This window comes from Anabrus simplex, chromosome 4 (genome assembly GCF_040414725.1).
Source record: "Anabrus simplex isolate iqAnaSimp1 chromosome 4, ASM4041472v1, whole genome shotgun sequence".
Taxonomy (NCBI): domain Eukaryota; kingdom Metazoa; phylum Arthropoda; class Insecta; order Orthoptera; family Tettigoniidae; genus Anabrus; species Anabrus simplex.
In genome coordinates, this window is record NC_090268.1 from 285,847,173 (window position 1) to 286,135,530 (window position 288,358).

The 288,358-nt window shown below is 40.8% G+C and overlaps 3 protein-coding genes across 4 annotated transcripts; 2 read left to right on the top strand and 1 right to left on the bottom strand.

Annotated features, from left to right (window-relative positions):
* Nucleotides 1-4,270: 4,270 nt before the first annotated feature.
* On the top strand, nt 4,271-169,929 carry LOC137500415 (uncharacterized). The gene is made up of 8 exons (XM_068227239.1): nt 4,271-4,286; nt 9,941-9,992; nt 157,294-157,354; nt 163,921-163,970; nt 164,121-164,156; nt 166,338-166,455; nt 169,579-169,646; nt 169,872-169,929. The coding sequence occupies exons 2-8, from the start codon at nt 9,972-9,974 to the stop codon at nt 169,872-169,874; spliced, it is 357 nt and encodes a 118-aa protein (XP_068083340.1). The 5' UTR covers nt 4,271-4,286; nt 9,941-9,971; the 3' UTR covers nt 169,875-169,929.
* A 31,100-nt stretch (nt 169,930-201,029) lies between these two features.
* Nucleotides 201,030-233,677, top strand: LOC136872658 (keratin-associated protein 5-11). 2 transcript variants are annotated; one of them, XR_010859972.2, is made up of 4 exons: nt 201,030-201,147; nt 212,238-212,775; nt 227,010-227,101; nt 233,429-233,677. XR_010859972.2 is itself a non-coding variant. In XM_067146469.2 (3 exons), exons 1-3 carry the CDS (start codon nt 201,068-201,070, stop codon nt 233,447-233,449), a joined length of 639 nt encoding a protein of 212 aa, XP_067002570.1. In that variant the 5' UTR covers nt 201,030-201,067; the 3' UTR covers nt 233,450-233,677. The 2 variants fall into 2 exon arrangements, 1 of the variants encoding a protein (XP_067002570.1); XM_067146469.2 differs by lacking the exon at nt 227,010-227,101.
* A 40,008-nt stretch (nt 233,678-273,685) lies between these two features.
* On the bottom strand, nt 273,686-276,638 carry LOC137500492 (piggyBac transposable element-derived protein 3-like). The gene is made up of 2 exons (XM_068227395.1): nt 275,439-276,638; nt 273,686-274,111 (listed from the first exon to the last, which is right to left on the bottom strand). Exons 1-2 carry the CDS (start codon nt 276,636-276,638, stop codon nt 273,686-273,688), a joined length of 1,626 nt encoding a protein of 541 aa, XP_068083496.1.
* Between the last annotated feature and the right edge of the window lie 11,720 nt (nt 276,639-288,358).

Below are 288,358 nucleotides of genomic sequence, written 5' to 3' on the forward strand. Positions count from 1 at the left end.
TTATTCCAGTCCCTAACTCCCCTTCCTATAAACTAATATTTGACCCAATTTCCTCTTGATTTCCAAATTTATCTTCATACTTCTTTCCTACTTTTAAAAACACCACTCAAGCTTATTCGTCTACTTAATGTCATTCCACGCGAACTCTCCATTGACAGCTCGAAACATACCACACAGTCGAGCATCTCGTCCCCTTACTTCCAAGTCTTCCCAGCCCAAAGTTTGTGATATTTTCGTAATACTACTCCTCTGTCGGAAAACACCCAGAACAAATCGTGCTGCTTTCCTTTGAATCATTTCCAGTTCTCGTATCAAGTAGTCCTGGTGAGGATCCCATACACTGGGTTCTTGCCAGAGACTTACACGCCCTCTCCTTACGTCCTTACTACACCCCCTAAATACTCTCATAACCACGTGGAGAGATCTGTAACCTTTCTTGTCAACCTCCTTAATATGATTTCCGCAATATACCTTGCCCTGTACTATTCCTTAGTTTCTAGTCAAACAACCAGTAGTAACAACGTTAATATTACGGGGAATTACCTCCAGAAGACCAGAGATGAATGTTAGTCGAGATGTGATGCTCGCCATGCCAGTTATTTCTCTTCTACGAGACGTAAAGTTTGTGGGGAGAGCTTTAATATACTTCAACGTGCCTTGTGGGTGGGGGCAGTAGAATAACACCCACGATATCTCCTGCCTGTCGTAAGAGAAAACTAGAAGGGGCTCCAGGAACTCGTAACTTGGGAGCGTGGGTTGGCGACCACGGGGTCTTTAGCTTCATCTGTCCTACCCGACCTCAGTTGATCAACTCTTGTTCAATTCAGACCCCGACGGTATTAGGTCACGAGGCCTAGGGAGTCTCATTTTCATGCCCGTAGTGGACTTCGTCTTTCTTTGGCTGATACCTTCATTTTTCTAATTACCGGATCCCCTCTACTCCTCCCTCCCCTCTGATTAGTGTTATCGGCGAATGATTGCCCAGTTGTACGTGCACTTAAAACAATATTCACCTCCAGCGCAGTGACAATAGTGGTGCGGCACCACGTTCTCTATGCGGTCCGTCCTTAATGTTGTAAGTGATGTCTGCTATAATGTCCTAGTTTGAAGGGGGTATGCGAAGTAGCTCCTTTGGGAAGAGCTTTCGCATTACTGGCCATCCGCATGGTCGTTTGCAAGACTACTTTTTATTTATTTATTCTTTCTCGACCGCGCGTCAAAATTTCTTTTTTTATTTTATTATCTTCTCCATTTTCTACCTTGAAAGCCTTGCAGGCGGCCATGGACCGGGGGTGACAGTGGCTCTTGAGCGGCAGTGGTCTAGTGCCGGAGATGTCTTGGTATGACCGCGACAGGGTAACCAGTGCCGAAAGGAGATATGGGATTGCCTGGTGGGTTTAGGGAGGTTTCTCATAACTTCTCCTTTGCGGAGGGGTGGAAGTAGCTGGCAGAAGACTAGCCTTTGCACCTCAAGCTATTCTGTACTCTTGTACTAGGCTATGTTCCTGCGTTAGTACTCGCTTGTCGGTCATTTGTCCAAACAGGTAGGTCACCACGGGCTGTGAGGCGGGGCGGAGCCTCACGGCACCCCCCCCCCCCCAAAGACACGTACTATACCCGTCACCTAGAAAAAGGCAAACTTTGTCAAGGTGGGCTGAGCGATGACCGTCCGACCAGGCCTCCAGTGATTCCCATGTCTTCGGATCGTTGACGAAACACGAGGATGAACGTCATGACGTGGCTTCAGAAACTGGAAGTAGATATCTGTCTTGCCAACATCTATGTCTTGATGTAGAGGAACAAGAGCTTGGATAAGAATAGTGAGTATGTTGAATAGCAATGTGTACTACTATGTAATCTTTTATGTGTGTGCAAAATAAAGTTTCTCCGTACAAGATCTTGTTCCCTTATTTTTTTGAAAGGTACATTGCACTTATAACACATGGTGCCCGTCATCCTTGAAGGGTCTGCCTTACAAAGGCTGCACCACTCTTAGTAATAAGCCGTACAAAATACACCCTGGGGTGTACAAAATTCCCTGTACTTGCGGCAAGGTATACATTGGCCAAACATTCCGGTTCCATAGGTACTCGTATCAAGGAACACCAACGTAATATGCGTTTCAACCAGCCAGACAGATCAGCAGTAGCTGAGCACGCCCTATCTATGTCGCGTTCCAAGATGTTCGACTACTACTAACATCTTTCCGTTCCTTCCTTGAAGAAGGAGGTGAGCCTCTTAGACGGTTACGCCGTCTCTCAGACCAGAAGATACTTGGAGAAAGTGAGGGGGTAGGAGTTCGTTGCCTATACTACGAACTGTCTCGGCATTCACCTTAGTGCAGGAGATGGAAATGGAAAACCACGGAAAACAATTTTCAAGACAGCCCAAGGTGGGGACCAGTCCCTCTCCGTCTCCCGAATACAGGGGCGTAGAGCCACGGTAGAGCCGTGGCCATCCCTCCTCTGCTCGGTTGACCGGTCAGAGTACAGAGCTGTCGGACCACGGACCAGCGGTGACCACGTGTGGGCCCAGACTCACCCTGCATCCGCCGACCCGCTGTTCGAGCTCTTACCCTCACTAAACACTACAGGTCTGGGATTATACGGGAAGCTGTGGAAATACGTATAAACAGGGACACTCTCTGCCACTTACGTAATACGTGGTTGCCACCCATTAAGGATTGATATAGGTGTCCTTTCACTAATATTATTTGTTTCCGATTTTTTCCAAATTCGTATTCTCCTCATCACGAGATGGTTCACACTGAGCACATGGAGCCATCTAGTGGCGAACGAGAGTATCGCTTGCTATAGTAAAGCATTCTTAAGTTCAAGTGATTCAAACCTTGATTCATTTTTAGAGAAGTCTTGCTCGTGAACAGACGAGATTATCTTTTCAAGACGCAGAGCAAAGTTCTCTGTAAAAAAAAAAAAAAAAAAAAAAAAAAAAAAAAAAAAAAAAAGGAGACCAAAAGCTTATTATCGTATCTACACACAAACTATTATTATCTATGTAATGTCATATATCATTGTGCAAAATTTGAAGCACCAGTATTCTGTATTTTAAGGAAAGTGTGTGTTTGGTGGTTACTTACATTAATGCGTGTATTTCATGTACATCACCTTTTAATTGGTCAGTTTCATTTGTAAATGGTCTGAATGAATGCAGTTTATTAAGTTTCTATTGACTCAAAGAAAAGTATAACTAGGCAACCATCATACGCAAAATATGAAAAGTTCTTACAATGGTTAGAATGAATGTATTGACCAAACAAATACAAGCACTATAAAGGGCTTGAAAATGAAAGACTCCTCAGGCCTCGAAAACCTATTACCGTCGGGAGAGAGAAACAACAATTGACAAAGGGAGGTCGGATAAGAAATATGAAAGCGAGTAGCCTGACACAAATAACTGGAAGCAATGTCGGCTCAAAAGTACTACAAAAATGAAAACCTCCGGGACCCGTTTTAGTCGCCTTTTACGGCAGGCTATAGATACCGTGAGTGTATCCTACCGGTCCCAAAGGCCAAAGTAACATTATTATTCCTGTTCTATTACTAAATTCATTAGTCAGCCCGTACCGTAGTGAGGTCTGGTTTTACGGCTGAATATTCTTCCTGACGCCAACGCTGTGGGGTGGGACGTCATCAGTATTACGTGTTTCTCTGGTGGATGGTAGTGTGATGTGTTTTGTATATATGAAGTGTATGAAAATAATAATAATAATAATAATAATAATAATAATAATAATAATAATAATAATAATAATAATAATACCAGGGGTTCCCGGCTACTTAAACTGCGCGCCTTCCCTACGGCCATCTATGCCAACGGACTTGAACTTGTAAACTCCCAAATAATTTCGTTTTCTTCAGTTAGATGGCTCTAACATAAATTTGCTAGCTCACTCTCACGCACTAAAAATGAACCTAGAACCTAGGAAATTTAATTTTTTTAAATTAGTAAACCTTTTTCTGAAGACTGTTTTTTTTTAATGCACCGAAGTTGTCAACACTTCAGCTGGTTCCTCCTCTACTGTAATCTAACTATCAGATGCTTGTAAACATGTTCTCTAGCCAATCAAAACCGGGGTTGTGTACAGGAATCCAGCCAATCAGCAAAGTGTGGTTCAATTTAATCGGGAAGCTTCCCCTTACGGGACTACATAAGCAGGGTACTTTAGGGCCGTCTTGTCTGAATTGCTTCAGTGCCTGGGAGTGTGACTTGACGAAGGCCTAGGAGGCGAGGGCGTGGCCTGCTTGAAGAATATCCAGCGATACAAGGTAATGGCAGAATTTTCCTAAACATGTGATAGCGCCTGCGGGTAGTTTGCGGGGAAGGTTTCAGCCGTTTTTTAAAGTGTAATTTTGTAAACTGGTGGTTTAAATGTAGGATTTTCGGCGAAGTTTGAGGACTCTGTTTCTATTCCCTACCGGGAAATATGTAATGTAAGGGAAAGAAGAGTGGTGACCCTCTGCCGTCTCCCATTCAACCATGCGATTGGGTGACTAAAGTTTTCAAACTCTAAATTTTAAAATCTCGTCTTGGCTTTAAAGGTTCCTCCTTTAGTCACCCTCTTGTAGTATGCGATTAACCTCTGTATCTTTGGACCGTAATTCCACACTTAGGTTTTTAGTAATTTCTATAAGGAGCGTTGGAGTTTCGCCTCCTTGCCTTTTGTTAATGTCCGGTTATGTGCAACATTTTCTCTTTTACTCTTAAGGCCATGTAGTATGGGTAAATATGCCCCTGTTTATCCTGTATTATCCATAAGGCAACTGTTCTACGTTGCAGCTCAAAACGCTTAAAAGGCTTGTCATTCACTAAACCAACCATCGCAAAGCGGTAACCTAAGTCTAGTGGTAGCCCACGTCTTGGACTCAGCATACGCTACTGATGGTTCTAATGTATGGAACTCTCACCAGGATTGGAGAAGGTTCGAAGGAAAGCAGAGCGATTTGTTCTTGGTGATTTCCGACAAAAGAGTAGTGTTACGAAAATGTTGCAAACTTTGGGCTGGGAACAGTTGGAAGAAAGGAGACGAGCTGCTCAACTAAGCTGAATGTTTCGAGCTATCTGTGGAGAGATGGCTTGAAATGACGTTAGCGGACGAATAAGCTTTAGTGGAGTTTTTAAATGTACGAAGGATCATAAAATTAAAAGTTGGCATTCAAGAGGACAAATTAGGACATATATTCCTTTGTAGGAAGAGGCATTAGGGATCGGAATATTTTATTAAGGAAGATGTTTGGTAAATTTCCAACTTCTTTGAAATCATTTAAGAACAGACTAGGTATAGAACTGACAGGGAGTCTGCCACCTGGGCGACAGCACTAAATGTAGATCCATGGTGACTGACTGACTGACTGACTGACTGACTGACTGAAGCATATCTAAATAACCATTCTCTCAATGACATATCTAATAAACAGAAGGGAAAAAAGTAATAATTCAAAGAACGAATTTTTCGGCAAAAGAACTGGAAAAACCACGAATGGCGTGAAAATGAAATATTCGTTCTTATAGTTGGGCCCACGAGAGTTGAAGTCTGACCTTTAGCGCCACTGGCGAGAAAAAGTTGACTAACGCTGCTTGAAAACAGTCTGTTGCTATGGCAATGATGACAGAGATGCCACATTTAAAGAAGCTATCGCCTCGTGGGTTGGCTTGATTTCAGTCACTTTTGTGGTATTATTCGGAGTAGAACTGTGTTAGCTATGTTAGTTGTTGCTGGTTTATGTAATATTTTAAGTGTTCGTTTCCTGAATATTATTTTTTTTTGTAAGTAAATCAGTGGCTAGTTTTACAGTTCTATTCTCTACTTAACATGTGCATTTTTTGAGGTTATTGTCAGTTTAGTGAATATGAAATCTCATATTTATAGGCAATGACGTGTTCTTTCTGCCAGGGTTATTAGCACGAACTTAGGAGCGGGTCAAAGTTTATTGAATTGCATTAGGCCCATATAGTTGATTAAATATTCAGCCTGTATGAAAGGGTGATATGCCACAGAGAACGCAGCGTATTCCGTAGTTACTGCTTTCGCCGCTCAAATGACAGACTTCAACTCTCGTGGGCCCAACTATAGATCGTTGAGATTAGAGAATGAAAATTGACGAAGGGAAGTCGGGTAGGAATAATAATCATGAGGAGCCTGCGGAAACTCAGCGAAGGTTCCATGGTTACCACCTTACACAATCCTGGGGTAGCCCCCCCCACCACCAAAACACACACACACACACACACACACACACACGCGCGCGCGCGCGCGCTCTTAGGTAGCCTCCTAAGCTTGGCACAGACTTGTGATTTCCGGTCGCTGCCACAGAAAAATCGTTGTGCTCCTTAGATTTCATACAAAGAATATAAATGCCTCTGTCAGAGACGGTTGATGTTAGACCGTAAGATGATGATGAAGAAGATATAATAATACTTGTTACCGAGTTTTTGTGGTAGTTATGCGTGAAAGAAGGTGCGGGGTGGTGAACAGGTCTCAAGCTACTAAAGTAAAATTAATTTAAAATTTAACAAGGTTATATTTTCTTTTCAAAAAACAAAGAAATAACAAGCATGGCAGGTACAAAGTAGCAAGTCCAAAAGGGTAGTTACAATATTTACAGGATTTGGGCTTCGCGCCCTGATTTCACAATGCTAGGGCAATCAGCTCAATTTTACCCCGAACACAAGCTTCAACAGAGGGGCAGAAAACCCCATTCATGCCTAGGAGCCCTTGCTCCAATTTACACAGAAAAGCCTCCACGAGGCATACAACACTCAATTTTCAAAAGAGCCACTCGCTCTCAAATTTAAGCCTCTCCCAGGCCACACCAAACTCCACCTTCAAGTTGTCCTCAACGGACGTAAACACAGGGGTAAAATACCCAATCTACTGAGGTCTATTAAATGAAAAGAAGGTTAATTAAATGACCTCTAAAATAACAATTTGAGAGGAGGCAAACTTGCACTCCTAATACACTTTGATTAAGACCTACCTGGCACTAGGCCGTTAATACAAGGGCTAATCCCATACTAAAGAGGTGACTTAAGAAGAGAACAATTTGTTTTACGTTAACGAAGAATAGGTTGAGAAAACTAAGTTCACCTCACAACAATATGAGTGGGAGCTCGAGAGGGTTAGCACTCTCTATCCCAGAATGAAGCTTTAAAAGAGAATAGATGAAAAGAGTAGTTACATTTTAGGAAAAGGTTACATGGTGGAACGCTTCGAACCCGCCCCGAGAGTTAAACTACTGAGCTAGCAAAGAAAGAAGTTATTAATCGTCCATTACCTTGTTGTTGACCGCTGCCGAGGAAAGAGGCGCTACCCGCCTCCTGCCATGTACTTTACACACTGACAGATGGAACAGAAGTGGCGCAGAGACCCAAAAATCAGCAGTTTATATACTCTCGCGGAAGGTTCCAGGCGTTAGGGGAATGAAAACACCCGCCCACAATTACTTTATTGGCTAGGGTACAGAAACATATCCAAGTTGGGGGAAGATACATCGGATTGGTCGGAAATTACTAAAAGAAATTCGGGATTGGATAAATCTAAAACAAGGGGAAAAAGAGGGGTATACAGCCAACTTAAACAATAACAGAAAGAAATTTAACAAGAAAGAAACTTTTGAAATAAAAATTACTCCAACAAAATAGTTCCTTGACTCCGCACTAGGGTGCACTATTGTTGATCTTCAGTAGTGTCCTCTAGAAGAGAAAGTTCACACTTCTTACTTCAAGCGAAACAAAAACACATCAAAAATGACACAGTTCAAAAACTCAAAATTTTCCACGTGGTGACATCTTCTGAGAAGGTAAAGAATTAATAGCGTAGATAAAGTTCAGACTTCCTCCAGCAGAGGAGTTTCAACAGGCGCACATTTTAAATTAGCGGAGTGGAGATGTACCGCCCGGTACAATAATAATAATAATAATAATAATAATAATAATAATAATAATAATAATATGGCATCAGCTGCCGAGATGCAACGGAAGCGGAATTCTACACGACGGATACATTTTTTTTATTTTTTTTATTTTTTGCTATTTGCTTTACGTCGCACCGAGACAGGTAGGTCTTATGAAGACGATGGGGTAGGAAAGGCCTAGGAATGGGAAGGAAGCGGCCTTGACCTTAAGATACAGCCCCACCATTTGCCTGGTGTAAAAATGGGAAACCACGGAAAACATCTTCAGGGCTGCTGACAGTGGGGTTCGAACCCACTATTTCCCGGATGCAAGCACACAGCTGCGCGCCCCTAACCGCTCGGCCAACTCGCCCGGTACGATGAATACTATGGAAGAGTTACTGTAATTTTAATTTGAGGGGTGTCACCGAGTATGCCAACAACAACGACATAAAATGCCATGATTTTTTATCATTCTTCAAAAATCGACTACATTCTCAATCGAACCCGTGAACTAGGGATCAGGGGTTGGATACTTATTTTCCTAAGCAGGTGCATTAGGATAAGAACTGTATGTAAAGCAGAATAACTCACGTGTTGAAGTCGAACTATCCTGTGCTCGTTCTGGTCCAGTGCTTTTCCCGCTGTCCAAAGCTGGTGAATAGCGATGATGATTGCTCCTTTGATAAGATAAGTTGGGTTGCACTATCATATTACTTCACGCGTTGCTCAATATTTACTTATCCCACGCCCCCATTCTCGCATTAGTCCTTGGGTTTGCTACGCAGAGCCCTCGACTGTGTCATGTAAAGGCGAACTGCAGATAAAAGACCAGGACAAAGATGAAGAAAATCAACGAGGTCAAATCACGGATTTATACTTTTGCTTAAAATAGATCGCTATTGTTCACTAGTGTATGATTGGTAATATTTGCATTATATAAGTGGCTGCGCGGTTTGGGTGACATAACTATCAGCTTGAATTCGGAAGGTAGTGAGTTCGAACCCCATTGTCGGCGGCCTTGAAGGTCGTTTTCCGTGGTTTTCCACTTTCAATGGGGTATACATTAATTAAGGTCATGGTTGCTTTCTTCACACTCCTAGCCATTTTCTATCCCATCGTCGCCGTAGGACGTAAAGCAAATTGTATTCTTTTCCCCCCCTCAAGTTCGTATCACAGTTCTATATCAAGGTGTTGAAGCCAATGAAGAGCTGTCACACTAGACAAGTCTTCTACCTTGCCCTTGTACGTATGGGGAGGGCATTCAACGATAATATGTTGCACCGTTTGTTTTTCTTCTCCGCAATAGTGTTGAGTCTTGCCATGAGCAGTCCTCACTCGGTTTGATGTCTTCCACTGTCATCTGGGTAGATAGATTTTATTTTTTCTTTATGTCGCACCGACACATAGGTCTTATGGCGACGATGGGATAGGAAAGGCCTAGGAATGGGAAGGAAGCGTTCGTGGCCTTAATTAACGTGCAGCCCCAGCATTTGCCTGGTGTGAAAATGGGAAACCACGAAAAGCCATCTTCAGGGCTGCCGACAGTGGAATTCGAACCCACTGTCTCCCGGATGCAAACTCACAGTTGCGCGCTCCTAATCACACGGCCAACTCGCCCGGTGGGTAGATAGAATCCAGCCGGCCGCTTACATAGGTTTTCTATGATGTGATGGTGGGAACTACTGTGGCCAGTACCGGGCGAGTTGGCCGTGCGCGTAGAGGCGCGCGGCTGTGAGCTTGCATCCGGGAGATAGTGGGTTCGAATCCCACTCTCGGCAGCCCTGAAAATGGTCTTCCGTGGTTCCCATTTTCACACCAGGCAAATGCTGGGGCTGTACCTTAATTAAGGCTACAGCCGCTTCCTTCCAACTCCTAGACCTTTCCTATCCAATCGTCGCTATAAGACCTATCTGTGTCTGTGTGACGTAAAGCCCCTAGCAAAAAAAAAAACTTGCCAGTGATTTTTCCAGGTCACTACCATGTCTGTATGAATGAAGAATTGAGAATTGTTTGCTCTTTTTTTCCAGACGTTCAACAGCGATTGGTGTTTCCTCAAGGATGGTGGAGGTATATTGGCAGGTATGCTTATAGGGCGAATGCATCCTTCAATGATGCGCATTGCCTGGTTCAGCCGACTTTCTTAATTATTCATCATCATCATCATCATCATCATCACCACTGCGAATGAGAAGTATGCCCTACTTGCTAACAGCTGACAGCAGATGGACGTAAACATAATACAACTTACTTCCTTCTTATTAAGTACATTTGGTCGAAGCTGGGAACCGACTGCAATAGTTGTGTAACACATTGGTAGGAATTTCCCGTCACCGTGTTACCCGGCTCCTTAGCTGAATGATCATTTTAGTAGCCTTCGGTTCGATTCCAGACTGGAGCGATGATTTTAACCTCACCTGGTTAATTCCTCTAATGCCGGGCTGAGTAACTCAGACGGTAAGGCGCTGGCCTTCTGACTCCAACTTGGCGGGTTCAATCCTGAGTAAGCCCAGCGGTATTTGAAGGTGCTCAACTAGATTTATCGGCACGTAGAAGAATTCCTACGGGACAACATTCCGGCACCTCGGCGTCTCCGCAAACGCTAAAGTAGTTAGTAGGACGATAAAAACCAATAATATTAAAATTATTAATTCCTCTAGCTCGAGGGCTGGGTATTTGTGTTCATCTTAATACATATCTTAATTCATATGCAACACACGCTACAATTCACCATAGAGACACGCAATAGAAAATGGATTCTTCGTCATAGTGCTAGCATCAGGACAGTCATCCGGCCTTAACACTGGGCTAATTCCATACAAAGTAGTGACCCCAGGTAACTGGAAGAATAAGAATAATAAGTTTATTTAGAGGCTCAGAAGCCCTGAGAAATGTTTGTAACCTGTCCATTTATAGCGACTATAATGGACGTTAATTGAGGTTATAATTTTAAGTTACCTGTAAGATTGGTACCATACTGGTATTTGGCTGTAGTGGAAGAGGGAAACCATACAAAGTCAATTGTAACGAGTTTCCTTTCTCACTTTTACGAGGCCACAACGTTCTTTCCTTTTTTTAAATCCTAAAGTACACACACATGGAGTTCTGAGAAGGGAGGCGGCCATACGGAAAGTATTCGCAATAGGACACGAGAAAAGAACGAAATCTGGATAGTAAATAAGTAATGACTTCATCCGTCCGGACTCACCTCTGACATAATAAAATATTATAGTGTTTGTTTCTTAATGTGGTGAGGTTTATAACTGTGATTGAGAAAGCGGATGCGTTATAATGGGACTGTCCATCTCCTTCAGCCGGTCATCAAGCTACGGATGTTATTAAATATGAACGCACCCAGGCAAGCATGAGAGGCTGACCTCAAACTGACTCTACATGTCACAGCGTACGTAGTTGACATGTCACCTATCACCAGGGTGTTTTACTAACCTAATTGGGATATATGGAGAAATAATAATAATAATAATAATAATAATAATAATAATAATCGCTTAAGTGCGGCCAGTATCCAGTATTCGGGAGATAGTAAGTTCGAACCCCACTGTCGGCAGCCCTGAAGATGTTTTCCGTGGTTTCCCATTTTTACACCAGGCAAATGGTGGGGCTGTATCTTAAGGTCAAGGCCGCTTCCTTCCCATTCCTAGGCCTTTCCTGTCCCATCGTCGCCATAAGACATATCTGTGTCGGAGCGACGTAAAGCCAATAGCAAAAAAAAAAGTAATAATAATAATAATAATAATAATAATAATACATAATTTTGAGACAGTTGAGGCGCTGGCCTTCTGACTTCAACTTGGCAGATTCGATTCTGGCTCAGTCAGGTGGCATTTGAAGGTGCACAATACGTCAAATTCGTGTTAATAGATTTACTGGCACGTAAAAACTCCTCCGGGACAAAATTCTGGCACCTAGGCGTCTCTGTAAACCGAAAATGTAGTTAGTGGGACGTAAAGCAATTATTATTATTATTATTATTATTATTATTATTATTATTATTATTATTATTATTATTATTATTATTATTATTGACGAGTTGACTGAAAGGTAAAACATGGCAGAGAGGAGTACAGCTGGGTGGAAATGTAAGCAGCTTGTCCTTTGCCGACGACTTTATCTTAATGGCAGACTGCGCTAGCATTTCCAAGACTTAAATGGTGTGAATTGGGAAGAAACCGAAGATTTAATCTCAGTCAGGAATATGAAGCTGGAAGAGGTGGATCAATTTTTTACAATTTGCTTTACGTCGCACTGAGAGGTGGATCGTTTCAAGCATTTAGAATGGGCGTTCTGCAAGGATGGCAGTATAAGTGAAATCGAAGGATGGTGCAGCTCGCAGTTGCGATTAGTGGTTTTCTATAAGAAAGAAGAGAGTTCTCGGACGATACTACTATCACATTGATCTGTTTTCAGACTGACTTTGCTGTACGGAAGTGAAAACTGGGTGGACTCAGGATATCTCATTCATAAGTTTGAAGTAACAGACATGAATGCAACGAGAATGATTGCTTACAAACAGGTGGGAATAATGGCAAATTGGTACGGTACTCGGAATGAGGAGATAAAGACTACGTTAGAATCGATGGTTGAAGCTGTACGTGTAAGCTGGCTTAGGTGGTAGAGACATGTGAGGCAAATGGAGAATAATGGATTCAGCCTTGGAGGGTAAGAGAAGCGGGAGGGCCAGACGCGCATGGTTAATTCTCTGACGCTTGCCGATTGAACTCGAAGAGGTAACAGTCTATGATAAGATGAAAAGTGTGTATTATCATTATATTATCTTATATTACATAATAAGAGTCCGACTCGTTGGCTGAATGGTCAGCGTACTGGCCTTCGGTTCAGAGGGTCCTGGGTTCGATTCCCGGCCGGGTCGGGGATTTTAACCTTAATTGGTTAATTCCAATGGCTCGGGGGCTGGGTGTTCGTGCTGTCTCCAACATCCCTGCAACTCACACACCACACATATCACTATCCTCCACCACAATAACACGCAGTTACCTACAAATGGCAGATGCCGCCCACCCTCATCGGAGGGTCTGGCCTTACAAGGGCTCTCGGCTAGAAATAGCCACACGAAATTATTATTAAATGAATAAGAAATGCATTGCAGTTTAGATACATTTTTGCTTGCAACGAAATTTAAAACATATATATTACATAACAAAAAACAACAACAACAAATATAACAAAATAGTTATTTTGAAATTTATTATAAAATATATATCAAAATAATATATATTTATTATAAAATATATATCAAAATAATAAGTTACTTCATAACGTAAAAAAAGGCGAAATAAGAAACAAAAACCTGGAAACAAACAAATAATACATGAAAACTAAATCTTACTCACAATGAATCTCATTGAAATTCACCCAAATTTTTTAAAATATTCTAATTAAATATTATTCCATTGGAAAAAAATGAAATGGCGTATGGCTTTTAGTGCCGGGAGTGTCCGAGCAGAAGTTGGGCTCGCCAGATGCAGGTCTTTTGATTTGACACCCGTAGGCGTTCTGCGCGTCGTGATGGGGATGAAATGATTATGAAGACGACACACACACCCCCAGCCCCCGTGCGAGCCAAATTAACCAATGATGGTTAAACTTTCCGACCCTGCCGGGAATCGAACCTGGGACCCCTGTGACCAAAGGCCAGCACGCTAACCATTTAGCCATGGAGCCGGACATTATTCAATTACGAGTAGCAGAACATAATTATACAGCGATTACATAGGAGTTCACACAATATTTACAGAATATCTCGTAATTTAAAATATTCATTTTCTAGTATTATGGCATGATAATATCAACGCAATAGCACAGAAATTCACACATAACTTAAATCATTCCATTGCGATTTATAGTGGATTGAGTGGTCCAATGGCATACTCCTACACCGAGCTCGATAGCTGCAATCGCTTCAGTGCGGCCAGTATCCAGTATTCGGGAGATAGTGGGTTCGAACCTCACTGTCGGCAGCCGTGAATATGGTTTTCCGTGGTTTCCCATTTTCACACCAGGCAAATGAAATGAAATGGCGTATGGCTTTTAGTGCCGGGAGTGTCCGAAGACAGTTCGGCTCGTCAGGTGCAGGTCTTTCGAGTTGACTCCCGTAGGCGACCTGCGCGTCGTGATGAGGATGAAATGATGATGAAGACAACACATACACCCAGCCCCCGTGCCATAGGAATTAACCAATTAAGGTTAAAATCCCCGACCCGACCGGGAATCGAACCCGGAACCCTCTGAACCGAAGGCCAGTACGCTGACCGTTCAGCCAACGAGTCGGACACCAGGCAAATGCTGGGGCTGTACCTTAATTAAGCCCCCGGCCGCTTCCTACCTACTCCTAGCTCGTTCCTGTCCCGTCGTCGCCATAAGACCTATCTGTGTCGGTGCGACGTAAAATAACTTGTAAAAAAAAAGACAAACTCCTAGTTTAACTTTGTATTTCCAACACCATCACATAGAAACTGACAAAATTACCAGATTACCTGTATGACTCCCCTCTGTTTGTCAAGAAATTAAATTAAATATTTTTTAAATAATTTGTTTTATGTCGCACGACAGAAATACTTGTTACGGCGACGATGGAATAGCAAAGGTCAAGGAGCGGGAAGAAAGCAGCCGTGCCTTAATTAAGGTACAGTCCCAGAATTTGTCTGGTGTTAGAATGAGAAACCACGGAAAACCATCTTCAGGGCTACCGACAGTGGGAATCGAACCCATTATCTCCCGAATGGAAGCTGACAGCGATGTGCCCCAAACAACGTGACAACTCGCTCTGCAAATTATAATTTATTTAGTCAATGAATATTGGTGAAATAGTGACAGCAAGTAACTCAGAATGCAGCAGAAAACAATTCAAGAATTTCGTACCTACGATCCAAATCTGTTTTCACGCTGGCATTGTTGTATGAGACTGAAACTGGGGAGACTGGATATCTCACGCAGAAGTTAGAAGCAATATACTTGGAAGTAACGAGCACGATAGTTGTTCTAACAACGGCAAAATAGTATTCGTAACAATGAAATACATACTAGTTAGGAATAAAATATTGGAAAAAGCTATGCATAGGCTTATACGAGGTCAATAGAGGAGAATGTGTTACCAAGGAGAATGCATGTCCAGCCCTTGTCCCATTTCTCTACGAGGTCGGGAATTAAGTGACATGAATCTTCGTAGCGAGTTTTTACGACCAGATGCCCTTCCTTACGTAACCTCATCAGAGGAGTTAATGAGATGAAATGAATGACCTGGCATATGATAGTAGGAAGGTAGAGGGTGCAACTCGGCGCCGGCACAAAGCCTACTCCCTGTCGATTAACACCAAGGAGTCTGCTGTAGGCTTAACGTCTCCATCAGACTGACGAATCACCATCAACAACGTCATGTGCTCTCACTCCATATAAACACTGCTGAGAGGTCTGGAATTGAATCCAGGCTTTGGCACACAATCTAGCGATTGAAAATTGTATACTACCACTTCTTCTACTCTGCTGGCTAACATTCTGATGGAAAATTTTCCCGACCAACGGGGCTCGAACCGGCAAACCACGGTATCGGGGCACGATCATGGCTAGCAGGTGGGCTTAACTAACTAACTAACTAACTAACTAACTAACTAACTAACTAACTAAATAAATCAATCAATTGTAGCTATTACAACCGTATGTAGCCCTTGAAAGGCAGTCCCTGAGCTATCATGATGATTATTAATATTATTATTATTATTATTATTAGTAGTAGTAGTAGTAGTAGTAGTAGTAGTTGTTGTTGTTGTTGTAGTAAAATATTGCCCGACTCGTTGGCTGAATGGTCAGTGTACTGGCCTTCGGTTCAGAGAGTCCCGGGTTCGATTCCAGGTCGGGTCGGGGGTGTTTGTGCTGTCCCGAACATCCCTGCAACTCACACACCGCACATAACACTATCCTCTACTAAAATAACACGCAGTTACCTACACATGGCAGATGCCGCCCACCCTCATCGGAGGGTCTGCATTACAAGGGCTGGACTCTGCTAAAATAGCCACACGAAATTAAATTAAAAATTATAATATTAAAGAGATCAGGCGCACTTCATGAGGATTAAAAGGAACGAGGAAAATAATGAATCTTTTTCGGCCTGCAATGTCCTGATACCTCCGTGACTATATACCAAGAATAATTTATTAACGAAGATCAGACGAGAAATGTGACAGAAGGAGTATGGTTCAAGTAAATGGAAGATAAACTAGTTTCAACGGAGTGCCATATGCATCCCACAAACTGCAATCTTAGACTATTCTAAAAGTAAAAGAAAATAAATAAATATCTAAAGCACTGTGTCCTTTTTCCTGAAAATTTAAGTTATTAATTTTTTGAATTTACAAGCAAGATTTCCAATTTACTTATGCATACGACATTTATAACACTGTTACGGCAGAATGACACACTTTAGAGAACCACAGTCTCACTCGGAAAGCAAGGAGGCCAGCATTTTTATTAGACGCTACCTTTAATGATGTGTCTACCATTTAATAGAAACAGCGGACAGGTTGCACGCAAATTGCGCGCCTAATGCATGAAATAACATTTAATACCTAGAATGTAGTATAAACACTGAACGGTTAATTATGAAGTAAATACTCCGATAAAGAAACAGCATATTTTTTTCGCAAAGAACTCAAAGATCGCGCCTGTGTACGAAACAAATGGATGTAGCTTGGGGAGTTCACAAATCGCCGAGCGAGCCCATGCAAAGGTGCTACTTAACTCGATTAATTTGCCAGCGCGCTGTTGGAGGGCAATAGATATGCCAATTTCTTCTTTAAATAATTAAAAAAATATATAGCCATACACAGGTCTTCTTTAAAGGCACTCTGTAAACTTTCAGATAAAAGAGTTTTAATATGAGACAATTCCGTGTGTGGTTGGTTTAGCAGTTCCTTCAGACGAACTGTTATGAAAATACTGTAGTTGCTCTGTATAATGTATAGCTGTATTCCAATAGAGTTCAAACGGAATAATTTATTGGTAGCCAATTGACTGGCATTAGGAAAGGCATCCAGTCGTAAAACTGAGCCTAATGCACATCAGTGCTGAGCCCATATAGCAGGGGAATACCAAGAAGGAGAAGAAGAACTGATCATATCTAATGGCCTGGAACATACTTTCTTTGCTCGATGCTTTTAGAAGCTTCATTTATGGTGCCCGTCGCATTCCTCTGAACTGAAATAGGTCTAGTCAATTTGTGACTGGGGCATCTACATTGTGTAATTTGTAGTTAGCTGGAGCTTAGCACGTAAAAGAAGTGACAGTGCGCTGGTACACCTGAAGTCTGAAACCACGGAAGAAGTAGGCCCACAGTGAGATTTTTAGCCTCAGTCCTGTTTCTAAATTTCAGCGCCTCCCATTTCAGACGCTCAATCCAACCTGGAATTCGTGCCAGAAGCGGGAACTGAATCCGAAACATTCGAGGATAAAGCGTTCGTACTATAGGTATTAGGTAACATTTAACACTATATTTATATAAGGATACTTCGAAAGCAAATTAAAATTATGTAAACAGTACATTATTTTACGTAAGCGATGGCCTTCATTATATTTGCTCGGTTTGTTAATGTTTGGAAAACGGCGTTTGAATAAACAGGCAGTTTAGTGTCTTGTCTTCAATGCATTTTATATTTGTCTCAAAAGTTTATTATACTAGGAAGTACCCTGAGTATCACATCCTGTATCCAATGATTTAAATAAATAAATAAATAAATAAATAAATAAATAAATAAATAAATAAATAAATAAATAAATAAATAAATAAATAACGTTGTAGAAATACCAGTAAAACACGAATAAATCAGATAGTTGTGATATTGAAACTCCCCCTTCCTCTTCATCATTATAGATCTCCTCCTCCTCCTCCTCCTCCTCCTCTAGATTTTTATCTTTTCTTGCTATTTGCTTTACGTCGCACCAACACAGATAGGTCTTATGGCGACGATGGGACAGGAAAGGCTTAGGAATGGGAAGGAAGCGCCCGTGGCCTTAATTAAGGTACAGCCCCAGCATTTGCTGTTCGTATATTAATGTTATTTTAATCAACATATTTACTTTTATTGGATTATGTTATTTCAGCCATACTATCATTTAGGTATCGTTACTTCAGTGTGGTATTTTTATGTTTGATACATTTATATTAATATCACTAGGTTAAATTGTATTCCATTATTATTATTATTATTATTATTATTATTATTATTTTATTTAAGTGCAGATCTAGTTGTTACTAGTATTGGTGTATTAGATTAGGACAAATCCAGTGTACGAAAGGGAATGTATCCCTGGTTTTGCGAGGGTAAATAAATCAACTTATACTGCGCTTGGCATTTTTCCTTGCAGTTTAACGCTACACTTACACATGCAGGTTTTCGATGACGCTGGGATGGTAAAATGTTGAGATTCGAAAGTTGCCTTAATTCAAGTCAGACACGGCATTTACTAGTATTAGTTTCCCTTAATGGAGAGAATGACTCAAGCTTTTGTTTCAAGGAAGTTGAACGGGATTGGGATAGAAAATCATCTTATTCCTGTTTCACAATTTTGGGGCTGCAGGTGCCATCAGCATCGTGCATGAGGAGCAATTTTACGGCGGATGCCCTTGCTGGCACCAACCCTATGTGGAGGGATATATTAATTATTATTTGTTTCCGTGGTGAGCAATAGAGAATGAAGATATTTATAATAACATTATTCTTTTTACGTCCCACTAACTTCTTTTGAAGGCTTTTTCGGAGACGCCAAGGTGCCGGAATTTTGTCCCACAGGAGTTCTTTTACGTGCCAGTAAATGTACCGACAGGAGGCTGACGTATTTCAGCATCCACCGGATTGAGCAAGGATCGAACCTGCCAAGTTGGGGTAAGAAGACCAGCGCCTCAACCGTCTGAACCACTCAGCCCGACAATGAAGCTATTGTAATGAGACATAGAAAACCATACATTCATTGAGGAATGAACCAGACGCGGTTAAAATCCTAGATCCGGCCGGGAATTGAAATACGGCCCCACTGAACCAATGGCAGCAGTGCTGACTATTGAGCCAAGGAGCCATACATGAAACACACTTCTTACGAGCTCCAAGCATCTCACGTCATCAGAAGTATCAAGCGAAATATCAGCTTAAGAATTGTGGGACCCAGTGGAAAAGAAGCACGCCACAAAACCGTTTATAGAGGAGTATATATTTGAAACTTGTTCTTAAAAGGAACAACAGTGCACATTATTTATTAAATATTGGCTTAGATACAATCACATACTACGCATTTATCCATTTTTGTGAAAAGAAAAGCAATGAATCTGTGGCAGTTGCCCATGATACTTCGTTTGTGAAAGGAGAGATTTCTGGAGTATACTAGCATTTTAAAATAAAATGGTGAGTAGTGCAGTAGGAATTAGTTCTTTATTGACGAATTAGGGGTTATATCATGACAAGAACCAGAGCAGAATGAATGGTCTGATAAGCACGAATATCCTGTTCTTCATCTGTTTTCCATTGCAAGTCTGCCTTACAGTTATCACATCTCAGTGAGTGACAAAAGGAGGCATGGAAATGCTGTAGACTTCGCAAATCCCTAAATGTTACAGTCTTTATTTCAATCATATTGGCCAATGAGAAATGCTGAAGCATATGACATGGCCTCTTTTCCACTACAGATGTCTGAAGATCGTTAACAACACACTTCGTTCTGCTTACTTACAGGGAATAAGTACGAGCTACGGGGTTGTAGTCCGTAACCATACTATCTACAAAAAGGTTAGGCACCCATGATTGTTGTTAACTTAGTAAATCGGTTGATTTGTGTAGCCGACATATGCCCAGGACGTACGAGGACCAGTTGACAAGGAAATGGCACGAGATACAGAATTATCGGACTTCGATAAGGGCAAGATTGTGGGTTGTCTAACAGGCGATTGCAGTGAAGTTAAACAGACCTCGATCAACAGCATCATTCGTCCTGCGTACAATAAGTGGATGGGCATTGTGCCAATGGTGCACGTTTGGGCGACCTAAAAATTTTACAGACAGAAGTTTAAGAACCTTGAAACGTTAAATTGTCAAAAATAGGGCAGAACCGATAGTCACTATCCGACACGAGTTTCATGCAGCAACAAGCCTATTTGTTCCATTAGAACATTGCGTACAGAGCCCCACAAACTCGGATATTTCCAAAAAGCAGCGGCACATAAGGCCCATATCACGAAGGACAAATTTCGGCGACACAAGTGGTCGCAACTAGACACTGGAGCATTTTAAATAGGTTCTGCGGAGTGATCAGTTGAGATTCACATTATTTCAGTCCGAAGAACGTGTATGAGTGTGGCGTCTAGCCGAAGAACGCCTTTATGCGGAGTGTATGGTGCCAACCAGGAAATTTGGTGGTGGTGGAGTGATTGGATCTGTTTCTTCGGCGTGGGATCGCTGGTGATTATCCATGGCAGCATGAACACAGAGAAAAATTGTAATATTCTGGATAATGAAATGCTCCCACCATCGCGGCGTTTTTACGGAATGGGCCTTTGTTACTTCCAGGATGACAATGCTAGATGCCATATTTCGGGGACTACTATGCAGTGGTGCACCGACAATTTTCGCCGATTGGACTGGCCTGCCCAGAATCCCGACCTCAGTCCAAAAGAACATCTTTGGGACGAATTGGAGCGCCGGGTGAAGTGTCGGGAGGAGCGGCCCAAGTCCATTGTCCAACTCTCGGAATGGTTGCAAGAGAAATGGCGACGGATCCTAATATGTGTCCTGCAGACACTCGTTGAAAGCATGCCGGACAGGGTAGCTGCTATTATAGCCGCAAGACGTGGCACCACGAGATTCTAACAACCACCAAACAAACATTTTGGATAGGCGCCCAATTAATTTTTAGTAGATAGTGTAAAACAGACAATCATACCAGCTACGTGATGATGCAAATACACATATCAAAACACAGTTTTACATCACCTCCGTTTGCCCTGTAACTGTATTGCTATCTTGGCCTGAACGCAGACCGGAAAGACGATTCTTAGGATGTTTTGAAACGTACTCAGAACTGCACGTATACCAACCCACAGAGATAACTCTGCGCTCAAATGGGAGTCGTATTTCACTCGAAGTTTTCACATTAGTGTGGAAGTATTAAAGGTGTATTCCAAGCAGTGTAGTGTACTTCTAGGATTGCACGACGCACACTGTAGACATGTGAACGTATATGCATAATCGCATTATGTCAAGAAGGATGGTCAGCAAGGACAGTTTGCTCGACGTGAGGGTTGTAATCAGAGTGATGTGGTTCAAACATCGAACCGGTGCAGAGGGGACAGGAACTGTTGACAAATTGCCTCGCACAGGTCGTCCAAGGGATGCGACTGAAGTCTGCGACTGTTACCTTCGAATTTCAGTTTGGAGGAACCATGGGCGCATTGCCACTATGGTGAATCATGATCTTCGGGCAGAACCGATCGCCGAGTTTCAACTCAGATTCTGAGGAACAGGCTGCAGCAGGTACAACTACACTCTCGATGCCCATCTCTTGAACTTAGACATCAGAGGGGAAGGGGGGTACAGATGGGCCCAACATAATGCTGAATGGTCTCTTCACATTTGGCATTAAGTCCTTTTCAACAATGAGTGTCGCATAAGCCTTGTTCCTGACGATCACCGGCAACCTGTTTGCATGCAATATGGTCAGGTTTCACGTCTCAGGCATAATGTCTAACACGTGCAGCAAAGTGGTGGTTCGCTGATGTTTTGGGGTAGCTTTGTGTGAGGACATCGTATGCCAGTCCTAGTCATGCAGACCAATAACACGGCTGTAAGATACATGGACGACATCCTCCGACCCACAGTGACACCGTTTCGCTAGCATCTTGGAGAAGAATTTGTCTTAATGGATGATAATGGGCGCATCCATCGTGAGGATCTCGTTAATGACTTCCTTCGTGATCACGATAGCACTCGACTAGAGTGGCCACCGTATCGTTCGGACGTGAACCCTATCGAATATGCCTAGGATAAGTTAAAGACGTTTATTTATGGACGTCACGAACCACCACTCACCTTTCAAGGTCTTCGCCAAATCACCATTGAGGACTGGAACAATTTGGACGAGCATTACCTCCGTGAACTAGTGGACAGTATTCCGAAATGAATTCAGGCATGCATCAATGAAAAGGGGCGTGCTATCCGGTATTAAAGGCTATGCTGTGCGCTGTGTTCAGTAACTCAATATGAGAAAGCAAAGCTGTATTGTTGTAGAGGCTCTCATTTGACGTTTTGTTGGGCAATAAATAACGCTGACATGGTACCTCTATGTCTCATTTTTCTTTCCTTTTTTGTTTGTTTGTAAAGAGTCACGAACTCTTTGGTCCGAGGTGTATCTTCATATTAACAAGCATGCCTCTCAATTGTGTCTCAGACAGGATAAAAGAATACCGTACGTGATTATAGAGTTGGGGATACAACGTATTTTTAACTTAATGCTCCAATCTTATCAAGACCACTTGATAAGTCTTATTCCCTATTCGGAATTCGAACACTGGAAGCGGTCCAAGACACCAGTAAATACGGCAGGGAGTTCCTACTCGAAAGCGGCAGTTGGAATGTTGCCTGATTATAACGTGCTCCTTCCGTCATTCATCAAACGAGAGGTTTAATATCTTAGAAGGTATTCATCTTCTCTGAAAGCTGTTAAGTGTCCTCTAGAAACATTCCAGTAGCTTTCTCCACCTAAAAGGAATTGTTATTGTTAACCTCAAACAGTAATAATAAATAATTACAGCACTGACATTATAATGATCATAAGTTTGATAGCAGCGACTGAAGAGAGAGAGAGAGAGAGAGAGAGAGAGAGAGAGAGAGAGAGAGAGAGAATTACGTCGACAAAAGCACATTTCAGAACTAGTATATGAATCTCCCAATGAACAATTTCTTGAGTCTTATTAAGTGCCAAGTATACCGATAAAATGCCATCCCATTCCCACCACAATGAAGGGGAACCGAGGAATAGGCTCAATTGACTTTAAAAAAAAAAGCACGTTCTTGTGTATGATATTATTATTACAGAGCGAGTTGGCCGTGAGCTTAGGGGCGCGCAGCTGTGAGCTTGTACCCGGGAGACAGTTGGTTCAAAACCCACTGTCGGCAGCTCAAAGATGGTTTTCCGTGGTTTCTCGTTTTCACACCAGGCAAATTCTGGGGTTGTACCATAAGGCCACGACCGCTTTCTCTCCACTCTTAGGCCTTTCCTATCCCATCGTCGCCATAAAGGCTACCTGAGTCGGTGCTACGTAAAGCAAAATTGAAAAATATATATCCTTTTTCTTCGCCGTATTCTCAAATTATTAGTGTTGGCACTTGATGTCTATTTGGCACGGTTTAACGGCCGGATGCTCTCCCCAACGCCAATCTAATGCAGAGGTATGTACTGACTGTTACGTGTGTCTCTGATGCTTGGTAGTGTGGTGTGTCGTACGTAAATAAAGATATGTGTTTTAAGATGAACACAAATACCCAGTCTACGAGCCAAAGGAATAAGCAATACGCAGCTAAAATCCTCGGGCCCGGCCGTAAATCGAACCCGGGGTCTGAACCGAAGACCAGTACGCTGACAATTCAGCCAAGGAGTCAGACTGTATATTATGATATTATTACAAACACATTATAACGTTTACTGTTCTGAGTTCATTCCGACTCTTCGGCTGGATGATCGGGGAAGACCCTGGGTTTGGATTCTCGGCCGGATCGGAGATTTCAATCACATCTGGTTAATTCCTGGCTCGGGGACTGTGTATTTGTTTTTCTCAACATACTCCTCTTCATATTCACATACCGCACTACCAGCTACCACAGAAATACGCTTTACTGAATACATCCCTCCACACGCGGTTGGCGTCGGGAAGGGCATTCCGTCATAACATAGGGCCATATCAACATATGGGACGCAGCTCACATCCACGACCCCATCAGGACGAATAATAAGAAGAAAAATACTTTCGAATACAATAAACTTGCCGATATGAACGTTATTTGCTTGGGAAAGTAACCCTCAACCAGCTTAGACTGAACAACTACTGGCAATGACTAATTCTATATTTAATTTACTTCCTGGAGAGAGTACAAGTAAAATTTATGAAGTGGGTGAGTTACAGGGGTATGGTCAACAATTGGAAATTGAGAATTTACTGCTGCGTCGCAAATGTGTTAACGCAGTGTTCATAATAAAACGCATAACAAATAGAATAGAGTGCCTGGAGCTCCTGCAGCTAATACACCTTCATGTTTCGGCACGAAACACAAGACACAGAATCATCTTTCGTGAGATCAACACAGGAGTTCGTTGTTAATTCAGTCACTGCGGACACTGAACAGTATTGGGAATCTGCGGATTGCTTCTGTTCTGTTATAAAGACAATTAGGAAGGCAGTAGGCCTATTACATAATATTACATATGGAAAAATAATAGATCTCTGTAGTATTGCTAGATGTTAATTTTTGAACATTATAGTTTGCTATTATATGTTATAAGTTACTTGTAGGAAATAGATTGTAGGTGTAGTACACCATCTGTAATTGGGAATAGCCTGTTGGTGGTTAATAAATCTATTTATCATCTATCTATCTACTGTATCCATCTCAGAAACACGCAAAGTACGAATGAATTTGGATGTTCATTCGTGCGTATATAATTAATTATTCATTCGACTCCAGTATATGATGAAGTAGAGATGTACCAGACAATAAGAAACGAACGTTGATAGTTTCTTGGGTATCAGGGAATAAGAAGCCTAAGCCTACAGAAAAAATAACGAATTATTGTTTTCTTAAGAATGAGTATCAGAAGGCTTAATCACCTATTATGAAAATCCGAAATGAAATAATTGACCGAAAGCTCTGACAATATTAAATATGAGAGAACTAAGGGAATGTAGTGGCATATTGGTTTAAGAAACTCTTCGTGATTTTGCAATAAGTAAATAAAACCAACTATAGAATTATAATTTCGTATGAGTACGGCCAGCATGGCGCAGCCCTTGTAAATCGTCAGGATTTTCCCTCTGCTAATTTATGTCATTCAGAAATGATCCGTCCCCTTTGTCGCTCAGACGGTTAGCACTGGAAAAGTAATAGATGAAGTAGTTCTTTATTACTACTATTATTATTCGTGATAATGTTAATTGTCGTTTTAAGAGGGAACGAAATCTGGACGAGATCAACCGCTCATTATTTTTCGCGGCGCTACAGCCCTGACAAGCTACCGCTGCTTAGACAGAGGCCTGCAGATGACGAGGTGACACGTAGTCACTGCGACGAATCCTTTCGGCCGTTAGTCCTTGCTTTCTAGACCTGGGCCGCAACTTCATCGCCAGATAGCTCCTCAATTGTCCCCACGTAAGCTGAGTGGACTTCGAACCATCCCGTATTTTCAGCTTAAAGTATATGATCTGGCCGGGAATTGAACCTGAAATCACCGAATAATAAAGTGCAGACTCGATTCCCCTAGACCAAGGGGTCGGCATAATAATAATAATAATAATAATAATAATAATAATAATAATAATAATAATAATAATAATAATTTCCTTCAGCTTATCCCAGTTATTTCTGGGGTCGCTAGAGCCACCCGGGCACATTTTAGTTTTTTGCTAGTGGATTTACGTCGCTCCGACACAGATAGGTCTTATGGCGTCGATGGAATAGGAAAGGCCTAGGAGTTGGTAGGAAGCGGCCGTGGCCTTAATTAAGGTACAGTCCCAGCATTTGCCTGGTGTGAAAATGGGAAACCACGGAAAACCATCTTCAGGGATGCCGACAGTGGGATTAGAATTCGCTTTCTCCCGGATGCAAGCTCACAGCTGCGCGCCCCTAACCGCACGGCCAACTCGCCCGGTCATTTTAGTTTTGACCGCGTGTTTACTTGCTAGTTGCTTTACGTCGCACCGACACAGAAAGGTCTTATGGCGACGATGGGACGGCAAAGGGCTAGGAGTGGGAAGGAAGCGGCCGTGGCCTTAATTAAGGTACAGCCCCAGCATTTGCTTGGTGTGAAAATGGGAAACCACGGAAAACCATTTTCAGGGCTGCCGACAGTGGGGTTCGAACCTACTATCTCCCGAATACTGGATACTGGCCGCACTTAAGCGACTGCAGCTATCGAGCTCGGTGACCGCGTGTTTAAAGCCGGATGCCCTTCCTTCGGGATCGACCAGGATTCGAATCCTTGTCTCCTGGGTTGCGAAGCCAATAGCTAAACCACTAAAGTAACGACGCCCCTCGTTATTATTATTATTATTATTATTATTATTATTATTATTATTATTGTATGGCCTCAGCTACCATGTGCGGACATTTTGATTTGAAGCCAATCTGGCTGGCTGCGGTGTCAATTTCGATGTTCTGTTTTACTCTGCCAAATGACAGAGAAACAGGTCTCTGTTGGTCGATCTACAGCTGATTTTTAATTGAATCTGTGGAAAAAAAAAAACTAATGTGTCAGAGATGTTTTACATGGAATGCTTAATGGACTTTTCTTCGCCCTTCAATATTCCTACTACCTCGGCTGGGTTTGAATTCGTCATGTTGCGATCTGGAGGCCTGCACTCAATCACTGATCCACAGAGGGATTATTATTATTATTATTATTATTATTATTATTATTATTAATCATACTGTACTAATTATAATATGACGATGATGAAAACTGTACCGTTAGCTCTCTAATGACACTGATGATGGAGGTGCAGTGACCTCCTCCGTCTCCCGAACTACCTGGACCGATATTAACGACAAAAGAATCTGTCACGATGATCACGCTCCCAGCAGAAATCCTCTCTCTTCCCTCGCATGTTAACACCCTTCCTGCAAGTTTGCTATTGTTAGAGCCTTCACTTCGTCAAAAACTGTTTGATCACATGTCCCATTGTAAACTTCGTGTTTCTCTTTCTCACGTAATCTTTAACCTGGACCCAAGTACATTCTATAGGGTTGTATTTACAATGATAAGGTAAACGAATAACTGTAAGTCCATTTTATTCGGTAACAGTGCAATGTCATACGTTTTAAACGGAAGTGTATACTGTATTTCGTGCAATGTTGGTTTTACCATGCATTCATCAAACTACTCACTATTTTCTCGCAACCACGCTTGCATTTTTAAAATTTATTATTCAAATAGTTATTTCATTCTCCCCATTAGGGGAGCGGGCCATCAGTCCAACAAAGGGACTCTTTGGCCGATTGCAGTTATAAATATTTTTTTGAAATGTTTTTGATATGATTGTGGGCTAACAGCACACGTTTTATGAAAGTTAAAAAAAACTTATTTTGTAGAACTCATCAGAAAAAAAAAAAGTATTTTTCTTGAAATACTGAACACTAGAAACTTAACAAAAGAACAGTAACCACTGTTTTTCTTGAAGTGAAAGAATATGGAATAAGATGATAAACAATTTCTAAATTTAAATATACAATCAATGACGTAATATTATTACCCATTTCTTATCTGAGTGAATAATGCTTGCATTTCTGACTTACAACTACTAGTCACTGGCGCTTCACGCAGTTCATGGGAGTGGTTATCCACACAAATAACGGAATTTCTAGGGATATTAGACAACAATTGTTCCTTAAACTACATAGTGAACCTATGTGTCCACTACACGCCCTGTCTTCGTGTCTAAACGTATTGCTTTACCTGTTTCTCCAAGCAAATACACAAGTTAGGAAATAATCTTTAAACTGGGCTCAAATAAGTTCTAGACCGAGCTTGGTAGCTGCATTCGCTTAATTGCGGCCAATATTCAGTATTCGGGAGATAGTGAGTTCGAACCCCACTGTCGGCAGCCCTGAAGATGGTTTCCTGTCGTTTCCCTTTTTCAAACCAGGCAAATGCTGGGGCTGAACCTTAATTAAGGCCACGGTCGCTTCCTTCCCACTCCCAGCCCTTTCCTGTCCCGTACTCGCCATCTATCTGTGTCGGTGCGACGTAAAGTAACTTGTTAAAAGAAAAAAGTTCTCTAGGGTGATGGAGCATGTACGCCCCCTAGTCGTACTTCCGCGCTAACAAATATCATTAAACACAAATGGGAAATTTGTCGGCCTATGACGATACTGCGTGGCATCCTTCGTTGTACTGTCGCTATTCGTTCATGCTGGGCATTTTTTCTTGTTTACAAATGAGTGTATTTTTCCTTAAGTGTTGAAAATAAATATGATTGTACCGCACATTTGTATTTGTTGTATTTCATAAATTAAGTAGACCTAAATAGCATAACTCTTACTATCACAAGTAATGAAAATCATTGCAAATCCGTATTGAACGTATCTTATAATAAATTTCTTACATTTATTATATAACTCTTACTGTAAATGTATAAACATTCAGGTAACGATTAAACCAATCTTGGCAATTAATAGAGGCTCGGTTAAGGGAGGTTTCACTTTTTTATAACAGACACTATCATTCAAAATTTTAAAAAATTGTATTTACGGCATAGAGAAAATCTTATTAAAGATCATAAGAGATACAGTGCGTTTATCCTTTAAATCGTAATCTCCTTACGATGAATTTTCCAGAAAAGATATTATTTCATTATTATAATTACATACTGTAAGTTATGTATTCCGGACCTTAATGGTCACTCTCACTGGAGGACGGATGATTTATTTCTTAATAAATCTTACTACTAAAGGTATTATTCCGAGGGCCGATATTGGCTATTAAAGAAGTAAGATTATTTGATGTGTTTTTCCTGGTAAACCTACGACATAATAACTTGCTGTCGTAGCCAGACTTTAGCATTCGTTGACTGTGATACTAGGAACCTTAGGCTGTATCTAACTTAAAAGAGTTTCAGATGAATGTAGCGCTGTAAGTAGCAGACTGTCAAGTTTCACGAAGTGCCGAGTGACACAAATAACCGTGAAGTACATCGAATTTAAATTGGTCTTACGAAACACAATAACGCGACAGAGAATCCATAACTTCAATTTATAAGAATCACTAGCTTCTACGCAATCATATTTTCCAACATAAAAACAAAATGTATAATATTGTAACTGTTCGACCCCTCATCAAAACACTTTGGGAGAGGAAAGTTATTATCTTGGGACACATGAATATCAAATAAACTATTTGTGGCTTGCCCGCAAATTGTCACGCAATTAGAAACAATTAACATTCCATGGTTTCCCATTTCTCTATGTAATGTTTGGGCGCCAGGGTTACAGTTTTAAACAAAACTGTAAACCAAAATTTATATTTACTAGCATAGAGACTTATAATTAAATCACAGGGGTAGGATTTTAAATAATTAACCATTAAGTATCGCTTAAGAAATAAAATTAACGCAATATATAATACAAATGAATTTATTATACAAAAAATGAGATGAATCGGATAAGTTCCTTAAAGCGTGGAGGAATTTATAATTTAATTTACTGAATTTACTATTGCTTGCTTTATCTAATTGAAGCTCACCAATTGCAGCTTCCGTTGAAGTCATCTGGTTTCCGTGGTTACTCGTTCTCTTCTTCTCGATGTAGAATTTGCTGCATGGGCATCCTTCCTTCCTTCTCTGATGTAGTATGGGCTATCTGGACTAACACTCCCTAATTGCCTAGTCTTTAAATTAGACATTGGCCCTATACTTGTAAAAACTGATCAGCGTTGATCGTTTGAGGAGAAAATTCAGAGATATGAATTTTTCCATATTAGTAGAAATATCAATCCAACTGAGCTATACTATTTATACGGTACAGACTTGTACCAAATTCCGTAGACTTAAACTAAACATAGTTCTACGTCCAGAATATTTACTGAAAATAACACAAGCCGTAAGCTTGTTTCGTCTCACGCAGATCTGACAACATTACCGCACCTAAGTACTGTATCGAAGCAACAACACATTGTACAAAAATAACTACAGTATGTCGCGGAGCGACCACACACTGTTTCAAAAATCAAATAACGTCGTTCAAAGTAGATGTTCACAGTAAAAGTAGTAGTAATGGAGTATCCGTAAGTATCTCGCTCTGCACTTGATAATATCACCGGGCTCTCCCACTCTAGGTAACAGCTCAATCTCAGACCTCTATATAACGAAACATCTGATTCGTAGATCGCATTATCATCTCCCCTTCTCTTCTTTCTTGTCGAGTCCAGTAGGCGTGGCGATGATGTATTCTGCTGGTATGCAAGCCTCGCGCGCGGGTCGCTGTTTACTGCCTTCGCCAAACTCATGAGTCACGCAAAATCCCAGCTTTAAGATTAACTTTCCGTATACACAAACATGAGATGAAATGAAAACAACTATGTCTCAACATATTGACCGTATTTACAACATAATGAATTCCTATCCTACATAATATAATAATTTAAATAATAAAACGATGTTGTCATATATACAATATGATTCCAAAAGGCCTTGATAATCAATGATTGACGTTGAATAAATATGTTATTACGAATAATTGCCGATGGCGGATAAACTTGATATCAAATGATATTGCGTAAAATGATATATTAAATTAGTAGGGCTGGAGAAGCCTGGACGGTTACAATATGCCAGGTCTGTGTCGAAGCCATAGCCGCAGATCCTTTGGGTATAGAATACGACATGAGCAGAGTTAAAGTTTGGAGAGATGTTTCTTAATGAGGAAAATATTTAGCAGGCAAAGTAGGGCTCCCCTTTCTACGAAACATGTAAAATTGAGCAATGTCCTCAATTGTGACGAAAGTTGAAGGACTAAAAGGCCAGGAAAGGTTTCAAATTGTGAGTCTTGGATAGCTGTATCAAACTATAAATCAAATTTCGCAAATCACTTCCGGCCTAAATGCAATTCCGAAAAAACAGCCTATAATCGCTTGTTTCTTTACTCGTTTTCTTTTTGATTCAACTCTTAAGGCTGGTACACACCAAGCGACAAAGTTGCGGGACACGTGTATCGCGACAAGTCCCAGGGATGTCCTGCGACATTTTTTCCGTGTTTGGGACTGTCGCGATACAAACTTTGCATGTCGCAGGTCTCCCATTCGAAATGGAATACATGATACAAATGTTGCGCAACATGATGTAGTCTGGACGTGCCGCAAGACAAAGTCCCGGGACACGCAGATGCCAGTATGCAGGTAGCCGCCACGTGTTGGTGTTGTGTTTCGTGTTCCGTTGTTCTGCGATGGAAACTACTCTAAAAATCATTGAGGATTTACACACCTTGTCTTTGGGATGTTATGTCTACCGAGTATGAAAACAGAGACGAAAGGAGGGAAGCAATGGAGTCTCTGGCTAATAAGTTCACTATGCCCATTCACGAGATGGAGAAAAAGATTCACAACATTAAAAACACATAAAGCAATCTCTTGCACCATTTCGCGCCGTTTCCTGTGGTGCAACTTGCTCTATAGATGTGGACGCGGGACATTGTATCGCAACAGTCTAGGGACAGTGACTCGCAACTGTCCCCATACAATGTCCCGCAACTTTGTCGCTAGGTGTGTACTAGCCTTTAGCCAAATAAACTTATTGACATAATTATTTTTGTAATGTGTTCCTTGATTCAATACCCTCCGGTTTTTTGAAAAGTGTGCATACCGAATGTAGTTATAAGGACTTCAGCTTCGACATACAAATAGATAGAGAAGGCGCTGCCAGTAGAACACGGCGCCAAGATCAAATCAGCTGATGTTGGGCACCAGCATCCTCGGGCTGTCGGCATAAGCGGCTTTCTATATATAACTGTAATATATTGCAAATATGCAAAAACACGTATTTTCGTAAATGAGATAAGTGGAGTACGCCAATTTGAAGGATTATAGCAAAATGTTCATATCTTGCGTTGCTTACATTTGCAGTCAGAGATTTGAAAAGGGAAGTGAGGTATATTTTCACAGGTAAGAATTAAAATCTGTAACTTACAAGACACTGGCATAATTACACTGCCAGGGAAAGCTAGTATAAGTCACAAAATGACTTGTGCTCTTATCCCCTACATGGATATTAGCATGTTTACGTGTACCATTAGGGCCAAATGAAATATTGTACATAATAGCTTAGTTCTGACTTATACTACTTAGACCAAAGACCGAAATCCTTTCCAGGACTCACATCGTGGACTTGTCTTACTTTGAACATTTTATATTTCTGGACCTCACAGCATAGACGTAAGTAGCGCACCATGACTGTGCGGCTGAGCCGGATGTCCAGAGATAGAAGGTTCGAATCCCGGTCCTGAAAGTTTGTGTCTTGATTGCGAACAGTCCAGATTGCGGACAAGGCAAAAACCGTCCAGATTCCGAACAACTAAATATACCCTGTCCAGATTGCGGACAAGAGATTAGTGTTGACCTGGGATACATAAAACAGATACCATTTTCAAAAAGTCATATTTAATTTTTGTTCAGTAATATTAAAATTAACTGGTACATTGGGAAGTTTTCGATAACCTAACCATATTTTTAATAATATTTTTCTTATTTGAAAATGTTTAATAATTGAGTTTGAGGTAATCTTACCATTTAGAATATTATCTTTTTTTATTGTATAACATAACTAGATGGGTAGTTATTTATGGCGGATTAGAGTGAGTTGTAGTATTATTAGATGATTATTATTATTATTCAAAATAATACACAAGAAGTGAGTCAGTTTATTTGGAAGAAAGTGTTTTTTTTTTCTTACAAGATTTTAACTTTTATTGTTTTACCCAGAATGCCAATTGTGTGTACCAGAACTTGGTGTACCAACTGAGGGTTAATTTTTCTGCAGCCCGTCAAATTAGAATTTTGTTCATATCCAAGTCAATATTTCTAGTCAAGCGGGTTGGGCAACTTGGTATTTACTGTGGGGAGGGGTCGATGACTCTAGCCACACGTACAAAGGGTTGATCTGAAACAACATTCCAGACAACCCCTACCCCCAAAATAGTTTACTTGTTTACCGCAAAATTTGTCGTTACATATCTAGTTGCCGCTAGGAGCAGTCACAGTTTCCTTGGTGTAGTGTCCTAGTATTCCTAGTATTTTTCTGTTGTGCTGTACTTGTAATGGAGTTAATCGAGACAGAGAAAGGGAAACCTTGCGCGCTTTATAATGGATACTCGTATCGCAAATTACGGGAAAATAAACAAGGTGTAGTGACGTGGCTTTGTCTCAAGGAGAAAACCTTCAAGTGCAAAGGGAAGCTTATGAGTCAGGATGGCGAAGTCATCAGGGTCATCGACCTCCAGTGTGTTCTGGACGAAGCCAGCATAGATGTGAAGAAAGCAATTTACAATGTAAAGAAGCGGGCCCGCGAGGACAGCGATACATCAGATTAACAATCAAGAGTTTCATTCATTACAGAACAGGGGCTATGAATTTGTCACTTGCTTGCCTCAGTATTCTAATGTACGAAGCTCGTTGTATTCCATTAGAAACCGGGCACAGAGAGTACAAAAAGGACCAAAGCAGCCAGGGGAAGTTGTTTTTGAAGAAGAGACACTTAAAATGAGCGGCGGGAGCAGTTTTCTTTTGGCTGACGTTGGTATGCAGGATAGGATATTCATTTTTTCTGGGGTAAAAGGAAAATAAGTTCTGAGAGATAAAACCAACTTTTTCATGGATGGAACTTTTAAAACTTGTAGCACTCATTTTACTAAGATATGTGCAATCCACGTAGATTTGGGAAGTACGCTAGTAGAAACTAATGTGGTACCCATAATTAGTGTTCTCCTACCCAACAAGAAGAAACTTATGTTCGTATGTTTCGGATGATTTTAGAGGAACTGCCGAACTGGGCTCCTGATACGGTCAACACTGAATTTGAAGCAAGTGCTATTTCAGCCCTAAAAGAGATGTTTCCTACAGTGAACATAAATGGGTGATATTTTGCATTTTACCAAATGCTTGTGGCGACAAGTTCAAGACGTTGGTTTGACAAGTTTATGTAAGGAAGATAGTGAAGTTAAGTCTCACATTCGTTTGTGCGCTGCACTGGCATTTCTGAAGCCAGAAGACATAGACAAAGGAGGATTTTTATCCAAGAGATAGCTCCATCAAACGAGAAGCTGACGGAATTCTTCAACTACTTCGTGGAACAGTGGCTAGATAATACAACTGTGCCAAAAGAGGTGAGTTTTTATACCAATTTAAGCATTTTTTTATAAATATTGACTGGATTAACTTGCTGCTACTTACAACAACCATATAAAGATCAATAGTATTTTTGCAAATACCTACACCGGGCGAGTTGACCATGCGGTTAAGGGCGCGCAACTGTGAGCTTGCATCCGGGAGATAGTGGGTTCGAACCCCACTGTTGGCAGCCCTGAAGACGGTTTTCCGTGGTTTCCTATTTTCACACCTTAATTATGGCCACGGCCGCTTCCTTACTAGTCCTAGCCCTTTCCTATCCCACGTCGCCATAAGACCTATCTGTGACAGTGCGACGTAGAGCAAAATATCAAATAATTACGTGTTAAAAATTTTACCCAGGTATGGAGCTGCAATCAAGAATTTAAAGTCTGAAGCGGAGCACTCCAACCTAAAAATAATGAGAATGGAACTCGACATGGAAGGGGTTAAAAACGAAGTAGAAGTACGCGGCGCTAGATAAAGGAATCGCGAAAATCACAAAACGCTACGAGGAAAACGGCGAAATAAAACAGTTTTTGAAAACAACGCAATATGTAGTATGGAGTAGTGCTGAAGCTGTTGAGGAAAGTTGTAAATGTAGATTTGTAAATATTGACTGTAAATACAGTATAAAATTTATTTTAGGTGATGGGATTGTTATATGTTCAAAATGACAAGGCCTGACAGCCGCTTTCTTTATTTCCAGAGTTGGTTTGTGAATAAATTCTAATCTCCCTGGTAATAATTAAAGCGGCTTTCTAAAGAACGTGAGAAGACTGTAGGTGCCTCTAGTGATGCATACTGCTGCCACAATCCACTTAGGTAAGTAGCGTGACATATATAAAATGATATATTCTTTCTCATTATATTCTCGCTTTAGCGCCTCTACTTTACGCCTGTCCACAATCTGGACTCATTAATGTGTTTCAAACTCAAATCATCCCCTTTAGGTACCCACTTGTGCGCAATCTGGACTGTGCGCAATCGGGACGACACCCCTGACAGTAGCCATCATGAGTGGGTTTTCCCGGGTTTTTCCCACACTATTTCCAGGAAATTGCTGAGATGGTACCTTGTTTAATTCCTGGGGCACCTATCCTATTCCTAGACCCTAAACGCTAGTTACACACACTAGATTATCAGAAAAGTTCAACGAGCACGTAAGTATACGGGGATGATGGCCAATATGTCCCAAGTGCATCAAATGAATTAACATCATCATTTATTTTATGTAAGAGGGCCGAGATGAGAACAGTAGAGCGCTGGCCTTCCGCGCCCAACTTGGCAGCTTCGATCCTGATTCAGGTCGGCGGTATTTGAAGATGCTCGAATACATCAGCCTCGTGTCGGTAGATTTATTGGCACGGTTAAGAACTCCTGTGGGACAGTATTGTCATAACACGCAGTTCTCAGGTTTTTCGCAACATTTCTGGAGAAGAATGGTGTGTGTGACTTACATGTAAATATTTGTTTCCTGCATTGTATCACACATTTACGACTGGCTGCAGCTGTTTTGGTGAGTTGTAGTCTACATGGCTTCCTGTCTTTCATCACATTGTAAATTATGTTACATTTTTAAGGATAGGCTTCATTAACTCAGTTATAGTTTGATATAGCCTGAGCATTTAGAAGTGTTGTGGTGTGTGCTTTTCTTATTTATACAGACATGGACAAAAGTATTCATACCCCTACCCATCCAATACAAAATGCTTTATTGCTGGACCAATACGGAGTACAGGTCAAAATTGCAAACCCATACGTATACCTTGTACAACAGTGGTCATTACAAAGCACAAAATAAACTGGAAATAAACAACAGTACATGACAAAGTAACAAATACGTACTCGATGGCACTACTTGCCTGGACATAAGTATTCATACGTTAGTGTGAAAGTGGGGTTTGAACGAGTAAACAGAAACTTGTGTTGTTCCGTGGCATTAGTTGTGTAGTAGATGCAGACAGAGACGGACTGATTGGCTAGTCAGAGACGGTACTAGTCCAATGGCGAGGAAAACTAGGAAAAAGTCTGTTGAAGAGAGACGACTTATTCTACGCCTTCACCACCAAAGAAAATCGTATTCTGAGATCGGAAACATCATAGGAAAAAGTAAACCAACTGTGCAAAGCATCATACAAAGGTTAAAAGAAGAGTATGTTCTTATAAGCAAGGAAAGGAATAGACGTCCGTAGAAACTGACCGCACGATAAGAAAGGTTCATAGTAACCACAATTAAAAAACAACCACACACTACATCTTCGGCAATAGTATCGCAGCTGGCAGAATATTTCCATCATTCAGTGTCACACAAAACAGTAAGGAGGGTCCTTCACTCCCTGGGTATCGACATAGGGTCCCAAGAAAGAAACCGCACATATCGAAAGTGAATCGGCGGAAGAGACTACAATTTTCAAAGGAACATGTGGCGAAAGATAATGCGTTTTGGTCGACAGCGATGTTTACAGATGAGAAAAAATTTAATAATCCCCGAAGTGATGGACGCATTTTAGTGTGTAGACGCCCCAAAACAGAGCTAAATGAGCAGAACATAGTTACCACTGTGAAGCACGGCGGGGGTGGGGTTATGGTATGGGGCTCAATGGTCGCTTCAGGTGTTGGGGAGTTGGTATTTTTCGAGGAGACGATGGACAGATTTAAATATCTGAATATCCTGGAAGAAAACTTTCGTAAAAGCGCCGAAAAGCTTGGTATTTGCAATGAGTTTTACTTCCAACACGACAATGACCCCAAACATACGATGGAAATTGTTCGTTTGTGGATACTCTACAACACGCCGCACACACTAAAAACACCTCCCCAATCGCCGGATTCCAACCCCATCGAACATCTACGGAGAGAATTGGAGTCCAGACTAAGAAAATACCGCATAACAAGTAGAGCACACTTGAAACAGTTTACGACAAGAATGGGGGAACATTTCATCTGAACTAACACGGAAACTGGTGTTCTCAATGCCCAGCAAGTTAAAAGAAATAATATACAGGAAAGACAAACAAACGCGCTACTGATCGAGTTGGTAATATCTGTATCTTCATTGAGTTGTGAACTCTTCTGGGATACGGTACGAATACTTATGTCCAGACAAGTAGTGTCATGGAGTACGAATTTGTTGCTTCGTTATGTACCGTTATTTACTTCCAGTTTATTTTGTGCTTTTTAATGTACACTACGATACAAGGGATACGTTTGGGTTTGTAATTTTGACCTGTACTCCGTATTGGTCCAGCAATAGAGCATTTTGTATTGTATGGGATCTGACGAACCGTATTGCAAATCTATTCCTGAGCCTTTTGGGGAATCTTCTACCTGGCACACTAGCAAAGTCAACAGTAACTTAGAAGACAAAATACTGTGTAGTCGACATACTTTGTCCTTGTGGCAGCCTCCGCATGGGGGAAGTTGTAATAATAATAATAGGGGTATGAATACTTTTGTCCATGTCTGTATATGATAATGGCTTATAACCTAGATGTTAGGTAGTTGTGTCCGCGTTCATGCATGATAGTGGCTGATAACCTAGATGTTAGGCCCTGTAAAACAATAATCATCATGCAAAATTGTATGGCACATCTTTAAACTAACTGTGAAGGTCTGCGAATAAGTGGGATAGTGGCGGTGATAGTTGTTCGCAGGGGCAGAACCTTGAGGTTATCAGATGCAATATTAATACTTTCAAATTTTCTTTCACGATAATTGCTCTAGGTCTAATGGGACCGACTGCGTAATTATCCGCCACGTTTCTCGATTTATAACCAACAAAATATCGACATTATTAGAAATGCAGGTTATTGGTATGTTTTGTCGAGTTTATTATTTCCAGAACTGTAAACATATTTTAAAAATAACAATTTTATACAAATTTTGCAGAGAAAAATCAACTTATGAAATGAAAAGTCATGTAACTAAAATAGTTTAACCGTGTTAAGACCTATTCATGCCACCATATCGCGTAACTGTCCGGCTCCATGGCTAAATGGTTAGCGTGCTGGCCTTTGGTCACAGGGGTCCCGGGTTCGATTCCCGGCAGGGCCGGGAATTTTAACCATCAGTGGTTAATTTCGCTGGCACGAGGGCTGGGTGTATGTGTTGTCTCCATCATAATTGCATCCTCACCACGACGCGCAGGTTACCTACGGGAGTCAAATCAAAAGACCTGCTCCTGACGAGCCGAGCATGTCCTCGGATACTCCCGGCGCTAAAAGCCATACGCCATTTCATTTTTTCATGGTGTAACTGATATGTAAACACATCGAAATACCACTCATATATAAAGATACTTGACACTTTGCATACAAAAAGGAAAGACAGTATTTTTAGAAAATTGTATTTATCACCATCTTCAATAGTGTAAATCACATAATCATAGGGAGCACACTTAAATCGGGATTTAAAAACACTCCGCAGTGCTCTTTTTATGGAAGACCACCTTGTTTTGCCATATATCAGCTGATCGCTCAGCGCTTCATGTTGATGCCACGCTTGGCCGGTAGAAACATAGGGAGCGCCCTCTATCTGTTTGCATGCTCGAAGGGCTTAAGTGAAACTCTGCCACCGCCGCCTCGATCCTCCTATACTGCCTGCTCTATGCGAGACTTTTAGCGAATAGGCTGCGACAAAAATTCTCCGCTCGATAGCAGGCATAGACAAACAAATTTATTTCGCTTTATTATGACGACGGCCTACAAAACACTATGCAGTATAGTCATACGTTCACAGAAGCTCGTAAATTACATCAGTAATATTAAATATCGGTAATATTGCCTGTATGAAGTCGTACTTGGCCTCTTCATGTCACAATTTAAAGATTTTTCTGGGCGAAGACTTGGAGAGATACACCGGGCGGCTAACCTTTTGTGTCCTTGCCAACGCAATACCAGTTAATAGAGGTTTTACGAAATAGGTTAGGATAAATCGCTAATAGTTTGCTGATATTCCTTGACCTCACGCTGTAACAGAACTCATTTTGAACGGGAAGAAGTAGCAAGTCCTCGTATTACGCTCGTAAGTTTGAAGGACTTCCGACAGCACGACACAACCGCTTCAACAAACTCCTGCAGATGCTTTATAAGGTGAAAAGGCTACAGATGTGAGAGTAATTCAAAGATATCAAACTACTTCCTTTATTAGGACGGAGCTCGATAGCTGCAGTCACTTAAGTGCGGCCAGTATCCAGTATTCGGGAGATAGTAGGTTCGAACCCCACTGTCGGCAGCCCTGATAATGGTTTTCCGTGGTTTCCCATTTTCATACCAGGCAAATGTTGGGGCTGTACCTTAATTAAGGCCACGGCCGCTTCCTTCCCACTCCTAGCCCTTCCCTGTCCCATCATCGCCTTAAGACGTATCTGTGTCGGTGCGACGTAAAGCAACTAGCAACCTTTATTAGGTCCTTGCCTAGATATAGTAGACAGTCACTCTAGAAATAAATTAAGAGAAAAGTGACTTTTTAGGAATAAATTAAGATTATATTCTCATACATGCTGTTGCCATGTATTTTTGTATCCGTCTCTTGGCACATGCCAGAGTAAAGTGTAGCTTCCACTGAAGTCCCAGCCTCATCCATGGCTGTGACAATATGGAAGCTGCTGATGCTGAGTAATGACATTCAGAGCACAACTAGTGTCTGAGTGTTATGAAAGGTGTTACTGATAGGATCAGTCGTGCTGAAGTAGCACTTTCTGGCACAGTGAGGAAAGCAATGGCAAACTACCTCACTCCTCATCTTGCCTAGTACGCCTCATTTGGGCTCTGCCATTGGTTTTTACGGTCTTCCTGTAACTGCATAGCCTTTGGTGGTGCTATTTGAGGATCCAACCAGCCTCTGGGCTGTTGAAGTAACAGACAGACTTTATTATATTTTATTTACCTAAAATTCGTAGCTCATATTCCTAGGACGTTTTCAACATTGACTTGCTTGCAATATTAACATGGACATGTTTTGGGCGGGGGGTCTATCTGAAATTAGCGTGAACAGCTGTTTTGCGTAGACGAAAACCGATATCGTAACAAGGCAACCCGTGTACGTCATATGGATGGAAGAAAGATGCCATTTTGTTGGACGAAAATACATGTTTTTGGAAGATGTTGATGTTGGGCGTATTAGACCTATAAAGAGAGAGGAACACTATTAAAAAAAATACAAACCTCCCGCAACAGACGCAGGTTGTCCAGGGATAAAGAATACCTGAATGGAAAATCGAGAGGACCGACTCGAAAGATGATGCAGATGGATTTGAGTAGCACATCTGTAGGGCAGAATTAATAACCTACCCCCTATCAGGCGGATCATTTATATTCCAGTTAATAATATTAGCTGCGGTTTTTACGTACCTCAATGAAGTATATCTAGCCTACACTAAAGGTACTTGTCCACGATGCAACAAAACTAGCGTGCCCCTTCTGTGTTGCGCAAGAAGTATGGAACGCATTGTTTACACACTGCATGTAAGTGTGCCTTTTTTCTTGTTACGCAACTCGAAAATGTGCACACCCAAAGAAATGTTGCACCGAGTGTTTACACCACGCTACTTAAGTGGCGCAGGTTTTCGTGCATTCAACTTTCCTAGTCAGCTGTTTTGATGGCTGTGAATGTTGATGGTAGCAAGCATATCTCCTGACGAGGTGTTATCGGCGGCTTGTTTATCGCTGATTTTAGTATTTCGACGAAGAAAAAGGCGAGAAAGAGCGAAACGGAATTCTTTGGCTAAGGAATAGATTTTAGGTCATGAATATTTTGGAGTTGTGAATAACTTGCTACAGGAACTGTGCATAGGAGACCAAGTCTTCTAAAAAATTTTCTACGAATGTCACCAACTGATTTTGAATGCCTGCTGAGAAGATTAGCGTCGTTAATACGAAAGGAAGACATGTTAATAAGAAAATAAATATCACCAACGGAACGCATTGAGATATTCAGCAACAGGTAAGCAGATTTTAAAAATAGGAACTTTTATACAGTACATACAAGGAGTCATCTCCTTTAGCTTATTGTAATTTCCTATATTTTGTTTTGTGACAGACGATAGCTATCGATCACTGATGTATCTATTCCGGATAACGACAATACACTACTTCACGCGTAATACCTGTTATATCTCATGTACAATAAATAACATGCAGCGAAGTACTTGCCTCAATTTATCAATGTATAATGTATCTCTCAAACGCCAATATAATGCCACAACAGACAACCACGTGAATAAGTTGCGCCACAAAAATGATCTAAACTTTCTACGCAACTTTCAGGTGGCGCAATTTCCTATCTTCCGCCGTGTACAAGATGAAACTTTTGACATTCCGCGCAACTTAGAAGTGGCACGTGAAACTTTTCGAATCCCATGACTGTCTAAACGAATCCACTCAACTTCACTTGCGTAAATCGAAGGTGCATGCTATTTTAGTTGCATCGTGGACGAGTATCTTTACACTCAAGTCCGTACGGTTGAGGCATTAGAATATGTATGAGTCACACGGAGCGATCACGCAAGGGACTTCACTCCATGAAGGTATTAGAAAGAAATTTGCCAGAAGTACGAGGGAAAGTCGGTAAGTAACTGCAATTTATTACAAAAAGAGTACTCAATTTTTATTGATATCATTTTTCAACAGTCACCGTGCTTTTCAGTGTAAATGGTCCACCGTTTCACAAACTTTCTGATACCCTCTGCAAAAAACGGTTTTTGGTTGCGCAGCAAGCCACGTATGCACCGCTTGCTTCACCATGGGTGATATGCGTATGGTTTGTCACGTCATCAATAGTCACTCGTCTGTTGTTCAAGATTATGCCTCGTATCACGCACTTGTTCAATATTGGCATCAGTTACGACTGCGGATGGACGCCCGGATCTTTCTATTGTGCTGAAAATCTTCTATGAATTTCCGCTCCTGGTACACCCCAGACCACAAAAACCGGATTAGGGAACGCTATTCTTCCTTGGTGCAAACAGAGTGTGGCGTGGCCATCTTTACGTCGCAACAGCGCAAGCTGTACACTGATCTGATAACGCTGAAACCATGGATCGCTGATGGCAGCTCTCCGCTGCAGGAGAAAGTACGCCAAGTTGAGCGCGCGGTCCGCCATGTTGGTGTACCCATCCTAAAACTCTCCTTATGAGGAAGCAATGATAATATAATCAATTTTAAATCGCAATTAATGGCGCATTGGAATAATTAAAAATATAGGGACATGTTCACTCAAAGCATAAGGACATTGGAAACACCGACACGTCATTCTGAGGTCAGTAAATCTCCGGGATAGCAATAAAAATGAGTGTATAATAACGGCCGACACATATTAACTTAGTTGATGAATACATGCAATTAGCGATCGGTAATACAATACGAGTGAAAGAAAGTTTCTCGAAACATTGCTGTAAATTTTATACACGTATGTCGCGAAATTATGCATTCTTAAGGGGAGGTATGACTGAATTTTTCGTATTTTGAGCCAAAAACTCTGTTTTTCTTTTTATTCATACAAAAATAGCCCTATTCTTCCCCTTTCAGAAATTGTTTTTATTTTATTAATTCCAGCTTGTTTAAAGCTTGTAGAACCCATTTAATATGAGGCCGCAGGACATTTAAAAGCCCAGAACCACCTCCACTTCTCCTGTAACGGCATAATTATAGTTTACTGTGTGTTTTTCGCTGGATATTCAAGTATTTCGAAGCGTATTTGCCGTAGTACACTTCGGCATGCTGGCAGTCACTTGTTTACTGCGTAATCAATACAATTACGTTATGGGTTTTTTTTTTTTGCCAGTTGCTTTACGTCGCACCGACACAGATAGGTCTTTTGGCGACGATGGGACAGGAAAGGACTAGGAGTGGGAAGGAAGCGGCCGTGGCCTTAATTAAGGTACAGCCCCAGCATTTGCCTGGTGTGAAAATGGGAAACCACGGAAAACCATCTTCAGGGCTGCCGATAGTGGGGTTCGAACCTACTATCTCCCGAATACTGTACACTGGCCGCACTTAAGCGACTGCAGCTATCGAGTTCGGTTACGTTATGTTACGAAATATTGTAATTTGAACTGACGGAGAGAATGTTGTACCGGGCGAGTTGGCCGTGCGGTTAGGAGCACGCAGCTGTGAGCTCGTATCCAGAAGATAGTAGGTTCGAATCCCACTGTCGGCAGACCTGAAAATGGTTTTCCGTGGTTTCCCCATTTTCATACCAGGCAAATGCTGGGGCTGTACCTTAATTAAGGCCACGGCCGCTTCCTTCTCATTCCTAGGCCTTTCCTGTCCCATCGTCGCCATAAGACCTATCTGTGTCGGTGCGACGTAATGCAAAATAGCAAAAAAAGAAGAAGAATGCTGTACCTCTTCCAAATAGTACTCAATTTATATCTGCCACACATGTATACTTTGATAGTTTAAATATGTTATGGGTTTGTATTATTTACATTTAGGAATTCGTATTTGTGTTAATCGTAGTAGTGCAAGCATGGTCCCCCTTGTTTGTTTATATTTTACTGACATGCAGATGTAACATGTGGTTTCAATTCAGCGAGTGAAATATCTAAACTAGTGATTTTTCGTTGATGTACTTCATCTTAATTCCTTTGTAAATGTGTGGGGTATTGCAATAAAACAGCACAGAACACTCGTGGAACTACAATCAGGAGACCTTGCGTCACTGAACTAAGTATAAACAAAGCAAGCGCCCTCCACGTGGTCTACTGCACCGTGCGCTCGCTGCCAACTTACTACGCCAGTCATCTTCTATTCGGCTTACTGCTACCCAAGCTACCAGCCATCCATGTATAGAATCAGTGGCTGAAACCTACCACAGACGCAGAAAACGATGCCATCTAGCGGCTGCTGAGCACACAACGCCATAGAGACAACCTGAAGACAATTAGAGCAAAATTGCAGATATTATCCGCACACTTTATCTCGGTGCATTTACACCCTAGTGCTGAATCGGGCGACCTCGGCGATCTTCGAGATTCGTACTGGCAACCTCTGAAACACAAACTATGAATCGCTTAAGCATCGTTGTGCGACATCTGGCGTACACTTTACGCACTAGTACTGTTGTTGTTTACACAACAAAGCCAAAGTATAAAATTCATGCTAGGAACAAGATTCGCATCGAGAAATGTTTTATAATGTTATATAATGTGTATGTGACATAGTTGTTGGCTTAAGATGATAACGGTTTAGAAATTTCATATCGATCGATCATATTCTCGATTCAATTCACATTTCATTTTCATTCAGTTGGCAGCACCAGGCAGCACTATCGATACCCGGACAGCTCCCTCCTTACTCCTCACCCCCGTACACAAATGCACCAAGATAAAGTGTGCGGATAATACTTATTGACTTGCCTACGTAGCAGCACAGCCACGAACCAAACAGTAAACCGTAAGAAACCGAAAATATCAGAGGAGATGTACAAAGAAATGACAATTAGACCCTCAGCTAAGGACTCAGACAAATGAAGCACCAAAAAGCGCAGTAAAACACGGACTACAATCATTACTAAGGACTCCAGATCGAAAAACAAAAATACTGTATGTAACTCGTGATCAGATCTAACTGGAGGATACCAATGCTGAAGAAGTACTGATCTCTGTCACGTGAATACAGCGCCCAGCCCGATTTTCTCGGTTCTGAGAGAGTGTCATCGAACGGAGCTGCACGAGTTTTTCTGAATGTCCTTTAGTATCATGCGATCCGAATATAAAATACATTCATCAGAATTATTTAAAATATTCGGAACACAGTTAATGTGTGTGTCGAACCCTTGTCCCGTTTCGGTATGGGGTCGGGTATGAAGTGAGATGAATTTTCGTCGCGATATTTTACGACCAGCTGCCCTTTCCTATGCCAACCTAGTCAAAGGCGTTAATGAGATGAAATGAAGTTACATATGACATTAGGAAGGGAGAGGGTAGAACCCGGTGCCGTTACATAGCACTCTCCTGTCTAATACAAATAAATGGTCACCTAACCCAACCTGGACAAACAAAAAGTCCATACGGCAAGGATGCACGCAGCCAACTATTTTATTTGCCCTCAGCATCGAATCATTTACAAGTCACCTTGTGACTGAACTTCAGGAACACTACTAGGGCAGTCAAAGATTAGTGCACAAACGTCTGCAGACGACATCGCCGTTATATCTAGTCAAATATCTCCGATCGTCACAATGAAACACGTCTTGTGAGCTACATTCTCGTGCTCAATTAAGTGTACAAAAATAGACTTTTCTGCCATTTGCCACTTGTAGCACCGTGGCTACCCACAGCCGACAAGATCAAAATCCGGGGCAATGCCTTCTGTAACAAATGTCAAACCATGGTCACGAAGAATTGGAATAGATGGCTGCAAATACGGCGAACAGCAATTCATGCATTATCAACTCCAAAATTTAATATAAAACACAAGTAAAGACATCTCCATTCAGCCATGAAGTCCCTGGAAGGGATGTAAGGTAAAGGCTTCCAATATCTGTAACCTCAGCACTTATTGGAGTAGACTGGTTAGCTCTACGCCCGGCCGCCTTTGCCCCCTGTAATTAACCTGGTACTCATATTTTGTAAAGGCTGAGTGAACCTCAGGGTCATGTGCACCTCCGGAAGAGGAAATCTCGTTTCTGAAATTTTCGACTTCCGAGCACACCTTTACTGCCTCGGCCAGGCAGCCCCTATAACACGAATGCATGGGTTAATAACACTTTTATACTTACAAGCGGAGGTCGCCATGTGGTTTTCTAGAAACGTTCAAATTTTGAGGATTTGTCAATCATTAAAAAATATTTGAGGCCTATACGAGGATTATTGCCTTCATTTTTCTTTTAATTTTGTGTTTTGGTTCAATATTTCATTTTATAGATTACATCAAATACTTTATTATTTGTTGTTCTTTTTCTGTTTACAATATTAATACATATTTTGTTTACATTATTTATAATATTCGTCACATTTTCACTATTCGTCTGACAATGAATCATTTGAACTTGGCTCATTATTACACTTATCTAGGTGTTTTTTAATTATTCGAACGAATAAAACTTACGACACGTTCACACGAAAAGGATGAATAATGATTTAAAATATTGCAAATAGCTCTAAAAAAGAAACCACATTGAAAAAATAAAATAAAATTCACAATGTATCAGTAAAAGAAAAAGTGTGCTGACCAATGTCGGACTCGAACTAGAAACCTTCACTTCCCAACGTCGATATGCTACCGACTACGCCACGGAGACAAAGCGGAATTATCACCGGGAATAAGACTACAAAAGTCTACAAAAGACTACAACCTAAGACCCGTTGGCAAAAACGCTCAAAAACGCTCCTCAACATTTGAACACTTTGCTAGAAAACCACATGGCGACCTCCCCTTGTTAGAAAAGTTAGTCTTTGCTGGCGAGACCTAGTGTTTACAGTGCACTATGTCTCATGGAATGGGCTAGAACCATTTTGTTACTTTCATTGATCTGTCTCAGTCTTATCCTTGGCTTTGACACTATGAAAGTGAATGAAGTATGAGCGATGCTGGTGATACCATTCCTTATGCAGCCAGTTGCGTAAAAATGGTGCTCATAGGGTCGGTCGTTGCACGCAGTTCAGTGTGCTTGGCTGAGTGATGTGTAAGAGCACCTTCTGGCTCAATGAAGAAAGCAACGGAAAACTACCCCACTCCTCATTTCCCTAGTATGCCTCTTCAGTGATGCCTGGGCCATCTATGACAGCTAATGGTGGAGCTGTTGAGAATCCAAAAACTGGGGAGGAGGACCAGTACCTCGCCCAGGCGGCCTCAACTGCTATGCTGAACAGAGGCCTTGTGGGGGAGGGGGAGGGAGATGGGAGGATTGGAAGGGATAGACAGGGAATAGGGAAGGAAGCGGCCGTGGCTTTAAGTTATGTACCATTCCGGCATTTGACTGGAGGATAAGTGGTAAAATCACGCAGGACTGATTGTAGATATTTAGTAAAGGGTGGAACCTCGGTCAAATTATTTCAGCATCTATAGTTATTTTCGGGAAAATGATATTGGCCATTGGGTACTATTTGTGGAAAGGACTATCCTACTGAATAGCTAGAAGCAACTATGTCGGAAACCCCAATAAGGTGGACGAGGCCTTGTCTGCATCGAATCGAAATGCATCGCGTTATTAGCTGTATTTATTTTTTTCTTAATCCATTTACCTTCCAGGGTTGGTTTTCCCTCGGACTCGGCGAGGGATCCCACTTCTACCACCTCAAGCGCAGTGTCCTGGAGCGTAAGACTTTGGATCGGGGATAAAACTGGGGAGGAGGACCAGTACCTCACCCAGGCGGCCTGCTATGCTGAACAGGGGCCTTGTGGGGGGGGGAGGAGATGGGAAGATTGGAAGGTATAGACAAGGAATAGGGAAGGAAGCGGCCGTGGCTTTAAGTTATGTACCATCCCGGCATTTGACTGGAGGAGAAGTGGTAAAACCATGGAAAACCACTTCGAGGGTGGCTGACGTGCCCTCGTACCATTTTTCAAATTTCGTGGCAGAGCCGGAAATCGAACCCGGGCCTCCGTGGGTGGCAGCTAATCACACTAACCACTACACCATAGAGGTGGACTTCGCTTTATTAGCAAGTAACATAATAGTTCATAGAGTACGCAAAATCAGCATTGAATTTGACTCGAAGGGTTTATTGCACCTTTCCCCAAGGAAGACTCACAATGGATCCTCTAAGCTGTATCATTGCCTTCATAGACGGACTTCCGCTATACATTTACTATGATCGCAGAACAGAAATAACGAGAGAACGATACATGTACAGTACATTTTGACGCAGCAGATACAGTCATTTGCTATACAGGTTAAATACCTCCGACGGCAATGGAATTAAAAAAGGAAGGGATTCGACACATCGGAAAATGAAGGTATTGGTCAAGGAAAGTCAAGAACCACGAAGGGCATGAACATGAAGATCTCCCTAGACCTGGAGTGCTCTAATAACGTCGTTATCTGAAAAGAACAAGAGTTGACCAAGGTCGGACACGATAGATGAAAGTGAAGATCCTGGCACAAGTAAGTGGAAGCAATGCCAGGACTCGGCTAAGGGCCTCTTGGTCGCGAACCCGTGGGTGTTATTCTACCGCACCCCACCCACAGGAGGAGCTCGACTAAGTGGTATGTTCCGAACTGTGAGTGGAGAGTTGGCGTGGAATGACATTACTAGACGAATAAGTTTGAGTGCTGTTTTTAAAAGTAGGAAAGACACAATATGAAGATTAAGTTGGTATTCAAAAGGACAAATTGGGACAAATATTGATAGGAAGAGGAGTTAGGGATTGGAATAACTTACCAAGGGAGATGTTCAATAAACAACAAATAGGGATTCTGCCACCAGGGCGACTGGACTGCCCTAAATGCAGATCACTGGTGGCTGATTGAGTGATTGAATAATAATAATAATAATAATAATAATAATAATAATAATAATAATAATAATAATAATAATAATGTACTCCCGATAAGTCATTTAACGCTCAGTATTGGCGACGTTCAACTTTTTTTGAAATTCTGACAAACAGCTCTTATGCTCTGGAGTGCGTTTTGATAATTCTGAAACCATTTATTGTCCTTATGCCACGAGTATATGGATACTTGTTTAGCGTAAAGACTGCTGTCTGAACAGTGGAGTTGATTATCTGTAGACTCTCTTAAACTATCATCAGTATACTGTCACACACTGATACAGTGTATGTTGTCCAATACATATACGTAATGTCAGTTTGACATCAGTCTATGTTTCAATTGAACAATCCTTATAAAATGCTCATCCTTTACCTACCCGGTAAGTTTACCGAATATCTGAGCCATAACACCCTAACCTCAAACCTACATCTCATACTAGTTTTATTACACTCACTCATCTAGGATTCATATAGTTCTGAATTACTTTCCTGATCGTACAGAACTGCACAGTATCACAAGGATAAACAGTGAAATATTTAACTTGACTATGACGCAGCTTGAAGTAGTATACGGGTATCTTTCTAAAGTAGGCACATCTCCCAGTAATTCAGTAAAAATTCCATCATGTACATAAGCATATGTATCAACCATAAATTCACCTTTGCAATTTTTCCCGTATGTAGAAGTCATTAAACCTGCGATCGAGTCGCTGCAGAACAGAACAGAACCATCAATCATTTTGCAGTGTCTGTCTAATTCCCTTCCCAAACACAATTCTCTACTATTGTCAATGACTATATTAAGCCATCGACATTCCAGGTCTGACATCATCAATACAATAATTTCCATTAAGACGTACTTATTATGTTCATCTGAAGCATAACCCACAAGTTTACAAATTGCTCCTCGAACAGGAAGGTAAGATAAATTAAGTATATTTTGTAGTTGTACCCAATTGGATTTGTTAAAGGGTATAGTCACACGGTACAGAGTGAATGCCTCTACGCTTCGGATGCGTTCAATTCTCCGTCGCTGTGTTTCGTTCCTTATTACTGGTTCAGTTGAATTTTCCGTGAAACTTTCTATATTTGCATAAACTAGTGTTCCAGTCTCGTATGGAGGGCATTTGCTATATGCCATCACATGATACCAGGTAACAAGTACTCCATGGCAATGTTTGTTTGGAGGTGCCCAGATCAAAACTGAGGACTTTAATAAATCATTATTTGGAGCTGGACTTTCTAGTATTAGTTCGTCTTCCGCATATATAAGGCATATATAGCAAGTAGTAAAAAATAATACTTTAAAAGAACAACTTATCATCTTTTTAAAGGCTATACATGAGCAGTCTTCTTCATCTTCGCCACATTTTTCCAATTCCTTCGGGTCTGCATTTACTATAAACACACGGGTCGCCTAAGGAAGTAAATAAGAGTACTATCATGCATTTGCCAACTAAATGCTCAGAGCACCAATAACATCATTATCAATGATTTTGTATGTAAATATCTATGTTCTGATGCATCCATTTGTTTTTATGCTCTATAATCTCAATGTACACAAAACGGGCGTAATAATGTTACAGAAGACACGATGGCTGTAGTAGACGGCGACCATGTTACTGGACGTATCTGTACATAAGCAGCATACAACATTGTGCAGTGGTTTAATGGTTCCATTGAAACTAGGAAAAAGCTGGAATTACCCTATTTCAATGGAGTTTGGTGTGCGCTTAGGCAAATTTTAAACTTGAATAGTGGGCTGTGTATTACAAAAGTAACATACAAGGCGCATGCTGTAAATACAAATATAGAGCAAGTTAACAAAAAAACGCCTGACCTTGACCGTTAGAAGTTCTAACTTTCCCAAACAACTGGAGATGAAGCAAAACGGAACATTTCTTATAAAAAAGCAACGAATACAAGGACTCCATTACGCGTTCTCTATATATATCAGGTCCTGGCGCTTTTCTGTTCTTTGCTTTTAATATTGTGTTAAATATTTCCTCGCTTGTTATGGTTGGAGCATGCTCTGAAAATGTTGAAGTAATTCGTAATTCCTCTCATTATGGTTCTTGTTGAGGATATCTTGGAAGTGGTTTTCCCATATTTACATGGAGATTTCCTTTCTTGTCATCAGTACTGACTTTCTTAGAGGTGCTTCTTCGGAGTGATTTGATATTTGATGAAGTTGTTTATAAGATTTTTTGTCTTTCGCATATTGTGACAGGTGGATCTCCCAGTTTGTGGTTCGAGCTCGATGTAAAGAAGCGAGAGTTTCATTTCGTCTATTGTAGAATTCTCTGTCAAAGCAGGTTTGTGCATTTATTTTCTTGATTATCGTACTGCACAACTGTAGAATTTCTGAACAGAATTCAACTGTTTTCCCTAGTATATTCTGCCGGTGAAGTAGATGCATCCTTCACCTCTTTAGTCGTACAATAACCTTTTAGATAACATTTATACGGTAATTGTGAAGTTATGAACTTACTATACATTCCGTGATGTAATAAAAAAAAACATAAACAAAACCTCAGCCAGACAGTCAAAAATTGAACTAATCCAGTTTTCAATTCTTGTATATGTAACCCGACAGAAAAACTTTCAACATGATCTCTGTCCTTAAATACTATTTTGTTTGTGTGTAACCGCTTACAAGTCCTTTTTCAGTGGGATCGTAGGATTGAAATTAGGCCGTGTAATAATCCCAGTACATGCCTACATAAACAGCATTATAATTCTCTCTGTACACTTCCAACTTTGCCTCATACTTCGTTTTTCTTTCTTTCTTTCTTTCTTTCTTTCTTTCTTAGATTAGGTACAAAGCAATCGAAAGTAGGATTCATTCAATTCATTTGTGCGCATTAGTTTTCTAATTTGTTACGATATCATGTAAAAAAAAGACTTAGGTCCTAACATAATTTCTAGTACTTCGATGTTTAAGTCCGGGGCTAGCCGGAGTATTCACCAGGCACAGTAGCGTAGCAATATTAATGGGACCAAACCATGAAATGTTAAAAGTATTCCATTAATATTAGTAGTATAGAAAAACTGTACATAATAATCGTTATGTAATCTATTATAATTCCAGATCTTTAATGTTCCACGTGTTTTTACCGTTCGAGGTATTATAAGCGAGATATTCGAGATCATTACACTTTTCACAAATTTTGAAATATCTACGGAAATATTTGTTCTGTCTAAACAGCGTATTCTAGACCAGGGCCTCTCAGAGTGCATCATGCATGCATCGGTGCATTGCGCAGCGCAAAGTGCAAAAGACGACTTCACTAGGTTGACCAGAGTGTAGACCCCTACTCCTCGATTTTAAGGAAGAGCGCTGTCTCTCTCTTTCCCTACGCCTGTCTCGCTCGCTCTACCTCTCTCCCCCTGCCTGCCTATCGTAAGAGGCGACTAAAAGGGGCCCCAGGGGCTCTGAACTTTGGAGCGAGGGTTGGAGACCACGGGGCCCTTAGCTGAGTACTGGCATTGCTTCCACTTACTTGTGGCAGGCTCCTCACTTTCATCTATCCCATCCGACCTCCCTTGGTCAACTCTTGTTCTTTTCCGACCCCGACGCTATTAGGTTTGCGAGGGCTAGGGAGTCTTTCATTTTCACGCCCTTTGTGGCCCTTGTCTTTCTTTGACCGATATCTTCATTTTTCGAAGTATCGGATCCCTTCTATTTTTCCCTCTGATTAGTGTTATATAGAGGATGGTTGCCTAGTTGTACTTCCTCTTAAAACAATAATCACCACCACCACCACCACCTCTCCCCCTGCCTCACTTGCTCTGCAGCGCTCCGCATCCGAGCCGAATTGAGCCGAGCTAAGCCCTGAAAATGGTTTTCCGTGGTTTCCCATTTTCACACCAGGCAAATACTGGGGCTGTACCGTAATTAAGGCCCCGACCGCTTCCTTCCCACTCCTAGCCCTTTCCTGTCCCATCGTCGCCGTAAGACCTATCTGTGTCGGTGCGACGTAAAACAACTAGCAAAAAACAACAAGCATCATCATCATCATCATCATCATCATCATCATCATCATCAGTTCTAGCATTGCTTCCACATACTTGTGCCAGGCTCCCTACTTTCAGCTATGCTATCCGACCTCCCTTGGTCAATTCTTATTCTTTTCCGCCCCCTTCGGTATTAGGTATCGAGGCCTAGAGAGTCTTTCATTTCCACGTCCTTCGTGGACCTTGTCTTTCTTTGACCGATATCTTCATTTTTCGAAGCGTTGGACCTCTCCCACTTTTTTCCTCTGATTAGTGTTAATATAGGATGGTTGCCCTGGTGTACTTCTTAAAACAATAACCACCACCACGTTTATAACCTTCATCCATTGAAGATAAATTGCCGTTTTTTCACAAAAATAATATTACTTATAATGAAATTATTGTTATTTTATTTATTTATTCTGTTACTCAAGTTCCATATTTTATTTATTTATTTATTTATTTATTTATTTATTTATTTATTTATTTATTTATTTATTTATTTATTTATTTATTTATTTATTTATTTATTTATACTTTACTCATTTTTTAACATATTTCTTTTTCAAATATGCCTATTACAGATTTTGTAAATGTTACATCTTCAAAGAAATGTAATTTCGGTACGGACAGGATTATCTTTTCTATGCTATTTACATTTTACTTGTTATCGATTGTCATTCAAATGTTAGAAATACCTAGAAAGTGATACAAACTAGTTTCACAGAGTATTCTGGGCAAATACGTTACTGTATGTTTTAATTTATCTCTGGAGATGATTTAGAGTCTGCAATGTGTTCGAAATTCCTGTTGCACTTTCTCAACTCGTGTAACGGAACTAAACAAAAACAACAATAGAAAACATGCCGCTTATCACAAAACACTTAGATAATGCCCACACACTTCGTTGACTCGGGGAGCAACAAACTTCCATCTTTTTCTCTTTAGGTATGCACCATAAAGCTCCTTATCCAGCTGTCCACCAGAAGACATTATAAAATGGACAGTGTGTCCAATTATCCACAGTGTAGAATTGTTTTTTGTCCTTGGGGTGAGGCGGTAATCTGGTCTTATGAATTAGTCCTCTCTATTGATTGTGAAGTTCATTTGTTGAAGAAATGCTTTTGCTTGCATATACACCGGTCTGAGCCTCAGACAAGTGGTCAGTCTGTGAAGTACTGAGTCACTTTGAGCATAGTATGAGCAGTATTCGATATAGCCGATTGATTATCTGAATAATTACAGGGGTGGGGTCAAGCAATATACAAGAAACACTAGTTGGGAAAGGGGTGTTTATGCGTGCTAACCGTTTGATGACTCCCGCCTAACGTTGTAAGCATTACAATTGCATTTGTATCCTTGTAAGCTAATTGTTCCTGCTTCCACTTGTATTTTGTATATATGCATGCATCTCTTGGATGGGATAACGTTATCTGATTCAGTGATGTGGATATGTTACTGCCTCCGAAAAGTCTGTGAGTGAATATCGATACTTCAATGTTTTTAGAACAAGTGGACTGTGTTTTAATGTGTCTATTGTTTAAAAATTGTGAGTTTGTGACTGGGCGACACGACAAGAGTCCATAAATTTCCAGAAGAAGAAGAAGAAGAAGTATTCCATATAGCCGTTCTTTGTCGGTACAATGTCATGGACTACCATATATCATGCAGATTGCACTTTAGCAGGGAGGCGACGAGCACTAACGTTTTTTTTTTTTTTTTTTTTTTTTGCTAGTTGCTTTACGTCGCACCGACACAGATAGGTCTTATGGCGACGATGGGACAGGGAAGGGCTAGGAGTGGGCAGGAAGCGGCCGTGGCCTTAATTAAGGTACAGCCCCAGCATTTGCCTGGTGTGAAAATGGGAAACCACGGAAAACCATTTTCAGGGCTGCCGACAGTGGGGTTCGAACCTACTATCTCCCGAATACTGGATACTGGCCGCACTTAAGCGACTGCAGCTATCGAGCTCGGTCACTAATGTTTTCTCCAATGTTGTTGAAAGTCGGTGTTTGAAGGGACTTGACGAAAAAAAAAAAAAAAAAAAAAAACCCGCATGAGTGATGTAGACGTTAGACGAAATAAATCAGCATAAACCCGTCGTGTTAATTGTACTTCTGGTATAAACTTGCTTCCATCAAATAGCACCATTCTTGCAAATAAATGCGGAGATACTTCAGGGCAGGCGGGACAATCCGAAAAGATCAGGTGGATTGCGCAAGTCCGTTACATTTCTGGCAGTACCGGGAATCGAACCCGGGCCCCCAAGGACGCCTCATTTGAGGTATGTCGTAGAAAAAAGTATAGACTATTATATAAACAATAATCTAATTTTAAAATTAATAACATTCGTAATATGAAACATAATTATTAAAGGCTGTAAAGATGGTTCCTCAATAAAAATAGACCGTCTTGAGGAAGTGAGAGCAATTGAAGTGAGCAGTTTCCTGTCTAAACCTTGACTCATCTAAAACCGTTGTAACCATTTCGGCACCGATCCCCGCGCTCCAATCATAAGTCCTATAATAGGTATATCTTGAAGATTATAATTATTTATCCTTATAATATTTGATAGTTGTTCGTAAATGCAGCAGCATTCAGCATTATGAATGATTCAGAGTTTCCGTTGAAACTAGGAAGCAGTTAGATTTAGCCTATTTCAATGAAATTTTCTGTGCGTTTAGTTAGATTTTAAACTAATACTAGGTTGGATATTACTAAAACAACAAACGAGGCTCACACAGTAAATACAAATTTAGAGCAAGTCAACAAAAAAAAAAAAAAGAAAGAAACCGCTTGATCTTGACCCTTAGAAGTTCGTGACTTTCCTAAACGATTGGAGATAGAACAAAAAAGGCAAGGAAAATTTCCTGGTACATTATGCTCTTGTATGTTTCCCATGATTAAAGCAGTATGTAGAATAGTGGAAAATGTGTTCTAACATGGACACAAAGCGTTTCTGGACTCATGTCCCCATGTTCCAGGAGTGAGGAATGTGCCCTGAAAGTTTGGCCATACTTTACATAGTTACATTTCGTATAACTTGGTCAGCAATAGATGACTGGCGGTGATAAATGGTGTCGAATTTCTCACGTTCTTATGGAACAGTTTTGAGTTATTTGCACGTAAGAAGTTGAACTCACTGTTTGTTTACGCCCCTTCAGCACGTACCAAGTCTGAGTTTACTGTTTCTTCATTTGCCTACGCCTTCCCATTACGTAATTCCTACCCCCCTGTGGGAGAGGCGACTAAAAGGGGCTCTCAACTTGGGAGCGGGGGTTTGTGACCACGAGGCCTTTAGCTGAGTCCTGGCATTGCTTCCACTTACTTTTTACTTGTACAGGCTCCTCACTTTGATCTATCCTATCCGACCTCCCTTGGTCAAGTTTTGTCCTTTTCTGACCAATGGTATTAGGTTTGCTAATCCTACGGAGTCTCATTTTCACGTCTTTCGTAGCCCTTGTCTTTCTTTGTCCGATATCTTCATTTTTCGAAGTGTTGGATTGTACTTCCTCTTAAAACAATAATCACCACCATCACCAATCACAACTACGTAATTTCTCGCTGCTCACGCTCTCTTTCGTGAAATGTCAAAATGTTCTCTTTGCCACTAATGTTAGCCATTGTCCAGAAATTTCACCGTATTGATAAAAGTGTTACATTAAGAAAAATGACGTTATGTTTATCAGAACTTGAATACTTCGCCGAGCTGGAAAGAGCGACGAGCTAACGTGCCCGGCTTTGACTAGCCTGAAGTTTGAACTACTGGGATCTTAATACTTGGTGTTGAAAATGTAAATCCACAGCCTGTTTCCAGTCATTCGACCGAGCCAGGAATGTAATGAATGAAGCCTCCATCTAGCGGCGAGGAGAGGAATTGTGCCGGCTGCCGAAACCTGTCTCACTCCTCTAGGGCAATGATTAATGAATGACAGATGAAATGAAATGATATTGGAGAGTGTTGCTGGAATGAAAGATGACAGGGAAAACCGGATGACCCGGAGAAAAACCTGTCTCACCTCCGTTTTGTCCAGCACAAATCTCACATGGAGTGACCGGGATTTGAACCACGGTACCCAGCGGTGAGAGGCCGACGCACTGCCGCCTGAGCCACGGAGGATCACTTGGGGTTATACATTAAATTACAAACTTACATGTTAACGACACAAATTGTACTAGGGAACTGCCTATTAGGTGTAGATATGGAGAGCATTTCTTTTTGAAATGCTTATATTTTTTGACTAGTAAAACCCTGTGGGTGGAAGCGGTAGAATAACATCCACGGTATCTCCTGCCTGTCATAAGAGGCGACTAAAAGGGGAACCAGCGGCTTCCAACTTGGGAGCGTGGATTGGCTGAGTTCTGGAGTTGTTTCCCCTTGTGCCAGGCTCCTTACTTTCATCTATCCTATCCGACCTCCCTTGGTCAACTCATGTTCTTTTCGGACCCCAGCGGTATTAGGTTTCGAGGCTTAGGGAGTCTTTCATTTGCACGCCCTTCGTGGCCCTTGTCTTTATTTGGCCGATCGGATCTCTTCCATTTTTTTCTCTCTGATTAGTGTTATACAGAGGATGGTTGCTTAGTTGTACTTCCTCTTAAAACAATAATCACCACCACCGCACGGTTCAACGAACACGGGGCGCGCTGATATAGCTATCCCACCTCGGCAAGCTGAGCTCGCCGCGATGTATTGTGCATGGCACTCTGTGACGATGGCGAGCTGGTTCGCCAGAACCGAACCTTGCCCGAGCTGCGAGACCGTGATGCATGCCTTTGGTAACGTGTAACCGTACAACAGGGTTACAGAATCCATTCAGTATTTATTATTATTATTATTATTATTATTATTATTATTATTATTATTATTATTATTATTAACCCGATTCATTAGATTTTATATTCTGTTTCTCATCACTTAGACTGTAATAATTAGGTATCACGTATATTATTGTATTTAATCATAGGTTAAGTGAAATTTGTTTGTAATTATTCTGTATTGTAGTAAGTGAGATTTGTTGGTTTCATATAGTCAGGCTGTGGCTTGTAACTCTGGCTAGATGAGCTGGCATAGTATTTTGCAATCGAGTCTATGTTTAACTGAGAATGTTATGTGCAAGTAGATTTCCCGGTGACGCATTCAGCATAGTCATCTGCAATCCGCTTGGGTACGCTTATACGACACATGACTGATGACATCAGTGCGTGGGCACGTGATTGCGACCAAGTGTCAGTATTCGCCAGCTACTGTATGTTGAAGTGGAAGGGATGAACAGAGAGTAGGGAGATGAGTCGTCATCGCGAGGTTATATAAGTCGATGCAACGGTGGTGAGAGGTATTCAGATCATATCTATCAGACCATATCGTTCAGATCATATGTAACAGTCAGATGTATCAAATGGAAGAAGTGGTCTTAGAGTGATGGTCAGAGCTAAGAGTTGTGTTTTCAAGAGGTCTTGTAATAATCGAGGAGGTCTACAAGTGGTGGTTGTATCCGAGCAGAGACGGGTACTATGCTGATAAAAGAAACATCATCTTCTTGTGAGGATGGACTTCACAAGATGTTTCAATAATATTTTCCAATTACTTATAATATATTGAGTGGACGTAATTACATTGGAGCTCTCTACACGCGTACATGGTATGTAGGCCAACTCCTTGTTATATAAGAAGATAACAGCAGACGGCTCCCGACTTCAGCTCATAGGTTTTCCCAAGAATTTCAAGTTCAACAGCGGTGTATGCAGACATCAGGTAATTAAAGCTTGATGATGATGATGATGCTTGTTGTTTAAAGGGGCCTAACATCGAAGGTCATCGGCCCGGTAATTAAAGCATCAGACGTGTTATGCATTCATAACATGAAGAATGTAATCAGCGGAGATATCACATCTCACTTCAAGTTTATGCCAATAGCTTTTTTTGTTTAGATTAAATTTTCCTTTTATTAGTACCGCAAATCTCACTATATATATATATATTTTGTTAAATTAAAAGACGTCAATGATTGTTCATTGTGACGTAAATTATAGTCATAAACTCAGTTTTATTTTAATTATAATAAGTGATTCCAGCTCCATGTACAATCCTCAATTGTGGAAATGCAACAGTAATTTAATATTGTCCTGATCCATATCCCTGTATATTGCCAGATATGTGAGTTTATCACCTCACGCCTTGAGATAATTGATATAAGAGGTATGCTCTACCGAATTTTGTTGTTTTTCTTTTTAAAAAAAAGGCAACTGGCGCTCAAACAAATGTTATTTATATTGTGTGGAAGATATGAAGGTATAAGAGTAGTGGTTGGAGTAGCCACAAACGATATTAAATAAGCTGAACCTCACTGTAGGTAATTTGAAAACCCAGATATTAAAGAATTTCGCAAACGTTGGATTTTGAGAAAATAATATCTCCTGAATTTGTGAAAGCTATTGAAGTTTTAAAATGTAGAAACAGACACCGAGAACGGACTCAAATATAAGCTTGCGACAGAATATTACAAAGAGAAATATCATCTGAAAATCATTACAATATTCGGCTTGATGATTAGACTTCATTGACATATTGAGACACCACTCTCGTAACTGTAATATCCGTCATGTACATACGAAGATCCTTTATCATGTAACGATTATACACTTCAGTAATAAAAATAGTGAACACTTCATTCTTGAACCAACAGTCTTTAGGTTGTATGTAACCAAAACCACCTATAGTTACTCCCATTCCCTCTTGAAAAGAATGCTGATGCAACCATGATTTCTTAACAGTAAGTATTCTCAACGGCCTCGGCACAGGTTCACAACTTACCAACGGTCGTCGTCTATAATAGGCATATCTCCTCCGGTACACTGGTCTCCTCCTGTAGAACTGAAATTTTACTGCTGACATTTTATCTCTTAATTCTAGACAAGCACGTTCGTTGTAACTGCACTGGAAACTCATCACCACGCTGATCAATATCCACATCCATGAATTCGAAATTATTTTCCAGCACTGTGTTCGGCTGGGATTCCGTAGCGCGGAACTCGCGTCACGATGCTCGGCGCTCGGCTGGGATTCCGCAGCGCGGAACTCGCGTCACGATGCTCGGCTGGGATTCCAGCAGCGCGGAACTCGCGTCACGATGCTCGGCTGGGATTCCAGCAGCGCGGAACTCGCGTCACGATGCTCGGCTGGGATTCCAGCAGCGCGGAACTCGCGTCACGATGCTCGGCTGGGATTCCAGCAGCGCGGAACTCGCGTCACGATGCTCGGCTGGGATTCCAGCAGCGCGGAACTCGCGTCACGATGCTCGGCTGGGATTCCAGCAGCGCGGAACTCGCGTCACGATGCTCGGCTGGGATTCCAGCAGCGCGGAACTCGCGTCACGATGCTCGGCTGCCGTAACCGTGGGACACTTCAGATCCGTCTATTGATGCTTAGCAATGGTGATTTTGGACTTTTTGTAATTATGACAAGCCGCTCTAACCTCTCGAATGAGTTTTCGAAATTTTGAAGCGATTTATCGCGCATACGTTGCGACATATTGCGAAGAAAAATTCTTTCATACTCCTTACCACAATCCTCTATGTTCACTAACTTTTTTTCGCCGTACAATAATTCACTGAGACGAAGACGATACCTCACACGACGCACTACCACGGTGGAGTCCAGAGTTACTCCAATTGTTAGCTGACGGGTACTAAAAATACCTCAAGATGGTGGCGTTAGAGCATCACCCAATAATGTTATTCCGATTTCACTCTTCTTGCCAAGTACACTGGTCCTGCCCCTTTACAAAGAGATTTAAACATTGGCATCGCTCGAAACTACAGACATATTCTACGTCAAGGTATGTCCAAGCTTCAGCGTTTACCTGTGAATGCTGAATAAGTATTCAATTATCATTTCTTGTCAAGGAAATATTTTATGTAGGAAGAATGAAAAATAAATAAAATATGGTAAAGATTATTAATATGAGAGCTTGAATGTTTAAACCTGTAAAACTTCTACAGAACTTCTTACAGCCACACATTTACCGAACACAGGAGTTCAATTACCTTTGGATATACCGGTAAACGAAAATAACTTTAGCGGATGTCGTTCTTGTAGTTTCCGTAAAACCACACAACTTTTAGTGATGGTTTTTGAGAATCCAACCAGCCTTCGGATTGAAGACTTAACATGTATGTATAACCTTACCTTTTTTTTACTATGCTTCTTTTTCTATAGAAGTTATATTTTTGTTATGGTAATAGATAATACACAGTTCAAAAAAATTAGGTGAACATGTTTTTGAACGTATGCCATGCTCCACAAAACAATACCTCATACCCAGGTATATTACCAACTAAACCATTATTCTTTACCGTTGAAGTAGGTATACAAAAGAACATCAATGGATTCGCGTTCATTTTCAGAACACAAAGTGATAACAGTACTCCAGGGTGGATTTTTAATCACAGTTGGAGAGCTTCAGTATGGTGTATGTCCTCCACGAGCATTTATCACAGCTTGGCACCTATGTGGCATGCTCCGTATAAGTCGACGGAGATCACGTTGCGGTATCAGGTCCCATTCCTCAATAAGAGCCTGTTCCAGGTTTTGGAGAGTCTGTGGTGGAACAGGATGCCCACGAACACTTCTGTCAAGCCTATCCCACACATGCTCGATGGGATTAAGGTCGGAACTCACTGCTGGCCATTCCATCTCTTGAATGTCCAGTTCTCACAAGACAGCTCTGGTGATGCGCGCTACATGAGCCCTGGTATTGTCGTGCATGAGTACGAATTCAAGGCCAACACCGTATGCAGCAACCAGCACATACTATAGCAGTATCTGCTCGATGTACCCCGCAGTCGTAAGATTACCATGGACGACGACAAGATCCGTACGGCCATCAATACTGATGCCACCCCACACTATCACAGAACCTTGTCCGAATCGGTCGCCTTCCTGGACAACATTTGGCATGCACTGCTCACCACGGCGTCTCCATATACGTTGACGTCCATCACGCTGTATCAGGGGAAATCTGGACTCGTCTGTGAACAACATAGGTCTCCATTGGCGAAGTTGCCAGTTGGCGTGGGTACGGGAAAACAGAAGGCGAGCTGCGCGATGTTGCTGCGTTAAACGGGGCACTCCAATAGGACGTCTGGGTCGTAAGGACACTTCTCTTAACCTGTTCCTTACTGTCTGGTCAGACACCGAGACTCCATTGACCCTCCTGAGGTGTTGTTGCAGTCCTCTGGCAGTTGCTGAACGACGCCGCAACGCACAGATGGTCAGATATCGGTCATCCTGTCGGGTTGTCATACGTCCACGACCTTGTCCAACCCTCGTTGTGAACTGGCCTGTATCATTATAGCGATTCCACAAGCGTTGAATAACTGACGGAGAGACATTGAGATTCACAGCAACACGACGAAATGTCCATCCTTTCTGGATCAAAGTGACGACCCTTACGACTTGAACCTCGTTAAGATGTCTCATGGGATGTGCTGGTTGACGTTCAACGTGCTCACATGACCGCAGTAGTCTGTGTACCACACAACGACACACGAACCCACCGCTATTCACTTTGTTTTTAGGGGTCACCTGACAGTTTAATGCATGGCTACGTCTACAGATGGAGTATAACTTCGATTTGACATACCGAGTAGCTAAGGGCCGGGCCCCGTGGTGTAGGGGTAGCGTGCCTGCCTCTTACCCGGAAGCCCCGGGTTCGATTCCCGGCCAGGTCAGGGATTTTTACCTGGACCTGAGGGCTTGTTCGAGGTCCACTCAGCCTACGTGATTAGAATTGAGGAGCTATCTGACGGTGAGATAGCGGCCCCAGTCTGGAAAGCCAAGAATAACGGCCGAGAGGATTCGTCGTACTGACCACATGACACCTCGTAATCTGCAGGCCTTCGGGCTGAGCAGCGGTCGCTTGGTAGGCCAAGGCCCTTCAAGGGCTGTAGTGCCATGGGGTTTGGTTTGGTTTGAGTAGCTAAGGTCTCAAGGTATGCTGTACGACCACTGGAACCCCATCTACCAAATTAACGTTCACATACCAGACGTTACAAATCATGTTCCCCTATTTTTTGAACTGTGTGTTATGTGTGCAACTTGTACAGTGAACGCATAAAATGTCCACTTTATGCATAAGCTGCATAAATAACTTCAGCACTAATGTTTACAATTAAGAATTCTTATGATCTAAGTCTTCATCACAAAGTGAGGAAAGAAAAGAGTCTGCAACATCTCGTTGTTGACATATAAGACAATGGACATCAGCACCAAGAAGAAAGAAACCAAACCTCATGGCGTAACAACTCCGACCGGGGCCACTATCTCACCGTTAGATAGCTCCTCAGTTGTAATCACGTAGGCTGAGTGGACCTCGGACCAGACCTCAGATCCGGGTAAAAGTCCCTGACCTGGCCGGAATCGAACCCGGGGCCTCGGAGTAAGAGGCAGGCACGCTACTTCACACCGCGGGGCCAGATGAACATCAGCACCAGTCCGCACATATCTGTACACTGTTCTTGGACGGCAAACAAAGCCTGAAGCTCGCGGTTGTATTATAAGAAAAATAAAAGTATGATAACATTTTATGAACGTTATGTCTACTGAGTGCCTGCGTGTTTTCTGCACCCACACGCACATTGAGCGCGCCCGTTCCACTGAGCAATAACTCTGATTTAACGACCATTCGCTGGACACGCTAATCTTATACGGCGACAGACTGTTGTCCCACTGTCTGTTACTGTACAAGAAAGACAGTCCGAAATGCCTAAAACTGGGCCAACTACACATCAAGTACTGGTTTCAATCAATTGGAAAAATCCAAGGAAGAATACATTTTGTTTTGTTCAAGATAAGTTGAAGTGAATTTCTTGAACATCGTCAAAAATACAAGTTGATGCTGGCTGTAATATCGGATAAGATCGAAAGCCAATTTAAAAAAACATCATCATCATCCATTTAATGGGCTTAGCACCGAAAGGATCACCCTTTAATCTTTTGTTATGTCTGAAGTATGAATATACTTATGATCATTTTGTTTTAAATTCAAGCAGGAAGAAGAAGCGACGAGATAGCTGTGGAGTTAAATAAAAGCAAACTTGTAGTTTTACGCACCTATTGATATCGGGATCATAGCCACGGGAGCTCCAGTTTACGTTGAATTCGAACCAAGGGACGTGACATTTAATTTTTTTAAATGATCAGTTTTATTAAAACATAACGCGTAGAATAAGTTCTTTTAAAAATAAAACGGCACGAACATATAAGCGAAAATGTTTATATTTTATCTTCCAATTTCATTCACTCCTTTCTAGAGGAAGTTCTACTCACCCCACCCCCCGGTATCAGCTACCAAAATATTAAGTTTGGACGCTATTATATTTCACAACTATTTGCGATGAATTTTATTCTAATCGACGATTTTTATTTTCCCCAGCAGTGTTTAAAACCCACAAACGGAGAAAAACATGTAATATACAGTATTTAGTAATTGCGTTCAGCCTCAAAAGACCATGCGGCCGGTATTTACACAGCGGGAGAGCATTCAGATTGAAACGGCTTCAGAAATGGCTGTAACATTACTGTCTGATAAATATTGAGAAATGCCATTCTTTCTTTCTTAATCTGTTTACCCTCCAGGACTAGTTTTCCCTCGGACTCAGCATATATAAGTCCTAGGGAGGAGAACCAGTACCACGCCCAGGCGGCCTCAACTGCTATTTTGAACAGGGGCCTTGTGGGGGCAGGGGGCGGGAATGGGAAGATTGGAAGGGATAGGTAAGGAAGAGGGATGGAAGCGGCTGTGGCCTTAAGTTAGGTACCATCCGGGCATTTGCCTGGAGGAGAAGTGGGAAACCACGAAAAACCACTTCGAGGATGACTGAGGTGGGAATCGAACCTCTCTCTACTCAGTTGACTTCCCAAGGCTGATTGGACCCCATTTAAGCCCTCGTACCCCTTTTCAAATCTCGTGGCAGAGCCGGGAATCGAACCCGGGTCTCTGGAGGTGGCAGCTAATCATGCTAACCACTGCAGCACAGAGGCGGACACTATCGAGAAATTCATCATCATCATCATCATCTGTTTACCCTCCAGGTTCGGCTTTTCCCTCGGACTGAGCGAGGGATCCCACCTCTACCGCCTCAAGGGCAGTGTCCTGGAGCTTCAGACTCTTGGTCGGGGGATACAACTGGGGAGTATGACCAGTTCCTCGCCCAGGCGGCCTCACCTGCTATAGTGAACAGGGGCCTAGTAGGGGTATGGGAAGATTGGAAGGGATAGGCAAGGATGAGGGAAGGAAGCGGCCGTGGCCTTAAGATAGGTACCATCCCGGCATTTGCCTGGAGGTGAAGTGGGAAACCACGGAAAACCACTTCGAGGATGGCTGAGGTGGGAATCGAACCCGCCTCTACTCAGTTGACCTCCCGAGGCTGAGTGGACCCCGTTCCAGCCCTCGTACCACTTTTCAAATTTCGTGGCAGAGCCGGGAATCGAACCCGGACCTCTGGGGGTGGCAGCTAATCACGCTAACCACTACACCACAGAGGCGGCATTATCGAGAAATTACGGCATATAATTATGGAATTAGGTTTGTTAAAAATAATTGTATTCGTTTTACGTCCTTCTAACAAATTTTTACGGCTTCGGGAGACACCGAGGTGACTGAATTTTGTTCTGCGGAAGGTCTTATAATGTGCCAGAAAATCTACCGACACGAGGCTGAGGTATTTGATCACCTTCAAATACCACCGGATTGAGCCAGATTCGAACGCGCAAAGTTGGCGTCAAAAGGCCAGCGCTCTACCGCCTGAGCTATTCAGGCTCGGCGGTTTGTTAAGAGAATGATTTTTCACACTATGGAATTTTGTGTGACAGTGGTTTATGGTAACTATGACCATGGCAGAGTATGCATGTGCTATTGATAACACTGCTGCGTGTCGCCTTTGACCATGTAGATCCTCAGAAAAAGAAAGTTTTCTTCGTTAAAAATCCCATGTATTGACTGGATTTCAACCGTGCCCGTCTTTGTGAGAAGGCAGAGCGGAGGGGTTATAACCCTACATTACATACATGCTGCCATGTCCCTTCAAAGAGACAGCGCAATTCTTTGAGTAGTTCGAGTTCCTCATGATGTAATTAGAGAATTCCTTAAATCACATTCGTGCGGCAGAATACTACAATAAATAAACAAATTGGAGATAAAATGCGAACGGTCACTGCAGTAAATAAAGGCAATAACATACGAACGATCACTACAGTAAATAAAGGAATTCGAACGATCACTACAGTAAATGAAGGCAATAAAATATGGTCACTGCAGTAAATAAAAGGCAGTGAAATACGAATGGTCACTGCAGCACACAAAGGCAGTAAAATACCATCAATACGGTAACCAGATTCCAAATAAATAAAAACGAGGGCTATTCAACACGGTCTCTTTTCTAACAACACCGTCAATGTATTTATTTTGAGCATAGTTAACTTTTGGGAAAAGTATATTTCTCACTCGTTCGAACCTTCTGAAGATATTCATTTCTATATTTGAGACTATCACAGAATTGATAAGTGATAGCGATATACCTATAGGAAGCAGTCAGCAAATTCTTGACAGTTGCCCAAAGAACATTACCTATAAAAACTGCACATTTTTCAACAATTTAGCGCATTTTGTCTTCACAATGCGCTGTTCATGCAATTATACTACCTATCTAAAACCGTATTTTATAAAAATGTTATTCTGTTTCTTGGCCCTAGTTGTTCACATATAAACTATTCCATACGGGTTATTTAATCGAACAGTGCATTGTCATCTTAAAGAGGTAACTCTTCAAGTAAAAAGCACATTTTTCTAGTTTCCCATTCAGATTCTTTACAAGTAATTAACAAATTTAGCACTGCTAATTCATCATACTGCCTCATCCACTTTCTAATATCATTACACAAATTATAATTAACATTCAAATCCTTTGCTTTCAAAAGCTCATAACACTCATATACGGAACCCGTAGTATTTGCCTGTTTTCTTAATGCTTTAGTGGGGTTGAAAAAGAACATAAAAAACTGGATGATATGGTAATCCTACATCAAATACAACAAACTAGCGATAAAATACGAACGCGGACCGTTCGAATTAGATCTGTCACTTCATTACGGAACAACTGCATCTGGACTCCACAGTGGCCTGTCACAGAACCAATGTATACAGGTTTATCGCCTGTGCCTGCAACATGTTAAGTGGTTTGACCTAATTTTTTAGCCTGTTGTTGTGCAGAAGAAGACTTACCAGTGCAGTTGTCGGGGTCGTGTAGGTAGGCGGACCGCTACATGCCGCGCGAGAGAACACTGTACACTGTAACTCCGCGGTGCGGCGGACAGACTGTGTCTGGCGGGCTACTACTTCTCTGGTTGGTAAGAGCTCTCGCCATGACCAACTTTACCTCGGCAGCACTTCACATTCTCCTCTCTCTCTCTCTCTCTCTCTCTCTCTCTCTCTCTCGCTCTCTTCGCGGGGCCAACGCCCTCCCATGGCGGTCAACTCACGACCTTGTTCAATGCTACTCAGGGATGAATCACTGCACTCCCACAACAATAACAAAACAAGACAAACTTTTTAAGAGGCATGCTTCCCAGTGTAAGGGGTCGCTGGTAACCATCACTTATAGGTGATTGAATCATTCCCACAGTTCTCACGGAGCGGGAAAGTCCTCAGTCCTCCAGAATATAATTTGTTTGTAAACGCTGCCTTGGTCTTCAGAATATTATTTGTTTGTGGACGCTGCCTTGGTTTCCAGGATATTATTTGTTTATAAACGCTGTCTTAGAGAATCTTGCCTTCCTGAACGCTGCCTTGGTCTCCAAAACCGTATCTGTTTGTAAACGCTGCTTTGATCTCTAGAATAGTATTTGTTAGTGAACGCTGCCTTGGTCTCCAGAATAGTATTTGTTTGTAAACTCTGCCTTGGTCTTCAGAACCGTATCTGTTTGTAAATGCTGCTTTGATCTCCAGAATATTATTTGTTTGTTAAGGCTGCTTTGATCTCCAGAGCCTTATCTGTTTGTAAACGCTGCTTTGGTTCCCAAAATATTATTTGATTGTGAACGCTGACTTTGGTTTCCACTATATTATTTGTTTATAATCGCTGTCTTAGAGAAACTTACCTGTTTCTGAACGCTGCCTTGGCCTCCAGAACCTGATTTGTTTGTAAACGCTGCCGTGGTCTGCAGAATCTTATCTGTTTGTAAATGCTGCCGTGGTCTCCAGAACTTTATTTGTCTGAGAACGCTGCTGTAATCTCCAGAATCTTATTTGTCTGTGAATACTCCCGTTGGATTCCAGATCTCCTGTTAGTGAACGCTGCCTTGGTCTCCAGAATCTTGTCTGTGAACGTTTTCTTTGGCCTCCAGAATATTATACGTTTGGAAACTCTCATTTGAATCAATGAGAAATTGTATCTATTTCTTGAACTGAAAAGTTGTCTGGAGACCGAAGAAAATGAAAATCCAAAGGCTGTTTCCAATCATGTGACCGGGTCAGGAATGGAATGAATGAAGCCCCCATCTAGCGGCGAGGATAGGAATTATGCCAGCTGCCGAAGCCTGTCGGACTCCTCTGGGGCAATGATTAATGAATGATTAATGAAAATGAAATGATATTGGAGAGTGTTGCTGAAATGAAAGACGACAGGGAAAACCAGAGTACCCGAAAAAAACCTATCTCCCCTCTGCTCTGTCCAGCACAAATCTCACGTGGAGTGACCGGGATTTCAACCACGGAACCCAGCGGTGAAAGGCCGGTGCACTGCCGCCTGAGCTACGGAGGCTCTTCTGGAGACCGAAGAGAGCGTTCAAAATTAGATCAAACAAATTTGGAGACCAAAAGGAGAGTTTACGGTTAATTTCATGGAGAACCAAGAGAGCTCACAGACAAGCTTCTAACCAAAGCTACCATGGTTCGATTCTAGGCCTCCGGGCGAGTTGGCCGTGCGGTTAGGGGTGCGCGGCTGTGAGCTTGCATTCGGGAGATAGTGGGTTCGAATCCCACTGTCGGCAGCCCTGAAGATAGTTTTCCGTGATTTCCCATTTTCAAACCAAGCAAATGCTGGGGCTGTACCTTCATTAAGACCACGGTCGCTTCCTTCCAACTCGTAGGCCTTTCCTATCCGATCGTCGCCTTAAAACCTATCTGTGACGGTGCGACGTAAAAATTAGCACAAAAAAATCTAGGCCAATACAAGTGAGATTTTGAAAAAAGGCACGTCCCCGTGGTTTGAATCCCACCTAATACCAGAGGGTATATGGTTGTTATGATAATATCGACACCAAGTAAAATGGCAAGGTTGCTTGCTTTTTAAAACTATTTCTGGATATCAAAGTACCGGTATCGTCCACAAAGAGATAACAATATTCTGGAGATCAGAGAGAGTGTTAACGTTTACAATTTGTTTTACGTCGCAGCAATACAGATAGGTCTCATGGCGACGAAGGAAGCAATAATAATGTTATTGACTTTACGTCCCACGAACTACGTTTTCGGTTTTCGGAGACGTCGAGGCGCCGGAATTTAGCCCCGCAGAAGTTCTTTTACGTGCCAGTAAATCTATCGACAGGAGGCTGACGTATTTGGGCACCTTCAAATACGACCGGACTGAGCCCGGATCGAACCTGCCAAGTTGCGGTCAGAAGGCTAGTGCCTTAACCGTCTGAGCCACTCAGCAAGCGGCCGTGGCCTTATTTAAGGTACAGCTCCAACATTTGTCTGGTATGATGTGTGTTATCAATTTCCTGGAGACATAAAGAGATGTTCTAAAAATATATAACAACTAGCAAGATACCCGTGCTTCGCTACGGTATTATACTGAAATTTATAATTGAATGCTTAACATTTTATATATAATCGGCCAAATTCGCGATCTGACGGTAAAGTTCCTCCCATTCTTCAATATTTCTTTCCAGCAATCGATTTCGTACTTTCCGGCCTGACTCCAGGTATTCCGCCCGGTCAGTTGGGTCCCTAAATCTTTGCCACCTTTTCTTATAAGCATTTTCAGTATGGACAAATCCTTGAGGAGATCCGGCATGGTGTCGTCTTGGGTGCCATGGCGGTACTGAAGCCTCGGTCGGACTGTATTCGTAGTCATTACCCGGTTAGGACCCGTTCCCAGCGCGGTCCCCACATTTTAGACGACGGCCCAGAAAATTATTATTATTATTATTATTATTATTATTATTATTATTATTATTATTATTATTAGACCTATTAGGGTGATTGATATTATTATTATTATTATTATTATTATTATTATTATTATTATTATTATTATTATTATTATTATTATTATTATTGATGTTCTGGACCTCGCAGCAAGATGCAAGGCCGCTACTTGGCGGTAAATTACATCTGCTGCCATTGTCATTGCTGACAATGTGACCAGCACCATTGTCGCGCGTAGGCAAGTGCGAGGGATTTCTGGGGATACGAATGATACTCTTCCGTGCATTATTGACCTTATTATAGAGGTGAACAATTGCACGGTCAATATCACTCCTATCGTTTATTTCAAATGTGTTTACATTTCTATTTATGTGCCAGAAGAATCTACTGTAATCTAACATAAATTTCTCCAAAGGAAGAGATGGTTCTTGAAAACGAACCCAGGAATTATTAAAAATTATCGGTTTATGATCAGAATCAAGTACATTATGAACAGTAAAATCAATTGGTCTCAACTCCTTTTCCATCCCACCGCCGTTAAGTTGATTCCTCTCCCCCCCAAAGAAAGAAGGCGTGTTTCTTTATGCATAAAGGAGATTCCAAATACCAATGCTCACATCTGTTACCTTCAGTTTTGAGATATAAGTTACCCAGTAAAAATAATTCATTTTTTAACTTCCTTTCATACTCCCCCAATTAAGGGAAATTTCCAGAAAAAAAATACTTGTTTCCTTACTAGTAAAGGATCTTCTAAATGCCAATTATCACGGCTGTAACATCTTCAGTTTTTGAGATATGTGACCTCATAAAAGGAATTCAACCCCTTTTCACCCCCGCCCCCGAAGATGACTTTCCCCCCAAAATGCGTTTTTCTTTGTTTTTAAAGGAGATCCGAATACCAATTTTCACGCCTGTAACAACTTTAGTTTTTATTAGATATAAGTATCCTCACACAGTTAATTAATTTTCAAATCCTTCATCCCCCCTCCCTTCATTGGATTTTCCGAAATCCAAGGAATATGTGTTTCTTTACTTTTAAAGCAAATTCCAAATACCAATTTTCACGTCTGCAACATCTTTCGTTTTTGAGATAATAGTATCTTCATACAAATAATTCAAATAATTATTCAATTCTACCCCCACCTCCCTTTAAGTGGATTTCCGAAAACAAACAAATACTTATTTCTTTATTTTTAAACGAGAATCCAAATACCAAATTTCACGTCTGTAACATCTTCAGTTTTTGAGATATCAGTATCCTAATAAAAAGAATTCAACCCCATTTTCAGTCATTTCAGTCATTTTTACCCCCAACCCAAGTGGTTTATCCGAAAAAAAAACATGTTTCTTTATTTTAATAGAGATAAAAATACCACTTTTCACTTCTGCAACATGTTACGTTTTTGAGATGTACTGTAGACATGTTCATTTTAAAATTTCACCCCCCCCCCTTTTTAGTTCCCCTTAAGTGGAGTTTCCGAAAACAAATCACCTATGTTTCTTTACTTTTACAGGAGATACCAAATACCAATGTTTACGTTTGTAACATTTTTCGTTTTTGAGATATACTGTAGATATAGTCTTTCAGAAATTCACCCCATTTGTAACTCCTGTTTAACCGCCATTAATTGCATTTTCCGAAAACAAAAAATACGTGTTTCTTTATTTTTAAAGTAGATTCTAAATACCAAATTTCAGGTCTGTAATATCTTCATTTTCTGAGATATAAGTATCCTCATTAAACCCATTCAACCCATTTTTCACCCTTTTTCACTCCTCCTACTGGGATTTTCCGAAAACAAAGTACGTGTTTTTTATTTTTAAAGGAGATTTTCCGAGTAAATGCCAATTTTTATATTTGTAAACTTTAAAAGTTTTGAGATAAATATGCACTCGTTTTAAAAATTCACCCTCCCCCCCTTTTTTCACACCCTTAGCGACAGAATATCCATAAATCCTCCCTTAGTGAGCACCTACATTGTAATACAAATGTCCTCAAAATTTCATTTCGTTATGTCCAGTAGTTTTGGCTTGGCGATGATGAATCAGTCAGTCAGTCAGTCAGTCAGTCAATGTTCTTTTATATATATATATAGATGTCGTGGACACAAATGAGCGAATTAACAGCGAGGTTCGAGCAACTTAACAGTGAATGTTGGGAGGAATGAAGGGGATGTAAGGGAGACCGACAACAGCAAACTGGCCATATTTCTCACATTCTTTTGTCCTTTCTCTTTTACAACTTACTGCTCGCGAAACCCGATCTGCCGGGCTGAGTGGCTCAGACGGTTAAGGCGCTGGCCTTCTGACCCCAACTTGGCAGGTTCGATCCTGGCTCAGTCCGGTGGTATTTGAAGGTGCTCAAATACGTCAGCCACGTGTCGGTAAATTTACTGGCAAGTAAAAGAACTCCTGCGGGACTAAATTCCGGCACCTCGGCGTCTCCGAAAACCGTAAAAGAGTAGTTAGTGGGACGTAAAACAAATAACAGTAGTAGAGTGAAACCCGATCTCTTTTTTTTTTGCTGGTGGTTTTACGTTGCACCGACACAGATAGGTCTTATGGCGACGATGGGATAGGAAAGGCCTAGGAGTTGGAAGGAAGCGGCCGTGGCCTTAATTAAGGTACAGCCCCAGCATTTTCCTGGTGTGAAAATGGGAAACCACGGAAAACCATCTTCAGGTCTGCCGACAGTGGGATAAACCCGATCTCTTCAAACATTATTTAACCTAAAATATTTTTAAGGAAAGGAAATTCCAAAACATGTGAATAATAGTTCGCAAAACACCATTTGTTTGGTCAAATATGACTTCATTATAAAATATAATAACTGTATGTGTTTATGTTCAGTCTTCAGCTCTAAGGCGATAGCTGCAGTCGCTTAAGTGCGGCCAGTATCCAGTATTCGGGAGATAGTAGGTTCGAACCCCACTGTCGGCAGCCCTGAAAATGGTTTTCCGTGGTTTCCCATTTTCACATCAGGCAAATGCTGGGGCTGTACCTTAATTAAGGCCACGGCCGCTTCCTTCCCACTCCCAGCCCTTCCCTGTCCCATCGTCGCCATAAGACCTATCTGTGTCGGTGCGACGTAAAGCAACTAGCAACTAACTAGCAGCTCTAAGGGTTGGATCCTCAACAGCTCTGCCATCAGCTGTCATAGATGGCCTAGGCATCACTGAAGAGGCGAACTAGGGAAATGAGGAGTGAGGTAGTTTCCCGTTGCTTTCCTCACTGAGCCAGACGTTGCTATTGCACATCAGTCTGCCAAGCCCACTGAAATGCATGCACCGACCGACCCTATGAGCGACATTTTCATACCATTCATAGCAGGGACTGCCTGCATAAGGAATGGCATTACTAGCATTGCTCATACCTCAGTCACTTTCATATTGTCAAAGCCAAGGATAAGACAGACTGATCTATGAAAGCAACAAAATTGCTCTAGCCCATACCAGAAGACATAGTGCACTGTAAACACTAGGTCCTACCAGCAAGGCATAACTAGGGTTCGGAAATTGGGAAGAAATCTTTTTTTTTTCTTTCTCGAGTGGCCGACGACGAGGCCAAGCATAATATACGTAGGCCTGAAAATTATGAATTTTATTTTTGACATTAACTTATTAATATATAATCCCCCGATAATGTTAATAACAAATATACTTGACCTTTTTCGGCGTTTTTGGCTTATTGGTTCTTTTCAACCTTTTGTAAGGTCTTAACCTTCATTCGACCACATTTTTAGTGCCCATTTTCAATTCGAATTATCATTAGTTCATCCATTACCTTTTAAACGTCTTTTCTCAAGTGAATATATATACTTGAACCGTATCCGAGTCCGCCTCTGTGGTGTAGTGGTTAGTGTGATTAGCTGTCACCTCCGGAGGTCCGGGTTCGATTCCCGGCTCTGCCACGAAACTTGAAAAGTGATACGAGGGCTGGAACGGGTTCCACTCAGCCTCGGGAGGTCAACTGAGTAGAGGGGGGTTCGATTCCCTCCTCAGCCATCCTCGTAGTGGTTTTCTGTGGTTTCCCACTTCTCCTCCAGGCAAATGCCCGGATGGTACCTAACTTAAGGCCACGGCCGCATCCTTCCCTCTTCCTCGCCTATCCCTTCCAATCTTCCCCATCCCCCGACAAAGCTCCTGTTCAGCATAGCAGGTGAGGCCACCTGGGTGAGGTACTGGTCATTCTCCCCAGTTGTATCCCGCGACCCAATGTCTCACACTCCAGGACACTGACCTTGAGGCGGTAGAGGTGGGATCCCTCTCTGAGTCGGAGGGAAAAAGCAACCCTGGAGGGTAAACAGATTAAGAAGAAGAACCATATCCGAGAAGAGAACAAATGAAATGAAAAAATGCAGCTAGTGCTTGAAGAAACCAAGGGTATCAAATTATGTGCAAGATAAGCGAAATATTGAAAGGTGACAATTTTGACGTGAGTGTTTTCGAAGATGAAGATCTCACTTGCTTCAAGTATGAACCTTTAACATCTGTTGATATGGAGATAAGTTTCTCGTTATTTCGCAACGTGCTGTCAGAAAAGGGATGATCCTTTGCACCTAAGAACCTGGAGATTACTGTTGTGAAATACTGCAAGCCAACTGAGGTAAGGTTTCCGAATTCCAATTTCTGTAACTCTAGTGTGGGTAATCCAAATATGATTCCGGTTATACTAATTTCAATTTCTTTCTCCCGAATGTCCAAGGCGGGTTCGCTGAATTCATTCTAAGTGATAAAATATTTTTCTAAATTCTGCAAGTACTGTTTCTAAAGCACGGAATTTCTTTTTAAAAAATTATGTTAATCTAAAAATATGTACTGTCTGAAAGAAAAATTATTCCACTCATACATTTTTGCACTGAAGTTGCATATCACTAGAATTTTGCATTTTTAAACACTATATTCCTTCATTACATATGTAATTAAAACTTTCACACTTTCTTTGCTCTACGAAGCACCAACACAGATAGGTATTACGGCGACGGTGGGATAGGAAACGACTAAGACTGGTGTGAAAATGGGAAGCCGCGGAAAATAATTAAAACTAACATTATGAATGAATTTGGATCGCATTTTATGTTCTTTTTGCCTTTTTATATTTTTATAGGTCTTTTTAAGGGAATTTAATAGTTGTTCAACTTCCGAGCCCTAACAATAACCGTTACCGTGGTATCGTGCCTCACAGAGAAATGGGAAGCATCTGTGTCGAATGGCTGGGCAGGGTATCTCTTAGAGCAGGGCCTCTCAAACGCCCAAAATCTCACGCGTGCAAACAGCGGCGCAGAGTTCCTGTTCACAGTGCATCGGTCCCATTCGGCTCGGCTCGGACCAACGTTTCGTCTCTGGGCTACGCGGCTAAGCTCTGCTCAACTCAGCTCGGATTTGGAGCGTTACGGAGCAAGTGAGGAAGAGGGAGACAGGGGGAGCGAGCAAGACAGGCGTGGGGAAAGAGAGAGACAGCGCTATTGTTCCAAATCGAGGAGTGGGGGTCTGCACTCTGGTCAACCAAGCGAAGTCGTCTTTTGCACCGTGCACAGTGCATGCACCAGGTGTCTTAGAGCAAACATTTATTTTCACAAAAATTGGAAATTTTATTTCTTTCCTCTCTTAAAATTCAGAGGAAATAATTTAATGACATAACAAACAGTTGAAATTTTACTTAGAGATTTTTACATTAACAACGAGCTCGTCAGCTCCCACAATGCATTGCACTTAGAAGTCCTTAATCAAATCTTGTGTGATACATTTAGTTCCACACATATTGGTGTTTAGTGTTTGTTTGTAGTAACCTACGATTAGTGGTGTTTATTTACAATTTTCACACTGAGTAGTTCCATAGGCGTTCGCTAGGTTACAACCAGTAATTTAGGACTGCGAGAAAGAAGTAATATCACTTTCTTTTTTAATATTATTATTAAAATATCGGTAGGTTTGTTGATAAAATGTTTACAAAGACGGAATATTAAAGAGTCCTAACTTGGGCAGCCGTTTTAGTGTATTAGTGCAGGCATTTGACAGGGTATTTCAAAGAGCAGTTCAACGGTTCCACCTATCACGAAGGTAATAACTTCTTTAAATAACGGGATACTGTTGTAAACTTTGCTTAAAGAAAGGATTTCAAATAGAATATACAGTATTTCACTGGCGAAATAGATAACAGTCGTATTGTTATCGATTATTGTCACTCTTCGTATTCAAATATTGGCCTTGTTGGCTACAGTCGTGAACAAAGGATGTAGTGTATCAAGAAAATTTAAATACAAATCAGCTGATTCTTGCATTCCGTTCATTTGTAGTTCTGATTAGGCAGTTGAAGTATTCACACCCTCGATCTTTCGGTATTTATGAGCGGTTAGCTAATAATCAAGTTCCTACATCCCAATAATATATTGAAATTCAAGTCCCTGGTGTAGTTTAGACATAAATACTTACGAGAAATTATTGTAAACAACCTCATATTTTTCAGCATTTAAGGACACTTTTATTCTACGTCCCGTGGAGTGGGGTAAATAATAGTAATCCACCATCTGTAAAGATCACATAACCATATTTCAGTTGAGAATTGTAGTGTAGATACGGTATATTAGATAGTATCTTTCCTGTTATATTCGTGTGTATTTTTGTGCAAACGGAAGGTTTCATTTCTATTGCAGCATAGTAGGATAAAGTAGTACTAATATTAATCTGTCTACGTGTTTACGTTTGTTGGTAATCCTTGAATACCGGTAGTCCTAGCGAATATCTAACTTTACACCTAATTGGAATTTTCATTTCTATTTGTGCTTAGTAATAACCTATTGTAATTAGGATACGTCTGAACGTAGTTTTAAATTATTGTAGTGTATTATAGTAATTTATTATAAATCAGAGTGCTTATTCTATTATTTTGAGTAGTCTGGTTGTGCTTTAAATTTCTTGAAGACCAACATTCATCCTGTCACAAGTTCAATTATCAAATTGACAAGATCTTTGAATCTTTATATACTCTTATCCACAAGGGATAAAAGAAACCTTTTTTACCAGAACTCATTGCCAAGAAAATCTTCAAATTTAGCTCCTAAGATTGATTTTCACATCTTTCTAAGATTTTAGACATGCTGCTTGTTTTAAATATTTTAGAACTCATTCTTCCACAATTTTAATGTATATTTCCTATTAAGCACATGTAATTAAGGCATGTCTCCAAATATTCTGTATTTTATGATATTCTAATAGAGTAAGTTTTAAGTTTGTGAAAAATGATCTAATAGTTCTTAAGTCATTATTTACGAACATAACCATTCTTCCTGATTCAGATTTGGCTAATGATGCTCTGTAAGGGAGCGAGACATGTCCCACATATAATTTTTTAACTAATGAAGATATTTTAAATGTGAAAACATTATAATGTATTGAACAGGTGGATCATAATAAAACTTTGTTATTGTAAATCAACAGATCTCAATACGGATTAAAACATGATATTAGTCACTTGCAATTAGTAACAACCTGCTGTAATTAGGATACGTCTGAACGTACTGTAAAATTATTGTAGTGTATTGTAGTATCTGAACGTAGTATGAACGTAGTTTAAAATTATTGTAGTGTGTTATAGTATGTTATTAAAATAGTGTGTTTATTACTGTGAAATATTTGTGTAGTATAGTATCTGTGATATCTGTAGTAACCCTCTTACTAGAATTCTGTTGTGGTAATTAGGGTAGACTTAACTGCAGTTTAGAATTAATTCTTATGTATGATTCTCTGTGTCCAGTAATTAACAGCAATTATCATCCTGTTAGGGTGTTGTAGGAATAAAAAATCGTACAACGAAGTACTATTTTAGTGTGATAGTAGCCTATAATAATTACCTTATCGTCGTGTGATCCTTGTGAACTATCCTAGACAATATTTCCTTCCCCTCATTTTTATTTTGCACAGAATAAGTTATCTTATTTTCCATTTATTTTCATTATTCAACAAAGAATGGCTAAGGAGTGCAAGTGTAGGGACTGTGGGTGTGGCCAGGCATTACGGAGTATGAGGGAGGAGTTGGAGAGTTTGAGGGAGAAAATTAGGATTCTCTCAGAGGATAGGAAGGAAAGTAGGCCTCCCTCAAACAATGTAAGGAATTCAGTAGGTGTAAATGAGGGATGGGAAGGAAAGGGGAGAATTGTAGAAGACAGGTGGTCTAATGCTTTAAAGGGAAGTAGATTGCAGAATAAGGGCTCCATTCAGGTTCAGAAATCAGGACAGGTGTCTGTGAGAAATCGGTACGAGTCAGTGCAGGTAGAACAACCGAGGAAAGATGAGGAACAGGGAGCTGTTGCTGAGAAGTGTGGAGGTAGGAGAAAAGGAAAAGGTAGGAAAGGGAAATGTGGAGTAATGATAGGAAAAGACAGGTGGAACAGGGTCATGGGGTGGAGAAAAGGGAGGAGGAAGTAGCTTCTACGGCTGTCAGCAAAGATAGGACTGAGCAGGAGGGGAGGGGATCCAGTGAGGTGGGTAGGTTTGAAGCACTGGTCATGGAGGATTCCCTCGTTAAACATGTCGGGAAAGAGTGTGGAGGAAAGGGTACCGGGTAGAGTGTTATCCAGGAATTAGGTTACGGCAGATGAGGAAAGTAGAAGAGAAGGAGGAGGGAAAGGAGAAGGTGGTAATGTTTCATGTTGGTACTAACAACGTAAGACAAGCAGGTATAAGTACCAACATAGTTGGGAATGTGTGGGACCTGGTAAATGCAGCACGGGTGAAGTTTAAGGAAGCGGAGATTGTTATCAGTGGAATTCTATGTAGGAGGTATACTGACTGGAGGGTGATTGGGGATTTAAATGAGACTATGGAGTGGGTATGTGGGAAACTGGGAGTGAGATTTCTAGATCCTAATGGGTGGGTAGGAGATAGGGATCTGCGCTCAGATGGCCTTCACTTAAACCGCAGTGGTACGTATAAGTTAGGATTTGTTTAGAAGGGTTATAGGGAGGTACATATAAGGAAACGGGCTGGCCTAGCGAGCGGTGTTAAGGGAACAGGGAACTGGAAATCACGTAGGGATGACATACAAATGTTAGTGTTGAACTGTAGAAGTATTGTAAGGAAAGGAATAGAATTAAGTAATTTAATAGATATGTACTTTCCAGATATTGTTATTGGAGTTGAATCATGGCTGAGAAATGATATAATGGATGCAAAAGTTTTCTTACGGAACTGGAGTGTGTATCATAGGGATAGGATAGAAATGGTAGGAGAGGGAGTATTCATTCTGGTGAAAGAAGAATTTGTAACCTACGAAAAACTTAAAGATGAGACACATGAAATTCTAGGGGTAAGGCTCATCTCTAAAGATAATAGGCAACTTGATGTCTTTGGAGTGTACAGAAGGGTAGCGCTGACGCCGATTAGGAATTATTTGATAATCAGCTATGTGGAAAACGATAAGGAAAGGAACGTGATTGTAGCAGGTGATCTCAATTTACCAAATGTCAATTTGGAAGGAAATGCAAACGACAGGAAGCATGACCTACAAATGGCAAATAACCTAATATGGGAAGGGCATCTGATTCAGAAAGAGATGGAACCAACCAGAAGGAAGAATGCTCTGGATGTGGTGCTGGTAAAACCAGACGAGCTCTATAGAGAAACCGAAGTAATAGATGGCATTAGTGATCATGAAACTGTTCTTGTTGTACGGTAGTTAAAAATAAATGTGATAGAAAGGAAGATATTAAAATTAGAACTATTAGGCAGTACCATATGGCAGATAAAACAGGCATGAGGGAGTTTTTAAAAAGTAACTATGACTGGTGGAAAACGGTAAATAAAATGTAAACAGACTCTGGGATGGGTTTAAAGCAATTGTTGAGGAATGTGAAAATAGGTTCGGTACCTTTAAATGTGGTAAGGAATGTTAATGATCCACTATATTATAACAGAGAAGTAAAGAGACTAAGAAGGAGGTGCAGGTTGGAAAGAAACAGAGTTAGAAATGGCTGTGAAAGTAAGGAGAAATTGAAGGGACTTACTAGAAAATCGCATCTAGCAAAGGAGTCAGCTAAGGATAACATGATGGCAAGCATAATTGGCAGTCATACAAATTTTATTGAAAAATGGAAAAGTTTGTATAGGTACTTTAAGGCAGAAACAGGTTCCAAGAAGGATATTCCAGGAATCATTAATGAACAAGGGGAGTGTGTATGCCAGGATCTTCAAAAGGCAGAAGGATTCAGTCAGAAGTATGTAAAGATTGTTGATTACAAGGATAATATCCAGATAGAGGAGGTGACTAATACTAAAGAAGTATTAAAGTTTACCTATGACAACAATGACATTTACAGTAAGATACGAAAGTTAAACACTCGAAAAGCAGCTGTAATTGATAAGGTTTCGGGGGAAATACTAAATACAATGGGTTGGGATATAATACCGTACTTGAAGTACTTATATGATTATTGTTTGCATGAAGGAGCTATACCAAATGAATAGAGAGTTGCTATAGTAGGCCCTGTGTATAAATAAAGGGTGATAGACATAAAGCTGAAAATTACATGCCAGTCAGTTTGACACGCGTTGCATGTAAGCTTTGGGAAAGCATTCTTTCTGATTATATTAGACATGTTTGCGAAATTAATAACTGGTTTGGTAGAAGGCGGTTTGGGTTTAGGTAAGGTTGTTCCACTGAAGCTCAACGTGTAGGATTTCAGCAAGATATAGCAGATATTCTGCATTTAGGAGGTCAATTGGACTGTATCGCGATTCACGTACCGGTATCTAAGACATTTGATAGGGTAGATCATGGGAGACTACTGGCAGAAAGGAGTGCAATTGGACTAGACAAAAGAGTGACTGAATGGGTGGATATGTTTCTAGAAAATAGAATTCAGGGAATTAGAGTAGGCGAAGCTTTATCTGTCCCCATAATAATTAAGAGGGGAATTCCTCAAGGCGGTATTATTGGACCTTTATATTTTCGTATATATATCAATGATATGTGTTACGAAGTGTAATCAGAGATAAGTCTTTTTGCAGATGATATTATTCTGTACAGAGTAATAAATAAGTTACAACAATGTGAGCAACTGCAAAATTACCTCAATAATGTTGTGAGATGGTATGATGATAAAGTTGGGTTAAACGTTAGGTTGTGAGTTTCACAGATAGAAAAAGTCCTCTCAGTTTTAATTACTGCGTTGATGGGGTGAAAGTTTCCTTTGGTGATCATTGTAAGTACCTATAAAATTAATACAAAGAAAAATCTTCATTGGGGTAATCACATAAATATGATTATAAATAAAGGGTACAGATCTCTGCACATGGGTATGAGGGTATTTAGGGGTTGTAGTAAGGATGTAAAGGAGAGGGCAGATAGTCTGCCCTTTTCAAGGCACCCAATGCGGTGGTCTTCTTTCTTGATATGTGCGCCGGCTGCTCCTGCAAATAATGACATTTGAAAATACCTACCGCCTCATGTAGACTCTTCTCCTCAGGCGTTGTGCGTTCTTGGATCCCTCGTGTTGATGGGCCACACGTCGATCGGGGGTGAGGAAATGAAAGATGGGGAAAACTAAACTATTAAATGACGGTACTCAAAGACTGAATTAAAATTTAAATAAATAAATGATTTATTTAACAAATTTTGCAAAGTGTAAAGTGAAAGTAAAAATGGTGTAAAATAAAATAATGTGAAATGAAATTAAAATTTAAAACAATTAAAAGATCTACCTTACAATAAGTTAATTATCTGCCTTAATAAATTTCGACTGAAGGTCGATCAAATTTAAATATTCTGGGTTACATCGAACCACTGTCTCCATGACAATGACGTGACCACATTTAAAACACTGGTCAGAAATACAGCCTCATTTGAATAAATGATTTGCAATACGTTGGAAAATGTCCCCTCAAAATGAATTTGAGTAATTAATTAGTTAATTTGTTAATTCATCAAATTGACATTGACTTTGAGGTGTCTATCAAATATTTAACCCATATTCAAATTCAGTTGGGAAACACCCAACCCTAAAATAATAATAGAATACACTAACCATGTGTAACAAAAAAAAGAAGAGAGAAAAACCATGAACATGGTACTTTATCCGTTATATAACCTTTGCCACATACTTAAACTACTCGTGGCTGAAAACAAGAAAATTTATTGAACCAAAAACCTGAGTGCTACCATCACTCATTTAATTAGTTAAACCTTACTTATTTAACTTTAAAATACTTAAATTAATTAGGCCAAGTGCCTCACGTTTACATCCCAAATGAAAGCGATCCCTTAACATCGTTAACTTTACCTAGTTTGCCGCTGCCTGCATTTTCATTGCGAATGCATATTTGTGTGGTACCAACTCTAGATGGAGGCAGATTCCATCTTATTTATGTAACTCATTTGCGGCACTTGTGATACAGCTGCTTATTAAAGATCGCTTCATTTGCCTAACTGAAATGTAGTGGATTTCTAAGGCTTGGTGATTACTAACTGTCTTCTGCTGTGAGCATACCACTACTATGGTTTTGACTATGAACTAACCGATGATCTATTACCCTAACACCTGAAATCTTATTTACATAAATGAACATGTCAATGGAGAAACACTGCTCCCAAGAAATAATGAAATTAAAATAACCTGACTACACCTATTTATCTACATAAATTAAATACAAACACTATTCACGCATCATCAGATTCTATAATAATACGGTGACAAAATATATGCAAAGAAAGGATATTATAACAAAAATCCAGATCCCAAAAATCGCTGCCTAATAAAATTTTAAAATAAAAATGCGCAATATCGAAGTATAAAATATTACCCTGATTCAAGTAGCAAAATTACGTGAATTTGATGGCAATCTTCTAACATCAGACGAAAAATGTCTGGGTATGACACTATTCAATCTTTACGGACAATAATTCTTGGTGTTACATGTCATCAATGTCTATACATGACTGTCGAAACACACATTGATCGGTCGCTCTGTTCACAATTCACCTCGGACTCTAACTTGCATATTTTCCGAGCATCTATTTTCCCTGGAAACTATTTGAAACAATACAGACTTTTCACCTACAACCATCACACATGTCATCGCATATTTAACACTCTCGGTTAAATTATTCATCTCTCAATTCTATTTATTCATCAATATTCTCGACGTAGTAACTCATAGTACGGCCTCGCTCATATCAGGCGGGCGAAATAACTGTGTTGTTCACATATCCATTTTTGCGACATTATTCATGACATGGTCCAAATATCACATTTTCCATTTTCAACGCAGATCATCAGGGATATCACTATTACTTTGCTCGTTATTTTGATCATCTACCGTTTCACATATTATGAAATATCAGAGCTAACTTATCAATGGCTTCCTGTCACTAATTATTTAACTGAAATAACGAGATTGCCTCTCAAAAACACGGCTATCGAAATGTGTAACCACGTTTACATCAAGAAATTAAATTTTGCGTATCAACCATATCGTCGCGAAATACAAAGTATGAGAGCTACCGGAGACGGTCATCTGAATAATGATTACATAACATGAAATAATAAACTGGATACACTAGTAGCAAAAGTAAACATTTAAACTAACATGGCGGCATCTACAAAATCAAAACGTCAACAAAAATACCGCTCATTACCACAGTTATTATTATTATTATTATCATCACTTTAAAATCTGCACTACACTGTATGTAAATTTCTTAGTAAAATAGGATTATCATATGTCAAAATGACTTACTTCAAAATGATCCAGAAATAATATGAAAAACATTTACTTAAGGAAACTACGCAAATAACACTCGCTAACACTTATTTATTATTATTATTATTATTATTATTATTATTATTATTATTATTATTACGATCATAATTTTTATAATTACTATTGTTGTGACACTATGGCATTTATATTCCGAGTCGCCAACTATAATTGTCGTAGTCTCACGTTTAACTCAAAAATGAAAATGATATCAAACTACAATTAATACCATCCGACACGTGAATTATTTACAATCCTATCTAAAATTCTAAACTACATTTTTGATCATCGATTGTTCATAGTCCAACATATTTACATATTTATATTCTGCTCATTTACCTTATTTGTGCTGGAGGCAGGTCGGATCACCCTCCGGCCTCCGTCATGATGAATTTAGTACTCCATCTTCAAGCTGATGTGGTTATCCGAGATGTCACACGCACAAACTTGATGCATTTTTACGATAGCGTTGCACACGTCCATATTTATATTAGCACTCGCATTTTAACACTCCTATGAAGATTATTCAATGACACTGCATTGAGCATCTGACGTGAAGTCTGGACTCCGCTACCTGCCTAGCCTCCTACTGTCGTCTCTCTCACCCCTCTCAGTTTGTTTGTGTAAAGGATTATTGTTTATTCACCTTCTCTGACCATAACACTGGACTCAAGGTCTTAGTGCCGCAGCATTCCACTAGCAAAAACAAAGTCCTTCTCCCTGTAACTGGCTTGACTAATTCTGCTCCCAAATATCTCACTTGCAATAATAGTTCTATGAAAGTGTGAAAAAAGTTTAATATAATGTTCCCGATGATATGTGGAGAATTTTTATAATAATCGTCCTCCAAAATAAGACCTTTCCCACAAATATACAAGCTACACATGAACTAGGGAAAATGTTATGCAGCTACGTGTTACGAAGAGATTCATTGTTCATCTCGGTCCTAGTATGTTATAAGTTCATTCAAGGCAAGTGTTGAGAATATAACTATCATTGTCATTTGTTAATTTAATTGCCTGATTATCTCTGCATAAACTAAAGTTGAATAAAAGTTTGTCAAAGTGTTCATTTCGGCTAAGATAATACTCACACAAGTAAATACATTACTCACTCGGATGCCAACAACTGTCTCTTATCGCGTTCCTTAGAGTTGCCTCCGTACATTTAAGTTCTCCCGCAAGACTGTCGGTTTGGACAAGAGTAAATTCTCAAACAAGACTGGAGATTCGTACAAGACTGAGAATTCTTACGAGACTGAGAATTCTTACAAGACTGAGGATTCACCACACTGGTGTCGTTGGTTTTGTAAACTGTCCTCCCCCCACTTCGAAAATAGTTCTGTGGAAGGGATGTGGCGTAATAATCCTGCACTTGGGACCGATTTATCATACGTCCGTAGGTTAGAATTTTAGGAAATGTGTTCTAAACATTCCTAACTTTGGTCCGATTTACGTGTTACATTGCGTTATGAGAAACGATCACAGGTTAATTTATGTGATGGCGCGCGTCACTGGCTCTATTTTCTGCAAGAGTATGGCACCTTCCCGCCATGACTGTTCATTTCCTGGGCGATACCACTCTTCTATGTAAAATTGAAAATTTCTTATTTAACCACTGATTAACCACACATTTGCACTGATAAATCCTCAAATATTGTTTGGAAGTCAGGACACAATCTTTCACAGCTACTTCGGGCACCAAATCGCGAAATACTAGCTGTAGATTCCCGCTATGACAGGACATTAAAATTTGCAATTTTGTGATTGGCTGAGACGTTCGCGCTCTTAGTAGCTTGGATTCTTCCACTTTCTGCCAAGGGATGACGGGCATTATTCGTTTCTCTGTCGCACATCTAGGTAGGGCAGATTCCGATGTGCGGATTCACGTGGGAACTGGATAGAAAGTTTCCACCTCTTGTCGGCATCATAAACATAATTGGATGTACCACTCAGGCCAGCTATTTCCTGTTCGTGCCTCAAGACGTATTCTGTTCTGTGGATATATTTTCAGTCTGAACGGCGCCTGAATGTTGCTTTGTGAGACTGCAAGCTTTTCCCAGGCTTCTGCAGTATTCCCATATGCGAATTATTAAACATTTAATTTATGCATCTATTATGCACATTCGCTTATGGGTGCAATAGTCTCTGGTAAGACCCTAAGTAGAGTATGGTTTCAGTGTATGGGATCCTCACCAGCATTACAGAATTCAAGAACTGGAAGAAATCCAATGAAAAGCAACTCGATTTTTTCTGGATGATTTCCGACAAAAGAGTAGCGTTACAGAAATGTTGCCAAGTTTGGGCTGGGAGGAGTTGGGAGAAAGGAGACAAGCTGCTCGACTACGTGGTATGTTCCAAGCTGTTAGTGGAGAGATGGCGTGGAATGACATCTGTACACGAATAAGTTTGATTGGTATCTTTAAAAGTAGGAAAGATCACTATATAAAGATAAAAATTGGACTTCAAGAGGACACAATTTGGCAAGTATTTGTTTATTGGAAGGGGACGTAGGGATTGGAATAATTTACCAAGAGAGGTGTTCGATAAATTTCCAATTTCTTTGCAATCATTTAAGGAAAGGCTAGGAAAACAACAGATAGGGAATCTGCCATCTCGGTGACTGCCCTATATGCAGGTCAGTAGTGATTTGTTGATTGATTGATTGATTGATTGATTGATTGATTGATTGATTGATTGATTGATTGATTGATTGATTGATTGGTAGATTAGCTACAAAATTAATTGAGAGAAACTCCCAGTCATTATTTTACTTATGAAAGAGCATAATTCCTTCTGACTGGTACAATATTATAGGAGTCTCAGCTCCAAGATACAATAGAGACTACCCTCAATCAAGCAATTACTTGCTATTTACAATCTCAATTACACTCGGAAACCCCTAGGTCGATCCCACTTCATAGTGTTCATACGCAGTTTGCCCCATGGTGGGCTTATCTATTATAAAGTATTGTTCCTCAAGGGAATCTAAAAGTAGACACGGTTACTCGAAGAACCAGAAGGAATAAACAGGGGCAGGATTACCCATACTACAAGGCATTTATAATAAAAAGAAAGGGTTTCACAAAACAGGCCATTAACAAAAGTCAAGGAGGTGAAACACCAGCACTCCTTAACGAACTTTCGGGAAGATAAGATAACCTAAGTGGGGCTTAAGGCCCAATGATATAGAGGCTAATCCCATATTAAAAAAGGGATGACTAGACGGGGGGGGGGGGAGGGCAAATTAAAAAGCCGAGACAAGATTTCAAAAATGTATAGGTTGAGAACTTCAGTAACCCAGCTCAAAAGAGAAGGGGAGTCAGAAGACTGCGCAGAAGGTCCTACATTTCAGCCATAAACAAAATATTATGTATTAGATATTAAGGAAACTGCTGAAATCTTCCCCTCGAAATATAAACCGACACAATAACATGTTTAGGTAAATTCTGCCATTACCTTTTAGCGCTGGATCTTATTGAATCCGGCCGCACCCTGCCTCCTGGCTTCTCTAACCTCCGTCAAGTCGTACTCTCAATAACCGGAGCAAATCAGACAAGACGGCCCTAATGTGCTCTCCTTAAATAGCTCCATAAGGGAAAGTTCCTGATAAAATTAAAATCCAGAGCACAGATTGGCTAAATTTCTATACAAATCCCCGGTTTGTTGGGCTAGAGAACTTAGTTACAGGCATGTGATAGGCAGATTACATTAGAGGAGGAACCAGGCAAATTGTTGTCAACTTGCTACATTAAAAAAAGAAAACAGGTTTACCAACTACAACATATGAAATGTTTCTGAAAATAATTTCAGCTTTGTCCTGCAGAAATCGCTAGAAACTAGATGTTAGAGCCATCTAACCATCGAAGAAGAAAGTTTTCAGAAAGTTTTTAAAGTTCGTGTTCACCGACATAAAGGCGCGCAGTTTAAACAGCTGAAGAAGGTGTACGCTTGGTACAATAACATAAAACATTCAAACCTATTAACCCCCAGTTTCTGTTCAGAAAGGATACAAATGTGTTCAATGTGACTTTATTTTTGAAAAGAGACCAGGATAGAAATTCGACATGTCATAGAAATCTGAACCATCATAACAAGAAAGTCTGGATTTCTACCTGTCGATTAATCACAGACAGGGAACGATAGTCTGATTGTGAGGTGCACGTTAGTTGAGTGCCATCGTCACTGGCTTCTCATCAAAGCTACGGTGGCTCGATTCTCAGCCAAGGCACGTGAGATTTTGAAGAAGGCACGTCCCTACGGTTCATATCCCACTAAGGCGCGGATTCTATAGATTATCAAGGAATCCTAATAAATAGAACAGTTTACAAGATCTCACCTGTATAGACAAGGATTCAGACCACGACCACCTTAGTGAGGAGCTAGTTCAAGTTCACTCAGCAATCACGACGTTATTATTATTATTATTATTATTATTATTATTATTATTATTATTATTATTATTATTATTATTATTATTATTATTATTGGATTTAAATCCCACTAACTACTTTTACGGTTTTCGGAGACGCCAAGATGCCGGAATTTTATCCTGCAGGATTTCTTTTACGTGCCGGTAAATCTACCGACAAGAACCTACTGTATTTGAATAACATCAAATACTACCGGACTCAGCCAGTTTCGAACCTGCCAACGTACCATTGGGTTACCTCACTTCAAAGTGTTCATCATTGCTCAATAATAATACTAGTTACTGTTTCCAAAGGGAACTAAAACGAAGAACAGTTACCTTATGAATAATATAGGATAAACAGGGGTATAATTATCCATACTACATGGCCTAAGAGTAAAAGAAAAATATTGCGCATAACCGGCCATTAACAAATGGCAAGGAGGCGAAACACCAGCAGTCCTTATAGAAATTACTAAAAACCTAAGTGGGCTTATGGCCCAAAGGTACAGAGGCTAATATGTACAACAAGGGGTGACTAAAGGAGGAAAACTTAAAGCCAAGACCAGATTTACAAAATTTACAGGTTGAGAACTTTAGTCACCCAATTGCAAGGTTGAATGGGAGACGGAAGAGGGTCACCACTCTACGTTCCCTCACATTATATATTTCCCAGTAGGGAATAGAACCAGAGTCCTCAGACTTCGCCAAAAATCCTACATTTAAACCATTAGTTTACAAAATTACTTGAAACTAAAACGGCTGTAACATTCCCCTCAAACTACCTGCAGGCGCTACACATGTTAGGTAAATTTTGCCATTACCTTGTAGCCTACCACTGGATGTTCTTCAAGCAGGCCACGCCCCTGCCTCCTAGGCCTCCATCAAGTCGCACTCCCAAGCACTGGAGCAATTCAGACAAGACGGCCCGAAAGTGCCCTGCTTTTATAGTTTCGTAGGGGAAACTTCCAAATTAAACTTGAACTACCCTTTGCTGATTCCTGGATTCCTGTACACACCCCCGGTTTTGATTGGCTAGAGACCATATTTACAAGCATCTGAAAGGTAGATTACAATAGAGGAGGAACCAGCTGAAGTGTTGACAACTTCGATACATTAAAGTTATCTTCAGAAAAGGGTTTACCAATAAGAAAAATGAAATTTGCTAAGCACTAGGTTTGTTTCCAGTCCGTGTGAGTGAGCTAGCAAATCGATGGTAGAGCCATCTAACTGTAGAAGAGGAAATTCTTCGGGAGTTTACAAGTTCAAGTCTGTTGGCATAGGTGGCCGTAGAGAAGGTGCGCAGTTTAAATAGCCGGGGAAGTTGTACCTCTGGTACAATTATTATTGTCATTATTATTATGTCCGGCTTGTGGCTGAATGGTCAGCGTAGTGCTCTTCGGTTCAGAGGGCCGCGGGTTCATTTCCCTGTCGGGTTGGAGATTTTAACCTTAAATGGTTAATTCCATTGGCCCGAGGACTATATGCTTGTGCTGACCCCAACATCCCTGCAACTCACACCACGTACAACACTATCCTCTTCCACAATAACATGCAGTATCCTATGCATATCCTATGCACGGTAGATGCCGCCCACCGTCGTTGGAGGTTCTGCCTTATAAGGGCTGCACTAGAACAAATAATCCTCACAGATTGTACTGGAAAATAACATTTTTAAACTCTACTGGATCGAACGATACAGACAGATAAAACAACTCCGTACTATAGACTAGATATAATATTAACATACAAAAAGAATCATCACACATATCTCATTGGTGTCTCTATCCCGAATGATCACAATATGAAACAGAAAGACAGGGAGAAGGTCGACAAATATACTCCTCCAGCTATGGAAGTAACAAGGATCTGGAAACAAGACAGAATGCCAATTCTTCTTTTTCTTCTTTCTCCTACTGGTCTCACACCAAAATATTTCCAGAAAATTTAAAGAAACTAAAGCTCTCCGTCTACACTCACCATATGGCACAAAAGCTGCAAACTCTATAGTGAAGAGAATAGTGGAGACGAATATTGTAAAGTTACGTAAATTATGATAAAATATCGAAATATGTGCTATATTACCAACACAAAATTTGTGAAATAAATAAATAAATAAATAAATAAATAAATAAATAAATAAATAAATAAATAAATAAATAAATAAATAAATAAATAATATACGCCTCTGTAGTGTAGTGGTTAGTGTGATTAGCTGCCAGCCTCAGAGGCTCGGGTTCGATTCCCGGCTCTGCCACGAAGTTTGAAAAGTATGGTACGAGGACTGAAACGGTGTCCACTCAGCCTCAGGAGGTCAACTAATTTGACGGGGTTCTATTCCCACGTCAACCATCCTCGAAGTGGTTTTCTGTGGTCTCCCACTTCTCCTCCTGGCAAATCCCGCGATGGTACCTAAGCCAAGGCCACGGCCGCTTCCTTCCCCCTTCCTTGCCTATTCCATCCAATCTTCCCATCCCTCACCAGATCCCTGTTCAGCATAGCCGATGAGGCCACCTGGGCGAGGTACTGGTCCTCCTCCTCAGTTTTATCGCCGACCAAATGCCTCACTTTCCAGGACACTGCGCTTCAGGTGGTAGAGGGAGGATCCCTCACTGAGTCCGAGGGAAAAATCAACCCTGGGCGGTAAATGGATTTAATAATAATAATAATAATAATAATAATAATAATAATAATAATAATAATAATATGCATCGTTTTCGGTCCCGACGATAGTAGGTTTCTGAGCCTAGGGAGATTTTCATTTTCACGTCCTACGTGACCCTTGTCTTTCTTTGGCCGATACCTTCATTTGTCGAAGTGTCGGACCATTTCTATTTTCCCTCTGATTAGTGTTAATAGAGGATGATTGCCAAGTTGTACTTCCTATTAAATCAATAACCACCACCACCACCACCACCACCACCACCACCACCACCACCACCACCACCACCTCAGCGACCGTCTTCAGGCATTTTGATTCAACGTCATTTAGGCTGCCTTCGTGTCAGTTACGACGCCCTATTTTACTCTACCAGATGGCAGGGAAACTGAACTCTGTTGGGTGATCTATGGCTGTGTTTTATAATTTATATTGTTGGGCAAACACCAAATGTCTCAACAGATATAATTTACATGCCGACATAGTACGACATGGAATACCGAATGGACGTTTTCTCCGAAGTTAAAAATCTGACTACCCCTGTCGGGTTTGAATCCGCGACCTTGGAATCTGCAGGTCGACCCACTCGCATTGATCAACGGAGGAAGCCGCACCGTGCTAAAGGCCAAGCACTCGGCAGCGTATAAGGCTTCAGGATATACAATGTGGTAGTGTAGGGGTGCTTGGTCAGCCATGAGATCGACCTGGACTGATAAGTGGGTTTATAGAGATGAAAAGCTCTTTCCATGCATTTGGCCCGATATTTCTTCCTCTGGCATATTAAAGAAAATTATCTCTCCAAGATGTCCGCCTATGTGGTGTAGTGGTTAGTGTGACTAGCTGCCACCACCGGAGGCCCGGGCTCGATTCCCGGCTCTGCCACGAAATTTGAAAACTGGTACAAGTGCTGGAAAGGGGTCCACTCAGCCTCGGGAGGTCAACTGAGTAGAGGTGGGTTCGATTCCAACATCAGCCATCCTGGAAGTGGTTTTCCGTGGTTTCCCACTTCTCCTCCAGGCAAGTGGTTTTCCGTGGTTTCCCACTCCTCCTCCAGGCAAATGCCGGGATGCTACCTACCTTAAGGTCACAGCCGCTTCCTTCCCCCTTCCTTCTCTGTCCCTTCCAGTCTTCCCATTCCCCCCGCAAGGTCCCTGCTCAGAATAACAGATGAGGCCGACTGGGCGAGACACTGGTCATCCTCCCCAGTTGTATCCCTCGACCCAGAGTCTGAAGCTCCAGGACACTGCCCTTGAGGCGGTAGAGGTGGGATCCCTCGCTGAGTCCGAGGGAACAGCCAACCCTGGAGGATAAACAGATTAAGAAGAAGAAGAAGAACGAACAACAAACCACAGCCAATACGAACTGACAAATCACTATGCATCCGCATGGCCACTGTTACCAACGTCAGATTTTAAAAAATGTTAAGTTTTTCTTTCTTTCTTTCTTTCTTTCTTTCTTAATCTGTTTACCCTCCAGGGTTGGCTTTTCCCTCGGACTCAGCGAGGGATCCCACCTCTACCACCTCAAGGGCAGTGTCCTGGAGCTTCAGACTCTGGGTCGGGGGATACAACTGGGGAGGACGACCAGTGCCTCGCCCAGGTGGCCTCTCCTGCTATGCTGAACAGGGGCCTTGCGGGGGGATGGGAAGACTGGAAGGGATAGACAAGGAAGAGGGAAGGAAGCGGCCGTGGCCTTAAGTTAGGTACCATCCCGGTATTTTCCTGGAGGAGAAGTGGGAAACCACGGAAAACCACTTCCAGGATAGCTGGGGTGAGAATCGAACCCACCTCTACTCAGTTGACCTCCCGAGGCTGAGTGGACCCCGTTCCAGCCCTCGTACCATTTTCCAAATTTCGTGGCAGAGCCGGGAATCGAACCCAGTCCTCCGGGGGTGGCAGCTAATCACACTAACCACTACACCACAGAGGCGGACATGTTAAGTTTTAATGTTTTAATTTTAATTTTTTTAAATTTATAAATATTCCGCACTTTTAGAATTTTGAGACACTTCTTGGAAATAGTGCGCCTCTGTGGTGTAGTGATTAGCGTGATAAGTTGCCACCCGCAGAGGCCCGGGTTCGATTCCTGGCTCTGCCACGAAATTTGAAAAGTGGTACGAGGGCTGGAACAGGGTCCACTCAGCCTAAGGAGGTCAACTGAATAAAGAATGGTTCGATTCCCACCTCAGCCATCCTCGAAGTGATTTTCCATGGTTTCCTACGTCTCTCTCAGGCAAATGCCGCCAGGCAGGCCACGGCCGCTTCCTTCCCTCTTCCTTACCTATCCTTCCCAATTTTCCCATCCACCACAAGCCCGCTATTCAGCATGGCAAGTGAGGCAGCCTTGGCGGGGTACTGGTCCTCCTTCCCAGTTTTATCTTCGACCCAATGTATCACGCACCGGGATACTGCCCTTTAGGCTGTAGAGGTGGGATCCCTCGCTGAGTTCGAGGGGAAAACCGACCCTCGATGGTAAACAGATTGAATAAGTACGTTTCTTGGGAATAACGAAATCAAATGGGACATTTCGTATCATCGTACGTCCTATCGTTTCAATAATAATAATATACTTTTTTGTGGCTGTTCCTAATTGGTGCAGCCCTTGTAAGGCATACCCTCTAACGAGGGTGGACGGCATCTGCAGTGTATGGGAACTGCGTGTTTTTGTAATGGAGGATAGGGGTGTGTGTGGTGTGTGGGTTGCAGGAATGTTGGGGTCGGTACAAATACCCAGTCTCCGAGTCTGGGGAAATAACCATTTAAGGTTAAAATCACCGACCCGGCGAGGAATCGAACCCGGAGCCCTCTGAATCGAAGGAGACTACGCTGACCATTCAGACAAGGAGCCGGAAATAATAATAATAATAATAATAATAATAATAATAATAATACAATGGAATTAGATGTGCAGGATGAATCAACTACGCCTATACTTTATTGAATATAGGCAACCTGCTAGGAAGTAAATGCCGCTTAGTGGTATCTTACACAGCATTTTTGAGCTATTTTATGTACACACAGCCTGATAAAGATTTCCCCGTACAATGCAAAAACTATACAATAGACAGTAAGTGAGGCCCACCTTAAAAACATCAAAGTGCGAAATCACTTCTGTACTGTTCTGCACGATACAAACTATATCCACCCCTATGGCTGTCGACGGAGAATAGCGTATCTCATTGGTCCAAGGTGGGGAGGGGGGGAGGATGGCAGACAGACGCGGTATGATAGAAGCCGTGACAGGACTATTACAAACATGTTTCTTCATCTTCATTTCGTACAATCTCTTCACGTCAAAATTGATATCAAAATGCGGTTTTTTTTTTCAAATTATGGTATAAACTATGGCCCTAAAATGGTATACAGTCTTGATAGCTTACGCCATATAATGACTACTATCAGAACGTTTGGCAAAGGCTTAAAAGTGGTGCATAAGGATGTAATACACATACATGTTTATGAAGCGAGAACTTCAATCTTCCAGTGAATACAGAATTACAATGCGCAAAGCTGTACACTTCAGGTAGCTGTGTGGAATTATGCAGGGTAGATAGCTAGCTTCTCAGAGCAGCGATAATTCAAGCCCTCCTTCACTCATGCCTCTTATAGTTCAATTTTGTTCTCGGAAGGGCAACTTTGTGAAGATTTCTCTCTCCTAAAGTCTTCAGAAATCCTTATAACGAAGTTATAATAAACAATAAAGTTTTGTTGAATAAGAAATTGTTGCAAATTTCATCTTCAAATAATAAGAACTTGTGAAAAGTCCATTCAGTCGAAAGAAAAAACCCGTTATTCATTTATAAGGATATAGTAAATATTTCACGCTGGTATATTATTACCTGTATTTAATAGTTAATAAAGCTTCTGTGGCTCAAGCGGCAGCGCGCTGCCTCTTACCGCTGGGTTCCGTGGTTCAAATTGCGGCCATTCCATGTGAGATTTCGGCTGGACAAAGTGGAAGCGGGACAAGTTTTTCTCCGGATACTCTGGTTTTCCCTGTCATCTTTCATTCCAGCAACACTCTCCAATATCATTTCATCTGTCAGTCATTAATCATTGCCCCAGAGGAGTGCGACAGGCTCCGGCAGCCGGCGTAGTTCCTATCCTCGCTGATGGATGGGGCTTCATTCATTCCTTACCTGACCCGGTCTAACGACTGGAAACAGGCTGTGGATTTTCATTTTATTAATACATCCCTGGTTTCTTCTATCATTCATTAAATGCCTACGCTGTTTTATTTTAGCACCACATTACAAAGAAATTGAAGAGTTTCTTATTTGCCATCTGGAAATCTGGCAACCCAAACTGCAAGAGACAGCTCTTATAAGACTACCTAACATTCAAACCTAGTAGAATATGTCGAACGTGAACTGTGATCTGAATTGCTCTTGCTCTTCATTATTGCGGCTCATACCGAATTGAAATAAACCCGTAAACATATTTTTCTGGTACAGGGTTTGAACCTCCGAACACACAAAACTTACCATTGGTCGTTAAACACTGCGGCCATCAACACGGAACGTTCCTTCTATACGCACAGCACGGTTCTGCGCCATCATTCATTATTACCTCCTTATTGCTGGTTTTGTCAGCAACGAATACATGTATATCAAGCCTTGTACGTGCATAAGAATTATTATCAGACTAGGTTAGGTTATGACCTGCGGGTTGCATAAATCCGAAGAAATAGGGGCATCTGTTTCACCCGATATAAATTGGTTCTTTATATGTCAATACACTTATTTCATTCCTAAGCACTTGGTTTCATTGTATCTTATACCTTTGGTATAAATGATTTCGAAGGATGAAAATATTCTTACGCTTGCTTACTTTTGTTGCTTTATTGTGAACACTCCTATTGAAACTTGTTGGCATGTGCTGCTTTACATTGTCGCAGCCTGGACACTAAAGGTTTCCTCAATGAACTGACTGAAAGTTTCGAAATGGGATGTCCCGCAGAATGTTAAAGACCCCATATGGGTTGACCAAGCCACCGACGTGGAGATATTCCGTCGTACCGGGAAATCATGCGAAGTCTTAACCCTCATAAGAGGCAGGAAAGCATCCAATTTTGGTAACGCATTCCAAAATTACCAATATAGCCTTATACAAGTTATCGTAGAACACAAGATGAGAGGAAATTCGGACGTGGGCGGAGAGTACTATCCTGGACGTGGAACCTCCTGCAGTAGCTCAACATCCACGATACGGAAATCCTGTTAGGGAAGCGCAAAATAGAATTAATTACTCCATGATGGTCGCCAACATTCCATGAGCAGAAGGCACCAGAAGAAGGTTAATGTTTTGAGCTCTAATTTCCAAACCCTACTTAACATTCCGAAAATAATTGTCCTCCACACTTTCTCGCGGTTTGAAGTTAAAATTAAATTGGACTTACAGGAAACCTTTAAGCTCACAAAAACGTATTTCAATTTTTTTACGTCGCGTCGACACAGATAGATCTTACGGCGACGATATTGTAGGAAAGGGCTCTAAAAGTGGGAAGGAAGCAACCGTGGCCTTAACTGAAGTGCAACCCCGGCATTTGCCTGCTGTGAGAATTGGAAACCGCGGAAAACCATTTTCAGGGTTGCCGACAGTGGGGATTCGAACCCACTATCTCCCGAATTCAAGCTGAAAGCTACGTGACCCAAACCGCGCAGCCACTTGCTCGGTCTCACGAAAACTATACCTCGTCGCTTAGGAAACAACATTTCACACTAAGTGAAAAAATGCTTATGTTTGTGTACTTTCGTTGTTTTGCTTCTCAGCCCTAACTCGAATCCCTCAGTTTGGCCCCGTCGGGAAGTTTTTAGATTTTTCTATGGATTTTGCGGGTATCAGGTTCTCAGGTACCAAGTTTCAAGTTTCTAGACTGGCCGTAAGTGTCTCATTAATTGTGACTATTTTCGCTACTTTTCGGTTTCCACTTACAGTATTAGTACAGAAATTAGGCTGTTAAGATTAAAAAACGAAAAGCGACATGATGGAACTATAGATCACTTTCTAGAAGGAGAACGTTATTTTGTACAGTTCATTGCAATTAAAGTGCAAGGTGGCTGTTAGTGAGCACAATGTTATGAACGACATGTGGTAGATGGCAGTGTTTACTGCTTGAGACGGTAGGCAAGGTACTGATGTGTGGCCTATGAGTAGACCTACTCGTAATTACTGGTTGCATTGCAATAATAAGCCATTATTTACTCCATATGCAAGGAGAAAGACGTCCATAAAACAAGATCGCTGTCACTAAGAGCAGGTGCGTGCTTCTCTAGTTTAGCTGCTCTCACTTCATGTGCCGTTAAAGCGAAGACAACTAACTCTCGTCACAGTCGTTGTAATTGGTGTAGAGTTATAACCCACAAGTGCTGGGGTCCTCAAATTCCACCACTTAATGCTATTATATGAAGTACTCACAAACCAATGGCCTAATTTACACGATGTTAGTCGGCGTGCCAGTTGAAGTTGCCAGTCGCTGGAAGGAGGTGACTGGTAACGTACGAACAACCAGTTTCAGTCGCTGGACAAGTCAGTGTTCCAGCAGCTGTCCAGACCAGTGATCAATCAATCATTTTTGAATCGACTGGTGACTGGCAACCGTCCTTGCTCCGGAGGACCACGTTTAAAACACCCGTTTACAACCACGAATTCTTTCAAGATGTCGTAGATGGCATCACACACAGCATGAATCACATTTGATATGGAGAATTTGGAGGCACAAAGTGACACTGATAACATTCGGAAATTGTTCCTGAAGCTATGAAAGCTAGTGTAATCTCTAACAACTCGTGCTGGCAGTGCACCGTACACGACAATATCTAAGCATGTGAAAAGCGGCGTCGTTAATTGCAATAGTTCCTTAAAGTGGTACGGCGCAGCTTTTTATTCCTGAAGATCTTGATAATATAGCATCTGCAAAAGCTCCCAGAGCTTTCTTTTTACGCATGCAGTCTCGTAGTCATATTCTTTGTCCTTTTCTCCATCCATTTCCGTTCAACAATCCCAACACCAAGACAACCTATCTAACTGCCTTCCGAATTAATTTTCATCTTTCTTCGGAAAATATTTAGCAAGGTTCAGTTGGGAGCTGTTCGTCCACCTTCGACTTGTCTTTGTTGTCATTGGAACCATGTAAACAGCGATGAACGAACAGTCAGACGGTTTTTCCAGTCACTGGAAACTAGTCGCGTATCCAGTTACTGTACTGTACAACTGGCACACAAATTCCTGGCATAGTAAAAGGCGAAGTGAGCGAGGAGACAATAAACAAAGATGACTTGCTCCATTTCCTCATAATTTACTGTACTGACTACCTAGTATGAGATTTGTACAATGGTATTTTCGCTGATATCCAGCGCACTCTCTGATACTAAAATAATAATTAACAGGTAGAATCTCAATTAGTGGTGTAGTGGTTAGTGTGATTAGCTGCCATCCCCGCAGGTTCGGGTTCGATTCCCGGCTCTGCCATGAAATTTGAAAAGTGGTTCGAGGGCTGGAACGGGATCAACTGAGTAGAGGTGGGTTCGATTCCCACCTCAACCATCCTGGAAGTGGTTTTCCGTGGTTTCCCACTTCTCCTCCCGGCAAATGCCGGGATGGTACCTAACTTAAGGCCACGGCCGCTTCCTTCCCTCTTTCTTATCTATCCCTTCCAATCTTCCCATCCCCCCCCCCGCAAGGCCCCTGTTCAGCATAGCAGGTGAGGCCGCCTGGGTGAGGTACTGGTCATCCTCCCCAGTTGTATCGCCCGACCCAGAATCTGCAGCTCCAGGACACTGCCCTTGCGGCGGTAGAGGTGGGATCCCTCGCTGAGCCCGAGGGAAAAATCGTCCCTGGAGGGTAAACATAAAGAAGAAGAAGAAGAGGAAGAAGAATCTCAATCAGATGATAATTTTCAATATATACCCAGAGCACTCTATTACTCCCAGGAGCTCTCGACTTTTTAAAATATTTGCTTTACGTTGCACCGACACAGATAGGTCTTAGGGCGACGATGGGATAGGAAAGGACTAGGAGTGGGAAGGACGCGGACGTGGCCTTAATTAAGGTACAGCCCCAGCATTTGCCTGGTGTGAAAATGGGAAACCACGGAAAGCCATCTTCGGGGCTGTCGACAGTGGTATTCGAACCCACTCTTACGAATGCAAGCTCACAGCTGCGCGCCCCCAACCGCACGGCCACTTGCTCGGTGCTCTCAACTTGAGAGCGTGGGTTGGTGACCACAGATCTAGTAGCTGAGACTGGTATTCCTTCTATTAACTTGTTAGCAAAAAAAAAAAAAAAAAAAACCCACCAATAACGCTAACAAGGTAGCTCAACAAGAATTTGCCACTGGGGAATAAAGCAAGCATTTCCCCAGTTCACCTGTGCGGCCGCTTCCTGTATTATACGTAAATTAACATAAACCTTTTTACATCTAGAAATTTCATAAAAGAAATATCGCAACAATGAATTAAGATTCTCCTGCGGCCTACGGGTGATTGTCGAGTACCAACCGTAACACGTGATTTTATCATATCAAAAAGTAGAAAAGTCACCTTACATCGCACCTTGGGAAGAAGAGGGCCACAAGTGCAAAATTATACTTGTGAAATAATTGCAATGCAAGATTTAAAAAGGTGTAGTAAATTCCGGTTTTAGTATATTTTTATGTATGTTATATCCTTACATTGCAATTATCTCAGAAGTATAATTATTGCACTTGTGACTCTCTTCTTCCTAAGGTGCGATATGTTATTTTTCCCGTGGGGAAGCGTGTGGGTGGGAAGAAGTAAATTGCTGTGTTATTTTTGTTTTCAATATCACCCCACCAATCGAATTACTTGGGACTTCCAAATCTGTTGAGTATTTTATTTTTATCAATATTATTATTAAATCTGTTGAGTATTTTATTATTGCTATCATTTTTAATGTCATTACTGAACATTAGGAAATACGATAGGAGATAACGAACAGCACAGAGTGTAGTGACAAACAGAAAGACGAAAAGAAATCAACCTTTTCGCTAAAATCTTTTCAATAAATACTATAGGACCCATGCTGTTCAACAGCATTCGTTATAAACAGGTCAGATAACTCGCCTGTCGTAGTCATATTCATTTGCCCGCCCTTTTCAGTGGCTTTTATGAACATTTAATAAGAAACGCGTTATTATGGTATGCCGCAGTTAGTAGTCAGATTTCGTCCATTCTGACGTCATCATGCAGTCTGTGTGGTAAAATTCTACTCATATATTCGCTTTTTTATCGTGCAGTTCTTGATGTAAAGTGTGGTGTTGTATCGTAGAAGGCAAAGGTATTTTTAATTGCAGTTCCCATATGTCTGGTTGGACACCCCCGAGGGGGTGCCTAGTGCGGTGCCAGTACCGGTGCCCAATGTTGCGCTCCTCACCTGGCCTGTTGTAGAAAATAAAGTATAAGAATAATAAATTTATAGATGCTGATAATAATAATAATAATAATAATAATAATAATAAAATTGTGAGATTGTTTACTGTATTGTGAGTACTGTTAATAGTGAATATGGTAAGAACGCAACATTATTCGTTGTGTGCCATGGCTGTTTTAGGAAGATATCTAAAATGTTTACGGACCAACGGCAGGGGCCGAGCCTGGATGGTCACCCATCCAAACACTGACCACGCCCGATGTTACTTATCTATATCGGGCTCTGTCGCTGGATTGTTTACTGGAATATATTTATATTCTCGCGTATCAGGTGTTGTTAATACGCAAATTTAGTTTCCATAATAAAAATTTAGGTGGGTTTTGAAAGCAGCATTTGTAATTGCAGCATTTATTGAGATGCACCCGCTGCGGGGTCCGGTTTCTGGTGTTTCTGGTGTTATTAGAAGAGGTAATTTACTGGCTAAGAAGGTACTTGGCTAGGAAGTGAGTTTACTTGGCTTGGCAGAGGAATGCATACTTGGTGGGGTAAGATGGGTTGTTTATGAGTGCGGGGTCTCGGCTACTCGATCCACCGAGGGGGCCCCGCCGGAGAAATCGAAATTTAGTGGAAGGTTAAAGTTTTGTGAGGAGTGGTTGAAATTGGAGCGGATGTCTTGTAAGCTCACAGATTAGTCTCCAAGGAGCGTTTCTTTGCCAGGCAGAGAATGTTTTAAAGATGCATGGCCTTCACTCTTTCTAGTGTAGCTAGGTTATCCTTCGATAGGTGTTCCCAGATAATGTCTAAGGCGTATGTCATGATGGAGTCTGTTTGTACGTAGACTTTTTTCTCTTAGTAGTGTGTAAGTTATTAGGAATGCTCTGCCATCTGTTGAATATATTTGGAAACAGGGAAAGGTTAGAGAATCAAAGAGTATCTAGCAAGGAATAGTATTCTTCCGTGATCAGAGGAAGTGTATACTCTCTAGCTTGACAAGGTAATAAAAAAACATGGTTGCATGCAATGACATTTCTAAGGAAGAAAATCACATATATCAGAATATATGGTATCTATGACGTTACTAACGCTTGAAAGTACAGTGCAGTACATTGGTCCTTTTGCGACTCTCTTGGACTCAAGAGTTTCGCTTCATGAAGGCACTCCGTTCTGACCACTGAGCAGTAATGATTTAATTTGGCTTGAATGGAGATGTAGGTGAGATGGCATAGTTTGCAGGCCATCTCCATCCTCATCACCCCGTCTTTTAATGCCTCCTTTTCATTTCCATTTGGAAGTGAGAATTTTCCCCAGTTATGTAAATGAATGACTGCGATGGATGTCCTCAAACTGTGTTACAATTCTGACCTTGCTATCTGCTTTTGTCTCAGTCTATGAATGTTTTTTTTTTTTTTCAAAGGAAATTCTTAATCCTGTTTTGGCCGCAACATGTTGTAGTTATTCCACTTGCTTCTTGGCTGTGTGAGGGTTTCTGTAATCAAAAATCCGTTATCTGTGAAGGCTAGACATGAGGGAATTTCTCCCACAACCTATCCTTATCTCATGCTGAGATTCATTTTCAGTCGTTCTCGATCTCCATTGCCTGATGACCTGACATTTTATGACACTTTACAAAACCATCAAAGAAACTACAACGACGATGAGGAAAAGAAGACTGACATTTTATGAACACATCAAAAGGATGGATCAAGAGAGTTTGGCCAATATAATACTCCTTCTGAAAGTAAAATGGAAAGCACAAGCTGGGTGGCTTGCACAGGTACACAAAGACCTAGGCTGTCTACTGGTCTAAGGCCTGTTTTTATCACCTATAAAAATGTATCGTGGGAAAAGGTGTCTGTGGGTGTTCGCCTAATTATAGCCAAAGTTTTTTCATCAGCTCCAAACTCCCAAATTACGTTCATGGACACTCCGCGATCTACTGAATCATACGCCTTCTTGAAATCTACAAAGGTCAAGACTGTCCTCTTTTGGTTTCTCATTGATCTTATTTTGTTTAATGATTTTATGATATATATTCACTCTGCACACGAACGCCCTTTCATGAAGCCTGTCTGGTATTCACCTTTCTGTTTGTCCAGATAAGTTAGGTCCACGTTGAAAGAATTTTGAGACCGGACGAGTTGGCCGTGTGGTTAGGGGCGCGTGGCTGTGAGCTTGCATCCGGGATATAGTGGTTTCGAATCCCACTGTCGGCAGCCCTGAAGATGGTTTCCCGTGGTTTTCAATTTTCACACCAGGAAAATGCTGGCTGGGGCTGTACGTTAATTAAGGCTATGGCCGTTTCCTCCCAACTCCTAGGCCTTTCGTACCCCATCGTCACCATAAGACCTATCTGTGTTGGTGCGACGTAAAGCCGCTAGCAAAAAAAGAAAAAAAGAGAGAGAAGAATTTTGAGTGGATTTTGTATGCTATAGGAAGATACTCTTGTAGTCACTGATCTTGGCTCGAACTTTTTTTGTGTGTGTGTGCAAAGGGTGAATGAGTGCATTCTTGCAATCACTTGGGATTTATTCTGTCTTCCAAATACGGGCAAATAGCTTCTCTAGTTCATTCACCATATTTTCGCCAGCATACCTGTATAGTACCTCTGCACTAATCGAGTCCTTCCCTGGGCCTTTGTTGATTCAGAGTTCTTTAATTTTGTCTTTAATTTCTTCCTTATTAAGTGGGAGGAAATCCCTTAATTTAAACATGGGTATCTCCAAAGAACAATCCTTTGTCTGGAGGTTCACAGTTCAGATGTTTCTGGAAAAAGTTAGCCAAATGTTCGCTGTTTTTCCTGTCACCACTAGAACACTACTTATTCCATACCTGGGACAGTTCCTGCAGGACTATTTAACAATCACCGTTCCACCATAGGTGTTTCCTCTTTTTGGAAAGCATTACGGTATTTTCATCTGCTTCCTGAATCCTTCTGACTATTTCGTCCCGATACTCGAAGACCTTAGGCTCTCGTTGGTACTTCTCAACAATCTCCTGTACTAAATGTCTCTGATGATCGAGGGTAGAGTTTCGGCCTCCGGATCCCAAGATAGTGAGTTCAAACACGGCCGAGCTAGTCAGATTTTTGAAAGGTAGAAAAAGTCCTTTCGAAACTCCATCTCGTGCGACGTGGGCTTTTAAAAGATCTCTGGTGACTCATTTTGTGTTTAGCCGACAAACTTAATTAAAACTCAGTCATAGACGCCCAATATAGGGCCAATTTACAGTGCCATCTAGTAGGCCTAGAGTAAAATAGAACGTGGACGGTGACGTGCAGGCAGCCAGATGACGTCAAATTAAAATGTTATTGATTTTACACCCCACCAACTATTTTTACGATTTTTCGGAGTAGCCCAGGTGCTAAAATTTTGTCCTGCAGGAGTTCTTTAACGTGCCAGTTATACCGACACGAGGCTGACGTATTTGAACACCTTTAAATACCACCGAACTGAGCAAGGCTCAAACCTGCCAAGTTGGGCTAAGAAAGCCAGCGCTCTGCCATCCGAGCTACTCTTCTTCTTCTTCTTAACAAACTCCTGGTTTATCTTGAGTTCTTCAGTTCGGTATCTCTTACTATTGGGTGGAGGTTTCTTGATGGACTTTGGAATAAACCTTATCTCGACTCGAATTAAGCAGTGTGGTTAGAATCTCTAGTAGCCCCATTTTGCACTTTAACATTCAAGATTTCCAACGGGCTTGATGTGGCTACGTGATCTATTGGAAATTTTCCCACTACGGGATTTAGTGAATGCCACGGCATTAAGTTTTTCTTTCTTTCTTTCTTTCTTTCTTTCTTTCTTTCTTTTTTGAATTGAGTGGACATCAGCTTGGGATTGAACGCTTCACATACTGTATTTCAGTTAGTTTTTCTCCATTTCTGTTGGTTCTCATATGCTCAGGGTAGCTGCCAAGTATTTTTTTATATTTTCTTTCCTTCCCAGTATGTGCTTTATGCCACTGATTAGCATTTTAACCACATGATCGGGGGTTCGAATAACTGTTTTCGAACAGACGCCAGAATTCCTCAACCCTGTCTGGGTTTTTCTTGTTATCCTCCTTAATTGGGGCAAGTTCCTTGAAGATCGCGTATGATTTCTTTCCACTCTTCACGTTTAACACTGATAGCCTTGGGGATAGGGATCTGAAATCAACGATAGCATCTGTAAGTGAACTATCGACATACACACACACAAAAGCTGTTCCCAGAATTGACTGTGTTTTTCTTTTATTATCTACTTTATTTTCCCAAATTCCTAACTGCCCCTTTATTATCCTGAAGTATAAAACAATCTAAATTAATAATGTTTTAAAATTCATATCTGTCCAGTGTTTTATTTTCGGAATGTTAACTTTACTATCATTGTTAGTTCGTTATGTTGGTATCTGTGACGTTACTAACGCTTGAAACTGCATTCAATTTCCTTACAATTTCGATTTAAGTTCATTCTTTCTTTCTTTCTTTCTTAATCTGTTTACCCTCCAGGGTTGGTTTTTCCCTCGGACTCAGCGAGGGATCCAATCGCTACCACCGCAAGGGCGATGTCCTGGAGCGTGAGACTTTGGGTCCGGGGATGAAACTAGGGAGAAGGACCAGGACCTCGTCCAGGCACCCTCAACTACTATGCTGAACAGGGGCCTTGTGGGGGACAGGATGTTTGGAGGGGATAAGCGGCCGTGGCCTTAAGTTAGGTACCATACCGGCATTTGCCCGAAGTATAAGTGGGAAACCACGGAAAAACACTTCTAGGATGGCTGAGGAGGGAATCGAACCCCCCTCTACTCAGTTGACCTCCAGAGGCTGAGTGGACCCCGTTTCAGCCCTCGTACCACTTTTCAAATTTCGTGGCAGAGCCGGGAATCGAACCCGGGCCTCCGGGAGGGGGGGGGGGGGGAAGGCAGCTAACCACTACACCACAGAGGCTGACTTTTCGTTCATTAAAAAAGTATATTCTTCAGGAGTCACTCTATCAAAGGTACGAAAATTCGCGTGCATTGAAGATGCGAATTATGTATGAAACTTTACTTTTGTGTTGAAAACAAACCATCTTGTCAATTTTAGTGACAATAAATAAAGATGCTAATACCATCAAGATCCGAGGCATGTTCAGAGCAAAATATTTTAAAACTGAAAAGTTTCCGAGTAAAATTAGGTGTAAGAAACGGCAATTTAGAATGTAACGAGAATTTCAAGCAGGAAATATCTTGGGTTCCTTATCATTTTTAGTTGTAAATATCCTACTTTACTGGTTTTAAAATATTGTTTAATATCTTCATTTTATTGTAAGCTTTGTCAATCTAGGCAACATACAATTATGGGAAAAGAAAGATAAAGTTTAATAATAATAATTCAATTTATTTAGTGATTGATTTATAATTAATTAAGTGACGTTTTCAAAACAGTGTAGCTGTCACGTTTATTAACCCAATATCGTCCGGCTCCATGGCTGAGTTGTCAATGTCTTGACCTTCGGGCTTCGGAGTCGCGGGTTCGTTTCCCGGCTGTGTTGATGAATTTTAATGTAGACTGCTAATCGCCTTGGCTTGGGGACCAATTGTTAGTTATCTCCAACATTCCTGCAGCCCATACACCACGTACAACACTATTCCCCACCTCTGTAATACGCACACTTCCGTGTGCGACAGACGACGCCTACCTCAACGGAAGGTCTGCATTAGATGGACTTAATCCGCTGGCTGTAATAGCCACGCCACCCAGCGTCGAGTCTCTGCCTCTTACCTGAAGATCCTAGGTTCGATTCCCAGATCGTCGAGGGCTTTTAATTCTAGTCTTCGGGTTGAGAAACGGTTCATTCTCCCTCATAATATTAACTGAAGAGTCGTTTGAGCGACGGTGAACCTAATCAAAAAGGCCGACCAGTAAGTCGTTACGCTTCTCTCGTACACTCCAACATCTGCAGGCCAACTGGCTGGGCAGCAGTCGTCTTGGCAGAACAAGGAATTTAGCGAGTGGTATGGACCACAGTTTTAGTTTTATGTTTCTCATTTTTATTTATCTCCAAGAAATGTATTACAAATTAATGTGCATTATATGGGGAATAATTACTTTAAAAGCTGTTTTAAAATCTGTACAGCTCAATTTTCTTGAGTTCGAAACAAAAAATGCAGGTTTATTTATTTATTTATTTATTTATTTATTTATTTATTTATTTATTTATTTATTTATTTATTTATTCTGACAGATATTATTGAAATTTTAGCCACTGGAAATATTAGAAACTGCACTTTTTGGTAGAATGCTGATTCCTTTTCGGTTTTTTTTTTAGTTTGTCATGCACATAATTGCAGAGAAACCTCTCAGACCCGCCAGATTCACAAACACAATGGTGGAATTTGGGGGTAGGCGGTGAAGGTCACCATGTTTTAATATTTCTACAGTTAATAAAAAACATGAGAAAAGAGTTCGTACTGATATCAAGGGCAAATATCAGTTACAGAACTACCCATGGTGATGCTCAGGTACATTGTTGGATGCGCTAGCGAGTGGTTGGCTGTTCCAAGAGCTCTGCATTATTTTAGTGATAAAGTAATTGCAGAAATTTAGCACTGTGTGTGTGTGTGTGTGTGTGTGTGTGTGTGTGTGTGTGTGTGTGTGTGTGTGTGTGTGTGTGTGTGTGTGTGTGTGTGTGTGTGTGACACATTCAGTTCCACAAATATAGGTGTTTAGTATTTGTTTGTAGTAATTGAGAATAGTGGTATTTATTTACATTTTTGTTTACATTGAGTGGTTCCGTAGGCGTTCTCTAGGTTATAAGTTGTACGTTAGGATTGCGCGAAAGAAATTTAAAAAAATATTATTGTTTAAATATTAATAGGTTTCTTGATAGAATACTTACAAAGACGGGATATTAAAAAGCGCTGTAACTTCCGCAGCGGTTATATTAGTGCAGGCAATAGACAGGGTATTTCAAATAGCGTTCAACTCTTCCACCTATCACGAAGATAATAATTTCTTTAAATAACGCGATACTGCTGTAAATTTTGTTTTAATACAGGGTTTAAACAGAATATACAGTATTTCACTGGAGAAAGAGCTATTGTCTCTCTTCGTATTCAAGTATATCATTGATGGCTACGGTCGTGAACAAAGGTACCTGAGTGTAGTTAAGCAAATATAAACACAAATCAGCTGATCCCCGTATTTCGATCATTTGTAGCTCTGAGTAGATAGTTGAAGTGTCTGTAATTTATACACCGATCGAGATGGCGGTGAACTTATATTAAGTAGTTCAGTTGGTGTCCAGTAGATTACGTTTTCTAGGTTAATAGGTTAGCTAGGTGTACTTTGTTTCGAATTTAGGTTTAGGAAATAATTTAGGTAAAAATATTAGCGTTTTTTATTTATTTTAAATATCTGTAGTTTCGTTGGTATAATACTTACAAAGGCAGATTATCATAAGGAGTTGTATTTTACGCGGCTCTTACGTTCGTGCAGACAATAAACCCGGTATTTCGTATAGATATCCGTTCAAACTATCATGAATGTAATATTTTATTTAATTAAATAACACAATACGCCTGCAGACTTCGATTTAAAAAGAAGTTAAAGAGAATAAACGGTATTTCACTGGATAATTACTCAACAGTCTTTGGATTGTTGATGATTGTTTGCTGCATTCCGACGAGATCAAATAGTATATGGTAGTTGTGTAAACAAGTACAAGAATCGTCTGATTACTGTATTGCGATCATTTGTAGTTCTAAGTCCCCAGCATACTTTGTACTTTGCTCCTAGCCCTTTCCTGTCCATCGTCAAATGTTCAAATTCCTATATCCCAATAATATTGCAGTTCAAGTCCCCGGTGTAGTTTTGACAGAAGTTTTCTTTTAGAAATAACTGTAGACAACCTCTTATTTTTTAGCATTTAAGAACACTTTTATTCTCTGTCCCGCGCAGTAGGGAAAATAATAATAATCCGCCAGCTGTAAAAATCATATAACCACATTCAGTTGAGAATTGTAGTGTATATAGGGTATATATAGTATCTTGCCTGCTATATTCGTGTGTGTCTTTCTTTCGTGTGTATGTATTAAAGCATAGTAGGGTAAAAGTAGTACTAATAATAATCTGTCTAAGCATTTAGCGTTGTTGGTAATCTTTGAGTAGCGATAGCTGCAGTCGCTTAATTGCGGCCAGTATCCAGTATTCGGGAGATAGTAGGTTCGAATCCCACTGTCGGCAGCCCTGAAGATGGTTTTACGTGGTTTCCCATTTTCACACCAGGCAAATGCTGGGGGCTGTACCTTAATTAAGGCCACGGCCGCTTCCTTCCAACTCCTAGCCCTTTCATGTCCATCGTCGCCGTAAGACCTATCTGTGTCGGTGCGACGTAAAGCAACTTGCAAAAAAAAAAAAAAAAAAAAAAAAATCTTTGAGTAGTGCTTGCGAATTTCAAACTTGCAATTTTCATTTCTGCTAGTGATAAGTAATAACATATTGTAATTAGGATACGTCTGAACGCAGTTTAAAGTATTGTAGTGTATTGTAGTAGCTTACTAGAAATTAGCGTGTTTATTATATTATTGTAAAATAATTTTGTAGTATAGTAGAAATATCTGTAAAAACTCTCTTACTAGAATTCTGTCCTAACTGCAGTTTAGAATTCTGTAATTCTTGCGTATTCCTTTCAGTATGCAGTAATTAACGGCAATTTTTACCCTGTTTAGGGTGTTGAAGCATAAAAATATAGTACGAATAAGTAGTATTGTAGTATATTAATCACATTATTCTCGTGTGATCTTTGTGAACTATCCTAGACAATATTCTTTACTTTCAGTTTTTAGCACAGACGAAGTTATTTTATTCTTCCTTTTTTTTCATTTCTCCGTAAAGAATGGCTAAGGTGTGCAAGTGTAGGAACTGTGGGTGTTGCCAGGCATTAAGGAGTATAAGGGAGGAGTTGGAGAGTTTGAGGGAGATAATGAGGATGCTCTCGGAAGACAGGAAGGAAGGTAGGCCTCCCTCAAACAATGTACAGGACACACTAGGTGTATAAGAGGAATGAGAAGGACAGGGAGGGGATTGTAGAAGACCGGTAGTCTAATGTTTCAAGGGGGATACGGCAGGCTAAGGGCTCTATTCAGGATCATAATTCAGAACAGGTGAGAAATCGGTGCGAGTCACTGCAGGTAGAACAACAGAGGGAAGATGAGGGAGATGTTGCTGAGAAGTGTGCAAGTAGGAGGAAGGGAAAAGATAGGAAAGAGAAATGTAGAGTAGAAGATAGGAAAATACAGGTAGAATAGGGTCATGATAGGGAGAAAAGGGAGGAGGAAGTAGCGTCTGCAGCCGTCAGGAAAGATGGGGCTGACCAGGATGGGAGGGGGTCAAATGAGGTGGGTAGGGTTGAGGCTCTGGTCATGGGGGTTTCCATTGTTAGGCATGTGGGGAAAGTGTGTGTAGGAAAGGGAACCAGGGTAGAATGTTATCCAGGAATGAAGTTGAGGCAGATGTTGAGGAAAGTAGAAGAGAAGGAGGAGGGAAAGGAGAAGGTGGTAGTGTTTCACGTTGGTACTAACAATGTGTGGGATCTGGTAAATGCAGCACGGGTGAAGTTTAAGGAAGCGGAGATTGTTATCAGCGGAATACTGTGTAGAAGGGATGCTGACTGGAAGGTGATTGGTACCATATGGCTGATAAAGCAGGTATGAGGGAGTTTTTAAAAAGTGACTATGATCGGTGGAAAACGGTAAATGAAATTGTAAACAGACTCTGTGATAGGTATAAGGCAATTGTTGAGGAATGTAAAAACAGGTTTGTACATTTAAAGGTGGTAAGGAATGGTAGAGATCCACCTTATTATAATAGAGATATAAAGAGACTAAGAAGGAAGTGCAGATTTGAAAGAAATATAGTTAGGAATGGCTGTGGAATTACGGAGAAATTGAAGGAACTTACTACGAAATTGAATCTAGCAAAGAAGTCAGTTAAGAATAACATGATGGCAAGCATAATTGGCAGTCATGCAAATTTGAGTGAAAAATGGAAGAGTGTGTGTAGGTACTTGAAGGCAGAAACAGGTTCCAAGAAGGACATTCCAGGAATCATTAGTGAACAAAGGGAATGTGTATGTGAGGATCTTCAATCAATCAATCAATCAATCAATCAATCAATCAATCAATCAATCAATCAATCAATCAATCAATCAATCAATCAATCAATCAATCAATCAATCAATCAATCAATCAATCAATCAATCAATCAATCAATCAATCAATCAATCAATCAATCAATCAATCAATCAATCAATCAATCAAACACTCACTACTGATCTGCATTTAGGGGCAGTCGCCCAGGTGGCAGTTTCCCTGTGTCGTTTGCGTAGCCTTTCCTTAAGTGATTGCAGAGAATTTGGAAATGTATTGTACAACTCCCTTGGTAAGTTATTCATATCCCTAACTCCCCTTCCTATAAACGAATATCTGCCCCAATTTGTCCTCTTAAATACCAACTTTATCTTCATATTGTGATATTTCCTACTTTCCTACTTTCAAAAGCCAGAAGTATTCAGTCAGCAGTATGTAAAGGTTGTTGGTTACAAGGATAATGTCCAGGTAGAGGAAGTGACTAGTCTTAAAGAAGTATTAAAATTTACCTATGATAACAACGACATTTACAATAAGATACAAAAGTTGAAAACTTGAAAAAGCGGCTGGAATTAAGAAGATTTCTGGGGATACTAAAGACAATGGGTTGGGATATAGTACTATATCTGATTATTGTTTGCATGAAGGTTCTTTACCACATGAATGGAGAGTTGCTTTAGTAGCCCTGTGTATAAAGGAAAGGGTGATAGACATAAAGCTGAAAATTACAGGCCAGTCACTTTGACATGTATTGTGTGTAAGCTTTGGGAAAGCATTCTTTCTGATTATGTTGGACGTGTTTGCGAAATTAATAACTGGTTCGATAGCAGGCGGTTCGGGTTTAAGAAAAGTTATTCCACTGTAGGGTTCCAGTAAGATATAGCAGATATCTTGGATTCAGGAGGTCAAATGGACCTATCGCGATTGACCTGTCAAGGCATTTGATAGGGTGGATAATGGGAGACTACTGGCAAAAATGAGTGCAACCGGACTAGACAAAATAGACTGAATGTCTGGTTATATTTCGAGAAAATAGATCTCAGAGAATTAGAGTAGGTGAAGCTTTATCTGACCCTGTAATAATTAAGAGGGGAATTCCTCAAGGCAGTATTAATGGACATTTATGTCTTCTTATATATATGATGTGAGTAAAGAAGTTGAATCAGAGATAAGGCTTTTTGCGGATGATGTTATTCTGTATAGAGTAAAAAAATAAGTTACTCGATTGTGAGCAATTGCCAAATGACCACGATCATGTTGTGAGATGGACAACAGGCAATGGTTTGATGATAAACGGGGTTGAAAGTCAGGTTGTGAGTTTCAAAATAGGAAAAGTCCTCTCAGTTTTAATTACTGAGTTGGTGGGGGTGAAAGCTGCTTATGGGGATCACTGTAAGTACCTAGGTGTTAATATAAGGAAAGATCTTCATTGGGGTAATCACATAAATGGGATTTTAAATAAAGGGTACAGATCTCTGCACACGGTTATGAGGGTGTTTAGGGGTTGTAGTAAGGATGTAAAGGAGAGGCCATATAAATATCTGGTAAGACCCCAAATAGAGTATGGTTCCAGAGTATGATACCCTCATCAGGATTATTTGATTCAAGACTGGAAAAATCCAAAGGAAAGCACCTCGATTTGTTCTGGGTGATTTCCGACAAAAGAGTACCGTAGCGTTACAAAAATTTTGCAAAGTTTGGGCTGGAAAGATTTTGGAGAAAGGAGACGAGCTGCCCGACTATGTGGTATGTTCCGAGCTGTCAGTGGAGAAATGGCGTGGAATTACTTTGAGTGGTGTCTTTAAAAGTAGGAAAGATCACAATATGAAGATAAAGTTGTAATTCAAGAGGACAAATTGGGGCAAATATTCGTTTATAGGAAGGGTAGTTAGGAATTGGAATAACTTACCAAGGGATATGTCCAATGAACTTCCAATTTCTTTCAAAATCGTTTAAGAAAATGCTAGGAAAACAGCAAATAGGGAATCTGCCACCTGGGCGACTGCCCTAAATGCAGGTTATTGACTGAATGATTTAAAATTTTAATTTCACAATATGGTATGTCAGCTCTGAGCTACATCTATCCTCTGACACCTGCGTACAAATTGCTTCTATCTATCTGTAATTTGAACGTGTAACACAATATTGTGAGAAAAGCGCAATACTAAGGCTATGTGTTATACATCAAAGAAAGGTCTCCATCTCAGGATTACTAGAAAATACTAGAAAATAGAAAATATTTGCATAAAATGGTCATTTATTCAATAATACAGTACTTAGGTCTATAAAAGTTGTCTCCGCTGATCTTTCTATGCCAGCCCGATAGAGGGCTCTGTGAAAGTTACTGTTTCTCTGACCTTGCTGTGTCTATGCCATTGAACTGTAGGTAATACTGGAACGCTGACTGTATGGGAGCGAAGTGCGGTTTCCGGGGCGACTGGCTGTACGGCATGGAGGCATGACTGACGTATACGTACATGCGATGAGACACAGGTATCTTAGCGAATTTTAAACATTTAGGCTGAATGTCTCTTGCAGATTTCACCTGATTTACGGTGAAATATATATATATATATCTGCGAATGAGGGTCAATTGAAAATACATTGTAATCAGGTTTTGAACCATATTTATTATCAGGACAGGGGCAGCAAACGTATGCGTGTATATTGCGCCGTTCCCGCGTCCAGGCATGGACTCAAGAGATCCTGACTAGCTCTAAATTCAATTAATCTGGTGACTGAGTTCTACGGGTGTGAGTTCCGTAATAGAAAAAGGTCCAGGTCGATTAATGGTAGTTTCTAACTAACGCAGAAAGACGTCTCTTACTCGTATCTAGTTAGGTACCATATTCTTATTAACTCTTATAGAAATTGTCGTCGCTTGAAACTACTACAGTCTTACAACTAATTCTTATTCTAAGAACACAGAGAAAGAGTGTTTAGGTTTCACTATTCCATATTTATTTTAAATATTAAGTCAAATATTCAAGAAAATTATCTCAAATTTTTACCAATGAAGTCGTTCTTGAAATGAGTGACTCATTGTCAACCCTATAGTCTATATCCGTCAACAACTTTCAGAAAAATTACATCTTCCGAATTCATCCTAAATAAATGTCTTCTCGGATCATATTATTTCCTTTCATAAGCCCATTAATCTCCAAAATCATAAATTATTAGCATAAATTCCATGTAACATCTGGGAAATTTTTGAAAAAGCTATGTTTTCCTTCGTATACAACTCACCTACAAAGCTGGGTGATAACAGAATAAATTAATGTGAATACAGATAATGGTATTTACATGTGCCATACTGGCAAGAAAATAAACATTAAAATCAAGTATACTAAGAATATAGGATGCATCCTCAAAGAAGAAAATAAAAATTGTATTAACTACTATTTACAGTATTTCTAGTGACACTCTCTTGAGAAAATAAAGAAACGCTAGTAGAATTGCCGATTTTTAATGTTCAGTCAAGAAATGGAGTTCAAGTTGTCTGAATCAATTATTCTGGGAATCAGCATTAGATTCTGTTAGTTACCACCTAATCCTTACTCTATAAACTGTCACATTACTCAATTTTCACTGACTGTTTGTCTAGATGCAGGTTTAGGACTCTCAATGAGGCTATCACCAAGCTCTTCTTCAGATTTGATTTGACAAGTACTCTCTTGTATGTTTTACATTTTAAACATTCACTTCTGCCTACTTAGTTGCCTCTTAGACGCTCATATTTCCTTGTGTCACATATCATGAGCTAAGCTACGTCCATTGTAAGTCGTAATCACCCTACAAGTAACATTATCGCAAGATTTAATTTATGAACTTAAGGTAATATGACCTTAGCTTATTGATTATCAGACTACGTGCGTACATGGTTGCAAAAAAAAAAAAACAAAAAAAAAACAAAAAAAAAAACGTCACCACACATATCATATGTAGCTATCATAACACATACTATCAACGGAAAATCTACATGGTCAGATGACACTATCTCCGACTAAAAAAAAAATTCTCTTTTGAAAATCTAGGTCACCAGTGATCAGCCTATAGGTTGAAATTTATCCAGAAATACAGTTATACACCGTGAGAATTTTCAAGATCATCCTAAGTAAATCAGTGAAAGCTCAAATCTTATCTTGAGTACATATATGATTCTCTAGGTAATCCTAACATGGATGAAAAAAAACATTGCACTACTCGTCTCGAGATCATATCCTAAGCTATGTACAATGCGTAAGATCCAGAATTATTACATGGAATTGGCGAGAATTCTGTGACACCCTCCGAAACATCATTTGAAATGACTAGATCTCACTTCGCACCACTATGACTATTTCTCTCTCGAAGAAAACAATAACTACCACCATCATAAATCATTAACATCCATATATCATATCTATGACGCGTTAATATACACATATTTCATATATAACAATTCTTTCACTTCATCATATGTAAATCACAACCTTAACTTACACATCAACGTGCCGTGACATTCATAAAATGCCTACTTTACTTACTACTGTCATAGTGCCAAATTTAACATGAACTTGGAGTAGTCGACTGCCATATTCCTTCATAAAACACATCCTATATACGATCTCGAACTGATTGACATTGCTTAAATTAGGACACACAGGTATTAATGCCAACTTCACGCATTACTCAACACTGGTAATAATAATAACTCTCGCTGTCTCTCCTCACATATCACTGGAAAACATTACGATCGCACAATCACTTGGTGACCACGCCTACAAGTGGAATTAACATACCATATGAATGAATACCTACTTCCAATCACATCAGCAATACGTTTATCCACGCACAGTCTTAGCACAAAACAAACATCAACATGCAATAAAAGAAATAATATACTCTTACTTACGAAAACGACTTAGGTAATGGACTTAGCTTTGCTCAAGATGGTCTCGATGTTTCCTCATCTCCGGTCATCTGAGATTAGGATCTCGTCATCTGGTTCCTCCACAAGTGGTCGGGTACATCGTAGCTTCTCAACACTGATCACAGGTCATCCGGGACAGCTAACATCGTATCGCCTCGTCAGGATCCAAGCAGCATCGCCTTGCTTCCTTACAGACCCATGGTGAAGACTCGTGCGTATGAAACAGAACAATAATAGAATATTTGATTCATTGCTGACATCTTCCAATTAATATATCTCTTGCGTTGCTCAGATTGCATAGATTTCGTTGGGGTACAGTTGATCCAATAAACTAGTTCAAAATCGACTAAGACAGATGTTCTGTATATATTCCAATTTGAAAATGAATTTCTTTCCGCTATCTTTTTATTGGCGTAAATGCACTCAACAACTGGTCAGTAGGTGTCCTTCAACATTAAACAGTATCGGGAAAATTTTATTGAGGACCTGCGCCACTTCGTGACGTAGTTCTACTGTAGTCTATTTATCTCTTCTTTTTGCGTATTTAATCTCCCGCGCAGCGTTTAAATCTTGATATCAGCAGATTGGCGTGTAGTCGCAAATTATCTTTCGTTTCCAATTTATAGTATTTAGCTCCGCTGGATAATCCCTTTCAAATCTAGTCTTGCGTCTTCTTAACACATCGAAGTCAGATTATATAATAAGTGATGATCATTTTTTTTTCTTGAATAATGGTTTTAAATAATGTCCATTTGTCATTTTTTTCTGCGCCTTCTATACGCGGTCATTTCCGTAACCGACCGACGAAAAGACTTACATTTCGGCCCGTACTGACGTTAAATGCATTTTATTTGACATTTTGATCGCAGAGACTCCATCTTTGTTACTACAGCTCTTAAAAAGAACTGTGAAACGGCACAATATATATAAAACATCACATTGGAACATACACTTAATAAACAAAATATATACACGTTACAAAATAATCAATCACCATTGATCTGCATTTAGGGCACCAACCCAGGTGGCAGATTCCCTATCAGTTGTTTCCTTAGTCTTTTCTGACATGATTTCAAAGAAGTTGAAAATGTATCGAACATCTCCCATTTTGTTCGGGTCCAGTATTTCCTTCTCACAGCTATAACCCACTTTTTAAATATTTCCGGACGTTTCCACGGAAATCTGCAATTGAAGTTATAAATTCTGTAACAATATCATTCTGACTATAACCTATAAAACGTAACGTACGACATTTAGTATGCCAAATATCATGTGAGATATCTCCATAAACACAGAATACTTAATGACAAGAGCCAAACCGGAAGAAAATAGTAATTATCGTTTTAAAATACCATATTTATTGCTTTGCAGTGAGATAGTGCTGAGACTGCTTACCTGTGGAAATGAAGCTTTTGTGAGTTCACAACTGGTTTCTTCTGCTACCTGTTAGCGCAACCGTATGCTGCACAAGAAATAGGCATCTTGATTGTATCACAAATTTGACGTACGGTCAGATATTACCAAAAGAGTCCATCAAACACAACATATCAGCTAACTTCCAGACTCTGTATCTTGTCAACTTTGCCGTACACGAGGGGGCGTGACTAGCCAAGGAACAGGAAGCAGTTTTCTGCGAGAGCTACCACTACAGTCAGCATTCCAGTATTACCTATAGTTCAATGGTCTATGCAGACCTTTCTATATTAGTTCGATAGATATAAAAGATCTGTTACGCTGTGAAATCAAGTTATCACGAGAGTATTACAGTAGTTGTTGCTCCATGTTGGTTCTAATAAGCGAGAAACAGAAAGAAATCCATCCCAGGGTATTCTATATTTCAAAAAATCCTTTATTACGGAACTTACATTGAATTATTAAATGCAGTGTTATTAAGGAAACTCCGGAGATAAAAATCGATATTTTGATCATTTTGATGAAATTTTTTACGACTGAAATGGAAAGAATTGAGTTTCCTTTTTTCTTGTCACGAAGTTATTCCGCTGCATTCAAACAATTTATCACTGTAATAATGCTTTGTTTGCCAATTGTAATTTTACATTTAAATCCCATTTTTCTCCCGTAATATTCCTCCAGTCCGCCTCTGTGGTGTAGTGGTTAGCGTGATTAGCTGCCACCCCCGGAGGCCCGGGTTCGATTCCCGGCTCTGCCACGAAATTTGAAAAGTGGTACGAGGGCTGGAACGGGGTCCACTCAGCCTCGGGAGGTCAACTGAGTAGAGGTGGGTTCGATTCCAACCTCAGCCATCCTGGAAGTGGTTTTCCGTGGTTTCCCACTTCTCCTCCAGGCGAATGCCGGGATGCTACCTAACTTAAGGCCACGGCCGCTTCCTTCCCTCTTCCTTGCCTATCCATTCCAATCTTCCCATCCCTCCACAAGGCCCCTGTTCAGCATAGCAGGTGAGGCCGCCTGGGAGAGGTACTGGTCATACTCCCCAGTTGTATCCCTCGACCAAGAGTCTGAAGCTCCAGGACACTGCCCTTGAGGCGGTAGAGGTGGGATCCCTCGCTAAGTCCGAGGGAAAAACCGAACCTGGAGGGTAAACAGATGATGATGATGATGATGATGATGAATATTCCTCCAAATGTAACAAAATTTGTATGGTATATGTATCACAGCTATATTAAGAAACCTGCGTATGGAATTTTTGATTGTAGAATTTTTTTTCAAGTAATAGGGATTTTTAAGTCCAAAATTTTAGAACGTAAAAATTACACAATCTTTACTGCGATATATCTCTTTTTATAAATTATGTACAGAAAAATCGATACGTAGTGCTTTTAAAAGAAGTATTATCTACCTATGTACGAATTTGCATTAACATGTTAATTAAATTTCATTTAAAAAATGGAATTAAATATTTCAAAAAATATTTTGGAAAAACTATTAAATGTATATGAAAGAAATGTTTGTGATATCTCTACTTTTATGTAGTTGAACTTCCCACAAAGTTTCGTGAAAATCCATGCATTAGGTAAATATATCTTTTTATCTCCGGAGTGTCGCTTTAAATGAAAATCAGAATGCACTTCCAAGCATGACATTTCGCTGCGGAAATGGTGAATGTACATTTTAATTCGCGTTGCCACAATGTTTTGGTTTATTTTCCACAGCCTCAAGTAAAGGACGTACCTACATAATAATGATTTCATGAACCATATAAGGCGGAATAATAGTACAATGTCCTTTGCATCCTCCTCTGCCAACCGAAGCCACATTTCAGGATTAGGTCCTTACTGTTTTAAGATTCAGAGGATGAGTCATAGGTAAACTGCCGAGCCTTACACGGCCAGCTTCATTTGGCAGATTCAAGTCTCGAGAACGGAATTCGTTGTGAAAATTGTATACATTGCCAATCCAATGAAAGTGTAAGTTAAAAGGCAAATATAAATTATGGTCTCCCTAAATTCAGTGTATTTTCCGTTACTCTTCTCACGCATCCTTTATAATCAGTTTCATTTCTCGTCTTTGTTCGCAGCTGTTGCTGTGACAGGCCAATAGTATGGTATAATATTCAAGACAACTTGTTGTGTTATAACCAAATAACAAACAGAGTGGAAGCTGTTCGTTGCATCATTTGTACAATGAATCGAAAGGCTAGTCATGCGAACCGTCACCTTCAACCTAGAAAGTTGGGCGTTTCGTCACGCCGCCAATGATCGCCACGTCTCTCTTGCAGTCGTTTGTCTTCTGTCAAGTCTCTGAGTTAGTACAGTCTTGCCAACAGGTAATACCTTACACTCAATAACCATCAGAAAACCATAAGATTTGTTTCTTTCTAAGACATCTGAGAAATAGGAAGTACGTTATTATTATTATTATTATTATTATTATTATTATTATTATTATTATTATTATTATTATTATTATTATACTTAGTTTTCTTCTTCTTCTACTTCAGCCTGTGATCATAGGGTACACATGTAGGCCTCTTCCATTTTCCGCCATGTTATTTTTAACACTTGACCGATGCGTTCGCCTCTCCGCCACGCGTCCAGCGCATACTCTCGGACTCCCTGCTTCAAGTACTGTGTATACAATACAATCTTACCTAATGAAAGATGCTAGAAGTGTCGTCCTTCTTGGGTTATACAGGCATTTAGTGCGTTTATATGCAGGATTCACATCGATTTGAGTACACTTCCCGTACTAAAAACGCCATATAAACGGGGATTCGGTCTCGATTGAGTCTCAAGATTGATACGGTAAAATCTGTGATCGTATCGTACTCAGTCTGAATTAAGTTTCATGTAAACGCTGATCGTACCGAAATCGTATTGTAAACGACTGCGCGTACACTCCATGTTTGTTTTGTCGAAAATAGTTTCCATAATCGAATCCGCCATTCATCTTAATTAATAATAGGCTGATTGTCCGGCTCCATGGCTAAATGGTTAGCGTGTTGGTCATTGGTCACAGAGGTCCCGGTTTCAATTCCTAGCAGGGTTGGGAATTTTAACCAAAATTGGTTAATTTCGCTGGCACGGGGGCTGGGTGTATGTGTCGTCTTCATCATCATTTCATCCTCATCACGACACCTAGGTCGCCTACGGGCGCCAGTTCAAAAGACCTGCACCTGGCGAGCCGAACTTGTCCTCGGACACTCCAGGCACTAATAACCATGCGCCATTTCATTTCATTATCATCTGCTTGGGTATTTACAGATAACAGAATCACGAGAAAATTACGAATTATCATCCACAGAAATTGTTTTAATGCATCCATAATCAACTTACTCGGCTTCTTCACCTCGCTAGGCTATTGAAAAGCACGTATGAAAACAGAAACCTTGCAGTTGATTACGCCGCGCTAGGTTATGTTAATTAAAGAATATAAGTGATATCGATATTTCCACGTTTCTGTATCGTCAATCTTTCTTTCCACATTCGATACGATACTCAGTACTACATAAACGGGGATCAGATCCAGTACGGTAAGTGTACTCAAATCGACTTCAATCCCCATGTAAACGTAACAGTTGTATTTGGAAAGCGCAGTCTGACTGACACGAGAGAGTTCTTCCACTGTAATGTTTCTGATTTCATTCGTAACATTTTCTTTTAGTTCCTCTAATGTGTGAGGATTTGTACGATTAATCTTCTCTTTCGGAACAAATTCAACATGCACCCGACGAGCTGATTCGTATTTAAAATTATTTTTATACACGAAGATGCGCTACTGTAATGAAAGAATCTTTATAAATGGCAGGACTGGAGAGGTAGTGATAAACAATTTACAATCGTGAAGACTGTTTGCCAGAAGTCTGGGTTCAATTTCAAATCTCTCTGCATTGTTCATATAGAGTGAAGACGTATGGAGCTGTTAATAGTGATTCGTTTGTTGGATGGAGCTGTCAAGCCTTGATCAGACCCATTGGTGTTATTCGACAGGAGTAGACTATGTGCTGACACCAGATTTCACTTCGTCCCTACCTCAATATCTCCATCTCCATCACCATCAACAACAACTCGCATCCAAACGCTCAGATCGTCCATAAACGTCAAATAGAAAGACCTGCACCAAGCATCTCTGGAATCAATCAATCAATCAATCAATCAATCAATCAATCAATCAATCAATCAATCAATCAATCAATCAATCAATCAATCAATCAATCAATCAATCAATCAATCAATCAATCAATCAATCAATCAATCAATCAATCAATCAATCAATCAAGCTAGTATAGATATAGTTTCTCGACACTGCGTCGTGATATCCTGGGTTGCCGCCTCAACACTCTCTTGCTCCATCTGCTTCCATCGTCTCGCTACATATCTGCCCATTTTCACTTCAGAGTAGCTACGCGCTGTATCACTTCGATGACGCGGGCTCTTCTGCAGATTTCTTTGTTCGGTATTCCCTCTCTACGAGGACTTGCTCCTCTCCAAGGCCCACCGCGGAACTCGCGGTCTATTGGCGCTATGTTGAATTCGCGCAACGTTTCTAGACCATAAACAGTTACATGGAGGATACAGGTATTGATTGTTATGTGGGTGATTGGTATGTTTTCACCTGTTATTGGATTATGTTTAAAAACATACCAGCATATTCCTTTGAATTTACTTTTTTAATTAAAGACCAAACGTTTACTCCCATAGGGAGGTCAAATGAAGGTTTATCCATGTCTTGAGCTGTCTTCGAGGTCGAAGATGTAATAAAAGTATATCTCCTTATGTATGTTTACAGTGACATAGTTGTCTCAGCATGTTTTAAAACTAAAGAACTAAAATGTTAATAGAAGCAATAGGCTACTGAATTTTGTTACGAAGATGAATGTCATGGAATTAATGATTTCGAACCCCTATTTTATTTCGTGTCGCAGTTTCTGAGAGCCAACTGACAGAAAATTATTTCCACAGTTACATTTAACCACCGACTTACACATACTGTCCAACTGCCTATATATACTATTCTTCTGTTACTTATATCCTGCCCTCCATATTTGTTGGTGTGCACAGGCCATAACCATTGTTAAGTACCCAACAATGTATTACCTATTTCAGGGTGGAGAACAGGGAACATAGCCTAGGACCTCGCGAACATATTGAGAAGAACAGTGTGTTCATGTTCTGTACTTGGGAATTTTGTGGATTGTTGTTGTTTCACAATTCAGCTCCAAGTAAAAACCGTTTATTTATTTATTTATTTATTTATTTATTTATTTATTTATTTATTTATTTATTTATTTATTTTCGTTTCAAACTCCTGTGGGTTACGATTACACAACTTCCTTGACTGTTGATGTTCTTTCTTTTTACGCCAATACTCCTTCATTCTCCGGCTCGCTTTTGCTCGTTCCTCATCCGAGAACACCCTTCTTGTTCTCCTGGGCTTCTCTACGAACAGATCCGTCACCTCCGCAGATTTCCTTCTTAACACTGTTCTGTTCGTAATATCTTCCTCCTCAATGCCACATTTTTTAAGATCCTGATGGACTTCTTTCAGCCATGGTACTTGGGTCTTTCTTCTTTCCTGGAAGATGAGGATCTTATTTGTTAGGCGTTCCGGTTCCATTCTTCTCAGATGTCCATGGAAATTCAGCCGCCTTTTCCTTGTCGAGGTTGAAATGTTCTCGCATCTTTCATACGGCTCTTGATTTGATCTCAAACGGAAGGTAAACTAATTTCGTGCTGCTTTCTTGGGTCCCAGAATTTTCTTCGGAAATTTACGCTCACTCGTTTCCATTTCGGTAATCCCTTTTCTGGCAATTGCCTCTGCTGCGTAGAGGCATTCAGGTTCACCACGGTATTACAGTGTCTGAGTTTGGCTTGTTAGGAGAGGGATTTGGACTTATAAGTTTCCTGGCATAGTCTGAATGCAATCTCCATCTTCTTTGCTCTTTATTCGGTAGCTGGCTTCTCGTTGTTGTTAAGAGTTAGAATCTCCCCTAAATATTTTAATTTGTGGACGTTCGTTATGTCATCATACTTGGTTTTCATTGTCAATCAATCAATCAATCAATCAATCAATCAATCAATCAATCAATCAATCAATCAATCAATCAATCAATCAATCAATCAATCAATCAATCAATCAATCAATCAATCAATCAATCAATCAATCAATCAATCAATACTGATCTGCATTTAGGACAGTCGCCCAGGTGGCAGATTCCCTATCTGTTGCTTTCCTAGCCTTTTCCTAAATGATTTCAAAGAAATTGGAAATTTATTGAACGTCTCCCTTGGTAAGTTATTCCAATCCCTAACTCCCCTTCCTATAAATGAATATTTGCCCCAGTTTGTCCTCTTGAATTCCAACTTTATCTTCATATTGTGATCTTTCCTACTTTTATAAACGCCATTCAAACTTATTCGTCTACTAATGTCACTCCACGCCATCTCTCCGCTGACAGCTCGGAACATACCACTTAGTCGAGCAGCTCTTCTTCTTTCTCTCAATTCTTCCCAACCCAAACATTGCAACATTTTTGTAACGCTACTCTTTTGTCGGAAATCACCCAGTACAAATCGAGCTGCTTTTCTTTGGATGTTTTCCAGTTCTTGAATGAGGTAATTCTGGTGAGGGTCCCATACACTGGAACCATACTCTAGTTGGGGTCTTACCAGAGACTTATATGCACTCTCCTTTACATCCTTACTACAACCCCTAAACACCCTCATAACCATGTGCAGAGATCTGTACCCTTTATTTACAATCCCATTTATGTGATTACCCCAATGAAGAGCTTTCCTTATATTAACACCTAGATACTTACAATGATCCCCAAAAGGAACTTTCACCCCATCAACGCAGTAATTAAAACTGAGAGGACTTTTCCTATTTGTCCATGTTGGTTCTTTGGGAGCTTTGTTCATGTACTTCGTTGTCTGCAAATGCGAGACATTCAAATTTAAGTACAACCTTTTTGTGCCCTATCTTGATTCCATTCGGCACATTTTGCTGACTCATTTCTTTTCGCCATTCCCTTATCAGCTTCTCCAAGGTGCAGTTGAAAAGGACTGGGGAGAGGTAATCTCCTTGCCTCACACCTGTCTTGATTTCAAACGGTTCCGATAGCTCTTCAAGGAATTTTACTTGCGACCGGGTGTTTGTTAAAGTCTGTTGTATTATATTAGTTGTTTTGTCATCAATTCAAAATTCTTTCAGTACTTTTATTAATGTGTCCCTGTCGACAGAGTCATATGCTTTTTTGAAATCTACAAATATCATAATTACCTTCTTGTCTGCTGCTAAGGTTTTAGTTTTGATTAAAGTCTTGATGGTAAATATCTGCTCCGCACAGGACCTTCCTTTCCTGAATCCTGCTTGGTATTCCCCCAACTCTTGATCTATGTGATTCTCTATTCTATTCTGGAGCGCTTTGGACAATATCTTGCATGCGACTGACAGGAGTGATATGCCTCTATAGTTATTAATATTAGTTTTGTCTCCTTTTTTATGCCGCCATTCATCTGGTATCTTTGCCGTTTCCCAAATATATCGGAAGAGTCTCACTAACTGTTATAATACGTCGTTCTCTGAGTATTTTAGAAGTTCCGCCACGATTGAATCTTTTTTTTTTTTTTTGCTAGTTGTTTTACGTCGCACCGACACAGATAGGTCTTATGGCGACGATGGGATAGGCAAGGCCTAGGAGTTGGAAGGAAGCGGCCGTGGCCTTAATTAAGGTAGAGCCCCAGCATTTGCCTGGTGTGAAAATGGGAAACCACGGAAAACCATCTTCAGGGCTGCCGACAGTGGGGTTCGAACCCACTATATCCCGGATGCAAACTCACAGCCGCGCGTCCCTACCCGCATGGCCAACTCGCCCAGTGATAATGGATTTGGGTTCTTGGAAGGACATCTCTTTCTTTTTAGGTTCGCAGTTCAGTAATAGTTTAAAGTATTTGGCCAAATGTTCACAATTTTGTTTGTTGTTCAGAATCAATTTACCGGAATCGTTCTTGAGGCAGATAGTGGGTGGAGAATATTTTATAAGTTTTGATTTGAAAGTCTTGTAGAAGTTTCGTGTGTTGTTGTTCTTGAAGTTTTCTTCAATATCCCTTAATTGGTCTCTTTCAAATTTTCGTTTGTTGGTTCTGAAAACTTTGGCCGTTAATTTCCTTTGAGTTCTGAACCCATCAAAATCCTCTTTGGTGGAGTTCCATATATTCCATGTCTCAGAACGTTTCTTTAGAGCAGCTTCACACTCGTCATTCCACAGTATATATGTTCAATAAATCCAGTTCTTTCTGGTAGTTTTCTATTATATCTTGGTTTATTTTCAGTTCTTCAATTCTGTACTTCTGTATCCTGAAAGTTTTCTTCTTGGTGTTGTTAGGAATGAATTTCATTTTGACCCTTGTCAGATAATGGTCTGAATCGAAGTTTGCTCCCCTTTGTACCCTTATTATTTATTTGAAACTCTTCCCGCATTTGCAGGCCATCTTGAAGATAAAAACATAAAAGCAAGCAGTTAGTTATGGAGTATTACAGACTGATATTTAGAAATCATACTCGGAAGACCTAAAAGCACAAACAATAGCGTGTGTTACGACCGATTAGCGTGGTTACTAAATATGCAAGTGGAACCTTCGAGCTCTGTTAAGACAAGGATACAATATATCAACGGTATATATAGAATATATGAGGTAATTCATTCTATACTATTGCACAAAAATGTCCCATGAAACAGCCTTGGTACTTTCAAGCCAACGAACGTGTCTGAACAAAAACAGTTGCACTGCTCTGTGGGTAGTTTAGCGTACAATGGCTACACAAGGTCTACAGAAATGGATTTCACGGGCATGTTCTTAAATTATGAATAATACCGTGTATGTTGAATTACCCAAACAATTAATTTTAACAATGGTCCGATAACCATCATCATCATCATCATCATCATCAGTTTCCGCTCCAGCAAGCCGGGTGCGATGTGTCCGAACAAAAAGAGTTGCACTGCTCTGTAGATAGTTTAGCGTACAATGGCTACAGAAGGTCTACAGAAATGGATTTCACGGGCATGTTTTTAAATTATGAATAATTAATGAATAATAATAATTATTATTATTAATAATAACTGTCCAGTTGAAGCTCTACTGTGTTAATAGAACAATTATCTTTTCTTATGTTTTTAACAATGTTGCACATAAGCTTCCTGTGTTTATCTTGCCCACTTCTGTTTGCGAGATCTTTGCATTTCTGTTTCTCAACGTCAACTATACTTTTGACCTGCAATCATTTATCTCGGTAAAATGAGAGATTATCCTCAATTTCGCTTGGATTTCCTCATACTCTGGCATGGTTAAAAGCTCTTCTTGCACCATTTCTAGCTTTGACAGCAGCTCCACTATGTTGTTTCTTTCGATCTACTTATTTGGTTTTGTCGTCTACGTCCTCTCTCAGCTGTCTTCACCAATGCTCTGCTCGGGTTAACCCGTTCCTCATTTACATATCTCAGATCATCACTTGGTAACATCTTCCGAACATTCTCTTGAAACGTTACCTTCACCCTTGGTTCAGAAAGTCTCCAAGTTTTTATTTTTGATGTTATTTTGTTGTGGGCTTTAGGAGGTCTTCTCTTTGTGATATCTGCACCTAGCAGCCTCAGGTCTCGACCCAAATGTTTACTAGGGATTACTTTGACATCACTTACAACCTTCCAAATTTCTTGGTCGTCGAGTATGTAATCAACCACGGTTCCATATTTATCATTCCAGCTATGTATTGCGATACTGTGGGAGTCCGTTTCCTTGAACCAAGATATTAGTAATTAGTCGGCTGTATTAAAATTTATCACCATTGAGCTTCACAGACAAAGAAAGTAAAAGTGAATAGTCCAATATCGCAGAAAAGGTGCTTTAAGGAAGTAATAAAGAGAGGGCCAAGTGCCCTAACTTCGCCACTTAATAAATAAATAAATAAATAAATAAATAAATAAATAAATAAATAAATAAATAAATAAATAAATAAATAAATAAATAAACGGTGTAATAAATCTTACACTACTGAGCCAGGAAATGTATTTCTGATACGCAAGAGATATTGAATCGAATTATAGGTGAGAGGAGATCGATTCGGCTCAATTTAACCAGAAGAGAAGAGAGGATGGTGGGACACATGTTAAAGACACCCAGGACTTGTTCAGTTAGTATGTAGAACAGTAGGGGTAGACAAAGATACGAATACGACAAGCAGATTAGAGGAGATGTAGGATGAAATAGTTACATAGAAATGAAAAAGTTAGCGCAGGGTAGGGTGTCAAGGAAAGCTGCATTAAACCAGTCTATGAACTGATGACCGAAACAACAACAACAACAACAAAAACAACAACATGTATGTCTTAGTAAATAATCTGAATGTCAAATAAGACATGCGATTTATATTTTATATTGCCATTGTATTTTATATAACCATCGGGCGAGATGGCCGTGCGGTTAGCGGCGCGCGGCTGTGAACTCGCATCCGGGAGATAGTGGGTTCGAATCCCACTGTCGGCAGCCCTGAAAATGGATTTCCGTGGTTTCCCATTTCACACCAGGCAAATGCTGGGGCTGTACCTTAATTAAGGCCACGGCCAATTCCTTCCCATTCCTAGGCCTTTCCTGTCCCATTGTTGCCATAAAACCTATCTGTGTCAGTGCGACGTAAAACAAATAGCAAAAAAAAAATTATAACCAAGCAATGGGTCAAATCCTCCCCCCCGACTCAATGAAAATAATTCACTTACTAATTCCAACTGAACCACTAGATTCATACAAACATTCATTTTAGACTATTATGCCTTTCAGCGTTGAGTTTGCAAGCTTCTGTGAATTAAGTGAGTGACCTCCGCAATCCTCTATTCGCAATTAGCTACGAAACCTCGTTTATTTCCACACCTCTTATCGTAAATTAATCATTGGCAAATGAGTCTTATTCTCCTAGGTACTGAAACCGGTTTATACGGACAGCTTCATCCATCGAGTTCATTTGTAACTTAGCTTTTATCTCCTCATTCTGAATATCCTTCGTAAGTGTGTGCACTAGCAATCATTATCGCTATCTTCATGACTGTTACTCCCAACTTATCAATAAGATATCCTGAACCCACGCAGCTTTCACTCCCGTACAGCTAACTTCCTCTCACAGCAGATACTTTCGTCCCAGAGCTGACTATTCACTTACTATAATACCATTCCAGGAGGATACACATGCTCAACAACATCAGACTAATTTTCAGAACACCAAAGCAAAATTGGCGTCGTCACTACATCCAAATGTTCCTATAGTGAAACAAATTAATACTGTGGATGTAAATCACATCCTCTTCGAATGCCGAAAGACTGACAATGTATTAGCGAACACCCTTCATAAAATATCTTGTGAGGTTCGTAGTTTTGCAGCCTAGAGTAATTGATCGAAGTATTACTTTCCAGTCCGCCTCTGTGGTGTAGTGGTTAGCGTGATTAGCTGCCACCCCCGGAGGTCCGGGTTCGATTCCCGGCTCTGCCACGAAAATTTGAAAAGTGGTACGAGGGCTGGAACGGGATCGACTCAGCCTCGGGATGTCAACTGAGTAGAGGTGGGTTCGATTCCCACCTCAGCCATCCTCGAAGTGGCTTTCCGTGGTTTCCCACTTCTCCTCCAGACGAATGCCGGGATGGTACCTAACTTAAGGCCACGGCCGCTTCCTTCCCTCTTCCTTGTCTATCCCTTCCAATCTTCCCATCCCTCCACAAGGCCCCTGTTCAGCATAGCAGGTGAGGCCGCCTGGGCGAGATACTGGTCATTCTCCCCAGTTTTATCCCTCGACCAAGAGTCTGAAGCTCCAGGACACTGCCCTTGAGGCGGTAGAGGTGGGATCCCTCGCTGAGTCCGAGGGAAAAGCCGAACCTGGAGGGTAAACAGATGATGATGATTACTTTCCACAGAAAGTGTTCAACTACACTGAGAAGTACAGTATAAAACAGAGAGATAATTTACAGTAGAGTAACTACTTATTATTATTATTATTATTATTATTATTATTATTTTACATTCTGCTTTACGTCGCATTGACACAGCTAGATGTTATGACGATGGTGGGATAGGAGTTTGAAGAAAGCGTCCGTGGCCGTAATTAAAGTACGGGCCCGTCATATGCCTAGTGTAAAATTGGGCAACTACGGAAAGTTATCTTCAGGGCTGCCGACAGTGGGGGGTCGAACCCGCTATATCCCGACTGCAAGCTACGTGACCCAAACGACACAGCCACTTGTTCGGTTTATTATTATTATTATTATTATTATTATTATTATTATTATTATTATTATTATTTAGTTAGTTAGTTATTTTGCACACTTTCGTGGTAATGATATTCAAGCAATTGTACAGATTTTAGAAATCATATCACAATAAACCTTAATTTACACTACATTTTTACGTAGAATTTGAACCCATAAATTTCCGAACAATTCCAGTCGTGGCAACGACCACCGTCTTCTGCATGGTCTTGTAGATGTTGGTGTTGATTTTCTCAGGATTTTTTTCATGGAGGTTCCCGGTGTTCGGGACAGCTATGTCGATCAGAGCGGCACGTTTTATTCCCTTCTCTAACACCATTATATCCGGTCTGTTGTGGATAGCCGTCTTATCCGTGATAATTGTACGGTCCCAGTACATTTTAATCTCGTCATTTTCGAGTACAGTTTGAGGGCTATACTTAAAATACGGAAGTCTTTCATCAACCAGTCTGTATTTAATGGCAAGTTCTTGGTGCAAAAGCTTGGTAACCGAGTCGTGGCGTCCCTTGTACTCCCCCACTGAGAAGTGCGAGCACCCAGAGGTAACATGATGGATGGTTTCTTGCGTTTGGCACCCATGTCGGCACGAGTCCCTCATGATTGTTGGGTCTCTCATCCCGTTTTTCAGGTAGCTTCTGGTTGGAATGACTTGGTCTTGTATAGCGTACATAAAACCTTCTGTTTCGGGGAACATTTGCCGTGCAATCAGACAAACGTTTGATGCTTCTAAATCGACATTTTCTTTTTTAACTGAGTAGGGATGTTTCCCGTGTAGTGGTTTTGCTAGCCATGCCTCCAGGTTTTGCAAATCAGTTCTTTAAATTAATGCTATTTGTTCGGGGCGTCGACCTATAGAGATCTTTTGCCCCTACTTGCACCATGTGATATGAACCTGCGTGTAATTGGAATGGAGGAAGTATAGAGTGTTGAATGTGAGGAAAGGAACGTTAAGGAGGACACAAACACCCAGTCCCCAGGCCAGGGATATTAATCATTTACAATTAAAAAACCCTGACCCAGCCGGGAATCGAACCCGGGGCCGCCGGGTGACAGGCGGATGCCTTGCTCCCTACATCGCGGGGCCGGACAAATCAGTTCTTACTTCTCGCTATAATTCTTGGTGGTTAAGAAGTAACGGAGTTACATCATCCACTTCACATATCATTCGGTGGAGGTCACAAAATACTCCCTCAGTGACACTAATGCCGTGTTAGCTGAGCTCCAATGTCCACAATACCACGACCACCCAGACGGCGTGGCAGAGTCAGTCGCTCAACTGCTGACTTTGGGTGGTGTTTTCGTTCCTTGGTAATTAGGTAGCACAGTTTCTTTTCACCGGGCGAGTTGGCCGTGCGCGTAGAGGCGCGCGGCTGTGAGCTTGCATCCGGGAGATAGTAGGTTCGAATCCCGCTATCGGCAGCCCTGAAAATGGTTTTCCGTGGTTTCCCATTTTCACACCAGGCAAATGCTGGGGCTGTACCTTAATTAAGGCCACGGCCGCTTCCTTCCAACTCCTAGGCCTTTCCTATCCCATCGTCGCCATAAGACCTATCTGTGTCGGTGCGACGTAAAGCCCCTAGCAAAAAAAAAAAAAAAAAAGTTTCTTTTCAAGACTTTCGATGTCAATCTTGCTCCACTTGATAACTCCGAAGGAATAGCTATGAACTGGTATCGCATAGGTATTGATTGCTTTAGTCATATTTTTGCTATTCAGGCCTGATTTCAGGATTAACCGGGTCCGTCTAACAACTTGCTCAACCAATTCATACTTAACTACTGTGTTCTGTGCGCGATGTTTGCTTGATACCCACGTTCTTGAAAGGCTCGTTTGAAATCATCGTTTTGATTGATCGCCCATCTCTCAGATCAAACGAATCTTTTTCACATAATTTACCTTCTGCCATACTAACCAGTTGACATTTGTCAATTCTAAAGTACATAAAATGTCCTTCGAGAAGTCCTCAGTGATTCTCAGTAGTTGTTCAAGCTGTTGCTGGTTGGCTGCATACAGTTTGATGTCATTCATGTACAAAAGATGACACAATCGGTACTGGCTTCATGATTAGCACTTGATGGAATACTCAAATCGAATGGAGTTCAATATCCTTGACAATGGATTCATTGCCAGGACGAACCACAATGGACTTAAGGAGTCTCTTTGGAATATTCTACGCTGTTGCTTATGGTATCTGTTTAAATGTGTTCTGTAGATGTATTGAGATGCATGGCATGAGACAGGAAGTTGATGTGTTGTGGATCAACCCTATCAATCTCCAGCATTTTTAGTAGCCAGCTATGCGGCACGGAATCCAAAGCTTCCTTGTAAACTATGTATGCCATGCACAGGTTGCGATGCATAGTGTTGGCCTGTCCGCATACAACTGCATCAGTGATGAGTTGTTCCTTACATCCTTTCGAGCCGCGTTGGCGTCCTTTCTGCTGTATTGCAATGATGTTATTCTGCTCACAGTGCTTGTAGATTCGTTTGATGACACATGATGTTATGATTTCGTACAATGTGGAGAGGCACGTAATAGGTCGATATCTCGCAGGATCACTGTCTTTTTTTCTCATCTTTTGGGACAAGATATGTGATTCCTGGTGTTAAGAATGTTGACATTTGTGATAGATCGGTCACCACTGTGTTGAACAACTTTGTTAATTTCTCATGGGTACTCCAAAATCTTTTTTACCAAACGTTCTGAATTTTATCAGGTCCTGATGATTTCCAATTGGGAATATTCACAATAATGCACACATCGCTTTTGTATAAATAACATTATTTTATTTTTAATTATATTGTTCCTTTCAATGCTTAAGATGCCGTATTTGTGGATGGTACAAATAATATTAAAACAATATAAAAGACCATATTATATTCAAAACTAATTGCTCATTGTAGAACTTTCGTATAAACTATACTTAATTGTCTTTCCATTTGGAGCTAAGATGTATGATATGCTTTTAAATAAATTAACAACATCTAACAATGTTGAATTAATAAACGCGGGCGAACACGTGGGTACATGCTAGTGTACAATATTTTATTTCGTAGGCTACTGTGTTGAATACCTTTATCTTTACTTACATGCTGTTAAGATAAACGATGCCTTCCATAAAATAACTGACATCGTTCAAGAATTAAACTAAGTAACTATTTGACAGGCAATGAAGTATGTTTCTCATGGTATGATTTATGTTGGTAGAAGCTTAGTGCCGTATGAAATGAAATGCCGTATGGCTTTTAGTGTCGGGAGTATTCGAGGTCATGTTCGGCTCGCCAGCTGCAGGCCTTTTGATGTGACGCCCGTAGGCGATCAGCGCGTCGTGATGAGGATGAAATGGTGATGAAGACGACACATACACCCAGCTCCCGTGCCAGCGGAATTCACCAATGATGGTTAACACTCCCGACCCGCCGGCAATGTTGCCAGGTCTCCCGAAATTTCAGGAGATCTCCTGATTTTTGCGACACACCAGAAAACCCGAAAAAACAACAATCTCCCGAAATGTCTTCCAATCCAAATTTAAGAAAAATGAATAATAATGATAAATGGTACATAATATATTTGTGTCCGGCTCCATGGCCAAATGATTAGCGTGCTGGCCTAGGGGCTCTGAACTGTGGAGCGTGGGTTGGCGACCACGGGGCCCTTAGCCGAGTCCTGGCATTTCTTTCACTTGTGCCAGGCTCCTTACTTTCACCTATCCTATCCGACCTTCCTTGGTCAACTCTTGTTCGTTTCCGACCCCGATGCTATTAGGTTTGCGAGGGCTAGGGAGTCTTTTATTTTCACGCCCTTCGTGGCCCTTGTCTCCCTTTGGCCGATACCTTCATTTTCGAAGTGTAGGACCCCTTCCATAATTTCCCTCTGATTAGTGTTATATAGAGGATGATTGCCTAGTCGTACTTCCTCTTAAAACAATAATCACCACTACCACCACCACCACAGGAGTCCCGAGTACGATTCCGACGGGGTCGGGAATTTTAACCATAACTGATTAATTTCGCTGACCCGGGGGCTGGGTGTATGTGCCGTCTTCATCATCATTTCATCCCCATCACAACGCGCAGGTCATCTACGGGAGTAAAAAATCAAAAGACCTGCATCTGGCGCGCCGAACTTGTCCTCGGACACTCCCGGCACTAAAAGCCATACGCCATTTCATTTCAATATATTTGTGCTGAAAAACTCTTTCCTCGTCTCACTGTGTGACGTTTTATCGATAACATCATTCGTTAGGTATTTTCCCGCATTCATTTTAGGCTCGAATTACGTAATCTCTCCCCTCTAATTGAACTCAAAACTCGCGTTTCACATATAAACAGATCACGATGTTAAGTGAGTGAGTCCAGACCATTTCTAGCTGCGTGTTAAAAATTATATTCAGGATCATGACAGTGAGTGGCGGATATTAAGAAATACGGAGGTGAAAGTTGACAATACAGATGCAATAGAATTTTGGAATGCACTATGTAAGGTTAAAAAAAAAAAAAAAAAAGGGAGATGGATCACAAATATTTTGTAAGGTATCCATCCTGATGTTGTCACTCTTGTGTTTGCACCATTCAGTGTTGAAAGGATTTTTTCTGCTATGAATCGAATGAAAACAAGAAGCCTTAGACAACGTCTGCCTAAGCAATCGAGCACGATCTTCTATTGCATAAACAATGTTCAGCCGGTGTTTAACTAGACAATCCTTTAAAGTTTCAATATTGGTTTGGAAATGGAGATAGAAGTATCTTTCATGCAACTCTTTGCTTTTCGCAACCAATGAAATTCGTCGGTGCGCGCGCCGAACACCAGTCAGCTGTTTGTCTTCCTACACACAACTCCAATATGGCTAAGCATGAGCATGACTTGCCCACAGATAAAAATAACTTATCGCTTTCGGTGGAAATTAAATCTCACAATATTATCGACACTGAAACGACTTGCCAACGTACGGGGAAGTGCAGCTTTGATTATAGCGTTGTCATGGTAAGTGTAATCTAGTCGTAAATTGCTTTGACGAAGGGAGGATGAAACAATAGTAATGTGTAACCGAATGTGTTACTCGCGCAACTTTTAGTGATAGATGGGCTCGCTATAGTGCTGAATCGGTAGATCCACGGCCATCTTGATATATAGAAGCCTGCTACCATTGACTTCGTGATGTACAGGCCGTACTGTAGCTCCGATGACGTCACGCAAAGAGGCGAACTGTTTCGTCCGTCCGACCCGTGCAATGCAAATACCGTACTTGATACGTCTGTGCCGTGTAATTATGAAATATTTACAAATGTTGTATTAGTATTGAGCCGTATCCTGCCGGCCCATAATAATAATTGGAATATTATTTGACCCAATATGTAAAATTTATTCATAAAAGTTACAGTCTAACATGTTAAAGCATCATATCCCAAGATAGTTGATACCGGATGTTGAGCAAGACAGTGGTTCGCTGGATATTGCTTCATATTTCCGTATGACCGTGAGAAAGGATAGCGTACCCAAGCGCTGGCAAGGATCGACACGTGCATTAGATGCTGACCAAGCAAGATATTTCAGCCAATGGGAACTCAAGGATTTGGCAAACCTGGAGGATACACCGCGCCAAATCTTAATTCCAGGATGACCAACGTGCTCAGTTGATAAAGTCAGTTACTGCAGGAAATCGGTTTTCCACAGTTTTAGAGGTCAGATATATTTGGAAATGTAATATAAAAATTGGTGGAAGAGATTTGCTAGTGTTTGAGCTGTGTTTTGTAAATATATCACAATAAGTATTGTGTCATCATATATGACGAACTCTCTGATTGGTGGCTGGTTCAGACACCCGGGAACCCCAGCATTAATGGCGTCACCGAAGCCTCCTCAGTAACCCTAGCTCTGGAGAGCGTCACTCTGTGTTAAAGACTTGGATAGTGCGGAAGCACCAACTCTGTAACTCTGTGTTAAAGACTTGGATAGTGCGGAAGCACCAACTCTGTAACTCTGTGTTAAATGCTTGGATAGTGCGGAAGCACAAACTTTGATTGGTGATCGTGATCAACGTGGTGTTATTCCAGTAACAGTAACTGGTTCTCAATGATACTTTAAATTGTGCAGTTGCAATATTTTACTGTACTTGAGTAAATGGAATAGTATAATTTTGGCAGAGTTTACTTTCAATTGATAAAGACGGTGTTTAGTGACCGCTGAGTAACAAGTGTAGTGGAAACGTGCTACTGTTTCACTACTTCGCGACGGGCGCGTTTTCGCGTGGAACTTCCGTAACGAACCGTGTGCTGCTTTTAAAACTGTATTCTCACCCTTTAAGTGAAGTGTGTAATATATATGTGAATCAGTGTGTTTAGCTGATCTTGTAAAGAGAAAGGGTATTTCGGCTCGCAGCATTAAGCAGCGAAGATATTATCAACTATAGTCTTCTGTGTTCCAGTGGATTATTTTCCAGCAAGATGATGGATACGCCTGCAGAGGAAGGAAGTGCATTCCCACATGTTAATGCTGTGATTAACATGGTGTAGATCCCTAAATCAGTGGGGATGTAAGCTGCTATCCTGGTATCTCGAGAGTCGTCATGTAAAATACAGTAAGGCGCATGTGTTATTTATGGCATGATAAGTAAGTTATGTTAAGGTACTAGGGCAGTGTAGATAGAATTTTTAATTTTCATGTAAAGTAAGCCTGACGGCATGTGTTTGTTTAATTTTGTTACTATGATAGTTTCGGATACGAGAATAATGCATGTTTATTTTATTTTCATTTTGCTTTATGATTAGATGTTTGGGAAAATGAGGGATTGATAGGATCAGTTGTTGTTTGTTTGTGTATGTTACTTAACGTAGGATATTCCGAGTTTTCCTTAAATATATGCTAGAAGGGCTGGATGGACAGGTTCATTTTTATACAACGTTAAACACGTATTAGTTCACTTTATTTCGGTTATTCAGAGAGACAGGTATAGCTATTCTGCATGATGCATGATTTTACAGAAGCTGATTGAAGGAGCTGCAGAACGTCGTTGTTAAAATAAGATCTTTGAAGTTCAGTTGGATTCTGTTTGCCTGATGGTCTGCCAAGGACACGAACTGCGTCTCATTATGTGGAAAGGCCAGTGGGATTCATGAGAAATAATGAGATAAAAATTGCATGCTGAATTATAATGTATTGGTGCAGGCTGATGGTATGCCTGACAAGATAAAGAGTATTGTGCAGATGTGTGTGCCTGCCTAGTGTCTTCTGAGTGTATATTGTGATCAGAATGGACAGTGTTAATTCCAGACTATTGAGTCTGATGTTGTTAAATGGCCCAAGCATGCTAAGAAGGAATGAATATACGTGAGTTTCCGTGTAGCCGATGAAAGGCGTTATCTCATGGCAAGCTGATTCCTGGCCTGTGTTTATCTGTATGTGTGAAGGAGACAGTATTTCCTTGTGGCGGCCTCGGGAGACAAAATCCAATCTTTAGCATAGTGGAGTTCAATATTTCTTTTCAGCTCGTAATCTACCCGGAAGTACATGACGGATGACCGCGCTGTTGAGCGCTCAAACGCAGCAGAAGGAGGCAATGTTGCCCATTGCTTTCTTCATGATATCAAGGGTTATTTATATGTTTTTCCCTTACAGGATGATGTTTTACGTTATTATTATTTGTGACTGTATACCTTGTCTCGTTGTTTTAAAAAGGAACAGCCCGAGTGCTGAAATATGGTTGGTTTATCTAGTTCTGTCTAGATCTTTTGCAGTGAACCGGGATTCACATTAGAAGCAGTGTAGCATTTAAGATTTTACTCGATGTCTGATGTATATATATATGTTTAGTTTGATTATTTAAATTGTTGTAAATATAGTGTAGGATATGCCCCTAGTATTTTGCATAACTTACATAGCGTCCATTGTGTCTTAATTATTTTTCTTTCCGTCGTAACTTTTCTTTATAATGTAACTTTTATTTTACGGAAATAGTTTGTCGACTCTCGGGATTAATTTAACTTTGAAACCGTATCGTTGGGATGCGATAGTGTGAAACTCCATACGGAAATACCACATGTCAGTGTTTGCGTACACTTGTTGCCATACAATATAAACATTGGACTATAAGAAGAAACTCAGTCTTGATTTATATAAATGTTCTTTGTTGAACTTGTTTTTTTAATGTCAAATTTGGTATGATCATTCAATTAACGTTTCTAATTTCGACTTATTTCTAATACTCTGAGTTCATTTTTTTACAAATTATTATTTTTCTTGATTTAATTATTTTCATGTGATATGATCGGGTATATTTATTAATAAATCCATCTTACTCCCTATGATTGTTTCTCATTCGTGTTATACCTCCATTTCCTGTCATTGATTGCTATTTTAGTGTAGAACTTCGACTTTTTATCCTGTCCCAACCGACAACCAACCCACACTCTGCCCAACCCTGAGTTAGTCGGATGTTCATACAGGAATGGAGGCATCGTCCTAGAGGGTATTTACCCCTGGGTACGGTACAGTATAACAGGTGAGATTATTAACACTTGTAATCTCATCATGACTCGTAAGTGAGGTCTATGTAATTTTAGGAGAAGTAGGTTTGAAGTGGGATCTACGCGGTCAAAACTTGTGTGTTTTACTCGTCAATGTACCCAACAAATAATGATTATGCATTAATACAAATATGGAGACAACAAACGTACAATAATAATAATAATAATAATAATAATAATAATAATAATAATAATAATAATAGATTTTACCTCCATAACTCTCGACGGCCATAAATGCAGTAGCATTCTTGTTTTTTTGTTTGTTTTTTCTTGACACTTCTGGCACTATCCTTGGAAGACTTTCCCTTTCTTCCACACAAACATATGTATAATTTTTTTGTTTAGGAATAGCCCACGTTTTTCCAAATATTAATGCACTGACCAGAAAGATCTGTCAGTTACTCCCCACATTCACGGAAGTTGTCGAGGAATAATTCCTTAATTATTACTTATTACCCCCCCCCGCCCTTGAAGGGCCTTAGCCTACCAAGCGACTGCTGCTCAGCCCGAAGACCTGCAGATTACGAGATGTCATGTGGTCAGCATGACGAATCCTCTGCCGTTATTCTTGGCTTTCGAGACCGGGGCCGCTATCTCACCGTCAGATAGCTCCTCAATTCTAATCACGTAGGCTAAGTGGACCTCGAACCAGCCCTCAGGTCCAGATAAAAATCCCTGACCTGGCCGGAAATCGAACCTGGGGCCTCCGGGTAAGAGGCAGGCACGCTACCCCTACACCACGGGGCCGGCATACTTAAGGGATAAGTATTTAATTATTAAGATGCCTTGCCTCCAGCATCTAAATGTTATCTACCGGCAATAGTTTAATTTTAAAATGGTAAAATGTATGCATAAAAATGCTAAAATAATTTAGCAGAAGGTTAGGCTTTATAAACTACATTTAGTTCTACATTTTTAGACTGGGTTTTGTTTTTCACTCGCATTAATTTAGGGGAGAAAAGGCAGCACCTACTCAACATTACTAACCCAAGAAATAACCATATGTAGGCTCGATTGGTTACTGTCCACTTTTATGCTTGTTCTTTATAAACAATAAAACACCCTGCCGTAAATCTGTGTAACAAGAAAATCAAAAGCAGAACTCATCAGCTTGGGAAAATGAGAGGAACATACTCCTTTATTCTTCATAACTGGTACATTTTCGTTTGGGATATTCGTTTTTCATAAAGGTAACCTGCCCTCTTACGGAGAAAATGAAAATATTCGTGTATATTTACTTGTACAGTTGTATCTTCAACGTGGTACGCACAAGTTCTATGCATTGTGGCAACTGCGAACTTTCACACACTGTATTTAAATTCGCAACAATTTATATTTCCACAAAAACGTGTTATACGACACACAATTAAATGAAGAAATTCCTCTAGAGGTATTACGTCTCTTGAATTTACACTGACTGACAGAGCAAATGCAACACCAAGAAGGAGTGGTTCGAAAGGGATGAAAGTTGGGGAAAAAACAGAGACGGCACGGACGAATAATTGATGTTTATTTCAAACCGATATGCAGGTTACACAATGCGCACGGCATCGACTCAGTAGGATGTAGGACCACCGCGAGCGGCGATGCACGCAGAAACACGTCGAGGTACAGAGTCAATAAGAGTGCGGATGGTGTCCTGAGGGATGGTTCTCCATTCTCTGTCAACCATTTGCCACAGTTGGTCGTCCGTACGAGGCTGGGGCAGAGTTTGCAAACGGCGTCCAATGAGATCCCACACGTGTTCGATTGGTGAGAGATCCGGAGAGTACGCTGGCCACGGAAGCATCTGTACACCTCGTAGAGCCTATTGGGAGATGCGAGCAGTGTGTGGGCGGGCATTATCCTGCTGAAACAGAGCATTGGGCAGCCCCTGATGATACGGGAGTGCCACCGGCCGCAGCACATGCTGCACGTAGCGGTGGGCATTTAACGTGCCTTGAATACGCACTAGAGGTGACGTGGAATCATACGCAATAGCGCCCCAAACCATGATGCCGCGTTGTCTAGCGGTAGGGCGCTCCACAGTTACGGCCGGATTTGACCTTTCTCCACGCCGACGCCACACTCGTCTGCGGTGACTATCACTGACAGAACAGAAGCGTGACTCATCGGAGAACACGACGTTCCGCCATTCCCTCAACCAAATCGCTCTAGCCCGGCACCATGCCAGGCGTGCACGTCTATGCTGTGGAGTCAATGGTAGTCTTCTGAGCGGACGCCGCCGGGAGTGCAGGCCTCCTTCAACCAATCGACGGGAAATTGTTCTGGTCGATATTGGAACAGCCAGGGTGTCTTGCACATGCTGAAGAATGGCGGTTGACGTGGCGTGCGGGGCTGCCACCGCTTGGCGGCGGATGCGCCGATCCTCGCGTGCTGACGTCACTCGGGCTGCGCCCGAGGCCGACGAGAAAGACAGGCCGCGGCGCGCACGTCATACACTGAATGTCACGTGACTCGGCCGGTCTTACTGTAGAGAATGCATCCCCAAGCTCACGCGAGAGACTATCGTAGCGCGGTAAATAAAATACATTTCAGCGCATTTTAACCTACTAAAAGAACACTATTGAACTACAGATCAAATGAAACATAGTGTCTCTCACTATACCTGGTGGAACAAAAACTAAAAATAACATTCATGTAGGGAATATCTTATTGAATCCAGGGTGAAAGGTGGGCCTATTGTAAGCTATTTACAAGTCTTACATTTGTTCCACTCTATACTTGGCTTCATCATATCTAATACTGATACTTAAATTATGTTCCCTTCCTGAAAGTTATCTTGGAACCACCCTATTCAATTAGAAATTAAATGAAACAGTGTCTCTTACTAGCCTTGGATAACAAAAAATAAAAATCATACTGCAGTAAAAAAATACACAGTCATAGAAATCAAATATTGCTAATGAAACTGGTTAATGTACAATTAGGCCTATATTTACAATAACATTCATGTAGGGAATATCTTATTGAATCCAGGGTGAAAGGTAGGCCTATTGTAAGCTATTTGCAAGTCTTACATTTGTTCCACACCATGCCTGGCTTCAGCAACATATTTAATAATTAAATTATACTCAATTTCTGAAAGTTATCTTGGAACCACCCTATTCAATTAGAAAGTAAATGAAACATAGTGTCTCTTACTAGGCTTGGATGGCAAAAACTAAAAATCATACTGCAGTAAAAAAATACACAGTCATAGAAATCAAATACTGCTAATGAAACTGGTTAATGAACAATTAGGCCTATATTTACAATAGCATTCTTTTAAGGAATATCTTATTGAACGCAGAATCAGAGGTAGGCCTATCGTAAGCTATTTACAAGTCTTACATTTGTTCCACGCCATACCTGGCTTCAGCACCATATTTAATACTTAAATTATGCTCCCTTCCTGAAAGTTATCTTGGAACCACCCTATTCAATTAGAAATGAAATGAAACATAGTGTCTCTTACTAGGCTTGGATGACAAAAACTAAAAATCATACTGCAGTAAAATAATACACAGTCATATAAATCAAATATTGCTAATGAAAGTGGTTAATGTACAATTAGGCCTATATTTATAATAGCATTCTTGTAAGGAATATCTTATTGAATGCAGGATCAGAGGTAGGCCTATAGTAAGGTATTTACAAGTCTTAAATTTCACTCCATATCTGGTTTCAACATCATACGTAATTCTTAAGTTTTTCTATCTTCCTCGAAGTCACCTTGGAACAACATGGTTTATCATTTGACTTTTTCTCAAAATTATTGAGTAGAATTTTGTTTGTACAGAGAGATACACTTTCAAGTTTGTTTAACAGTGTGTTGTTAAGAGAACACTTACAGTCAGCATTATGTATGTCTGATTTCTCTAATTTTGACAAACTTATCTTTTGAGCAACAAAGAGTTGTTTCCCACATGACATAAAATGCTGAATGAAATCTTTTACAAGTAGAGAGACTGTATGCCACACCAATCCAACTGTAAATACAACTACCTTAGATGGCAAAGTGAGTTTACCCCTATCCAGCTCCTTAACAAAATCATATGATGGATCTACCTCAACTTCCTTACTTAACTGAAGCCATACACTACATATATCACATTTAGACTTTTGTAAAATCTTTCTAGCTGCATACCCTCCTATATAGGTCAGTATGCGCAAAGTATTACAAGGAATAACATCCATTTCGAATGGTACATCCAGAATTTCAGAAAATAGTTGTAAATCAATGTTACAATCTTGCTTCTCTTTAACAGGGATCAAGGTTTTTAGGCTTATATTACCATTCTGAGCTGCAAACAGTACATCATTTTTGAACCTTAGTTTCCTTTCATTTTCTAGAACCTGAATGTAACTAATGTAGTAATTGGCACCACTTAGTTGTCTGTAGGATCCAAAACGACCTTCTAGGCTGTCACTTTGGAATTTACCTAACAAGATATAATCCACCCTATATTTGTCGAACAAATATGGAATGATCTGAAGAAAAGATTCAGTTGTTACAATCAAGGACTGAAAGGTCTGTGATGTTAAAGCATCACTCGATCGAACTGAGGCCCTCCAAATTTTCAGCCACTGGCACATGCCACTTAAAAACTGAACCTGCTCATCTGTTACTTTTCTAATTGCTTCCCTAAAGGGATCATTGAATCTCTTCCCTTCAAATGCACTTTTAACATTAACGATCTTCCACCAGTTCACAATAATTTGTAGAAAGATGACAGTTTGGTTTATCTCTTCAGAAACTCCAGGTAGGTCTTTCGTGGCATGCTTCAAGGCTACTATGTTATTATCATTAAGCATTTTTAATGCTAATTTCACATTTTGCTTCTGAATAGATGTTGGGTACAAAATTTTAGTTGAAAGCATATGCCCATATTTAACTAAAGAGTCTTTTTCTTTCTCAAATACCAGTTCCAAATGTCTGTACTGTGCTGACAATATTACTGAATGATTATTCACATCAGGAAAATGCATAGTCTTGTTGACATTACGCTTTGTTTCCCAGTTGTTCCTAATACATTTCAAAATGTGTACAGTGTCAAACATAAAAAACAGTTTCTTGGAGGAATCCAAGGGATGCTCAATACAGGGTTGAAGAATTTTGTTAGGAGTGAAAAGTTCAAATGATTTCCTATTCACACTGTTGTTGTCTGCTATGAGACTAACAACTTTGAAACCAACTCTCTCCACCATGCACAGAACATTAGAAGTTAATGATTTCAGCTGTTCACTTGTCATATTTGCAACTGGAATTATAGCCACCACATCAACATACTTAGACAAAAGAGATGATACCATGAACACTTGAGCAGTTTTTGCACATGCTTGTGCATCAAAATTGCTACTTCCATATATCTCACCACCCTTAAATTACAACTGTGGCTGTATATATATCTCGTCCATCAACAGAGAAACTAAGAGCTCATGTTCTTTTAAATGCTTAACCCTGTTTTCCAAGTAGGAACTGCTTTGTAGTGAAGAGTTCACTAGCTGATAATTACAAATAAGTTTCTGTAAGGTACGAGGATGTGGTAAAAACATTAAATCACATTTTCGAAGAGCATTGTATGCGGAGACTGAATAAATATATAAACAAGATGCTACTATCATAGTTCTGTTACCATATTGTCTGTTGTTTTTTGAGGTCTGCGACACATTAAGTTGTTCTACTATAAATTTTAACTGTTCGTTTTCATCATAATTGGGAATAGTTTGCAAAAGTTGAATAGCGCAGTCAACCTTATCCCTAATATTAGGCACTACTTCTCCCTTTTCCACCTGTGACACAATATTTTCTAGAGCGTTAATAGAGTTCAATATCTTAATGTTTTTGAAGGAAGTATTTACACTGAAGTCATTACCGGTTTTTATATTTACACGGAATGTCAAATCTTCCAGTATAGTGATAAAGGAAATAACACATGGCATTCCCCTATCAACTCCCAGGAGACAAATAAATAATTTCCCCTCATGTTTAATTACAGTCCACTTATTGGAATAAACTTGCTTGGTTTCTAGAAATAAACTTATATCGTTCAGACACTTCAATGAGTCCTCTGCCAGGTAAATTTTATTGGATTCGATACTATCCTGAATAGCTGTTCGAAGATTATCCTCTTCCACATCAGCAAGACGTCTTACTTTGGGAGTGGACTTCGAACAATATGAAGGTGTATTTGGAAAAATAGTTGGCACAGCATTTTCAGTCAGTTTCGGAATTATTCTTGGAAACTCTCTCAGCTCTCCCTTAACTGTAACCCTGTCCACTCGAATTATGCACGACTCATCAAAATGTTTTATGCATACTATTGGGTTTTTCAGTTTAGAAAAATCTGTCGGAATGTAACGAAGCCATAGCTTACGGCGACTTTCATCCGTCGGTAAGGAAAAAGTCGATGTTTTTTCAGTTTCAGTGTCATAATTAGACCGACAGCCGAAGACACTACAGCGACGAGGCATTTTCATATATCTGTAATTAAATAGGAAATAAATGTATTACCTCTAAATCCTCAGCACTGGAGTTGTAACTTATCCAACTTGTGTATTGCAGCCCAACATTGCTGAATGAAGTGAAGAACGTTGAGGTTATATACACATTTTTGTAAATGAATACTTACTTACACTTCCGCACACAACACTATGAATGTAAGGAACTGTTGCACAACACCAACATATTCAAATAAACACAAAATCTCCGTTATTTCCTTCCATAATCCACAACAAACAAGCAATACCACCGCAAGAACACATGTAATAACCGGCTTCGCTCTGCCATTCCTGGGACTGGTCTTGTCACGTGACTTTAGCGGGCCGCGGCCTGTCTCTTTCGTTGGCCTCGGGCTGCGCCTGGACCCCTCGCACGTGCCACATGTCCCTGCGCCAACCATCTTCGCCACAGGCGCTGCACCGTGGACACATCCCTATGGGTATCGGCTGCGATTTGACGAAGCGACCAACCTGCCCTTCTCAGCCCGATCACCATACCCCTCGTAAAGTCGTCTGTCTGCTGGAAATGCGTCCGTTGACGGCGGCCTGGCATTCTTAGCTATACACGTGTCCTGTGGCACACGACAACACGTTCTACAATGACTGTCGGCTGAGAAATCACGGTACGAAGTGGGCCATTCGCCAACGCCGTGTCCCATTTATCGTTCGCTACGTGCGCAGCACAGCGGCGCATTTCACATCATGAGCATACCTCAGTGACGTCAGTCTACCCTGCAATTGGCATAAAGTTCTGACCACTCCTTCTTGGTGTTGCATTTGCTCTGTCAGTCAGTGTATATTACTCACCACGTGAAGCAACGACATGAAAGATATAGACCGCTAAACATATTCGTTACAGCGCCCCTGGTTGAAGCACAGCGAACTAACTTTTGCCTGCAACTGTCATGGCGGCTGCCACTTCTTGGTCTTGACAGTTAGCCCTTATCAGTTCAATGAATTGATGAGATTATACGGTATTGCAAATTAAAGATATATTTAAGAATAAACACGACATTTTCAAACATGCTTAATGTTGCATTGATGTTATAATGAAATAAGCGCAGTGAATATGGCGAGCATTTGCATGGTTAAAACGAGAATTACCTATGTAGAAGAATGGATATTTCGGCGTCATGCACTAACAATAAAGTCATTCACTACATAAAGACATGTTATACGTACAGCAGTTCATTGAGGAATTCACACGCGTAGAGAAAGACACCACTGCCTTTTCATGACATACCTTCGGTATCATTTTTTAATTTTGCTTCTTTGTCTGGTTTGTTATGTTTTATGAATTTTGCTACTTATGGCTACTTTCTAAGAACTGCTGTGCGACATGCAGCACATACGTCCGTTGGTTGCGGTGTAGAATATCTCTACGGCATCCTCTGCTTGCCGTAAGGGGCCACTAAATGGGGTAACCCCAGATTCTAAAGTTGAGAATACCTGACCCCTGGTTGAGTGTACAATTCCTTCCACATACGGTATCCTACCAGCTTTACCACTTTAATATTTCTACCGGACCTCTCTTGGTCAAACCTCGCCTGACTTCATTCTACTGAATTCATAGCCTACATTTATTTATTTATTTAGTTTAACCTTGCACACCTTCTCCATCACACAACAACCTCTGCAGATCCTTTCTATGGCAGATTCAGAGGAAATAAGCATATGTTTTGCCTGCAAGTGTCGTGGCTGCCAGAGGTTCAAGTAGATTTAAAGATGGCCATCAGATTAGCAGTCTATATTTTTAATGTCGTTGACGTGAAGATACCATACCTAACCTAAACTATGAGGTCTCATTATCTTAATATCAGCTGTTTACGTAAATCCTGATGTGATAAATTTAAAGAACAAACGTGCAATATACTTAAATAGAAAGTTCTGCCTTTAAACAGTCGCAATTATCCAAAGAATTCTCCCAATCCTTATGAATTGCATTCACAAGTACAATTTGTAACAATCGCTTAGCTTGCCTCAATTGATCAGCTGATGGGCTTGGCGCGCTTTCTATAGTACGGCCGAGTACGGCCTATAGTTGTGACGTCACGCGTATAGTGCTCACTCTCCGTCGTCGCGTGCAATTCCTATATTGCTGATACGATGCTTTTTCTCATAATGTGACCAAGGAAATGCAATAATAAGCCTATAAACACAGAACATCGAAAAAAACACTATCGAAAGAATACGTACAATACACAAATATATGCACTCAAGGTGGTAACTTATATTGCATATCGTAAAATGTTCGACTGAAGGCTACTCACCTGGACTGTACGCTGATGGTGTCTAGGCGAATTGTTTTCTCTCAAAACAATGTCATTCTTTTATGCTTATTTGAGCACATGATTTTGTTAATTATTTATTAATAACTGTTAAAAAAAAAGTATTTTCCAAAATATGACAGTTCTTGGTCACAACACTCATTAACTCAGCAGCACATACCCACACTTGTCACAGGTTTTTCAACTTTCATTATCAAAACATTTAATGGAACATCCCTACGATTTCCACTGTTTAAAAATGCACCTTTGAATCAAGATCTGAGTCTTTTTAATGCTATTTGTTCGGGGCGTCAACCTATAGAGATCTTTTGCGCCTACTTGCACCATGCGATATGAACCTGCGGGTAATTGGAATGGAGGAAGTGTAGTGTTGAATGTGAGGAAAGGAATGTTAAGGGCGACACAAACATCCAGTCCCCAGGCCAGGGATATTTACAATTAAAAATCCCTGGCCCAGCGGTGAGTCGAACCCGAGGCCGCCGGGTGACAGACAAACGCGTTGGCCCCTACACCGCGGGGCCGGACAAGATCTAAGTTAATGTGTAGCTTTCCACAATTTGAAAAGTAGTATGACGGTCGCCTAGGCAGGCTGTTGCTGTCTCTAAAATTTAATTATATTACACTTATTTGAGCACATAGTGGTATTAATTATTTATTAATAACAGGTAGGAAAAATATTTGCAATGATATGATAGATATTGGCCACAACACTCATTAACTCTAGTGCACAAAGCCACACTAATTACCAGGTCCTTCAACTTTCCTTATCGAAATATTGAAAGAAACATCCCTACGATTTCTACTGTTTAAAAATGCATCTTTGAATTAGGTATCAAGGATTCAGTAAACGTATAGCTCTCCGCAACAATTTGAAAAATAGTATAATGGTCACTAGGCAAACTGTTGCTGTCTCTAAAATGCCATTATATTGCACTTATTTGAGCACATAGTTTTGAAGGTTAGTTCGTTATTCTGCAAAATATCCTCTCTCCTTTCTTCTGGCGATTTTCGTTTGGCAGGTGTTGGTTGAGACATATAGTTGTCAGCATCGTCAGTTAATTTTTGGCTTTACCCTAGGCACAGTTAAAACGGAACCGGTTGGTCTTTTTTCAGTGTCAACTGGAATTATGTGATTTTCAGAAAAATGTTTAATACAGACACAGGCATATATACTGGGATCAAAATTAGCTCGGTGTATAGCATGAATTCATTTAGCTCACTTCTCCTTATCGCTAAGAAACGCAAATGTTGAGATAGAGGAGAATCGGGTAATATGGAATAGTCGGGCAATATGGAATACCACAATATCTTGCCTGTAAGGTACTCCTCTCAGGTGTAAACTCGTCGAATTACGGTAAATGTTCTCATGATGCTTTGTATTCAGTTTCGACATGCTCGTGAGTGAGGTTAGTGCGTGGAGCAAGAATATTTGTTTTTCATACTTGAAAAGTTTTTGCAGGTAATTCTTTTAAAGCTTGTATTAATTACCAACACTGAGTTTAGTCCTGCGAAATCCAATGTTACATATTGTACAAGAGTTGCTTATATTGCTACACCAGTGTAACTTCCTTGTTGTGCAAAGTTAATGGCATGACGAATCCTTTAATTCAAACATGGTGTGTCGGGATATATGGAATACTGTTTTAGTTTCAAGTAAAATGAGGTTTAAAATTAATTAAAATTAATTGCATTAATCCTGGTATATTATAACATTTAATTACCTATAGATCTCAGTTTCTGCATCTGTGACTTTTGTCACTGAATGAACAAGTGACTGTAAAAAGAAAACTCTGAATAATTAGTGTATACAGATTATCATTTAAGTTAATTACCATTTTTATTCTTTCGATTTTTTAAAATTTCTGTACGTCCACCTGTAAGAACGTTCCTTAAATATAACTGAAATAATTTATTGAAGCTGTATTTTAATTTACATATTATTTACCCTACTATTCCATATTAGCCGACTATTCCGTATTACCCACCAAGTGCAACTTTTTGAAAGAAATAATTTTGACGTGAAGACATTAACAATTTACAATTTTAAAAAATAGAGAATCTTGGCTAATTATTTGAATTTTCAAACCATATTTATTTATATTTCATAACTGATTTCGGTAAGAAGTTATACTGCCAAAAGTAAATGGTATTCCATATTACCCGATTCTCCTCTATACTATAGTATTTAACACATACTATTGCTGAAAATACATCTTTTACTGATGCGTTTTCATACAGTTATCACTTGGAAACATGAACGCACACCTCTAGTAACGTTGAAATAACAACAACGTGCTACCAAACCACCACGAAAACAAGACTCGTACCTCCATACCAATGCACTAAACGGCTGACATCATCACTATGGAACAGTCATGTGTAGCAAACACAGTAGAGACAATACGCGACACGTCCATATTTAGCCTTGTTAAAATGGGAGACAAGTCGCAAGTGGCGCTCCTATTGGCTTGACCTGAAAATGCGCGCTAAATTCAAATATTAATGGAAATGTTTATACGGAAATGGATAGATAAATTACGTCTAGAAAGAAAGTGTTACTAAGATGTTAACTTCAAAGTTGCTAAAGCAATTCTGGATAAATGAATGAAGAATTATTTAACAGGTTATTATTTAAAGACTGAAGTTAGACATATAATCAAGATGTGAAATGGACTGCTGTGAAAGGGCTTGATCATTCATTTATGCATTACATTTTCAGCTTTAGAGTTCCTGCCTGAACGTTCACGGCTAGATTTTTCTTTTTTCTCATTTAAAAGCATTGTATCATCATGTTAAAACACTTGTCAACAAAAATATCGGCACATTCTTTACACACATGATTCAATGAATTTACATTTAAGAGCTGGGCAATTTTCCTTTTAACTTGAAGCCTACTAACAGAAAAAAAAATCTATAAATTTAGCTTCAAAAACATTCAAACTTTCCCTATAAGCAATACTTGCCATAATGCCAATACATTAGGGTAAAGCAAATTTCCATCATCATATTGTTTCAACAAAATATGTACATTTCCTAAATCACCCATATTTTCTTCAGTGCTTGATAACGCATTACGGCATTCCAAATGGGGTAACTTGGAACACAACCAGCCACACTCATATGCATATGTATTTTCCTGAATTAAATCAAACCCACAGATCACACCTACAACAACACATTGGTATTGACGGTTAACTGCTGCACTATAGGCCTACAATAAAATATGCGTATTTTATTTTAAGCCAGTTAAAATATGGGTCGAGCAGGTCAGAAGATTATGAAGTACTATAAAAATCTCTTTGTCACTGGAAGAATATATATGCAAACACAATATTGCTTACATTTTCTTGTCACGAGGGAAACGGAAGAAAGACCGCGTATTCTTCTCTACTTCATAGTTACTGCAGTCAAACACAGCACATACCTTTCCCCTCATGTTGAGAGGAGATATCAAGGAATGACACACGTTACTATTTAATTATGTCAACTCACTGAAAACGCATAAATAACACCAAAAACTTCACACACGAATACACGTGCTCTTATGACAGAATCATTATCAGAATCCGTTAGAGAGAGAGCTCTAATAGCTGTCCCTCGATATCTCGCTGAGTGTCGCGTACTGTCTCTACTGTATTTGTGTGTAGCAGGCCGGAACTTCGAGTTGGCCATGGTAGACCTCGGTTATCTTCGAGATTCGTATTGGCAACCCTTGAAACACAAACTATGAATCGTTTATGCATCGCTGTGAGACATCTGGCGTACACTTTACGTACTAGTACTGTCGTTCTTTACACAGCAAAGCCAAACTATAGAATTCGTGCTAGAAACAAGATTTGCATCGAGAAATGTTATATAATGTTGCATAATATGTGTGTGTGTGTGTGTGCGTGTGTGTGTGGCACAGTTGTTGGCTTAAGATAATAAAGGTTTAGAAAATTCATATCGATCGATCATATCATCGATTCAATTCAATTTCATTTCCATTCATTTGGCAGTATTACCGGAACCGGGAGAGCTCCCTCCTTACTCCTCACCCCCGTAATACCAAATATCACTAAAAGTTGCGCGAGTAAGATGTAGCTTGCATTCTGGATATCGTAATAATAATAATAATAATAATAATAATAATAATAATAATAATAATAATAATAATAATAATAATAATAATAATGTTATTTGCTTTACGTCCCACTAACTACTTTTTTCGTCTTCGGAGACGCCGAGGTGCCGGAATTTAGTCCCGCGGAGTTCTTTTACGTGCCAGTAAATCTACCGACACGAGGCTGACGTATTTGAGCACCTTCAAATACCACCGGACTGAGCCAGGATCGAACCTGCCACGTTGGGATCAGAAGACCAGCGCCTCAACCGTCTGAGCCACTCAGCCCGGCATTGGATATCGTAGGTTCGAAACGCATCATCGGCAGCCCTGAAGATTGTTTTCCGTAGTTTCCCTATTTTTGCACCAGGCAAATACTAGGGCTGTTATTATGGCCACAGCTCTTCTTCCCCAGTCCTCTTCTTTAAACAATAATCACCACCATCACCACTACTTGCGTTTTCCTATCTCATAGTTGCCGAAAACTTATCTGAATTAGCTTGATGGTTATATATATAAAAACCGCATACACCTTACTTTTAAGTTTTCACTATTATGTGTGCTTACTTGGCAGTAAATATAAGTGTATCTCACTCCCGTTTGATGTATGTGACAGCCCTCTGACGATTGGGGCAAGTAATTCTGACATGTATGTAGTCGAATTGTCCTATAATTCTATGGAAATTACCCCATCTATAATAAAATATATCGGTTGCAAAGAATTGATTCCAGTTGACAGTTACCGGACTGTCCCTTTGTCAGTCTCAAGAAACAAGTCTCTTGAAAAGCGAAATCTTATTTTAAGCTCTACCTCCCCGTACATTTCAAATTAACTGCTGCGATTTCGCAGCGGACGACCCACAGAGAGGCCATCGGACTAACCTTTCTTCCCGGAATCATCTCAACATGATAATACACATTGCATGTTTCATGGTAAACCTCTGATTGTGATTCACTCCGCTCATTTGAGGTTAAACAGCGTTCTCGGCAGTGTTTAAACATGGCCGGTTGAACATCGGTTTTAGACAGTGTCTAAGTGATAAATAACGTCTCTGCAATGCAGCCATACTTAGGCATTGTGTAACCGTAGACATCGTCTAAACATCGTTTCTGCAATTAGATGAAATTATTGCTTGTCAAACAGCTGTCCGTCCACTGTTCAGCGACATTTCCGACTTCCCTTTCCGTTTCGTGGTGAGGTGACAGATTTATTGTGATAATGAACATTGTGTGAACAACTGTCTCATGCTCATCTAATTTACCTGTCGTGATGACAAGATAATTGCAGACATTCACACCTAGAGACCTTGGCTGTCCGATATAAAATGTGCTAGGTTTGTCGTTCTGGACACTACACCTCTCGAACAGCCATGAAGACTATCGTGTGTGCTTCTCTGTTGCTGGCAATGCTGTCTCTGGTAAGTAGCTGAGTCTCAGTAGAAACCAGGTACCATTATATAGTAGGAAGAATAATATTTGTCGTTAAGAGTTACCATCACCTAGGAGTGGTTGGCATTTTGCATACATCCGAACAGCAGCGCGTTCTGCTTGGCAATTGCCATATATTGCATGCTCTGCATTCTGTTACGGCTCAACTTAACCAGTTATCTCATATTGCTATACTGACCACCACTGCACCTGTGCGTGTTTGCAGTAAAACGACTCCACTGCTCACTGGTTGGCGACCACGGGGCCCTTAGCTGAGTTCTGGCATTGCTTCCACTTACTTGTGCCAGGCTCCTCACTTTCATCTATCCTCTTCGACCTCACTTGGTCAACTCTTGTTCTTTTCCGACCCCGACGCTATTAGGTTTGCGAGGGCTAGGGAGTCTTTCATTTTCACGCCCTTCGTGGCCCTTGTCTTTCTTTGACCGATATCTTCATTTTTCGAAGTGTCGGATCCCTTCCGTTTTTCCCTCTGATTAGTGTTATATAGAGGATGGTTGCCTAGTTGTACTTCCTCTTAAAACAATAATCACCACCACCACTACCACCATCACTGCTCACTACGCTTTTTTTTCACCTAACTTGCTCTTATGTCGTAACTGCAGCTTCTGCCGTCCACCGGCCTAGGAACTTAAAACCGGATAACAATTCTTTATTAGTTAACGGTTGGCATGTTTTTTTTGACTTGCATATTAAGAAAGACGGAAAATATTTTCCCTTAGGTGATGATGACAGACAGTTTCAAAAATCCACCGTTCTAGCCCTTTCACTCAATGTTTAAAACATCCTAGGGATATGAGCTACGAGTTTTAGGTAAATAAAATGTAATAAAGTATGAGCATATATTATTTATTTACTCGTAAAAAATACTATCCTTTTCTTAATCATCGTTATCCGGTCGCCAGCATTTTTTTTTCTTTTTTCTACCACTTCGAGCGCTAATCTGAGTCAATGCAGAGTCTCACTTAAGCCCTTATAACTACATTCGGTGTGGATATTTTTCAAAAAAATCAAGAAACGCCCGAGGGTACTGAACCAAGGAACACACTACAGAAAAAATTATCTAAGTTAATGTGGCTAGGATTTAGGCCGGAAGCGATTTTCGAATATTTTTTTTAGTTTGATAGAGCTATCCAAGTCTCACAATTTGAAACCTTCAGGGACCTTTAGCCTTTCAACTTTCGGCACAATTGAGGAAATTGCTGGATTTTACGTTTTTCGTAGAATGGGGACCCCTACTGTGTGTGCTAAGACATATTTTCAACATTAAAACTCCGCTCTGTCGTTACGACCGATGCCACAACTAGGGGCGTGGCGTGGAGACTAGGGCTGAAAAGCTTCAACAGAACACTGGCTTCTGTGATGATGGCGATATCCCAGGCAAATTCCGCGCCGTTCAATGGACTCGTGTTGTTTACATTAGCTAATGTATTCCTATAGCTTAAGCTTAGCACTGATTCACTCACTTAATATCCCTCAGGTTCACTGAACGGTGTACCTATCTCTCAATTGATGCACTAGCACTTGCCGATCTTACATACTTATCCTATTCATTGACCTGACACGCAGAATAGTGACGTTATACTTACATCGGACGTTTTGTACGCTGACGCACCATGCCACAAATCGAAATGCTATTCTTCATAAATAGGAATACTGTAGATTTTCCCACACAGACATAAAAGTCATGGGAGTTGATGATCTTTCACTACTGCACTCTTGTATATTTGCCATGATTAATACAGGTACTTCAGTATAATGTAACGGTTCAACCTGCTATTTGCTTTTCGTCACACCAACACAGATAGGTCTTATGGCAAAAATGGGAGAGGAAAACCTAGGAATGGGAAGGAAGCGGCCGTGGCCTTAATTATGGTACATCTCCGGCATTTGCCTAGTCTGAAAATGGGAAACCACGGAAAACCATCTTCAGGGCTGCCGACAGTGAGATTCGAATCCACTATCTCCAGGATGCGAGCTTACAGCTGCGCGCCCCTAATCGCATGGCCAACTCGCCCGGTACGGTTCAACTTAACCTCTTCCTTCGTAGTACAAAGCTTACCACCGCAGGCGCCCGTGCTTGTTGCAGTAAAAAATTATACCGCATTTACACGAATAATCCCCGCACCCTAACTTTAGAAAGGCTCATTTTGAAAAAAAAGTTAAATGGCAACATTAAAGCAAATAAAACCCGCACCCAATTACGTGCGTCAAATTTTTAAAAACTCTATGCGGGGATTATTCGCGTAAATATGGTAACTCCACTGCTCGCTACGCTCATTTCGCCTGACTGGTTCTTATGTCATAACTTCAGTCTATGCCATCCACTGACCTAGGAACTTAAAACTGGATAACTAATCTTTATTAGCCAACGGTCAGCATGTTTCTGTCTATTAAGACGTAAATAAACTTTTCCCCTTAAGTGATGATGGCAGACAAGTTCAAATATCTCAGCTCTGTCATTACCACCGATGCCACAATGGATGACTATGCCAAGCACCGCATCAATATTGGCTGCATAAAATTTCGATCGATGACAGGAGTCTCATACGACAGACGGATGCCCATAAAGCATAAAGGGAAAGTCTGCAAGATGGTCATCAGACCTGATTTCATGTACAGTTTTGACTGCTGTCCAAATCACAACGAGCACGATAACCAGCAATGTACGCCACGGAGATGCGAAGGCCGCAGTAGTCCGTGGGCGTCACTTTGATCGTCATATAATACTTTTTTAGTCTTTGGGATAAGTTCCTTTATTCAGACATATTATTTAGGCCCTCACTTAAACCTGACGGCCAACATATTAGACCAACACAAATAAAGCAAAACGAAACAGTTCTTATCCCTTTCAGACCCAAGACTAAGCGGAGATAATTTTTTTTTTTTTTTGCAATTTTCGTTGTTTAATACCTCAATTGATCACAAAAACATAAACAATCTGTTGCAGCAAAAAATCGTATTCCATTCTCGTTTTTTATGACCCACACATTTGTGTGGGCTGGGTCTATACTCAGTCGTTTTAGTGGAGAACTAGTAAAGTTTGTAAAGTTCACTTTATATTTATTAATATTAATATAGCAATGAAATATTTTTTTCTAGAAGGAGATTGAAGGTACATATAATATACATGTTCTATCACATCAAATTTGTTTATTTATTTATCTAATATACACAATACAAGCAGTGAGAAATTGTTCCAAATTTTGAAGAAAATAATAAATAATTGTGAAAAATGCTTACGCTTACTACATCATTTCTTGTGGAATTCCCTGAAACACTTATTCTTACTTGTTAGGCATAGGTAAATGTTACACTTAGTACATCGCCCTCTGGTTCGGCTGGATCAGCTGGTCATGCGACTCATGTGTGCCGTCAGCAGTTCATCAGCAGCTGGCCGGTGTTCAAAATCTTCGAGCCTTTTGTCCACACATGGGAGTGGTGCACACATCTTCTTGTTGGTGGATCTCTTTCTTGTTCTTTCTCCTCTTGAAAGGGCACTAAGTCGGTTGATGCAATAATTATTTCAGCTAAGGCTAATCGAAATTTCATCAGATCAAGAATGTCTTTCTTCGCAACTCCATTGCATACAGCACCTCTCCTGTATTCCATCCACGCATTAACGGTCGCCAGATCAATAAGGTGAATAGCGGTTTTCAGTGTCCACTTCTTTGTTTTAAAGAAGGTTCAGGTACTCTTCCAACAGCTGATCGCAGGTATCAACACCGCCCATCTTTTCATTATATTTTTTGGGTGGGTTTGTAACTGGTCCTTTAATGTACTTCTTTTCCTTTTTGTCTCATCTCTCTACTTCATGAACAGGGGTTTCTCCATGCATATTTGATGCCATGGTCAACCAATTTCAAGTCCTTCCATCGAATTATACACAGTCCATCATCTGATCGGCATACCTCCTCAACTTCACCTTTTACCATCCTTTGGTCGGGTTTAAATGTTTTATTTTTCATTCTTTTCATCATAATAGTGCCACTTCCATAGATTTCTTTATCACATAGGGCATCAGGAAGGTGTATAGTTGTGAAATGTCTGTCAAAATAAATTTTTGACCTGTACATTGGGTTCTTGATAGATGAAGAACAATATATTTCTGAAATTTAAAGGTTATGTTAAAGCAAAACTATGGAGTACGTTAAATAATTGCTGTAAACATAGCAGTTATTTAATTACACTGTAATCTGTATTCATACATTAAGGAAATAATACCGTATATTCCTTTTCGTGGGCCATTTGTTAGTTGAGAAATAAGAATAAGGTTAGCACACAAATGTGTGGGTAACATTTTGTGAAGCTTTACAGTAAAATAAACAAATTATAATTGCCGTATCTATGCATCAAAACTACTAATAAGGTATTGGTTTTCATATTATGCAGTTTGATATCAATATCTAACCAAATAAGGTAGTTATGAACAGACTTACCTGATAATGCACCGGTTGCCATGATGACCGCCCAAACCAGCAGAATCAACGTACTTCATAGGTCTTCCACAGGAGCACAGCACCAATTAATGGATATCAAAGAGTTTGCACAAACCTATGCTTTAAAACTAAACGGCTCAGAATGCTCTCGGTCACTGCAATGACTTGTACCAACTGTTGAAACGTACCCACACAAACGTGTGGGTAGGGTCTGAAAGGGGTTCCAACTAGTGGTCGAATCTGTAAAAAAGTAAAGTTTACGATTTCTTAACGGATTGTAAACAAATAAAATTATTTTTCCAAAAAACATACAGTGCACACATTTTTAAATAAGGAGAGAAAAATACACCTTAGTCTTTTACAAAAAACAAAACAGAAAAACAAGAGAGAAACGTTTAACGAGAAAACGCATGCAGTAGAGAAACAACCTCTCAGGAGGAAAGAGAATCCATGCAAGCAACTTATCATCGGGTACGAATGATACTAAATATGACAGGTGCGTGAGTTTCGGGTATCCGTTCCCGATGTAAAGGGTACGAATGATACTAAATATGACAGGTAAGTGAGTTTCGGGTATCCGTTCCCGATGTAACGGGTACCCGGGTATTTTTGTTTCGGGTAACTGCCGTAACAGCTACTCAGTTATCTTGATCTCGTCATCAGCCCTAGTTGAAACATCAGGATCCTGTCATATCTCCCAAGTTCAATATCTTTGTGTAATGAATATTTAATTTTCACCACCTCATTGATATACTGTATGTACAGAATACCATCTAATACGTTGAAAGTGGATTTCGAGAACCACTGTGTGACATTAGCACATGGAGGTGTTGACCGCGCGCGCACGGAGTAGGAACTGGTGCCCCACAGCAAGTTAACTCCGACTTGGGTTCGTCGGTGGTGCGCTCACTTAGGCGAAGTCGCCAATGTTCATGTTCGGATAAGGCAGTACGCTTTACTTTACATCAGACCTACCCCTGTAGGACATCCTTACAGAAAATCCCCATGAAAGAAAAGCTACAGTTTGTATTTTTGTATTTTTGTATATCTGAGGATGGTATATGTATTTGTTAGCTAGTGATATTCATATATACTTTACGGATGTCTCATAGCTAAAATATTCCTGGTTTCTTGTTCTACATATTAAGAAATTATAGGCCTTCCTTTACCTGCCAGTCTTCTAAAATGCATATGTAGTTCTTCATTTATGTTCTCTTGATCCATATGTGTTTTGTAAAATATTATATATTGCTTTTTATATTATTATTATCCATGCCTCTGTTTCAAACCAAATAATTCAGATATAGTAAGCTAATATTGAAGGATTTGTCTTATGTAACTTTTAATCTTGTTCCAGGTGGCCGGTGGTCACCCGGAAGCAATCAGTCAATGTAGGAACGAATTCCACTTCAGTGAAGGTAGGTACCATGACATACGTTACACTTTCTCCACCATTGTGCTTTGCCGGACTTGTTCTTAAATTTACTCCAGTATGCAGTAATTCCGTTATGTCAAGCTCAAATGTCATCAGAATGCATGAAGTGCAAGTGTGGTAGTTCAGGGCAGACGACGTAACAAGGTTCAGCGAGTAGAAATAAAAAATGTTTTATTGCTAGTGGTTTAAATTCACATTAAGTCACATTAACACATCGAAGGTTTTTTTTTTTAAATATTTGCTTTACGTCACACCGACACAGATAGGTCTTATGGCGACGATGGGATAGGAAAGGGCTAGGACTGGGAAGGATGCGGTGGTCCTTACCTTAATGAAGGTACAGCCCCAGCATTTGTCTGGTGTGAAAATGGGAAACCACGGAAAACCATCTTAAGGGCTACCGACAGTGGTATTCGAACCCACTATCTCCCGGATGCAAGCTCACAGCTGCGCGCCCCTAACCGCACGGCCAACTCGCCCGGTCGAAGGTTTTCAGCGACGTAAGGATGGGAAATGGCTAGGAAAGAGAAAGTACTGGCCGTGGCCTTAATTAAGATACAGCCCTAGTATTTGTCTGGTGTGAAAATGGAAAACTACGGAAAATCATCCTTAGGGCTGCCGACGGTGGGAGTCGAACCCACCAACTTCCGAATGCAAGCTCACGGCTACGCAACCCTAACCGTACAGCCAACTCGCTCGGTGAAACTAAGCATAGCAGTACAGATGGCTATATCCGAATCTAAAAAGTAGGGTAAGGTAGTACATTTTCGATCAAAATTTAATTAATCGCACACTCGCACTTCATTAACAGTACTATAGACATTCTTTCACATTGACAATGAAGTAGCCACCATATTAATAATATTATTTAAAGAAATTCCCATTATAAAATTGTACGAAACAGAAGAGCCTGTCTTTGGTCGCAATTGTACCGCTGGTGGTACAACATTGGCCACTCTCATTTGAGGAAAAAACATAGAAAGCTCAACAATCCCAGGTAAGATGAGTGATATCATATGCAAGCTTCGAATATCCAGTTTAATTTTCTGTGTTATGCAAGGTTTCCCACTTTCCCCGACAATGTATAATCTGGCCACAGGTCATATCAGCGAAAGAGAACTCTGTGATAAGCACGGCTAATTCAACCGTTAACGATATTAAGTTTTGCCGACGATATTGTTATTATCGGAAAGGATCAGGACTCAGCAGACGAACTTACGAAGTTAGCTTCCCTAAGATTTCAGGAACTAGATTAAAAATTAAATTCGGAAGTCTGTTCCTATGAAAAAGAAGAAAGGAAAATAAAGAAGGGATTCATTACAGCTGAGGAAGGAATGGTCATTACATGTACCTCTGTAACTGAGTGTGTTTAATTTAGGAGTATATTATACTGGTGTAATGTTGTTTGATGCCTTTGATGACGAGACCTAGTGTTTACAGTGCATTATTTCTTCTGGTATGGGCTAGAAAAAAGTTGTTACTTCCATTGATCTGTCACAGTCTTATCCTTGGCTTTGACAATATGAAAGTGACTGAGGTATGAGCCATTCCGAATGCAGCCAGCCCCCGCTATGAATGGTGTGAAAATGTTGCTCATAGGGTCGGTTGGTACATACTTTTCAGTGAGCTTGGCACACTGATATGTAATAGCAACTTCTGGCTCAGCGAGGAAAGCAACGGGAAACTACCTCATTTCCCTAGTACGCCTCTTATTGATGCTTAGGCCATCTATGACAGCTAATGGTGGAAGTGTTCGGGCTGAGGACTGACCATACATACAATCTTGTTTGATTCGAAGCAAACAATGACACTCCTTCAACAAAACCTCAGCTCATTATCATCTTGTCCACGATCTCATCCAGACCAGAAACATACCTACTATTCCGAATTCCGCAATATGCCCCACGTTAACATATCAATTCTTGTGTTCTTTTGGAGAAAATTCCCTCAGATGTTGTTAAAGTAATCAAATGTGCACTGAAGGAAATATTATTTTTATTTATTTATTTATTTATCATAAGTCTGTACAGAGTTCTCCTCCATTTTCACAGACACTATACATAGGTGTACATAAATGCATGAATGAGGTTTTTTTGAATGATTCCATGACCGAATAATATTGTCATGTATGCATGAATAAATGAATGGACACTTCCCTCCCAGTCACGGATAGCCACCAACTGAGGAGAGAGCATTCGGTTGGCAGGATAAATGCATGGATGGGATTATGCATCACTACTGCCCGGTCGTGTTATCCACCCCTGGTGAGAAAAAGGAGCCACCTTCCCAAGGATAACACGTCCGGCCCTTTCCCTTGAGGCCCAAACAGAAGACCCCACCTGATCTAATAGCTGTCAAACACTAATTTCTCACCATTCCCTAATTTCTGCGAGGCACACGTAAGCGGAAGTCCCGCACCTCATGTGCCCCCTCCCTATTCTTCTTTCTCTGTTGCATTTAGATCACTCTACATATTCGATTGGGATAGGCCCGTCCTATCCCGTCCTACTTCGGTTATAGCCTTACATAAGTGTATGAATTAATGAATTAATTAATTAATTGGCTATGATTCCCTATCTAAAATAGTGCCCTTTGCACAGGCGGATCGCCATTCCACATGCAAGGGCCACGCCTACGATTATCTACATGAGTGTATGAATAAATGAATTAATTAATTAACAATTCCCTAACTGTATTGAGAAAACACGTATGGATGGATTTATGAATGGGTTTATGGATATTCATGCATGCATGTTAGGAAAAAATACTCATCCCTCCCAGTACGAATAACCAGTAACTGGGGAGAGAGCCCTTGTTATGAATTTAATAAATGATTGAATGAATAATATGTGGAATGAGTAGTGAATGAATGTTATCAACCTACAGCCACGGATCGCCAGCAGCTGAGGATGAAACATTATATCCATTGGGCCCTGTCTCATTACAAACAGTTTGACAGTTAATTACGTTATGGCTTACTAACATATCGACTTTACAGTGCTACATATACTAATATTCCTTTTACTACATAGCCCTATTGGCAATTTCTTAACTAATCGGTTCGCAACACAATCATCCATCCGTAATATGACCTACCCTCATTGTAGGCTCTTTCAACACTCTTCTACATGAATTTCTAATTACAATTAACAGTTTACTGAGATTACCAGGTTTATACCATTCTTTGCTTATCATCTGAATAATCCTATAGCCATTCTCATCCTCATTTATCATATATTGTTCCTTGTTATTCAAAAATTTCCTTCTCACCGGAAGGAAATATTATCTCCCCCTACCGATACTCAAGATTCAATTATCTACGCCGATCAACGACATAAAGGAGTTGGCGAGTTTTGGGGAAGTTGGGAGGCTGTGCTTCAATATATACTTCAATATTTCAATTACAACGGTCGGGAAACCAAAATATTGAAGCCACGAGGAACTTGAATGAATAAATTAGCAGCTGCACAAGAAAGGTTCATATGGACACTGGTAACAAAAGCGTTAAAGTGGTGGTGGTGGTGTTGGTGATTATTGTTTTAAGAGGAAGTACGACTAGGCAATCATCCTCTATATAACACTAATCAGAGGGAAATTATGGAAGGGGTCCGACACTTCGAAAAATGAAGATATCGGCCAAAGGAAGACAAGGGCCACGAAGGGCATGAAAATGAAAGACTCCCTAGCCCTCGCAAACCTAATAGCGTCGGGGTCGGAAAAGAACAAGAGTTGACCAAGAGAGGTCGGAAAGTATAGATGAAAGTGAGGAGCCTGGCACAAGTAAGTGGAAGCAATGTCAGGACTCAGCTAAGGGCCCCGTGGTCGCCAACCCACGCTCCAAAGTTCAGAGCCCCTGGGGCCTCTTTGAGTCGCCTCTTACGACAGGCAGGGTATACCGTGGGTGTCATTCTACCGCCCCCACCCACAGGGGGGAAAAGCGTTAAAAACAGTGACGGTACGTACAATGCCAAGAAAAGAGTTGAACTCAAGGATGAGGTATTCGAGAAGTGGTGTCAGCTATGAAGTAAAGAGCAGGGAGTTAGGAATTCATTCCTTTTAATCGTCAGATAAGGCGTGATGATCTCTCTAGGTCGGAGTGAAGGGATACTCTGAAAATGACGTGCAACGTGCCGCCTGTAAGAGCTATAGTAAGACGATTACATTACGATACCCATTGCAGAAGTTGCGGTGAGACAGAAACATTAGCTCACGTCTTTGGGTTTCTGTCCTTTTCGTGGAATTCTTAGAGACACCCGACACCATACCATCAGGTCATCTATTGTAGAGTACTCCGAGGCAAAGGCTTTCAAGTGCACGAGGTGGTTCATGGTTTTACAACAAATGGCAGCACAAGGAGAATGGGCACGATCGCCATTAAGGAGAAAGCAGGCTATATTCTAGACCGCACGATAAGATGTCATTCGCATCTAACTCAACCAGTCGAAGTTGACGGTGAATAGAAACATATACAGGGTGATCGGAAACAACGTGAACAGTGTACATCAGCGTTAGAGGGTTGGTCATACTGATAAATAATTTGAAAGAAATATTTATGATATATTTTGGGTTTAAGCCGTGTAATGAACTATATAAACACTCTCAACGCGTTTCAAAAGGAACCTTGCCGTTCTTTATCAGAACAGAAACATGAAACACGACGCATCAAAGGTTGCTAAGAGAAAGCAACAAAGAACTTCAAATGGTGCCCTAAGATGCAATAGGGACGCCATTTTGGCCCCATGCTAGGGACAACGAATGGCAACAGTCAAGTGTGGTTCTGATGGTTCTGATGGTTCTGATAATAGTTAGTCATGATTCACTGAGGTAGCGTGTGCCGCGGTTGAAATTATCTGGGCGTTTACATATTTCAACCGCCTCCCTGTTAATTCTCGGACGATACTGTTTTATACGGGCAAGAACATTCACTTCTTGGAACATGACATCATGACCACGTGTTAAGGCATTATCAGCAACAGCTTATCACATAAGTGACCACGGCTGGTCCGTGATCCAACAGCTCTGCACTCTGACCAGCGAACCGAGCAGAGAGGGGTGGCCACGGCTCTACCGTGGCTCTACGCCTCTGCATTCGGGAGACGGGACAGGGCTGGACCTCACAGCTGGCCCCAACCGTAGGCTGTCCTGAGAAGGGTTTTCCGTGGTTTTCCATTCTTCTGCACTAAGGCGAATGCCGGGACAGTTCCTACTATAGGCCACGGCCGCCAACCCCTTCACCTTCTCCGAGCATCTCATTCACCGTAACAATTCCCCCGGCCTGAGAGATGGCGTCACCGTCTAAGAGGCCCGCCTCCCCCTTCAGGGGAAGAATGAAAACATTTATTAGGTTGGTTGAGTATGATACACCTGTTATGTTCCTCAATGCGAGTACATATCGTTCTCGAGCACCAGTCGAAGAATGAAGCTTCGCCAGGCGGTCGGTTTGAATACAGAGCTCCGAGCTGACAGTATCGCGCCAAAGTAAGTACGCTATGGTGACACGGTGTGTTTGTGTCTGATGCTGGTTTCTCGCCATGGCTCTCAAGCCGTTCTGAACTCATGTACAGATTTGGCAACAGCGCCGCGCAAAGCCTATTGAAATTCGCCCACGAAGCGATCTGATTGGCTAACTTCAGCAGCTGATAGAATGACAACGGTTCGTGATATCGAATTATTTCATTTTCAGCATGACAAACGCCCTAACGCTCAAATACCGGGTTCACATTTTTTCCGACCACCCTGTATTTGCCTGTAGTACCACATTACACAGAAAAATACCAGGTGATGGGTCTTATGACCGGTGCCAGGTGGACAATTCCAAGAAAAGAGATGATGGACAACATGAGAGTCTTCAGGAACAGCACTGATGAACTCGTGGACTGGGGGCTAAAAACTCTCAGGAAGCTATCCTCATTTTGTGACAGCATGTATACCCATAGGAATAAGATCAAATAGCCCTAAGTCTGAATCGCTTACATTTAAAATTTTGTAAAAATGAATTTATCTTGTTGTTATTATAACTTCTTAATGTCTTACTTAGTCTTTAATTTCGCAAATACCGAGCTCGATAGCTGCGGTCGCTTAAGTGCGGCCAGTATCCAGTATTCGGGAGATAGTAGGTTCGAACCCCACTGTCGGCAGCCCTGAAAATCGTTTTCCGTGGTTTCCCATTTTCACACCAGGCATGTGCTGGGGCTGTACCTTAATTAAGGCCACGGCCGCTTCCTTTCCACTGCTAGCCCTTTCCAGTCCCATCGTCGCCATAAGACTTATCTGTGTTGGTGCGACGTAAAGCAACTAGCAAAAACAAAACAAAAAATTCGCAAATATTGTTTATAATTGTTTAAAATTGTAGATTCTAATTTCACAAATCTTTTTTTGTTATTCCGACTTTTCAAAATATTTCCTTTTCAATCACTATTTACTGTATTGCTTATTCTCTGTCTTCGGGCAGCCTCCAGGTGGAGGAAGAATTTAAAATAAAAGTAGAAAATATATTTAAATAACAACGGAAGAAAATCTAATTCAGCAATTTTTATGTTTCCATTTCAGATGATACGTCACGGATTTTCGAAAAGGGAGCAACTACACGAGATGAGAAGGTGAAAATAAAAATTATTTAAATACTTTCTGAGAGCTGATTCCACAACCAATTTCCAGCTAGTGTCTGAGAATTGATTTTAATAATTAATAATATTTAATTAAAACTGATTTGTACGCTAATTGTTAATATTTTACTGTTTCATGTCCAGTGTTTCTTGGGATGCTTCTTCTCCACTTTGGGTGTGGTAAGTTTTGATAGGTCTATTGTCAGATACCAGTATATCTTCATTGTCTTTACAACAAATCATGTTCAACATAATAAAAACTACGCTTGTGCCTTAATTAAGTAAGCACTGTCTTAAATATTAATATCTATTTCTGAGGCTAGTTAAACAGCTGATGGTGAAAATTAGTTTGACCAGTGAAAGGAATATAGGAGAAGCCATTTCAGTAAAGGAATATCTTGACCTCCCCCAAGAATTCATAAATGGTGACACATACTTGGAGTGGACTCCTGACTTACTTGTGTCACCATCTTCCCTATATAGTCTCTATTGGACAAATATGTTATCTTGTAATCACGATGTAATGAATTACCCATCATTTGTTATTCGCGATCATTTTATGAGGAAAAGTGCAATCGGTTTGAGTCACGTTGCTGTGAGCTTGGATTGGGGAGAGAGTGGGTTCGAACCCCACTGTCGGCAGCCCTGAAGATAGTTTTATATGGTTTTCCACTTTAACATCAGGCAAAAGCTAACGCTGTAGCTTATTTAAGGCCACAATCGCTTCCTTCCTGTCCTATTCCATCGTCGCCATACGACCTATCTGTGTCGGTGCGACGTAAAACAAACAGAAAAAAAAAGAATAGCGCAGGTCACTTATAGCATGGGCTCATGTTCGAACCCCGACAAGCCTACCAAATTTAACTCTCTACCAATTTTTAATGAAATATATACCGTTGCCTCATATATTCAGTATGTTTAGGTCTATCAGTGTAGGTCTGAGGAATGATTTCCAGATTAGACGTAGACTTGGTTCGGATGCGTTTCCTGACACCAATCTTGTATGAAGGGTTGGATTTAACTGTTTCGTGCTTCTTTGATGGTTGGTAGTGTTGTGTGCACAAGTGTAGAGGTACATATTCGAACACAAACACCCAGCCTGGCGCCAGAGGCGCATCTCGAAATTGAACTCGAGACTTTTTGAACCAATGGCTACTTCACTAACCATTCACCCAAAGAGCCGTAGCACATGTAGGTCTTATGATGACGATAAGAAAGGAAAGGGCTAGGAGTGGGAAGAAAGTGAACGTGGCTTTAATTAAGGTACAGCCCCAGCATTTGCCTGGTGTGAAAATGGGAAACGACGGATTATCTTCTTCAGGCCCCGGGTTCCACTTCGAGGATTTTAACTTGCATCTGAGGGTTGGTTCGAGGTCTACTCAGCCTACGTGATTACAACTGAGGAGCTAACTGACGGTAAGATGGCTGCCCCGGTCTAGAAAGCCAAGAATAACGGCCGAGAGGATCCGCCGTGTAGACCACACGACACCTCGTAATCTGCAGGCCTTCGGGCTGAGCAGCGGTCGCTTGGTAGGCCATAGCCCTTGAGGGCTGTTGTGCCATTGGGTTTGGGTTTGGGTTTGGTTTGGTTTGGTTTGGTTTGGTTTGGTTTGGTTTGGTTTGGTTTGGTTTGGTTTGGTTTGGTTTGGTTTGGTTTGGTTTGGTTTGGTTTTGGGTAATATGTCTCCAATAGTTTATACCTGACTACAAAACCCGCGTAGGTTTAAGGTAGATAAAACCAATTGAGAGTTTTAAGAAGCATACTTGCTTTGAAACTGCCTTAGACTGTAAATTACTCCCTCAGATGTCTTTCTCCACTTACGCACAGCGTAGGCCTACTACAAGGTAAATATATTCCACCGGTATTATTGAAATGGGCTTTTGAAGCTAATTTTGTCTGACAGCTTGAAAGAAAGGGGTGTGGTCTTGGTCTATATAAGCCGAACCGCTATCCTTTAAATTCAGCATTTAAAGCATTAAAAGTGACGTCAGGGAAAACTGATAATGTGATTTGAAAGAAGAATTTGAGGATTTTTAAGGTTAAAAGTTGAAAATTCATTTTTTTGGTAAAAAATCGCAACGCTTAAGTCATGACTGCCCTTAAATTATTAATCAGTGCCTTGCTCTCTCTTTAGTTGTCTTACCTTCCTTGGCCGAGTTCGTTATTCCCCTACGTAACCTGTTTACCTCACATGACCCCCAACCTCCAAAGCCTTATTATACTACAATTTCATTCATACATATATTTTTCGCTTCATATACCATATGTATAAGTCAATGTTCAGTCATGTCATTTATGAGCACTATTAAAAGTAGTTCATTTTTAATGAAATTATTCTAATGTGATACGTTCTTTCTTAGATCGTAGACGGAAAATACTCCCTCAGCGGCGCAGAAGCTCATGTAGATAAAGATTTTGCTAATGATCCTGACAAGGCGAAGAAAATCCACGCAGTGAATGCAAAGTGCGCTGAAGAAGGTAATAAATCAATATTATGCAATCCACACTGTGTGTAGACTTCTGGACACAAGCACTGATTGTAGTTAAAGAAATCCCGTGGAACACAATCGACGAAGAAACATTTCTTTGAGAATGAATGCAGAGCCTATCAAATACCTACCACCTTTTTTCTGTCTGTACTAAGACGTTTATGGACCGATCATTTCTTGTGTCGAAAGATTTGTAAATATCTACAAAGAATTTAAGGTAAATGTTAATTGAATGTTTAAATATGACTTAAAGGCTTTACCGTATTAAAACAAATTTTCCCAATACCTCAACAGTCCAAAAATGATATGAATCAATCACCACTGATCTGCATTTAGTGCTGTCGCGCAGATGGCAGATTTCCTATCAGTTGTTCACCTAGTCCTATCCTTAATTACTTCAAAGCACTAGGACATTTATTGAACATCTCCCTTAGTAAATTATTCCAATCCGTAATTCATCTCGCTAACATGAATATTTGTTCCAATTTGTCCCCTTGAATTCCAGCTTTGTCTTCATATTATGATATTTCCTACTTCTAATAACTTATTCGACTACTGATGTCACTCTACACCATCTCTCCACTGACAGCTCCTACATATCACTTAGTTGAGCAGCTCGTCTCCTTACTCCTACGTCTTCCCAGCCCGAGGTTTGCAACATTTTCGTAAAACAACTCGTTCGTCGAAAATCACTCACAACAAATCGTGCTGCTTTCCTTTGGATTTTCTTCAGTTCTCGAATCAAGTAATCCTGGTGAGGGTTCCATATACTGGAACCATGATCTAATTGGGGTCTTACCAGTGACTTACACGCCCTCTCCTTTACATTCTTACTACAACCTCAAAATACCTTCATAACCACTCCATCAACACTGTAATTAAAATTGAGAGGACATTTTTATTTATTTATTTATTTATTTATTTATTTATTTATTTATTTATTTATTTATTTATTTATTTATTTATTCATTTAATTTTTACAATTTGCTTCATCGACACAGGTAGATCGTATGGCGACGATGGGATAGGAAAGAGTTAGGGGTGGAAAGGAAATGACCGTGGTCTTAACTAAGGTACAGCTGCAACATTAGGTGGGACGAAAAGCGAATAGCATTGTTTATTTTTTAACCTTGCGAATGTCAGAAGTACATCTAGTGAGTCACTACATAAAGTTGAACCTGTGATACAAAAGAGATATACTATCATTCATATTACATTTTGGTATTCCAACTCGTTCTGAACGTACTTACTAACAAATTTTAGAGTGTTATCTTTTGTCCATGCAACCATTGTTTTTCAGCAATTACAACGAACGATCGAAAGAAAAATGAACCCACAGCTCTGTAACTTCACCCACAATTTATTAGCTTGACTAAATTACTTCTGTTCATACGTGGTAATTAGCAAGTGCAGTGCTTCCTCCACTACTACGATGGGTCCGCGCGCGGCTTGCGGGAGATCTGCTTAAAAGGAAAAGTAGACGGGATTCTATTCCACTTCACTATATTGTTACTTAATCGTTTACTCACCACTTACCACTAAAGTCGCAGTTCATACGTTGTAAGTCACGTAAAATTAAGTTTAAAATTTAGTTACTAGGAAATTACTGCCCGCGTGTAAATAGGCCCTAACTGACTATTGTTATTAGCTGAGATGTACTTTGTCTATTCTGCTGCCACTCATCTCCGCTAAGTGGTATTACTGCTGCAGTTATAAAAACTAACCCGTCAATGACGGGTACACAATAACTCGTATTCGATTTATATTTTCCTTACGCTATGATGTTCATGTTACCCCTTATTATCGACAACTTTCCCTTCTAAAATTTGAACAATATAGAAACCTCCACGTGGCAGTATTAATCTTTCGAGTATTAAAAGAGAATATCCCATACTACTTATCTTCACAACTCAATTTCCTATCCTCTTTCCACCAGCATAACACACGCTCCGGCAGTACACTTGCTATCCCTCTCAGCAGGTCAGCAGCATTTAGCCGTTCCTTTGTTGCAAATGGAGCTAGAATATGGAACTCTCTCCCCCACAACATTAGAGCCATAAAATCCTTAAATTCTTTCAAGTTGTCTCCTCGATGTGTGTCGCCAGGCTGAATGAATCTGGGAGTGAATGTGTGTATGAATGTACGTTTACTGTGCTTATGGCATTTTATGTCATTCAACTTTTAATTTGTAACGATAGTTTTAAGACATGACTAAGTATATTTATAGAGTTTATGTTATTTTGTTTCATAGTTTGTAATGGTAGTTTTAAGATAAGATTATGAATATTGCTCTCAGATGTACAATGTTAATGAAGTGTGGTTAAGTGTAAGAGAGGACCATGAGTCCTAACTTCGCCACTACAAATAAAGGCAAATATAATAAATATAATATATATAATTCTATAAAGAAAAACTAGATTGTAATTTTGATCCATTTTGGTGTACCTCCTCTCTTAAGCACGTATTAAAATGATTAAATTATAGCCAAGGAAAATTTAAAGTAGCATTGAAATCTACTGTATATTTCGGTAATCATCTTGCATACCAATCATTTAAGTCATTGCCACCCGCTAAAACTCAATCCCGGATCCACACTCAGCCATAAGAGCATCTTCTTCTTTTCCTGCCGCTTTTTCCCACACCTGTGGGGTCGCGGGTGCGAACTGCGTCGCACATGTGGATTTGGCCCTGTTTTACGGCCGGATGCCCTTCCTGACGCCAACCCTCTATGGAGGGATGTAAGCACTATTGCGTGTTTCTGTGGTGGTTGGTAGTGTAGTGTGTTGTCTGAATATGATGAGGAGAGTGTTGGGACGGACATATACACCCAGTCCCCGAGCCAGAAGAATTAATCATAAGCGATTAAAATCCCCGACCCGGCCGGGAATCGAACCCGGGACCCTCTGAACCGAAGGCCAGTACGCTGACCATTCAGCCAACGAGTCGGACACTCAGCCATAAGAGCATGTAATTACAAAATTCCCAAAAATGTTATGCACCGCAAAACAAGTGTTGAAGACAACAGAAAAAAAGATGGTTTCATTGTAATGTCTGGTCCCTCTAATTTTGGGTTATCGTTTGCTAATATTGTTTTGTTTAATGTTATTTTCAGTAACAACTACTGACAAGTGTGAGACTGGCGAGTTGCTGAGGGCTTGCTATCACAAGAACTTAGGAGAGGTGAGACAATATTCTACTGAGAGTATCAAATGTCAATTCCCATTCTGTTGTAGCAATGATAAAGAAATCTTAACAAACTTCTGGAACATCCCTTTACTCACTGCATCAGGTTTCATAAATCGTAACAATGCGACATTCTTCAATGTTTCGTCGGTTTCGTTGTAACTTCTGGTCACTCTTATTTCGAACTATCGTATGCTAATATTGCTCTTATGTTATTTTCAGTAACAACTTCTGACGAGTGTGAGACCGGCGAGTTGCTATCGCAGGAACATAGAAAAGGTGAGACAATAATTTATTGAGAGAATCAAACGTCACTCTTCATTCTATTATAGGGGCCGATGACCTTAGATGTTAGGCCCCTTTAAACAACAAGCATCATCATCATCATCATCATCATCATCATCATCATCATCACATCACTCTATTATAGAGGTTAAGAAGAAATTTTTAAAAAGTCTAGAACATCTCTTTACTCACTGCATCAAAATTCGTAAATCTTATTTACAAATTTCTTCATTGTTTAATTACGAACTATGACTGTTGCCGTGTTTCTTTCTTTATGTATAAAATCGTCTTTCCGTCTGTACATTTATAACAGATCTTCATCGGTTATCTCGGACGCGGTGTATAAAGATCATTTCGATTAACAATTTCATTTTTTATTGTTTCGTTGTAGAGCTGTTACGCCAAATCTACTGAAGCGATTGACATTAAGTGTTAGGTCTACTATTCGCGAAGAAGACATCGTCGAAAGTAAACTAGAATCATTAGTAGTTTCATTTCAGTCTGCACAAAGGACTTGGCAGGGATAGTTGGATTTGTGAACTGTGAACAAACACTTTCGGCATTCCAAATCGCACGATGTCGCCATGTGAAAGATCTCAGGTGACACATTTGGTGTTTACCTGACAACATTAATTAGCTCAGCCATAGATCGTTCAGCATAATTTCGGTTTCTCAGGCAACGAAACATCGAAATTGATGTACAAATCAAAATGCCTGCAAACGGTAGCAAAAGCTGTACGACTATTACACAATATCTCTGAGGATCGTGATGGAGGTCGGATCACAAACAGTTTCTATATATTTCTACAACGGATAACGTTTCGAAAAAATGCTTAACATAATTCATGTATTCCACTGAACAGGAAGGGCTTACTAGAAAACATTGAAAAGACAGAAAGGAAGATCTTGAGGAAGATACTAGGGCCCAGGAAAGTGGGTCAAGAATTTAGACTGCGACCAAATGAGGAACTATACAAAAGGACCGAAAAAATCACAACATCCTTCAAGAAGAGAAGACTCTGCTTCTACGGACACATTAAAAGAATGCCACCAGAGAGAACAGCCAAGCGAATTCTGGAATACATGGAGAACAGGAAGACACAAACTAGCTGGCTTAAAGGGGTCAAGGAGGATATGGAGGAAAATAATATATCACAGCAGGCAGTATACAACAGACAGGAATACAGAAAAATCATCAACAAAATTAAGGGATTCCAAGATCAAAGTAGCAAAAAACGGACCGGCAACAACTGGTCACGAGAACGTAAAGAAGCCCACTCCGAAAGGATGAAGAAGTACTGGGCCGATCGAAAGAGGAAGAACCGTAAATGAATTATGCTTAACGTGGTCCATAGTAGACCTATTCGAAAACAAGAAGAAAGAAGAATAGGTATAGGTAAAATTATTTTGTTCAGCCCATTTTTGGTAGGATGACCATTACTGACATATTTATGGAAAACTGGCAGTGGTGATCTGTTTCAAGGAGAAGTACAACCAGGAAACCATCCCCGTATAATTATAAACAGGATAGGTTAAATAATATGTTCGAAGTGTCAGAACATAAAAAGAAGACGTTTATCACGTTACAATGATTCTTCAACGATTTTTTTTTAAGGATTCAGCGTAGTTTAGTGTCTCGTCTGTTATTGCTTTAGAAAAGTGGAGGGACTTCCAGGATTTCACGGAAACTGATAGGTATTATGCCTCCTACCCCGACTAATAATCCTATAACCCCGATTTCCCGTTATCTGTAAATCTTCTTGTTGACAAGAAAGGTCGGCTCATGATTATTCTTCTTTTCCTGATGCATGTTGCCACGTTGGTTCGGCGGTGGCGGTGGTGATTATTGTTTTGAAAGGAATTAACACTAGGAAACCATACTTTCTTAATCGGAGGAAAACAGAAGAGATCCAGAATGAGGGTATCGGCGAAAGATGGGAAGGGCCACGAAGGGCGTGGCCTAGCAATACTGTCGGGGTCAGAAGAAAAAAAAAAATTTCATCAAGGATGAACGCGAGAAGCCTTGCACATAAGTATTGTTAAGTTGAAAAAGTGCCCAATCCACGCTCCCAGGAGGAGGGTCCCTGAGGGTTCCCCTTTCAGTCGCAGCTTACGACAGGTAATAGATACTATGGATGCATTCTGCCCCACCCCCACCCTACCTCACAAGGGGATGAAGTTGACACACGTCAGACTCATAGTTGACAGTGGGATCGATTATGTAAACTTAAGGCCCCTTTCACACGATCCACTGCTTTCCACGCCACTCCACTCCACTTCTCAGACACTCCGTTTTTTCTTGCTGTCCACTTCCGGCAACTTCTTGTCCCCACCATATCTTTTGCGTCTCAGTTTGACTTTCGACCATGAACGCGAACGTTATCCTTGGGGTTTATGTTCTTACGAAAAGAAGTTTGAGGAGAAAGAAGAGTACTAGGATTCATTGGGTCCAGTTCGGTAAAATTGGGAATCACTTCGCGGGAAATTTCAGTACACATTTGAACTTTTTACATTTTATTTGAATAGTCTGTCCTTCGTAAATCCCACAGACAAGGACGATTTTGTATTTCTATTATTAACTTTACAGCATCTATGAATGGAACCGACATTTTGAAACAAAAAACTTGGAACTTGTGGCTCATATGATGTTGACCGTCTGAACGAAGTGCCTGCAGTATAGTTGCTGTTCATGGTCCTGTCGGACACAGCACGAACTTCGACCATTTTTTTCCACTCATTTTGAAACTAGCCATCTATTCACTGCAAGATAGACCATAATGGTGGCTGATCCAATAATATGAAGCAGGATACACCTTAATCAAAATTACTCCCTTGCCTTTCTGAGGAAGCTGGCACCAATGTTTGTTTTTTCATATACAGTAGCTTGATTTATTTAGCTTTTGGCACAAGTTAAGCCACGCAAAAATTGAGTAACATTACAGAACGGAATAAGTATAAAAAGTCAAGGTGAAACATAAAGTAGAAATCGAGAGATATGTACAATACAGAAAAATAGCTTGATGAGTTTTACTCATAGCCGACTATAGTTACTGTAGATGACTCTGGTTCTACTTATTAGAGCCGAGCTACACACATTTTGCTTTTTGCGGTTGGCAACAATAATCATTCTAACTTTCAATAACTTGCTTATAATCCACCTTGTTTATAACTTAATCAAGTGTCTTATACTACAAATTTGGATTTCAAAGTGTGAATAATCAAAGATGCCTGTATTATTTTTTGTTTCAGTACATCACGGCCTTGGACCAACAAGATTTATATATCCAGTTATATCACACTATCCATGGACTGTAATTAGAGAGCAAATGAAATAAACATTCACTTTAACTGTGATGTTGATGATTTATTAAAACCATTCGTTCACACATACCACGAAAATGTTGTACAGGGTGTAAGAGAAAGTTGTACCGAAAACATGAGGGGTGAATAGAAAGTACTACCGTCAATGTCCTATTTAATTAATAAATCAATCAACCAGTAACTACTGATCTCCATTTAGGGCATTCGCCCAGATGGCAGATTCCCTAACTGTTATTTTCCTAGCCTTGCAAAGAAACTTGAAATTTATTGAACATCTCCCTTGACAAATTATTACAATCCCTAATTCCCCTTCCTATAAACGAATACTTGCTCCAATTTGTCCTCTTGAATTCCAACTTTATCTTCATATTGTGATCTTTCCTACTTTTAAAGACATCACTCAAACCATACACTGGAACCATACTCTAGTTGGGGTCTTACCAGAGACTTATATGCCCTCTCCTTTACACCACTAATGTCCCTCCACGCAATCTCTACGCTGACAGCTCGGAACATACCACTTAGTCGAGCAGCAAGTCTCCTTTCTCCCAGTTCTTCCCAGCCCAAACTTTGCAACATTTTTGTAACGTTACTCTTTTGTCGGATATCACCCAGAACATATCGAGCTGATTTTCTTTGGATTTTTCCAGTTCTTAAATCAAGTAATCCTGATAAGGGTCCCATACACTGGAACCATACTCTAGGTGGGGTCTTACCAGAGACTTATATGCCCTCTCCTTTACATCCTTACTACAACCCCCTAAAAGCCCTCATAACTATGTGCAGAGATCTGTACCCTTTGTTTATAATCTCATTTATGTGATTACCCCAATGAAGATCTTTCCTTATATTAACACCTAGATACTTACAATGATCCCCAAAAGGAACTTTCACCCCATCAACGCAGTAATTAAAACTGAGGGGACTTTTCCTATTTGTGAAACTCACAACCTGACTTTTAACACCGTTTATCAACATATTATTGCATACTATCCATCTTACACCATTGTCGAGTTCATTTTGAATCTTGTAACTTATTTATTACTCTGTACAGAATAACGCCATCCGCAAAGAGGCATTATCACTAATTCCACTTCCCTACTCATATCATTCATATATAAGGAAATATAATGGTCCAGTAATAATGGCTTGAGAGGAATTTCCATCTTAATAATTACAGGGTCAGATAAAGCTTCGCCTACTCTAAATCTCTGAGATCTATTTTCTAGAAATATAGCCACCCATTCAGTCACCCTTTTTTTGTCTAGTCCAATTGCACTCATTTTTGCCAGTAGTCTCCCATGACCTACCCTATCAAATACCTTAGATAGGTCAATCGTGATACAGTCCATTTGACCACCTGACTCCAGAATATCTGCTATATCTTGCTGGATTCCTACAAGTTCAGCTTCAGTGGAATAACCTTTCCTAAAACCGAACTGCCTTCTATCAAACCAGTTATTAATTTCACAAATATAATCAGAAAGAATGCTTTCCCAAAGCTTATATGCAATGCATGTCAAACTGATTGGCCTGTAATTTTCAACTTTATGTCTATGATCCTTTCCTTTATACACAGGGGCTACTATAGCAACTCTCCATTCATTTGGTATAGCTCCTTCATCTAAACAATAATCAAATAAGTACTTCAGATATGATACTATATTCCAATCCATTGTCTTGAGTGTATCTCCAGAAATCTTATCAATTCCAGCCATTTTTCTAGTTTACAACTTTTGTATCTTACTGTAAATATCATTGTTATCATAGGTAAATTTTAATACTTCTTAAGTATTGATCACCTTGTCTGTCTGGACATTATCCTTGTAACCAACAAGCTTTACATACTGCTGACTGAATACTTCTGCCTTTTGAAGATTCTCGAATTCACATTCTCCTTGTTCATTAATGATTCTTGGAATTCCCTTCTTAGAACATGTTTCTGCCTTAGGGTACCTATACATACCGTTCTATTTTTCACTAAAATTCGTACGACTACCAATTATGCTTGGCTTAGCTGCCCTTAGCTGACTTCTTTGCTAGTTTCAATTTACTATTAAGTTCCTTCAATTCAATTTCCTATTAAGTTCCTTCAATTTCTCTTTACTTCCACAGCCATTTCTAACTTTATTTCTTTCCAGCGTGCACCTCCTTCTTAGTCTCTTTACTTCTCTCTTATAATATGGCGGGTCTTTACCATTCCTTACCACCTTTAGATGTATAAACCTGTTTTCACATGCATCAACAATTGCTTTAATCCCATCCCACAGTATGTTTACATTCTTATTTACCGTTTTCCACCGATCATAGTTACTTTTTAGAAACTCCTTCATGCCTGTTTTATCAGCCATACGGTACTGCCTAATAGTCCTACTTGTAAGACCTTCCTTCCTATCACATTACGTCAAAAACAGCTTCGTGATCTCTAATCACTAATACCATATATTATTTCGGTTTCTTTTCTGAATCAACTGTCCTTCCCATTTGTTGTTCATGCTTCCTGTCGTTTGCATTACCTTCCCAATTGGCATTTGGTAAGTTGAGATCACCGGCTACAATCACGTTTCTTTTCATATCGTTTCCCACATAGGTGATTATCTTACCAAATAATTCCGAATCAGCATCACACTACGCTTCTGTACACTCCAAAGATATCACGTTGTGTATTATCGTTCGAGATGAGCCTTTATACCTAGAATTTCATGTTTTTCATCTTTAACTTTTTCGTAGCTTAAAAATTCTTCTTTCACCAGAATGAATACATTTCCTATCCTACATCTACTATACACACTCCAGTTCCATGAGAAAATTTCTGCATATTCTTCAGATTGACAAAAGTTAAGGTTTTCCGTTTACTTTACGTCGTACGCGTGGCGAGTCTTTGTGTAAACACCGAGCTCGATAGCTGCAGTTGCTTAAGTGCGGCCAGTATCCAGTATTCGGGAGATAGTAGGTTCGAACCCCACTGTCGGCAGCCCTGAAGATGGTTTTCCGTGGTTTCCCATTTTCACATCAGGCAAATGCTGGGGCTATACCTTAACTAAGGCCACGGACGCTTCGCTCCCATTCCTAGGCCTTTCCTGTCCCATCGTCGCCATAAGACATATCTGTGTCGATGCGACGTAAAACAAATAGCAAAAAAAAAAAGCTTTGTGTAAACGTAGGCCTACTCGTCGCATACGGGTGACCGTCAAACAACCACGGCATTACTGTCTGTGTTTGTAAACATCAAGTTACATAAACAGTTTGTGCTCTTGTTGTGATTCATTCTACTTCTCTAGCCTTCATCCATGTGATTGTCACAACAGGTCGCTTGCCATTGCGACTAGAGTGACTTACAGCATACAGATGCATGTCATTGTACTGGGGCACGTGTTCTTAACTCTGTATTACCTTACATAACAGTATTGTGTTGTTCAACGCACCATTACACTAGCTACTATGTCCGGCTCCATGGCTAAATGGTTAGCGTGCTGTCCTTTGGTCAGAGGGGTCCTGGGTTCGATTCCCGGCAGGGTCGGGAATTTTAACCATCATTGGTTAATTTCGCCGGCACGGGGACTGGGTGTATGTGTCGTCTTCATCATCATTTCATCCTCATCACGACGCGCAGGTCGCCTACAGGTATCAAATCAAAAGACCTGCACCTGGCGTGCCGAACATGTCCTCGGACACTCCCGGCACTAAAAGCCATACGCCATTTCATTTCACTAGCTACTATATGTCTGAAAAATAAAAATGTATTTCACGGATGCTCTGCTATCCCGTAGATCGCGGTGCAACATTCTCTTTTATCCCGTACAGCGATTTTCACCTGACACAGACGCTGTAGCTGCAAGCCTGTATTAGGGAGAGGATGAGATCGTTGAGAGTCCTAAGATGGTTTCCCTATGTTTCTCATTTTCACACCAGGAAAATGCCGAGGCTGTGCCTTAATTCAGGTCACCGCCCCTTCCTTTACAGTCCTGGTCCCTTCCCATGCCATCGTCGCCGAAATCCTCCTTGTATTAGTACGACGTTAAAGAGTACCTACACACCGCAAGATCAGTGTACTAGCTCTTCCCCACCTGAAAACCTTGTTGACTGTAAAAGTTAAAAATGCATTTTTGAGACAGGTAACAGGAATGGAAAAGGGGGAAAAATACTGAAAAATTATGTCGCTGTCGTGCGTATAAATTTCGAAACTAAAGTATCATCGTCCTCGCTTTCTGAAGACCAACAGAAACAACTACGCGATAGATGCGTGCAATTCATTGTTGAACTTATCCAACAATTGAGGCAAAGATTACCTGAAAATATAGGGATCCTTGAAAAAATGTCTCTCTTTTCACCCGAAAATTGTTTAAGGCCTTTTAAGTTGCAAATTATTGATATAGCACAACTCTTTTATGCTGACAATAATGTTATTGCGAAAGTAGAAAACCAGTGGAGAAATCTGCATCATATCCAGTGGACTGAAGTTAAGGACACTTTGAAATTTTGGGCAGAAGTTGATATGTATAGGGATTCAAATGGTGAAAACCCTTTCAGCGAAGTTTCAAATTTAGCTATATCGACTCTCGTACTTCCTCATTCTAATGCGGATGTAGAACGAGTGTTCAGCCAAGTCAATATAACTAAAAATAAACTGAGAAATAGAATGTCAATACAAACTCTTCATTCGGTCTTGTGTGTAAAATTTGGATTGAATAGGACAGGGAAATGCTGTTATACATACGATCTACCGAAAGAAGTACTGCAGAAAATAGGCACATTAGAGTCATACAACTATCCGGGTCAAGTACCCTCAACTTATACAGATCAGCCATAAATAAACAAATATAGTACAGTTTTTAATTTGTGTATATAGTTTGCAATTAAATACACTTATGTTAGGATTACGACAATTGATAACACGCAGTGAACATTTTATTATTATAATAGTGCTAGTGTTTGAGTGTGACTTGTATTCAATTGATCATATGGCTATAATATAGGCTAGACCTATCTTTACAAGAGGACACCATTAGACTTACTAAACTTTAGAGGCAGAACAGCACAACTGAAAGGAGGTAAGTGTAAATTTAATACATTATCTTACTACATCTGGAGAATTTATAGAGTTTTCAAATCCAGATCTGGAGATTTCTGGTGTTTTTCAAATCCATATCTGGTGATAATGAGTATCTAGGAGTTGGCAACCCTGGCGTTCACATTTACGTTTTCTTCCGACTCTGAAATACCACTCTTATCATAGTCGGTACGGTGAAATTGAATATAACATAAATGGTCGGAAATTGTATTCTCTATAACTTTTGTTATGCAGTACTTTTCGATAGGACCAATAACATAGGTATTTAAAAAGTAAATTTTAGGTGCCTTCCCCTAAACTACAATTTCATACAGGGCGAATAAAATTGTTTATAACTTAGTCTGTAGTTTCTTATTCCCCAACTCTATATACCGACTTTCATTAAATTCTGCTAACCCATTTTCTCCTGGCTCGGCGTTGATATGGACTTGGCAACAAAAATACTAATTCATGAATATCTGCGTTATCAAAGCCGATACGGTAACAATGTATGACATAAATGATCGGAAATGTAATCCTATATAACTTTAGTTATGTATTATTTATCGATAGGACCACTAATGTTATAAATATTTGAGAATTGAAGTTTAGGCCTTTCCTTAAACTACCATTTCACTCAGCGTGAGTAAGACGATTTATAGCCTAGATTGTAGCGGCTCATCCCCCGTCTTCACATACCGATTTTCATTACATTCTCTTCAGCCGTTTTCTCGTGATGCTTGTACATACATACATACAGACAGACAGACAGACAGACAGACAGACAGACAGAAATTACGGAAAAGTAAAAAGTGCATTTCCTTGTTACTATTGACATGACCGATACAGAAACACTATTCTTTTCAAATTCTGAGCAATGTACATACAAAGCTTTTATTTTATATATATATAGATTTTCACTTGTAGAATAACATAATACTGTAATGTATTTGTAAGATATAAAGTATTTCTCTCTGTAATATTGTGAACGTTTACTTTTATCTAACTTTTATCAGAAATACATGTAGTGTGTATAAATATTTACATTTAGACATAAAATAACTCAGAGTATACGAGTATTATATACTAAAATACTATTAAATATTCTAACAATGATTTATTATTAAGACTGCATATCGAGAGTAAAACATAAATTTTATAGATGATGCAATAAATATTTCCAGTAGTGTATTTATTTATTTATTTATCATATGGCTTTTAGTGGCGGGAGTGTCCGAGGACATATTCAGTTCGCCTGATGCAGGTCTTTATATTTGACACCCATCGGCTATCTACCATTCTGGATGTGGGGTGTTGATGATAATGAGGTAGGTAGAGGGTGAAACCCGGTGTCGGTACACAGCCTACCACTATCGAATAAGACTGAAGCAGTTAAGTCTTCATCCAGCGAACGTATCACCATTAACGAGCCTCATACGCCCTCAGTTCAGATGAAGTCCGGCTCCATGGCTAAATGGTTAGCGTTCTGGCCTTTGGCCACAGGAGTCCCGGGTTCGAATCCCGCCAGGGCCGGGAATTTTAACCATCATTGGTTAATTCCGCTGGCACAGAGGCTGGGTGTATGTGTCGTCTCCATCATAATTTCATCCTCATCACGACGCGCAGGTCGTGTACGGGCGTCAAATCAAAAGACCTGCACCTGGCGAGCCGAACATGTTCCTCGGACACTCCCGGCACTAAAAGCCACACGCCATTTCATTTTTCAGTTCATATGAACACTGCGGAGAGGTTTGAAATTGAATCCAGGCTTTCGGCTCGCAATCTAGTGATTAGAAATTGTATACCACCTCCTCTCCTACCCTGCCGGCCAACATTCTGTTCGTGTTTTTTTTTTTTTTCACCAATGGGACTGAAACAGGCTAACCACGGTGTCAGACATATAAACCTGACGCCTTAGGTCATTAGGCGGGTGTTTCAGTCACTAAGACTCTGTAAATAAGCAAAACGTCTCCGCAATCTTCTGTTTGGAACTGCATAGCTCGGTAGCCTCGTTTAATTCTGCAGCTCTTACCTTTAACCCTCTACTGCATGAATTATTTTTCGTTTTCGTTTGGTGAAGAAAATTTCAAGCTTTAATGTTCAACATACGTTCAGTGTATTAGATGTACCAGCAATTCTTACCTGGGGCTAATAGCTTAACACTCATATGTGATGTGGATTGCCATAGTTGAATATATATACGATTTTTCACAATTTTACGCTAAGCTTTTAACATTCAAAGACCGAACATTACTACCTACTGGCCATGGGTACGTACTGCAAGGCGCAACTTGCAGAACCGTAGGTCGGTAATGTCTTTGAGGTTGAGCCAGAGGTACTTCTGAAGCCTGTGGTAATGTGATGGGGAGCGCCCACGTAAAATAAACGGTGGTTGGTTCGCGTGGATGTTGACGGGGTGGAAGGAGTACCTTTGGTTGTAGGGCTGTTTTGACTTATGTTATGTAAAAAAAACCAGTGATTGTCCAGTTGAAGGTGTACCGTAAAACTACCTCTGTCTACAATATTTATCCATTTATACAGGTGAAAAGTTATTTGTTGCCTGAAGTCAACAGTATGCAGTAGAGGGTTAAATCATTAACAATTGAGCATAGCATCGTCAGTCTCGATCCCCCTTAAGTGAAATATATATTTATCCCGAGCGCTGGCTACGCAACTATTCTCGATGTTTCACAGGGAGACCAAATGTACCCCTGTGCTACGTATTAAAAATGTCTGCGGCCTTGTACCTACACATATATATTTCGTCCCGTAGAGTTAGCAAGTTATAGTTACAGTGTCTTATTATTTTCTCGTAGAAGGAATTCAACGCTTAGCAACTGCAGCCCTTTGTTAAAATTTCTGGTTTTCGAGCGACATACTTCACCTTAATTTTCGTCTTCTGCATCCAAAATTTCCAGTTATTTCATACTAAGTCTCTGCAAAAACGAGAAATGGTTGGGATAGCTTGTGAATGGTATGTATCTGTAAGTAACTGCACCAGGAAAAGGTGTAGATAGTTCAGTGTGGCATAAAGAACATGATACCTAGACATGATGTGTTTTTGTGGGTACACAAAGAGTGCTGAAAGTCTTATTGCATTGTAGAAGAATGAGACAGACAGATTCCCCGTGAAATCCAGGTACACATTTTCATAGTAGTTGATGGTTGTGTAAAAGGATGTTTATTGTGATTTTTGACGTGCTAACGCCTTATAACTCGGTCTGCTGATAGGGGTGCGGGCTAGAAAAGTTAGCGTTACGACATTCAGTAGGAATCTAAAGCCTTCGTAGGATAGGAAGTTACTGATGGAATTCGTTCATGGCCATGTGCCGGGAGTGACCGAGGACATGTTAGGCTCGCCTTGTGTAGGTCTTTCCATTTGACTCCCACGGGTGACTTACGCGCCTGGATGTGGGATGTTGATGATAATGGGGTAGGAGAGGGTGAAAACCGATGTCGGCACGTAGCCTAGCAACTTATTTTTTCGACATAATAAAACATAAATGTCTTTGTTGGGCTAGGTTATTTTATTTGCGAATTGATCACTTAGGATGACGCTGCAACATTTTTATCTGTCTCCAGGTCTCTTTCATCCGTTCGCTGAACTGCTGCCTTTGCTCTTCTGTCCACACTCTTCCAGTCTTCGCAGTTCTTCTTTCGACTGCTCCGAAACGTACTTCTTACAAGCATTTCGACTTGAAATTCTACCCTGCTCCGAAACGTACTTCTTATAAACATTTCGACTTGAAATTCTACCCTGCTCCGAAACGTACTTCTTACAAGCATTTCGACTTGAATTTCTACCCTGCTCCGAAACGTACTTCTTACAAACATTTCGACTTGAAACTCTACCCTGATCCGAAACGTACTTCTTACAAACCTTTCAAGTTGAAAATCTACTATGCTCTGAAACGTATTCCTTACGAACATTTCAACTTGAAATTCTACCCTGCTCCGAAACGTACTTATTACAAACATTTTCGACTTGAAATTCTACTCTGCTCCGAAACGTACTCCTTATAAACATTTTGACTTGAAACTCTACCCTGCTCCGAAACGTACTTCTTACAAACATTTCGACTTGAAATTCTACTATGCTCCGAAACGTACTCCTTCTTGGACCTCCAGGATATTGGGCCTCTTTCTTTGATCCATGCCATAGTGGTATTGTTTCCAAACGTAGTCGAGTATCTTATTTGTTAGTCTGTTTTAGTTCATCCTCCACAGGTTTGCGAGAAATGTCAGCCACCTTTTCCTCTTGGTCTCTGATATTCTCCACACGTACTGGTAAATATTCTTGTCGCTTTGAAGCTTCCAGCCGTCTTCAGTCTGGACCATGCCTATGGTTTTCCTAAGAATTATCCTTTCGAGGACCTTCAGCTTTTCTAGTCTGTAGTTCAGCTCGCGTTATGGCCATGCATGGTCTCTGCCAGATACTTGAATTTCTTTACCCTTTCAATCCGTCCTATCTGTATGTCAAGAATTTCGGTTTGTGTTTGTCATTCGTCATTAATTTGGTCTTTTCCGCTGAGATTCTGAACTCCGTCTTGCCGTCGATCCTTTCTAGGATGTTGTTTTGGATGATCGCTTCCTCCGATAGTATCGCAAAGTCGCCCGCGAAGGCCAGGCTGTTAATTGACTTCAATCTCTCCTGATTCTTTCCCTAAGCAAATCGGGCTTATGTCTTGACTGTCACGCTCTTCTTCTTCTTCTTATTCTTCTTCTTCTTCTTATTCCTGGCCTTTTCCCATGAACCTGAGATCAGCACTTAGCATGGGTTTAGCCCAGTTTTATGGACGGATGTCCCCGCTAACGCCAACCCTATACGGAGGGATGTATTAATAATAATATTTGCTTTACGTGCCACTAACTACTTTTACGATTTTTGGAGACGCCGAGGTGTCGGAATTTAGTTCCGCAGGAGTTCTTTTACGTGTCAGTAAATCTACTGACACGAGCTATGCATCTGGCTTGCTTTACAAAGAAGAATATGCACATCAGATCGGAAAATCCTCTTTGGATTCAAGTGTTATTGTGAAAGAAGTGATGTTCCAACACAAGATTCAGCAGAGGATGACGATTATGTTACAGATTAAGGTGATGTTCATAGCTTTTGTTTGCTTGATTTTTCATGATTTTTAGTGATTGTCGTTACAGGTATTTTGTGAAAAATGTTCACGTACAATTACCGAGTGAAATTTTTTTATAGAGTGATATTGGTTGCTATATATGATACTCTTAAAGTATGTTGTTGATACTGGTACTGAAGTAGTCCACCATAAATTTCTGATGCCTGGACACAGCTACCTGGAAAATGACGCAGATTTTGCTCATATATAGAAAAAGAAGAAGAAAAGATGAAGGTAGCTGAGGAAGCAAGAACGCAGTTTCATGTTGCTGAAATACATCAAGATATTTTTTCTCAACTCAACCCACAGCAAAAGTTCTTGTCAATAGAAAAGTTGATACAGATAGGCAAAATGTCAGCTGGTTAAGAACGAGATAGATGCAGTACAGAAAAAGTGACCCAAAGGCACTGTACTTCAAGGAAATAATGAATGAGAAAATAGAATGCTATAAAATAAACCTTGCTCGCCCATGTAGACCAGCCAATATACTATATCTCCGCGATTCACCAGTTCAACTGAAGTAAGTGACCCTGGATGACCTAATATCACTGCTGCCTTTCATTCCACTAGTTTACTACGAGTTCAAAATAAAAAAAAATAAAAAATCTCTTTATTTGCAAATGAGGTGTTTACCTCGGTGGCAAATGGTACACTAAAATACATTATTGTCAAGCACTAAATATTAAATTAACAAGAGAATAAAATTTTCCTATAATACAATATTATATAATTTACGCTAACGATTTTTTCTATTAAACACACAGCTCATCCTTAATAAATTTACATTGTTTACAAAATTCTACCTATAATATCTCCTGTACTACATACAAATATAGTCATCTGATATACAGTATGTGGAATTACTTCAAATGATACTGTACAACTGGTATAAGATTAAAATTTACATTGCATTTATTTACTTTTTCTTTTCTTTACCCATTCTGGAACCTAAGTAGCATAACGACCTGCTGCGTCTTAACCAGAGCCCCTTTTACCGCCACTTTTCAGAGTTCCTGAAGGGCCTTCACAGCTACCGTAGCGGTCCCAGGGCCCTCGAAGTCCCCACTGTACTTCACCCCTACAGGCAGTCCCCTATTTTGGCTGTCCAAACTCCTTAGACCAGGGGATGGAATTAATTTATTTACACACATTTTTTATTTACAATAACCTGCACTGGTCGAATGCCCTCTAACACTTCATTTATTTTCTCTGTTGCTGTTTATTCTCTTTTTGAATATCTGTACAGATTTTGGAAAAGGATCAAACACTACCCCTGGTAAACTGTTCCACTCCTTCACACCCTTCCCAATGAATGAAAATTTACCCCAATCGCTTCTGCTAAAATTCCTTCTAATTTTATATTTGTGGTCAGTCCTGCCGATATAATTATTTTCCAACTGAAGCCTCTCACGGATATCTCCCCATGCTGCTTCTCCTGTATAGGCTCTATATAAACCTATAAGTCTAGTTTTCTCCCTTATCTTACTTAAAGTTTCCCACCCTAGTTTCTTTAACATTTCTGAAATTTCTCCTGAAATCCCCTGTTACAAATCTTGCTGCTTTCCTATGCACACTATCTATTTCTTTTATTAAGTATTCTTGGTGAGGATCCCAAACACTGTTTGCATATTCCAATAATGGACGAACCATACTTAAGTAACTTTTCTCTTTTAATTCTTTGTTGCATCCTTTAAGTAGCCTCATTATGACATGTAACGATCTGTATGCTTTCCCAACAATGTCATCCACATGACCCTTCCAATGCAAATTACTTTCAAATCTTACACCTAAGTATTTGCACTTGCCATCTTTTGGGATAACTACCCCATCCAAAGTATATTCAAATTCAGTTTTAAAACTCCTGTTTGTAAATATTGTAACAGTTGATTTGCCTCCATTAACTTTCATGTTATTCTCTTTAACCCATTGTTGGATACTCTCAAGGTCCCTTTGTAATTCTGAACAATCCTCAATGGTATTTATTTCCCTGTAAACAATTATGTCATCTGCATACAATCTTTTTTTTGATGTTATATTGTTCCCTAAATCATTTACGTATATTAAGAAAAGTAACGGACCGATTATACTACCCTGTGCAATTCCCTTCCAAACTTTCTCTTCCTGCGATACGTTAATTCCTACTTTGACTTTCTGAACCCTTGAATTTAGAAATGTTTTTACCCAACGTGTAACCCTTACGTCCAATCCTATTCCCTCCAATTTCTTTAATAATATGCCATGTTCCACTCTATCAAAGGCTTTGGAAAGATCTATGGCTATGCAATCTAACTGGCCTCCTGAATCCAATTGATCTTATATGTCCTGCTGAAATCCCACCAGTTGTGCCTCACAAGAATATTTCTTTCTAAATCCATACTGGCTCCTCATGAACCAATTTTTATCATCACATATCCCTCTGATGTACTTTGATATTAAACTCTCCAGTATTTTACAAACTATACTGGTCAGGCTGATTGGTCTGTAGTTCACTGGTTTCCTTTTATCACCCTTTCCTTTATAAATTGGTATTATTATAAATTCCTTCCATTCCTTTGGTATTACACTATTATTTATGACATAGCCAAAGAGAAATTTTAAATAAGGCACTATGTACCACCCCATTGTCTTTATCACCTCCCCAGTAATTTGATCACTTCCTGCTGCTTTTCCTTGCTGAAGCAGTTGGATTTCTCTGAAAATATCTTCATTTGTGAACGAGAAGCTTCTTGTTTCCCTCTGTGTCTTTCCCTCTGCAATTTCTGTTTCGGTGTCCAACTCCTGACAATCATCTACTGAATCTCTAAATTCCCTACTAAAGAGGTTTGCTTTCTCAGTATCTGTTAAATAGTGTTCACCCCCTTCTCCCACCATTATAGGTATTTGGATTCCATTTCCTTTTTGATTCCTGATATATGAATACAGCTTTTTCCATTTCCCTTTGTGGTCATTACGCTCTTGAAGAATGCCATTCATATAATTCTCTTTTGCTTCCTGTTTTACTCTATTCAGTTCCCTCATTAGCTGTTTTCTACTTTCTCTACTCTCCCTACCTTCTTTGATTTTCCTGTTTACTATTCTACATTTTCTTTTTAATTTTCTTATTTCCCTTGTATAATAAACAGGGTCTGAGGTCATTTTACCCTTCTTAACAGGTACAAATCTCTTCTCTCCTTCCCAAACGATTCCTTTGAATTTAGCCCAAAGTGTAACCACATTACTCCCTTCACTTATCCAACAACTGAATTGTGATTTAAGGTAAGTCCCAAATTCATCAACTTTAGTTTTTCTGTACAATTTCTTGTCTTGTGTGACCCTCTTATTAAGCCTTTTTGGTACCAGTCCTACATCCATTATTACAGCCTTATGGTCACCTATTCCTTCAATTACCTCAGTTTTATCAACAATTTCCCGTGGTTTAACCAAGAATACATCTAGTAAGTTATTGAGACGAGTTGGTTCTTGTACTACTTGTGTAAATCCTCCCTCCCAAATTAACTTATTTGCCAGTTTCTGTTCATGGGCTTCACTTGCAGCTCCATTACATTCAACCTCAGGCAAGTTTAGATCTCCCCCAATTATTACCACATCATTATTATTGTTTTTATGAGTATAATCTATTATTTTCTCAAATATTTCCATGTCTCTTTCCTCTCTTCCTGGCCTGTATGTTCCTATAATTCCCACCTCCTTCATATTATCACAAATTAATTTTATCCCTAATATTTCATCCCTTTCATCGGTAAACCATTCATGTGAACAATATGTTTCCTTCACCAGAATAAACAGCGCCCCTCCCTTTTTATCTCCTCGGTCTCTACGATAGACTGTGTACCCTTCTGGAAATACTTCTCTATTACCCACCCCTTCTCTCAACCACGATTCCACTCCTATTACCACATCAGTCTCATAAGATTCCATCAATGTACCGAATTTTAATTGTTTATTTACTACACTCTGACAGTTTACCAAGAGCAATCTCAGACCCCCTTCCTCCCTAAAAATTGACTGTTGCAATTGGGTAACTTGAAATTCCTTACTTTCCTGAGTTTCATTTACTAGTTGGCTGAGCCAGCTTGAAGTACAGCTGGCTCTTTCTACTAGTTTTCCTGGTCAGTATTATAACTCAAGGGAGTTGCCTTTTTTACAGTACATATCTTATGATTAATAAAATCTAGAACAATATTTGCTATCTTTCGTTTACCTGAATTGTTTAGATGAAGCTTTGTGTAACAGTGTCTCTCGAAACTGCTGCTGTCAATTACCTGTGTATTACGAAAATGTTTACAAATTTTAACCATATCTGTATTAACTTTGTCCACTTCAGTGTTCACACACACGAGTCTCTAATCAAATCATGCCTGTGGGGCACGTTCACTACAAAAATGTTAGTGTGAGTCAGCTTACCTAGTGTACATTTAAGTTCCGAAATAACATTCTTAGCGTCGTTGTGAGCTACGTCGTTCGTCCCGCCGATGATCACTACTGCATCACGACTTCCGAGATTTCTTGCCGCCTGCTCCGTGTTTTCCAATACCTTCTTCATTGGGGCCCCAGGATAGATGACTGCCGATGCTGCAATATCTTCATTGACCATTTTCTCCGCAATTCCCCTCGCCTGGCTATCACCAAATATAAGAACGTTCGATACTTTCGCCGGTGCACTGTGTGGGATTTTAGGCCTAACTTTGCCGCTTCTCGTAACGGATTTTGCGCTATACGTTTGACTGCTTCCTATACGGATACCTTGCGTATCGCTTACTTCCCTCAGGGATGAAAATCTATTTTTGGTGTCAATTACAAAGTTGTCCTTATTAAACTGTACACTTTTCCTCCTAGAATCTGAAGCAACTTGACACCACGCGCTAGAATATTCTCGGAGCCACCTGTGTTCTGAGTGTTTACTGGTACCGGTACTTTCGATTCCAGTAAACGTACCTTTTCCTCTAAAATCTCATTCTCCGCTTTTAATGCTTGTAAATCCTGTTGCAATAAAGAGAGAATTACAAGTACATTATCATTACCTCTATCCTCCAAGTAATGAGACGCCAGCGATTCGTTGACCGTTGTAGGCCTAGGTTTGTTACCGCTATTCAAATTGCTCTCGCCACAGCTAACACAAGTCCAAGTATCTTCATTTTCAGCAAAACCAGCACTACATATACACTCAAAATGGTACCAAATTAAACACTTTTCACACTGGATACCATTCTTCACTCGCTTCTTGTTTACACCACATTTATTCCCGATTATTTCGCAAGGGAACCGGGAGCTATCTTCACTTACATCCTTCGCTGACGCCATCTTGTACATTAGGTCTATTACAATCTAAGGGCATAAGGGAGCCGAATGGACGGTTGTACATCTGCGTCCTCTGTTTGTCAATTTGTTGCCCATGAAATAGCAGATGTCGGTCACTATTCACTGAAAGCAAAAAACAACTAGATGGATTTATGGTATCGGAAACAGAAGAAGAAGAAGTGATTGAGTGACTGACACAACGGTGATGGAAACGAGAAAACTCAGCGATATCTCATTGTAATAGGCCTAGGTTTACCTTTGGCAAAAGAATTATATAAGTGACATTCCATACACGAATTATTGTGTCATAAGGGTACAAGTGAGCTATGTTTTCTTTGTCTGTGTACCTACTGTATATGAATGGAGAAAGTTGAGTTTAACTTTCTGTAAAGTTAATCACTTGCCCGTTATGTATAATATTTTATTATGTTTTATTTCATCCTCGACTTTATACGAGTGTTAAAATGTTTAAATAGCTTTATCTCTGAATGATCCAAATATTACTTATACCGTTATGGTTTTCACTAATTATTACTTAAAACTCACTCAAAAAACCTCAAACACGCATACTAATCCCTTAACTCAAAATACCGTAAATAAGAAAACTACGATGCTAAACAATAGAAACTATACCTTGTGTTTTAGATCGACTCCATTGAACTCGACATAGAGATGGGCACTATCGACTGATAACTGTCGAACTAGTCGACTACTCTAAAAAACAAATCGACTGAATTCAGTCGCAATCCCGTCACGGATCTCTCCACATTTCATTGTCCATTCAGCACAAAACAAGTCGATTGAATTCACTCGCAATCTCCGTTACGGATCCCTTCAGGTTTCTCTGTCCAGTCAGCACAAAACAAGTCGACTGAATTCACTCGCAATCTCCGTCACGGATCTCTCCATGTTTCACTGTCCAGTCAGCACAAAACAAGTCGACTGAATTCACTCGTGATGTCCGTCACGGATCTCTCCACGTTTCATTGTCCATTCAGCACAAAACAAGTCGACTGAATTCACTCGCAATCTCCGTCACGGATCTCTTTAGGTTTCACTGTCCAGTCAGCACAAAACAGTCGACTAAATTCAGTCGCACTCCCGTCGCTGTGACGCGGAAACGAATGGAACTATCGGTTTATGGTCACTTCGGATATGTATGTATGTTAACTTTATAAGTACCGGTACCTACTTGATAAGGCGATTTTCTCTTGTTGTCCAAGTGTTCTTTGTTTCGTTGTATATTTGTTTATATTAATTACATCGTTTATAAATAAGGCATAACTACAGTAATAATCTAGAAAGTACAGTAGCAGTGACTTTGGCTATTCTCATAATATATCCTGATCGTGTACTACAGCAACAAGTTTTACATGTTATTATCATTGTTCGGGAATAGAGCGTCATTGTCATCTTTCTACGTTTCACTGTCCAGTTAGCACCAAAAAAAAGATCATTCGTATGACATTGGTTCATATTAATGGCATCTCCCTAATTATTAGCCCCGTGTATGGATGAGTGAGTAAATCGGATTTTAACCTGTGTAACTGTGAGTTCCTTGATAGTGTGATTATATAAGCCCAGTATTGGGGTATGCGCCCAAGGCACAGTACTATTGTGGCATTTGCCAGGAACGAATGTCGGAAACCTAATGGAAAACTACATTAAGGATACGGTATCTGCTGTCAGTGAATGGAATACAAAACTGGGATCTCCGGGTGGTGCAGTTTCTTATTCCTATTGTGGAGTGGAGTAGACTTCTCGGCTGCGAACGTAGGTCCCTTTGAATACATTTTTAATCACTAAATATAACATTTATACTATAGCGTACAAGTGATTTCTAATTATTGGTATATTGCGCTTAAAAACGTTGAATTCGTAAAAGTACGACTCTCACTTTTGATACGGAGAGTTTCGACTGAAAACATTCGAACGTTTTTCATGGAAGGACTGACTACTTGCATTGTACGAATACTTTCATTCCACTGAAATCATTCGACTATTCATTCTCCTCGACAGGAAGTAATGAATACTTTCGTTCGACTAAAATCATTCGACTACTCCGTCTTCTCGACAGGAAGTAATATGAATACTTTCGTTCGACTGAAATCATTCGACTATTCCATCTTCTCGACAGAAAGTAATGAATACTTTCATTCGACTATTCCGTCTTCTCGACATGAAGTAATGAATACTTTCGTTCGACCAAGACCGTGGTTAGACTGAAATCATTCGACTATTCCGTCTTCTAGACAGGAAGTAATGAATACTTTCTTTCGACAGAAATCATTAGACTATTCATTCTTCTCGACTAGGAAGGGTTTCGACTTATAAAAAGACTCCTTCCGACGAAAGAGTAAAGCAGGCATGAACAAATATTTCATATCACTCCGCAAGGTTTTCGTGTTCCTTACGTAAATACGAACATAGATAAAAAATTAAGGATATAGCCGCTTTGCCTGAACATATTTGAGATAGCAAAAATGCATCACCTTTGATATAAAATATATTTGCCACGAAATAATACGTGACACGTATTCCATTAATGCGAATGCAAGAGGCTCGATTCCCTCTAGATAGGAAGATTCGCTGTTATTGCATAACTAGAACCTCTCCTAAATAAATGAGAAATTCGTCACACTGTACGTCCGAAACACTAATCACACGCGGTCTGGTAATACGACCAGTGGTGAATAATTTTGGCCCACTGTAAATGATTGAACCAGACATACCGGTGAAGTCGGATGTTAATTTTGCGATATCATCAGTTATACAATCGGGATAAGTTTCCATAAACTTATTTTATTACCTACAATAGGCCTAGTCTTCCGTCCAACTTTCACAGGCTCCACTCTCTTTTGTTTTACATCAGCTGGAACCTCTCTGTACATAGATCTGAATCCAAGTCGTGTGTGATCTCGCACGGATTGCCGTGAGCTGATGTTTATAATTGTTACCGTGTTTTAGTGGATCAGCAGAGGTGAAAGAAGGTGCGGGCTGGAATAGGTCTCAACTACAAAATTAAAGTTAATTTAAAACTTTAACAAAGGTTATATTTTCTTTTCGCGAAAATCAACAAAAAAACAGAGTATAACAGGTACCAAGTAGCAGATCAACAAATTAACAAATTACAGTTCGTTACAAGATTTGGGCTTCGAGCCCCAAGATTAATTTCTGAGCTCTCAGCTCACCACCACAATTGCTAAAGGGCAGAAAACCCCTAAATGCATGGAGCCCTTGCTCCCAACGTTTAACTCAAGCCTCCCAGAGGCACCTTTCACACACAAGAAAGAGCAGATGCGTTCTCAAAGTCGTCAAGCCTATTTAAGAGGCCATAAACTGACTTTACACTAACTGCCCTCAAGGCACACATATAATGGCACAGAGGTACCTCGTACCCAATCTACTGGACCTTCACAAGAAGAAAACAAAATATCAGGTTAAGTTACTGGCCCAAAGTACAGAAGGGATTGGAGGCGTGAACTTGCACTCCTAAATACACTTTTAAAACCTAAGTGGTTCTAGGCCGAAACACAGGGGCTAATCCCAAGCTAAGGGGGTGACCCGTATGAGAAATCTTTAATATTTTAAGGAAGAGAAGAAACGGTTAAGAAAACGTAGTCACCTCAATTTAAAAAATGAAGGGGAGTTCGAGAGGGTAAAGCACTCTCTATCCCCGCTTTACAGTAAAAGAAATTTATAGATTTTACATAGACAGAAAAGGAATTTACATTTTAAAAAGGTAGGCTACATACTAAAGGTTTCGAACCCTCCCCGAGAGTTAAACTGCTGAGCTAGCAAGAAATAAAGATGTTAACAGGCCATTACCTTGTAGAAGAACTGCTGCTAGAAGAAAGAGGCGCTTCCCACCCCCTGCTACATATTCACACACTGAGTTAGATGTTATACTAGTGGCACCGAGACAAGAAAATCAGCAGTTTTTATATCCCTCGTGGAAAGTTCGAGACCTTTCAGGAAAGAGTAGACACACACTTTCGTTTTTATTGGATAGCTTAGAGCAACATATCTATGTCGAAGAATACAGAAAGTGATGGAACCAACCAGAGGGAAAAATATTTTGGATGTGGTGCTGATAAAACCAGATGAGCTCTATAGGGAAACTGAAGTAATAGATGGTATTAGTGATCATGAAGCTGTTTTTGTGGTAGTTAAAAATAAATGTGATAGAAAGGAAGGTCTTAAAAGTAGGACTGTTAGGCAGTACCATATGGCTGATAAAGCAGGTATGAGACAGTTTCTAAAAAGCAACTATGATCGGTGGAAAACGGTAAATAAAAATGTAAACAGACTCTGGGATGGGTTTAAAGAAATTGTTGAGGAATGCGAAAACAGGTTTGTACCTTTAAGGGTGGTAAGGAATGGTAAAGACCCACCTTATTATAATAGAGAAATAAAGAGACCAAGAAGGAGGTGCAGACTGGAAAGAAATAGAGTTAGAAATGGCTGTGGAAGTAAGGAGAAATTGAAGGAACTTACTAGAAAATTGAATCTAGCAAAGAAGGCAGCTAAGGATAACATGATGGCAAGCATAATTGGCAGTCATACAAATTTTAGTGAAAAATGGAAGGGTATGTATAGGTATTTTAAGGCAGAAACAGGTTCCAAGAAGGACATTCCAGGAATAATTAATGAACAAGGGGAGTGTGTATGTGAGGATCTTCAAAAGGCAGAAGTATTCAGTCAGCAGTATGTAAAGATTGTTGGTTACAAGGATAATGTCGAGATAGAGGAAGAGACTAAGGCCAAAGAAGTAATAAAATTTACGTATGAAAACAATGACATTTACAATAAGATACAAAAGTTGAAAACTAGAAAAGCGGCTGGAATTGATCAGATTTCTGGGGATATACTAAAGACAATGGGTTGGGATATAGTACCATATCTGAAGTACTTATTTGATTATTGTTTGGCCGAAGGAGCTATACCAGATGAATGGAGAGTTGCTATAGTAGCCCCTGTGTATAAAGGAGAGGGTGATAGACATAAAGCTGAAAATTACAGGCCAGTAAGTTTGACATGCATTGTATGTAAGCTTTGGGAAGGCATTCTTTCTGATTATATTAGACATGTTTGTGAAATTAATAACTGGTTCGATAGAAGGCAATTCGGTTTTAGGAAAGGTTATTCCACTGAAGCTCAACTTGTAGGATTCCAGCAAGATATAGCAGATATCTTGGATTCTGGAGGTCAAATGGACTGTATCGCGATTGACATGTCTAAAGCGTTTGATAGGGTGGATCATGGGAGACTACTGGATAAAATGAGTGCAATTGGACTAGACAAAAGAGTGACTGAATGGGTTGCTATATTTCTAGAAAATAGTTCTCAGAGAGTTAGAGTAGGTGAAGCTTTGTCTGACCCTGTAATAGTTGAGATGGGAGTTCCTCAGGGCAGTGTTATCGGACCTTCATGTTTTCTTATATATATAAATGATATGAGTAAAGGAGTGGAATCGGAGGTAAGGCTTTTTGCGGATGATGTTATTCTATATAGAGTGATAAATAAGTTACAAGATTGTGAGCAACTGCAACGTGACCTCGAAAATATTGTGAGATGGACAGCAGTCAATGGTATGTTGATAAACGGGGCTAAAAGTCAGGTTGTGAGTTTCACAAATAGGAAAAGTCCTCTCAGTTTTAATTACTGCATTGATGGGGTGAAAGTTCCTTTTGGGGATCATTGTAAGTATCTAGGTGTTAATATAAGGAAAGATCTTCACTGGGGTAATCACATAAATGGGATTGTAAATAAAGGGTACCGATCTCTGCACATGGTTATGAGGGTGTTTAGGGGTTGTAGTAAGGATGTAAAGGAGAGTGCATATAAGTCTCTGGTAAGACCCCAACTAGAGTATGGTTCCAGTGTATGGGACCCTCATCAGGATTACCTGATTCAAGAACTGGAAAAAATCCAAAGAAAAGCAGCTCGATTTGTTCTGGGTGATTTCCGACAAAAGAGTAGCGTTACAAAAATGTTGCAATGTTTGGGTTGGGAAGAATTGAGAGAAAGAAGAAGAGCTGCTCGACTAAGTGGTATGTTCCGAGCTGTCAGCGGAGAGATGGCGTGGAATGACATTAGTAGACGAATAGGTTTGAATGGCGTCTATAAAAGTAGGAAAGATCACAATATGAAGATAAAGTTGGAATTCAAGAGGACAAACTGGGGCAAATATTCATTTATAGGAAGGGGAGTTAGGGTTGGAATAACTTACCAAGGGAGACGTTCAATAAATTTCCAATTTCTTTGAAATCATTTCGCAAAAGGCTAGGAAAGCAACAGATAGGGAATCTGCCACCTGGGCGACTGCCCTAAATGCAGATCAGTATTGATTGATTGACTGATACATACATGATTGGTTGGAAATAAATTAAAGAAATTTGGGATTGGCTAAATTCAAAACAGGCGGATAGAAAGGATTAATGTTGCAAACCCAAAGATAACAGAACAAAATATAGTAAAAACAAAACTTATGAATACTAAATTTCTTCAAGAAAGTTCATTCCTTCGCACCAGAGTGCGTAACCATAGTTTTTAGTAGAGACATCTGGTAGAGAACGTCCACACTTCTTGATCAAATACAAACAAAAACACATCAAAATTCACACAGAGCTATCTTCGGAGAAACTGTTGAGTTAATACAGTTTGTTAAAGTTCAGGCTTTCTCCTGTAGAGGAGTTTCAACTGGCGCAATATTTGAACTAGCGGCGTGGAGGTGTACCGCCCGGTGCAATAATAATAAGGAGAAATTGCGCACAAATGTGCATTACATTTTAGAGTAAACCAATAAGGAAACTGTTCTTTTACTGCATTCACTAAAATGGTATCGATCACATCGTTTGTTACATAACACGCACACGCACTGCACAGATGGGTCATGAAAACCAGGTCGTACGCACAGTTTGTGATGGAAACCATGTATGGCCAATCTGTTCAGAGCACTCCTCAGTTCGTTGTTCGGCTCAGTCCAGCTTCGATTAATCATTGCGTCCGTCCGGTAGAATTCCAAGTCAATTTCCGCTCGTTTTCTTAGTCTAATATGAAGTAGTTCTTGTTCTTGTCGTGTGGAGGGTAATTGTAGTCTCATTCTTATGTCTTCCATAAGGAAGGTTTCTCTGGCTAGCTCATAGGCAAGTCTTGATTGTGACAATTTGGAAATACCTAAAATTCTTTTCAAGAATCTAGCCTTGACATTCTCAATAACTCTAAGGTCAGATAGAGTTAGATGTTCCCAAATTAGCTCCATATTTCTGATGGCTGCCAATGACCTTTCTCTTACATGAATTCTAAAAGAAGTAGAAGAGGGCTGGAACGCAATCCCCAATATTTGAATGAATTCACAACTTCCAGGGCTGTTTCACTACTTGTTATCCTGTCATTTGGTGCTATTCTCCCTCCTTTCCGGAAAATCATTTGGACTGTTTTCTTTCTGTTGATTATGAGACTGTTTATGTCGGCATACTCATCGAGCTTATCCATTACAGCTTGTAGGTCATCTCTGTTGTTCGATCCTATTGCTATATCATCTGCATACTGGTACATCACAACCGATGTGTTGTGGTTGATATTTGTGATATCTGCTAAGGCTATTGCAAGCTGTCCACTTCATGGCCGTATCGATGAGTATAATCAACAAATTAATCTAAAAGGCCACCTAATCGATACTTTATTTCTTTTGCCTTTGGCAAACTTAAAAATACATTAACAAACACAGTACATGTTTCGACCACTTAGTGGTCATCTTCATCTGTATATAAAAAATCTTAGATGATAACATTTAAAAACAAGCACATTGGATCTTAAAACTATATCCCATGGGAATCTAAAAACTATTGTTCTAGATGCTTTAAATGAAATGGAAGATGGGGGGGGGGGTTGGGGGTAAGAAGATTTATGTGAATGATACTTAAATTACAGTATCGTTTACAATTGTGTTTAAAAAACTTAAATGATGAAAAACATATTTAAAATATTTAAAAGCGTCTATGGTAAAATTCTTTTTGATAACATTAGGTGGCGTGAATAAAAAGTTTGTGTTTGTAATAATCTTCAGGCATTTGTGAGAAAAAAATGACTTAATTAAAATTCGCGTCTGTGGTGATGTTAAACACTTTGTTTTTAATAAACATACTTTAAAATATTCTAAAGTGTCTATGGTAAGGCACTTATTCAAAAAACACTTGTGCTTGAATGAAAGTTTATGTCATATGCACCAGTCTTCAGGTATTTGTTGTTTATATTTAATAACTTCCTTGTGTGATATTCTTGTGGTTAAAAGGCCGTGTTGACTGTTTAACTTCCGAGAATTGCTCTTCGGAATGTGATAAAAGAAATTGTGTTAGTCGTTTAACTTGCTAAAACCCTGTGGTGGCTTCTGTTATATAAAATGGCGATCTGATTCGGGCAGCTTGCCTCGCGATCTGTAACCAGCAGGAGATCGTAATATATTAAAATATGACATATGATAACAGTAAAAAGCTCCGAATTCTAAATAGATAGCGGGAAGATATTTGTATTCGAGATTGCGCGGCCTTGACTTACCTTATCTGGCAAATGTTTAATCCGCGTTGCCTTGGAGAACTGCCTTCGTGCACGACCTAGTGTGATAGCGGTGTGACATGGTCTGATTGTTCGTGGAATATTCCGGAGGAAGGGGAAGTAGAGTTGTGTCGTCATCTAGTACGTCTTGTGAGGGGGGAGGGATTACTGGTTGTGTTTCAGTGACGTCGTGTTCGAGTATTTCATTTGTTAGTCTTGTTTGTTTACTGTTTACCATTTCCACGTATTTACCGAATTGTTCGTATAGGAGGTTTTTTCGTTCGTTTCGTTTAGATTCCGTTCCCTATTCTCTAGTTTATCGAGAGTAATGTGGATGTTTTCTAGGTTATTCATTAAACTTCCTTTATTAATCCTACTGATAATTTGGAGAACTTGTCTGATGTTAGTGAAATTGTGATTTGCCTCCTTCATATGAGCTCCCATAGCAGAGTATCTTCTGTATTTCTCTGCATTAACATGTTCCTGATATCTAATTGAAAAGCTCCTCCCGGATTGCCCCACGTATGTTTTTTTGCACTGGGTACATGTCAATCTGTAAATGCCAGATTCCTGCAATTCGTCATCTTTAAGTTTATTGACTTTATTGTGATTAAAAAATCTGTGTTTTGTATTGTTGTTGGTTGAGAAAGCTATTTTGGTATTGTGCTTCTTAAACAAATTCCGGCCTCCGGAATTTTAGCTAACATATACCTCGATCACTTGGAATACACTCAGATAGTAGGCCACATTAAAGGACTAGATTTCTGGGTACGCTTTGTTGACGATACTTTTGTCATTATAAACAAAGAACTTAATGACAGTCAAAGTATTCTAAATACCTTGAATACTTTCGACCCAAACATTAAATTTACAGCGGAAGAAGAAGGTACACTCAATTTTCTAGATATTCAAACAATTCGGATAAACAACCATTTCCAGTTTAAAATACACAGAAAACCCACTTTTACACCGACTACAATTAAAAGCGATTCTTTACATCCCACTTCACAAAAGAAATCCGCCTACTACAGTTTCGTCAACAGGGCCTTTGAAATCCCGTTAACAAATACAGACAGAAAGAAGGAAATATCTTTCATTCGTCAACAAGCCTTACATAACGGTTTCGGTTTGAAATTCATTAACAAAATCATTACCAAGTGCAAATATCAACAACAAATTAAATTAAAGCAACAATCGGAGAATGCAAAGAAATACGTCAAATTCACCTTTAATAACCCGAGGATTTATGAAATCACGAATTTGTTTAAGAAGAACAATACCAAAATAGCTTTCTCAACCAACAACAATACAAAACACAGATTTTTTAATCACAATAAAGTCAATAAACTTAAAGATGACGAATTCCAGGAATCTGGCATTTACAGATTGACATGTATCCAGTGCAAAAAAACATACGTGGGGCAATCCGGGAGGAGCTTTTCAATTAGATATCAGGAACATGTTAATGCAGAGAAATACAGAAGATACTCTGCTATGGGAGCTCATATGAAGGAGGCAAATCACAATTTCACTAACATCAGACAAGATCTCCAAATTATCAGTAGGATTAATAAAGGAAGTTTAATGAATAACCTAGAAAACATCCACATTACTCTCGATAAACTAGAGAACAGGGAATGGAATCTAAACGAAACGAACGGAAAAAACCTCCTATACGAACAATTCGGTAAATACGTGGAAATGGTAAACAGTAAACAAACAAGACTAACAAATGAAATACTCGAACACGACGTCACTGAAACACAACCAGTAATCCCTCCCCCCTCACAAGACGTACTAGATGACGACACAACTCTACTTCCCCTTCCTCCGGAATATTCCACGAACAATCAGACCATGTCACACCGCTATCACACTAGGTCGTGCACGAAGGCAGTTCTCCAAGGCAACGCGGATTAAACATTTGCCAGATAAGGTAAGTCAAGGCCGCGCAATCTCGAATACAAATATCTTCCCGCTATCTATTTAGAATTCGGAGCTTTTTACTGTTATCATATGTCATATTTTAATATATTACGATCTCCTGCTGGTTACAGATCGCGAGGCAAGCTGCCCGAATCAGATCGCCATTTTATATAACAGAAGCCACCACAGGGTTTTAGCAAGTTAAACGACTAACACAATTTCTTTTATCACATTCCGAAGAGCAATTCTCGGAAGTTAAACAGTCAACACGGCCTTTTAACCACAAGAATATCACTCAAGGAAGTTATTAAATATAAACAACAAATACCTGAAGACTGGTGCATATGACATAAACTTTCATTCAAGCACAAGTGTTTTTTGAATAAGTGCCTTACCATAGACACTTTAGAATATTTTAAAGTATGTTTATTAAAAACAAAGTGTTTAACATCACCACAGACGCGAATTTTAATTAAGTCATTTTTTTCTCACAAATGCCTGAAGATTATTACAAACACAAACTTTTTATTCACGCCACCTAATGTTATCAAAAAGAATTTTACCATAGACGCTTTTAAATATTTTAAATATGTTTTTCATCATTTAAGTTTTTTAAACACAATTGTAAACGATACTGTAATTTAAGTATCATTCACATAAATCTCCTTACCCCCAACCCCCCCCCCCCCCATCTTCCATTTCATTTAAAGCATCTAGAACAATAGTTTTTAGATAATGTATTTTTAAGTTTGCCAAAGGCAAAAGAAATAAAGTATCGATTAGGTGGCCTTTTAGATTAATTTGTTGCTAAGGCTATGTTAAATAGTATCGGACTAAGGAGGTCCCCTTGCAATACCCCGTTGCTTTGTATAATGGCTGCTGAGGATGCTTTGCCATCTTGTATCGTGACCCTGTTGTAAGCAAGTATGTTATTTATGGCTATGGTTAGTGGGTTGTCTGCTCCAATCATATTCGCTAGTTTTCTAAGGAGTATTTCTCTGTTTAAGAGGTCAAAAGCCTTCTTAAAATCCACAAAGATTACATAAAATTTCCCCTTTGACCACCTCATTGATTCACATATATTGTCCAAGAGATTCTTGACTGCATGCAATGTCCCTCTTCGTTTCACGAAACCAAATTGCAGTTCGGGGATCATAGTTCCTGTTTCTGCAATTAGTCTGTTCTCTAGGATCTTGACATAGGCCTTATAAATGTTATTTTCGAGGGCAATACCTCTATACGAATCAGGGTCAACCCTGTCTCCTTTGCCTTTGAAGAGAATTTTGATATGCGACTGTCTTCAACCTTCAGGTATTTTTCCTGTCGTCAAACACAGATGTTTATAAGATATTGATCAGAAGCTTAGAATATTATTTTCAATCGGCGAAACTCTTTCGCTTGAAACATTCAGGAACAGCTTGTACAATTATATTTTTAAATTTAGAATATCTACTGGGCGAGCGGACGAAGAAGGAAGCGTGAAGTTGTCCTGAAACGCCTGACTACTTGTGATATATAAAGAATACTTTCGACTGAAAACATTCGACTATTCAATCGATAGTTCGAAGCGACGGTCACCCGACCAGTCGATAGTGCCCAACTCGACAATACATAGAGTATTGGAACTTCAAAGGCAATATTATTTATTCCATGGGAAGACGTTATCAGCTGATCTTTGATATATCGATCGTAAACAGAGAGCTAGTATGCATGGCAACTGACACGTATTGTTGAAGGCCATTTATATTAACGAAAACTTGATTTCCGAGCGGCATCCTCATTTCTAACTCATTTTGCACTTCGTTTTAAAATTTTGAACGGTATATTGTGTCAAGTTAATATTTTAATTAAAAATGCCTTGTAACGCGCCTTGTTCAAGAGGAAGTACGCTTACCAATGAATTTGATTGCATGAGAGCTGCAAGGGGTGATTGGTAAGTAACAGTTTCATTTCTGGACCTGATGTAGTGATACACTTGTTTTTTTATTAGCAGGAAATTCGCACAATACAGTAGGTTATACTATGCTCAGTTCAGTCAAACGTAGGCCTTTTCTTGTACTGAATGGCATGGTATCTTTCACATAGCTGGTCGCATCACGTACACATGCATTTTAAATCCGGTTCATGGTATTTATTCTGTCCACAAATTTTGTAATAAAAACCGTGTATAGCAAAGCGATTCACTGAATGTCTCAGTTCATATCCGCTTTTTGTTCACTGAGTCGTCCTTACTGCCGTGCAATAGTTGTTCGTACCCTGGGGTGGACTGTAGAGGCATTCGGAGACGAAGTTCCTCAATGTAAAATAGTTCCCTTGTCAGCTCATAAGCCAGTCGAGAAAGATTGTACTTTGACACACACAAAACCTTCTTCAAGAAAGTCGCTTTAACTTTTTCTAATAGCGCTAAGTGTTTCTTCTTCAGATATGGCTAGACGATTTCCAGGCCGTATGCCACAACGGGTGTTACTTTCAGCTAACAATTTTAGAGCCGTCTTTAAGGAGAGTCTGTTTGGGTGTAGGATGTCATTAATTGCCTTGATTGCCGCATTTAATCGATCTCTAGTGTGCAGTGTAAAATCCTTGCCAGAAATTTGTAATGTAACACCCAGGTACTGTTTACACTTCTTAGGAGTCCATCCCTTGCCCTGAAAATTGTTGACCTTCCACCCTTCCTAAACGTCATCGAGACTGTCTTTTCTTCGTTAAGACGAAGCTCATTCTTTTCCACCCATTCCTTCAACAAATCGAAAGCTGCTTGCAGCTTTTGCTCTGAACTCGTCTGCATACATATACAAAAGAAGTCAGTATGGTCTTAATGAGTCGTGTTATGTAACTGTTATTCCCTATCAATTGTCCTAATTTCTCTAAACGGATCTTCCTGTTAATTATGTCCAACGCTTTGGTAAAATCTATGAAAATGCCATGTAATTTCCCTCATGGGACTGCTACAGCTGCCTCAACATCATTTTGAAGACATTGAATAGCCTGTATTGTTGATCTTCCCTTCCGAAATCCAAACTGTGCCTCCGGGAGTCTGGCATCGACTTCTCTAGTCAGACGTTTACACAGTAGCTTTGTTAAAGTCTTGAACATGGTGCACTCGAGAGCAATACCTCTATAGGCATTTGGGTCTTCCGTATTTCAATATCAATCAATACTGATCTGCATTTAGGGCAGTCGCCCAGGTGGCAGATTCCCTATCTGTTGCTTTCCTAGCCCTTTCCGAAATGATTTCAAAGAAATTGGAAATTTATTGAACATCTCCCTTGGTAAGTTATTCCAATCCCTAACTCCCCTTCCTATAAATGAATATTTGCCCCAGTTTGTCCTCTTGAATTCCAACTTTATCTTCATATTGTGATCTTTCCTACCTTTATAAACGCCATTCAAACCTATTCGTCTACTAATGTCATTCCACGCCATCTCTCCGCTGACAGCTCGGAACATACCACTTAGTCGAGCAGCTCTTCTTCTTTCTCTCAATTCTTCCCAACCCAAACATTGCAACATTTTTGTAACGCTACTCTTTTGTCGGAAATCACCCAGAACAAATCGAGCTGCTTTTCTTTGGATTTTTTCCAGTTATTGAATCAGGTAATCCTGGTGAGGGTCCCATACACTGGAACCATACTCTAGTTGGGGTCTTACCAGAGACTTATATGCACTCTCCTTTACATCCTTACTACAACCCCTGAACACCCTCATAACCATGTGCAGAGATCGGTACCCTTTATTTACAATCCCATTTATGTGATTACCCCAGTGAAGATCTTTCCTTATATTAACACCTAGATACTTACAATGATCCCCAAAAGGAACTTTCACCCCATCAATGCAGTAATTAAAACTGAGAGGACTTTTCCTATTTGTGAAACTCACAACCTGACTTTTAGCCCCGTTTATCAACATACCATTGTCTGCTGTCCATCTCACAACATTTTCGAGGTCACGTTGCAGTTGCTCACAATCTTGTAACTTATTTATCACTCTATAGAGAATAACATCATCCGCAAAAAGCCTTACCTCTGATTCCACTCCTTTACTCATATCATTTCCATTTCCCTTATAGAGCATTCTAACAGTAGACCTCCTTCAATGATTAGGGATAGTTCTGTTGAATACATCCGTTTATGATTGAAGTAATAGCTTGTTTAAGCGCTGGCAATGCACTTTTGAGATGCTCATTGTTAATACGATCAGGGCGGATATCTTCCTTTCGTAGAACAGTACTAAGACGGTTCTCCCAAACTTCCATTAGAATATTTCTAGGGTATTTAGGTTGCCTTGGATTGAGTGCTCTGTACGAATCCCGTTCCGCCTCCTCAATCAGGTGTTCTTCCTGTTCCTGGTACGCTTCCTTTATTTATTTTATGATACCTTCATACTCCTTCCTAATTTTATATAAGCTTGTAAATGCTCATCAGTTGAAAGGTTTAGTGCTAATTGTAGAGCTTCCAGTGTAGACCTACAGGCCATTTAACAAACTTAATTGAACCACGGTTTTGACTGCCTTTTTTGGACAAACCACGGGCAAAGTAGCTCTATGTATTACAAGCTCCAGTCTCGACATTGCCTCGTCCAGGTTGCCTTCTTGGATCACTTTAATGACATTATGACCGTCCGCCTCGAGTATTACTTCTTGCTGTCATTTTCTCAATGTATTAACAACCTCGGGTTTTCTGGTGTTTTCTAAAGACGGTCGAAATGATTTTCTGATTCTTGGGTATAATTTTTCCCAAATTCGTAAATACCAAGTGCTGGTACCGTTGCAACACATATATGTTATACATTTTGCCCTGTTTACCAAGGTGAGACGTTTCTCTTCCAGGTATCCAAGTACATTACTCGTCTTCCGCACTGGCAATCAATCCGGCAGTTTAAGTCCCGTACGAAGATAATGATGTCGTTCTTAGTTGTTACAGTTAGTGCAGAGGGAATTCCATCAATAATTTCAGCAGAAGTAAACTTCGGCTGAAAATATGTACCTATAAACACGCACAGTTTTTTTTTTACTTATCAACAAGACATGGTTAGATATGTACAGCACTTTGAAAGATGCAAATATAGCTTCAAGCAAGCTACAACCCCTAAATACTCTCATAACCATCTGAAGAGATCTGTAACCTTTCTTAACAACCTCGTTAATATAATTACCCCAATAAAGATCATTATTTTCTTTCCTTTTTCTATTTGATTTACGTCGCACCGACACAGATAGGTCTTATGGCGAGGATGGGACAGGAAAGGCCTAGGAGTTGGAAGGAAGCGGCCGTGGCCTTAATTAAGGTACGGTACAGCACCAGCACTTGTCTGGTGTGAAAATAGGAAACCATGGAAAACCATCTTCAGAGCTACCGACAGTGGGATTCAAACCCTCTATCTCCCGGATGCAAGCTCACAGCTGCGCGCCCCAAACCGCACGGCCAACTCGCCCGGTCATACTTCTTGCAGAAATGTCGCAATTCGAATGCGGTCAGTAGCAGTCTCGGTTACTAGAGTCAAATTTACCTCTGTCTTGCACATGTCGTCAGTATACCACTGACTTTTCAAGTGATGTAAAGCTGACCAGCATTATAAATGCCTTATTTAAGACAAATATCGAACCTGATCTGGGATTAGCATCACTACGTGTTTCAGCCTCCCCTGTGAAACATGTGACCTTGCCGCGGTGGGGATGCTTGTGCGTTCTAGGGAAGCCGCAGGTGCAACCAAATACTAAATACTTTAGTATTTGGTGCAACCCAAGCTAACTACACTACTACGTAGGCTCCTCCGGCGGTTAAAGCTCCCGTTGGCTGGAGCGCTATGACGTCACGCGATATGAACGATAGCGAGTAAGGTACACAGTCGCAGTACAGCAAGCCTGTCAGTTCTCGTGCCTGTGAAACATCTTCCCAATCTTTCATCAAATAATAGTCTGGTTTAGTCCGATTCGATATGTAACGGTACTTCCAATAGAATTTTAAAAAGGGAAAATGCGTTAAATTTCGTCACATGCTGAGCAGGTAGAACATCAACTATCAAATACATGACATATAATAAAATCTAATTCTAATTTCGTGTGGCTATTTCTAGCCGAGTGCAGCCCTTGTAAGGCAGACCCTCCGATGAGGGTGGGCGGCATCTGCCATGTGTAGGTAACTGCGTGTTATTGTGGTGGAGGATAGTGTTATGTGTGGTGTGTGAGTTGCAGGGATGTTGAGGAAAGCACAAACACCCAGCCCCCGGGCCAGTGGAATTAACCAATGAAGATTAAAATCCCCGACCCGGCCTGGAATGGAACCTGGGACCCTCTGAACCGAAGGTCAGTACGCTGACCATTCAGCCAACGAGTCGGATAGAAATAAAATATTGCCATGTAACTCAAAATAATAATTTATTTCCTGATGAAGTAAATATTTAGATCAAATGGCATAGGAAAATATGCATCATATCGACATCTTTATGGAATTGTATTGAAGTATTAAAACGTACGTGTCAGGAGACTTAATTAGTTGATGAACCAGCCCAAAGCTTAGCCTTCTTATTGGCACATTTTCTCAGTGCTAGCTCCTTACTCCTTGCACTTAAATGCCATATCCTAATAAATGCCCTGGTCCTTACGTAGAGACAAATTATTTTGTCATGGAATATTGGAAATTTTGACTTAATAATAGAAATAAGAGTTTTTATTACGTTTTTGCATCTGGAAACGGTCTTACCGTGAAACACACTAAATGAAATTTCGAACTGGCCTATGTTTTTTTTAACCACTCATGACTGGGATGTGTGAGGCCCCGTTTTGAAATAACCGAGATCCAGTAACAGGTCTCTTCTCGCACGACATGTTTGTCTCTTTCTTCGTATTCACTGTATATCGGATCACGGATACTGTATTATTTCATGAGCTTCGAAATATACTGTGGGGGCGGTAGAATAACACCCACGGTATCCCCTGCCTGTCGTAAGAGGCGACTAAAAGGGGCCTCAGGGGCTCTGAACTTTGGAGCGTGGGTTGGCGACCACGGGGCCCTCAGCCGAGTCCTGGCATTTCTTCCACTTACTTGTGCCAGGCTCCTCACTTTCAACTATCCTATCCGACCTCCCTCGGTCAGCTCTTGTTCTTTTCCGACCCCGACGCTGTTAGGTTTGCGAGGGCTAGGGAGTCTTTCATTTTCACGCTCTTCGTGGCCCTTGTCTTCCTTTGGCCGATATCTTCATTTTTCGAAGGGTCGGTCCCTTCCATTTTTTCTCTCTGATTAGTGTTATATAGAGGATGGTTGCCTAGTTGTACTTCCTCTTAAAACAATAATCACCACCACCACCTCATAAATATAAGTTATTAGCACATAATAATGTTATTGGATTTTACGTCCCACTAACTATGTATTTGAGCACCTTCACCACCGGACTGAGACGGGATCGAACCTGCCAAGTTGGGCTAAGAAGGCCAGCGCTCTACCATTTGAGTTGCTACTCAGCCCAGCTATTAGCACATAACAATAATTATAGAAAGTATGATTTTCATTCATTCATTTATATCTGATGCCTTTTTACCGTACGAGCTGTAATAATGGAAATATTCAAGAGTTTATTACAAAGTGTTTCAACACCAAGCATTGCTGACGAGGAAGTATTGTTATGCCATCACAGTAGCAAACTAACTGGCTATGAAGGTTGTTGTCGTTATTGTCTTTATAATATGCAAAATAATAATAATGTTATTTGTGTTACGTCTCACTAACAACATTTACGGTTTTCTGAGACTCGAGGTGCCGTAATGTTGTCTCATGGGAGTTATTTTACGTGCCGACAATTTATAGCACCACACACGTTTCCATAATATGTTGACTGCATTTTAATCAGTCCAGTGGTTCTACTTCAGATACTGATAACACGAACACTGTCCACGTAGTGAACTACTGTAAAACTGTTATGTGCTAAAAGCCAGGCTGAGTAGCAACTCAGATGGTAGAGCGCTGGCCTTCTTAGCCCAACTTGGCAGATTCGATCCTGTCTCAGTCCGATAGTGAAGGTGCTCAAATTCACAGCTAGTGGGACATAAAACCAATAAAATTAACATTATTATGTGCTAATAACTCATATTTCTGAATAGATTCCGAGGCTCGTGAAATAATACAGTATCCGTGATCCGATATACAGTAAATACGTAGAAAGAGACAAAAATGTCGGTCGGTCGCTTGCGTTCTTGGCTTACGCTGCGTGAACCATCAACGATAGACCCCAAGTGTAAGCGTACGCATTGTAGAGCATAGAGATCTCTACAAAAAAGTCCGCGATGGCACAATACCTATTTCCAACCGGCTGCCCTCTAAAAGCGATTTTATGCTATAGTCCGCGGTAAAAAATATAACTCCTTAAAATTAAATAAATATTTCGATATTATCCTCGAATTCCTCATAAACATAAATTGCTTGACCGCCTCCAGTATTTTATAAGGATTGCAATGACCTTGTCAGGACATTATTTGCATGAATAGTTCAGAAGTTATGACCATTTTAGACTGTAGTGGTAATACGTGTCAGCAAGACGGGCGAGTGCTGTCTCATATCACATGACGTCACGCAGAAGGCGGCCAGGGAGAGAAACAAGCGAGTGCGATGCGGGAAGACACCCCCTATATCGGATGGGTATCTGTCGAGAGTCCAGATTTAACGAATGGTTCATCGAAAGGGACGTAGCAACCTTTCGGGTGTTCCAAGGGCGGCAGTCTAGATAATTGACTGATGTAGCCTTGTAATAATATTGAATATGGCTTAGCTGTGTTGATACTGCTAAACGGCTGAAAGCAATGGGAAATCACAGCCGTAACTAACTCCCGAGGATATGCAGTGCTCTCTGTTTGAATGATGTTCTGATAATGGCGTCCTCCTGGGTAAAATATTCTGGAGGTAAAAACAGTCCCCCATTCGGATCTCCGAGTGGGGACTACACGAGAAGGGGCAATCATCGGAAGATGAATACTGACATTTTGCGAGTCGGAGTGTGGAATGTTAGAAGTTTGGATCGGTGTGGTAGGTTAGAGAATGTGAAGAGTGATGGATAGACTAAGTTAGATGTAGAGCCTAGTTGGTATAAGTGAAGTACGCTGCAGGGAGGGCAGGAAATTTGGTCAGGCGACTACAGAATTATCAACACAAAATTGAACAGGGGAAATCACAAGCTACTACGAGCAGCTTAGTGAAAGGATTATTGTTGTCAAGATTGACACAGAACAAATGCCAACCGCAATAGAGCCTACTATTTCAGCGAATGATGAAGAATTCGAAAGAATATATAAAGAGATAGAAGATTAAGTACAATATGTAAAAGGTGAAGAGAATCTAATTGTGATGGGGGACAGGAATACAGTGGTAGGTCAAGGAAGAGAAGGCAATGAAGTACGACAATTCGGATTGGGACAAAGGAATGAAAGGGGAAGTCGGCTGGTTGAATTTTGCACTGATCATAATTTAGTTCTTGCTAATACTTGGTTCAAACACCATAAAACTACGGCTGTATACGTGAGCGAAACCTGGGGACGCCAGAAGGTATCAAATAGACATCATTATGGTTAGGCAGAGATTTAGGAACCAGGTGTTGGATTGCAAGATTTTACCAGGAGCAGACGTGGACTCTGACAACAACTTGTTGATCATGAAATGCATCTGAAGTTGAAGAAATTGAATAAAGGAATGCAAGGAGATGGGATCTAGACAAGTTAAAACAAAAGAGTGTGAGGGATTTCGAGAAACATGTTGCACGAGGACTAAATAAAAAGGCTGAAGGAAACACAATAAAGGAGGAATGGACAGTCGTGAAGAAATATTAGGAAGAAAGGAAAGATCAACTAAGAATCAAAGGAGATGCTAGACCAGATTGATGAAAGACGCAAGTACAAGAATGCAAAAAACGAAGAGGACAGAATAGAACATAGGCGATTAAAGAATGAAGTGAATAGAAAGTGCAGGACGGCTAAGGAAGAATAGCTAAAAGAGAAATGCAAGGATGTTGAAGGTTGTATGGTCCTAGGAAAGGTTGATGCTGCATTCAGTAAATAATTTTTTTGCTAGTGGTTTTACGTCGCATCGACACAGATAGGTCGGCGAGGATGGGATAGGAAAGGCCTAGGAGTTGGAAGGAAGCGGCCGTGGCCTCAATTAAGGTACAGGCCCAGCATTTGCCTGGTGTGAAAATGGGAAACCACGGCAAACCATCTTCAGGGCTGCCGACAGTGGGATTCGAACCCACTATCTCCCGGATTCAAGCTCACAGCCGCGCGCCTCTAACCGCACGGCCAACTCGCCCGGTCATTCAGTAATTCAAGGAAACCTTTGGAGAAAGGAAAACTAGGCGTAAGCATATATATGAAGAACTCAGATGGAAAACCGCATCTAGGTAAAGAAGACAAGGCCGAAATATGGCAGTGAAATGAAATGAAAAGTCGTATGGCTTTTAGTGCCGGGATATCCCAGGACGGGTTCGGCTCGCCAGGTGCAGGTCTTTCTATCTGACTCCCGTAGGTAACCTGCGCGTCATGATGAGGATGAAATGATGATGAAGACAACACATACACCCAGCCCCCGTGCCATTGGAATTAACCAATTAAGGTTAAAATCCCGGACCCGGCCGGGAATCGAACCCGGGACCCTCTGAACCGAAGGCCAGTACGCTGACCGTTCAGCCAATGAGTCGGACAATATGGCAGTAATATATCCAATACTTGTATCGAGGTAAATAATTAGATGATTTGGTTCTGGAACAAGAAGAGGCTGTTGATGCGGATGAAATGGGAGACCTAATTTTGAGGTCAGAATTCAACAGAGCTTAAGAGATACCTAAATAGGAACAAGGCACCTGGAATTGATGAATATTGTTACTTGGGTAGTAAAATAATTAATAATAGCTGAAGTAAGGAGGACATAAAATGCAGGCTAGCACAAACAGGGAAGGTCTTTCTTAGGAAAATAAATTTGCTCACTTCGAACATTGATATAGGAATTAGATAGATGTTGCTGAAGAATTTCGTTTGGAGCGTGGCATTGTATGGAAGTGAAACATGGACGATAACTAGCTCAGAAATAAAGAGAATGGAAGCTTTTGATATGTGGTGTTACAGAAGAATGCTTGAGGTAAGATGGGTAGATCGAATAAAGAATATAGATATACTGATGATGATGATGATGATTGTTTAAAGGGGCCTAACATCGAGGTCATTGGCCCCTAATGGCACGAAATGAAATGACAAATTAAAAGTTCAAAATCATCCACTGACCAAAATGTCATGAAGAATGAATGGATGGACATGAATTTAAAACAATCAGTGGATCCGACTCAAAAAAACTATCATAAATAATAGTATTACTGACCAAGGGACCACTTCTAAAGCACAATCCTGAATCGAGGATGCTTGATGTCTAAAGGGGTCCAAAATCCAGGTCAAAGGCCCCTCAGAATGGTACTTATCGCTAGGAAGGTAGAAACATGGTATGTGTCATGTTGGGGTACTAATCAAAAGGAGCGAAGACTCACGGTGTTCCACACATGATGGTACTACTCACAAGTATTGTACGTCGTACAGGTAACGCTGACCTATGGTGTTTCTCACACAATGGCGCCACTCATAGACAACGCAAACCTATGGGGTTCCTCACCTAGGTGTACTAATCACAGGCGCTGGTATTCCCGTGGTGTTCCTCACGTAGTGGGTACTAATCACAGGCAACGCCCAGACCCGTGGTGTTGCTCACATGAGTACGACTCACGGGTACTGGAAACCCACAGTGATCCTCCCTCTGCTGCTACTAAGCACAAACCTATTTCGTATCTAATATAGTGGTATTACTCGCAAGTAAAGGCGACCCATGGTGTTCTCCGCGTGATGGTACTAATCAAAAGTAGTTTCATGGTTTTAAGACAATCATCCCTTGGTCGCCCCTTTTAGTCGCCTCTCGTGACAGGCAGGGGATACCGTGGGTGTATTTTCTTTCTGCGTCCCCCATCCACAGGGGATAGAGAGAGAGAAAAAAAAGAAGGAAAAGAAGGGATCCGTCACTTCGAAAAATGAAGTAACGGACGAAGAAAGACAAGGACCTCGAAGGGCGTGAAAATGAAAGACTGCCTAGGCCTCGAATGCTCTAATACCGTCGGGGTCGGAAAAAAACAAGAGTGGACCAAGGCAGGTCGGACAGGATAGCCGAAAGTGAGGAGCCTGGCACAAGTAAGTGGAAGCAATGAAAAGACTTAGCTAAGGGCCCCGTGGTCGCCAATCCACACTCCCAAGTTGAGAGCCCCTTAGGCCCCTTTTAGTCGCCTCTTACGACAGACAAGGGATATCGCGGGTGTATTCTACATGTGCGTCCCCCACCCGCAAGGGGTAGTGAGTTTGGTCCGCGAGAGGTATTTTATTTCCCTCAAGTCCGCCGGCAAGCCGGTTAGGAGCCCCCTATCCGCCACCTGGGACGCACCACGTGGGAGTATCACCTCTCCCCCTGCTGCGCCAGCGTAGTAGGTTCGTGGCAGAGATACGAGTACTGAATCGAATTGCTGAGAGGAGATCGGTTTCACTAAATTTGACGAGAAGACGAGATAGATTGATGGGACACATCTTAAGACACCCAGGACTTGTTCAGTTGGTTTTTGAGGTAAGTGTAGGTATTAAGAACGGTAGAGGTAGACCAAGGTATGAATATGGCTATCAGATTAGAGCAGATGCATGATGCAGTAGTTACGTAGAAATGAAAATATTAGCACAGGATAGGGTGGGTTGGAGTGATGATCAAAACAGTCTATGGAATTATGACTCAAACAACAACACACGTTTCAGACACTAACCTACAGTACGTACTGTGAACATGTATGAGGTACCGTGACATATACCGTGTGAAATTGTAATATGCAAGACCTTTTCTTGAGCCATGTTACCATTTTAGAGCTATGTGAGGAGACATATTACAAATAGGCCACCCTTGCTACGTACAGTAGATTTTAGTTCTTTGTACGAATAGCCACTTCCTGAGCATTTATATATGATTTCTCTTTCAGCGGGCCATGCTGCCCTGTTCCTGCACAATGTAAGGAGGTCTGTTGTACATCTCCGCCATGCTGTAAGCCGTGTGGACCAGTCTGTAAACCATGCGGACCATGTGGACCGTCTTGTGGACCATGTGGACCATGTGGACCGCCTTGTGGACCGTGTGGACCGTGTGGACCATGTAAACCTAAGTGCTGCTACCCTCCACCTCCGCCATGTTGTCCACCCCCGTGTTGCCGCCCTAAACCACTGAGTCCGCTGCCTTATTGTCTCAAACCTTGTTACGAGGAGTTCCTACCTCCTTGTGACCCATGTTGTCCTCCTCCTTGCTGCCCTGCCGTGTGCCCTCCAGCTTGTTTCCCAATGCCTGCGCCTCTACCTCCTAGGTCCTGTTGTCCACAACCTTGCCCTGATCCGCGGTGTCCTACACCCTGTTGCATTGACCTATGCGTGAAGACTTGCTGTGACAACCCACAACCACCTTGCAGCTCGCCCAACACTCCAGTACCTGCGCCTGGAACCTGTGGACCAATTGCCTTTATTCCAAGAGTAAGTTCTTAGCACTAAGTGGTGCAATTGGTTGATAAAAAGGGAACCATAATAGTAACTTACGTATCATGTTCACGCACTTCCACAAAATATGAGGTAGGATCTGAAAATTCGGAGACTTGATGTACAGTTCACCATGAATACTTAAAAGGCGGACGCACAACAACCTTCAAAGTAATCCCCTCGGGAGATTTTATACTTTTTTCTGCGTTGGTGAAGATTGTGGAAGTCATATCTTGCAACCTCCCATAAAGCCTTGTGCGTCGCTGCTCTCATTTCATTTTCTTCTAAGTGCTGGCATCCCTACAAACAATTTAAAAAAACCGAGCGAGTTGGCCGTGCGGTTACGAGCGTGCGGCTGTGAGCTCGCATTCGGGAGATAGTGGGTTCGAACCACACTGTCGGCAGCCTGAAGATGGTTTATCGTGGTTTCCCATTTTCACACCAGGCAAATACTGGGACTGTACCTTAAATAAGACCACGGTCACTTCCTTCCCATCCCTAGGCCTTTTCTGTCCCATCGCCGCCATAAGACCTACTGTGTCGGTGCGACGTGAAGCAACTAGCAAAAAAAAAAAAACAATAAAAAAGAAGAAAATATGCATTTTTCATCTTTAGAAAGAGATAAAAGTCGCAACATCAGGGTAGACGGTATGTTGAAGCAACTCGGAGACCAGTAGCAGGCGATGTGATGCCCCAGTCAGAATGCACTGGTAGGTGCAGCCGATACCCGAATAGTGTTAGGCGCCGTGAACGCGTCCTTAGAGATGTCATCGATGGTTTTACAACGATTGAACATACTGCGCCCTACTTCTTCCCTCCATACTATGACAGTTCGAGCAGACTGATCATTATTGGAGTTGGATTCTCGATCCTATTTAAAACAGCGGTGTCCTAAATCTCGCCATCGTAGTCACCAAACACTGCCGTTAGCATTGTGGCTGTATCTGAAGGTGTTTTTCAAAAATGACGGCAGAATTAAATGTTTGAACGCTGCTCTTGAAAATGTACGTGTCTTTGTATCGCAAACACGACTAATACAGCAAACCCTGCCTTTAGCGGAATCTTTATAAACCGGAAAAATACCCGTATCGGAAAATTGTCCCGGTCCCGTGAATTATGGTTAGATATTCCTGTAAGTTTGAGCCTCCGTGGCTCAGTCGGCAGCGCACCGGCCTCTCACCGCTGGGTTCCGTAGTTCAAATCCCGGTGCCTCCATGTGAGACTTGTGCTGGAAAAAGCGGAAGTGAGACAGGTTTATCTCCGGTTACCCCGGTTTTCCCTGTCATATTTCATTCCAGCAACACTCTCCAGTATAATTTCATTTCATCTGCCATTCATTAATCATCGCCCCAGGAGAGTGCGACAGGCTTCGGCAGCCGGCACAATTCCTATCCTTGCCGCTAGATGGGGGCTTCATTCATTCCATTCCTGACCCGGTCGAATGACTGGAAACAGGCTGTGAATTTTCATTCATGTAAGTTTACCAGTATTTAGCGGAACTTCTCTGACGCGGAAACGGAATAAAATTTTGCGACAACGACGGAAAAAGTATATAAATGTCCTTCCTAATCCTTTTCAGCGACGTTAAGCAAAATAGCAAAAAAAATATATATATATCCTTTTCAGTACATGTGTATTCCAAATGGATCTAAGATGGCCGAGATACTGGTTGTTACAACAAACTCTCGAACAGTGTAATTATAGTAATGTCTGTGCAGAAGATTACATGGCCATTGATCTAGAAATTGAGACAGAGATGGCGTTAGAAAAGCGGCTGGAATTGATAAGATTTCTGGGAATATACTAAAGACAATGGGTTGGGATATAGTACCATATCTGAAGTACTTATTTGATTATTGTGTGACCGGAGGAGCTATACCAGATGAATGGAGAGTCGCTATAGTAGCCCCTGTGTATAAAGGAAAGGGTGATAGATATAAAGCTGAAAATTACAGGCCAGTAAGTTTGACATGCATTGTATGTAAGCTTTGGGAAGGCATTCTTTCTGATTATATTAGACATGTTTGTGAAATTAATAACTGGTTCGATAGAAGGTAGTTCGGTTTTACGAAAGGTTATTCCACTGAAGCTCAACTTGTAGGATTCCAGCAAGATATAGGAGATATCTTGTATTCGGGAGGTCAAATGGACTGTATCGCGATTGACCTGTCTAAAGCATTTGATAGGGTGGATCATGGGAGACTACTGGATAAAATGAGTGCAAATGGACAAGACAAAAGAGTGACTGAATGGGTTGCTATATTTCTAGAAAATAGATCTCAGAGAATTAGAGTAGGTGAAGCTTTATCTGACCCTGTAGTAATTAGGAGGGGAATTCCTCAAGGCAGTATTATCGGACCTTTATGTTTTCTTATATATATAAACTAGCAAGATACCCGTGCTGCGCTACGGTATTATACTGATATTTATAATTGAATGCTTATTGTTTTAGATATATAATCCGCCGAAATTCGCGATCTGACTCGTTTTCTGCAAGAATCCACCAAAATTCCCGATCTGACTCGTTTTCTGTTATTTTACGGCACGTTTCCTCCATTTTTCAATCTTCCTTTCCAGTAATCGATTTCGTACCTCCCGGGCTAGGCTCAGGTATTCCTCCCGGTCAGTTGGGTCCGTAAATCTTTGCCATCTTTTCCTATAATCATTTTTAACATGGATAAAATCCTTCAGGAGATCCGGCGTGGTGTCATATTGGGTGCCTTGGCGGCACTGAACCCGCGACCGGACTGCATTCTTAGTCATTACCCGTCCAGGAGCCGTTTCCAGCGCGGTCCGCCCATTTGACGACGGTCCGGAACATTATTATTATTATTATTATTATTATTATTATTATTATGTGTTGCTGGAATGGCTGATGACAGGGAAAACCGGAGTATCCGGAGAAAAACATGTCCCGCCTCCGTTTTGTCCAGCACGAATGTCACATGGAGTGACCGGGATTTGAACCACGGAACCCAGCTGTGAGAGGCCGGCGCGCTGCCGCCTGAGCAACGGAGGATCCTTATAAGTACATTAATAACAGTAAAATCAATTGGTCTCACCTCCTTCTACACCCCACCGCCGTTAAGTTTATTTACCGACAACCCCACCCCCCCACCAAAAAAAATTAAAAGAAGGCTTGTTTCTTAATGTTTAAGGGAGATTCCAAACACCAATGTTCACGTCTATTACCTTCAGTTTTGAGATATAAGTATCCCCATAAAAATAATCTACTTTTTTCACTTCATTTCACACTAACCCCCCCCCCAAAATGAATTTTCCCGCAAAAAATACTTGTTTCTTTAATAGTAAAGGATCTTCTAAATACCAATTATCACGACTCTAACTTCTTCAGTTTTTGATTTATGTGTCCTCATGAAAGGAATTCAACTCCTTTACACTCCCGCCCTCCAAGATGGGTCCCCCCCCCCAAAACGCGTTTTTCTTTGTTTTTAAAGGAGATCCAAATACGAATTTTCACGTCTGTAACAACTTTAGTTTTTATTAGATGTATGTATTCTCATACAATTAAATCAATTAATTTTTCAATTCTTTCAACCCCCCCCCCTTCATTGGATTTTCTGAGAATACGTGTTTCTTTACTTTTAAAGCAGATTGCAAATATCAAATTTCACGTCTGTAACATCTTCATTTTTGAGATATCAGTAGCCTAATTAAAAGAATTCAACACCATTTTCAGTCGCTTTTACCCCCCTCCCCCTCCACCCAATTGGAATTTCCGAAAACTAAAAATACACGTTTCTTTATGTTTAATAGAGATAAAAAAATACCATTTTACACTTCTGTAATATGTTAAGTTTTTTAGATATACTGTAAAAATCCTCATTTTAAAATTTCACCCCTTTTGAGTTCCCCTTAAGTGGAGTTTACAAAAACAAATCACCTATGTTTCTTTACATTTACAGGAGATTACAAACACCCACTTTTTACGTCTGTAACATTTTACGTTTCTAAGATATTCTGTAGATATAGTCTTTCAAAAAATTCACCCCAATTTGTCACTCCTGTTTAACCGCCATTAATTGGATTTTCCTATTGGGATTTACAGGAAAAAAAAATACGTGTTCCTTTCTTTTTAGAGGAGATTCTAACTACCAATTTTTACATCTGTAAATTTTAAAGTTTTAAGATGTAGACACACTCATTTTAAAAATATTCACCCCCCTTTTCACCCCCCAATATTTGGATTTTCCAAAAACGAAAACAATCGTGTTTTTTTTATTTTTAAAGAAGATCCCAAACACCAATTTTCAGGTCTGTAATATCTTCAGTTTCTGAGATATAAGTAGCCTCATTAAAGGCATTCAACCCATTATTCACCCTTTTACACCCTTCCTATTGGGATTTTCCGAAAACTAAAGAATACGTGTTTCTTTATTTTTAAAGGAGATTCTAACTACCAATTTTTACATCTGTAAATTTTAAGTTTTAAGATGTAGATACACTCATTTTAAAAAATCACCCCCTTTTCACTCCCCTCCCCCCATGAATTGGATTTTCCAAAAACAAAAATATACGTGTTTCTGTATTTTTAAAGAAGATCCCAATCACCAGTTTTCAGGTCTGTAATATCTTCAGTTTCTGAGATATAAGTAGCCTCCTTAAAGGCATTTAACCCTTCTTTCACCCTTTTACACCCTTCCTATTGAGATTTTCCGAAAACTAAAGAATACGCGTTTCTTTATTTTTAAAGGAGATTCTAAATACCAATTTTTACATCTATAAACTTTAAAAGTTTTGAGATATAGATACACTCATTTTAAAAAATCACCCCCTTTTCACTCCCCCCACCCATTAATTGGATTTCCCATAAACAAAAAAATACATGTTTCTTTATTTTTAAAGGAGATCCCAAACTCCAATTTTCAGGTCTGTAATATCTTCAGATTCTGAGATATAAGTAGCCTCATTAAAGGCATTCAACCTTTTTTCACCCCTTTTCACTCCTCCTATTGCGATTTTCCGAAAACAAAAAAAAATACGTGTTTCTTTATTTTTAATGAAGATTCTAAATACCAATTTTTACATTTGCAAACTTTAAAAGTTTGGAGATATAGATTCACTCATTTTAAAAATTCACCCCCTTTTCACCCTCCCATTAATTGGATTTTTTAAAAACAAAAAAATACGTGTTTCTTTATTTTTAAAAGAGATTAAAAGTACCAATTTTCAGGTCTGTAATATCTTCAGTTTCTGTGATATAAGTATCGGTATCCTGATTAAAGGCATTCAACCCATTTCACCCTTTTTCACCCCTCCTATTGGGATTTTCTGAAAACAAAAAAAATACGTGTTTGCTTTTTTTAAAGAAGATTCTAAATACCAATTTTTACATCTGTAAAGTTTTAAAGTTTTGAGATACAGATACATTCATTTTAAAATTTCACCCCCCTTTTCAGCCCCTTAGCGACGGAATACCCAAAAATCCTCTCTTAGCGAGCACCTACATCTTTATATGAATATATCCCCAAAATTTCATTTCTTTATGTCCAGTAGTTTTGGCTCGGCGATGATGAATCAGTCAGTCAGTCAGTCAGTCAGTCAGGACAAGTTATTTTATATATATAGATGAGTAAAGAAGTGGAATCAGAGGTAAGGCTTTTTGCGGATGATGTTATTCTCTATAGAGTAATGAATAAGTTACAAGACTGTGAGCAACTGCAACGTGACCTCGATAATGTTGTGAGATGGACACCAGGCAAAGCTATCTTGATAAACGGGGTTAAAAGTCAGGTTGTGAGTTTCACAAATAGGAAAAGTCCTCTCAGTTTTAATTACTGCATTGATGGGGTGAAAGTTCCTTTTGGGGATCATTGTAAGTATCTAGGTGTTAATATAAGGAAAGATCTTCACTGGGGTAATAACATAAATGGGATTGTAAATAAAGGGTACAGATCTCTGCACATGGTTATGAGGGTGTTTAATGGTTGTAGTAAGGATGTAAATTTTTTTTGCTAGTTGTTTTACGTCTCACTGACACAGATAGATCTTACGGCGACGATGGGCAGGAAAGGGCTAGGAGTTGGAAGGAAGCGGCCGTGGCCTTAATTAAGGTACAGCCCCAGCATTTGCCTGGTGTGAAAATGGGAAACCACGGAAAACCATTTTCAGGGCTGCCGACAGTGGGGTTCGAACCTACTATCTCCCGAATACTGGATACTGGCCGCACTTAAGTGACTGCAGCTATCGAGCTCGGTAAGGATGTAAAGGAGAGGGCATATAAGTCTCTGGTAAGACCCCAACTAGAGTATGGTTCCAGTGTATGGGAACCTCACCAGGATTACCTGATTCAAGAACTTGAAAAAATCCAAAGAAAAGCAGTCCAGATTTCCGAAAAAGAGAGTAGCGTTACAAAAATGTTGCAAAGTTTGGGCTGGGAAGAACTGGAAGAAAGAAGAAGAGCTGCTCGACTAAGTGGTATGTTCCGAGCTGTCAGCGGAGAGATGGCGTGGAATGACATTAGTAGACGAATTTTGAGTGGCGTGTATAAAAGTAGGAAAGATCACAATATGAAGATAAAGTTAGAATTCAAGAGGACAAACTGGGGCAAATGTTAATTTATAGGAAGGGGAGTTAGGGATTGGAATAACTTACCAAGGGAGATGTTCAATAAATTTCCAAATTTTTTTAAATCATTGAGGAAAAAGCTAGGAAAACAACAGATAGGGAATCTGCCACCTGGGCGACTGCCCTAAATGCAGATCAGTATTGATTGATTGATTGATTGATTGATTGATTGATTGATTGATTGATTGATTGATTGATTGATTGATTGATTGATTGATTGATTGATTGAGAAAACATTGAAGAGTTTGTCACACATCACGTCCGAGAAAATGAAACAGATTTGATGGCGACGAAGACGAGAACGAAGACGATGAAGAAGATGGCCTATGTAACGTGAAGTCCTACCGACAGGCCTTATGGGAGCTGTAAAGAACAGCCAGCCTATTTCGCTAACGAAAAATGACGCGGAATTGTTCGACATTAGGCCTATTTGCCGTGCCTATATTTTTAATCGAGAACCGTGCTACGAGGGATAGTTGCGTCCAGCGTAGAACTCTGGATTACTGGAAGAAGTAAATGACAGTACTCTACAGTATTACTATTGGTGTTATTTCTATAACATATGTAATGTATATTAAATAAGTGTGTGTATATACAATATACTGTCCTACTGTGCACTGTGAGGGGCTTCTTTTTTTGTTTGCTAGTGGCTTTACGTTGCACCGACACAGACAGGTCTTATGGCGACGATGGGATAGGAAAGGAAACGGCCGTGGCCTTAATTAAGGTACAGCCCCAGCATTTGCCTGGAGTGAAAATGGGAAACCACGGAAAACAATCTTCAGGGCTGCCGACAGTGGGATTCGAACCTACTATCTCCCGGTTGCAAGCTCACAGCTGCGCGCTGAGGTTCTAAGCAAGAACAGATTTGTGTTAAAGCTGACGAACTAGTGTATATACGTGTGTAATTAGAGCCATTATTGTATCTACTTCCACACAAAATCATATAAATATACTGCTGGAGGTATGCACTGATGATTTTAATGTTATTTTTTAACCACCTTTATGAACCGGAATCCTGTATACAACGGAAAAGAATTCCAGTCCTTTGGGTTTCCGCTGAGGACAGGTTTTACTGTATTAGAAAAACGCGTTTGTGTCAATATTCCGAAACCGTTCTGATTGTGGATGGGAGGGATGGTAGGAGGCACTTCATACACCGTTCTCGTACTTTAGCTACATATTCATGGTTTAATGGGTGAGCGCAGTCCTCGAATATTTGGATCCTACTATGTATGCAGTAAAGTCTATCTGAATTGATTACTTCTTTTTTTGGGGGGGGGGGGATTTGTTCATCATCATCATCATCATCATCTGTTTACCCTCCAGGGTCGGCTTTTCCCTCGGACACAGCGAGGGATCCCACCTCTACCGCCTCAAGGGCAGTGTCCTGGAGCTTCAGACTCTTGGTCGGGGATACAACTGGGGAGAATGGCCAGTACCTCGCCCAGGCGGCCTCACCTGCAATACTGAACAAGGGCCTTATGGAGGGATGGGAAGATTGGGAGGGATAGACAAGGAAGAGGGAAGGAAGCGGCCGTGGCCTTATGTTAGGTACCATCCCGGCATTCGCCTGGAGGAGAAGTGGGAAACCACGGAAAACCACTTCCAGGATGGCTGAGGTGGGAATCGAACCCACCTCTACTCAGTTGACCTCCCGAGGCTGAGTGGACCCCGTTCCAGCCCTCGTACCACTTTTCAAATTGTCGTGGCAGAGCCGGGAATCGAACCCGGGCCTCTGGGGGTGGCAGCTAATCACGCTAACCACTACACCACAGAGGCGGACTGGATCCTACTATGTATATAGTAAAGTCTATCTGAATTGATTACTTTTTTTTTTTTTTTTGGAATTTGTTTCCGTACATTAAATGCTACACTTCGTGAAATGATCTCCTGTTTAAATCCATATACTGAAGGATATGTCTAACCTATTGTAGTGATTTGTAATATAAATTATCACAGTAAATCGTACAAATAATTCATAACTTCTAAATATGACCACAGGCTATACGTTATCCGTTTTTTTTGGTCAGAAACTATGTCGCTGTCAGCATCAAAACATGTTTTTATAAATCACTTTCTCATGTTAGCAAGGAAATCGGAGTGCAAAAACTTCCCGACAAAGTAGAAATAAAGAAACGGAAATGGTTTGTATATATTAAGAGGATGTGAAATGAAAATCCACAGAATGTTTCCAGTCATTTGACCGGATCAGGAATGCAATGAATGAAGCCCTACCTAGCGGCGAGGATAGGAATTGTGCCGGCTGCCCAAGCCTGTCGCACTCTTCTGGAGTAATGATTAATGACTGACAGATGAAATGAAATTATATTGGTGAGTGTTGCTGGAAATTAAAGATGCACGGAAAACCGGAGTTCCCGGAGAAAGCCTGTCCCGCCTCCGCTTTGTCCAGCACAAATCTCACATCTCAATTTGCAGTACGCGTCTTCTTGTTACTCATCTTTCTTCTCCATTTTGCGGCTTTGTTTACGTATCGCAGACAAATGAATGTCGAATGGCGTCGAAAATTGTTGGTCGTTTCTATCTAAATCGCATGTTCGATACAACTCGATTTGATACAATCGCAATTATCTCTCTTGTTTCGCGATTTTGTCAACTCTGTTTCGTCGACCTTAGATCAAAATTGAACTTGGTTCAGTGATCTCAGATTAGTGTTATACAACTCACACAGAGAAAAGAACGAAGTTCATTTCCGATCTTCGATCAAAACTGAACTACAGTTAGCGATTTTTATGCAACCGGCCCTAGGTCGCAGGACATAAGAGATATGAACCACTTACACCTGGCGGCTAACTAAAGGGTTTAGAAAAAATACATGACGGATCCCCTCTTATATTATTTGGTTTATTATGCCCATAAATTTTCTGTAACTTATTTTCAGACACTCTGTATTTGCCATCATGTTATCCTTAGCTGATTTCTTGTTGTTGTTGCTAAATTCACTTTCCTAGTAAGTTCCTTCAATGTCACCTTACTTTCGCAACCATTCCTAACTCTGTTTCTTGCTAATCCGCATCTCGTCCTTAATCTCTTTATTTCTCTGTTGTGATATAGTGAATCTTTCTCATTCCTTACCACCCTTAAAGGCACATACCTGTTTTCACACTCCTCAACAATTGCTTGAAATCCATCCCATGAACCGTTTACATTTTCATTTACCATTTTCCACTGATCATAATTACTTACGTTATTCCCTACTTCAATTGCATTTATTTTTAACTACGAAAAGAATACCTTCGTGACTTATCTATATAATCTATCATTTCAGGTTCCCTATAGAGTTCATCTGGTTTTATCAGCACCACGTTTAGGATATTCTTCCGTCTAATCTAGTTGGTTTCACCACTTTTTGATTCAGCTGTTCTTCCAAGATTAACTTATTTACCATTTATTGATAATGTTTTCTGTCATTCGCATTACCCTTGTAGTTAATATTTGGTAAATTGAGATCACATTCCGTTCTGTATCGTTCTCCACATAGTTGGCTATCTTATCAAAATATTCCGCATCTTCATCAAAGCCACCTGTTCTAGGATTTTACTCCCCCAAAACATCAAGTAGCCTATTATCTTTAGAGGTGAGCCCTACGCCTAGAATGTCATATTTCTTATCCTTAACTTTTCCGTAGCACAAACATTCTTCTCTCACTAGAATGAATACCCCTATCCTACCGTTCCGACCATGTCTCTACCATAAATATCCCAGTACTGTGAGAAAAATTCCGTGCTCATAGTATCTCTTCTGTTAAAATATCAGATAAATATATATTAAATTACTTCATTTTATTCCTTTCTGTATATTACTTCTACAGTTCAACAACAAACGGTTTTATGTTATCGTTACTTGAGTTCCAGATCGCGATATTCTCATCACCGCTACGTCGTTCATCCCTTTTCCCAGAATATACCTCCCTATAACTCTCCGAAACGAACCCCCTGACGTACATGTACTATTGCGGTTCATGTGAAGATCCCTATGACATGACCACCCATTAGGATTTGAAAGTATCATTCCCAATTTCCCACATACACTTTCAATAGTCTAAATCAAATCCCCGATCACTCTCCAGTGAATATCCCTCCCATACAGTATCAATCTGATAATTTCCACTCCTTTAATTTTTGTTTACAAGTTGCTTTATGTCGTATCAGCACGGACAGGTCTTATGGCGACGACGGGAGAGAAAAAGGTCTAGGAGTAGGAAGGAAGCGTCCGTGGCCTTAATTAAGTCACCGCCCCAACATTTTCCTGGTGTGATGATGGAAAACACGGAAAACCATCATAAGAGTTGCCGGCAGTGGGGTTCCATCATACCATCTTCTGAATACTGAATATCGGCCGCACTTAAGCGACTGCAGCTACCGAGCTCGGAATCACTCCATTAAACTTCTCTCAGGCTATCATCCAGATCTCATACATCTCCAACTATATTAGTACCTATCTATTCCTGATTGCCTTACGTGCCTTTCACGGAGTGGGAATTGCGGAGTGCACTCGCGTTGTGCAGGGTCACGGCTCCTGGACCGTACAAAATCCACAATCAAATGCTTAAACATTTGAGTGACTGATTTCTCATGGATATCCTTACCCTATTCGACAGAATATGGAGTGAAGAAGTGTTTCCATCTGAATGGCATGAGGGAATTTTAATACCAATTCCCAAACCAGGTAAATATCCGAAGCTTCTACATAGTTACAAGCCAATGTGTCTTACAATTGGCCTTTGTAAGCTATTTGAAAAGACTGTAAACCGCCGACCTGTGGGGGCCATGGACAAGAAAGGTCTCTTTGACTAACTACCAGTGTGTTTTTCGCTCTCGTCGGTTTGCCAAGGAGCATCAGGTCAGTCTCGAGAGCGCTATTCAGGAGGCCTTTGTCCGGAACGAGCACCTAGTCGCTGTGTTTTTGACCTGCAGATATCTTACGAACTACTTGGCGATATGGGATTATTTCCACACTGCACAAGTGGGGATTTCAGAGAAATTTGACATCGTTTATTGAGAACTTCATGTCCTTCTACCTCTTTCGAGTCCGAATAGGGAATGCAACATTCAAGAAGATGGAGTACCTCAGGGATCTATAATGAGTAAGACACTGTTCGAGTGGCCTTCAACGGCAAAGTCGCTGCTGGTGGCCCCGCAGTCGTTCCATCGTTGTATGTAGAAGATTTAGCTCTACATTGCAGCTCCGGAAGGATGGTGTTTGCTGAGAGGCAGCTACAGCAAGCTATTAACACAGTCGGCAGATGGGCACTGCAACATAGTTTTCGATTTTCAGCGGCGAAAACCTCAGTTGTACACTTCTGTCGACGTCGGTTTGTGCATTTTGAACTAGAGCTCTGCTTGCGAAACAGTGACTTACCAGTGGTATACATCTGCAGGTTTCTGAGCTTCCATTTTGATAAGAGACTAACGAGACAGCCCCTGAGTTGAAGGTAGTCTGCAGGAAGAGATTAAACATGCTTAAGTTCCTCAACGGCAATTCGTGGGGGCTGAACGTGCGGTGCTGCTATGATTTTTCACGGCTACGGTCCTCTCCGGTATTGACTATGATAGTGCGGCTTATGGTTCAGCATCAAAATCCACTATCTAAAAAGATAGTGTCCACCATAGTGGAGTCAGAAAGGCAACGGGAGCTTTCCGTACTAGCCCCATTCCTAGCCTACTCAATGAAGCGGGAGTTCCTTCTTTACGAATAAGGAGGCAGCAGTTGCTCCTCACGTTCGCTGCCAAAATTCGTGAATTGCTGCTACATCCAAGCTAACAGTGCATCTTTAGTACGCATACCACTAAAGATACCAAAATCGGCTAAGCCGGTTGGGATTCGAGTTGATAACTTGTGAGTTACTTTTTGAGGAACTGCTAGCGTGGTACCTCCGTTGTTGGTTCCTCTACTAGATATACTCCGCGGATCCAAGGTGAACACGGATGCCTCTATTCATGGGATGTATTTCCAGGACTTCGTTCACCAGTATCCGGCCTCGCGACTTATCTTAACGGATGGTTCTAAAAGAGGAGAAAATGTGGGCTCTTTCTTCACCGATAATGTTAGCATGAAGATCTCGCTTCGCAGTGTCTGTAGCGTGTATACTGTGGAGTTTTCCGCCATCTTACAAGCCCTGCAGTTTGTCCTCGATGACGAAAGAGACCACTTCTTTGTGCGTACCGGTTCGTTAAGTTCTATGCAGTCTATTGGCACTTGTTTCTCTGCAATACCCACTGGTGCAACAGATTCATGTCATTCTAGTTAGGTTGTGTGATGCTGGCACCAGAATCACTTTCGCTTGTCTCTCAAGCCACGTTGGGATTGCGGGAAGTGAACTTGCAGATGAAGCAGCAAAAGGAGCGGTACTTTTACCTCCTAGACCTCTGAATGTACCAGGTAGGAATATTTGTTCTCAGCTACGTCGAACCTTCTTGGCATCCTGGGAATCGGATTGGCTAGTTATCCGAACTTCCAACAAGCTGAGAGCAATTAAGAAGACAACTATCGGGTGGCGCTCCTCTTCCTGGCCTTCATGGAGAGAGGCCGTAGTTTTGTGCAGGCTGAGGATAGGTCTACGCACTATTACGTTTGAAGAGGGAAGACCCCCTCGCCAGTGTGTTCTTGTGGTGCCGACTTCACCGTGGCCCACATCCTCACAGAGTGCATTGATTTCTCAGGTCAAGACGAAACCTCGGCCTGCAGGAGTCACTCTAACACATACTAGACGATGACGTTTCTACTGTTGATCGCGTCATTCGCTTCATATACGAGAATGGATTAATCAAGAGTATATAAATTTCAAACGTTCAGTTACTCAGGGAACTTAACGTTTCCTTTTGAATCGTTTTTTATCTTTTCGGCTCAATACAATAATGTTTGTCTTATTTTAAAATTCATTTTCAAATTGCTCTGGTGAATTAATTATTATTTCATTTAATTTGTTTAGAGAGGATAATTACATAGTTGTAAGAAAACAAAAGTGACCACCACCGACACTCTCTCCCTCTCACTACCCTGTTCTACCTCCCTCTTTCTATCTTCTACGTTTTCCTTTCCTACCGGTCTCTTTCCACTGGCCTCGCTCCCTATGTGTAGGGGTGGTTGAATAACACCCACGGTATTCCATGTCTGTCGTAATAGGCGACTAAAAGGGGCCCCAGTGTGTCTCATCTTGGAAGCGTGGGTTGACGACCGCGGGTGAGTTCTGATATTGCTTCCACTTGTGCCAGGCTCCTCACTTTCAACTAACCTATCCGACCTCCCTTGGTCAACTCTTTTTCTTTTACGACACGGACGGTATTAGAGCATTAGAGACTTAGGGAGTCTTTCATCTTCACGCCCTTCGTGGCCCTTGTCTTTCTTTGGCCGATATCTTCATTTTTCGGAGGGACGGATCCCTTCAATTTTTCCCTGATTAGTGTTATAGAGAGGATGGTTGACTCGTTGTACTTTCTCTTGAAACAATTATCATAACCATCACACCTCTGGCCTCACTCCTCCTCTGTAACACACACACACACACACACACACACACACACACACACACACACACACGCGCACACACACTAGTTATAAGCAAGCTGAGGATATTTAGCTTGTACCATCACTTTAAAAACATGTGTTCTTCACAATTTCAGCCATGCAATAATTAATGGAGACCTGTTCAGAGAAGACTGGTTCATGCGCCAAACTCCACTCTTAGCGATTGAAGATTGTCCTACACCATAAGGTAAATATTCATTACTTACTACATTGGATAGTTTATTATTACGTGAGTAATATTTTTAGATCCTGATAATAGAATACTCTTCATTTCTCAAGGCATTTTTTGTTGAAAAATGTTTAAATGCTAAAATATACATAGACTTATAACGACATACCTGATATCGCTATAAACTGAGGTTAATACTATCGGTCAAGTGGGTGGGAAAAGACCGGAGTTGCATCATAAACACATGACATCCAGTTTCCTTTATAAGATTACCCCCTTATAGGATGGTGGCTAAATATTTAGCCACCCCACACATTAGCTTTTATTGGTTACAATACGTATAATGGCGCATTTGCAGACATGAATCAAGACACTGAATGTGTGGTGACAATGTTAGAAGACATAATGAGATTTAAAAAGCTGTGGTGAAAAGGGCAAGGTGGCTAATTTAACAGACTGTGGTGAAAAGGTAGGAGAGTATGGAGGACAAGGTGGCTGAAGATTTAGCCACCATCCATTTTTGTTGTTGAGAGCACAGCAAGTACATGAGAGTCCCACGACGAAAATATACCCTTTTACTCATCTGTTTCTGAGAATGCCGATGAGTCGGATAAATCTCTGTTTTAGGCCTACTGCACTGGAGGGGAGGGAGAATTGATCTGGCTGAGAGGCGTTATTTACCTCAGAGTTATAACCAATTTCTCCTCTGGAGGTTATCTGGTTCTTATACGAATCATTTTACTTTTGTTTTTAGCAAATTAACTTGTTGAAACAAGCGATAGACATCCGGGTGATATTAAAGCACTTTCCTTCATCTCTTGTTGCTTGTTCGAATAAAATATAGAATTGATCTTTAGTTACTCGATCACTCACCAAAGGGCGGACCCACAATCGTGGGTTCTTTTATTAATTCTCCTCCAAGCTAACTAAATCAGTAACAAGATGTTGTTAACACCCTGCCATTTTAAACTGAATTTATTTTTATTCACTTTTAATCAATAATCAAATTACAAATTATATGAAAATATCGTAAGTGCCGACTCAGAAACCGCTGTGTATGATCGGTGGTATTGAACTCAATGAACGCAGGAACCGCTTGGAGTAATAAAACTGCTAGCTGAGCATCGGTAGTACGATGTGCAGAGTCGGCACAAGCAACGCAAGATGGGTATCGCCGCTATGTGTAGAGCCCTCCTCATCCGCTCCGCATCCGCACTTCCTTCATGTGCACCCGCATCCGCGAATAGTTATCCGCATCCGCAAAATGGTTATCCGCGGATAATTTAAATATTTACCTACTATATATAACACCCAAGGTGTTGAAACGGATATACCTGTTAACATAATACAATAAGCCTGGCACCTGGCACCAGAACCCCTACAGTCACCGGTTTGTGAGGGATTTTCTCTTCCGAGGACTACCGACGTATTGACCTTTGTTCCTTCCTTCCATTAATTGCGGGCAGGAGTCAGGTAGGCTTGGGTCTAATTTACGGCTTTACGGTCTCAAGGGTCTTTATATATCACCATTCTCCCATTCCAAAGTCAAGGGTCGCCTAACCACAAGCAAAAATAAAGAGTATACCCGAGTGAAAATCAATAAAAGTCAATTAAAAATTATCAGCAGAATTACCCGCACTGCCATACAGTTTGTATCCGCCAAGACACTAACTTCGCGGATATCCGCATTCGTGCAGGGCTCTAGCTATGTGCGGTTTCTCTTATTTAAATGGTAAGTAGGGAGTGCCGAATCTGCTGCCGACTCGGGGAAAACCACTGTATGTGCCATCGCTGTTGTGAATAGATGGGGAATAAGTTACGTATACCTTACGTTGCACACTGTTTTATTCAACTACGTTATTTACAAGATGGCTACCGCTCAGAGAGCAGGATGTACAAAGATATGTCACTCTTGAAAGTAGTATAGTCTTTATCTGTTCATCTCCCAACATCCTCCCCACCCTGGTCAACCTCCAGAGGTATGACCACCTGAAGAGGCCTTGCGAGCGCCGTCCGTCTTGGAGAGCACAACTGTCCGGGGGTGTCCATCTCGTCCATGACGTAACTCCACGACACGGGCCTTATTCCGCATGTGATGTGGTCGGTGATCTTCCTGCAAAAGGACGATATTTCCTATTCTAACGACAGGCCGTGTTCCTCTTGGGCGTCGTACTTCGTGGAAGTTTTGCAGTTGCAACAGGTACTCTTTGTTCCATCGTTTCCAGAAATGATCCGCCAATTGCTGCTGGAGCCTGAATTCTTTAACAGGAGAGTGTGCCTGGGGTTCAGGTCCAGAGGGTAGTGTAGTGAGTTTTCCGCCGACGAGGAAATGTGCTGGAGTAAGGACTTCTACGTCGTCATCCTTGGTCAGTGGTCTGGAGTTCAGCGCGGCTTCTATAGATGTCAGTACCGTCTGCAAACTGTCTTGATCTACTGAGGATCGTCCCAGAGTCTTCCTCAGACATCGCTGGACAAGCAATTGAGGCACAACTTCCACTACAGCAAGTCATTCCACAGAAAGCATTTGCGGTAACAGGTTCATCTCGAATCCCCAACAATCGCCCTTATCATCCAACATTCATTCAACGTCAATAACCACAAATAAGCTTATCTACTGCAAATTAACCTTTTTATAGAAATATTTTGTTGGCCTTCCATTGATCATTTCTATGAAAACAGCTTCTGAAACACCAGAGTAAAGGCGCCTGATGATTATTAGCTGAGGTGCGGTATGTGTATCTTTCCTTTCGTACTTCGATTCTTTGTATCCACAGGAGTACTAACTTCGCAACCTTTCGTATTCTATATCCTCATTCTTCTAAATATAAATGTCTTTCCCTTTTCTCTTTTGATGCATATGAACTCGATAGCAATACCCTAACATCATCATTTCCCCTATGAACTACGGTAGTGCGGCTTATGGTTCAGCAGTATACGCCATAGTAGAATTAGGCTGCAAACGAAGCTTTACTTACTAGCCCGGTTTCCAGCCAACTGGCTGAATCGGAAATTCCATCTTTCCGAAGAAGACAGAAGCAGATACTCCTCACGTATGATGCCAAAATTCGTGAATGGTGACCACAGAATTTTAACATAACTTAAATGCTTTTACACGTGCTCATAATATTAAATCTTTAATAATAATAATAATTGTTACCGTGTTTTTGTGGTAGTTATGCGTGAAAGAAGGTGCGGGGTGGTGAACGGGTCTCAAGCTACTAAAGTAAAATTAATTTAAAATTTAACCAGGTTATATTTTCTTTTCAAAAACAAAGAAATAACAAGCATGGCAGGTACAAAGTAGCAAGTCAAAGGGTAGTTACAATATTTACAGGATTTGGGCTTCGAGCCCTAAAAACACAATACTTGGGCAATCAGCGCAGTTTTACCTCCAAACACAAGTTTCAACAGAGGGGCAGAAAACCCCATTCATGCCTAGGAGCCCTAGCTCCAAATTACACTGAAAAGCCTCCACGAGGCATACAACACTCAATTTTCAAAAGAGCCACTCGCTCTCAAATTTAAGCCTCTCCCAGGCCACACCAAACTCCACCTTCAAGTTGTCCTCAACGGACATAAACACAGGGGTAAAATACCCAATCTACTGAGGTCTATAAAATGAAAAGAAGGTTAATTAAATGACCTCTAAGGTAACAATTTGAGAGGAGGCGAACTTGCACTCCTAATACACTTTGATTAAGACCTACTTGGCACTAGGCCGTTAATACAAGGGCTAATCCCATACTAAAGAGGTGACTTAAGAAGAGAACAATTTGTTTTACGTTAACGAAGAATAGGTTGAGAAAAATAAGTTCACCTCAAAACAATATGAGTGGGAGCTCGAGAGGGTTAGCACTCTCTATCCCAGTATGTAGCTTTAAAAGAGAATATATGAAAGGAGTAGTTACATTTAGGAAAAGGTTACATGGTGGAACGCTTAGAACCCGCCCCGAGAGTTAAACTGCTGAGCAAGCAAAGAAAGAAGTTATTAATCGGCCATTACCTTGTTGTTGACCGCTGCCGAGGAAAGAGGCGCTTCCCGCCTCCTGCTATGTACTTAATACACTGAAAGATGGAACAGAAGTGGCCCGGAGACCCTAAAATCAGCAGTTTATATCCTCTCGCCGAAGGTTCTAGGTGTCAGGGGAATGAAAACACCCTCCCACAAACTTTTTATTGGGTAGGATACAGCAACATATTCAAGTTGGGGGAAGATACCTACGATTGGTCAGAAATTAATAACAGAAATTCGGGATTGGTTAAATGCAAAACAAGGGGAAAGAGAGGGGTATACAGCCAACTTAAACAATAACTGAAAAAAAATTAGCAAAGACAAACATTTGAAATAAAAATTTCTCCAACAAAATAGTTCTTTGACTTCGCACTAGGGTGCACTATTGTTGATCTTCAGTAGTGTCCTCTAGAAGAGAAAGTTCACACTTCTTACTTCAAGCAAAACAAAAACACATCAAAAATGACACAGTTCAAAAACTCAAAATTTTCCACGTGGTGACATCTTTTGAGAAGGTAGCGAATTAATAGCGTATATAAAGTTCAGACTTCCTCCAGCAGAGGAGTTTCAACTGGCGCAAATTTTAAATTAGCGGCGTGGAGGTGTACCGCCCGGTACAATAATAATAATAATAATAATAATAATAATAATAATAATAATAATAATAATAATAATAATAAAATAATAGACAAGATATAGACTTTTGGGCTTATACCCTGTCAGGAAAATAAAGTGAGATTCTTTACGTTTTGCAGATAACAAGCTATCAATTAAGTAATAATTGGTTGCTAGCCATTAATGATTTACGTAGGTAGTTCTCTTCCCTGTCCTTTCACTATTGTTATTTTGTTTCGGTGTTTTCCAAATTCGCACGTTCCTCATCACCAGATGTTTTATTCCAAGCTTGTGTTAGTGTCATTCTTTCATACGTAGAGGTACACCTATATGCGCAGCGCAACCCCCGCCCAGCTCGACTCTGACGGTATCATTGGCCGCCACTCGGAAAGCTAACGCAGTGCCAGCGTACGGTGAGCCATCTGGTGACCGATGAACGTATCACTTTCTGTCTAAATTCAAACCATTATTGGAGAAGTCTTCCTCGTGAATCGTCGAGATTTTCCTCTGAACACGCGGAGCTAAGTTCTCTGCGAAACGTAAAAAAATTCACGTTATTTTCTTGACACGACACAAGCCCAAACAGCCTACATCATGTCTACGATATTACGGGCCGTGAAAGCATCAACGGTAACAATAATAATGTAATTTGATAAAATTTGATGTGTTCTTTCAAGATCGAAACATTTCCTTCTGTTTTTACTTAAATTATATCTTTTCCAGGTATAATGTTTTCTTCTTCAGGTATTTTCTGATTTGATTTAACCTGCGCTACTTTCGACAGATAGAAAAACCCCACAGTATAGATTAAATAGATTCGCTCTCAGCTGAGACATCTGGTCATGTCTCATTGGGAGATGGAGTGGCAGGCCATTCCACTTCCCAATAAGCTGAGAGCGATAAAAGGAACAACGAAGGTATGGAGGACTTCCCTTCGGGCTTCGCGGAGGGAAGCCGTGGTATTATGTCGTCTTCGGATCGGCCACGGTATCGTAACACACTCGCATCTTTTGAAAGGAGAACCCCCTCCGGTGTGTACCTGCGGCGACCATCTTACCGTGGTACACATCCTTACGGAGTGTATGGACCTGGTCGATCTTCGCCGTAGTCTTAACCTTCCGGGTACCATCTCCCTTATCTTGCGAGATGACGAGCAGTCAGCAGACCTCGTCATCCGCTTTATGAGGGATAGTGGTCTGTTTTATCGTGTCTAGTGATGTCCTCTGTCCTCGTGTATTTGCTTCAATTGCGCTTTTATCCCATTGACTTCATTCTAGTTTGTGTTGCGTATTTTAATGTATTATTTTAACGTCTAATGTAAATGAAGTATATATATGCACCACCAGGCAATGCCTTATTCCTTTTCTCCGTGTATTTTCTCTTATTTTATTAGAATATAAGGCATTACGAATTAGATCCACTGCTGTTTTAATCTCATACTCATTTTTTTCATCACCATATGTCATCATCACCACTCTTGTCAGTGGATACAGTTTAAAAATTTTAAATATCATGTATCATGTCGTCCATCACGTTCCATTAGGGGCCGATGACCTTCGATGTTAGGTCCCTTAAAACAACAAGCATCATCAGCATCAGATTAAGTAGAAACTAAAAATAAATGGCTACCACTATAAGAAACTACTAAAGAAGAGGTATTATAGGCATATTCTAAGCAGTCTACTTGATCATTAGTAATGCTTCTGTCATTATAACAGGTGGAGTGCAGCAGCAGATAGTGGGGAAGGAAACGAGCTTCAGATTCCAGGTGTGTCAACAAATCTCTCGGCTCATGGTGCAACTTATGTGGAGCATATTTAATCAGAACGATGTAGGACATCGTGTTGATCTGAGTACATCAAGACTACTGCCAAAATTTACTGTGTATTTGCGTGATATGAGTTTGATGTCGTTGACGTGTTTTGCATGAGTGTGGTTATTTGATTGAAATTTGTGTAAATTTGTGAATAAATGTACATGCCGCTCGGAATTTACTTGAACTTGATATTATTCTGAATACTAGGTATTTTTAATCTCTTATGCATTGAAAATCTGATTATGAATCGTTGGCTTCGCGTTGCTAAGGCAATACCTTTAATCGCCACGGTAATAAAATTTTAACCGGGCGAGTTGGCCGTGCGCGTAGAGGCGCGCGGCTGTGAGCTTGCATCCGGGAGATAATAGGTTCGAATCCCTCTATCGGCAGCCCTGAAAATGGTTTTCCGTGGTTTCCCATTTTCACACCAGGCAAATGCTGGGGCTGTACCTTAATTAAGGCCACGGCCGCTTCCTTCCAACTCCTAAGCCTTTCCTATCCCATCGTCGTCATAAGACCTATCTGTGTCTGTGCGACGTAAAGCCCCTAGCAAAAAAATAAAATAAAATAATAAAATTTCCAACTTTTCTGGCAATAACTCAGACATTGCTTCTTTTGCTTCATAAAGTACGTCCGCGTGAACGTCCGTCTCCTCGCCTAAATCAATACTTTTCCGTTTGTTTACAAAAGAAATTACTGCATGCGCTGCATATTAAAAGTAATTAACAAGCAACAAATTGTTTAACTACTGTTGCTTTCTTTCTATCTTTCTTTCTTAATCAGCTTACCCTCCAGAGTTGGTTTTTCCCCCGGACTCAGCGAGGGATCCCACCTCTACCGCCTCAAGGGCAGTGTCCTGGTGCGTGAGACATTGGGTCGGGGATACAACTGGGGAGAATGACCAGTACCTCGCCCAGGCGGCCTTACCTGCTATGCTGAACAGGGGCCTTGTCGGGGGATGGGAAGATTCGAAGGGCTAGACAAGGAAGAGGGAAGGAAGCGGTCGTGGCCTAGTGTTAGGTACCATCCCGGCATTTGCCTGGAGGAGAAGTGAGAAACCACGGAAAACCACTTCCAGGATGGCTGAGGTGGGAATCGAACCCACCTCTACTCAGTTGACCTCCCGAGGCTGAGTGGACCCCGTTCAAGCCCTCATACCACTTTTTCAAATTTCGTGGCAGAGTCGGGAATCGAACCCGGGCTTCCGGTGGTGGCAGCTAATCACACTAACCACTACACCACAGAGGCGGTCGAACTACTGTTGCTACGATTCAAAAACATTGATCACACGGGAGAGTTCATTTGCACTGAAAACTGAAATAAACACTTAAAATAATAATACGTACATAAAATATAAAATGTATAACAGAATAAAATAATGCTATGAAGGGATCTAATAATGTCACTGATGTTTCGTCTCACTACGTACTTTTAACTAATTTTACAGTTTTCGGAGACGCTGAGTACCGTAATTTTGTTCCTGGGAGTTCGTTCAGGTGCCAGTAAATCTACCGACACGAGGATGACGTATTTCAACACCTTAAAAGTACCACCGAACTGATCCAGGATCGAACCTGCGAAGTTGAGCGCAGAAGGTCAGCGTTCTACCATCTGAGTTACTCAGCCCTGCATACCATAAGATAAAAAACTGTTATCCTTTCGCTAGATCAACTTCCGACGTTGTTCTCTCAAGTAAAAAGATCTACTTTTATCCCTTGATATATAAGTAACAATAAAAAACAAAAAGATTTATGTATTAAGCATGGTAATAAATAATAATAATAATAATAATAATAATAATAATAATAATAATAATAATAATAATCGTATGGACTCAGCTACCGTGTGCAGACATTTCGATTTGACGCCATCTGGCTGTCTGCTCGTCAATTTCGACGTTCCGTTTTACTCTAGGTCCACTAGATGGCAGACCGAGTAAACCGGATCTCTCTTGGGCGTCTATGGCTGAGATTTAATTAATTTTGTCGGGTAAATACCAAATGTATCACCCGAGATCTTTTACATGCCGACATCGTACGACATGGAGTATCGAATGGACTTTTTTCCGCCCTTCAAAAATCCGACTACCTCTGCCGGGTTTGAACCCGCTATCTTGGGATCCGGAGGCAGACACTCTACCACGGATCCACAGAGGCAGCTTAGTAAGCATGCTACTAAGAACAGTATTAATACTGTAACGCGTTGGCGGGGTAAAATATATAAGAACAGAAACTGGTAGCGTTCTACTTATAAAATGTTATTATCTACTGTACTTGCTATAATTATACATTAACACTCGCAGGCATCCCGAAATCATAGCTTACACTCATACTGAAGTACTGTACTCGAAATAGTTACCTGTAGAATCCATCCCGATGTTTCTTTGGACCACACGGTAATACTGGGAAGTGATACAGTACATCTTTCCGCCCGACGACTTTGGACAACCTGGAAGGGAATAAAACGGACGCAGAGAAGAACTTTGTTCTCTTTACATTACAGAACACCGTCTTTACAACAGCGAAGTGTCTGTACGTTGTCAATTGTTCGAAACCTCGAAAAGGTTGTCGTAATGAAGTTAAATAAAATTTAAACATGTGTTCATGAACTTCACTTTGTTCGAGATAGTAGTTTCTTTGCCTGCTGCCATTTCCTGATAGATACAGTACTTTTGTATCCATCTCTTGGCACAGGCCAGAGTAAAGTGTAGCTTTCACCGAAGTCCCAGTCTCATCCATGGCTGTGACAATATGGAAGCTGCTGGGGTATGGGTGGTGCTGAGTAATGACATTCAGAGCACGACTAGTGCATCTGAGTGTTATGAAAGGTGTTGCTCATAGGGTCAGTCATGCTGCAATAGCACTTTCTGACCCAGTGAGGAAAGCAATGGCAAACTACCTCACTCCTCGTCTTGCCTAGTACGGCTCATTTTGGTGCTGCCATTGGTTTTTGCGGTTTCCTTATAACCGCATAACTTTTGGTGGTGCTATTTGAGGATCCAACCAGCCTCTGGGCTGATGACCTAACACACACACACAGTAGTTTCTACCATGTCGAATTAGGCGCTTGGATTTTGAACACTTACCCACACTAATGCGAACATGCAAGCGCTATAGTGTATAAATGTGTTGGAGCATTTGTTAAATTGAACAGTACAAAGGGCACTAGGAAAGTTTTGCAATACGCAAAAACGGTTCGCTGGACACCCCTGTTATGGTGAGGGATGAAAAGGGGTGAAAACCGGCCTAGAAGACAGTAAAGCGCGACCTTCATGCCAGTTGTTACCAGGCAATGGGATTGAAAGCAAGTTAAGATGTCAGTGTGTTCTAAAGGTGAATATCGTGCAATTATCCGCTACAATTTTGCTCGTGGATTAACTGTTGACTAGTGCCTGGAGGAAATGACTCGTGCTGGGGAAAGACTGTCCACATCGGACAGTAATTTTCCGCTAGTATAAAGAGTTCCAGAGGGGAAATTTTGGGGTTGAAGACGATTCTCGTTCTGGGTGACCATCTGAATCAGTGACTGAGGAAAACATTAAAGCTGTGAGGAAAATGTTGCAGCAAGAGAGGCGGTTGACGTATCGTCAAGTAGAAGAGCCCCTCCACATCCTTGCACCAGCTATTCATTCAATTCTACACGACCATCTCCGTGTTAGAAAGGTTTGTTCCCCTTGGGTGCCCCATTCACTTTCAGAGGAACAATGGGCACATCGAATGAAATGGTACCGAGAAATGCTAGAACAGTTTGAAAATGGGACTTCGCGTAACGTCAATAGCATCGTTACAGGTGACGAAACTTGGCTTTATTATTACGATGTCCCAACAAAATCCCAGAACAAGGTGTGGCTGTTTGAAGATGAGGGTTCTCTTGTGACTGTGCGAAAGTCAAGTTCAGTGAAGAAAATGATGATTGCAGTATTCTTCACTAAACGGTGCATCCTGACTCGGGTTGTGCTAGAAACACAAAGGACAATTACTGCGAAGTGGTACAGTGAGACTTGTCTGCCTCAGGTCATCCAGGCTCTCAAGCAGCTCCGTCCAAGGTCACGGCTCAACACTTGGCTCTTGCATCACGACAATGCTCCAGCACATCGTGCTAATGAAACAATGGATTTTCTTGCCAGATCAGGGTTGACTGTGCTTGATCACCCTCCATACAGTCCTGATCTTGCCCCCATGTGACTTTGCACTCTTCCCAGAAGTGAAGATGAAGCTGAAAGGGCGGCGTTTTTCATCCGACGAGGAGCTTCTGGCAGCATGTGATCAAGAGTGTGAAAGTGTAACTGAAGAAAAGTGGCAGAGTTGGTTCAGTGACTGGTTTCGACGTACAGAGAAGTGTATTGAGTGTAGTGGAAATTATTTTGAAAAAGTCTAAAGCGTTCACTCACATTGCAAAACTTTCCTAGTGCCCTTTGTAATCTCGAAGTATGATAGTAGAAGCCCACGCACATTCGGATAGGACAACTTGGAACATTAATGCGAGTTACTTTGGAATGAGCTGCTAAACGCAAAGAAGTAACACAAAATTAGTGTAAATATTCAGTGATTTTGTTAACAAAACAATGTTCTTGTGTTTTACAAACTGTGACATGTGCACGTCAATCCTTGACATATAGTCAAGTTACATTTTCTTTTATATGGTTCATGATGTTGATCTTGAATAGTTTATAACTTGAATACTTTATAATGCAAAGTAGAAAGCAGATATACATAATTATTGCAACGAAGAGGTTATTTATGTTAAAGTACAAAATTGCTATTTGCTTTACGTCGCACCGACACAGATAGGTCTTATGGCGACGATGGGTTTGTTAAGGCCTAGGAATGGGAAGGAAGCGGCCGTGGCCTTAAGGTACAGCCCCAGCATTTGCCTGGTGTGAAAATGGGAAACCACGGAAAACCATCTTCAGGCTGCCGACAGTGGGGTTCGAACCCACTATCTTCCGATTTCAGGATACTGGCCGAACTTAAGCGATTGCAGCTATCGAGCTCGGTATGTACACAATTACAATTACCTTATGTTACTCATGGAGCTAGATATAGAACAAGTTTGAGGTGGTCGTTTCGCAAAAGTGAAGTGCAAATCTATAAGTTCATTTCATCGTGGCACGAGTTCATCGGGGATAAGGCATCTTATTACGACCTGGAAGACTTCACATGGACGTCCACATCCATTTTCGCCCGGATTCGGCATGTACAGGAGGTCGATGACAAGCAACCAAACAGCAACCCTTTTCAATCCCAAGATGGAAGCTTAAATCTTGGAGGGGAGCTGAAGAGTAACACATGTCGTAAAGGACTTCCAGAAGGGATAGCAATGAGGTACGAATCATGAAGACCACCATGTCCACATGACGGGGGAAGAAGATTTAATGTAACTTTTTATCCTACTTATTGTTTTCCCTTAAGTGAAATCATGTTGTAATAAATTGCCACAATTCCACCATAACATTTGATTACATGATGACGGGGATACTTTTTGTATGAGTATTTTGGAAGCAAATGAAGATGATCAAATTTATAGTTTCGAGTTCAAGTGATAACTAAACCATATTTCAACCTGATCATCATGAGTGTGAAGTTTAGATTCAGAATGTTTAAAAAAAAAATAGTATGCAAAGTTCTCAATGGGAGTACTTTGGTGACAGTACTTGTAAATTCATGCAAGCTTATTTTGGACTGGTTAATTAACATTTAAATATTTATGAATCACTTGGAGGAGTGTGATATATGTAATTTAAGCATATTTGACCTAATTTTCATAAGATGGCTGTGGACTACTAAAATACATGGTTTGAAGGTATTTACATCAAATAATAAAGGGCATTGATGTGAGTATGAGTGTTAATAAAGTGAAGAATTTAATAATTGAATTGTAATAGAAGAGGAAGTGAAGCCACAGTTGAATATAAAGCTTATGTTTTGAAATATAATATAATGGTAAGGTAAATTCTTAATCACTAATGTTTATGCCATAGCACAATTTTGGGTTATCAGCAATGCAACTTGCCAACAAAGGAGGGAAAAGCACAATGTGAGAGATGTCGTTCTGTTTCAAATCTTTTAGTTTTATTTTTATTTTTGATGAATGCTTGCCTAAATTTGTCAGGACAATTATGACAGGCTGATATCTGTTATATTTGGTATCACGCTGGATTTGCGATGTAATGTTACTATAACCTTCTCTTTGTGGGTCTAGCCATCCCACTGCACTCATTGTTCCATAATGACCCGTATCGACCCGAGATGAAGTATATCTGGTTATCTCGTTTCGAAAATTAACTAAAAAATTGCTTACCTCAATCCATTTAGACACGAGGTCTCTTCGTTTACTTTTAATAGGTGGCATGACACCAAGACTTCACAGCACAGTCCAACGCTAAATTGCAATTTGAAGCGTGTAAGCGTGCTGCTCAATTATTTTGGCCTCAGACATGTGAACAGTGAGAGTTCGGAGTTCGGAGTAGATAATTCCAGGAAAAGAAAACAGGATTCAGTGCAAAACCAAGGTTTGTAAGCTGCTATCTCAGCAACGCGGCATTACAGAAGTATAATTGAAGTTTTGATATCTTCGTCTAACATAGACGAAACAAGGAATAAAATTTAGTAACCCCAAATTTACGGTTAGTTTTTACTAGGACAACTTATTTCTAAGGATTAGAGAGCCTTACCGCTTATGTCAATTTTATTCAAGCAGCAGAAAAGAACGTGCTTGGCTAACTGGATTATAGCACCTCTATGAATCTAACTTTGGTTGTGAAGTAATATACCAAGAATACATTTTCTTTCTCTCTCAATAATAAACAAATAACGTGGATGTACGGTTCCAAATTCTGCAAATCCATGTTCAGAAAAAAGGCACTATCATGCAAATTAATATAACATATGCGTCAAAGTCAGAAGAAAAGTCATATAAAACAATATAAATGTCATATTATTCGCTACTAAATCCAAAAATCTTCAAAATATGCATTATGCATGAAATTTTTCCCAAAAAGGCCAAAACATGCAAACATGCATGGAAAAAGTACGGTTGTTTGGAACTGGTTAATCATAAAACGAATATTTGCGAAGTTTCAGAAGTGTGACCAGCTTATTTAGGAACATTCATTTGCATGGAAATCAGGGCTCTAGTAATTAGTTTAGAGAGATGATGGAGGTGATTGTATGTAAAAGTAAAAAACTACAGGATTATCTGCTTTCCTCCCTGGTTAAAGAGACATGTCTGTATCTATATATATATATATATATATATATAAAATAAGAGTTTTGTCTGTACATTGCTCAGAATTGGGAAAGAATGGTATTTCTGTATCGGTCATGTCCACAGTAACAAGGAAATGCACTTTTTACATTTCCGTAATTTCTGTCTGTCTGTCTGTCTGTCTGTCTGTCTGTATGTATGTATGTATGTATGTATGTATGTATGTATGAGATTTCTTGCTCACCATATCCCGAATTCCTTTTAGGGCACTGTACTCTCTCACACTCACACTAATTCACTCAGGCTTCGGTCACTAGCAGTAGAGCCTCACTCAGTCTCACAGTGACTTCGTTGTCGCTGTCACAGTCCAGAGTCCATAGCCTGTTCACACCAGTCGTTCAGGATGATATTCGCTGTCTAGACACTTCGGTAGAACTCTGTTCACAGCCCCATGCTGGTACCTAGTGTCCACTTCCATGCTGCACCAGAACACGTGTAGTCCTTCCACGGCAGCCGGCCCAAGAAACACACACGACGACATGCACACAGCTCGTACACTCAGCTCAGGCTGTAACTCACACACAGACTGACTGAACTCTTCGCACCATCTCGGCTCGACTACCTCACACTGAACTCACCACACCAACTGAACCGACTAGCCTTTTTTTTACGGGGGCCCCCGTAGCCCGCTCCCCCGCCGTGACCATCGACTCCGACATGCTATTAATTTCTAAGAAGAAAGAGATAGCAGGGAAGAGTAGGAAGTGATACAAGGAGTATCTGCCGGTTTCCGAGTTTGACTCGCTACCACGGCAAAGTTTGTGTTGGTAAGGTAGTGTTAAGGTGTGGTATTGAAGGGTCAGGAAAAAAACACATAGGCAGAAAAGAGCCTACATGTAAAATCTGACGTCTTGTGATAGCACATGCAAGGATGTGGGCTGGAAAAGTCCAGTGGTAGTGTTAGTTGAGAAGAGGTATCATGCACCAGCCATGATCCATCGTATCGCCATTCCATCTGCCAGGGGATCAGTCCGTCTGGGCACTGCCATGACTAGCGCGGGCCTTGCCGGTTCCGGAGCCATGCGTCGAGTACCACTAGGGCCCGCCGCACAGCGCCACCTCCTTGGGGTCCTTCGTATTCAGTCTCCGATCCCGGAGAATGAGACCAAGCCCGCCGGAGCGGGGGCCTCCTGAAAGGGGGTAGGTCATGACGCCGGGTCTCCTTCCTCTCTGCCCGCGCCATGGCCCGGTAGACTGGACAACTGCGATGGGAGGTCGGGTGGGCCCCCGCGCAGTTGGCGCACACCGGCGCCTCTTTAAGTGTTGCGCAGGCCGTGTAGTGGTGATCACCCCCAAAACGGTTGCCCCTCACTTGGAGCCCACACCTCTCCTGCTGATGGCCCCACCTCAAACAGCGAAAACACTGCAAGTGCTGTTGAGGGGGACGTTTTGATCTCACGTGAGCCGCTACCCGCTGAGGTCCTCTCCTGATTCGCTCCTCGCTCGGCTGCTGTCCTGGGAGCAGTCCTCGGCTGCGGCTGGGCGGCCCTCTCCTGGTGGGCCAGCGTCTTCTTCCTCCTGGTCCTGGGGCGGCGTCTTCTTCCCGGGGATCTCTTCTCGGCAGGGGAAGAGGCCTCTTCCTGGTGGCCCTCCTCCCGGCCTCGTGACCCCGGGGTAGTGGGTGTCTTCGCTGCATCGCCGTCTTCTTCCTCCTGCTGGCTGGCGGTGGTGGCGTCGGTCGGTGCTAGCACTCGAGTGCGTTTCCTGTCCTGTGGGGCGCACGTCGACGTCTGCAGCTCGACAGTCGCACTGGCAGGCTGGGCCTGGACAGCAGCCTCTGAACGCCAGGGCGCATCCTCCTCCACTGCTGTGCAGCCATCCACCGTCCCGGGCGCTTTCCTGGATTGTGCCCAGGTAACAGGTCCTTCCTGGTCGGCCTGCGTCTGCGTCCACTTCGCCCTGGCAGGTGGTCGACGGTCCTGGTTGGCGGCCTTGTTGGTCTGCGTGTACTTCGTAAAGTACAGCTGTCCAAATGGGGGCGCGACGCCGTCATCCTCGGTCCTCGGCTCCGTCCTACTGGCTGTCCCAGGCATTCAGCTTCTCCCTGAGTCCTGGTAGCCGGGCAACCTGGTATAGTTGGGACATCAGCTCCGCGTAGACCTGGAAGTGGTGTGCGTCCTTAGGGCGGATGATGACCGCCCAGAAGGGGATCACCTCGCCGATGAGCTCGGTGATCGATTTGCCCAGAAACTCAGCGATCACACTGAGAAGATCGATCATGCGGCTCGTCCCCTGATAGGTGTGCATCCCCCATCGGTTGTACACCACCAGCGACGGGTGTCGATAATCGGGGGCGTCCAACCACCCTGACCCCCGCTTGTAGTTTCGCCACGGCTCCCTTGTGGTCGTAGTCGACCGGCCTCGCTGGAACAGATAGATTCTCCATCCTGGTACTCCTTGAAAGAAATCCTGAAAGAAAGAGAAAGCGAGCACTGAGAAGTGCTCAGCTCTGACAAAAGCTCTTTCGAAATTGTACTAACAAGTACAGCTGCCGGACGTGCACTTAGAAAGCACAGATCGCCTAGCTAGGAGAGGGAGAGCGGAGCGATAGGCACGTACGTCCTCTCGCTAGCGCAGTCAAACTCGTCCTCAACTGAGCTGACTCGCATTTGCCCAGCTTTATATAAGGAAACCGATCCTTCGAGAACCATCGAGAACCCCGTAGAAACCTCCAGATACGGAAGGTTCTCGGTCCGCGGTCTCGTCGTTTCCATTTCAGTGCCGTGCCGCCCCGAACGAATGGAGAGGGGGTCGACCTTGCACCCAAGCTCGACCATAGATCGGGACGGACGGGCCCAATGATGACATCACGGCTTAGGCACGCTGGCCCCCCCCACTGCCTTCGCGATATACAAGCCGTACTGTAGCTGCGATGGCGTCACGCTTTGGGTGGGACTTAAGAGGCGATACGCATCCACTCCGTTTGAATAACACACTCGTTTAAATTACTTAAGAAACTGTTAACACTTTATAAAACCAAAAACTATTCATAGATATTTGTTAGTTCTGACATACATTGCATATCCTTCCCCGTAACGGTTTATTTCTCGCGTAAAATATATCTGTTCGTTTCCGTAAGTACAGGCTAACACTTTGAGACATATTCTTGCGATTTCTATTCATTTTCTATTCAACTGGAACATTCACATCATACACACTGATAGAAAACAAGCAGCCAATTTCCAATACAATATACGGTACAACACATGTGAATTATTTCTGTTCCACCAATTCAGCACCTACAAGAAAGATTACGAGTAAGCTAACCCCCAATAAATAACAAAACATTTACTGTCACTGTCATAAAAGTTCAGTTATTTGTCCGACTCGTTGGCTGAATGGTCAGTGTACTGGCCTTCGGTTCAGAGGGTCCCGGGTTCGATTCCCGGCTGGGTCGGGGATTTTAACCTTAAATGATTAATTCCAATGGCTCGGCGGCTGGGTGTGTGTGCGTGGCGTATTCAACATTAGAAATCATCCTAGGAAGGGCCCTCATTTTCACAGACATGCAGGTCACCTAATAGGCCGTCTACTAGAAAAAAGACTTGCACCAGGCATCTCCGGAGGCCATACGCCATTTATTTATTTAGTTATTGTTAAAAATGTAGATTTTTGAACAGCAAATAATGCCTATATAATTATTTTCATATTCAATTTTTATGGAATAACCCTGTTCTATTGCCTATGATATGACATTTGATAGAAAAAACTCAGCAGTGTTATTTCACAATACATTTCTACCTAAAATGGTAAAATGCATATATTGGATTTGAATTTTCAGATAACGGTACACCGAATTCAAATAAGCCGTAAGTCTGATTACATAAAAATATATCGAATGTTACCCATGTTTTTGACATACGGTAATAAGGAATTTCAACTCACCATCTGGACGAGACACTCTTATTTCCCGTAGGATTTAGTCTTCAGGAAATTGGTTGATATACACAACTGTGTGGTGATTAACTATTATTTTTTCCCTAGGAATAGCCTTCTTCCATAACCTCTTTCTTCATCAGAAGGAAACACAAATACTGAAGGGTACTCTCCTCCTTTATAATTTGCTCTGCAGTCAGGCACACAGCAACTCTTAGCATGGTGATATCTCTCACTGAGAACCTTAATTCAATTATATACACATTGTGGTTGATAATAAAACGCTGAATGCACTAACTCAATTCATTTTACGCTATGGATATAACATTACATAAATAAACTGCAGAATTAAAATACTGCAGAGCGATATTCTTAACCTATAGCCTCACATGAATTCACGCTCACACTAAATTTTCTTCACTAATTGAGGACTTTTCACTTAATAATACAGTCGATAACGACTCAGTCTGAGTAAACATGCGGCCAACTTTAAAACTTTCAATAAAACAGCGAAGAATTCTTATGTAACTCAACTAACTCACGTGCTTAACGATCAGCTGATTGCTTTCCCGCGCTTGCTACAGTACGGCCTGTACTTCACGAAGGCAGTGGCCCCGCCCAAAGTCGGAGGTTGAAATGGCGGACGTAAAGGACACGCGCGCTGCAATATCGTTGAAAGTATGTGTAGCATGGTGACTTAGTGTGAGCTCTTCAAGGGCGGATTGTTTTCCACAGAGATATACCGATACAGTGAACTGTTTTGATCAATACCGATACTCGTTCTTCATTCCCGACTGCGAAGTAGGCACACGGTTCTATAATCCTGATGATGGGGATAAACAAGAAGGGATAAAGGAAAAAAAAATAAGCCTTAAACAATTAGGGTTTCAAACGGTCCGAAAAATTATCAGACAAGATGGATATAAATTTCAGTGTTCTTTCTGAAATCATTGAAAAGAAAGCCGATCTAGATCAGAAATCATTTCGTAGTGTCATTCGTGTCGTGAACTCAGCATCTGAAAACCTTTGTAGATGCGTGTCAACCACGGGTCCTCACCAAGTTTGGCAGGATTTCCGCATGTGCAAAACTCATTCCTGTCATCTCTCCTGTGCCTTTTCTCGTAATCAAATGTTTGCGGTTTAATAATATCCAAGCACCTGTGAGTGGGGGAGGCAAAATAACACCAACGGTATTCCCTGCCTATCATAAGAGACGACTAAAAGGGGCTCCAGGGGCATGGGAGCATGGGTTGGTGACCACGGGGCCCTTAGCTTAGACCTGTTTTAGTAATTAACAACAGGTTCATGACTATATTACGCCATGACTTTATCATGATTTATTATGACATTTTGGCTTCAGATAGAAAGATTTTACTCTCAACAAAAATACTTTTTTTGCCATAAACAAAAATAATTTAGTGGCCCCTGCCTTAGAAAATTCAAACACTGAAAAGTAATAAATAGAAAAAAAGAAAGCAGCAAAGCCACTATTCAATATTTAGTCCATCTCCCTCCCAACTGATCATATCTTGCAGTCGAGTTGGCATGGAGTCGTCTTTTCAATTAACGGATATTCTCATCCCAGGCATCCGGGACGAGCTTCCACAAATCATCAGGACGTCTTGGAAGGGGATTGGGCCAATTTTTCCGCACATACTTCTTTACTTGTGCCAACGTATTCTCAATTGGGTTAAAGTCCTGAGAGCGACGAGGCAGTGTATCTATTCGATGTGCTGTCTGCTCGCAAACGAGTCTCAACTCAATTGAGATGTGTGGACTGGATGAGTATGCTGCTGAAGTTGAAGAATCAGGATACAACAATCTAATATAAAGAACCATATAACGTTCCAGCAACCGTCTGTATTTATGCTGGTTCAATTTTCCGCAAATGTGATGAATTGCGTCCATGAGAGAAATCTACAGATACTCGACCGCTGCGGGTATGAAATCGTGTGCCAGGAGGACGATATACCAAAGTAGGTCCTTCCTTTGTAGCAGAAAAGATGACTTTATCAGAAAAAATTACTCTTAACAATCCTGATCACGATTTTCCACTGCAAAGATAAAACACTTGTCTATATCCTTCACAAGAACTTCCCTAGGAGAGTCACGTCGAGATTGTTAAGGGAGGATGGTCACCCAGTTAAACTTCCTCTGGAAACAATCATCACCAAGACGAAATTCCGGCACATTGGCTTTTTCGAAAAACCATAAATTTGATTAGTGGGACGTAAAAGCTGAACGGTCAGCGTCGTAATGAAGATGAAATGAGCCCCCGCGCCAATGGAATTGTCCAATTATGGTTAAAACTCCCGACCCTGCCGGGAATCGAACCCGGGATCCCTTTGACCAAAGACCAGCACGCTAACCATTTAGCCATAGAGCCGGACAATTCCACATATGTTTGATACAGTTCGCACCCGCGACCTCACCAGGGTGTGGCGAGAGCGGCAGAAGAAAAAAGAAACGTATTTATGCATTACTTATTTACTAATTTTAACTTTTTATTTTTGATTTTATCTGTTTACCCTCCAGGGTTGGTTTTCCCCGGACTCAGCGATGGACCTCACCTCTACCGCCCCAAGGGCAGTGTCCTGGAGCGGGAGACATTATTTGGTCGTGTATACAACTGGGGAGAATGACCAGCCTCACTTGCTGTGCTGAACAAGGGCTTTGAGAAGGATGGGGAGATTGGAAGGAATAGGCAGGGAGGAGGGAAAGAAGCGTGGTCTGAATTTAGGAGAAGTGGGAAACCATGGAAAACAACTTCGAGGATGGCTGAAGTGGGAATCGAACTCGCTCTACTCAATTGAGCCCCCGTTCCAGTCCTCGTATCACTTTTCAAATTTTGTAGCAGAGCCGGAAATCGAACCCGGGCCTCTTGAGGTGCCAACTAATCGCACCAACAACTACACCACATATATAGATTACTAGCTGATGTACCCGTGCTTCGCTACGGGATTCTCAAAAAGACTGAATTTGTGGTTTTCCTGACTGAAGTCAACATAGGTCATTACAAAAACGTCAGTAGGAATGTAGCGATTAAAAGCAATGTTATCATATCTAATACTCGATCAAATGAAGAACTGCTTATTTTCTCACTTTTAACGAACAGTACTACGGTGCCGATCTAACAGTCCAAAGTTCCAGAGCTGGAATGACCAGGCCGCAGACAGCCGTGCCATTATTCTGCCATTATTCCGTTAAATATGCACACTGCTCATTCCAATCAGTGCCTCAGAGTAGGGATTGAATAGCTTGAATGTTATGATGAACCAGTGTGTTAGGTACCAGTAGTATCAGAAAATTTATGAGCCAGAGGAATGGCTTGCTACAGAAGAAAGTTATCTAACTCTCCAGCTACTTCCCGCTAATATTCAGGCAGGCTGTTACACTCGGTACGACCGGGCGAGTTGGCCGTGTGGTTAGGGGCGCGCAGCTATGAGCTTGCATCCGGGAGATAGTGACGCCATCCCTGAAGATGTTATTCCGTGGTTTCCCATTTTCACACCAGGCAAACGTTGGGGCTGTACCTTAATTAAGGCCAAGGTCACTTCCTTCACATTCCTAACCCTTTCCTGCCCCATCGTCGCCATAAGACCTACTGTTACGGTGCGACGTGAAGCAAATTAAAAAATACTCGGTACGCAGCAGTAATCCTATGTATCGGAGATGAGTGGCAACAGAAGACACAAAGCGCATCACAACAACAATGGTCAATGTTATTGTTGATCAATTTTATGAACTTTCTATATTGTAGCCCTTCACATTTAGTTTTCTTTCGACTCTGCGATATTAGGGCGTCGTATAAAATTATTTATAGCGTAGACTGTAGTTCCTTATTCTCGGACTCTACATACCGATTTTCATTAAAGTCTGTTTGCCTATTTTCTCGTGACTCGGCGCTGATATGGACTTAGTAACAAAAATCCAAATTCATGAATATCTCTTGTGATCGTTGTCGGTGCCTAACAACGTATAAGACATAAATGATCGGAAATGTAATACTATATAACTTTAGTTATGTAGTATTTATCGATACGACCACAAATAAAATATTTTAGAATGAAATTGTAGACCTTCCCCTAAACTACCATTTCACTCAGCGTGAATACAATTATTTATGGCCTAGATTATAGCGACTTATTCCCCGACTTTGCATACCGATTTTAATTAAGATATGACCACTAATAACAAATATTTGAGAATTAAATATTAGGCCTTCCTCTAAACTATCATTTCACTCAGCGTGAATAAAATGATTTATGTCCTAGATTGTAGCGACGTATTCCCCAACTTTTTTTTTTTTTTTTTTTGCTAGTTGCTTTACGTCGCACCGACACAGATAGGTCTTATGGCGACGATGGGACAAGGAAGGGCTAGGAGTGGGAAGGAAGCGGCCGTGGCCTTGATTAAGTTACAGCCTGGTGTGAAAATGGGAAACAACGGAAAACCATTTTCAGGGCTGCCGACAGTGGGGTTCGAACCTACTATCTCCCGAATACTGGATACTGGCCGCACTTAAGCGACTGCAGCTATCGAGCTCGGTTTCCCCAACTTTGCATACCGATATTCTTAAATTACCTTTAGCCGTTTTCTCGTGATGCGTGTACAGACAGACAGACAGACAGACAGACAGACAGACAGACAGACAGACATAAATTACGGAAAATTAAAAGGTGCATTTCCTTGTTACCGCGGACACGACTGGTACAGAAATAACATCCTTTTTAAATTCTGAGAAATGTACAGACAAAACTCTTATTTTATTTATTTATTTATTTATTTATTTATTTATGTACTTATTTATTTATTTATTTATTTATTTATTTATTTATTTATTTATTTATTTATTTATTTATTTATTTATTTATTTATTTTACAAAATGAAATCATCAGACTCGTAACCGAAGAAGGAGAACGGACACTTCCTATTATCGTAATAAAAGGGTTTCGGTTAATGAAATGGAGAGACCATGGGAGGCCCGAACTTGAAGTCTCCTTAGACTTCGTGAACCTAAGACAACAGGAACAGGAAGAGAACAAGAACTGACGAATGGAAGTCAGAAATTGAAAATCAAACAGAAGAGCCTGAAAGTGAAAGCCGTGTCGAACTTAGGAGGACGTATCTCTTAGGTGAACTATTTATTTTTTAAGACATATTTAAGAAAGAATATTTAGGCTTCAAGTGGCGTAACAGTTTGGCCAATGACCCACACGAGAGAAGAAAGTAGTTGACCCAGACACGCGGACCAACTGTCCTCCACACGTCAAGGTAAAGGACAAGACAAGACCTCTCACAAACAAGTTGACTGCGAGCGTAGCTAGAGCTAGAGATCCTGATCACCATGAACTTGTGACATCCTCTTAATGTCCAGCTTTTCCTTTAATTACGGATATCCCCTTGTGGGTGGGGTCGGTAGAATAACATCTACGGTATTGCCTGCCTGTCGTACGAGGCATTCGTTCATTTATTCGCATCTTTTTGTGGTTCCTGGTTGCGATTTAGGTAATCGTGTGCTACAGCTGCCTGAGTTTATTAATGGAACTGGAATTAGCATATGACGGAGAAGGGGTAAAGGAAGGCCCTCAAAATAATGCTATTTTTTTTTTTTGCTATGGGCTTTACGTCGCACCGACACAGATAGGTCTTATGGCGACGATGGGATAGGAAAGGCCTAGGAGTTGGAAGGAAGCGGCCGTGGCCTTAATTAAGGTACAGCCCCAGCATTTGCCTGGTGTGAAAATGGGAAACCACGGAAAACCATTTTCAGGGCTGCCGATAGTGGGATTCGAACCTACTATCTCCCGGATGCAAGCTTCACAGCCGCGCGCCTCTACGCGCACGGCCAACTCGCCCGGTCAAAATAATGCGAACATTAGTGTGAAATGCAAACTTTGTTTGAAAGTTGCAAGGTATCTTGCTTAGTCTTAGTGATGACTGATAATAGGCAATTAATGTCTCTATGCTGAAAAAACAACAACAACAACAAAAACCATACATTTTGCTATCATTCCAGCTCCTCGTGAATTATTTTCAAATAGCTATGTTATTCGTCCTATCGAAAATTACAATATAACAAATGTTATAATACAATTTCCGATCATTTAGGCTATGTATAATACAGTTTTTTTTTTTAACAAGTTGCTTTACGTCGCACCGATACAGATAGGTCTTACAGCAACGATGCGATAGGAAAGGCCTAGGAGTGGGAAGGAAGCGGTCGTGGCCTTAATAAGGTACAGCTCCAGCATTTATCTGGTGTGAAAATAGAAAAACCACGGAAAACGATATTCAGGGCTTCCAACAGTGAAGTTCGAACCCGTTATCTCCCGAATACAAGCTCACAGCTGCACGCCCCTAACTCGTCCGGTTTTACAGTTTTACCGTACCGACTATATTAACAGAATTCATGAATTTAGACTTTTGTTGTTTAGTCCATATCAACGCCGACCATTACTAACATGGAAATATTGTGCAATCGTGTTAACTGGCGATGGTTTTGTCATGATTGCCTCAACGGTGTGTCCCTCATATAGTGGTAGTAATCACAGGCAACGCCCAGACCCATGGTGTTCCTCACAAAGAGCTAATCACAGGTAACGCAGACCCATGGTGTTCCTAACATAATGGTACTAATCACATGCTTCTCCCAGACCTATGGTGTTCTTCACATAACGGTATTAAACACAGGTAACGCAGACCCGTGTGTTCCTTATGGCCATTGCTCACGGCAAAATGTTTCGTAAAATTTGTTGTACAATTCATTTTATAAAAATTTGGTGAAAACAAGTTGTGTTGCTCACGGTAAAATTATTTTATAAAATCTGTGGTAGCAACAGAATGGCCATCTATGAACTCACTTCTGAACTAAGGTTTGTCTTTGCTGCCATCTATCGATAAACTTTTAAACCAAGAATCAGCTGTTCAACTTGCAGTGTATTTGAGAGTATGGCTCCAACAAACAAAGCAAAACTTTCTGCTTTAGCTGCAATTATATGTTGTACAGTGGTAAAATGGAAGAAAAGAAATGCCAGGAAATTCTGGACTCAGGATTGGGTCGAAAGAAGAGAAGGTGGAGGATTGCTGTCCTTGGTCGAAAATTCGTTGAGGTTAGAAGACCAGCATTCATATTGGAATTCGGCGATTGTGTTTTCTGCCTCTCTTCTTGCATTTCTGTTGTGATAAAGTGGCATTTTTACTTCGTACAAATAAGTATATTTCTGGTATTCGTCCAGTAAAACACTAACAGCTTCTTTAGTCCACCCGGATCCTGCCATTTTAGAAAGAAGTGTTTGTTTACAATCGAGCTTCACAATTTTTTCACGACGTAGCGCCAGCATCATCGTGATGTCAGCTTCGCTGATTGGTTCGTTTCGTAAAACTAATTTTACGGAATAGAACATGTCCTATTTTATGAAAAGTTTTATCAAAGGTTTTATAAAACTTGAATTTGACCGTGAGCAACGGAAATTTTATAAAATTAAATTATTGTACAATAAATTTGACAGACAATTTTACCGTGAGCAACAGGCATTACATAGTGGTACTATTCACAGGCAAAGTAAACCCATGATATTCCGCTTATAGTGGTACTAATCACGGGTGCAGTAAACCCATAGTCATCCACCCACTATGATACATTCACAGACCCTGGTATTCCTCACATAGTGGTACTAATCGCGAGTAAAATCGACCCATGGTGTTCCTCGCTTAATGGTACTAATCACAGATAATCTCATGGTTCAAAATCCACCATGCCTTGCTCGCCCCCTTTTAGTCACCTCTTGATACAAAGGCAGGGGATACATGAGTGTATTCTTCATTTGCATTCCCCACCCACAGGGGGTCCTAAGGATAGAACCGTGCTTGGTGTCGAGAGTGTGGTAGTGTCCCACCAGAGTTAATGTCAAGAGTATCATCGAGTTGGAGTACTGAATTGAGTACTGTGTGTAGAACAGTTGCTGCGAGTAGAGTTTGGACACTGTTGTGAGGATTATTGTATTGCTGGTTTGTTGAGGTGTTGCTGTTAACTGACCGCTGTTTAGTTGTCAATATGAAGTATTTCGCTGCGTGAAGCAGTCACTTTGACTGTGAGTTAACTGAGTCAACTGTGTTGATCGTCATCGTCATCGTCAAACTCATCTGGAGTCTAAGCAAGTAACAGTCGTCGTGCGTCGTGATTGCTAACAGATCGTGTTTGGATCTGTCTGTATGCAGCTGCTGTGTGAAGCGACTGAATCCGCAAAGCGAAGTGAAAGTGAGGTAAGCTGGCAATCAGGATTATCACTGACTCAGGTAATACCAGCGAGCCGGACTACCTAGTGTGAGGACGGAGACTTTGTAAATAGACAGCAGCTGTGGTCATTTGTGGTTGGATAAGTAAATATGTCCGCCTCTGTGATGTAGTGTTTAGCGCGATTAGCTGCCACCCCCGGAGGCCCGAGTTCGATTCCCGGCTCTGCCACGAAATTTACTCAGCCTCAGGAGGTCAACTGAGTAGAGGTGGGTTGATTCCCACCTCAGCCATCCTCAAGTGGTTTTTCGTGGTTTCCTATTTCTCCTCCAGGAAAATGCCGGGTTTGTACCTAACTTAAGGCCACGGCCGCTTCCTTCCCTCTTCCTTGCCTGTCCCTTCCAATCTTCCCGTCTCCCCACAAGGCCCCTGTTCAGCATAGCAGGTGAGGCAGCCTGAGTGGGGTACTTGTCCTCCTTCCCAGTTGTATCCCCCAACCGAAAGCCTCGCGCTCCAGGACACTGCTCTTGAGGCAGTAAAGGTGAGATCCCTCGCTGAGCCCGAGGGAAAAAGCAGCCCTGGAGGGTAAACAGATTGAGAAAGTAAGAAAGAAAGAAAGAAAGAAAAATAAATGTGTATTTATGTGTAAGCATGTGTACTAATTGGATCATCCTGAATTAAATGAAATCTATAAAACAGACAGCGTTTTATTCGTAACAATTATGTTAGATCGGCTGCCTCTGTGGATCGGTGGTAGAGTGTTGGCCTCTGGATCCCAAGATAGCAGGTTCAAACTCGGCACAGGTAAGTCATAGTTTTTAATGGCGGAAAAAGAAAATGCGACACTCCATGTCGTACGATGTACGTAAAAGATCTCTGGTGACACATTTGGTGTTCACCCGATAAAATTAATTAAAACTCAGCCATAGACGCCCAAAGAGTTTCGATTTACTCTGCCATGTAGTAGACTAGGCCTAGAGTAAAAAGGAACTTCGAAGTTGACGAGCAGACAGCCAGATGGTGTCAAAATAAAATGTCTGCACAAGTTAGCTGAGGCCATAAGTTACGGTTCTTCTACTTCTTATTATTATGACTATAATTATTATTATTTGTGGGGAGTAGGGAAATGATAGAATAAAAAGGAGAATATTTCCCCCCTACCCTGCCGTAGCTGGAAAATTGGTGATGATGATGATGACGAATTCCAACAAGAAGAACTTTGAATTAGAAAATGAAGTGCACTTAGTGCATAGTAAGTGTATTATATGTTTTCTTTTTTTTAAGCATGGCCAACTAGATCTACACTGCACTAGGAACTACCTAGAGCGACGCATCACGTCGGCCGTGGTTGAAGGAGAACGAACCCTCCCGTCGTTTGCCTCTCTCTCCACCATCATGTTCGACGTCTTCTGAAGAGGCAGGCCATAGACAACTAAGGTTACCTCCATTTTCAGCGGCAATCGGCGCGTGCCTATGTCACGATGCGCTGAGTTCCTCGTGGTTTCCTTCTTATAGTAAGGAATGTTTGCTTAGAAACAACAACTGATCACATTCGCGAGATATAGCTGTGAAAAAAATTCCTTTTGTTAAGTGGTATTGAAACAGGAACGCCCGTACTTCAATTTTTCGGAGAGAATGGATAACGTCAAGGCGTGTACGGCTCATGAGTATGAGAAAAGGGTAGTGAAATAAATTTATGATTAAAGTGGAACTTGCAGTTTATTCAAGAGATAAGCAAAGGAATTATATCACCTTTTACAGATGTATTGTGAGATTGCCCTTGAAAGTGTGGAGGAGACGTTGTTCTGCGGCGTCGGCGTCGTCTTTCGTCGTCGGCGTCATCCCGCGTCGTTGGTGTTGTCTCACCACTGGACGTTGACGGCGACTCGAACCTGAGGCAGATCGTGCAGCGTGGAATAGTTGTTAAGGAGCGGAGAAATGAAGAACTTCCGCACAGAATGTCAAGGGAATCTGGTGCGACACTTTTCTACCGCACTGTGAATTAAGGCGAAGCACTTTTGAATAGTTCCCACAGTAAATGGTGTTGGACGCACTTTTGAAACAAAAATGAAATCAAAGTCACAGTTCCGTGAGAATAATGCAGTAGGCATCATCGTACTTGAAATGAAATAATGAAAGCAATCTGGAACCTTCCGAGATGCAATAATTAAGCACTTCACTCAATCTCAAAAAAAAAAAAAAAAAAAAAAAAAAAAAAAAAAAAAAATATTCTTTGGATACAGTCCCTGCACTGTATGCAATGAGTACAGCACGCACACTCTCGTTGAAATAAATTAGAGCTTCTACTAAAATATAAAGAAACAGTTTATGACAGTCCAAGTTCTGTTATGTCGTAATTTCTCAGAGGCAAGGTTATCACTCAGGCGTAATTTTAGACAGAGAGGGGAATTGACATAGTCTTTGAATGAAATGAAGGTTGGCACAGTTTATGCTAGGAAATATTAACACTGTTTTCACGCGGAGTGATAGACACAGTCTTTAAGGGAAGGAAAAGGTAGGCACTGTTCTTTACAAAATAACGTGACACTGTTCGTAAAAGAATTGTTCAGTCGCTAGGGCACAATTTTACGAGATAGCTTAACACGGTAGAGGAAACAACTACAGCACAGTTTGAAACGTACAGTCTCTTTAAATTCACAATCCACAAACGAAATACAATTGCACAGCTCTTCAGACTGATAGAAACGAAAATAAGCTTTCGTTCACGTGCAAAGTCAAAGTCCACGGAGAAGGCTTTCAACACTAACACTTTCGAACTCATGTACTCATCCGGACAGAGTAACGAACCGTATAGCGAGGCGACGATGTGCGCGCGCTCTCTCTCTCTCTCTCTCTCTCTCTCTCTCTCTCTCTCTCTCTCTCTCTCTCTCTCTCTCTCTCTCTCTCTCTCTCTCTCTCTCTCTCTCTCTCTCTCTCTCTCTCTCTCTCTCTCTCTCTCTCTCTTCTCTCTCTCTCTCTCTCTCTCTCTCTCACTCTCTCCTCTCTCTCTCTCTCTCTCTCTCTCTCTCTCTCTCTCTCTCTCTCTCTCTCTCTCTCTCTCTCTCTCTCTCTCTCTCTCTCTCTCTCTCTCTCTCTCTCTCTCTCTCTCTCTCTCTCTCTCTCTCTCTCTCTCTCTCTCTTCTCTCTCTCTCTCTCTCTCTCTCTCTCTCTCTCTCTCTCTCTCTCTCTCTCTCTCTCTCTCTCTCTCTCTCTCTCTCTCTCTCTCTCTCTCTCTCTCTCTCTCCTCTCTCTCTCTCTCTCTCTTCTCTCTCTCTCTCTCTCTCTCTCTCTCTCTCTCTCTCTCTCTCTCTCTCTCTCTCTCTCTCTCTCTCTCTCTGCCTGCTTTACTCAAGGCTGCGACTCCCTTTTATTGCCGAAAGTCGGACGGTGTGGTTGCGCATGTGGGGCATCTAGAAAAATTTATATCTCGGCCATCCTTCCGTCGATTTACATGAAATTTTGGCTAGCAGCATTTATTGTTCAGGCCTACAAGGTGACGTTCTCGAAATTATAATATTACATTCCGTTCATGATGAAATGCCATAGAACAAGAGAGAACCTTCGGTGTGACGTCACTTGGCCTTGGCTGGCGTTCTGGAGCAGTGCTAGTTTGCATGCTGTCTCCCACAATGCCTGCGCGCTCGGCGCTCGTTTTAAATGTATACAGTCGGGTGTTAGCGAGTTCCTCTCAAGAAATACATGAACGTGAATGCTCGCAGGGCATTCCCGTTTCAATATTCAGCTCAGGAATTTAATCGATAATCATCCGGCATTTCTTGAAAATCTCTCGCTTTAGCGTTGGATGTCCAGTAACCTGTTCCTGATAAGCACTTCATTTATGTGGCGAGTGTTTAAGTTCTTCAGGCTAGATAAAATCACGTCTTTATTTTTGCTTCAGTTACATCAAGTAGGATGTTGTGAATATTTGATGACACGAAGTTTATTGTTCTTTTTAACCAATGTCCCCTGCATGTTTTAAATCACTCTCTTCATGAATCGACATGAATGAAGACATTATCTTCTTAAAATCTCATGACCAGGTTGTGAAGGAGTATACAGTCCTCCGTAAGATATTGGATGAACCTACGAATATAAGTTCCCCCGACAAGAAATTAGTGACCCTAGTGCGCATGCACAGATGGATCGTTAAAGCCTGTACAAATGACGCAGTGAATGAGTCCCGTGCTCAACAGCACATGCACTGCCTCTACGCGAGCATAAAGGGTACGTCCAAGATGCACGCTGGTTTTCTGAGTCAGACAGTCGGCGCTGAATGTCTGACTCCGAGTGGCAGGTGGGATGTGGCCATTATGAAAGCTGGTTGTCAGCGCAGACAGAGGCTGCTACAAAAGAAAAGATATGAAATACAACTGATCAGTGTAGCATGGAACTAACAAGAGAACAGGCTGCAGCTCTATTGCTGCTAAGTGACAATGTTACAACCAAGTTAAAACGAATGAGAAGTGATATACATCCAATAAATGAATTAAGATATATTTACGGGGAGTACAAACACCTTTTTCCACAGTTACTTGTCGACGAAAACAGATTTTTGAAATTTCAGAATGAGTTCGGATACGTTTTGTTTTATTTTGTTAAAATTTGAACACAGGCTTACGAAGAACTGGGCGAATTACCACACTCAACACGAAAATCAACAGCCTGCGCGGCAGGTTGTCTGAAACCAGAATGAACGAATCATTCCGGTAAATATCTGAGTCAGACTACCAGTGCGCAGGCTTCCTGCGCGCAGGTGCATTATGGCCAGTCCCGCTTAAAAACACAGGACATACTTATGTCGACTCGGCGCCGACTGCCTGACTCAGAAAACCAGCGTGCATCTTGGACGTACCCTATAAGGCAGTAGCGATCAGTGAGACATTGATGTTTCAAGCGGACAGTGTATGTCAACATGAGTAGATGTAAGGATGTTACAGAGTTGGAAAAACAGGAATCGGATTTTACCGCGCCCATAGCCATACGGTGTGTGAGGTTGCTGGATTTGCTGCTGTTTCGCAGCGGACGGTTCAACATGTCTACAAGCAGTGGTGTACTACACGTACCCACGAAACACGATGTCGAAATTGTGATCGAAAAAAAAAAATCCTGATTGAGAAGGGCCGGAGACGCGTTTCACGACTTGTGATTCAAAATAGCTTCCAAACCCGACAGGAATATTGCTGCAGTCAATGAATGAAGGACTATCCAAACCTGTTAGCAAGAGAACATTGCGACGAGAACTGCAAAAATGAACATTTGAATCGTTTGTTTCAGAAACGACACTTCTCCAACGTACCAAATTGTTCAGAAAACAGGAAAAACAGTCTGTAGTGTGTAATGTCATTTCTATCCTTCCGATATTTATTATGCTTATTCTACTGTTGAAACGACTATGACAGATAGGTTGTTTGTATAAATTAGTCCAATACGTTCCTTTACAGACTTTGTTGAAAGTGGTGGAGACGTGCTGTTTATGCAACAAACACCATTAATGAGAATATAAGGAAGTGTAACATTGATTTTAACATCATTTCAATTTCAAAAGGAACTTTATTAAATAAAGTACAAATTTTGTACTGAGGAAATACTGTGTTTAAACCCATTATTTAATAGTTATTTGTAAGACTTACTTATTTGCACATATTATGATTAGACCACATTGTATCGAAAAATAAACAGAAGAATACTCCTTTTATGTCCATTTCCAATGTTCAAAATATATATAAAACGAAACAACACAATATAATACAAGTAACATGTAAGTCTCTTATCTTTGAACAATGCTTCTCACTTCTATTGCACTGATGTTGTCCATGCAAACAGTTCATTATAAAACTCATGGTGTTCTTCTGGTATGTAAGATTCCAACTTCTTTATGTCTGCTAATTTCTTTTCATTTAATGGAACACAGCCTTGTGGATAAACAAGTCTAGTTGGTAACACAGAGAAACGGGTTGCAGAAATAAGCAACTTGAAAGTATGAACGCACAGTCCATCAATACAGAATTTTCCTAAGACATGATTTGCCTCATACTGAAACTGCATAAATTGATTTATATGAAACGCGACTTTTTCATCTCTTTTCACACCTCTTCCTAGCGATTCAAGTGAAGCAAAAGCAGCACCTCTCCAGGATAAGTGTCCTTTCTGCACAAAACGGAAACTTTCATTCGCGACTGACAGGCAGAGATATATATGATAGAAGTGTTTTTTCTGCACAGAATGGTAGCCCTTCGTGCATTAATCATGGCAGTATTAATAACTCATATAGTGTAAAAAAGTGGAGAAGTGCTGTTTCTGCAGCAAACGATTCATTTGGAATCGGTCGACTCGAAAAAAAAAAAGCTGCGCGTCTTCAATGGACTAGAAATCATCGAATGTGGACAGTAGCTGACTGGCGGACCGTAATGTGGTTTCACGAAGCATGTAAGCATGTGTACTAATTGGATCATTGTTGCTGTGTGTAGTGTCCTTCTGCCCGAAGTGTCCTCACAATGGCAACTGTCTGGAGTGCAATGTCCTCTTTCTTACCCATAACATAAAAATGTTATTCTATGAATGTCTGGGGTGAAACCACTCATATAGTAGCTAATCTGTTGTATGAAATTACCTCCAAATACCGTACTTCAGTAAAGGTCTTAATCACACTTTTAACAACTGAGGAAGACTACTAAGCACACAAATCAACATAGCACTAAAGAAATTCTAATGAAGGTAACTTTAGAAACACAACCGATTGTCACCAGTCATATTCTTGCAATTCACGATACAATTATTATGGTAAAGCTGAAAAAAAAAAAGAAAAAAAAATTCTTTATTGCAAATTAGGACAAATGCATTCCAGTGGAACTTAGTATTTAGTTTGCATTCCTTTAGTCTCAATTTCTTTCTTTGTTAATCTGCTTACCCTCCAGGGTTGGCTTTTCCCTCGGACTCAGCGAGGGATCCCACCTCCACCGCCTCAAGGGCAGTGTCCTGGAGCTTGAGATTGGGTCGGGAGATACAACTGGGGAGACGGACCAGTACCTCGCCCAGGCGGCCTCACCTGCTATGCTGAACAGGGGCCTTGCGGGGAGATGGGAAGATAGGAAGGGATAGACAAGGAAGAGGAAAGGAAGCCGCCGTGGCCTTAAGTTAGGTACCATCCCGACATCTGCCTGGAGGAGAAGTGGGAAACCACGGAAAACCACTTCCAGGATGGCTGAGGTGAAAATCGAACCTACCTCTACTCAGTTGACCTCCCGAAGCTGAGTGGACCCCGTTCCAGCCCTCGTACCACTTTTCAAATTTCGTGGCAGAGTCGGGAATCGAACCCGGGCCTCCGGGGGTGGCAGCTAATCACATTAACCACTACACCACAGACGCGGACTTAGCCTTAATTAATATTTTTATTCTATTAGACATGCTTTCTACTAGTATCTGACAACTGTTTTGAATGCCTGGGTCATGTGACCACGTTTGGGTCAGTAATTCGATTGTTGAGACCTTCTCCATTCTTATTTTCTTTTTTTTTAACTATTGCCCATAGATTTTCAATAGGATTCATATTTGGGCTATTCCCAGGCCATGGGAGCACAGAAACACCATTTTCCTCCAAAAACTTGCACACGCTCTTGGCCTTATTGCATGGTGCTCCATCATGCATGACGAAACAATAATCACCCTTAAACCACTCTCTCATTTGAGGCAGAAGCCTCTCTTGCAGTACCTTTACATACTGTCTTTGGTTCATAGAACCTTCAAAAATGTACAGATTTCCTATACCCTTCCATGAAAAAAACTCCAGACCATAACGGATGTCGGATGTTTCACAGTTTGACGTACGCAGTCTTGATGAAACTCCTCCGATTCCCTACTCCTCACATACTGGCTGCTTTCCTCGGTGACACAGAACATTGATTCGTCGCTGAAACACACCTGTAAGAAAATACAAAGCCTTTCAACACTCCCACACTCAACATTGCAAAAATTCCTAACGATATTCACCAAAAATTTTTGGCAGTCTTGTGGACAAAACTCACAAATTTTCCAAACCATAACCTGCAAAGCACAGCTCTCTCCTTACAGTTCTGGGCGACACCTTCACACCATAATCCTCCAGCTGTACAGAGAGCTGCTTACTGGTAACTTCCGATTGGAAACAACAATGTTTCTTAATTTTCTCTGGACTCTAGGGCTCAATTTCCGTTTTCTCCCACACTTACCAGTGCGTTGCTGATGATAAACAACATTTTTCAACTCGGATTTTTTAATGTTACTCACTGTCTGTTGTGAGATCCTGAGCCTGGTAGCAATTTTTTTGCTAAGTGTAGTGCGCTTCTTCCAGAAGTGTCCTCACAATGGCAACTGTCTGGGGTGAAATATTCTTTTTCTTACCCATAACTTAAAAATGTTATTCTATGAATCTGTGGGGTGAAACCACTCACTTGATAGCTAATCTGTTGTATGAAATTACCTCCAAATACTTCAGTAAAGTTCTTAATCACACTTTCAACAACTGAGGAAGACTAATAAGCACACAAATCAACATAGCACTAAATAAATTCTAATAAACGTAACTTATGTTAAACCATAGAAACACAACCGTTTGTCAACTGTCATATTCTTGCATACAATTCAACATTCTCCGACAATGCTCAAACCAAATACAGTAGGGACAATACGCGACACTCAGCGAGATATCGAGGGACAGCTATTAGAACTCTCTCTAGCGGATTGACCTGAGAACTACTGATTCTGTCATAAGAGCACGTGTATTTGTGTGTGAAGTTTTTGGTGTTATTTATGCGTTTTCAGTGAGTTGACATAATTAAATAGTAACGTGTGTCGTTCCTTGATATCTCCTCTCAACATGAGGGGAAAGGTTTGTGCTGTGTTTGGCTGCAGTAACTATGAAGTAGAGAAGAATGCGCGGTCTTTCTTCTGTTTCCCTCGTGACAAGAAAATGTAAGTAATATTGTGTTTGTATTAACTTCCAGTGACAAAGAGATTTTTATAGTACTTCATAATCTTCTGACCTGCTCGACCCACATTTTAACTGGCTTAAAATATAATACGCATATTTTATTGTATGGTGCAGCAGTTAACCTTCAATACCGATGTGTTGTTGTATAATCTGTGGGTTTGATTTAGTTCAGGAAAATATATATGCATATGAGTGTGGCTGGTTGTGTTCCAAGTTACCCCATTTGGAATGCCGCAATGCGTTGTCAAGCACTGAAGAAAACATGGGTGATTTAAGAAATGTACATATTTTGTTGAAACAATATGATGATGGAAATTTGCTTTACCCTAATATAATGGCATTATGGCAAATATTGCTTATAGGGAAAATTTGAATGTTTTTGGGGCTAAATTTATAGATTTTCTTTCTGTTAGGAGGCTTCAAGTTAAAGGGAAAATTGCCCAGTTCTTAAATGTAAATTCATTGAATCATATGTGCAAGGAATGTGCCGATATTTTTGTTGACAAGTGTTTTAATATGGTGATACAATGCTTCCAAATGTGGAAAAAGAGAAAAATTTAGCCGTGAACGTTCGGGCAGGAATTCTAAAGCTAACAAAGTAATGCATAAATGAAAGATAAAGCCCTTTCACAGCAGTCCGTTTCACATATTGATTATATGTCTAATTTCAGTCTTTAAATAATAACCTGTTAAATAATTCTTTATTCATTCATCCAGAATTGCTTTAGCAACTTTAAAGTTAATATCTTAGTAACACTTTCTTTCTAGACATAATTTATCCGTTTCCGTATATACATTTCCATTGATATTTGAATTTAGCGTGAAGTTTCAAGTCAAGCCACTAGGAGCGCCACTTGTGACTTGTCTCCCATTTTAACAAGGCTAAATCCGGAAGTGTCGCGTATTGTCTCTACTGTATTTGCTCAAACTTACCTTCAGACACTCCGCATTCTCCTCAGAACAATTTTTGAATCGCATGAAAATGCCCATGAAACAAAGAATTTCAAAAAAAAGTTGTGATGTTTCAGCTTTACCATAATAATTTGTCCACCTATGTACGCTTTTACCTGTATTCTAATGACGCACGTCGTCAAGTGCACCGAAAGCCAAATGATGCATTTCATCCTGGATGCGTGCAAGTTCAGGTTCAAGCTGGAGGTGGAGGTGGTTGTGGCAACAACATCTATAACACTAATGAGAAGAAAAAAAAATGGAAGGAATGCGACACTTCGAAAAATGAAGATATCTGCCAAAGAAAGACAAGGACCACGAAGGGCGTAAAAAGGAAAGACTCCCTAGGCATCGATACCTAACACCGTTGGGGTCAGAAAAGAACAAGAGTGGACCAAGGGAGGTAGAATAGAGTCTGTGATGTTTTGGGGGTGTTATGGATTGGGCCCGCTCACTGAGGTGACAACCAACATGAACAGCATGTTTAGTTAAACATTGTGGATGATCAGGTGTTGCCTTTCAGTCAACATCTGCATGATGAGTATGCTATTGGTAACCCGATTTTTCAAGATGACAACAGCAAAGTTCATCGGGCTGAACGCATATGTGACTGGTTTTATGAATACTCCCCCGCCCTGTTACACCTCGATTGGCCTGAAAAATCACCTGACTTGAACCGCATTGAAAATCTGTGGGACATGTTGGAACAGCGGGTAAAACGCCGACAATTTGGTGGAACTGCGCGATCAAATCTTCAGCAAGTGGCTTAACCTGGATGCAACGTACCTGCACAACCCTGTGGACTCACTTCCTTACCACCATAATGTTGGCCGGACCCTCCATGGCTCAGGCGGCAGCGCGTCGACCTCTCACCGCTGGACTCCGTGGTTCAACTCCCGGTCACTCTATGTGAGATTTGTGTTGGACAAAGCGGAGGCGGGACAGGTTTTCTCCGAGTACTCCGGTTTTCCCTGTCATTTTTCATTCCAGCAACGCTCTTCATTATCATTTCATTTCATCTGTTAGTCATTAATCATTGCCCCAGAGGATTGCGACAGGTCTCAGCAGACGGCACAGTTCCTATCCTCGCCGCAAGATGGGGCTTCATTCATTCCATCCCTGACCCGGTCAATGACTGGAAAACAGGTTGTAGGTTTTTCAATGTTGGCCGGCAGGCTAGGAGAGGTGATGGTATACAATTTCTAATCACTATATTGCGTGCCGAAAGTCTGGATTGAATTCCAAACCTCTCCGCAGTGTCGAAATGGAGGAAGGGCATATGGCACTGTTGATTGTGATTCGTCCGTCGGATGGAGGCATTAAGCTCTGAGCAGACCCCTTGAATGTAACAAAAACTTTTCAGTCTGTCAAACACACTACAATTTATATTTAACTAAGTCGGCACTGAAACATATGGCTTCATTCTTAACAAACAGACCCCTTAATGCTATTCGACAGGAGTAGGCAATATACCAGTAGCGGTTTTCAGAAAAGTTCATGTTACTTGATACTCAACCACTTAGAGAAACGTGGTAAGGGATTCAGTTCTCATAGCTCAAGAAGTCTGTGGATCAGTTTCGTACAAAAAAAAAGTCTGATACCATGGAATTAAAAAAAATATATGCATATTTTTACTCTTTGCTCATAGAGAGAATTTAAAGCCTAGCAACTGATGTCCTTTGTTTAGTTGTCTAGTTTCCGGGCGATCTTCCTCACCATAATTTCGGTCTTCTGCTTCCAAATTTTCCAGTTATTTTATATTAAATCACTTTAAGTACCGGTAGGAGAAATGGCCGGATGTGATTGGTATGTGCACATTTAATTATATGCTAATATGCTTTCCTAAATTGTCCCTTGATAGCTTGAAGTATACTAACTACCCGGCCAAAATGCCATAAAAACATAATGACAGCTCATACTAGGCATGAAATATATTTTGGTTTTATGTCATATAAAATATATAAAGAATTATGAAGGTTGAAAGTTATCCCATAGCAATACGAGACGGGAAGCTGCGTGTGCTTTTGAAGATATTTATAACACGTTAGGCTAAAAAGTGAAATAATAAAAATACAGCACTATTTCTAGAACCTAAGGCCATCAAGATTTAACAAAACCAATGAAATCCCATGTTTCAATTAATCAATAATTAAATTTTGTATTTTAATGTTCCCTTCAGGCTCAGCATTCTCCGCTAAGTACTTCATCGTCAGTTGTTGATCCTTGTGTTTAATGTGGTCACCATCATTCCCGCTAATTATCTTATATGGCCTTTGATATAAGTTACAGTAAATCTATTTCCTCTTGTCATATTGTTGTTGTTATTTGGGTGACCAGTCCATAGACTGATCTGATGGATCTTTGGCCCCAGGCTGAGTCCTGGCATTCCTTCCACTTACTTGTGCCAGGCTCCTCACTTTTTATCTGTCCTATCCGACCTCTCTTGGTCAACTCTTGTTCTTTTCCGACCCCGACGCTATTAGGTTTGCGAGGGCTAGGGAGTCTTTCATTTTCACGCCCTTCGTGGCCCTTGTCTTCCTTTGGCCGGTATCTTCATTTTTCGAAGTGTCGGATCCCTTCTATTTTTTCCCCTCTGATTAGTGTTATATAGAGGATGGTTGCCTAGTTGTACTTCCTCTTAAAACAATAATCACCACCACCACCTCTGATGGATCTCCCATGTACTCGCTCCTGTAGTAACCCTTTCATTTCTTCGTACCTACTTCTGGTAAAATATCACCAAATCGTCCTCTTCTCGCCCACTACACTTAGTATATCTGCATCTGTGGTCTGATCTACCCATCTCAGCTTTGGCAATCTTCTGTTAAACACACCTTTGAGCGTAACTGTTATCCCCTGCGGGTGAGGGTGGTGGAATACATCAGTAATGAACACGTCTCTTTCTTACTCGCTATACCAGGTCAGATTTGTAAGATTTGCATCTCTAAAATGTGTATTTTTTCGCTGATGAGATATTGTAAACATGAAACCACCAATAATATTTCAATTTTTATTAGACTTATGCTGAAAATGGAATGGCGTCATACAACATCAGTAAGCATACGAAATCTAAGTCCTCACAACTCCGCGAGACATGAATATATTATAACACCATTTATGTTAAGGCTGCATCGTTATAATATACTCTTGGTTAAAAAATAAATCTAAGAAGACAAAAAGAATAACACATCAGTAATACACAACTTATTTATTTAGACTCGTACTTCATAAAATTGCTGCAATAAGACAAGGTTAAACCATGCAAACCATTGAATAGTACATTACTAAAACACGAATATAAAACATTAGGCCTAAATGAAATGAGAAACAATCATTAACACGAAGCGAAAGCCTTAACTAATGCTCTGTATGACCTACCTCACATGGTATGCCATGGAACAGTTCTTGTCCTTAACAAAGCAAGAAACATGTTTACCGTGAACACCGTCGAACTTAATACTTTGTACACTGACAAAGATCATATGACATCATTGGGATGGAAAGGGTTGAACAGTTATTCGTAAAACATGCCATCCCCAGATAATACTTGGTTGAGTGTGGTAGCGACCACGGGGTCCTTAATTGAGCCTGACATTTCTTCCCTTACGTGTGTTAGGATTTTCACGTTCATCTTTCTTATCCGACTTCTCTTGGTCAACTCTTGTTCTCCAACAGACCCAACAGTATTAGGTTTGCAAGGCTTAGGGAATCATTCGTGTTCATTCCTTTTAAATCCTTTTTCTCTCTTTTACCGATACCTTAATTATTCGCAAAGCCAGACTTCTTTTCCTTTACTATCTTAACTAACGTTAAGGGGGGTGATTATCTGACCTTTCTCCTTAAAACAATAATCATCACCAGTTTTTTTCGACCATTCTGCTCTCCCGTCCCCGTCCAATTGTTCGGAGAATTGCAAACTTCTACTTTCTTCTTCTCCATACCCAATGAATATTATGAGGAAACACGTTGTTGTATCCCCATTTCAATACAATTTCGATTATCGTCCTTCCCTTCCTCTTTCCAGTGGCGAGAGCTGCTGCTTGCGTTCCTTATCAAATGACTTATTCCTTTCTCTCTGATACTACCGGTATTAACGTTTGTTAGCTACAAGACTGTTACTTTCTCACCGATACTGTTACTTTTTCTCAGCGACTAACGCTGTTGTTTGTTAGCTATATGACTATTCCTTTTTCTCAGAGACTAATGGTGATGTTAGCTCTATGACTGTCACTTTCTCTCAGAGACTAATTATGTTATTTGTTAACTATATGACTGTTACTTTCTCCCAGAGAATAATAATGTTGTTCATTAGCTATATGACTATTACTTCTCTCAGTGACTATTGATGTTGTTTGTTAACTATATGACCGTTCCTTTCTCTCAGAGACTAAAGATGTTGTTAGTTCTATGACTGTTAATTTCTCTCAGATACTAATTATGTTGTCCATTAGCTATATGACTGTTACTTTCTCTCAGATACTACTGATGTTGTTTGTTAGCTATATGGCGGTTATTTTCTTCCAGATACTAATGATCTTGTTCATTAGCTATATGACTGTTACTTTTTCTCAGATACTAATGATGCTGTTAGCTATATGACTGTTACTTCCTCTCAGAGACTAATGATGCTGTTTGTTAGCTACATGACTGTTACTTCTTTCAGTGACAATAGCAGTTACAGTGTTACTGCATGCCTGTTACTTTCTTTCCAGTGAGAGGAGCTGTTCTAGTGTTACTACACGACTGTTACCTTCTTTCCAGGGACAAGAACTGCTGTAATATTACTACATGACTTTTCTTTTTCAGTTACAAGAGTTGTTGCTATTTTACTACATGCCTGTTACTTTATTTCTGTCCCCCTGTGGGTGGGGATGGTAGAATAACATCCACGGCATCCCCTGCCTGTCGCAAGAGGCAACTAAAAGGGGCCCCAAGGGCTCTTAACTTGGGACTGTGGGTTGACGACTACGGGGCCATTATCTGCTTCCACTTACTTGTACCAGGCTCCTCATTTTCATTTGTCCTATCTGACATCGCTTGGTCAACTCTTCTTCCTTTCCGACCCGAGTATTAGGTTTCTAAGTCCTAGCGAGTCTTTCATTTTAACGCCCTTCCTGGCCCTTGTATTTGGCCGATGCCTTCATTTTTCGAAGTGTCGGGTCCCTTCCATTTTTCTTCCTCTGATTAATATTAACAGAGGATGGTTGCCGAGTTGTACCTCCTCTTTAAACAATAACCACCATCATCACCAGTTTCTTTCTGCTGACAAGAGCTGTTGTTGTATTACTACGTGATTGTTACTTTCTTTCCACTGACAAGAGCTTTTGTTGTGTTTCTATAAGACTGCTCCTTTCTTTCCAGAAATAAGGACTGCTTTGTTATTGTATGACTGTTCTTTCATTCCAGTTATAAGAGCTGCTGTAGTGTTACTACGAAACTGTTACTTTCTTTCCAGTGATAACAGCTACTGTTTCAGACCCGATGTTCACATGACAAGGACAAATGCATTTTAATCTCTGAATATATATCAATATAGGCCTAAATTGTCGGCCCCGCGGTGTAGGGGTAACGTGCTTGCTTCTTACCCGGAGGCCCGGAGTTCGATTTCTGGTCAGGTCAGGAAATTTTACCCGGATATGAGGGCTGGTTCGATGTCCACTCAGCCTACGCGATTACAATTGAGGAGCAATCCGATGGTAAGACTTCGGCTCCGATCTAGAAAGCCAAGAATAACGTCCGAGAGGATTCGTAGTGCCGACCACACGACACCTCGTGATCTGCGGGCCTTCACGCTAAGCAGCGGTCGCTTGGTAGACCAAGGCCCTTCGGGGTTGTTGTGTCATGGAGTTTGGTGTTGTTTTGTTTTGTTTGGTAGGCCTAATGTAAATTTTTCCAACAATTTTATTAAAGGTTTATTCTTAAAGCTTATTTTCATACCTCCCTAATTGTTATCATATTGTAACCTCACAGTGGCCTTTTAAATGGGCTGATGTTGATTGAAGTTGACACTCATTCTGATTTAAGCACTCGAGCGAACACAGCGACTATTCTATTCAACTAGGGTTCAAAAAAAACAATCTGTAATCTAATCCACTGAAAACCAAGAAGAAAATAATTCTAATGAAGCCACGCGATGAACGGACAGGAAATCTCACTAGAAGATCAACTTTTATATCGGGAAATCCTGCTGGACAGATAGTTAACTGCACTTCTCTTTCAGGCCACGTTTCAATAAACTAAAGTTTCAGTCAGATAAATTTCTTATTGTATTGCGCTTGAAAAGCAGGAGAATTTCTTCAGATTAAGAGAGGAATCGTCCTTCTAACTTCACGAGCCTATCGCACAATATCTACACAAGCAGAACTAGTAATCGTTGGAATAGAGCCCCCTATTTATATCTGCTATCGGAAAAGCCGAACGTACGATGAAGAAAAACAGAGCTTGTCCTGCAGGAAGCTCGAGCGATTGATCAACCAGTTCTAACTTAGTGTGCTTAACACAGGGGAACCAATACATTTCAGCAGCGCACATGGCACATTCTCACACCTGGATGTCACTTTGTGCAGCCGTGCGCTGGTTCCCCTGCTACGGTGGCTAGTACACGACGACTTCTGAGATAGTGACCACTTCCCGATAAATCTATTTCTCTTGAACCAAAGACTGTACGGAGTACCCAAGCGCTGGTTACTTTGGCGGACAAATTGGCCAGAATTTTCCAAACGCGCAGTGATGCCCGACGATGATATGCTGGAATCTGTTGACGACCACATTTCTTCCATTACTACTGGAATTCTAGCTGTTGCAGAGGAAATAGTTCCTTTCTCGCCCGGTATTCCTCGGCGGAAACAAGTCCCATGGTGGACCGACGAAATTGTAGCAGCCATACGTGATCGCCGACGAGCTTTTAAGCATTATCGTTGGAATCCTACGATGGCAATTCATATCACATTTAAGCGTCTGCGCACGAAGGTCCGCTTTTTGATTCGAGAAAGTAAGAAAGCTGGGTGGGAAAAGTATGTGTCTTCCATGACAGCAAATACTCCGTCATCACAAGTGTGGACAAACCTCCGCCGTATTGTTGGAGAACAGAATGTGCCCTCAGTCCCCGGAATCTCCATTAATGGAGATATTGTTACGATTCCTTCAGTCATTGCAGACCACATCGCGTCATATTTCGCAGATAACTCCAGCTTTGGGAGATACGACTCTGCATTTCAACCAATTAAGCGCGAAACAGAGGCACACTACATCTCTTTCGCCTCTAGCACTTCGCATCACTACAACGTACCTTTCACGGAGTGGGAGTTGCGGAGTGCACTAACGCTATGCAGAGACACGGCTCCTGGACCGGGGAAAATCCACAATCAAATGCTTCAGCATTTCAGTGACAGACGTCTCAAGGATATCCCATGGAGTGAGGGAATGTTTCCATCTCAGTGGCGTGAGGGAATTGTGATAACAATTCCAAAGCCAGGTAAAGATCCAAAATTTCTGGATAGTTATAGGCTAATATGCCTAACAAATGGCCTTTGTAAGCTATTTGAAAGGATGGTTAACCGGCGCACTTTGTGGGTCATGGAAAAGGAAAGTCTCTTGTCTAACTACAAGTGTGGTTTTCGCTCTCATCGGTCCGCCACTGATCATCTGGTCAGACTGGAGAACGCCGTTCAGGAGGCCTTTCTCCGGAAGGAACACTTAGTTTCCGTGTTTTCTTGACCAGGAGAAAGTTCCGGTACTATTTGGCATTATGGAATTTACTCATCAATCAATCAATCAATCAATCAATCAATCAATCAATCAATCAATCAATCAATCAATCAATCAATCAAGCAAGCAAGCAAGCAAGCAAGCGACCGACCGACCAACCGACCAACCAACCAACCAACCAGTCAGTCAGTCAGTCAGTCAGTCAATCGAGTCCGAGTAGACAATGCATTTTCTCAATATTGCGTTCAAGAAAATGGATTACCTCACAGATCGGTACTGAGTGTCACTCTGTTCGCAATCGCCATCAGCGGCACAGTTGCTGCTGCTGGGCCCGCAGTCGTTCCATCGCTGTGTGTAGACGATTTAGCTCTACATTACAGCTCCGGAAGGATGGCGTTTGCTGAGAGACAGCTACAGCAAGCTATTTACCGAGTCGACAGACGGGCCCTGCAACATGATTTTCGATTCTCAGCGCTGAAAACCTCAGTTGTACACTTCTGTCGACGTTGGCTTGTGTATGCTGAACCAGAGATCCGTTTGCGAAACAGTGCCTCACCAGTGGTGGACGCCTGCAGAGTCCTGGGTTTCCACTTTGATAAGAGACTAACGTGGCAGCCCCACATCCGTCTGTAGAAGGTTGCCTGCATGAAGAGACTTAACATGCTTAAGTTTCTTAGCGGTACTTCGTGGGGGCTCACCGTGCGGTGCTGCTACGTTTTTACACGGCTACGGTCCTCTCCCGAATTGACTCTGGAAATGCGGTATATGGCTCAGCATCAAAATCTATGCTGAGACTTTTAGACAGTGTTCACTATAGTGGGGTTAGGCTGGCAATGGGAGCTTTCTGTACTAGCTCCATTCTCAGCCTACTCGCTGAAGCGGGAGTTCCATCTTTTCGGATAGGGAGGCAGCAGTTACTGCTCACGTACGCCGCACAAATTCGTGAAATGCCTCTACATCGAAGCTATCGATGCATCTTTAGTACCCAATACCACCAGGGCTTCGAAGTGATAGCTTGTGTCGAGATTTAAATATAGATATCGATGGTTGCCTTGAACGAACTTTTAGCCAGGTACCTCCCTGGTTTGTTCCGCGAACTGAAATACGTCTAGATCTACTCCGTGGACCTGACGTGAACACGGATTCCTCCATTTATAGGAGGTATTTCCAGGACTTCGTTCACCAGTATCCGATCGTGAGACATATCTTCACGGATAGTTCTAAAATTGGAGGTAATGTTGGTTGCTCTTTCGTCACCGATGATATGAGCACGAAGATCTCGCTTCCTACTGTATGTAGCGTGTATACTGTGAAGCTTTACGCCATCTTAGAAGCCCTGCAGTTTGCATTGTGTGACGAAAGAATCGCTTTCTTATGTGAACCGATTCGTTCTCTGCAGTCCATTGAGACCTGTTTCTCGCAACACCCATCGGTGCAGCAGATTCATAACCTTTTATCCAGGTTAAGTGAAGCTGGCACCAGAATGACTTTCGCGTGGCTTCCAAGCTACGTTGGGATTGCGGGAAACGAACTTGTGGATATAGCTGCAAAGGAAGCGGTACTTTTGTCTCCAAGGCCTATTAATGTATCTGCTAAGGATATTTGTTCTCAGCTACGTCGAACCGTCTTGGCGTCCTGGGAATCGGAGTGGCTAGCTAACCGAAGTCCAAATAAGCTGAGGGCAATTAAGAAGACAACCTCTGTGTGGCGGTCCTCTTTCCGGCCTTCACGGAGAGAAGCCATAGTATTTGTTGGCTGAGGATAGTTCATGGACGATCTACGCACTCTCCTAAAGAGAGAAGAGCCCCCACCCCAGTGTGTTCTTGTGGCGCCGACTTCACCGTGGCCCACATCCTCACAGAGTTCGCCGATCTCTCTGGCCTAAGACGGAGCCTCGGCATGCAGGACACACTCGAACGCATACTAGTCGATGACGCGACTACTCTTCATCTTGTCATCCGTTTTATGTGCGACAGTGGATTAATCAAGGGTAAATGTAAATTACAAGTGTACTGTTACTCAGGAAACGCACGTTCCCTTTTGATTCGTTAGAAATTTTTCGGCCTAATTCAATACCTCTGTGTTATATTTTGTACTGCGTTTCAAAATGCCTTCGTTAAATTATTTTCTCTTATTTTAAATTTAATTTCCACTAATTTGCTCAGACAGGATGATTACCTAGTTCTACTTCCTGCACGGGAAACTGCATGTTATTGTGGTGGTGGATAGTCTTGTGTATGAGTAGTGTTGTATAGTGCAGGGATGTCTGTAACAGCACAAACACAGAGGAAATTAACCATTTAAGATTAAAGTCATCGACACAGCCGGGAATCGAGCACGGGGTCCTCTGAACCGAAGGTCACTTCGCTGACCATTCAGGCAAAGAGCCGGGCAGGTTTATTATTATTATTATTATTATTATTATTATTATGTAGGACGAGGGTAAAACCAGGTGTCGGAGCATAGCCTATTCCTGCCGAATAAAACGAAGTGGTTTGCTGAAGGTTTAACGCGCAATTTAGTGATTAGGAATTGTATATCGCCACCGCTCCTGCACTGCCGGCCACATTCAGATGTTAATAATAATAATAATAATAATAATAATAATAATAATAATAATAATAATAATAATAATAATAATGGCTTGTGGCCTCCGAAGAGGCCTGGTGCAGGTCTTTCGTGTTGACGTCGTATAGGTGACTTGCGCGTCTATGACAATGGGGCCTTCCCTACCTATGTTGAATTCTAATGACGAAGACGGCACACACACCCAGGCCCCGAGCCATCGGAATTAACCAATTAAGGTTAAAATCCCCGACCCGGTTGGGAGTCGAACCCGGTACTCCCCGGGCCAAGGCTAGGACGCTAACCATTTAGCCATGGAGCCGGACATTCAGATGGTGAAAGTTTTTCCCACCAACGGGATTCGAACCGTCTAAGATTTGATGCCTTAACGATCATGGCCACTAAGTGGACATTCCAGAAATGATATTGTTGTATTTATCACCAAGTGGACGTCGGGTCAGAACAGTGTACGATTGTTGCCTACTTTATTTCCGGTGTTGTGTTACTGTATGACTGTTACCTTCTTTCCAGTAACAAGAACTGCTGTTGTATTGCTAATTGACTGTTACTTTCTTTACAGTGACGAGTGTTGCTATCCATGCTGTGCACCATTACCTTGTTCACCGCCGCCATCCTGGTGCCCACCTCCTTGTTGTCCCCCATTACCCTCGTGCCCACCTCCTCCTCCGTGTCCACCTCCGTGTTGTCCACCACCACCTATCTGTATGCCGTGCTGCCCTCCAGGGCCACGCTGTGCTCCAAGAGTGATCTGTCCTCCACCTCGATGCTGTCCACCGTTCCCTAACCCTTGCTGTCCACCTAAAGCAACTTGTCCACCCAACCCATGCAATCCTGTACCTGTCCCGATACCCTGTTGCCAACCCAACGTGTGTATCAGGGAGGGTAAATGTTGCCGTCCTGGGGACTGCTGCTTCCCCAACCCTCGAAACCCACCCCCGAGTTGTCCACCGGAGCCCCTCTGCCCTCCGCCGTACTTTAATGCTCCATGTTGCTGAAACTAGGTATGTACAGAAAGAAAATAAGTATATTTCCAGTCATTCTTAACTTGGTATATCGCCTATTTGTAGAAAGAGATTTTTTTCCAGTCTGTCGAACGCAACATATAAATTTACATACAAGTAGGGTGAACAACTAAATTACGCGAATACCGGGTCATTCGTACCAGGGACATTCCAGTGGCTGACTATTTGCGAAGTGTTAGCTAATGACTTTAAACCAGGCTAGAACAAACCGTGCCACTTGAAAGAATGGAAATCATTGGCGGCAGGCGCCTAAGGTCACAGGGTCGCGTGCCCTCCTAATAAACATTGATATATGAATTTTTACTTCTCAATACTTTATACATAGGAGGATACAGGTTGTAAGGTCAAAACGAAGGTGACTACTACTTCTAAACTCTGAAATATGGCTTCAGAATAAAGCGTAAAATCGTATAAATCAGCTCCTGGTCACAACTTCCTTGTGACCGTAGAGCAGACAAGTGCATGGTCTCCAAAAGTCGCCACTGGCTGTGTTTTTTTGGTGAAGAGGCCTGCTGTAATTAGAGAGCGTCGGTCACAAGCAAACTGTGAAAGAGAAGCGTACAGTTCTCCGAATAAAAGAAAACTAGACAGTTCACTGACTTGTGTTTCCGATTGTGCCATTGTTGAAGATAATGTTATAACCATAGCAATGACTACTGTGGTAAGAGAAAGGTGTTTCTCTACATTAGATAGAATAAAAACATTCGTGAGAAGTATAACCTCTTCAATCCCGGACTGAATACTCCGGAAACAGAATTTTTATACATGCCATTTCTGAGAATATGGGTCACTAGTAAGCAAACCATGCAATAAAATTTTTCTTCGTAACGTGCCCAAAGGGCATAACTGAGGGTCGTCATATGTGGACCTCAGGTCTTTGTTAACACATTATGGATTACACTTCTCTTGATTTAGCAGATGGGTTTTTTTGGAAACAATGTGCGTTTTTATTCCAATTATGTACTTTAATTACTTTAAAAAACCAAAACCTATTTTAAAACACTCTCATAACATGGAAACTGTGTATTACTAACGTAAACTAACCAAAACCTATTCTAAAACACTCTCATCATAATATAGGAACTAAATATACACATAATTGAACAATTTCTCTCTACACAAGTCATTCTACTCATTACTTGGTGTGATAATGCCGAAAGCAGTTGTTTTTAGAGCGCAAAGGTACATACCACATTTTGTACAGACTAGCCTCGTTTTGGAACGACATCCAGGCCTTCTGCATTTCAAGGCATTCTTTGCATCAACAAATTTTGGTAAGTGGCCTATATTGTCAAAACGAACCTCTGGAATGGGTTGGCTCTGAACTCTTTGCACTTTCACCGTACCTTGTTTGTCCATGTCATCCTCGGAGTCATCATCTTCGTCAACAGGGTTGGTGGATGCTGAGGGAGGCCGTCCTCGTTTCCTAATGTTTATGTAACCAATGTCCTTAAAATTTATCAATGCCTTTCCTACGTGCATTATGTAATCCATTAATGAGAGTCGTTTTTGTCTAATAATACCACTACCTGCACACCATCTGTGATACATTATCCAACAATTAACAATTATAAGATCAACAAAGTGGTTGAACATACGCACTGGCCATTTGTTGGTACGAATGTAACACCTATAGTATGACATGAATCTATCACAAAGGTCTACTCCACCCATTTTTTCATTGTAGTATTTAACAATCAATGGCTGAGGAATAACAACCTTTTTCTTTTCCTCCTTCGACCATCTTTTGCATGTTGTAGGTGGCTCACTGCCAACACATGAAGACAGAAGAAGAACACTTCTGTTGTCCTTCCACTTTACAATACACATTTTTTCATCTTCCCTTACCCACTCCTCCCATTCTCCCCTTTTCAGTTCCTTATCGGTTTTCAGTTTTTGTGACACTGATCCCACCCTGTTTTTCATGACAGTCCCTGTTTGGTATATATTTCTCTGCAGTAGCATGTCTACTGATTTTACACTGGTAAAAAACCTATCAGTGTAAACACAATGAGTTTTATCTTGTGGAATACTTTCTGTCAAAACCTTGACAATAGCACCACCAAGACCATATTCTTTTTGGTCCTCAATCGATACTGTACCTGCCCCTGTGTAAAACATAAAATCTAAAACTAATCCATCTGGTGCTGCCAAAATGAAATTCTTCAATCCTAATGGGTTGGGTTTTGAAGGGACAAACTGCCTAAAGCCACACTTGCCTGAGAAAGGCACCATCTGTTCATCAAGTGATACATGCTTTGACCGTGGGAGAGATATGCATTTTTGTTTCACGCAGTCAAGAAATGGTTTCACCTTCCAGAGTGGTCCCTCATGTTCCCCTTGATTGTCAACAAAATGCATAAAATTCCTCAGTTCGAAAAAACGATCCCTGGACATACACTTAGAAATTATCGGCACCTCAGTATCACGTTGCCAGTACATTTTGGTTTGTGGATAACCCAGCACACCCATCATCACATGCACGCCAGCCAAATGCATCATTTCTTCCTTAGTAGTATTTACGGATTTCAAGTCGCGCTTTTGAACTGAATAGAGGTTAGTTTGTTCCGCGTGTTGTTCCCAGAAACTAAGAGGTAGGTATTCCAAGAATGAATCTAAAATTCCCTTTTCATTGTCATAGTCTGTTAAAAATACTTCATCATTGCAGGGGTCCTGTAAAGTCATAGATTTCCTTCTCCATTTCATATCGCGGGTCTTAGTAGTTGAAGGTGTGAGCGCCTGAGATACCACCGATTCCGTAGATCTGTTTCCTTCGTCTTCGTTGTTGCCAAGCACATCATTTTCTCTATTTAGGACACATTCATTTCCAAGACCTTCACCTTCATTTACATCATCGTCATTATCGTACACAGAAGATGAGTCAAAGTTAGTAACATCAGTAACTGAGAATTCGTCAAGCTCGCCCTCGGACAGATCCGCATCACTTTCATCCAGAAAAGCCCATATATCTCCTTCCTCAAGAAATCTTCCTTCTGTAAACAAAGGAATAAACATAAAGTAAGTTATTTTGCCATAAAACAACGTATTTCCTGTAGCATCATTCGGTAATTGTGATGCCATTACTTATCACTCCCATATCAAAACCTACAGAAAAAATAATACAACACTCAACTGAGGTCCACGTATGAGGACCATCACATTATGCGATAAATATCAGTACCACTTAACAATATTGATAAACTGAAATAATTCGCAGACTCTACAAATACTACACATTACTGAAAAAAATCAGCTTAGCAAGATTCTGAGTTATTTACTGGGAAATATATACTTACTTTCAGCATGATGGGAGGAAGCCATCTTCTCGCGCACCACTCTTTACATTTAAATCTACCATGACAGTTAGGAGTACCACAGCGTTCCTGTGGCAACAAGGTGAACTAAGAGGTCCACAGACGAGGACTGCGGTCGCTACGCAACAAAATCCGCATTAAAACACACGAGAAATTAGCTCACAACTGAGGTCCACATATGTGGACCGTCGGAACGTAGAGGATAAAGGAAACTGAGAGGTAAAAGTGCACCGGCTATGATCGAGAGATTTGCTGCAGATAAAGAAGGGTGAATTTGACATTAATAATAAGGTAAACCTAGGTGTGTACTGACATATTGTCTTTAAATGTTTATACTTCCATGTGTAAATATGTGTGAGTATTTTAGACTTATATTATCCATCCCTCTATTTAAACGATAACGCGAACCACCTATACGAAGCCGCCACTGTTAGAAAGTATTCCGGGAGCATTATGGCCGTATTTACGTCTTAAATATTACGCTTAAAAAATATTAAGTTATTTATGTATACAGAACATATCGTATACAACATAGAGGTATAAAGTGTGTAATTACGATTTTCCCTTCCCGAGGTTCCGGAGACGGACATACTGTAAATACTGCCTTGTACTGAGTTGAGTGTTAGCGAAACTCTTTGGTGCTTGTTCTGATCTTTTCGTGGCATCAATAGTGTTATATATTTTTCACGCGAAAACGGCTGATGGCACTGTTATTTAATTTTGCATTGTCAATACCGATGAAGTGTTTGAATAGTTAACTTGATGAGAAATATTGATAAAATATCTGGACGTGGCACTACGAAACGTTAATAGCTGCTTATAATGAGCTGAACATGGATGAAACTGGTTTTTTACATAATTGTAAAGCTAATACATGACGCTTACAGTTGGCTGACTCGGGGAGGAATTCTCATCTTACGTTTTATATTAATCATCTGACATCAAGAAGTACGGATTTATCTGGCGTAAATATTTGGAGAGCCGGTCTGAGTTGCTCAGACGGTATAGGCAATGGCCTTCTTCTGACCCCAGCTTGCCAGTTTCCATCCTGGCTCAGTCCGATGGTGTTTGAAGGTGATCAAATAGGTCAGCCTCGCGTCGGAAACATAAAAGTACTTAGTGAGAAGTAAAAGCATTATTATTATTATTATTATTATTATTATTATTATTATTATTATTATTATTATTATTATTATTATTATTATTATTATTATTATTATTTGGAGATAGTCCGCCTCTGTGGTGTAGTAGTTAGTGTGATTAGCTGCCAGCCCTCGGAGGGATTCTCACCACACTACACCAGTGGGGATTTCGGGGAAATTTGCCAACGTTTATTGAGAACTTCATGTCCCTCCGGCTCATTCGAGGCCGAGTAGGGAATGAATTTCTCAGTATTACGTTCAAGAAAATGGAGCACCTCAGGGATCTATACTGAGTGTCACGCTGTTCGCAATTGCCATCAACGGCATAGTTGCCGCCCCTGGGTCCGAGGGTGGCGTTTGCTGAGAGACAGCTACAGCAAGCTATTAACCGAGTCGGCAGATGGGCCCTTCAACATGGTTTTCGATTTTCAACGGCGAAAACCTCAGTTGTACACGTCTGTCGACGTCGGCTTGTACATCCTGAACCAAAGCTCCGCGTGCGAAGCAGTGTCTTACCGGTGGTAGACACCTGCAGATTCCTGGGTCTCCAGTTTGATAAGAGACTAATGTGGCAGCTCCACATCCGTCAGGTGAAGGTTGCCTGCATGAAGAGAATTAGCGGCACTTCGTGGGGGGCTGACCGTGCGGTGCTGCTACGATTCTACACGGCAACGGTCCTCTCCCGAATAGATTTTGGTAGTGCGGCTTATGGCTCAGCATCAAAATCTACGCTGAGCCTTTTAGACAGTATTCACCATAGTGGAGTTAGGCTGGCAACTAGAGCTTTTCGTAATAGCCCCATTCCCAGCCTACTCGCTGAAGCGGGAGTTCCTTCTTTGCGAATAAGGAGGCAGCAGTTACTCCTCACCGTTTGCCACACGGCCGGTCGAGTTTCATATTGATAGCTTGTGTCGTGAATTAAATATAGATATCGGTGATTGTCTTGGACATACTTTTAGCAAGGTACCTCCGCGGCTAGTTCCGCGACAGGATATACGCCTAGATCTACTCGGTGGACCCAAGTTGAACACGGATTCCTCCGTTTATCGGAGGTATTTCCAGGACTTCGTTCACCAGTATCCGGCCGCGAGACTTATATTCACGGATGGTTCTAAAATCGGAGGAAATGTTGGTTGCGCTTACGTCACCGATGATATGACCATAAAGACATCGCTTCCTAGTGTATGTAGCGTGTATACTGCGGAGCTATACGCCATTTTAGAAGCTCTGCAGTTTGCACTGGGTGACGTAAGAAACCATTTTCTCTTGTATACCGACTCGTTAAGTTCCCTGCAGTCTATAAAAACCTGTTTCTCGCAACACTCACTGGTGCAGCGGATTCATGACCTAGCCACGTTAAGTGATGCTGGCACCAGAACCACTTTCGTGTGTCTTCCAAGCCACGTTGGGATTGCGGGAAATGAACTTGCGGATACAGCTGCAAAGAAAGCGGTACGTTTGCCTCCAAGTCCTATGAATGTACCAGCTGAAGATATTTGTTCTCAGCTACGTCGAAACATCTTGGCGTCCTGAGAATTTGAGTGGCTAGCTATCCGAACTCCCAACAAGCTGAGAGCAATTAAGAAGACAACTACCGTGTGGCGGTCCTCTTTCCGGCCTTCACGGAGGCCATAGTATTGTGTAGTCTGAGGATAGGTCATGGACGATCCACACACTCTTATCTACTAAAGAGGGAAGACCCCCCAGTGAATTCTTGTGGTGCAGACGTCACCGTGGCCCACATCCTCACAGAGTGCGCCGATCTCTCTGGCCTAAGACGGAGCCTCGGCCTGCAGGAAACCCCCGAACGCATATTAGCCGATGACGAGGCTACTGCTGATTTCGTCATCCGTTTTACGTGCGAGAGTGGATTAATCTAGGATATATAAATTGCAAGTGTTCTGATACTCAGGGAATTCACGTTCCCTTTTGATTCGCTAATGAACGTTTTGGCTTTCGTATATCGTTTCTAAATTCCTTCGTTGAATAAATAATTTTGTTTTATTTTAAATTTCTTTTCCACTTAATTTGTTCAAAGAGGATGATTACCTTGTACGTCCTCTTAAAATAAAAATCACCACCACCATCGGAGGTCTGGGTTCGATTCTCGGCTCTGCCACGAAATTTGAAAAGTGGCACGAGGGATGAAACGGGTCCACTCAGCCTCGGGAAGTCAACTGAGTAGAGGGGCGCTCGATTCCCACCTCAACCATCCTCGAAGTGGTTTTCTGTGGTTTCCCACTTCTCTTCCAGGCAAATGCCTTCATGGCACCTAACTTAAGGCCACGGTCGTTTCTTTCCCTCTTCCTTGTCTATCCTTTTCGAGCTTCCCACTTCCCCCCTCCCCCACAAGGCCAATGTTTAGCATAGTAGGTGAGGCTGCCTGGGTGAGGTACGGGTCCTCCTTCCTGGTTGTATCCCCCACCCCAAAGTCTCACGCTCCATGACTCTGCCCTTGAGGCGGTGGAAGTGAGATCACTCGCTGAATCCGAGGGAGAAACTACCACTACACAACAGAGGCGGACATAAGGTATGAACTCCCTGCCTAATATAAGACGCTTGGCCACCTCACATATACAAGGTATAAATGTACATAACCTCACCTAACCCCATGGCACTACAGCTCTGACGGGCTTTGGCCTGCGAAGCGTTCGCTGCTCAAGTCCAAACACCTGCCGATTGCAGGGTGGCACATCGTCAGCGCGGTTAATCCTCTTGGTCGCCATTCTTGGCTTTCTAGACCGGAGACGCTATCTTACAGTCAGATATCTTCCCAATAGTTCTCACATGGGCTGAATGGATCTCAAATCAGCGGTCAGATCCAGGTAAAAATCCCTGGCATGGCTGGGAACCGAACCGGGGCCTCGGAGTAAGAGGTAGGCTCGGTACTCCTCAAATGTGGGCTGGCATTTTTTTAATAATTTGTTTTAAGTCACAGCGACACCGATAGATCTTATGGTGATGATGGGATGGAAAAGGCCTAGGAGTGTGAAGGAAGCGGCCGTGGCCTTAATTAAGGTACAGCCCCAGCATTTGCCTGGTGTGGATATGGGAAACCACAGAAAACCATCTTCAGAGAGCTGCCGACAGTGAGGTTCGAACCCACTATCTCCCGGATGCAAGCTCACAGCTGCGCGCCCCTACCCGCACGGCCAACTCGTCCGGTTTGACATAGATTAACACACGATACCCGGAAAAAGTACAATTTATTAAAAATAACTCTTATTCTAGCTTGTCTATCTGTTAGTCCTGTTTCTTGATACGGAGTCGGGGATGAGGTGAGATGTATTTACATGCCAAGTTTTTACGACTGGATGCCCTTCCTGTAGCCAAGCTAAGTTGAGGAGCTAATTAAGATGAAATGCATGATAGTGAATGCAATTGTGGAAGGTGGTGAAAGAAATCACCTGTGGCTAATGAATAAGAACTTTCACGGCATTTGCTTGGAAATGAAGATGGGAAACAACAGAAAGTCATTCTCAGGACTGTCGACGGCGGGGTTCGAATCCAAATCTCCCGAATGCAAAGCTTTGCTCTATAGCAGTAGCGCTTTAATACGCGCGACCATTCAGCGTTCTAAAAATGACTCTTATTCTATTACGACAAACTGTTGTGTTACAAGATATTAGAATCATTCCGTATTGACGGTTTTCACTTTACAATGGCGAAAAATGAAAGTATCCTCCTATTCAATACATCATATATTCCGTCATTAGACGGAGTAAACAAGTTCAGACATGTTTCGGCTCGTTTGAGCCATCTTCAGTGAAAAAATTAGGGGGGTTGGAATAATTTACATAATATGAGTTGAAAAAATGCTAAAAAAACATAATGAAAGCGCAAATGAAAAAACAAACAAAAGAGGGCCTAGACGGAAACAAAATAGCACAAATATACAATATTTACATCAATATGCAGAGCAAAAAATAACTTATTGCAACAAAATTCAGTGAAACAGGAGTTAATTTGAAATAATAATTGATACTAAAAAACTGCGTTAACCTAAGAAACAAGGGAATGAGAAAACAAATGATGTAGATGGAAATGAATAATAGTAGCACATGGTGAGGTTGTGGACCTCATAGTTTACAAATTATTAGTTTATAAAAACGACAAAACAGTTTGAAATCGCTGTCAAAATCCTAGTGGAAACCCATCACATCAAAATGGTCAGGAGGAGAGCGGGAGCAAACATTTTGAGAGAAACCAAGCCTGAATTGACCTGCAGGCGAAAAGCCTGTGATAAGGAGAAAAAACACCTTAAATTTAAGGCTTCAGAAATAGCAGCATTCTTAATATCTTCTCAATCTAGCGGTCCCTTTCTTCATTATTGTCTCATAATGTTGGCTGGTGTTTTGCCTTATTATAGAGGGGTCGGAAGGGCCGCATATAAAAAATATGAGAAGCTACAACCTCATTTTTTCCATTACAGATTAGAACTTCATTGACGGTTTCCACTAGATTACTACAATTTACTATGCATCTGGCTTCTACTTAACACAGCTTCTCATTTTTTATATGCGGCCCTTCCGACCCCTCTATAATAAGGCAAAACACCAGCCAACATTATGAGACAATAATGAAGAAAGGGACCGCTAGATTGAGAAGATATTAAGAATGCTGCTATTTCTGAAGCCTTAAATTTAAGGTGTTTTTTCTCCTTATCACAGGCTTTTCGCCTGCAGGTTAATTCAGGCTTGGTTTCTCTCAAAATGTTTGCTCCCGCTCTCCTCCTGACCATTTTGATGTGATGGGTTTCCACTAGGATTTTGACAGCGATTTCAAACTGTTTTGTCGTTTTTATAAACTAATAATTTGTAAACTATGAGGTCCACAACCTCACCATGTGCTACTATTATTCATTTCCATCTACATCATTTGTTTTCTCATTCCCTTGTTTCTTAGGTTAACGCAGTTTTTTAGTATCAATTATTATTTCAAATTAACTCCTGTTTCACTGAATTTTGTTGCAATAAGTTATTTTTTGCTCTGCATATTGATGTAAATATTGTATATTTGTGCTATTTTGTTTCCGTCTAGGCCCTCTTTTGTTTGTTTTTTCATTTGCGCTTTCATTATGTTTTTTAGCATTTTTTCAACTCATATTATGTAAATTATTCCAACCCCCCTAATTTTTTCACTGAAGATGGCTCAAACGAGCCGAAACATGTCTGAACTTGTTTACTCCGTCTAATGACGGAATATATGATGTATTGAATAGGAGGATACTTTCATTTTTCGCCATTGTAAAGTGAAAACTGTTGTGTGTTTGCTTTCTTGTTCTTTTTTTTGCCGATTGTTTTTCAGATATGTTTTAGTGTTCTATAAATTTGTAACTTGTGTTCGATAGACTGAAAAAAATCATCGTTGTTTTAACCAAAACAAAATTAAAAAGATAAACCAACGTTATAGCATTTTTGTTGATCTGGAGAAGCAATTTGACAACGTAGATTGGAATGTTTTGTTCAATATTCTTCAACAGATAGGTATCATATTTAGAAATAAGAGAATCATTAATTATAACATCTATAAACAAGATATTGGAGTAATTCGCTGTGGTAATAAAGAAATAGTTCACATTGAAAAATGGGCCAGACAAGGATTCTTCTTGTCTCCACATCTATTTAATCTGTAAGTACGAAAAGCAGTGGATAGAGTGAGAGAGGAACTAGAAGTTGAAGTAACTATTCACAGGAATAATGGCCAGCTCCATGGCTAAAAGGAATAGCGTGCTGGCCTTTGGTCACAGGAGTCCCGGGTTCAATTCTCGGTAGGGTCGGGAATTTTAACCATCATTGGTTAATTTCACTGGCACGAGGGCTGGGTGTATGTGTTGTCTTCATCAACATTTCATCTTCATCACGACGCGCAGGTCGCCTACGGGTGTCAAATCAAAAGACCTGAACCTGGCGACCCGAACATATCCTCAGACACTCCCGGCACTAGAAAAAAAGCCATGTGCCATTTCAATTTATTTATTTATTTATTTTATTCATTATTATTATTATTATTATTATTATTATTATTATTATTATTATTATTATTATTATTATTATTATTATTATTATTTTCTTTTTTTTACCGGAATAAAACTGACATATTAAGATTTGCCGATGACATACGAATTAGCATTAATTGCAGAAAGTGAGGAAGATTTACAAATGATTTTTCATAATACGATGAATAAAATACTGAAACAGTCCGCCTCTATGGTGTAGTGGTTAGTGTGATTAGCTGCCACTCCTGGAGGTCGGGTTCGATTCCCGGCTCTGCCACGAAACTTGAAAAGTGGTACGAGGGCTGGAACGGGGTCTACTCAGCCTCGGGAGGTCAACTGAGCAGAGGTGGGTTCAATTCCCACCTCAGCCATACTGGAAGTGTTTCTCCGTGGTTTCCCACTTCTCCTCCAGGCAAATGCCGGGATGGTACCTAACTTAAGGTCACGGCCGCTTCCTTCCCTCTTCCTTGTCTATCCCTTCCAATCATCCCATCCCCCACCAAGGCCCCTGTTCAGCATAGCAGGTGAGGCCGCCTGGGCGAGGTATTGGTCATTCTCCCCGGTTGTATCCCCGACCCAATGCCTCACGTTCAAGGACGTAGAGGTGGGATCCCTCGCTGGGTCCGAAGGAAAAACCAACCATGGAGGGTAAGTAGATTAAGAAGAAGAAAAGTAATAAATTAGTTACAAGATTGTGAGCAACTGCAAAAAGACCACGACAATGTTGTGAGATGGACAGTAGGCAATGGTATGATGATAAACGGAGTTAAAAGTCAGGTTGTGAGTTTCACAAATAGGAAAAGTCCTCTCAGTTTTAATTACTGCTTTGATGGGGTGAAAGTTCTTTATGGAGATCACTGTAAGTATCTAGGTGTTAATATAAGGAAAGATCTTCATTGGGGTAATCACATAAATGTGATTGTAAGCAAAGGGTACAAATCTCTGCACGTGATTACGAGAGTATTTAGGGGTTGCATTAAGGATGTAAAGGAAGTGCCATATAAGTCTCTGGAATGACCCCAACTAGAGTATGGTTCTAGTGTATGGGACCCTCACCAGGATTACTTGATTCGAGAACTGGCATATATTCAAAGAAAAGCAGGTCGATTTGTAATAGGCGATTTCCAACAAAAGAGTAGCGTTACGAGAAAACGTTGCAAAGTTTGCGCTGGGAAGGCTTGGGGAAAAAGGAGACGAGCTGCTAGACTAAGTGGTATGTTCCGATCTGTCAGTGGAGAAATGAAATGGTGTATGGCTTTTCGTGCCGCGAGTGTCCGAGGACATGTTCAGCTCTCCAGATGCAGGTCTTTTGATTTGACTCCCGTAGGCGACCTGTGTGTCGTGATGGGGATGAAACGATGATGAAGACGACACATACACCCAGCCCCCGTGTCAGCGAAATTAACCAATGATGGTTAAAATTCCCGACCCTGCCAGAAATCGAACCCGGGACCCCTGTGACCAAAGGCCAGCACGCTAACCATTTAGCCATGGAACCGGACTGTCAGTGGAGAGATAGCATGGAATAACATTAGCAGACGGATAAGTTTGAGTGGTATCTTTAAAAGTAGGAAAAATCACAATATGAAGATAAAAGTTGGAATTCAAGAGGACAAATTGGGGCAAATATTCGTTTATAGGAAGGAGCCCGCCTGGTGGCCATGATCGTTAAGGCGCTGAAGTCTAAACGGTCTGACCGAGGTTAGCCGGCTCGAGTCCCGTTGGTCGAAAAATTTTCACCATCAGAATGTTAGGGGAGGTGGTGGTATACAATTTTTAATGACTAGATTGCGTGGATTAAATTCCAAACCCCTCCCTCGTATGGAGTGAGGTTGGTTGGTTGGTTGGTTGGGTGGTTGGCTGTTGATGGTGATTCGTCCGTCGGATGGGGACGTTAAGACTTGAGCAGACCCCTTGGTGCTATTCGACAGGAGTAGGGTATGTACCGGCACCGGGTTTCACCCTCTCCCTACTATCATATATCATGTCATTCATTTCATCTCATTAACTCCTCAGATGAGGTTGACGTCAGGAAGGGCATCCGGTCATAAAAACCCGCCACGACAGATTCATCTCACCTCATACCCGAGCCCGTAGGGAAATAGGACAAGGGTTGGACAAAGAACATTCGTTTATAGGAAGGGGAGTTAAGGATTGGAATAATTTTCCAAGGAAATGTTCAATAAATTTCCAAATTCTGTGCAATCACTGAAGAAAAGGATAGGAAAACTACAGATAGGTAATCTGACACCTGGGCAACTGTCTTAATTTTGGTTGGTTGGTTGGTTGGTTGGTTGGTTGGTTGGTAGGTTGGCATATATCTGTAGCAAGTGAGTCAGATCGATAGGCGATTATAGCAAACACTGATTTTTCATAATTTGGACTTGCATATTTGTGCGCAATTCCAAATGTATAAATAATTCGCAATTTTCTATAATCCATGGATGCCTGTGAATTAATTGCCATGAATTATCGGGAATGCAATGCATACAATAAGTTCCTACAAGAAATATGCCGTAGTAGGTTTTCTAACAGGGGAACTGTTTGGGATTGACCAGACCGACGGCAATGAAATTTGGTAGGATTGGTTAAAACATTGTAATACTGCTGCACATCCGCCGTTGGGTCGTAGGCTGTCCATAGCATGAACTCGAATCCGGTAGTTTCCTTGTTTGTACTAATGAAATGTTATATTAATAGCATGCGTGTTAATATAGGGTACAGGGTACTGAGCAAGTGGCTGAGCGATTTGGCTCAGGCAACACTCAGCTCGCATTCCGGAGATAGTGCTTTCGAAGCCCACTGTCGGCAGCCATGACGATGGTTTTCTATTGTTTCACATTTTCACACCATCCGGTCCGGATTCGACAGTAGTATTAGAATCAACATCTAAACAAGACTTATTAATTCCTGTTATCAGAATTCGAGAATATACAACGAAAACACAAGCAATATTATGCTAATTCGTTCATAGTTTCAATGACATACTGTAAGTTAATGACTGATTTTAACAAACCATATACAGTATTTTAGCAGCAGAACTGTAGGCCTAAATAATTTTATAAGGAAGAATGTTCTTAATTCATCATATTCCTAATCATTTAATGTATTAATATTTCAATTATAGACACTGAACACTGTAATTCTCCAAAGGATTTTTTTTATCTTAGTCAAGCTGTTTATTATTTTATTGTCTTCAATAATGTACTGATGATGGCTCTAAAGGGTTGAAACATGTCTACAATGTTGATGTATCTTGTATCAATCTCACATGGCTAAATGGTTAGCGTGCTGGCCTTTGGTTACATGGGTCCCGGGTTCGATTCCCGGCAGGATCGGGAATTTTAACCTTAATTGGTTAATTTCGCTGGCACGGGGGCTGGGTGTATGTGTCGTCTTCATAATTTCATCCTCATCACGACGCGCAGGTCGCCTACGGGTGTCAAATCGAAAGACCTGCATCTGGCGAGCCGAACTTGTCCTCGAACACTCCCGGCACTAAAAGCCATACGCCATTTCATTTCAATCTCACAGATTGAATTATATAGTTTTGAAAATGAAAAAATGAATGAAAACCTACAACCTGTTTTCCAGTCATTGACCGGGTCAGGGATGTAATGAATGAATCATATATAGGGTATTAGTACGATGGAGTCGCCACTCCCAAAGTGATTTATTAACGATTGATAGATGCTATGAAATGAGAATGGAGAGCGTTTCTGGAATGAATGATGACAGGGAAAACCGGAGGACCCGGAGAAAAACCTG

What these genes read in the sequence shown, in the direction of transcription:
- LOC137500415 (XM_068227239.1), top strand. Translation starts at nt 9,972, where the DNA reads ATGGTGGAGGTATATTGGCAG. An exon ending in TGGTGGAGGTATATTGGCAG is followed by an intron (nt 9,993 to 157,293) that starts GTATGCTTATAG and finishes ATCTTGTTCCAG; the next exon opens with GTGGCCGGTGGTCACCCGGA. An exon ending in TGCAAAGTGCGCTGAAGAAG is followed by an intron (nt 166,456 to 169,578) that starts GTAATAAATCAA and finishes TGTTATTTTCAG; the next exon opens with TAACAACTACTGACAAGTGT.
- LOC136872658 (XM_067146469.2), top strand. Translation starts at nt 201,068, where the DNA reads ATGCCTTGTAACGCGCCTTGTTCAAGAGGAAGTACGCTTACCAATGAA. An exon ending in AGAGCTGCAAGGGGTGATTG is followed by an intron (nt 201,148 to 212,237) that starts GTAAGTAACAGT and finishes TTTCTCTTTCAG; the next exon opens with CGGGCCATGCTGCCCTGTTC. An exon ending in CAATTGCCTTTATTCCAAGA is followed by an intron (nt 212,776 to 233,428) that starts GTAAGTTCTTAG and finishes TCATTATAACAG; the next exon opens with GTGGAGTGCAGCAGCAGATA.
- LOC137500492 (XM_068227395.1), bottom strand. Translation starts at nt 276,638, where the DNA reads ATGATGCATTTGGCTGGCGTGCATGTGATGATGGGTGTGCTGGGTTAT. An exon ending in AGAGCCAACCCATTCCAGAG is followed by an intron (nt 274,112 to 275,438) that starts GTTCGTTTTGAC and finishes GTACATACCTAG; the next exon opens with TTTCAGCAACATGGAGCATT.